The 268,383-nt window shown below is 40.7% G+C and overlaps 1 protein-coding gene across 1 annotated transcript; it reads right to left on the bottom strand.

The window, feature by feature from the left end:
* Positions 1-11,313: 11,313 nt before the first annotated feature.
* On the bottom strand, positions 11,314-241,449 carry cacna1g (calcium channel, voltage-dependent, T type, alpha 1G subunit). Its single transcript, XM_029527030.1, has 39 exons — positions 241,342-241,449; positions 240,680-240,941; positions 239,783-240,103; positions 173,732-173,843; positions 139,015-139,148; positions 123,442-123,539; positions 118,273-118,432; positions 116,699-116,999; positions 116,296-116,388; positions 115,768-116,194; positions 115,288-115,716; positions 114,035-114,435; positions 108,361-108,512; positions 107,290-107,475; positions 103,817-103,931; positions 103,459-103,614; positions 96,271-96,364; positions 95,104-95,282; positions 94,300-94,629; positions 93,115-93,276; positions 91,654-91,754; positions 83,432-83,555; positions 73,403-73,471; positions 68,227-68,411; positions 60,286-60,412; positions 59,673-59,804; positions 59,399-59,488; positions 58,970-59,183; positions 45,918-46,069; positions 45,470-45,579; positions 43,725-43,858; positions 27,198-27,268; positions 26,347-26,425; positions 26,018-26,139; positions 25,228-25,644; positions 16,363-16,570; positions 15,938-16,107; positions 12,238-12,309; positions 11,314-11,889 (listed from the first exon to the last, which is right to left on the bottom strand). Exons 3-39 carry the CDS (start codon positions 240,094-240,096, stop codon positions 11,314-11,316), a joined length of 6,996 nt encoding a protein of 2,331 aa, XP_029382890.1. The 5' UTR covers positions 240,097-240,103; positions 240,680-240,941; positions 241,342-241,449.
* Positions 241,450-268,383: the final 26,934 nt, after the last annotated feature.

Here is a 268,383-nt window from a genome sequence, read left to right on the forward strand (position 1 = left end):
TATTCAAAGGTTTGAAGACGCTACTCGAGATCCTTTCGGTTATTTATTGGTGGACCTCACACCCGCCTGTCCAGAAAGATTCAGACTCAGGTCGGGAATACTACCTCGCCGGTGGCCTGTGGTTTATTTGCCTAAAACAAAGTGAAATCATTTACATATTTGGAAAAAAAAAAAAAAACGGTATTTCGGCGCGTATAAAAAGGAACACTCCTCGCCTTGAGTCGAGCCACGCTGCTGAAACGTAAAGACATTCTCCAGCACTGGTCCACAGACTTTCTTCAGTGTCTCAGCAAGCTCTGTTTAAACGTGCTGAAAGGAAACGTGCCGTTGAACGCTTGTCAATATAAAAAACTCAAAAGCCGGAAGAAAACTATCAGGCTGCTGGCGGACAAAAAAACTAGTCTGAAGAGAAAACGAGGGGTTTTGATGAAACAGACCGGAGGTTTTCTTTTGCCTCTGCTCTCTGCTGTGGTGCCCATGTTCGGCCAGCTTCTCGGCAGTCTGATTCACAAAAACTAAATCATGAGTCAGAAAACGAGCCAGAAGATGTTTCTGCTGAACCCTTAACAGCTGAGCCAACTGACGCAGACGTCAGTCCCCACGGTCGTCCTGGGTACGGAAACTCCGGCTCAAACCATGAGACGTGAGGCAGAAAGTGATTTGGATGAAAAAATGAGGACTGTATTAAACGAGGCGATACTAACCCCTTACGAGAAAATTAAAAAATACAACGTCCTGTTGCAAAGATATCTCACCCTCGTCAAACAAGATGACAGAGAGGGGGCGGTGAAGAGACAACCTGCGCCCGATGCCGCTGCAGAAGAATAAGAGGCGGAACCGTTGCCACAGCAACAAAAACAACAACAACAACAACAGGACGACACGGTCTCTGAAGTACTGCAAAACCTGGCTCCTCGCGATCGTAAAAATGCTTCCTATATCATTAAGAAATTAAGCAAAAGCAACGGTGGGTGGACTCCAAACGGTGAATTTGTGTATAAGGGAAAGACTGTGAAGGTTCTCATATAGTGGACCTGTTTAAACATTTGTCGTTGTCTTATAATAAAAAAATCCACAGACCGGCGCCGAAGGGTTGGATGTTTTTTTTTTTAAATACTCTAACGGAGGTCAACATTCCCCTATCCTCCATGAATAACCCAATACAGCTCGCAAACAATACAGCATACTCAGAACGGGGGGTGAGGAAGAGGAAGAGAGCGGTGGTTTGGAAACCGCTCTGAAGAAAATCATCCTATCCCCAAGATGAATCACGCCCCCCAAAGAGAGAAGAGACGATGATGATGAAGAAACACCCCTGGTGGAGAAAAGATATAAAGACATGCAGAAACGGATTGAATTTTAATAAAGTTTATCATTGAAAAAATAAAAACGCTCGAGACCGTTTTCTTTTTTTGTGCGTCTTTTATTTCTTATCCAGCTTGTGACAATCTTTAAACATTTGTAAAGAGCAGACGGTGTGGTGACAGTCTTTACGACTCCTCGTACAGCTTTGATATTTTTTCACAAAACGAGTCACCGTATCATAATTTTTTAATGCCTCGTCTTCACCACCGTACAAAGATAAAACATTTTCAAAAGTTAAACCGCAGGCTCTGTGACATAAATAATAAACACAATGCTGGCCGCAGGCCGTAGACAAGGTGTGTTGCAGCTGTCTGCCGTGATATGACACGGTTTTGCACCGTTTTTCTAAAAATGTTAAAATGTCTTTAGAAATCAGGAGGGAATCCAAAAGAGTCAAAAAAAGTCCCCGTTCCATCTTCTTCCAGAGTAAGGGCCAACCAGTGTTCTCCGGGCTTGTGTCCCGGATGTGTGTTCACAATCATGTAGGCGGGGAGTGTGAAAGATGACGTCAGTAAAGGCAACTGATCCGAGGCCCAAACCCCGCAGAAAACATCTCCCAGTAAACGATGCATGAGACTTTCCAGCTGAAGATTATCCACCAACACTTGTCGCTTCGAGTTGATAACAGCACCCTGAATCTCATTTCCAGCCTTAAATTTCTGTTGGAAACAGGGGATAATGCGTCAGCGTCTTCGGCGGCGTTGAGGTTAAAGACAAACAGAGAGTAGCCCTGCTCAAATTCTACCCTGTTGATGCTTAGAGGTAAATTTCAAATGTCTCCCTGTGGCGGTAAACATGTTGTAAAACTCTCTGACGGACACGCCTCGGTTAAATTGAGGTTGAAAAGCTTTTCCCGGAATTTGTCTCCCGTCACGACACAGGGCCATGTATTCCATGTCGTTGTGGATAAAATTGAATGGAGGCAAGTCTCTTCTACCCGTGAAAGCCTCGTGGTGCACCATAGCCAAAACAACGTATTTGGGCATGGTCCCCAGAAATAGATTCTTTTGGTTACATATTCGAGAATTCTCGGGGATGGAATAAGTTCTCACGTTCACCTGGGCCAGGTTAGGGTTAGGGATAGAGAGCGATTCCCTTTGCTAAGGCCGCAGCGTGTCCTAAACGCACCGCGGGGGCCATGGTTGCTTTTTTCACAAACAGAGAGGCTCCCAGCACTTTTAAACGATAGGTGGCGTCACCAGCGCACATGAGGCTGAAGGCGTTGCTGGCTCTGGTGAGCTTGACTCTCAAATCCATTGCGTTCAAAAGAAGCCGCTCGCTGAAAAATATGTCAGCGTGGATAGGTCCCAGCAGGTAGATCTCTTTGGACTCTTTGGCCTTTGTTGGGCCCGTTGGTGACCACCACCGAGTCCATAGCACCGGCCGTGTCTTTGTAGAATAACCCGGTGCTGAACTGACTTTTTAAGGCGCCTTCCGAATAGTTTAGTAAGGTTTCTATCACAGCCCTGTACGGGTGAGTGGCGCTGGATTGCGATATCAATCTGTCTCCCAGAATAACGTTGCATTGACTAAAAATTGTATTCAAAGGGTAATTGATCAGGCTCACGCGGGCGTCGTCGGCCAAGTCCGTACCGTCCGCGTTGATGATTTTTACCCTCAGGTGCAGCAAGGTGTCGTTCAGATCCAGATATTTGTCACCGTCTCCCGGTATAAAAAACTCTATTGGGCCGCCGTCTGTAATTGCGGACAAAGGCAAAACCTTATACCGTATAGAGTTTTTCCATCGATAGACAGCTGGGTCATGGGCACTGAAAATCAATCCAGCTCCGCCATACTGCATTCGCTCAATTTGTGGTGTAATAAGGCCATCCTTTATATATTTATTTTCCTAAAGAAATATATCTCCGGAGCACGAGTTCCTCCCTTTAGGACGGTTTCTTCCGACTGATTTCTTCTTGAGGCCTCCTTTGCGTTTTTTTACCCTTGGCCTTCCCGAAACAACACGCTCCCCGGGAGGTCTCTTCCTAGGTCTTCTAGCCAAAACCATGATACCTCCAGCGCCCTGTTTAGATCCGGGGCTCTCTCGCCCACCGCCGCTGAATAATTTCCCCACGGTGCGGGTAAACACTTCGGAGGCTATGTTTTTAGCCGCCGTTTTGATGTGAGGTTTAATGAACGCAAAGCCCTTTCTCACCAAAGGCGCTACAAAATGAAATAACTTGCTAAATACAGAGCCTATACCTCTCCTGTACATCACAGGGGACCCGTAAAAGCCGGGCAGTGCTCCCCCTACTTGATTTTCGTAATAACTCACAAAACGGTGAGGGTCTGTTTTGAGACTCTGAATCATTTTTTTTTTTTTTATACACCAGAAAGAGTTTTGACGGGCCTGAAATGTAATTTCAACACAGTCTTGCCAAAGGTGAAATCGACGGGTAGGTTTTGATCCGATTTAATCTCTATGCAAATGTTTTCAATGTGGTTCTTGGCCACGGGCAGATAGTAAGCGGGGTTGAAAGATTGTGTGATCACGTCTCCGTACGTTCCCTGCACATCGACGATTCTCAAGAGAGGAGCGTAAGCGTCACCCACCACCTGGTGTTGTACCACGTCTGTGTAACAGTAGAGGTGGTACATCCCCGCTTTTATATCCGTGGGATAAGGAGCCGTCTTCGATTCAAACTTGATCCATTCTCCGGGCTTTACACCTAGGATGTAAGCCACGGGTGGAAAACAACGAAGATGACACTGACCCCCGCCGTGATAGGTTCTCCATCAAAGTCTTTGAGTTTATATACCGGCGGTAGATGCAGTATGCATTCAGACACTGTAAATAGCTCGTTGGTAAAGCTCTGTTCGTATTTTTTATCAAACTTTCCCCTCAGTCAGGATATTCTCACCGTGTCCCCCTGTTTCAAGTTCATCTTGAACCTGGCTTTGTATCTGGGAAGAAAAGAACCGTACAGGTTTTGAAAAACTTGAGAGGTATTTTCCTCGGTCACCTGCTGAGGGGTCATTTTTATACTTTTATGGTAGCTGTTGTTATAACTTTTCACCAAATCCTGTAAAACCTCCAAGTATCTGCGGGTGTTTTCAGCGGTAAAATACCTCCACATTCTAGTTTTCAGCGTACGGTTAAATCTTTCCACCACTTAAGCTTTCAGATCGCTGGCTGTGGCAAAATGTTTTACCTTGTGTTTCTTCATCAGCCTCTGGAAATTCTTTTTGAAAAATTCTTTACTAGAGTCCGTTTGTAACTTTTCTGGGGTCCGGCTCTCTTTAAAAACAGATTCAAAAGCCTTCGCAGTCTCCGAGGCACTTTTATTCTTTAAAACTCTCACGTAGGCCTTTTTGGAAAATACATCTATGACCGTCAAGAGATAACGATATCCGTCGTTGTGCTTGGCCAAAGCCTGCATATCGCAGAGATCGGCCTGAAATTGAACCATCGGTCGTGGCACAAACACTCTATTCCTAGGAAAATTTACTCTCACTGGCTTGTGCAGAGTATAAGCATCCTGCTCTGATAGAAATTCTTTAACTGTTTCCACATTTACTTTTTTACCCGTTTCATCTTGCAAGGCTCTGCGGAGTCTGTCCTCTCCTCCAAAGCTGCCCGGGTGAACCGGGTTATAATATGCTTTCTTCATAACGCTTTTCTCAGACATGTTCACACCCGCGCCTCTCCAGAGTTTATGAAAAAATCAGCGAGACTCTACTTTTTTAATACAACTTTTATTTTGTATAAAGCATCAGAAATACGTTGCAAATATATGATGGTTCAAAATATATGAAGGTTCAAAAATACATTGAAAATATATGATGGATCAACACACACACACACACACACATTATAATATTCAAACATCGAGGCTGTGCAGGGCCGTCCTCATCACCGAAGCGCCGATGGTGGCTCTAATAACACAATGCAGCTTCAGCAATTCACTCGAGACGTGTGTAGGCACACTGTTTTCTACACGTCAATTTATGACATCTACAATCAAAGCATATATCATAAATAGATGATCCACATTGTCATAATTCATCTCTCTGATCAGTTCATCAAATGCTTCGGTCAATGACCGTTCATCCGTGAATTTCGATGCAATCGTGATGAGTAAACCCCACAAGGGTCCTGCGTGACTTCGAACCTAGTCCAACCTCTTTCTCATTTCATTGACACGATTATCGTTTGTTGTGTTTTCAATCACCCCTTCTAAAATAAAGACTAACCGGCAGGTAGTCCAGTGATCCTCCAAATGCGCCGTCAGTTTTCCACAATAATCCCCCATTTCTTCAACTCTTCTCCGCCGTTCCAAAGGGTGAAGGTTTCTTCGATGCTTTTCAACTCCAGAGCGTTTCCTTTTTCAACCAGTTTATCGTACAGGTCGGCAATTTTCTCCTTCACGCGTCTTTTGAATTTCAGATCGTCGAGAAAGGCTTCTGCCAGACCTTGGATCCTCTCACCCGACACGTGGATGGAGCGATTTTTCAAGGCTGTGGCGATGGCGGGAACAAATTTAGCCATCCAAAGTCTCTCGTTCACCTGCTCAAAGTACTTCAGGTAGAAGTAGTCCGGCGCATCGTCCAGACACTCATGCTCCCTCTGACTGGGGTGGTTGGTGATACAGCCGTAGCAAATTTCCGAACGAAAAACGGAGATGACGTGGTTCAGCAGATGAGACACCACGGCTTTCACCGTGTTCAAAAGAACGACGGACAGCAGTCCGTCGGTCACATCCCCTCTCTCCACCGTCCTTTCCAGATGTCTTTTCCTGCGAGACCGCAAAGTCAGCGTCCCAGGAGGACGAGGACTGACGGACGGAGCGTTGTGGGTATGAAAGACATGATTTTATCTTCTTGTTCTCGTCGTTCCTTTTAAAGTATGGCTGAGAGGAGGCGGAGTGACTAGCACGCTGTGTTAGCCGTGTAAGCGTGTTGGAATTGGTCGGGAGGACAAGGAGGAGGAGGCTGAGGGGTTATTCGTAGACCAATGGCGTGGAAGGGGTGGAGTCTAATACACCAGAATTTTTCTCACCAGCAGAATGTCTCTGAAACTCTCACTGCTCGCAAACAGAGTCTTCATTTTCTCCATGTATTCCTCCATCAAACTCAACCAGTTCTTGAACGGAATGTGCAAACATCTCTGAAACACTCCGCAGTCCCTGTTGAAATACTCTAACACAAACTCATCCTCACACCCTTCACTCACCCAATGGGCGGCTCTGTAGTACCATCGACCCGACGGGGTGCTCTTGGTTTCCCACACAATGTGGGCTGCAATTCTTTTTTTCAGAACTCCTGATGAGCCCTCTTCTTTTTTCACACCATTCACTTTTAAATTTGTTACACCCACCAACGTCAGTGCAGACAAGTCTGTTGAGGTGTCGCTCTCGATCCCTCCGGGCTGTAAACCTCATCTTTTTCCAACTGGTAAAAACACATCTCTTGAGAGGTATAGTTGAACACGTACCCCCAGGCACCTTGAGCGCCTTGGAAAAGCAAGTACCTGACTACAATTGACCTCTCCTGATCCAGCAGTCTCGGCAGCTGACAGCATCCCTGGGGGCTCTACTAGTTTACATTCTTGCCATTTGGGCCGCATGGTGCCCCTGCCACATTTCAAAGACTCATGGACCAGGTACTTTCTGGTCTGTCTGATTTTGCATGAGCATATCTTGATGATATTGTGATCTCCAGTGCCACCAGGGAGGAGCACCTGGAGCATCTGAAGGCAGTTTTGGAGTGCTTGCGTTCCGCAGGCTTGACGATCAACCCAGCCAAATGTGTCATTGCTAAAATTGAAACTGAGTACCTGGGGTTCACCATTGGAGGTAGGTTAATTAGAACACAGTTTCAGAAGGTTCATGCACTTGAATCATGTCCTCTCCCACAGACTAGGAACCAGGTTAGATCTTTCCTGAGGATGGCTGGCTTCTATCACCGGTTCATCCCAAACCTCTCATCCAGAGCTGGTCCACTTTCAGACAGAACTGACTCAAGTTGCCCTAATAAGGTGAAGTGGGATATTAAGGATATCCAGAAATCCCTCAGTAAGGGCCCAGATTTTGACAAACATTTTATTTTACAAACTGTTGCATCTAGGAGGAGAGGGATCAACAGAGGATCTACATCCTGTGGCTTACATCAGATGGAAGATATTCCCCAGGGAGGTCCGCTCTTCCACCGTGAAAGCTTTGGCAATTAAGTGGGCCCTGGATTCTTTATATGTTATGTTCTGAGTCTGGAGTTTACTCTACAGTTGGCCCATAAAGCACTACAGTAGCTGGAGTGGTTGGGCAAAAGAATAAAGGAGGTATGCTACTACCACTCACAAGTCATATAATCAGTCACTGAACAAAAACTTGAGATAGTTGGTCACACCGTGTCACCATCCCACTCGTTGATATCTACATAAGGGGAGAGACGCACACGTCTGAGATGGGGTGTCTCTATTCCTTCTTCCCTGCTAAATTGTTCCACACAAAAAACCCACCTCTATTCTTGAAAAATTGGGTGACATACTGACCTTTGGCTTTGCTCTACTCCTTCTTTCCTCTCTCATTTTCTACCGCTTATTTGGTTGTAGGGGTGCTGGAGCCAATTTAGGCCAACGCTTCAGGCGAGCACCAGGTAAACCTTGGCAGGTCTCTAGTCCATCGCAAAGCCTTTTACTACCCCTTTCCTATTGATTTTCTCTCATGTTTGACTCCCCAATTTCTGAGGCATGTAACCACCACCTGTTGACATCTTCACCTTCCTCCTCACTGACTAATACCACTCTGTAACTAATCCGGTGAGACTGAACTATTATATGTAATAAGAGGGTAATAACGGTTGAGAAATATTTCCAAAACAAATCAAGTTACTTTTACTGGTACACTGTTGTGATATAGTGAGGCACGAACTCTCCTGTGATTTCATGCACATGTACCCACCCGGAACCTTATTGTTGGAACACACCGTGATGTTAGGTTGGAGAACAATAATACCAGTAAAAGTGTCATTGAATTATATTCACTGTATTTTGAGTCCCATTCATCACGCATAAGCCATCTTAATGGGACAACACTATTAACGGCAAAGAGAAAACCACACCAAATGTTAAAGGAAGAAAACTGGAGAAAGAAACTGTTCTGGACATGCGGTAAACGAACTGCACTGCCAACACAGAACACCTTTCCATTGCAGCTTGTGCTGCTTTGGTAAAAATGAGACAGGTGAAAGCAAAGCAAGAGCAGCACACTCATGAGAACACTTTCAATAATGTTGTGACAATATTTTATTCCCATTGTAGAAACAATTTGCCAAATTTTTTATTAAAATTTGTTAAATAAGGGGATTCAATGGTTACTTGCTTGTAAAATTTCTCGTTTTTTTTGTAGCACATTCTTTTCATAAACATTGAAAAATTTAATTGTGTACATTTAAATAACAACTTCTGTGCTGTTATTTTATATTTAGATATCAAAATGGATCAATACTACTATTTTCTCCAAATTCATTGCTGCAATGCATTATATTCTAGCAGCATTGAGAGACGCATCCAAAGTTTTGCGCACCAACCATTTTTGCAAGGCTTTGAACATTTACGAAGAAAAGAGACCACGTCACACACATTATTTTATGATTATTATTTTAAAGCCTTGAATGGTCTAGCTCCTCCCTTTATGATCTATTAACTAACTATGACCTTGATTGCTGTCTGATCACCATGTTGGATCCAGATTGATCAAACAGCTTGTAATGAAAGGTGACTAGGTCTATGGTTTAGGACAAACTAACTACCTTATTTTTCTTTTTAAAACTAGGTTTAGAGTTATACTGTTCTTTATCTAGATTTACATTTATTTTATTTCTTCACTTTTTACTGTGAAACACTTTATTTACAGTACAGTTCTGTGGTTTAAAAATCATAATAATTGTAAATAAAGAACACCTTCCAAAACAGTTACAAAGACAATAAAAAAGGGGGGACTTGCACATGCTCCCTTTTCCTTTTGCAGTCACATCGCCATCTCAAAGGTTTGAAAAGTATGCAACAAAGAACTCAAGGCAGGGCAAGCATTTCCACTGACTGAATTTGACAGTTTTTTGATCTCCCTTTAAAATAATCTGTTAGTCTCTGTTAGTCATCTGTTAGTCTCAAACTTTTCTCACTGCACACTGCCAGACTTTTTTCATTACATCTTGTGGTCTTCAGATTGAATCCATCCATCAAGTGGCATCAGTTATGGAGATGTGTCAGATATCACACTCTAGAATGACAAAATATGTCATTCTAGACCTCTTCTGATAGATGTGTAGTTGTCTTCTCTGGTTGTTTTGGCAGGCCTTATAAACAGGTCTTGCATTCCAAAGCCCCTTAATTTTATTCCCAATGAACTGTTTTCACCTCACATTGTGATATGTGATATGCGATGGGTTAGGGTTCCATCCATCTATCCTCTACCGGTTTTCCATTTCCAGGTCGTGGGGGTGCTGGAGCCAATCCCAGCCAACATTCCAGGCGAGAGACAGGGTACACGCTGGACAGGTCGCTAGTCCATCACAGGGCCAACACAAACATAGACAAACAACCACTCACACTCGCCAGTCACCAGACATGCATGTCTCTGGACTGTGGAAGGAAACCGGAGTACCCGGGGTAAATCCACCCAGACAACATGCAAACTCTGCACCCGCGACCTTCATATTGTGGGGCAACAGCGCTAACCACTACGCCACCGTGCTGTCCTGGCTTAGGGTCATATTACTTAAAATATAAAAGTTGAACCCTAGCACACATTGGACCATGTGAAGTCAATCTGTAAAATGAAGTTAGTTGAGTACAGTGGTGACGCTATTGTAAGCAACTGACATGGGGTCCTATTTCCAAGGTCAGCTCAATTTTCCAGATTTCCATTGTCATTAAAAGCTGGTAAACAAATTTTATATAGTGTCCAGTCCAAACGTAATTTGACACTAGAAGTGCATTTTCGAGAACCCTGCAAGTTCATATCATAAAACTGTTATGTGTTCCAGGATATTTTTATGCAACAATGAAGTCCTCACTCTCCATCATCGTGAATGAAAGCCAACTCTACTTGACCACAACTGGCTGGGTGTCTCAGTGACTGACATGGTGATAGAAGTGACAGAGAATATGAGACTGAATTCGATAAGATCAAGCAATCTGTGAAAAACGTCAAGTGCCTGCATTTCTCTCAAAAACTTAAATCATTACGGTGTAAAGCATATCCTTAAAATTCCAAGTTCAGTTTAATACACACACACACACACACACACACACACACACACACACATACACACACATATATATATATATATATATATATATATATATATATATATATATATATGTATATATATATATATATACGTATATAATTCCTACAAATACATGGTTGCAGAACTTTCAAAAACATTCACTTTTGTCAGTAAATTCAAGAAAGCTAGAAATTCCTACAGTGGGGGGAAAAAAAATAAAAAAAAAATAAAAAAAATCACAAAAGACATGAAAATAATAATCAAATGAAATTTGAAAAAACAACATCCTGTACAAACACTATGGCCAATAATTTAAGAAAATAGTGTCTTTCATACTTTCATATTGCTTTGTACCTCCACTGACTGGGCAAAGTCTACCCTATGCACCAGGTGGTTTGGATGCAACCACAGAGGATGTGAGATCCCAGGTACAGAAGTCTTTCCAGAGGTTATGGGGCCTAGCTGCAGCCAGAGGGACGCAGGCAGGTTTGTGTTGTCTTCTCTGGTTGTTTTGGCAGTAACAATACAAAGACAAGGGGTGGTCACACTACTACAGTACTGAGCTCCTCATGAGACCAAGGATGATCTTACCGTTTGTTGTAGTTTTACCACTAATTGTTAAAGCATTATAATTAGAACTATGATAATCAGAAACACATTTTGTGATTGCGTGTGGAAGGTTCGTCAAGCCATTTGTGTGTGCTTGAGTATCAGTGTTCAGTGCTCAGAACTTTTCTTCTCAAAGGAGAAGCTGGGAAGAGTCAATAGCTTCGTATTGGTGCTGAGGTTTGATGAGCCTCCAATCTGTTCTGAAATCTCTGCAACTCCCAGGTCAAAAGAGTCCTTAGAATCACTGGATGGTGCTCTCCTTCTCAGGCAGGTCTCCTGGATGGAAAGGGAAGAGGGTATACCAAAACCACCAAGCTCACCTAGGTAGAGACCAGACTGGGGCTCCAGGCCATCTAGGGGATCTACAGAGATACAAGGTGGGCTCATCTTCTCCTTGCGTCGAGGTGAGGGTAGCGAGGTCTGAGTGGGGATCTGGGTGTGAGTCTGCTGGCTGTCGGGCCGTGACACAGACCCAGAGGAGTTGAAAGTGATTCTGCACTTAGGGCTGGACTCCATTGATGAATATACTTCTAGAGAATGGTGTTGAGGGTCATCCAACCAGGAGGAGGACCGGGGGTGGGACAGGAAGGTATGACAGCCTTGCATGTCAGCACTGTGGAACCTTTTCAGGGGTTTCAAATATGGACTTTGACTCACCTGGCAGCCTGCAAAGGAGCTGTAAGCCTTATTACCACCACCACCACCGGTCTCTGCCATGATGTCATCACTGGCATCCAACCCAGTGCACGTAATGAGGGACACTTCCTGATCTACCGAGGCCTCCTCCTGGTGGCGTGACCCTACTGGTAAGGTTGGAGGAAGGAGGGAAGAGGAGGAGGATGCTGGGGAGTAAGAAGTGAAGTAGTGTTGTTCATGATGTTGGGCGGACATGCTGTCAGGGTGTGAGGGTTCGGGGACGGTGCCTGGGGTTGCAGGTACCAAACAGAGAGCATGTTGTTGAAGATGATAGGAGCAGGATGTGGGAGATGTAGGGGAGGGGCAGGAAGACGGAGTGAGCCCCAGTTTAGACACATTGACAAGTACTTCATTACTCTCCTCACCGTCTGAATACAGCGCCTCCTGAGAATCAGTAGACACTGCAACCTGGAAGATGGTGTACAGAGGGGATGGTGATATATTTTGGTAATAAGAGGCGCATGAGCAATAAGATGGAGGGAGGGGGAAATGGAGGGGAGTGAGAGCACAGGCTTGAAGAGATATTAGTTATTGTGAATTGATGACAGTAAGAAGCAGTAGTTTGTCTCAAAGTTCAGTCAGGTTAGCAACGTCCCAGAATCCTTAGCTGTGATTACAGAGAGTTTTACTTCCACCATTATATTGAATATATATTGACGTGAAACTCCATTGCATTTAACGCATACAAAAGTAGATTGAGTAAACATTTGTATTCTTTGCTTGTTTTTTTTTTGTTTTGTTTTGTTTTAACTTAAAATAGTATAAACCTTCCTTGTCTCAGAAATATTCATGTTGTTCCTTTGAATTTTATTTGAGCAGACTGACATTAGAGGGCTGTATTCACATTAATTCACTGAAGGTGGAAAGTTACTCTTTTTATTTCCAATTGCAATGTGCAACTTTCACAGATGCGATATGGGCACTAATAATCATTTTTTATACAAGTCTTTAGTGGGACAGCCACTTGTATGCTAACTGAGCTCTTGACACAAAACCTTTTAAATTGTCAGTATTAAAACCTTAGGATGAATTTGCAAAAAAATTCTGATCAGTGTTTTCCTGTTTTCATCCTTAGCTCTGTAACAAATCCTCTACTCTATGGCAGGCTCATAGGTAGAGGATAAAACTACTACTACGGAGTGGGAGTGCAGCATTTTCTTAAAATCATAAAATATCCTCAAGATCTCATGACTTGGTTCTCACAGATGATGAACTAGGGAAAGAGAATGAATGATACTTGAATGTCAAGTTTTTGAATTACGTTAGTTCAAGTAAACAAGGCTTCAAATCCATGGGACAGGCAAACAAGGTTTGCATTTGCATTTGTATAGTCGAGTGCTGCGCATTTTACACATGTTTAGTTGCATGTCTTTCCCTATATTACACTTAACAATGTGACCACAAAGAAACCTGGTGCCAAAGATCTCCCTGCCATACTGGGACAATCACAGCCACAGGAGTCAATGATCATGTACTTTTATTGCTACATTAACTATTTAGCGTAAAACACAAGAAACTAGTTTGATAAAAAAAATGGACCAGACTCATTAACTCCCTAAACAACAACTCTCACCCTCCCCTATGTGCCCCAAAGATAATATCTAACTAGGCCAGTAAGCAGTGATAGCTAACATGCTCTTGGGGTCATCAGGTGGAAACCTTTCACCAGTGTTTCATCTCGTTAGGCCCATGACACTTTCAGGAGGCTAGACAGTGATCACTGGTGTCCCAGAGTCACCCCCCTAATACCAGCAATCACCGCTCCTCACACAAAGACAACTATGTCAAACGGCACTACCATCAACTACTCTGACCTTTCACCAACTACACCAGTAAAAACGGGGTGGGGATACAAACCCTGGTTTGGGTAGGGGAGAGAAATAGAAGAGGTGGAGATGAAAGTAGGGATGGGATAGAGACCCTGGTTTGGGTAGGGGACTTGAAAGTATAGAGGGTGCAGGATATGGAGACAAGCTACCCTAGCAGATTCAGCAAACAAACTCACCTGAACAGTCGTATAAACAGAGAAAAAGTACAAGTCACATCAAACCAATACAGGCCAACTCACGTGGACCAACCGCATGGTCTCAAAGAGGCTCAAAGAGGCTCAAACAGGCTAAACCCTCCAATTAAATACACTTCCTCTTCTTGGATTTCTTCCTCCGCTTCTCCCAAGAGTCTGTTTATCTTAAGTGCTCCCCCCTGCTGGGCCTCCAACTACTATTACGTCTTCTAATCCAAATTCACTGACTGGCTTCTTTTTTTTTTCCAATTTCCCAGTCTGGGATAAATAAAGTATCTATCTATCTGGCTCTTACTGCCTCATCTGACATTTCTTTCACTATTTTCCTTACACTCTGTCCCCTTCCTCCTAACTCCCTTAACAAAGCAACAACAGATCTTGCAACAAACCCTCTACATCCTACCTCCACTGGACAAATCCTAACTAAAAGAAAATACACAAGTGCCTCAGTACCTTGATACCATGTATACAATAGCCAAATGCATATCAACTGTACTTCCCTGAGTTGTGGGTAAAATTGCCAGCCGAGTAATATCTTTGTCCAGCTAAATTACATTCAATCACTTAGCTAATTGATAATCCACAGATAGAGACTTATAGGAATACAGGGAAATTCACTCATCATCTCATCTAAGTTTTCTTAAGCTTTCTTAACTTAAGCTTTGGGTACTTTGTGGCTAATGATTAGTAGAAGACAAGCACACATGATTCAAAGGTGAGAAAAAAGGAGGGAATGTCAGGGCTCCGCCCTGTCATGCTCTCCTCCTCCTCCTCCTCCTTTTTTTCCCTCTAGCTGGGTTTCTTGCTCTGGGCTCTCCTGCACACCTGCAAACAATTCAGGACTCATCAACTCCACCACCTTCCTGGGGTATAAAAGACTGGCTGCTTCACCCACTCATTGCCAGTTTGTCTGTTCACCTTTGTTGGTAGACTTGTGGCTCCTTTCTGAACCAGATATTTAGTTGTTCAACTTGTCCTTCTGTGAAACTGACTCAGTTTTTATCTTTACTTCTGTTTTCAGTGCCCTGCCTTTTGCCTCAGCCCCTTCCAGCCCGGTTCCCTTCAGTGCGCCTATGAAGCCAGCCCTGAGTTCTTTCAGAAGTTTAGCAGTTTGTTTTCTCTAGTGTCCTTTTGCTTAGTTGTCTGGCTGCCCTTGATTTGTGTACTGAGCCTAGCTATTTTCCAAGCGACTCGGATAATCTTATGTTAATTTTTTGGCTCTGGAAATAAATCCAGTCGTCACTAGCCTGTTGAGCGGAGTATTTTTTTTTTTTTTTTGGATCCCCTTGAAAAGGAAAGCCTGTATCTGTGGAGTGGGGAAGTGAGGTGGGATCAGGTGGTGAGGAGGGGGGATTAGGTTGTTTCTTGAAAATGATCATGGAGTCCAGCTCTGAACATCGCCAGCAGTAGCTAAAATTTACACAAAAATGTGACAATGTTCCTCAGAAACAGGAATATCTGTGTTTAATTAGTGGTTCAGGGTCAGATTGCTTTTGAACCAAACTCAGCTGGGATCAGAGAATAACAGATGTGATATGGAGAATGAGACAGACAACGAGTTAGTAACAGAAAGGGGGAAAAAGATAAGAGTAGGAAAGTTAAATCGTTTCGAAGAAAGATTTAAACCAATAAATTTAGACCATTACTTGGAGGAAAAACAACATCTTTTTACTGTTGTTTGAGAAGAAAACCCTGCAGTTAATACCCCATGGATAGCCTTGAATAGTGGTCTATTGCGCTTGTCTGTATGCTACAGCTTTATTAAAAATGTTATCATTGTGAGTCACTGTGAATATGTAAGGTTCTTGCTCCTCAACTCCATTTGCACCTGTTTTGATGAGTACATTCAGCCCCTATTGTGTTTGGTAGACTAGACTTGCAACAACTCAGAACAATAATCACACATAGGTGAGAAACATTTGTATAGAACAGCAATTTCATCACATACAGTATGACATGAACAGGTGAATAGTGCAAAAATCAAAATCTGAAAAAAAAATATGATTCTTTCACCTGTCTGCGGAGTGTGCGGGTGAATGCATGTGTGCATCTGGTAGGAGGTAATCGCGGTAAACTCCCTAAGTCCGAATTGCTGTAGGGGCTGATAGGTCTGAAGAGGTTTGTGGGAATAGCCCTCTGCTGAAGAAACCCCTCTGGTTGTGAGTACACTGAAACACTGGAGCCTACACAAAAACAGACACAGCTCTGACAGGTAAAAAAAATATTAGGAAATAACTTATTTGCTTTTCATTTCTTATTTCTTTCAACAGTTTACATCATATTAAAAATCTCCCAGCTTACCTATCATAATGAAATGTCACATATTACATAGCAAATAAAGAAAAAAACACGATACTGTGGTGTCTTAAAAGTTATACTCCTGGAATTTTTTGTTCTTAGATTTTATTATAGTATTAATTAAAAATTAGATATCTTACCCATTCGTGCCCTATGTATGTCCTGCATGTGCTGGGGCCTCTTAGTCTGTGTTAGAAGTTGGGAACGAGTTGTAACTGTACAACCAAAAGGCTGCAGGGGAAAGAACATATAGCTGTCGTTGGGCAGGGAGTGCGTGCGTCCCACCATTGGCTTCCTGACGCTCAGCAGGTTGTCCTGCATTGACTGTGAAGGATCAAGTTGCTCTGGCTGTAGAGAAAAAGAAAAGGTTAGGGTTATTAAGGTCATTCTGGAGCTGGAAGGGTTGGGGTCTGCTTTTTACTCATCTGAACACTGACGTTCAATGACAGTTCTTAACCTACTCACAGTTGATATCTCTCTTGGAGAGAGTTAACAGAGGATCTTTACATTTGGAGTTCACTGGCAGAGCTTCCACAGATCACAGTGAATATTGAAATTTCCAAGGACAAATTTTGGACAAAGTATTTGAAGGGTAAATGCAGACATAAACACAAGTCACTCATGCAGGTCTATTTAAGCCTGTCCTGTGATTCAGGACAGATTCGCATTCCTCATAGAGCAACTGGAGCGCCAGTATACATCACAAATGTGACAATTCAAAAAGGAATGAAAAGTACCACACCACGTGAAAAAACTCAGATGAGCACTGATTGCAAAGGATTTTTTAGAAAACAGAGCAAAGGAACCAAAAAGGTTAGCGAAAGGAGCAAGAATGGCAATGGCAGAGATGAAAGGACAGCAAAACTGGCAGGTGAGGAAGTGCGCTACTCTACTGGACTTGACTGGACTGGATTGGAGGAAAATATATACCAGGTTGGAAAGGTAGAAAAAGACAGAGAAGATAAAAATTTCAAAACATAGGGTTATATTTCAACACCACCACTATCTCTTCAATGGCCTTTGTTTTGAATCATGGAACACCAGTAAATTCATGTCATGCGCTGCCAGCAGTTCTCTGATTTTGAGACTGATTAACCTTGGCTGGTTGGCTTAGATGTGCCGTATGAACTGAGTTTCATGAGGAAAACATGCAAGCATTTTGAAGTGATGGGATGATTATTTTAAACCACCAGGCTTACAGAGAGAACTAATGGGTGTGTATTTGCTATTCAACAGCTTGGGAGCTGAACAGGAAAGTTAAGCTTGCAAAAGGTACTTATGAAAGATGCTACAAAGAGATATAAGCATTCTCATACAGTTGCCTTTAATAATGTTTTAATGCCCTAACCACAGGTACAAAATATTTGTTTAACTCATTTAGCACATTAGTTTCTTTCTGCAAACCTAACCCAACCAAACATGTGTGAGTGCAGTATACCAAATGGCTTTGGAAGCTCCCTGGGAAAGGAAGCAAGAGGGAAGTGAAGGCGGCGCAGGGATTGTAAACAAAAGCAGGGATGCAGGGCCAGCGGGCTAGCTAGGCTATGGAAGAGGCCACACAAACCACCATTTCCCAGCCTCTCCCCACTAATGTAAGATCCCTCGCCAATGAAATGGATGAACTGAGGCTCCAGGAGGCTTTGGACAACTTCACCAGAGATTGCTGTGTTCTACTCCTCACCGAAACATGGCTACACTCATCCATCCTGGACTCAGCTATTAAGCTAGCATGCTACAAAACACAGGCCTCGACAGGACCAGTGACTCCGGTAAGAACAAAGGAGGAGGCTTGTGCATATGCATCAACAAAAACTGGTGTAACAACAACAATGTAGCAATGATGGCAAGTCATTGTTCACCCAACTTGGAATATTTGACTGTGAAATGCTGGCCATTCTACCTCCACCACCACATCCTTTTACAACTTATCCCCACATACACCCCCCTCTGAAAATCCACCCCCCCCACCACCATCAAGAACATTAAAACGTGGCCAGAGAGTGTTTCTGAGCAGCTGCAGGTGTGTTTCAACAGCACTGACTGGGCCATCTTTGAGGACAAAGACCTGGATGTATTTACGGACACTGTACTATGCTACATCAAGAACTGTGTAGACATGGTCACAGTGGGGAAACACATCTGGATCTACCCCAATCAGAAACCCTGAATGACCAGAGAGGTGAAGCAGCTGCTGAGGGAGAGAAATACTGCCTTCAAAGCTGGTGACAGCACTCTACAGCACAGCCTGCGCCAACCTGAAGAGAGGCATCAGGTAGGCCAAGGAGGACTACAGGAGGAAGATTGACACCTGGACGGCAACAACAGCAGGCAGGCATGGATGGCGGTTCAGCAGCTCACCAACTACAAACCCGGCATCAGAGCTGCTGAGGGTGACACGACGCTGGCAGAAGAACTAAACCTCTTCTTTGCCCATTTCAAGACCGAACACAGGAGCAGCCACGCCGCCACCACCGGCTGGGACCAGCTCCACCCTCACGGTGGGGGTGCATGAGGTCAGGCGCAGGCTCAGGGGTGTAAACCTATGCAAAGCAACGGGCCCTGATGGCATCTCCGGACAGGTGCTGAAAGACTGCGCGGACCAGCTCACAGGGATCTTCACCAAGATCTTAAACCTGCCCCTGACACAGTCCACAGTCCCATCCTGCCTGAAGACCTCCACTATAGTCCCCCTACCCAAGAAATCCCCCACAACCAGCCTCAATGACTACCGACCTTCACAGCTTTTACTGCCTCAGGAGAGCCAACACCATCCTGAAGAAGTCATCCCACCTGGGCCACTCCCTGTTTGAGCCACTGCCGTCAGACAAACGGTATAGGGCCATGAAATCTAGGACTAACATAATGAAAAAGTGTTTTTTTTCCAACTGACGTTAGAGCCATAAATGCATAACACTTAGCACCTAAATAGTGTGCAAGACTTTTATTTTCATATTACCATCTGATGCAACTACACTTTCTTCATTACTGTTTTTTTTTTTTTTTTTTTTTGCAACTGCACTACCTCTGGGTAATATCAACTTTCACACATCTTCCTGGCTACACCTTTTCTTTCTACTACTCATTAGTAAACCATGTTTACTAAATATGTCTCTTGTTCTTTAGTTTCTTGTTCTCTTATTCCCTAGACTTTGTAAGTCTGTATATTGTTTATATAGTTGTAAAAATTGTTCACATACTCGTATAGTTTTTATACCCTGCACTGAAGGCCAACACCTTACTTTTCATTGTATTTCTCACATCATCTCAAGATGATGCAGAAAAACTAGTCCATGCATTTGTAACTTCTAGGCTGGACTACTGTAACTCATTACTATCTGGATGTCCAAACAAATCTCTGAAAGGCCTTCAGTTGATTCACAACGCTGCTGCACGAACATTAACAGGAACTAGCAAAAGAGATCACATCTCTACTGTTTTAGCTGCTCTTCATTGGCTGCCGGTAAAATACAGAATAGAATTTAGAATCCCCCATCATATCTCAGAGAGCTCATAGTTCCTTAATGTCCAAATAGGCCACTCCACGCCCTAGATGGAGGTTTACTTGTGGTTCCTATAGTCTCCAAGAGTAAATCAGGAGGCAGATCAGTTATCAGGCTCCTCTTCTATGGAACCAACTTCCATTATCGGTCTCGAAGGCGGACTCTTTCAACCCTCTTTCTATCTTGCACCCCAAATCTTTCTACACCATAGGAGTAAATTATGTCTCCCATCTTCTCTAATCTATTGCTTGTGTTTCCTCCTAGTCTGCTCAAAATTATTAGTGCCTGACTGTCTCCCATTCTTTGCTACTATTTGCCATAGGCCATTTAACTCAAGATTTCTGCTCCATATTTCTCTCTGGCCTATTCACCTCAGCATCAGCTGCATCCCTCCTCCTCTACCTCTGTGGCTATGTTGCTGATATCCTTCGAACTGTGGTCCATGCCCCTATCCTTCACTGAGACATATCCAACTTGTAGTCTTATCCGTTGCAGTGTTACCATGTAGTCTGCCTGTGAGTCATCTTCCACCCCTGCTCTTGCTGACCCTTGGGCTATTTTCCTTATCTGACTTGTAGCTCGTGCTGGTTGTGACAAGGCTGCTGAACCTTGCCCTGCTACCATGGACTGCTAGTCCATCTTTGCCTCCTGTCAGCTGTCTATCCAAGATAGTCTTCCCTTGTTGTCAGGGATTAAAGTAAACTCAACTGTAATGAGGTAATGTTCGGTCAAAAGAAAGTTTTGAGGGAAGATTATTAACCTGTCAATTTCAATGCCATATGTTAGAACAAGGTCAAGGATATGATTGTAGCTGTGAGTGGGTTCATTCACATGCTGGGTCCATCCACTCTATAGCTATAGCTGCTATGATATAGGTCGAGGCTACTGGGGGAAGGATTGAGCATCTTTCTCTCTCTCCCCCCCTCCACATGCGTTGACAATAACCATGCTTCTTAAAAATTCCTGTTTCTCAGAGCTCTAAGCATTTGCACTGCATTTACTAACCATGTTTTACCAAAGTCTCTTACTCTCCCAGCCCCTCTCCTCTCTCTCCCTGTCCTCATCTCCCTGTCCTCCTCAGTCGCAGGTAATGACTCATCGCCATCCCTTGTTCCTGCAGCATCATGTTCCTGCCAACACTTGTTTTGAATATCCCCCTCTCCTGCTCTCATTCTCACCCTACACTACACCCCCCTGTTCTCTCTCTCTCTCTCACTCTCAACCCAACCGGTTAAAGCAGATGGCCACCCCCCCGAGCCTGGTTCTGCCTCTTTCTTGGTTCTTACGTTTTTTCTTGCTACTGTCACCAAGTGCTTGGTCATTGGGGGATCTGTTGGGTCTCTTTAAATAATTTTATAAGGAGTTTGGTCTAGACCTGCTCTATATGTAAAGTGCCTTCATGTAACTTTGTTATGATTTGGTGCTATACAAATAAATCTGATTTGACAGGGATCAAGCAATTTCGGTATCATCTCACTCCTCATTGTTGAAGGTAAAATCTCTCTTGGGAAATAGATTAACAACCTCAACAACCAGTAGCGCTGTACTACTGCCGCTGGAGAGAATCACTTTCGTGATCCATGTTTTGTTTGATAGGTGCTTATGTGGGAAATGTGAGGCTATGACCACAGCTGAGGAGAGCATGCGCTGCAGGGAGACAGACACCTACTGGACCTTAGTGGAGAATGTCACCCCCACACTCCAGGTGCAGTTCTTCACACAGCACCTGGGATTTGATGCTTGCTGTTTGAATCCAAACATGCTTCAGATAGCCTACATGCACTACAGCCAGGAGCATGGACAATCTCCAGGCCAGCAGACACGAGTATTGATTGGGATCTTCACTGTCCACTGCTTGTGGAAATTCATCTTTGTCCCCACAAAGCCATACACACATTTTTTATTTTTTTTTTGGTTGTTGTTGTTGAAAACTTCAGTATGTGGTTCACCTGCTGAAACTTTTGTCATGTTCAAGACTCTATGCTGTCCCGTGGCTTCCTGTTTTATTTTGACATCCTACTCTCCTCTCGTTCCAGGTAACTTGCCCTTCCTCCTGTGTTTCCCACTGGTCTGATTGTGTACCCTGCCCTGATAGTTTCCACCTGTTTCCCATTACTGTGCGTAGATATAGTTTGTGTTTCCCTTCTTCCTGTGCCAGTTTGCCTTGTCTTGTGAAGATTGTGAACCAGTGCTAGTCCATGGCCCTTTTCATGTCAAGTCAGGTTTTGGATTCTTTGATCAGGCTCTGAGGAGGATTTTCGATCCCCTCTCTTCCAACCGAGAGAAGGCCTGTGAATTGAGCAATATTAAATAAGGTACGGACTCCGTTTGTGATTATGCCATTCGCTTTCATACCCTAGCAACGGACAGTGGATGGAATGCCATGGCCCTTTATGATGTCTTTCTTGAGGGACTCTGACCAGATTCAGGACTTGTTAGTGCCCCTGGATTTGCCTTCTGACCTGGACTCATTAATTACTCTGGCCATAAGAACTGACAATCGTTTACAGCAGTGTCAACAAAGCTGAAAACAAACGGCCTCATCAGCTGGTTACCATCAGGGTTGTGTTGCAGCCACTAAACCCAGTTGGCGGGGTTCCTCATGCTCCCCATCACCGGTTCCACGGAAGAAGTGGTCACCCATGCAGCTGGGTCGAGCCAAACTGTCCACAGAGGAGCGTCGTCGGCGACTGCAGGATGGCAGGTGCTTCTATTGCAGACAGCATGGTCATCTCCTCGCAGCATATCCAGCAAAAGGGCAGGCTCACCAGTAGACGGGAGAATCAAGGTACAAGGTGAGCTACTTCTCCTCCACTGAATTCTCTCCTCAGGCGTTAATAGGTAAAACATCATGACACCACACTTTGTCTTGGGGTCCTCATTGACTTTGGGGCTGATGAGAGCCTCATGGAGGGGATTTTGCCACAAGACTCAATCTGAAAGCTGAACAACTATCCTGTTCTATAGAGGTGCTCTTGAGTTTATTATTTTGAGTGACTCACAAGACTGAACCACTAACAGTTGTCATTGGTGACCACCATGAACTCGTGTTTTCATTCTTACAGATCTACCGAGTATTCTCTTATTATGGGCCTCTCATGGTTAAAAGCGCATAACCTGCACCTTAACTGGAGTACTGGGAGGGTTTTTAAATGGGCTGAGAGTTGCAAAAACAAGTCTGTCACGTCATGTCATGATTTAACTGTGAAAACTGGTTTTAATGTTGGCTCTTGTTAATTTTCACGCAGACTTTGAAACTCCGGACCTGACCTCAGTTCTCTGATGTTACCATTATCTAGATGAGGTATTTAGTAAAAGCAAGGCTACCTCCCTCCCTCCTCACAGACCCTATGATTGTCCCTTTGACTTGATCCCAGGGGCCATTATTCCTAAGGGTAGATTGTATTCTATCTCTGATCCTGAGAAGAAGGCCATGACAGACTATATCGAATCATCATTACAGGCTGGCCTTATTCGCCCCTCTTCGTCTCCAGGTGGGGCAGGGTTCTTTTGGGTTACTCCGACCATGTATTGACTATGGGCTACTCAATGACATTACCGTTAAGAGTCGGTACCCTTTGCCACTCATGTCATCAGCTTTTGGGCAACTTCAACAGGCCAAAGTCTTTAAAAAACTAGACCTAAGAAATGCCTATCACCTGGTTCAACTCCGAAAGGGGGATGAATGGAAAACAGGCTTAAACATACCTATTGGTCATTATGAATACTTAGTAATACAGTTTGGGCTGACTAATGCTCCTGTTGTCTTTCAAGCTATGATCAATGATGTACTTCCTGAACCACTTTGTCTATGTTTACTTTGACATCTTGATCTTATCCTCAGACTTGGACTCTCATGTTCACCATGTACAGCAGATTCTCCAGCAACAGCTGGAGAACCAATTGTATGTTAAAGTTGAAAAAAGCAAGTTTCATGCATGTTTCAAGTTTCACTGTATCTTTCCTTGGCTTCATTATAGCCCCTGGAAAGATGCAAATGGTAATGCTAAAGTTAGCGCTGTGGCTCAGTGACCGACACCTAATAGCCATAAAAAGGCTCAGATTATCAGAAACTTAAGAATTGCTGTCTATGAAAATTAGCAAATCCTAAGTGCCATAGCTACACCCCTCCACGCGCTCATATCTCCACTGACATCATTCCAGTGGTCCTCTCAAGCTGAGGCGGCCTTCCAGTAGCTCAAAGCACGGTTCACTACCGCCGCCCTCCTCACGGTTCCTGATCCCAGCCGGCAGTTTGTGGTGGAGGTGGACGCCTCCAATAACGGGGTGGGAGCTGTACTCTCACAGCACTCTAAAAGGGACAACAAGCTTCACCTCTGTGCCTTCCTGTCTCGGAAACTCTTGCCGGCAGAGAGGAACTCTGATGTTGGAAACCGTGAGTTGTTGGCTGTCAAAACTGCTCTGAAAGAGTGGAGACATTGGTTAGAGGGTGCACATCTTGACTTTGTCGTGGGGCACCTGGTCTCAGAATGTAACACCACTGTCCTCACAGTGCTGGACAGATTTCTGTGGCTTTCATTGCCTTACTCAAGCTTCCATCTGCCAAAGAAACATTGGAAATTATGATGACTCGTGTTTCATATCCATGGATTTCCTAAGGATATTGTTTCAGAGTGGGGGCGCCAGTTCATATCCAGATTCTGGAAGGAGTTCTGCAAGATCATGGCTCCACGGTTCATGGGCCCTTATCCAGTGTTCAAAGTCATTGGTCCCTCCTCTGTTCGCTTGCGCTTGCCCCGGTCCCTGAGAGTCCACCCCACCTTCCATGTCAGCCTGGTGAAAGCAGTCAAGGAGAGTCCCATGGTTCCTGCAGCCATACCCCCTCTGCCCCCTGGGATGGTTGGTGGTGGACCGGCCTGCTCCGTCAAGGCTCTCCTGGATGTGTGCAACAGGGGGCGCGGCAGGCAATTCCTGGTAGACTGGGAGGGCTATGGTCCAGAGGAACGATCGTGCATTCCTACTAGCTTCATTGTGGACCCTGACCTTACATGATTTTGTGTTTACAATTTTGAAAGTTGTTCAAGGTTGTGAAAACAGAGGTAGTGTAAAAAAAATTTAATGGACTCATCATCCACACGATGATTTTATCAGTCAGTCATTAGATAACCAGAGACATTGGGTCATCTGTACAGCATCAAAGCCTTGCTCCCAGCATGGCATCTGTCTTGTATTGGAGAATGCTACATAGAACCATGCGTGACTGCAGGAACACATGGTGTGAGGTTTGAATAAGGCATTTATATTAAGATATTAAGTATTATATGATAACTGTCTCAAGGGAGTCACAAAATCACACACGCATAACAAAACAAACTGCTGAATAGCACCTCCCACTTAACTGTTTCCATTGATTCGTTTGGATTTTAGAAAAATCCTATATTGATGTCGCACAAAGAATGTAGCAGTTCAAAACAAACAAACTAGCAATGTATCAAACATAACATGCACACAAAACATGCAAGCAACATGAGAACAACGCTTTACCTCCAGCGGCAGGTCCAGGCACGAAGTGGGGTCTGATCTGATGTTTACAGACTCTCTGCATTTATCTGCAGTGGGTGAGTCCATAGAATTATTTCCCTCTTGTTTACTCTCCCTTCCTGAAGAGGATTTCCAGGATGAATCAACGGAACGCAATCTGTCCATGCCTTTGGTCAGGTGGTTTAGGTGGGGTGACCTCAAGGCCACGTCAGCCCCATCAATCTGCAGCTCAAAGTCTGTCTCCAGCTCTGCACTAGCTTTGGCTTCCTTGTTGCTCTCCTCCAAGTGTTTCATCAGGACGGCGATGACAACGTTGACCAAGACAAACTGTGCAGTCAATACAAAGGAGACAAAGTAGATAGGAGAGACGACAGTGTTGTAGCAGGTACCAGTGTCTTGGGCACAGTCTCTTAACGTGTCCTGAAAGAAACAGGAAAACATTACACTAGCAACAATTATCTGGAATTATAACTATTGTTAGGTGTCTACTTGCAATGTTTCAGTCACAGTAGCAGCCTGATTGGTCACAGGGGTCGTTTGTCAGTTCTGATATATTTCAGCAGTTATTGCAACAGTTGTAATCATGGCATTTGGTACAAACATCACTGATTTTTAATGATATGCAATGATGGGGTAAGCTGTCCTAATAAGTAACACAGCAATATATTGCCACTATACCTGCTCCTACTAAATACTAAATATTTAAATATATAGTTTCCAAAGAAAGAAGAAGAAAGAACCTGCAGTATGTGCATGTATGTATTTAGAATCCCAAGCTGAAGTTCTGTTTCACCTTCATTATGCCATTCCAGTTGTCTCCAGTGGATACTCTAAAGAGAAGTAGGAATGCCATCCCAAAATTTTTAAATGTAGCATAGCGCCCTAGACCTTCACATGGGTGGAGTTCATCGCAAACTGTGGAGAAAAGTAGGGATGAAATGAAGAGAAAAAGATAGCAGAGACTTTGATGACTTCTCTCATGTTATCAACTAAAAACAAACAAACAAAAAAAAAACCAATAACAAAAGTGAATTCTCAAAATTAGCATCAGATTGATTAAAGAGGTAACAACTTTTTCTTGTTTGCCTAACTACACCCAATGCACAGATGACATGTGCTTACTCAAATCACCAAACAGTTCCACTCCCAATGCTGCATAGATGAAGAAGAGAAGCATGAAGAGAAGACCCAGATTGCCCACCTGCAAGGAGACAACAGGAAGAGAGAAGGATTAGTCGAAAAAGAGAAATTCCAGGAAAAATAAACCAATAACAAGGACCACAAACCCATAATTCCAGAGCGAGAATTAAAGAAATGTTCAGGTGAAACAGCAAGGGATAAACATGCTATGGCAACTTGCTGAACCTTACCACCAAAGGACACACTGAAACCACAACTTGGAAAACTATTAACCATTTAGTCATCAAGCAAAGTAGATAATTATCAAAAGTGCTAAATCAACAAGAGACATTTTTTTTAACAAAGTCATTAACTTAATAAGTTAATAAGTTCATAAGGTAGCTAACTACAGCTGATCAGAACAAATAAAAAAGTTTAATAGAGGGTGGAAATTCAGAATTATCATCTGTGAACTGCCTCGAGTGAAAAATCCCAGGAATAAATTTTAAAAATCTCATAGAAAAATGATTGCAGCTGGACTAGACTTAACAGGAGAATATGGACTCACAGCTTTGAAATATATATTTTTTCTATTTACATTAATTTTAGCATTGAAGAAACTATTTGAAAGATGGTCGACTTTTGGGAAGGTTGACTTGGGAAATTTAAATAAAGTCCTCACTTTTCAATCTCTACTGGGGCTGAAAATACAAAATAAGGGTCGCCTCTAGTTGCAGAAAGGTAATAGACAAAGGTATCGCCCTGAAACAAAAGAATGTTATGAATGAAAGAGAAAATGCTTCTGGGACAGAATTTGTTGGAAGTGACAGGACATAAAAAAGTTGGATGTGTACCTGAGGCAAGGCTTGCATAACGGTATCCAGCAAAGCTCTCATCCCCACTGCCATTTTCAACAGCTTTAACACTGTGAACACACAGAAAATGACAAAATTATTGAATACATTTCAAGAAAGATTTTCGTTCTTCCATTTAAGAGCAGGGACTTGTGCCACTACTTCTTGTCTGCATTTCCCTAACACAGAGGGCGCTGAATCCTTGACCATTAGGGGTTGCATTTGAATGAACAGTTCTTTAAGAGTTGATTTATTATGTCCTTGATTTGAGGTTAATGGAGCATAATTTTTACTTCTGAACATTGTTAGGGAGAAAGAGAGGTTGCCGACAAGGGGGAGATACAGGTCTCAAGTGGAACGTGCACATATGGAAGTGCTGTCAGGAAATTCTGAAAAAGACTGTAGTTACTGTTTTATAGTTTTTTATGGTGTTACGTATTTGTGAGAAGCACAGAATGTGCTGAAGCATGGAAGGTTCTCTGATTCAGTTTGATCAACACAGGAGAGTGAGTATATTAATTTAGCTGATCTGGCAGTGAGGCTGGCCAGCCACGGTGCTTGGATGAGTTGTTGAGTTTAATGACAAAAGGACGGGTTGGATCCTATTTGTGTGTTAGAAACATGAAGCTGTCCAAGTACAGAACAGAGCAGGAGGTGCTCAAGCTGCGAGCTGAGGAAATAAGCGAATTGGTAAGTGCTGTGAAAAAGTAAAACCGGCTGCTAGGGCCCCTTGACTGTGAATTTTGTGTACATGTGATAACTGTTGGCTGAGGAACTAAAAGATTTGCAAGATTTGCAGCACGGCACACAGTGTGCCGTGCTGCAAATTGGTGGTGCTCATGGTGAAGTCTTTCCAAGTGGCATACCCCTTCCTAGAGCTCAAAGTGGGGAAACCCACAAAGTCTGTATTTACTTATTAATTAATATATATAATATATGTGGAGAAGAGTCACATCTCCTACATTAGTGAAGGCATTTCAGTGGCAGTGCGAAAAAGCCATGCCAAAGCCGCAACCTATAAGTTCAATATCCTTCAAAACATTTAGATCTCCAGCCTTAGATAAGCGACCTTAGTAAATGTTTGAAAGTAATATTAATATCTTGCTAAGAGTGAATTATAGACCTCACAGATTACCAAGTTACAAAAGTTCATAAAGGAAATACAGAGGTCACAGCCAGAGGGCTGGTTTGTCCAGCCAGTCTCTCTTACTCCTAGCAAATTATCCAGTAAAGGATAAATAATATGTCTAATAAATCTCATGAACAATTTGAAGGGCATGAAATAAAACGGCAAAATAAATGTTAAAATATGTTTTGCTTTCTTTTCTCCCCTGACTGAGACAACTAACCTGACCAGACTCAAGTGTGTGCCTGAAAAGAGCAGAAAGGGTGAAGTGTGAAAGAGCAAGTGCTGTTTAAGAATTGTTGAATCACATTTACAAAAAAAGCTTGATGGGCCCCATTGAGCTATAAACTGAACAAATCAAAAATATCTGTGTCCATGTGCTGTTGTTCTAACCCTAACCTGAACCAATGTGCAAAATTAAATGTGTTGGCATGTTGGTGTGCAAAATAATCAAACTGCAAGTGAAAGAAGGTGAGTGTGAAGACTGAAGTTAGGGCATGGCAACATGTTTCATTTGGGTTAAGGTCAAATTTCAGTGTTGTAGTTTCTTGATTGGGCATTATAGTTCCAAACTTTAATTTGGTGTAGGTTTTGGTTGATTTGTCGGAATTTGGTTTAAGGCAGCTTTATTGGATGGTGGTCCTGTGGCCCATTGCTGGGTGGCTCTCTGTTTTCCCTACTTATATTGTTCTGTTTAACCAGTGCTTAAATTCATTGTTGTTACATAGTGAGAATTGGAATTGAAGTGGAAGTGTAAGAGCACAAAGGAAAGTGTGAAGTGGAAATGGCATGCTTAAAATGGGAGGTTGAACACCCTTCTCTACAGTGAGAGAAGGGTGTGAGTGAAGGTAGAAGCTCCTCCCGGCTCCTCCAAGAACAAGTGCTCCCTTGTGCTTATCTAGAGTTCTGCACAGAGAAACTGAATTTTTTTAAATCAAACAACTGAAGAAATGTCTGATATTCAGTGCAACATGTTTTAAATAAATAAATTCATTAGTAAATAGTACCTAAAGCAAATTTCCACAATTTCAGGAAAGTGGGAGGAACCAACAAAAGTGATGTCCTAAAGACGGAATGTTTGATGTGGCAGCGTGTGAGAACATCGAAAGGCAGATTAACTATCACAAAGAGATATTTATTATTAAAGATAAATGAGAATTATGAACATGATTAAGGAAGAGGGATAAAACTACAGGAAAATAGTGAGAGAAGGTGTCACACTCTGTCCCAGAGTGAGGGCAGTTTGGTGGAGGTGGCAAGATGAAGATGCAGTCCATGAAGGTGCAAAACAAAAAAGTTTGTTGTCTCCTTTTGACAAAATAAGCAAAGGGAACAAAAAGACTGCAGCAAGCATAGGTACAAACACATTCAGCCTCCACAGCAGCCCTTCTCTCACTGCTCTAAACATGGAAACCTCCCAGAATTTAAAGGCTAAGCCCCTCCCACTGGACTGTACTATCTCCTGAGGGCATCAATTTATTAATCAATCTACTAGCATAAGTCGTTTCCCACAGCAGAAACATTTGCAAAGTGTATTTACATTTCAACCCTTTAAATAAGTAAATATAAATAAGAAATCACAACATTCACAATACACACAAAGACGGGAATGGATCTGCAACCACCTTTCACACCCCTCATGAGTTGGTTTAGTGCAGTGGGCCGGACTGAGCATGCGCCCAATTTACCGAGGTACGACAAAAGCCAGGCAGACACAATGCTTAGGTCTAATGATGGGTAGATGAGGCATCATAAAGCGTTTTGACACATTGCAAACCTGTATTGATCCTGTGTCGATACTGTGTCACTGAATACTGACACCTGCTGGACCTTAAAAATACCTACAGGCAACCTAGTTGACAGACTCAACTGACACTGATTTGATGACCTAGTGTATACAATATTATAATTTAAGTCATTGTATTTCATATTGTATTATTTCATATCTTCATTTAAATTAAAAAATATCTTTGATTATTTTTAATATCTTTGATATTTTTAGATACAGTCAATAAATAATGTGAACATGTATCATACCGTGAAAATCGTGAACGTGTTGTGAATGAGGATGCTTGTGGACTGGGATATTTTTAAAAATGTTTTATTAAAAAAAATTAGTTTTTCCAATGTTTTGAAATTGAGTCTGTTTCGCTTTTTTGATACAACTTCTCCAGCTGTAGAAAACACCTGCTCACACAGATGAGGCTGGAGTACAGAGAAATTATAAGGAAAGCTAGAAGAGGTTTGGATAGATTGTCTTTTGGTTTTCCCATTATCTCATAGGATCCTGGGACCTGGCGATATTGCCCTCTGCCAGGTATCTCTGCACCTCCTGGATGGCATCAGCTGTGGCACTTTTGTTCTGCCTGCCCACTTCGATGTGGAGATGTTGCCAAAGGTTATCTAAAAACAACAAATTGGCATTTTAGTACATGATTTCCAAACAACAAACAAATAATGCTGAATAACATGCCTGAAGTGGGTGCAGATAGCTGTTGTGAAGATGGCCATGGCTGGGGCTCATTTGTGCGTCCGATTACAACCGTACATTCTGACCGCAGTCTACTGATGGCCTCATTGCACTTGGAGAAACTGCAGAACCCGAGTGATTTAAATCTGGGGTCTAGAAGTGTTACTAAGGTCAACACACTTAATGACTCCAGATTGAAAGCAGTGTCTGGGACTCGACGTTTCAGGTGTTCATGAAGGTGTATGGCTGCCTGTGTGTGCAAGGTTGAAGCATTATGCTCTAGTGCAAGATACAGCATTTTCATCATCGGGATGACCTTTGACCCTGACACTCGCCTCGCTTCAGACAACTTCACTGTAGCTTGATGGAAAGGAGCAAGCACAAGAAGTGTTTCTCCTATGATGGTATACTCATCAGCTGTAATTGGAGCCAAATATGTTTTTAGAGAGGCCAGAGTTACCCACACTGGTTCCCTCTCATCGTGTAGCACCTCATTGATAAGTTTCAGGCTTGGTCATCCCATCTGTTGCTGCACTTAAGATCAAGCACTACAGCCAAGGAGAAGCTTGCTCAAGTATGTGACAATGTGCCTAGCTTTGTGTCTGATGCATGTAAGTGTGGGGCTCTGATCACATGATTTTCTAACTAATAAATTGAGACAATGTGCAATGCAAATTGGATCCACTAGACAGCTCCAAATTCGGCACTCAATCATGTTTGGTGCCGCGTTAGTCACAAGACACTTTACTTTATTGGTTATGGTCCAGTCCTCCATCATGCCCCTTTTGACTTGGGCCAAATTGTCAGCAGTGTGACTTTGTGGAAAGTATTGCACTCCCAACACAGATGTACACAACTGCAAACTCGCATTAATGTAGTGACAAGGTAAGAGCCTACATGTTCACAGATGTTCACAAGTCAGCTGTTATACTCAATGCCACAGCTTGCTGTACTCCCTTTTTCACTCGTTCCCGTTCCTCCTTGTACTTTTTGGCCACCATTTGTTTAATGGTCTGAAAATTACACCAAGTCAAACCAAAAGCCAATAAACATATTTAAATTAAAAATTAAATAAATTGGATATATTAACTACTACTTAAGATAATTTCCACAAAAACCTTTCTGGTTGGCAAAACAGATGAGGGCTGAAGGACCTGAACCAGTTCCCTGAACCCTTCACTCTCCACAATGCTGAGGGGCTGGCAGTCCTTTAGGATGAAATTCAGCAGAGCCTGATCCAGCATCTGCTTCCTAGAAGCTTGATGGTTAAAAATTAGGTAAAGAATAAATTAATAGGAATTAATTATCAATAAAGAAACTGTGAGTAAGTTGTAGAATGGCTGTATACCTGAGTTTATCCTAGGTGTATCTGGGACTTCATTCTTATGCCTGGCCCTATAATGTCTTAGCACTGAGGAGGTGGTCTTGTTTAAATAGGAAAGTTCTGTCAAACAAATGCAACATTTAACCTGCAGAAAATATGAGTAGTAAACTAAGAGTCACTTTGAAATTAACTTGAGTTCAGATAGATCAAGTGGAAACTCTTAGAGGAACAGGATGATACAACAAGGAAATTAAAACATATACCTTATTTTCCGATATGAGATTAAAATGGTCCCACACGGCGGAAACATTTCTTTTGGCTTGAGGCTGCTCCATAATTCTTGATGAATTTGACAATGAACCACAAAAGATCAGAGATTCTTTTGGCAGATGCATCCTGTTGACAGATACGCTTCCTTCGTTTTACACGTCAGTGTCAGTTCGAAACAGTTCCTGTATCGGTCACATGACTTTCTGAAAGCGATGCGCACACCAACACAGGATTTTGCTCGATGAGCTCGACACGTGCTGACGCATTGGTGTTGCCAGACCCATCACTACTCAGGTCCCTTGACACGTATAGGACATGGTGGCTGGTGTCAACTCCGAGCGAGAGAGACAAAATTGGAAAAAAAAAATGTTGTCATTACTCTGTGGGCAGACTTCCTCCAATGTCTGGGGGTAATAATAAATTAAGCAAGGTCCCAATGCAGGAAAGAGGGGCCAAAGTTTTAGTGGTAAATGGTAGCACCAGGTGAGATGCAAGTAAATCCAGGAAGGAAGCAACATACAGAACTAAAGATCTCTCATCACCTGTATCAACTCTAAACTCCCGGAACGACTCATTCAATACTACCCTAGAGAACTGAACTTACCCTGTGAGAGAATGAATCAAGATGAAGGACTTCAAAGCATGGCACAACTAGATAACAACCAGGTGCTAAAAGCCACACTAGTAGGAAAGTTGATGTGCATGATTATTGTGTACTTGCTAAAAAGCATTTCAAATTTGATGACACAAATTTTTGTTGAGGGCTTATACCAAAACCGAGTAATCAGTTAAGCAGAAGAGTGATCCATCACTTGAAAGCACAAATCAAGGCTCTCAACAGCAAAAAAAGAGCCCCTTCTGGTGAGAGAGGAGGCATCAAAGACCTTAAAAGCCTGTCTGCAACCTACAATGCTGTCTTTGACACCCTCCCCTAACCTTCCATGTGACACCTTGGAGTCACATGGAACACTCTCAGGTGATTCACACTTTGGCTCATGTGACGGTAACAACTCACATGATACCTAGCCAAAGGATGACCCCCAGGTTGGGTTTCTTCACCTACATCCTCATTTTTGGTGATTTCCCCCATCCACTCTGGGTTAAATACCTGGGTATTTAACTGACCCTCAGAACTTGTCATCATGATCCGCAAACCAGGAAAAGACCCTCACAATGTCACCAGCTACTGCTCCATAAGCCTCCTCAGCCACATTGGAAAACATTTTGAAAGAATACTCACTTCACATCTCAGCAATCACACTGAATCAGTGGGCCTCATCGTAATCCACCAAGCCGGTTTCAGAAAAGGAAGAACCAAGTGGCTTCTCAGATTTTTTGTTGCTTAAATTATTACCATAATGTAAAATAAATTACTAAATGTAAAAAAAAAAAACAACATATAAAATTTTCAAATGTTCATTATTATTATTTTATTATTATTACTATCATTATTGTACTGAATATGGAGCAGCATGCTCCAGAAAATAAATACTAATACATTTTGTTTGTTTTATTTTGAAAATATTATTTAGGGTGAGGAAATGTGTTAAAATGTACCAAAAAGGTCAATTATTGCCTCTTGATAAGAGCAAAAGCCCTCCCGATAGGACACACTGAGAGGTATTCAGTTTTACCAGCAGGAGGCAGTGTGACGCTCGGCTTCTCCTCTTGGGACTCTCTTGCGAGCAGACTCTTGTCTACTTCCTCATTCTACTGAGCGAAACTGCACCGAACAGAAGCAAATGTCAACTGTGTCATCCTTTCTCCTGTTTTTACAGGAACCTTATCTGTTTACAAGCCCTTAGTCTCGCCCTGTTACATAAATACAAATAAAAATTTGATAACATGAGATGCATCGATAGCATGGTTTATCAGAGGTTATGAGGTACTTTTAATCCTTAGAGCAGAGGTCCCCAAACCCCCAGGCTGCGGACCGGTACCGGTCCGTTGATCAATCAGTACCGGGCTGCACAAGAATTAATTAGTTATTTCTGTTTTATTTATTATCTAAGTATGGGACGATAATAAAGGGGGACTTACTACTTCATCTACAGACTGTAGGAGAAGAAGAAAATATTAAGTATAAATGCAAATTACAAAAGATAATTAATTGTGCGGGGTAGTTGACTCATCGGATTTCACGGGCAACAAGCTACAATGCCTACTACATGTTCTCCGCGCTCTTTTGTTATTTGCATTCATACTTAATATTTTCTTCTTCTCCTACCAACTGTAGATAGAGTAGTAAGTCCCCCTCTATTATAGTCCCGGTCTAAGTCGAGCGGTCTTTTATTTTGAAATGACCTTATTCTCCTCACTTACGCGCCAAAATTTAACCCATCGAGCAAAATGATTAAGAAACAGGCGTCTTTGGAAAGTTTCTTTGCGAAAGGTAAAAGGCACAATGAAGAGAGAGAAGAGCAGCATACGACTTCCAAGAAAAAAAGTTTTTAGCAGACAGTACCAGGAGTCCTACTTGAAGTATGGATTTATCGCGACAGGTGATTCCCACACACCAAGCCCGTTCTGCATAATATGTGGCGACCGGCTCTCAAATGAGGCAATGAAGCCTTCAAAACTGCTTCGCCACTTAGAGACCAAACACCCAGGAATTAAAGACAAGCCCCCGGAGTATTTTGAAAGAAAAAAACATGAACACGAAGGACAGAAGAAATTACTGAGGGCCTCCACATCAGTAAATGAAAATGCACTGACAGCATCATACTTAGTGGCGAATCGCATAAGGCTAAAAAGCCATTCACTGTTGGTGAAGAACTGATCATGCCCTCCACTAAAGACATTTGCCGTGAACTTCTAGGAGAGGATGCTGTTAAAAAGATATCTCAGGTGCCCCTGTTGGCTAACACAGTGACTCTGCGCATTGAGGAAATGGCGGAAGACATTGAGACACAGTTGTTGGAGAGGATTGATAAATCACCGTGGTACGCACTCCAGGCTGATGAATCTACAGATGTTGACAGCAAGGCGCTACTGATATATTTATCAGAAGGATGTGCATGAGGATTTGTTATGTGCACTATCATTGCAAACCAACACCACAGCCGCAGAACTGTTCAAATCGCTGGATGGTTACATAACAGGAAAACTGAAATGGTCCTGTTGTGTCGGCATATGTACCGACGGCGCTGCTGCCATGACCGGACGGCTATCTGGATTAACTGCTCGGATTAAGGAGGTTGCACCTGAGTGTGAATCCACGCATTGTATCATTCACAGGGGAATGCTTGCAAGCCGAAAAATGCCACTGGAATTAAACAGCGTAATGAATGATGTCGTTAAAGTTATTAACCACATCAAAGCACACGCGCTTAACTCGCGTCTGTTTGAGCAGCTTTGTGAGGAGATGGACGCGGAGCACAAACGCCTTCTCTTATACACAGAGATAAGATGGTTATCTCGTGGGAAAACACTGGCCAGAATGTTTGAACTACGAGAGCAGCTGCAAAGATTTCTCTCAGAAAAGAAGTCACCGCTGGCAGCACATTTCAGTGACGAGGAATGGGTCGCAAAACTGGCTTATTTGTGCAACATATTCAGCTTGCTCAATGAACTCAACCTGTCACTCCAGGGGAAAATGACAACTATCTTTAAGTTGGCAAATAAAGTAGCTGCATTTAAAGCCAAACTGGATTTGTGGGGACGGCGCGTGAACAGAGGCATATTGGACATGTTTCAAACATTAGCGGGGATTTTGTGTGAGACTGAGTCTGCGCCCTCACTCACCAAGCTGGTGCATGATCACCTGTCTTCGCTGTTAAAGGAGTTTGAGCGCTACACCCGACCTCAAAGGACCCACGAACGGCCAAGGAATGGATACGTGACCCATTTGTCAACAAACCAGCTGAATCCAGCATGTCCGTGCAAGAAGAAGACCAACTGCTGGAGATCGCAAATGACGGCGGCGTTAAAACAGTGTTCGAGACAACAACTCCGCCGGTGTTCTGGATTAAAGTCATGGCAGAATACCCAGAGATCGCTAACACAGCGCTGAAAACCCTGTTGCCATTTCCAACATCCTATCTGTGTGAAGCGGGGTTTTCTGCAGTGACAGCCACCAAAACAAGGCAAAGGAGTAGACTGGACATAAGCAACACACTTCGGGTGTCTTTGTCTGCCATTACCCCCAGATGGGACCATCTCGTTGCAAAGAAACAAGCTCAGGGCTCCCATTGATTTAGCGTTACGGACAGTTTTTGATGTTTTAATATGTTATATTGTTGGAGCAATGTGTTAATAAAGTTATTACTTCCTAATGTTATAATGGCATTGTAATGTTGGAGCAATGTGCTAATAAAGTTCGAAATGAGTACACCGTGGATTCACGTTTATTATTATTACAACCCCCCGGTCCGCAGTAAAATTGTCAAGCGTTGACCGGTCCGCAGTTAGAAAAAGGTTGGGGACCACTGTCTTAGAGGATTCAGGTCTGGAAAGGTCCTTAAAGAGTAGCAGTGTCACATCATATTCACATCAGAACTGGAGTAATACATCTCAGCTGTGTGATGGACTAGAGAACTGTACTTTAGATGAGGATTCTTGAAAACTTACACAGAGTATTGACAAATGGGTTACATAGTGATTATATATTTAGTTCCGCGATATTTTAAACATGCTTTAATGAGTGTCGTTGATTAATTTTCAGCTCAGCTTGGTGTGTGAGGTGACTTATGGCCTGTTTTATCTCAACCCCCCCTACACTTTTGGTATGAGAGGATAGGAGAGTGTTGCAGCAGGTGTGAGCTCCCCAGGGTAGTGTCTTGATGGAGCTCAAGATACCTTATTACATAGTTTGTTGAGAGGTGACAGCCAACTATCAATCCCAGGTGATAGTTGTTGTTGCCACAATCATCCAATGTCACTTTGTTGGGGTTTCATGCATATTGTTTTTTCCTGTGGGAGAGGGGGTTCATATGCAGGTTTCCTGAGCCAACTGTAAATTGCTTTGGCATCTTTACAGCTTCAAGGCTCAATACTAAGAACTTTGCTAGGCATCCCTTTGGTATCTGTTTTAGGTCCAAGTGATAGTTTTCTGAGGTGGTGTGGGCTCAGGAGTGCCAGAGCCCTCCCGTGCCCTTAGCATGACTTCTTTATCTCAACTCTGCCATGCAGGGCCCGCTATAGCAGCAACAGGTAGCTTCACTGGCCACTAAAAACCAAGCCCTCAAAACTTCCATCAAAATGAACTCAAGCACGTGGTATACCATACTGTTCTCAAGCATGGAAAATTTGTATTTATATTAGATATGAACTAATTATGGTTTGTCACTTGGAACGTGCGCAGAATTGGATCACATGAAAAATGGCAAAACATTTTAACACACCTACACAACTTACAAGCAGACATCGTCCTGCTTTGGGAAACCCATCTACCCAAAGTAGGAAATCATATATGAAGCTCATTATAGTTTCTGTACACATACACAGCTAATTATAACACCAAAAAAAGAGGCATAGACATTTCGTTTACCTGTAAGAACACCATTGTAGGTCCAGAAGGTAGGTTTAGGGTTAGGGTTAGCATCTCCACATTCAACACTAAGGTATGTATTGCCAATATATATGGTCCAAATGTTGATGACCCCTCCATCTTCCACAGCTTCTTCATAGGACTTTTGGCTCACTCAGACTCAGCACTTATAGTAGGTGGGGACTTAAACCTGGTAATCAATCCACAAGTGGACAGAATCAGTTGGGCAGCTAGTCAATGCACCTAACAATCGTCCGAGATAATAAAGCTGAGTGAGTGATTTTGCTCTTTGCGATGCTCACATCGCTCCACACTGAAGGAATGCCCCAACTACTTGCCAGTCCACCACTTTTATTCCTGTTTAGACCACTTTTTAATTAGTAATTCAATTACTAATTACCAAGATCCACCCAATTTCGATCAGCGACCATGCACGAGTCACTGACACCCACAAAAAAACTAAAACACCACCTTCTAAACAATAGAGACCAACAAGCCTGCGTGCTATTGCCGGCAGCAAAATCATGTGAGGCAAAATAATATTATATAATATATATAATCTTCTGTGCAGTGCCTGTGTCAGAACAAAAGATCAAACCTCTCCAAGTTTTTCACTGAGAGGGGAACTAGGCAGGGTTGTCCATTTTCCCCTTCCCTTTTTGCTATATTATAGAGCCACTCGTAGCCGCAGTTTGGCAGAACAAAAATACAGCAAATGTGAACCATAAGATAAGTCTTTACGATAATGTATTAGTTTTCCCACAAAATGCACAAAAGTCTCTCTATTAATGTGAGCAAATTGACTGCACTACTCATAAACTCTGATTTCCAGAGTACGTTAGCCGCCCCACTACAGCCACGAAACATTAGATACCTAGGTATCAACATCCCTGCCAAACTGTCTGACCTGACACGGCTAAATCACACCATCCTAATTAAAGAAATAGAGGATGACCTCACCTGGTAGAGGACACTACCCATATTACATATGGGAAGAGTAGCAACAGTGAAAATGATAATCTTGCCAAAAAAAATCTTTTTTCGGTGGTTCCAACAAAAAGCTAAACCACCACGCATTAGCTTAAAGAATTACCAAACTTTTAAATTTACTACTTGGCCAACAGATTATAATAAATACTAAAATGGATTAAGCCAAACTTGTTAGACCATGCGTGGCTCGATATTGAACAAACAATAGAAATCTTTGATCTGCTCTTTATCAGTCCTACTATCAAGCGTCACTGCTGCAGGTGTATTAGCATCAGCAACACCCTCACAGCTTGGTGGGAATTCCTCAAAGGAAATGGGTTCTACCAACAAGGCTCATGCTTTTCTGGAACAATCCTGACATTCTGCAAAATAAAAAATCTATAACTTTTCAGCAAGGGTAGACAAAAGGATAAAACATTTAAAGCTTATCCTCTAAGACAACAACAAATACAAGTACTGACTCTCCTGTCTTTGCAGCTCATGACACACCCTCCTGATTGGCAATCACTGTCATTCCCTGCACCTGTTTTTTTCCACCAATCTCCTCTCCTGAGGCTCATTCCCCATCAGTCTACCAGTACTTATACCAGTCAATAGTTATTTTTCTGAAACCGTCACAAACTGTAGTAACAACTCTCATGTCCTGTTTGCTACGGTAAACAGATGAACAAACCCTCCAGTTTCATTGCCTTTAGACCTAATATCTACATCTAAGTGTAATGAGTTTGCAATATTCTTCAATGACAAAGTTGAAGGAATTAAAAATGTAATAACCTCCACAACACAAATAACTAGCGAGACACCTAGAGCTGACACATTTCACATCTGTCACTGACAAAACAGTTGAAGTCAAACTGCAGTCTGTATCCCTAAATGTGTTGCCTTGATGAGTTACCCACTGGATTTCCAAAGTCTGTGCTGGACACTTTGTTACCACAACTTGCTCAACTAGTCAACATCTCACTTCAGACTGGAACATTTCCAAAGACCTTAAAAACTGCTGCCATTCAGCCTGTTCTCAAGTAGAGCAGTCTTGATGCCACAGTACTGAACAACTATCTGCCCACATCAAACCTACCATTCTTAGGCAAAGTTCTGGAAAAAGTTGTCTACGAACAAGTAACTGACTTTCTCCTGCCTAATAGTGTTTTTGATACTTTCCAATCATGCTTTAGGCCCCACTACAGCACTGAGACAGCTCTGATCAAGGTGACTAATGATATCTGCCTGCACACAGAGACAGGCAAAGTCTCAATTTTAGTTCTGCTGGACCTGAGTGCTGCCTTTGACCATGTGATCTTATTACAGAGGTTAGAAAACTGAGTAATATATAGTAATAAGTAATATATTATGTATCTGGTACTGCTCTAAACTGGTTTAAGTCCTATCTCGAGGACAGGGCGTACTTTGTTGAAATTAGTAACTGTGTCTCAGACCAAATGGCTATGACCTGTGGAGTTCCCCAGGGGTCAATCCTGAGACCCCTATTGTAAAATTGTACATGCTTCCACTAGGCCAGCTAATACGCAGCTATAATGTGTCCTACCACAACTATGCAAATGACAGTCAAATCTACATGTCACTGACAGCAGGTGAACATGGGTCAGTAGATACACTCTGCCACAACATCGAACAGATCAGTGTGTGGATGCAAAACAATTCTCACCAGCTTAACTCAGACAAAACTGAAGTCATTGTCTGTGGCCCACAGACAATGACTAAAAACTTCATCTAAAAACATTCCCAGAATCAATGGAATAGTGTCTAAACCAGACTTGGAGAGACTAATCCATGTGTTTGTCTCCAACAAGTTAGACTACACTAACAGCCTGCTCACTGGACTCTAAACGAGCTGTAAGACAGCTGCAGTGCATTCAGAATGCTGCTGCTTGAGTCCTGACTAGAACCAGGAAATACATCCATATTAGTCCAGTGCTCAGGTCTCTGCACTGGCTTCCTGTTGCTCAGAGAATAGACTTTAAAACAGCTCTGCTTGTGTACAGGTCTCTTCATGGTCTAGCACCAAAGTACATCTCTGAAATGCTAGAGCCATATGAAGCATCTTGGGCTCTGAGAACCTCAGAGAGTGGTCTCCTGATGGTACCCAGAGTCAGGACGAAACATGGTGAGGCTGCATTCCAATTATATGCTGTCAAAGTCTGGAATAGTCTTTCAGAAGATGTGAGACAGGCCTCAACTCTGACAACGTTTAAATCCAGGCTGAAAACAAACAGGTATGCATATGACAACTGGCACAAAGTATGGCACAACGGAATACTGGATTCCAATCTCAAACTCCCACAACCCACCCAGTCCACTATCTCAAGTTACCTTGATAATCAATCAATCAAAGTTTAAGTTTCATCAACCATGTCAACACTCTTCACCCCCAAAAGCAGGAGTCCCCCAAGGTGCAGTCCTAAGTCTCCTCTCTTCCTCCTCTAAATTTCTGGCATTTATTACACTCCAGCAACCATAGCCAAAGTCTCCCAATTTGCTGATGATCTCTGCCACTGGTCCAGCTCCAAAACTCCACAAATTGCAGCCAAAAAACTCAAAACATGTATAATAGAAATAGAAAACTGGCCAAACCCCTGGAGAATCATACTGAATCCTGCCAAGACACAATGCAGCCAATTCCTCTCAGCAAAGAAGCAACTTTCCTCGGAGTTGCCTTCCAAAACAACATGACCTGGACCAAGCACATCAATAACCTGGAACAAAATGCCAACAATAGACTCAACCACCTCAGAGCCCTCTGTGGCAAACATGGCTCCTCACCCTCAACAGTTATTAGTGTCTACTTGTCATACATCAGACCACTCTTCAAACCACTCTGTCCCAGCCTGGATCACCATGTCTGACAACCAACTCCAGCGACTACAAACCATTCAGAACAAAGTACTAAAACTGGCCAATAGACTCCTGTTTTTCTATAGTAATCACTACAAACACACAATAACAGGTATCCAGCCCATACGACAACAGCATCAAACCATAGTCTTGAAATACTTCAAGACCGCTACAACCAACCCCGCCCTGCAGAAGACAATTAAGGAAGCCCGGCTCACAACCAACAAACCCCTGTCATTCGTTACCCAGCTGTTGAACCCCGAATCATCCCATGACGGAGTAACTGAAAATACAATACGCATCACCAAAGACTTATATGGACACATAAACATAAATGCAAATCCGATTTAACACACATACAAATAAGCCTACACTAGATACAGTACAGGCCAAAAGTTTGGACACACCTACTCATTCAAATGAATTGGAAAGTGTGTCCAAACTTTTGGCCTGTACTGTACGCACAAGCACCTGTTTTCCCCCTCTGTCTCTCACTCTCTCCCTCCTTCCTGCCTTAGTCCATATACGTCCTCCTTCCTCTAGAGTCCTGCTCCTCCTGCCGCCCATCAAGCTCCACCTACAATGGAGAGAAAAGGGCGGAAGCCCCAAGCTGTCCTTTCAGGCTCAAGGTCCCTGATTCCCGATACCCTTAGAACTGAAGAAGCCTTTTGGATGAGAGGCAAAATGTCTTCAAACAAGATAAAGAAGTCCAGTCACTTCCTTCTAAACACAACACAGAGAAAGTCAGAAATCTATACAGATAAACTGGTCATTAAGCCTTGGAGAAAGGACAAAAGAAGAGTAAAAAGAATATGAAAATATATATTTATTTGCAGTACAAACAAAATAATGCAGAGAGACAGCCAGCCAAAAAGAGATCCCCAAAGAACAAGGATAAGGATGAGGACACCTGAGAAGAAGGTAAGTTTGGTATTTTGTGCAAGGAGACCTTTGGATATTCAAAATCCAAGAAAACTTCCTTGGGATCCGATTAATTGGAAGTTCTGGAACCACTGGAAGACCTACATACATCTGTCACTACTGTTACTCCGATCGAATAACACACACAAACAAAGACACTTAATTGAGTTAATCTCAGTGTGCATGTTTGTTCATTTATTAGAAATCAAATTTCTTCCTGGAATTGTATGTGGGCTATGAACTGCTTCTGAAAATCTGCTGAATAGCATACATATACAGTACAGGCCAAAAGTTTGGACACACTTTCCTATTAATTTGAATGAGAAAGTGTGTCTAAACTTTTGGCCTGTACTGCATTGTATTCATGGGTATTATCAGAGTATGTTCTTTAAGAAACCTCTTGTTAGGAGCCACTCCACTGACACTTTTATTTGATGCTTTGATGTTGGCACAACACAATAAACCTACATAGTTGCATATTTTGCTCTGTGGTCTCATTTTACTTAATGTTTAATTACTATTCAAATTTACTACAGGTTGTGTTACAACATCAACATAACGCAAGAGTTGGTGGGTTGAAATAATGGCACTCATTCCATTTGACATCAAATTATGAATTATGTGCTAAAGTTGCAGAAGCTGAAGACATTGCTATTTGTAATAGACAAATGAGGGTACAATTTTGAGGGTACTCAAAATTTGAGTTCTCTACCAAAAACATTCTGCAAGTAATAAGAGCTGAGAAACCATCCCCAATCTTGATAGCTGCTTTTAGTTATATGTTACTCTTATTCCCTTTTTTATACATTGTTGCTATATATTGTTGCTATCTGTTGTGTGATATATCTGTATATATTCTTTTCTATTCTATTTACTTGATATGAGATGTATGTTGATGCCACCAGGAAAAACAACCATCTACAGCAGCTGAAAAATCAGGATAAAATCAAGATGCATTTATTACACTCATATTCAGTCCCTTCATAGCTATGTTTGTCAACCAACTCAATTTTGCCTCTGTGATAGAATGTTAGAGAGAGGATGAAATACATAGATCAGCGGGCGGAGTAATGAGCACTCCATACCTCGTGCGATTCTCAGCACTCTCATAATGCGGATGATGGTGGGGTTGATGGGCAGAGAAGCGTTGACCTCAATCTCCTCCAGAGTGATTCCCATGATAGAAAGCAACACAATAGCCAAGTCCAGCTGATTCCACCTACACATACACATACATCAGGCCCCAACAATGACTTAAATTACTGTTTTTCTTTGAGACAAAAAACCTGAATTGGTTGCAGAAACTCATCTGAACATCTCCTTTAGCAGAAAGATGTGAACTTAAGTCACAGGACTTGGGTATAAATTTGAATGACAAATAAAATTGCTTCAAACTACACAAAATGACAAAATAGATTCAGCTCAGTTAGATTTTAGACATTAGAACTTAAAAACAAATTTTCTAGCCACAATTTGTTTTTATTTGTATATAAATATCTTTGTTTTTCCAAACTGAAGCCAATGACTATAAAACTTGACAATCGGACATTTAATTTCAAAACTTGTCTGTGTTCGCCAGAGAAAGAGAGCTTTGTGATATATACATTTAGTTGCAACATGGAAAGCAATGGATGATACAAATTAGCCTGAAAAGTTTCATACTGTAGAAAAACCAAGGATTACATGAATTTGTTTTACACCTGCTGTTCTCAATGATATTTACAAATTTATTAACAGGCAGTCAGAAGTCCCCTGCACTAACAAAACTACAAGGCAAATTTTTGTCATATACATTAAGGGTGACACGATGGAACAGCAGTTAGCATTGTCACCTAGCAGTAAGGTTCAGTCCCTGGACCTTGGGGCCTCTCTGCGTGGAGTTTACATGTTTTTCCTGTGCCTGTGTGGTTCCCCTCTGTGTAGTCCAGCTTTCCCACCACAGTCCAAAGAATTGCACTTTTATATGAATTGTCTGCAGATGTGAGAGTTCTTGAATGGTTGTATGTGTCTATATGTCAGCACTGTATTGGACCCCCTTACTCAATGCCAGTGATTTGCTCTTGCACTCACAAATCTGACAGATTAATTGGATAGCTGGATAGACATGTTTGACGACAAATAATCTGGATGCCAATTGGAGCATTGAGACGATTTCAGAGGCTATACAAATATACCGATATACCATAGGTCCAAATTTTATTATATAAATATATAAATTTTATTATATAATATGAAAAAACTAGAGATTTATATTGGTGGCGCACCTTCACAAATTAACACAAGAAATTAAGTTTATGTTGTGTTTATCTGTTTAGGTCTACAGGAGTGTAATGAGTGTAATATCAAACTGGATTACTGCCAAATGCAAGGACAGTGTTTTGACCTGGCTTATCTTGGTGTTTGTTAGCATGTCAATTCATTGACATGTAATCAAAGCTAGTATAAACTTATATAGTTACGCCTGTATTTGTGCATTAATTTGTGGTTGTCAGAGATTTCCAAGCTATGAAATCATCTAAGGCAGCAAGTTTTATGAGGGTTTAACGGGGCAAATTTTATACATGCAAGCTGCCCAGAGGAACACAATTAAAAAGTTCACCTAATCTTTCCAAATGCTGCCTCAGATTTTCCACATGACTCAGAGGTCTAAGAATGGTACCTTTAATCATCAATATATTACATTATTATGCCAAATAAAAAGCCAGCGCTGGCTGGTATGTGTTTACTTAGGATGTCTATTTTAGTGCTGACATAAATATATATAATATGAAATACAAATATAAAAAAAAGTCATAATGTCCTTTTGGGAGGAAGCTAATGAAATACTGACTTGTCCTTGAAGAAGCGTCGGAAACCAAAGGCCACCAGCTTCAAGACGGACTCCAAAACAAAGATGAGTGTGAAGACGTAGTTACAGATTTTCAAGGCCTCGTCCAACTCCTGAGGATGTTGGGGAAAGCATTAATACAACATCCAATTCACCAAATCAGGAAATCTATCTGTAGCTTTTCTGTAGCTGACTGGAACATCTGGGATGCCTTCACAAAGAGGAAAGAAATAACCTTACTGCAGTCAGTGAAGAAAGAGGGTGTTGCAGCACTGCTGCTGTGAATCATGTGCTCCAGTATTTCAATGGGTTAGGGTACTATTTGTACCTGGTTTTACTCTGAGAGCACAGCTACCTATTAATGTAGAAGCTAAAGCACAAGGGACTCCTTTCAAAATAATTTTGCAATAATTATTAAATCACAGGTAATATTTGAAGCCAAGAACCATACCTTGGGCTGCTGGTAGTGCTCCATGGACATAGTTATTACGTTGATCCCGATGACAATGGTGATGAACAGGTCGAGGTAGTGGCTGGTGCACATCGTGTGGATGAAGCGACGGGTAGGTGAGTAATCGCAGAAGTAAGGCTTAGTCTGAGTTTCTGTTGGAAGTGGTGATAGGGGTTGGGGTGGGGGAACGTAAGGGAGGAGGGTCAAGAGGTGGGGTATTGGGGATGGGAGTTGAAAAAATGAGATAACATAAACATAAATGTGATCTAACAACACTTGGCTTGACTGTCAATAAGACATTTGATAAATGTGTAGAGATTGCAAAAGGGGAAGGCAGATTAGATAATCGGTAGAGAGAAAGAAAGATTAAGCTCTCTTGTGATCTGTATCATGTAACTTTATCATGACTGATCAAAGCCTTGCTATAGTGTGTGTGTATGCTTTACATTTGAATATAAGACGAACGTGCTCACAACATCAGACATCTGATGCAAATGCAAAATAATAAATGTGAAATTATTATTTGTGTGTAGCTAATGAACACTACTGCAAGAAGTTTGAAGTATTTATTTATGTAAATTAACTAAGTCACAAAATAGCTGTTATGGCATCTATCTGGCATAGTCATGAATTTGTGCATGCACATGACATCATAAATGTAATTAAGGCATCCTTTGTCGGAACAGTTGCTACTGAAGAACAAATATGTTTCGTTGACTAAGTAGAAGCTACATACAGTAGACACTCAGCTTTTGTTATTATGTGAGAGATCTAAAACCCTTTATAAAAAATGACAAAAGAAAACAGATGCAAAAATATATAAAGAATTCCCTACGAATGCCTACCCTCACCTCATCTTTGTGTATAATACTCTAAGACACCTCAAACTCAAATGAGCTAGGGGTGTCTGCTGCCACCATCATCTTATTGGAGGGCCACATCAGTGTTTAACCTTCCTCTAATGTTGTCACACCATGTTGAGTTTATTTGTGTTTCGACTTGTGACCTATTTTAGTTTGAAAAGTAACTCTCCTCTTGTTCCAGGTCACTTGCCCTTCCTCATGTATTCCGGTGTAATTGTCACCACCTGTTCCCTTTCCCTGTGTATGTGAATATATAGTCTGCGTCTCCCCTCGTCCTGTGCCAGAGTGTCTTGTTTGTATGTGCACCCCAGCCCTTTGCCTCAAGACCTTGTACCCCGCCACAGCCACGTCTGTTCGAGCCCTTTGTTTGCTGATTGCTTCTCTTCTTCATGAGTGATCTTTTGTTCTTGCATTTTTGAGGCCTGTTTGTGTTTTTCCTCTGGTCGGAGCAATTTCTTGTTTGTTTCTTCCCCTCTCGATTGGAGTAGTCTTAAGTTCTTGTTTGTTTCCCTTTTTTTTCCTCCTGTTTGGAGTGATTTCAAGTTCTTGTTTTAGGCCTCCGTGGTTTTTGAGTGATTTTGAGTTTTGACAATAAAGTCGGCATCTGCTGTTCACCGATTTGAGTCCTGTTTTGAGTCCGGGCCTGACAGTACATTCTGGCCAGTATGGACTCAGCAGAGAGCGATCAGATCGCCACAGCACTGGCGGGAGGAGGAGTTCCAGACCACCATGGCCTCTCAACTGGGTCATCTCACCGCACCTGAAACCCCAGCAGCCACCTCCGCTGCTCACATCCACATGGGAGCTGGAGTCAAGTCAGCCTCTCCACAGTGTTATAGGGGAGAACTAGGACAATGTGTTGTCACGCCATCCGCTGCCGCACCTTGGCTGCAGCACCTTGGCTGCAGACAGTGGCTGAAACACCAGGGCTTTATATGATGTTTTTCTTTAGGGACGAGCTACACCCATTCAAGAGCTTCTAGCACCATTGAATCTGCCACTGGATCTAAACTCCCTTGTAACCCTCACCATCTAAACAGATGACCGAGTTCGCAAGATCCGTCATCAGGGGAGGAGCGTGTCGGCAGCAACAGCAGAGGAAGCCCAGCAGTCCTGAGAATCGGATGGGCGGCTTTCCCCGTTACACTTCACCTGACCATCATCCCTAACTTTCCTCGGGAGGAGACCCATGGAACTAGGCAGGGCTCAAGTGACACAGGAGGAGCGCTGGTGCCAACAGCTGGAGGGCCGGTGTTTTTACAGTGGGGGAGAAGGGTCACCTCATTGCCTCCTGTCCAGCCAAGAGATCCAAGAGGGGGGTCAAATCACTCCTTCCAGCTCTCCTCAACGTAGTCTCATGCAGGCTCAGGTAATGCACCACACCTCCACCATGGACCTAGAAGCTCTCCTAGACTAGAGGGGTGATGAGAGCCTCATGGATTTGGGACTCGCTACTAAACTTGGACTTAGAGCTGAACAGTTGGCTGCACCTATCAGGCTCAGTGCCCTTAATGGTAGTAAGCTCTTCACCATCACACACACACCACAGAGCCTCTAGAAATACAAATCAATAACCATAAGGAACAGTTAAGCTTTCATTAATACACATCCCCTGCTTATGCACAGATTCTTGGACATTCATGGCTGCATTATCACAATCTCCAGATTTATTAGAAAGGCATTATAAATTATACAATTCTCTGGTGAAAATTATGATCTTTGTGTTGTTAGGGTTGGAGGGTTGCAACAATGAGAAGATTTACTGTAAGCCAATCTCTGGATCATATCTTTGCTGACAATGAGGCAGAGGACACAGCACCATAGCGATACAGATGAGCAGGTTTCTGAGGAGGAAGATGTCACAACGGAAACGCGGTGCGAGTGCGTTGCAGGGTGAGGACCCAATCGTAGGAGCCAGAAACCAGGTAGGTGACGAAAAAAGACTTTAATCTGAGCTAAATCTACAACATAAAGTGAACAAGAAAACATGGACAAAACGACAGGGCATGGGCAAAACAACAAGGAGTGAGCGACAAGGATCCGACAAGGACTAGACTGAAAACAGGACTTAAATACAGTGCTAGACAAGACACAGGTGATCCACATTAGGGCAGGGAAGGCAATCAACATGGCACACAACCAGGAAGTAAAGTAACAGGGAACACGAAGGAATCAGGACTACAAAATAAAACAGGAAGTTACAAGGACAGGACAGAATTAACTCAAAACCTGACAGAAGACAATGTGGAGTTGCTCTCGCTGCTCCTGCTCCTACTGATATATTCAAATCCAAAAGTGGCAACATTATTTGGAACTCAGCACCTCCTAACATACATGGCAGGGCAGCTTCTGCAAAAGCTATCAAAATGAAACCTGGGATCCTGCATTTATCTGCATACAATGTATTTGTGTCGTGGCTCCACATTCACCAAAGGTGGAATTCAACCAAAAAAATCAAGCAGAGATTGTTTATTGAAGAGCTAGGACGTTTTTTTTGTCAAGGCACACATTGACCAAAGGGGACGCGTGCCCCGAGACCCAGCCATTGCAGCCTTGGTTAGACAGCTGGAGAGCCCACCAAGCACTCCGTCCATGCCCACAAAAACACGAAGAGCATCAGTGCCAGCCTCCTCCTCAACCAGTGTTGCCTCAACATCAACAACATCCAAAGCCACAACCCCAGTGAGAACACCTGATTCAAAGAGAAAGAGGTTGGGCAGAGCTAACATGTTGTGCCTCACCTGCAAAAAATAACTTCAGGTGCAAAGAACACACTGAAAGTGTCACGTTTTGCCATGCATGTATACAACACACACAGATACCCATGCATGTTCTTGCACAGAAAGACCTTTTATGGCACTAGAACTTGATTTCTCTTAGTTTTATTACTTGCTCTGTTTTGCATTTTGTATTTGTATTAAAGTCCAATAAAAACAGACTTGTTTTTTTACTTTTTCTTGAAGTAAATATATAAGGATCAAAATCAATCCATAACCCCATAGATGTTACTATCATAATATTATTTATTTATTTATTTTTTGAACATTTAAGAGATGTGTTCTAATACCAGTAATACTCAGTAATAGTCAGGTAGATATAATTTTTTATTTATTTATTTATTTATTTTATTTATATAATTCTTTAACAATTTTTTTATACTGAAAACGAGGGGTATGGTGTCAAAAGAAAGCCCCAAGGGGCCACAGCAAAATTATTAAAACCAATCTTTCCATGGGTAAGCAAACCTAACAAGGTAACCAAGAGGTAAGAAATGAACTGCATGATAATAATGGTTTTTGGTGTATTTTATGGCTGATATAAGACATGGGTCAAGACTGACCTGTTAACATACGATATAGGAAGGTTAAGTAAAACTTAATAGGAAAGATATTTCTGAAAGTAGTAGTAGTAGTTTTTTTATTTTAAACACAGTTTATTTTAAATACTGTATGTGCGCATCATTCACTTTTCGCTTAGATTTTGGAAGTGACATCCTTTCCATTTTCTTATTCTTCATCCCCTTCTTATTTTCTGTGTCATCTGCTCTGGAACTCCTCACTACACTTCAGTTTAAATTATTTTGCATTCACAAAACAAATTTGTGTTTCATCCATCCATCCATCTTCTTCTGCTTTTCAATTTCTGGGTCGTGTGGGGGGGGCTGGAGTCAATCCCAGCCGATGTTCCGAATGCAGGGTACACCCTGGACAGGACGCTAGTCCATCACACTAAATTCGTGTTTTGAAATATTTTTTACTAATTTAAATTTCATATGAAGTGAATTGTACAATTAATAATTGTAGGGATAATACAAAAAATTTAAAAATAACCTCAAGGAGCAATTTACCATTTTAATTTAAATGAATTTACTTTGACTGTGTGGGAGTGGCAGCACGGCGGCGTAGTGATTAGCGCTGTCGCCCCACAATAAGAAGCTTGTGGGTTTGGTTCCTGGCCTTGGTCCTGGGTCCTTTCTGTGCGGAGTTTGCATGTTCCCCCCGTGTCTGCGTGGGTTTTCTCCCACCATCCAAAGGCATGCATGTATAGGTTCTAAATTGACTGCAGGTGTGAATGCGAGTGTTTGTCTCTGTATGTCCTTGAGTGTTGGCCCTGCGATGGACTGGTGATCTAGGGTGTACCCTGCCCCTCGCCTGATGTGAGCTGGGATTGGCTCCAGCAGATGGAGTGTGTGGGAGTGTAAAGATGAGGTTCGCCTGGATATGTTGGGTATGGTGCTGGGTCCGGGTCTTTTAACGGTTATAAAGTGAGGATGTCTAGAACAGACTGAAGTGGAAAATGTGTTGTGCTGGCTCCTCTGATGAAAAGATGGTGTCATAATGAATCTCCATGGACACAGGTGTTGCTCCTTTTCAGCACTGCAATGACTGCTTTTTTTCCTGGATCTCAGATAAATATGTTTGAAGGCTTTTTGGGTGTAGTATTTCCATCTGATATTTAAGATAGATGATTGGGATATTGGGATATTAAGTGTGACTTGATATGCATGAGGGTAATGGATGAAATGGAGGCATGAAAATTTTAATCCTGTAGGGTGAAAAAGGAAAAGAACAGGGCATGAGCTGCAAAAGCAGCAATACAGCATTTTAAAGGTAAAACCGTGAATGGATATAAGTAAAATGTTACCAAAAAATTTGAACTTATGCTTATACTTCTGAAACAGCAGCTTGTTTGGCTGCAGTGGCTTCTTTTATGCCCTTGTCCTTCATGTTGAATGGTTCAGTGGTACACCTTGAGACTCAGTGTCTGCCAGGAAAAATGTGTCAAGTACCAGTGTCAAGAACTGGATATCTAATTCTGAAAACAAGTAAATACTGAGTATAACATAAGAATGTCAACATAAACAGATAATGTAAAACAAGAAAAAATTTCAGTTGAATTTTAAGATGCTCCACTTGTATAAATGTTTTGATAAAAAGAGAAACAAATAAAAAAATAAAAAAAAAAGTTAAGTGAGTCAAACCTACAAAAACAGAGGTTTTGCAGAGCTATTGGAAGACTCCAGAAGGAAAAAAGCAAAGAAAAAATTAAAACATATAATTCAAAATGACTGGGCATGATAACACATGATACAATCATATGCACTCTTTGGCACAAACACACACACCCAGACAAACAAACAGATTATTCTGGTTCACATGGTAGACTAACATACCTCTTTCTGAGTCATACTGGAGCAGGATAGGTTAATTGAAATGGAGGACTGAATGGTGAAGGTAAGCGTTTGGGTGGCATGAGTGGAGGAAAAGGTACCAGGAAGAATGGTGTAACAAGGTGTACAGTGATACAGTGTTCATGATCCTTATTCCATACAAAATCTGATGATTTTCTTTTGACCCTGATTTTTCCAAATGAGTAAGAGCAAAAAGGACACAACGCACTGCTCAGCAATTACACTGTCTTCTGAGTATTTTCAAAGGCAACTTCAGAAACAGAACACATATTTTTAGTTATTTGTGTCCTGACAGAGCAACTGAAATTTCTGACAAATACTGATTTCCAATAATATTGCTAGTTAACCTGAAAATTGTTGCAGAAAGGGTTAGGAACATAATCAACAACAAGGACGATAAAGTTTACAAGGAGAAATTACTATATTGACAATTTTAATTAATATCTTAAGAAAATTTACAACTGGACTTGGTTATATATCTGTGAAGAAGTTGCACATTTCACCCAAGCGGTTTCATCAGTTGGTACCCTTCTTACTGGACTACTTGTCTACACTTACTAGACTGCTGAGTCTTATCTTTAGACAGCAATGTACATATTTTGGACAGGGAAGACAGATGGTTTTAAAGTAGGGTGAAGGAATCCTTCTATGTAGAACTAAAGAACCATTCCTGAACAGAGGAGGAGGTCTGCAACACCACCTCTCTTCAACTCACATTGCCGTCCTTTTTTTCTCTACTCAGGAGACTCAAAAGCTTCGCCTCCAAATTGACTAACGACTCCAATGACTCTCATGGCAAGTGAATGGAGCACTAACAAAGTACGAAACCAGCACTTCCAAGACAGTTGTTTCAAAAGATCAGGTAATGAAGCAAATAAAATGTATTCTTTTAGCACCAAATCATAACATTGAGTTATGAATTGCATTAGGGCAGTTATATCAAGGCACTCATATATATTAGGTTTAGACCAAACTCTTTATTAGGGATGAGCGAGTACACCACTATCCATATCTGTAGCTGTCCTAATTTTTTCATATGACTGTATGTCACCTTCGGTCATTCAGTTGGATCATTTCTCTATGAAAATGAAGGAAAGCAGAAGGGATAATGAGAGAGACCCACAGATGTGAGTTTTTCATTGTACCATTTTTTCTTCGGTACAGCTAGCGTGTTAAAATAATCATCTGACATGTTGAAATAAGGTTTTAAGTGAACTACTGTGTATTTAAAATTGTGCTGCAAATGGATGTCCCATCCAGTGGGCGTGGCTTTTGGAGTAGGACACATTGCGCTCTTTTAACTGTAGGTTTTGTCATAAAGGAGGTCTTTAAGCCCAACCCTGAAAACTGAGCGAGAGTCCGCCTCTGAGCTTTGCAATATTGCATCAGTGAAAGACGACTGTCCAAGAAACCTTTATATGTACTGCATGTCTGTTCTTAAAAATACCACTCTGCCCAGTAACAAAAGCTTAAGCTGCAGCACCCAGTTTTATGAAGTGGCACGAGGAACACTATGTCTGCTTGTCTTCTCTATGCCACTGTCTTCTTATGATTTTGGTAAATAAGTTACTGCATTCATTATGAAAGTTTCCAACATGAAACATTCATATGGGGCAGCTTTTCTATTAGAACTTTTCAGTCACACTAAGTAATTGCTGTACTTCCATTCACAGGAGTCAAAGTGATTATTAATATTGCTACTTCTATTTGAAATAAATTAGTTACATTACTCGTATTAGTTTTGATTTTCTGTCTCTGCTATTGTCACCCATTTTACAAATAGTTTTTCATCCATGGTTCCAAACTGATGGATGAACTAATATATTTGCTGTTTCCAGAGGGTAAATGAGCTAAATTTTGCGGTTTACCAGATAATGTGAAATCAATAAATCATGTGCTTGAGTCTCAATCTGGTGTGACTGTTTGAGAGATTTGATTTGCCTACTTCTGCCGCGTAAATGAAATCCCAGAGGTCTTTCCAAATCACATCACTAAATGACCCTGTTGCCTTCCTCTTCCTCTTAAAATACAGTGGCAATATGAATCTTGAATTTGAGTCAGCTTACACCAAGATACGGCTATTACCACAAAATGTTGTATCACTGAGTGTGTGTTACTGATAAGTCAGGCAATTTGCATTTACCCAAGTTTATGTTTTTGGATGTCTCTGTATGCTTTCTGAAGTGGGATATCTGATGAGATGGTTCTCTTTTCCCAGTCTTGTTGTTGACTGCTACCCATGTACTGATAACAAAGATTAACACCATTACAGCAGAGGGTGATGAGAAGTTATGAACTGGAAGAAAGAAACTGTCACATTGTCTTCATGAGCTATTGCTGATTGTGTGCATCTTCCAATAAACCTAGCTTGCAACTCTGATCAAGCTGCACAAACATGTAGTCTCAACCCAACCGGTCGAGGCAGATGGCCGCCCCCCCTGAGCCTGGTTCTGCTCGAGGTTTCTGCCTCTTAAAGGAAGTTTTTCCTTGCCACTGTTGCCAAGTGCTTGCTCATCGGGGGATCTGTTGGGTCTCTTTAAATAAATTTATAAAGAGTTTGGTCTAGACCTGCTCTATATGTAAAGTGCCTTGATGTAGATTTATTATGATTTGGTGCTATACAAATAAATCTGATTTGATTTGCTTTAGTATAAGGTACAAATTGCAAGAAAGTAACCACACAGACATACATGAAACAAACATTCAAGTACAGTAAGTTCATGGAATTCATGGAATGCACCCCTGTTTAACACACAACTAGTTGTGTTTGTGCAAGCATACAAGCATATTCACACATTATCTACCTAAACTATCTTTTTAGGGGAGACACAGATTTGAAGCCTGAGCTGTGAAGCTTGCAGCCAGAAAAAACAGATAGCATGAAATACTTTGCTGAACAAGCTTTGTTGTTGTTATGTACTGTCAAAACCTTTGCATATTTTGGAGGTGGGGGTTTTGTATTTAGCTTTTAAGTCTGCATAGAACCAAAAAGATAATAACTGATAATATTGACTGAATTTCTTTGTTTCAGTGTATTTTAAAGGAAATCACTAGCCTATGATAGAGGATGTTATTCAAGGTTTATAGCAACAGAAAGAAACTGTTCATCCACAATGACAGCTCTTGTAGGAATACTGAAGTGGTTTACAGTATCAGTAATGAGATTAAATTATATAAGAAATAAGAAAGAAAAGAGGGGTAAAGAGATCTAGATCATGTTAGTCAAGCGTAAGGGAGAGAGAGAGCCATCAGTTATCAGAGCTTGAAGCTTATTATTACAGCTTTCGCCCTCATTCTTAATGGTAATTGTAAAAGTATGTTCAGAAAGTTAGAGATTAACCTTTTTGGTACATCTTTCTTTTCCCAGTGCATTTTTTTTCTTAAAAATAAAACTGGTTTGGACAATTTGGGTTTTTCAACTTATCTCATTCCAGCATCACGAAATTTCCCTGCCAAACCAACTAAGAGCTTTAGTTTTCCTGTGGTGGTGATGTATTGTAACCCTGTGGACAGTGGATCAATTGCAGGCAGTGTGGAGGAACTGTGACAAAACCGCAACTGAGAAAACAGGATGCCAAGAAGACTGAGTGCTAATGAGAGAGAGGCACGGGGCGGTTAATATGACGGGGCCCTGCCTCCCATGATTATTGAACTTAAGACGCGGTGGTAGTGCCATTTAAAGGGACACAAAAAATTATGGAATTGCTGTACCTTTCAGTGTGCCTTCAGAGAGGGCCCAACTCACCCCTGGAACCAATAAATCTAGAGGAATGAGACCATATTAGTTAGTCATGAAGTAATAATAGATGAGGGTCAGAAATGAGAGAGAGACAAAAGAGAAAGAAAAAGGGAAAGAGGGGTGGAGTAAGGCCAGAAGGAAGCAATGAAAGATCAAGCTGGTTTATGTTTCTATGTTTTTGCCTTTCCAGTGATTCTGAGTCCATTCCTTTGGATTACCACCTTCAGTTATAAAATTGATTGAAATTGAAAATCACAAAGCCTTTGGCTCTCAATTCAAGTTTCATAAATTTAAGCAGATATGATCAATCATCTTAGAAACTGTATTCTATCAAGTTACACTTCAATAGCACAGTTCAGAAAAAAAAAATGTTTCTTGTCCAGGAAGGAAAAAAGTAACGTGCAAATTACCATTGAAATATTGAGTTATTCCAGGGGGAAAAAAAGAAGTATATGTATATAGATTGTAGACACGAGGACGGGGTACACCCTGCAAAGGTTGCCAGTCCGTTGCAGGGCCAACATATAGAAACAGACAGAAACGAACAACCACTCACACTCACACCTGTGGGAATTTTAGAGTCACCAATTAATTTAAACATCTATGTCTGTTCTGATGGCTGCGTGACAGAGCAGGTGACGTCACCATATCCAGCCACTAGTGGCGCTCATGTGCTCACCATGTAGAGTGCCACTGTTTTTGTGAGAGAGAGGAAGAGACGAACTACTGTGAGACGTGTGTATGGCCGGTGTGTCAACCGATTTGGTTCCCCCAAGGTTCATGTTCCCCTTTACGCTGATTTACTGCTGAGTCATGCGTAGTTGCTATGCTACCGTACGTACCGAAACGCAGCTGGGTGTACGGAAAGCTAAATGGGACAAACCAATGTGTAGGCTACTGATATGTTATGTATTATATTAAAACAAAAAATTGAGAATGCATTTGTTAGACCATTCATTGTCAATCTCTGTGTAAATGGATGCCAACTAGCCCAGCTGTGCGAGAGTAGCCTTCGTTAACTAAACCTCAAGCGCGTATCCTGGCCACCCAAATTTATCAACGTTGAGCCCTTGGGAAACTGGGTTGGGAATTACGTTACACTCTAGGTTAGTTCCAAGTAAATGCATGATTTATAAGAAAGTCAAGAAAGTATTTTTTTCCTGAAAGCCTACACATGATCTGTTATCTCTTGCACGACATGCCCATAAAATAGGCTATAGGTCTACACAATTATCATTGTGAAGATCAACAAGTTAAACTGTTACATTGACACAATAACAATTCAGCAAAAAAGAATGGTATTTATTTACTCACAAAAATTATTAAAACAAATCAACAGGCGTGAAGTCAGAGCGAAGAAATTGCAAATTTGCAATTATCTCTTTTCCATTAAAAACATTGACTGGCGATACCGAACGAAGATGATCAAACCAACAGGGAAATCTCGTTTTCGCTGCAATCTCACGCAAATTGTCGATCATTTTGTACCACTTTCCGTAAAACCAGTTGTTCTGGGTTGGTCCTGTGGGCGTTGTCAGTTAACATGGCAAATCGATTGACACACCGGCAGCAGAAGTTCTGTTTGCTACTTTGTATTGGTTGATCTGCCGTTTGTGGTTCAGTGTGCGTCCCGAGAAACATAAGTCATGTACACTTGTCATTGTTATATTTTATCTGTTACATGTCTTTTGGTTGAGATTATATCTGGTGCTACGGTGACTATTTCTAGCAGTGTTAGCTGTTACCTCTGAAGTTTTGAATGGTCTTTTATGTTATTTATGCCACTGTTGCCAACAGTTTTTCTCTGTTGCGAGTTAAATATGTGAGATATATATTATATCATGGATATTTCTTCTATATATGATATATGCATATCATACATACATTTTTTGCTAGTGATAATTATGATTATATTATTATTATTATTTTGGCTTGTGTGCTAAGGCTAAACATATTGTGAGCTGTTTTACCGATGGCTGCTTTATTTTGGTTTATTTCAGGACCACACATCTTAATCACACAAACCGACCACATCTGTGTACCCTGTTTGAATTGGACTAAGTCACTAAAAAGGAAGGACTGTCTCCTGTCTCTTCATTTTTCACCTAAATCTTGGGGGAACTTCTAGATTTCTGGAGTGCGTTCTAACAGACGCGCACTTCGCGATAACAAATCTGAGAGGCTAGTGTGCTAACTTTGAGCCTCCTTCACAATATCTTTGGACGGCGGGATGAAACTGGATCACCAGGAGGAAACCCATGCAGGGAAGAATATTTAAACTCCACACAGAAAGACCCCAGGGCCAGAACCCCGCAACCTTCTTATTGTGGGCGAACTGTACTAGCCACTATGCCGCCGTTTTATTTCAGAGAAAATTTAGTTAATTATCAAGTCTTTGTTCATGTCCACTTGTACATATGTAAAAAAGAAAGTGCCTTTGGAATTGGTGATTCAAATATTCTAAGTACATGTCAAATATATAAATAATGCCAGCTGGCACTTGTTTTGTTTTGTTTTGGTTTTCTTTTTGTGTAGGGGAGGCAGTGTAAAGGTTCAAGACAAGCAACTTGTCATGTACGCTATCGAGTTGGAGGGAACCCAGGGGCAGGCAGGAAATTTAGTATTGTGTCAAATCTTTTCAGTGGGAAAACAAAGGGGGGACATGTAATCATTTTAGGTCATTAGGTTGACCCCTTCCACTGAAGCTGAACTAAACCACATGCAGAAGAGGGAAAGGGAGCCGAGTTATCTCATCTTTGATCAAGGCAATAAAATGCTCAACAAATCCCCCTTCCTCAAGCCCTGTTTAAATACAATCCACGTCTGTCAACATCACTGGGCACTATCCAAAAGGACATCCCAGGCATGATATTTATGGTTGACTAGGCAAAGTTAAGGAGGTGCTTAAGGAAGAGGGTCACATTCATCATCATTAGCTGTTCTAGCACTGCAAACTTACTAATTGTGGAAGCCATTCTTTGCCTGCAACCTGATCAGTTACCTGAAACTTAGCTAGCAACTAGCTTCCACAATTTGCAGCACAATATGCAGAGCAAATGTAGGTGACCGCTATGATAAGAAACTAAAGCAAAAAATAAGGGCAAGAGGAAGTTCTAATGTACAATAGTGACCAATGTTGGTACTAGTTCACTAGTTACATTGATCCAGATTATGCAAAATTAAACCAATAAGTAAAAGGGAAATAACAGCTCAGGCTCAACTCAAGCAGGACTCAGAAAGATGTGGAAAGACTACCGACCAGCCAGCTCCTTCTCCTTACTCCGTCTCTTTTTCTCCTTGCGTTTCAGTCTCTTCGCCTCTCTGCGCTTTGCCTCCTCTGCCTCCTGGTGGCGCCGGCATTTGTGGAAATTCTCCACCACAACACCCACAAACATGTTGAGCACGAAGAAGGCCACAATCAGCAAGAAAGAGATGAAGTAAAGCAGCATCCATGGATTGTAGTTCAATTCTGGCTGAAACATACACAGAAACAGAAAATGTGGAAGACACTTTCACTTTTTATAGAAACTTGAAAATGACTGCTAATGGAAAATAGAATGTGAATAATGTTGTATTTCATATATAGAATATTTTTGAGTGGATCAACCCAATGCTTATATAGCAGTGATCGGAACATGTACCTAGTTTTATTTTATCTCCTTGTACATGTGCTTAAGTATTCACTTACCTGTTTGTCAACTCCTACAGCATCTAGTCCGCTATACATGATGTCCACCCAGCCATCTTTTGATGCCAGAACAAACAGAGACATCAAGGCCTGAATCAGAGAAAAAGGATGAATGAGTGAATTATTTAATATTAAATGACAACAAAGGTTAACAACCTTACAATAACTTCTCAACCTGTATATCAGACAATTTATTTTGTTTTATCAATTTAATGATTTAAAAAAAAAAAAGTTAAAAGCCTTAAGATAAGTCTTAAAGTCTCTGATATCATACCTGTCCTAGGTTGTCAAAGTTGTATTTGTGTCTGACCCATTTATAGTTGGCTTGCAAACAGTCAGACTTGTTCGTAATGTTCTTTATATGATGTTCTACTCCTTGACAAAAGAAGAACTTCCCCTTGAAGAGCTGGGGAAAGAGCATGTAAATATAAGGTTTTTATTTTAAAATGAACTTCAAAATGAACTTCTGCACTTTCAATGTATGTCAGGTACTCATCGCACTGATAATAAAGTTGACTTTGGCCTCAAAGAATATTTAAAGAGTAAATAGGATAGTACAAGGGGGCAAACATACCAAATACATTCATTGTATCGTCACATATATTTGTCAGTCTGATTAATATTGTATAGATTTGTCTTTCAGCCATTAACCATGAAACATCCCTTGTGACTAGATAATCATATGGATTATGAGTAGTTTGAGCCCATCGAAACATGATTTCTGTACTAAGGTTACTGTACACATTCAAATCACTACAAATCTTGTAATAATTTTCAGGCGATGGATATGGACATGATGGCTAAATGTGGGACTGTAGGTCCAACATTGTAAGACAAGACTTTTTGTTTTGTCATTATTTTAATTTGGTGTACTGTCTTTCTCTCACCTGTACTCCCAGTATGCCGAAGATAATGAAGAAGGCACAGCAGATGACCACAATGTTGCCAATGGGCTTAAGTGATGACATTAAAGTCTCCACCACCAACTTCAGTCCTGGGGCTCTGCTGATCACACTGAAATACAGGATATACCCAAACAAACACAATTTTCCTTACATTCTGTGCTAAATTTATTTGTCCCTGTATCAGGAGTGACATATATGTGCCATGTATGTCAAATATATTATCATCACATAAGTAGGTCATCTCATAGTCTTGAACCCTAACCCCAATCCTATACACACACATATATATATATATATATATATATATATATAGAGTGAGAGAGAGATGATATGTTATTAATTTATTTCTTGAATCAGAAATCAGAAATCCCTTGAAGACAAGATATTAAATGTTCTCATAAACTGATAGGGCCTCCTTGTTTGGCTGGATTATGTTATACTATATATTATTTTACTAATGAGTTTATACAAAAGCCAAATGTAGCAGAAAACAAATAAAGATGAGTAAATTATGAAATAATACTTTAGCAGTGCAGCTGAATGTTGACTTACAATTTGGCAAGCAACAAGCCACTGCTGCCATTTGGACATGTTGTAACAGCTTATACATGATTTAAAAGTGTCAATAGTATACAATGTACAATGTACAGTATACATTCATAATGATGCGGGTGTGTCCGGACATTAGGTTTGCTCTTTGTAAAGATTTGTTTTTGAGACTTTATGTCTTTATTTTGATACACTAATAGGCATAGAGGCTGACAGGAAACAGGGAGAGAGAGGGGAATTACCAGCAGCATAGGTCCCTGGCTGGATTCAAACCAGGGATTCTTTGATTACATGGCATTGCTCTAAACCATTTGACCAGCAGTGCTCCATGTATTCATTTGATTACATGATTGATGAAGCTGAGCTGGATATAACTGGAGATATGCAATAAAGGCTTGTTGCATCCATTTTGTGATTGAATATGACATTTTCATTCTCTAAATCTGTATTCAACAAAATAAACTTGATCAACTGTTTTTATGAACAGTGAAAAGACAGATATTGACTGTGAAAAGAAAAAAGCAACTGGCTTCAGCATAAACATTTTGAGAAAAAAGAAAAAGAAGTGAAGTGCTTTTTGCGAGAAATGACCCCTAAAACACTGTTCTTCCATATGAAAACTTCAAGCAAACCAATTTCCATCATATTCTCCTGTTGAGCTCCACTCACTGATAAATATGTTAAAGTGACAAAGCTAATTAAAGAGGAGAGCAAAGCAGAACAGAAGAAATCAGCCTAACCCTACTCAGGAAAGACAACAAGAAGTACAGCAGTAAATTGTAGGCATGTTTCCAGAGTACAAACACTGTAACTCTAAGAGCTCAACATAGGGAATAGAGGGAGGAGAGGATCGTTGGTGAGGTGAAGTTTGGGACTTTTTAGCTAACTGCCAAAGTGTGCATGTATTTGTGCGTGTTAAGTCTGTCAAATACACATGTGGAACCCTCACACTTGGGCAATGTAATGCAACTCTCTAACCTTCCTCTAGTGTTAGGGTCAGCACTGACCCGTTTTAGGTTTCACGCATATAAATACTATATAAATTTATAAGTTTATTGGATCAAGACTTTTTCAGGAACTTCTATAAAAAAAAAAAAAAATACAATCAAAAAAATAAATTTTACAACATTTTAAAATGTTGTGGTGAAAATCATGACCTTTGTGATGTTAGGGTCAGTTCCAACCCAATTATGAGATTATAAAGCAATAATAAATGCCAAAACTGAAATCATAAACACACTATCAGAAAACAGCCCACTGCCAGTGAGACCACCAATGAGAAAGAGGTGTCAGCTCTGCCCAACTAATAAGTAACTAATAAGGAAAGAAAGGCTTGTTGTTGTAACACGTTTTTTGAACATTTAAGAGATGTGTTCTACCCCTCAGTAATACTCAGGTAACATAACAGCCTTTTATTTATTTATACAATTCTCTTGAGTTTCATGTGACAATTTCTTGTAGTGAAATGAGGGGTATGCTGTAAAAAGAGAGGCCCAGGGGGCCACAACAAAAATATTAAAACCAATCTTTTCAATAAGCCTAGCAAGGTAACCAAAGGTAAGAAACAAATTGTCAGCAGGGCAGTGCTACATCTGTGCACATAATTATGTTTCAGTATATCGCCATGTTTAGGACAAAAACTGTAAGGCTCAATATTTTATGTAGCTGTGTTTAAAACCATATAAAAATGTCACAAACGCACATAAAGACACACACAAACAAATATATATGTAACACAAGCGCTAATTAATTGTTTTTGGTACTGCAAGTAAAGCATTTTTTTTAGTGATGAGAGCATGGGGGATATCCCCCAGGAGCCTGTTTTAATGTAATGGCCACATTGTTTCAGGAAAAAAACATTTCCACAGATGCAGTTTTGCACACAACGCCCCTGGGTCCTTATTGTGCATTTGGATCTTTAAGCTATAAGATGATGTTTTGAGGAAAAATACCTTTCTACAAACCACAAGCTCCCACATCTTTCTTCCTCCACATATTTCTTCCTCCTTCCACCTTCTACCACTCTATTCTCTTGAGTGGTAGATGGTGAATCCCATTTCTCCTTGTGTGACAATTTTCCTTAAAATAGAGACATCAATACTTTACAAAATATTTTACATTTGTTCAGTTTTCTTCTGTAATTGTAACATTTGCTGACAAAAGAAAAACCCCTCCACATGGTTCAGCCTGATGATGTCAGCCATGACATCACTCTCATAAAACCCAGGAATGGCTGAGCAGCCCCCTCCCAAACACTCCTGCATGCTGGGTCTGAACAAAAGGAGCAACCAAAAGAGAAGTACAGACAAAGAAAAACAATTTAACAATTTATAATCTGCAAACAACAAAGATAACTCAACTAATGACTATGTGTATGTTTTAATTTACTCCTTTTCTTTGATATAAACTGTAACATAACCCAAACAAACCTAGGATTGTAAATGGTACAATGTTATGGCAGCAAAATGAAAATAATATGGCATACTGTGAACATATACGGACAAGTGGTGGGTATACAAAGCCTGCACCCTATTTGTCATACTCCCCCCTAATTAAGGCAGTCATTCCTCATAGGAATGACTGGAAGTCCTCTGCCACATTCTTGTGTCCTAGTCTGTACTGAATCCTGAAATTATATGGCTGTTGTGACAGATACCACCTTGTAATCCTCACATTGGAATCCTTCATTCGGTTCATCCACTGTAATGCATGGTGATCAGTCTCTGTTTTTAGACAGAGAGATTAAGGAGATGTATCTTTACCTTGACAATTTTCGACTGCCCTTCAGTCTTCTAAAGGAACCATCAACCAGGATGAGTATGGAGTTAAAATTGAGCCTCATTTCTGAGCCAAAGCAACCAATCATTCAACGCCCCAAGTTCTCTGATTGGTTGACTTTGTGGCACATTTGTAACACTGGGCACAAGTTGAGCGACGCAATGGGCAGAATGAGAGAGAGAGAGAGACAGTTTGAGCATACACGCTGCTGTGTGAGTGAAAGAAACTGAGATTTTTGGTTGCTCAACCTTAAGTTTTTATTCACTCAATTTTATTTTTTCCTCAAAATATTATTAGTGCGCTTGTACAATTTATTTTCCTGTACTCAAAATTTCCAATTACTCGCTCAGATGTGAGGGACAAATTTAACCCCATAGATGAGGGGGTATTCATGCTGTCACACAGCTGGGATTCTCTCCTCCAAAGACCATCGGGTGGCAGGGGCGTCACTGGCCTGGCAGATCTGTCAGATTACCAGGCCGGTCACACCTTTAGGGAAACACCAGCTGATAAAAACACATCATGACGCCAAGACTGGTTTACTGAGGACCTATTCTGAGTGCATGCTTGCTTATTACTACCATTGCATCCTGAACCTTTCTTTCCTCTAACAGCTGTGTTTAAGAGCTTGTGTTTCTTACCCATCCATCTATTAACTAGACTGCTTATCATTTATGGCTCACTCAGGGCTACTGTAGATGTGTTGTATATCTTATACAGGCAGCCAATCTATCAAAAGACTTGCATGTGGAGACAGATTCACAACTACAGACAGTTTAGCCACATGATGTGAGAACCAGTAAAGGTTTCTGAGATGTGTTGTGATTAAAAACCCAAACAGAGAATGTATACTTACAGCAAATTCTGTAAGTAAAAAAAATGCAAAAAAGAAACAAAGGAATCAGTTTGGCAGGGTGAAAATTAATATTTGATTTTTGGGCTCCTCTTGAGAACTGTGATAAGTATTTAAGAATAAGAGCATCCAACTGTAAACCAAATTAAGTATGTAGCGACACACACACACCAGTTTACGTTAAAAGGTTTAACACACATATAAATGTGTTGAATATTACATAAAGACACACCTTGTTTTCCCTGTCACTCTATAGTACAAACAAATATTTGGAGATAAGAGTAAAACAGTATGCAAATTGGTGATTTTCATGTTATTTCTGCTGAAATAAACATAACTGTACAACTGTGTACACACGAATGAAATGGACAATAATGGAAAATGAATAAACACATTCAAATATACAAACATCACACAAAAGTTTAATTTGTGCTCCACTTTCTTCAGCATGCTACTGTCAGAAGCTTCCCGTTATCTGTTTGCGTTCACATACAGAGATAAGCAGTATACCTATACTCACCTCCCACAAGGGTTTGCATGGTCACCATGTCTGTTTAACCTCATGTTAAAAAACGATTTTGCACACTGTTACAATATGCACATGATCTGTTTATCTGGTCAGCCACCTTGGAAGAATGCCATCGTGACTTGGTAAAGGTTCTACAAAGGTTGACTGAAGGTGGACACAAGGTCCAAAACAAAATTCAGTACTGTCAAACACAGGTGGAGTACCTCAGGAAAATCATCTCCCATGGCTCAGTTGCAATCTCACCATCACAATTAGAACATGTGAGCCAAGCTTCACGCCTTCAGACTGTTGGACAAATGATAAAACTTTTGGGAATGACAGGGTATAACTCTGAGCAGACAGAGGACTATGCAGAAAAAGTGGCTCCTCTTAGAGATATAATCAAACAGTCTGATAATGCCACAATGACAACTCCACTGAAATGGACAACTGACGCTATGATAGCATTTGAAACAGATACTAGCTACACCAGAGTACACTATACCTTTCTGTCTGTACATAGTGAACAGAAGTGATAAATATGTGGCTGCGGTGCTGATACAAGAAATGTGAGGGTCAGAAGAAACAACCTCTGGCCTATTACAGCACAGAATTGGACAATGTAGCACAAGGATGGCTTCTATGCTATCAGGGGCTAGCAGCCATCCATTACACGTCTGAAAAAGCATCAGTCACAAAAGCTGAACTGATCAATCAAGGACGATTTGTGGTAACTTGCGTTGTTTGCAGTACACTCCAATCCTAACATATCCAGATGTGACCATTAAGCAGTGTACACATCTAAACCCAGCAATGACCATCCCATTTGAGTTTGAAGGCGAACCCCATGAATGTGGGCAGAAACTATGAGATACACCAAGCTCAGGCCTGATTTAGAGTTATTTCCCATTTGAAATGCATCGATTTTGTAGATGGTTCACGCTATTGTGATTATGTGGAAAATCATGCAGGCTATGCAGTAGTAAGACAAAAGAAGGATGCTTGGGTGACAGAAAAAGCAAATAATTGTAAGCAGCTGTGTTCAGCTCAGCTAGCACAGTTAAAAGTGTTAAGCAAATATCTACACAGACTCTGCTTATGCTCATGGTGTTTGCTTTTTGTTTGGAGCAGTTTGGAAACAAAGAGGCTACAAGAGACCTGATGAGACCCCGGTGCAACATTGCAGCCAGATTAAATAATTACTTTCGGATATGATGCTGCCGACAAGACTAGCAATCATAAAATGTCAAGCTCACAGAAAAGGCAATGCAGATGTCATAAGAGGAAACAAATCTGCAGATGAGGCAGCCAAACTGAATGAGAAAGGACTGTGGAGGTCGCATGACGGCCTTCTGGTGGTGCCTGTGATGCTAGTAATCATTTTGATCGTCAAAGTGCACAGTGTAGACCACTGTGCTGGGGGGGTTGTTAAAGAAAATACATGCAAGCCATGGTAGACATAGTAGAGAAGGCACATTCAAACACCTAGCGATTGACTATGTTGAATGGAAAAAGATACATGTTAGTAGTCATTGACAGGTTCAGCAAATGGGTGGAAGCGACTCCATCAAAAGCTCTAGGAGCAGGAACTGTCATCACATTCCTAATCGGAGAAGTCATTCCACAATTTGTAACAGTAGCAAAGCATTTGTAGAAAAAGTTGCAAAAGGCATTTTGCAGCAGTTGAGGATTAAACAGAGATTAAGAGCCGTCTATCATCCACGAAGTCAATGAATGGTTGCAAGAATCAATGGTACCTTAAAAGCAAAGCTGAATAAGATATGTGCTTCTACTAAACTGAACTGGGTTGACGCTTTGCCAATAGCACTAATGACCTATCGCACCACAACTAAGAGGTCCTTATAAGGGGCCATCAGTTGAGCAATTGCAAGATGAAATAAAAGCATATATGAAACAACTGCTGTCCATAGATCTATATACCTGCAGGCAAAAGCCAGAGAGGTCAAACAGGACCAGGGTCTGGCCCGACCAGTGGTGCCAGATCAGGTGTATGTTAAAGTCTTCTGACGAAAGTAGCACAAGCCCAGATGTGAAGGACCTTACACAGTTGTAAAGGCAAAGCCAACAGCCGTCCAAGTGGAAAGAAACAAAACATGGCAAAAAAAAAAAGAAGTACCAAGAAACAAAAAACGCAGTACAACACTGACAGAGAACAATGAGAAAAATGAGGTTGCAGACTTGGTGCAAACTAGTGACAAGCACTCTCTTGTTGATGTCACTAGGCAATCTGAGACAGATGAAGCCAGTGCCAACCAGCCCCTGCCAGGTCCAAGAAGATCCAAGCGACTGCAGGGAACCTGAATGGTAAATGTACTGGCAAATGGACAAATGACTCACATGTGTCCAGCATTGCAAGGACTACTGGGGGATGCAAACTTATTCCCAATACCTGATTATTTGAACAATGCGGATGATTCTGAGGACAAATCAGAGCGAGGATGAGTTCTGAGTACAGTGAGAAAAGGGACACAGGTATTTAGGGAAATGTGTCAGAATGGAAAGGAGCCCGACAGCAGGGATATGGAAATTAAGACCAGTTGATGGACTCAGTGGACTGAATTGCACCACAATAAAAATAATTATGCACCTCTAAATCACCAATATCCTGTAACTAGCTGTATTTGATTGTTACTACTACTATTATATCCATGTGTACATACTTGCACCCACATAACCACAAATGGTTGCAGTCTTTCCCCACTGTGCTAGATCATCTTGTCAGCTATCTGTAAGTATTCCAGCGTCTATAGTCTCAGTGTGAATTCCCAGTGTTAACTGGCCAGTTTTGTTTCTTGCCCAGTCATTTTGTACTTCTGCCATGTAGTGTGGTTTTTCTGGTTTTTCATCTTTTGGACTGATTCAAACTACTTGAGAACTCTTCCTCCCTGTGTTCCTGACTCTGCATTTTGAGTCCAGCTCGTCTGTGCCTGAGACATATGTGAAAGGTAGACAGTCAAATCTACCTTGGTGTCTGTGTGACTGTATGTTGCATGAACATTCCTCACCTGTAGAAATAACTTTCTCCAGGTTTGTTTCCTTGTATAGAATTTTTGGTTGTTTTGTTTGTTTGTTTGTTTTTTAGTAACACACACACGGACACACAAGAATCCCTTTTGGGTTCAGCCTTGCTGCCAGAACATGACAGGGTTAAGGTTTAATTTAGTAATGTAATTATGATTTTTCCTTTTGGGAAAAAAGTGGGAGAGAAACTTACCGTAGAGGCCTGAGGGTTCTCAGCAGCCTCAAAACTCTGAGCATGCCCAGGATCTTGGTGCCCGAGTTGGATATGAGAGACACCAGGATGTCAATAACGGAAATCATTACTAACATCCCATCCAGAATGTTCCAGCTGCTCTTCAGATAGGCTTTGTCCCCAAAACACCAGCCCATAGCTACAATCTGAACAAAAACACAAACAAGGCACTTAAACATAACATGGTGTTGATGCTGTATATTATTAACATATACTAATTACACCTGTGGAGATTGCTGCATTTCAATTATTAGTATTTCAAAAGACATGCTTCCACTGGATACCAGCATGTTTGGTCACTCTGGAGTTTAATCTACAGTCTTTTACTCTCATTTTGCTATTTTTTGTTTTTCTAATAAACAACTGGATACTTGTGTGGAGAGAATTTACATAAGTCTGCCAAAAAAAGTGATGAGCTGATGAGCTTGATCAAAACCTGCAAAGCAGTCTTATGTGTATGCAAGCATCTCTGCAAACCATCATATTTTGGACATAAAGTCTTCTCCCCTCACATAGATGATAAGGAGTACTGTTTGCAAAAACAAACTCGCACAGAGAAAGTTTCTTCCCCCAGGATTTCACTCTGAACACTTTACAGTCAAAGCCCCCAAGTATCCGACAGTATAATGCACAATTCATGCAATTCAGGTCACAGGCACATAAGCACTTTTTGCACTATTCAGTCTGCACTGTTGAATCAATATTTAAAGTTTATGTTCTAATATTTTTTGCTCTCTCTCTCTGTTGTCGCTCTTATTTTATATTTCTACTTTTACCTTCTTGTGTATACGTTTCCTTTTTAAAATGCTTGTATTCTGTGAGCAAAGTGAACTGGAGTCAAAGTCCTTGTTTGTGTGCACAAATTTGGACATTAAAGATGATTCTGATTTTGATTACTGAAACCTGGCTGAATCCAAACATCTCAGACTTCTGTGTGGAACTACTTGGCTTTACTCTGATTTATTCAGACAGAGATGCACACAACTGGTTTTATTTGTGAACCTAAGATGGTGTAACCTGCTCAGGGTTCAATAAAAGAGAAGATATGCTGTCCAGACACTGAGCAGTATGTCTGAGTCCAGACAATGTTCCACAGGAATTCAGTCATATCATAACAATCCTTGTTTACCTCCCAACACCGGCAAATACTGATATTTTGCAAAATATCATAAATGAAGCTGTTGCCAGGATATAAGCATCCATATGTAATATCTGGACACAATCAATCATGTTACCATGTCCTCCCACCTGGCTGGATTTACAGAGTTGGTTAACTGTCCCATCAGAGAAATAAAACACTTGAGCTGCAAATGTCAGAGAAGCCTACAAAGCTACTGCTGTACCTTGTGTAATGAGGCAGCATGCAACTACATGCAGAAAATGGGCACCTGAGGCGAGTGAGCCTCTAAGGGTCTGTTTTGAATGTTCAGATTAGAATGTGCTGCCGGAAAGTGATGGGAACAGTATGGACATTGACAGCCAGCTTAATTTTTTAACTAAGTACAACTGAGTAAACCCTGCCATACCTAGAAGGAATGTAGCTATTTCTCAAATGATGAGCCCTGGATCACAGGTGACATGAAAGAACTCCTCAACCAGAAAAAGGAGGCCTTTCGTGATTGTGACAAGGAATGACTCAAACACGTACCACATGAGTCAAAGAGGAAATCAATGGCAAAAGTGGATAACAGAAAGAAAATAAATGAGGAATTTAATACAGCAACATCTTTGAGGATCTCTTGTCCTGTGAAGGCAGCTGGTCCCAATGGTGTGTGCCCAAGGTTGCTTAAGGGCTTTGCTACCAAACTATGTGAACCTCTCCAGAATATCTTCAACCACTAGAGATGGGGCAGATCCCTGCTCTTTGGGAACATCTTGCATCTTACCATTAGCAAAAAATTAAATGTGATGAAGCAGACTGGTGCACCACACTGGTGGGCATTTGAAGATTTATGAAGACTTATGTTTCATATTTTTCAGGAGTCAATACTTAATATACCACATGCCCTGCTTATTGACTTTGTGGAGTGGTTGTTTCCATGGAGCATAACTGTGAAAAACATAGAAAGGGCAAACCTTCTAATTATATAGGCAATTCTTCAAGTAATTTATATTCCAAAAAATTGTATCCTGGCTGATTTGGTTTTTAGACTCAGAACCAGCCACAGCAGAGACAGCTGAGTAGAAAGTCAATACTCTCACAATAATAACCTACAACCTGACAAGGGAGAGTTTTGGACTAGCGGAGAAGAAAGTCAACATCAAGTCTGCACACCAGCCAAGCAGAAGAGAAAGGGAACTCCATCGTTTGAGGGGAGAAATCAAGACGCTCACCAAGCAATTCAAAAGAGCCCTGGCTGATGAAAGGGAAGGCATCAAGGATCCGGATCCACTCAAGGAATTCCTCTGCAGACTCTGAAGAGCAGAGAGCACTTGAAAGAAGAGGAAGAATAGGGTGAACAAAAGATCCCAGTTCACCAAGATCCCTTCTAGAAGCAAAATCTGGAAGGCTGACCAGTCCTAGAGAAGATTTTCTTTTCTGCACTGGCCAAGAGGATGACCTTGTACATGACAGAGAGTGGACGTCAACATTGATATCCAGAAAGGTGGAATTCCAGGCTTTTCTGGATGCCTGGTACACACTGGAGTTCTTAATCAGATGATCCATGAGGTCAAAGCTAGCAAAGGCAACTTGACTGCTGTTTGGCTGGATTTGGCCAATGCATATGGAGCAGTGCCTAACACCCTGATCCATGCAGCATTAGACCACTACCACATCTTTCAGGACATTAAGGGAGTGATCACAAGCTACGATTCAAGACAGTCCATTTTACAACTCAGTGGCAAAGCCTGGAAAAGGGCATCGTAACTGGCTGCATAATCTCCCCCGTCCTCTTCGCCATAGGAATGAACCTCCTAATAACAGCCCAGAGTCCATAAATGGAGTCAGGCATCAAACAACCCCCAATATGAGGTTACATGGACAACCTTACCATGATGTCCACAATCCATGCAGAGGTAAGGCGGGTGGACCAAAATAAAGTTTAAGCCAAAGAAATCTAGGAGTATGGTGATCAGGAATGTGACATTGACCAGCAGGTTCAAGTTGCATGTGCAAGAGGAAGTGCTTCCATCAAAAAAGAACAATCCAATCAATGCTTTGGAAAGTGGATCAATGACTCTGAACTACTGACAGGAACAACATCACCAGCACAGAAAAGCAGATGAATGAAAGACTGGGGAGGATTGAAAAATCAGGGCTCCCAAGGACGTTTAAAGCATGGCTCAACACAGACTGTTGCAAGACCCATGTGGCTTCTGACTGTGTATGAAGTCGAATGAGTGGAGAGGAAGCCAGTACGAAGCCAGTCGAAGGAGTGGAGAGGAGAGGTACTAAATCATTTTAGTACCGCCTAAAATGGTTAGGAATCCCCCCCAAGCTTCACTGCAGGGCGGCTCCAACTTCCTCTCTCATACATGGTTGAGGAGTTCAAACTTGCAAAATGCAGAGATGCAATGACATACAGAGACTCCCAGGATCATCACGGTACTCATGACGCTCACTAACACCTTAGAGCAGAAGAGAAACAAGAAACGCCTACCACTTTAAAAAACAACGTTAATTCAGTTTGGAAGGGAGGGGAAAAGCGAACAACCATAGCAAAAACAGCAACCCCTGTGCTACAAAAGGCCCAATCATGGGAAACAGAGGTAAACCAGGGAGGAAGGCGGCAGTTCCCCCAGTTTGTCCAGACAACCCTGAGTTCAGATGTGGTACTGTGGTCTGAATAGGCAAAAAAGATCATCCTCATAGAATTAACAGTCCCATGGGAAGAGGGTGAACCAGGAAGCATGCCAAATACCAAGACCCTCTGCATGACTGCAGGGGAAAGGTTGGCAAGCATGGCTGTTCCCAGTCAGTGTCAGGGAAGGAGAGAAAGGCAGCACCTCACAGGATGGGGGAGGCAGCAGAAAGAACCTCATGCTGGTTGTGGACTAGCAGTGGACTAGAGTTAAGCTGGTAGCCAGGAGGAGGAGATGGGCAGTGACTTGGCCAGCACTGCCAACCCACCGCCGGGAGAGTGTTGTGGCTACGGGTTGAAACACCTAATAATTGGTGGGTACCACCTGGTGACATCAACTCTTCCTGGCCAAGGCTACATTCATTTAAGGTGAATGAAGGATGTTTTGTGAGCTAAGGATAAGGGCATGGACAATTTTCTGTGGCAGTCCACAGAGTTTACATTGGGCCTTCACTTCATGTAGCTGTAGTGGAGTAAAGTTCATTGGTTCCTAATCTGGCAGTTGTTCCCCACAAAAGGGTTATAAAATCCATCTGAATTAGACTTTTTTCTAATCTCTGCTGTTTTGTTAAATATCTAAGGCTGGGAGACTTCAGAAAATGAGCTGAAATTTGGACATAAAAATTGCAGGTGTCTTCTATGTTTATATATAGGTGATGTTTAGTGAATTTTCCACTGCTGGCGACATTAAAACATATCTTTTTATTTGCTAATAACCAATCATCACTTTTGTGCTTCAATTGAAGAGATTATCTGAAAATGAAATGATACTTACATTTAGTGACTATGTGTCTTTGTGCATAAACCTGAAGTTCCTGAGCCAAGCAACAGAGTCCATCCTCCCTTCTGCCTTTGCTTTCTCATGCACGTGCATGCATGACCCCCCATTTAAAGCTGGGAAATTTTTAATACTGGTGAGACTATGCTCTGCTTAGCATTTTGACACAGCCCTCAGAATGTGTAGGTCGATATTGTATGTTATATCAATATCTGCTCAAGTTGGAGAGTCATTCTTTTGATCTTCTTACACACACTTTTGACAGTATTTTTATCTCTGGATAGTTTTCAGTGTCAAGTCTCTTGATATCACTAAGCATTTTTACATTGACACAAACAAGAACTGACACATCTGTGCTCATTCTCAAAGACATATTAATGAAAGATATTTATAGTATATAGCGTCCTGTAACCTGGTTCATTAGTGACTAAAATGCTTTTGAAAAATCTGCACTGAGCCTTATGTGTCAAAAGAAATAATCCTACACAATCCTACGGCCTACAATCTCACAAAACTGAGGTCGAAACAATGCTATGTGTCAATGCAAATGTCTTACCTTTACACTCATCTCTGCTACAAAGATTGCTGTGAAGATGTAGTTCGACAATGTAAGGAAGATCCGTTCCTGCCAAGAAAACAGAACAAAGCTCATTCAAATAGTTTTAAAGATTTAAAAACTACTTCTTCTAAATGGATCTTGTGCAGAGTTAAACGATGAACATCAAGAGATATTTTTTTCATAGTTTTAACATCTAGTTAAAACTAATAGTTTATTAATTTTTATTCATTATTGTGTCAGGAAGCCTGATTTTCACTTCTAATATTTAGTTCTACTGTCATCCTATCCCCTTTCTTACCTCAGGTGGCATTAATAGCATGCAAGCTTGCTTAATTTTTACTGTCTTTTTTTTTTTTAGTTTAGTTTGCTTTTCAATGTTTGCATGTGCATTTCAATTTCTAAATACCTGATTTGCTTGCTTGTATCGATCTTGCTTGGCTTTCGACAAGTTATCAACCCACATGACAAAGTGAAGGAAATGCCTTCATTAAATTTAGAACCACTAACCCTAACCCTAACCCAAAAAATTAAAACTAATTTTGATAAATGGGGCAAACTTAGGCTTACATTATGGGGAAGGTCAATATGATCAAAAATGGTGGTTGCACTGCAATTTAATTATGTCGTTATGATGTTGCAAGTGTTGTGAGGTCCCGAAAGGGGGGTGGAGTGTACCATCTCCCACACCCCTCAAGTTTCAAAGAGACTGTTGCCTCCAACAGAGATTTCCCAGATCCCTGCTAAGTGCCATCCTGGGCCTTTATCTGAACCTGGCATCAAAAGACCCTGCTTTCTGAAACAATAAATTGAAATCTGTACCACAAATCAGCATAAACCTGCCTAACCCCGCAGAGAGGTTTCCCTTCTCTGACCCTCCACTCGGGTTGGCCTGATAACATTATCAGGCAACGGATGTAAATAGCTGCTCTGGAATGCATCCAGGCCAACAAAGACACAAGGATTGATATAATAAATAATTGGATATTCCGATCAATTAGGGAAACTGCAAACATACCAAACTCATTCCCCCTCAAGAAGAGGACTTCACAGCTGTTCGAACCATTTTTCTATGAGATAATCTGGCTGATAGAATTTACAGCGGACAATGAACTATTCCAATTATGTAACAGCAGCACCACCTGAATGATGAACCACCGCAACCGATGGCATATTACCTGAGCACCGTGATCTATGTGCTTTGTTGTTGCTTATAACTGTTCTGTAAAAAGAAAAAGAAGCTTCATACACAGTCCGTAGTCATGCAATTCTGATTTTCCACAGCCAGTCAAGACCCACATGAAATTTTCTTCATTCATTTGGTTGTTTGTTCCGTGATGTAGTGAAGAACTAATAAATATTTAATTGTTTTAGACACAATAAGATGTAATCATGTCCACCGAAGTAACCACAACAAGCAGAGAAAACTGTACCTATCAAAATGATACATTTCCCTTTGTTTTAGATAATTTTAAACTTGGGTAAATGAAAGGCATAGTTAAAATCCAAAAACCGCCTTCGTTATGCTGTGAAGCTAGAGGGAGAAATTTGATTGGACCAAATTTGCACAGACAGCCAGACCACGCCCGTGGGTTGGCCAGCAATAAATAGTCAATACAAAATTTTATCATTGGAAGATGTTCGAAAAAAAGTTGGAGAGAGTAGTTTTTTCTCTTCAGTAGTTCTGATAGGAGAGTTTCCCCAGGAGACCTGATGGAGCAACAACAACAAAAAGAAACGCAGAAGTCAGAACTTAAACTAAACTACAAGGGCTAAGCTCCTACTTGAAGCTTGGTAACCAGGGCCGCTTGTGCTGCACATGGCTCCAATCTGTTTTCATCAGGAAAGAGAAGAATAATTTGAACCTTTAATTAATATAGCCAAGCCAATCGCACAAAAGACAACATTGCCACTGAAGAGGAACAAGCCAAACCAATGGGAGGCCACGACAAAGGACCTCGAAGGGGCCGCTCTCGTTGGACATCTCCTCCGCCCTCCTCTGCCTTTTTCGTGGCAAGGTAAATCGCCAACCAAAAGTAAGGTTTTACTTATCTGCTCTCCCAGCTGGTTCCTCCTTCCTCAGAGAAATTGTCATGATTCAGGAGTCTGGACCCACAATGCAGACGAGACGAAGAGATAGCAGGTAGCAAAAAATTAGTAATTTATTTGCGTTAAGACAGAAGGGCTGGAGCCAGGAGGAGGGGGTTACTGGGTCTAGGAGTGTCCCGAGGCAGTGTGAGGTGGGCCTGACAAGGGTTGAGGTGTTTTCAGACTGAATGTAGGTCAGGTTTTTGTGGTCGGTCCAGACCACAAACAATTATTTGGATCCCTCCAGCCAATGTTGCCACTCTTCCAGGGCCATCTTAACAGCCAGAAACTCCCAATTCCCCACATCATAGTTCCTTTCTGCGGGGTCAACCATCTGGAGAAAAAGGCGCAGGGATGGAGCTTGCTGTCCAGCCCATGTCTTTGGAACAAGACTGCCCCAATGCCAGTCTCTGACACATCTACCTCGACGACGAACTGTAGTGTGAGATTGGGATGTATGAGAACTGGTGCCGAGGTGAACGATTGTTTCAGCTTGGAGATGGCTGAGTTTGCAACTGAGTTCAGAACTGTACAGAGGGGGATGTGAGACAGGTTGGAGGATCAGGCACCCTGATAATCTGACACGGTAATCCTGGATGAATTGTCGGTAGAAATTTGCAAACCCCAAAAACCTCTGAAGTTGCTTTCTGGTCTCTGGAATGGGCCACTCCGCCACCACTCTCACCTTCTCTGGGTCAGTCCTACATTGTCCCTCCTCAATAATGAATCCCAGAATGTCATCCAAGTAGACATACACAAAACGATTCAGAGAGGGTTAGGGTTAGGGTCAGAACATCGTTAATGAGGGTTTGGAACACCGCTGGGGCGTTGGTTAGACCAAAAGGCATCACTAGATACTCAAAGTGCCCTAATGGGGTGTTAAAAGCAGTTTTCCATTCGTCTCCCTCCTTGATCCTTACTAAATTATAGGCATTACGGAGATCCAGTTTTGTGAAAAGAGTGGCTCCTTGCAGGGGGGTGAAAGTTGTGTCGATCAGAGGTAGGGGGCATTGATTTTTAATAGTTATATTATTCAGGCCATGATAATCAATACAGGGTCTCAAACTAGCATCTTTCTTGGTCGTAAAGAAGAAACCCGCAGCCACCGGTGAAGAAGAGGGCTGAATAAGCCCAGCTGCAAGGGAGTCTCTAATGTATGCTTCCACAGCTTCCATAGCTTCCTGTTCAGGCTTGTAGAGGCGGAGAGTCATGGTAAACCTCTGGGACTTTGGAGAGGTCGGGCAGATCCAGAGGAGGATTGAGAGAGGGAGGACAGCCACTAGCTGGGGACCAAGCAGATTGTAGACAGGTTGCATGACAGAATGGACTCTACTCAATAACTCTTCCTTTAGCCCAATCGATGAGAGGGTTGTGTTTTACCAGCCAGGGATGACCTTGGATTACTGCAGTGGATGGAGTACAGATGATGTATAATTGAATAATCTCTCTGTGGTTACTGGACAGAATGAGTGTGATGGGTTCCATCCTGAGAGTGACGTGAGCCAGCAGGCGTCCATCCACCGCCAGAGCTGTCCGGGGTTTATCCAAAGGCTCCAACCTGATGCCCATTTGCACCGCGACCTGCTGATCCAAAAAATTCTCTTTGGCCCCAGAATCCACCAGGGCCACCAGAGGCAGAGACAAAGTGTGAAAACATAGAGTTGCCGAGAACTGACACCGGTGCTGAGACGGAGGCAGATCTGGGCTGTGGTGTCGCAACAAGGGACTGAGCCTTCTTTTCTCGGTGGTGGGAGCACAAATGGGTATCGATCCTGTTGGCCAAAGAAATTAGGGATTCGAAGTTGCTGGGATCCTCCCTTGAAATTAGTTCATCTTTGATACGACCACTTAGCCCCTTCTTGAAAGCGGTCTGTAAACATTCCTCGGTCAAATCAAATCAAATCAAATCAGATTTATTTGTATAGCGCCAAATCATAACAAAGTTACATCAAGGCACTTTACATATAGAGCAGGTCTAGACCAAACTCTTTATAAATTTATTTAAAGAGACCCAACAGATCCCCCGATGAGCAAGCACTTGGCAACAGTGGCAAGGAAAAACTTCCTTTAAAAGGCAGAAACCTCGAGCAGAACCAGGCTCAGGGGGGGCGGCCATCTGCCTCGACCGGTTGGGTTGAGAGTGGGAGAGAGAGAGAGAGAGAGAGAGAGAGAGAGAGAGAGAGAGAGACAGGCATTGGAGGGGGAGGGGTGTAGGCAGGAACATGTTGTTGCATGAAGTTCATGGAGTTGAGCTGTAATACAGAATTCATGCTATATGGGACCAGCAGGTGTTGGAGGTCCAATCCACCTCAGCCGTTAGTGTCCAGAATTCGATGGTGTGACAGAGTGTTGTCCCTGTTCTAGAGTCATCAGGTGCCGGGATGCGTCACATTGGTAATCGGCGTGGTCAAAAACTCCTCTAAATTCCTTCTCAAAGGCATCAAAACTAATGCTGTTGAATGTGCGGCAGGAAAACCGGGCTTCAGCCCAAGCCAAAGCTTGGCCTCTCAACAGACCACAGATGTCTTGGATCTTAGCGGTGTTGGAATGAAATGAACTACGTTCTAATTGATAAAACCGAGTGGCACTGGACCAAAAAACCCAGACAATGATTTGGCTGACCTGAGTATGGGTCTGGATTGGTGGCTCTGGAATCTTGGGGTACAGAAGTGACAAGGGCAGGTGGAAAAACAGCAGCAGGAGCAGGTGTGCCGGAATATACTGAGGACAGAGCGGACAGTAGTGCCACAACACGAGCAGTAAATTCAGAGACTTGATGGGACGGGGCTTGACTCTGCTCAAACAAGGCACGAATGCTCTACTCATGCTGACCAATAATTGCTCCCTGATGGCCTAGCACTCGCTGGACGGGGTTGGTGTCTGCAGGGTCCATTTCATGGCCAGATTGTTCTGTCATGATTCATGAGTCTGGACCCACAATGAGATGACGAGATGCAGAGATAGCAGGTCGCAAAAAATTTATAATTTATTTGCGTTAAGACAGAAGGGCTGGAGCTGGGAGGAGGGGGTTGCTGGGTCTGGGGGTGTCCCGAGGCAGTCCGAGGGAGTCTGCAGGAAGCGGAGTGAGACCAGATCAGGGAGAATGACGTGTAGGGTCCAGAGGAGTTGCAGCAAAGAAAAAAGGAACTGGGAACAGGAAAACACACAGTCAAACCTGGGTTACAAGATGGACAAGGGAATGTTGAAAAAATGCTAGAAGCCAATACACTATACCACTGAGGTAAGCTGACAATCTGGCGACAAGCTGTGGACTGGACCCGGGTTATAAGCAGTGTGGAGTGAAGGTGACTTGATTGCTGATGGCTGGTAGGAAGCTTGATAGTAGATGACTGGCAGGTGTGCAGGTAACAAAAGCACTAGGATCCTGACAGAAATCCCTGTATTTGACAAGCAACCTTACCTTCATTTGCCCAAGTTATAGTCACCAGCTGCTTGATTATCACTGTCATATCATGTCGTTTCATTTAGTTTATGCTTTGATCTGCACCTGTATATAATGAGCACATGTTTTGATATATCCTTTAGCAATTAATAAACCCATCCCAAAAAAATAAAGCCATGGTTACACCTCCTTCCTTCAGTAATTCTTTTAAGTCAGTCCACAGGAAAAAACATCCCTTCCAGATTGAGACTTGATAAGAGGCAATAATTTACACAATCCTAGACACAACACCAGTAACTATATCTTCTCAGATCTTAAAACAGAATGATACAATACCGAAAGAATTTTTATGGGACAGGAATAGACCCAGAAATAAACTCAGTAAAATATGCTAGCCAAGAGATAGAGGAGGCTTGGAGTTACCAGACCCAAGATTACATTATGTCTCCTTTGAAATTGCCAAACTAGCCAAACATTGGAACAAAGACAACCAGCTAGATTGGGTCACTATTGAAAATAACCTGTCATCTCCCTTCACTTATTGATAGATTATCCCAGTCCTCACATAATATACTGAACCCTATGATTTTTCACTCCAAAGAGAACCCGATGAGAAGCATTGGTAAGACATCCGTATATAGGAAGGGATGGCACCTTTATGGATCATGCCATATTGCTGATTTATATGAAAGTGTGTTCATGTCATTTCCTGATATAAAAAGAAAATACAATCTTATGGGAAGAAAACTTTTTTTGGAAATATCTTCAGAGACTGTATCACATCCAGTATTCAGTAAAAAGATGGAAACCCTATCACTGACCATTTCAAGCGACCACAGAAGCCTCTATATTTTATAGAGCAACCAACCAACTGTTCAGCGATTACTGTCAGAGCCTAAAACAATATGGGAAAGAGATCTGGGATGTCAGATATATGAAGAGAAATGGCTGAGAATTATATCCAACAATGGGAAATGCATCAGGGAAGCTGAGGGGAAATTAGCTTAATACAAAATAACACACAGGTACTATTGAACTCCACAGACACTCAAAAGAGCAGGTATAATAAACAAGCAAGCAAATGGCTGGGAAGTTACAAACCATTATCTCCCATGCTATGTCTATTAGAGGATAAAAGCCAAATGCACAATTTGTATATAATACAGAATTCTCTGTAATTATGGCAGGGACTGCAACACTTCCACTCAAAGTGTGGAAAACACCCAAACCTCCTGAACTGAAAGAGTGAATAAATATTACGATAAAAACAGCTTTATATGAACGCATGCTCAACAGGATGAAGAATAGAAACAAGACTAAAACATCAGCCTGAGACTTGTTCTGGGCTAACATTACAATATCTGACGAGCATACAGCATGAATCTGAGGGTATTATGCACTTTAATCTGTTGTATGGTTACTGTATGCTCTCCAGCTAAGTTAATACCAATATGTCCCATGTCTAACAGTATAATTTTCACTGTACTCTCATTTTAGTTTAATTTTGCTATGTTACATGTAATGAGCCCTATAGGAAATGTCTCACAATGTAAAACGCTGTACTGTCCAACACTGATGATAAAAGAAATAAAAACTTGAATTACCAAAAAAAAAAAAAAAAAAAAAAAAGTTATGTGATCACGTAACTGTGAAAACTCTAAGTTAATGAATGAATGTCGATGTAAACATACTGGTCTGTTGAAATTCTTTTTAATTTGAGGTTTCCTATGTTTTGCTGTGAGAACGTTTGTTCTCATAGGCATAGGTTACAATGGAGATCTTTTTATGTCTTTTGTTGTTAACCATACATTCTTTCGAAAATACAGTGTAGGAGCTAGAAATATGATTTGATTATTGATAAATTATTGTTGACTTTCTTGTTTGTGTGGATGCTTTGTGTTGATGTGTGCATTTATGGATTTTTGAGTCTTGCCCCCTCTGCAGGCTGAAGCACCTATTAAAGCCAAGGGTGGAGCTTGCTAGCAGGTGGCTTTACTGGGAGCACACAGTCTTCACCACAGTCACACACACACACACCTCATGCTCTTGAGACAAAGAGAATTGTTTGTTTGATATTAATTATCTTATAGTATATTTCTTTATTTTCTGCATAACCCCGGATTCTGGAATAAATCTTCGGTTCATCATTTTCAACTTCTGGACATTGGAATTATTTTTTACTGCAATTTTTGTACATCAGGACTTATCCCCCAGGCAGCCTCCACAGTGACTATAGGAAATTAATGAAATGAATGGAACTTTTGAAGTATAGGAAACTAGCCACTACATACAGTAAACTGCTGGATATTGAAGGTTGTAAGTGTTCTTGAAAAATGGGCCAAAGCACTTACAGAATACTTTCTGGTTAAAATAAGCAAAATATCCAGGTAGACAATAGCAATCTTTGGTGTCAAAGGTGAATTTACAACAGCCAGGGTTAGGGTTAGTGCATGCCTTGTGTGCAAAGCCTTTCCACTATCATGCTGTCTCAGTTTCTTAAGTCCTGTTGATATATTGTCAGTATGTTCTTATCTAAATAAGTATATTGGGTTTCATGTTAAGGTTAGACACCTTTCGATAAAGGTTATAAATGGTAATGGTAAATGTTGGGGGGTTTTCGCCGGAAGGCTGGCGAGCATCATATTTTTGTAACTGCACTTGTCACTTTTCCATTTGCTTTTCTTCCTCCATGTGTTGAAACTTTTCCCAGGTAGATAGGCTTCCCCCCTGCACTTTCGCTGTTGTAAATGTGAAGTTAAGTTACTTAAAATGACAATTAAAGTGACTGTATTAACACTGTTACATTTTAGAGCAGCAATTTTATTTTGTTTCATGCATAAATCTGTTAATTATCGGAGAAATGTGTCAAGTCATGTGTGTTGCAAGCTACTGTATAACATAAGATTAGCTTGTCATACTAGGCTAAGGTGTAGTGTTGCCTTTTACACAGAATGTTTAAGGTGGGAAATTTGTGCCGTCATTCCGCCAAACCGTTCTGGATAAAATGTATGAACACTGGGGGTGTTGTTCCACTATTAAGACAGCTCAGAGTCCCTGTCAGAAAAGTTGGTCACATTATAGAGAAACTGACTCTCCCATCTGGAATACCAGAGACTGTGGAGGTGCTGAAATTGGCCATCAAACAGACATTAAATATCACTGATGACTTCAGATTGAGATCCAGATTTTGTGGACTATTTTATTCTCAACTCCACTGCTGAAATTAAGGTAAAATTCAGTTGACTTAATTTGCATTAACCTAATTAAAGTACTGTAAAGCCTTGATAAGATGTTATCAAGTAGATTAAATTAATACAGATGTGTGACAATGTTTAGGGTTTTAAAATTTTAACTAGAAATTTTTCCTTTGATTTGTCATCCACCCCTACATTGACATGGATATAAAAAATGTATGGACAGAGATTTTTATATTTATAACACTGACCACAAATTCATGTTGCAGGGCACTGAGAATTTGGAGGAACTTGAACTTTTAATGGCAATAACTGTAATCAGGAAGGCCTGTGCTTCTAAAAGTGACAGCCGAAAGGTGATTGGTATTGTTATTGTAGCGTGGAAGTCATCATAGGACTTCAAGGTGTTGCCAGGGCTTTCTCTCCACACTGAATCTGGATTATTCCAGGCAGCTGAAGTATACCTTTAAGGTGTTTCAAAAACCTTTCCTGTAACTGGATCCTTCAAAGCTGTCAAAGAAAGCCCAATCCCTCAAGATCAAAATTCTGGCTTGAAACGAGACTGGTTGCAGCTTCTACAGAGTTGGAAAATAGTCATGGAAATTTCTATTGTTGAGTGTTCAAAGTTTTGTTCAAATGTTTCTTACTATGTACAAATTGCACTTTAATATGTTTTATGTTGTGGCACATATGCTGCAGATTTTTCTTTAAAAAGGTCAACATTCAAAGTTCATGCAGCTACTGTACTGTCACATCCATTTGTCCTTGTAAAGTTTGAACAATTAAAAGGCAATGTCATTGCATATTTGGTAGGATTTTTACTTTTATTTCTCCTGTACTGTACTATTTACATTTATTTACATTTATTTAAATTTAAATGAATGCATTGAGTACACTTAAATAAATGTAAAATAAATCAAAATAAATCAATTATATATCATTGATATATTAAATATTTATTTATTTTGCTATTTGTACATTCAAAGGTTTCTGTGTTTTATATCAACTCAATATTTATGTTTAGGTTTTAATTAATACATTTTTGTTTGCTATTTGAATCTAATCATATTAAATGGATAAATAGAAAGGATCTCATTTAATTTATATTTACTCAATACCAAGCAAATTAATTAATAGTATTGTGTGTAACCTTTTGGCTCATTTTATTGAGTAGATATGGTGTATCTTTTCTTACAGTGTGTTTCTTTGTATTTGCATTTTTTTTTTTTTTTTTTTACTTTTTGTCTGTGATGAACTTTTTAATGCAAATGAATCACTCCAAAGTCCTGCATCTTTATCGTGTGACTCTGCAGAGTACACTAAGGGATTGTATTAAAGACTTACAGCACTGCTGGGGTTGATGTGAGGCCTCTCCATGGCAATAGTGATGCAGTTGAGGAAGATAATGACCAGCACAACATGGTCAAACATCTTGTGTGTGATGGTCATATTACACAAGGTCCGAAACCTGGCAAAAAAGAAACAGAAACGTGAAACTTATTACATACAGTGAGCAAATGAAGCAAGCAAGTGTACCAATAGGTGTGTGTTTTGGTATGATAAAAAAACAATCCTCAGATCCCTGCTTTATGCATAACCACAGTTGTCATAGTCCTTGGCAAGCCCCACACAGACCATGTTCTTACACAACCCTTTGTTTCACTAAACCAGCAGATACCTAAGCACAAGACTGGATGACAGAATTCCTACAAAGCAAAAGTGAACAGCAGGCTATGGTGAACTTCAATGTGCATGCCACTGAACTCTGGCCACATTATGCTGTTGTTTCTTGATACGACTTTAAGTACAAGCAGGCATCTGCCATTTTTCAGCTGCCAGAAAGGGGTAACACAGATCCTGTGTCCTCAGTGTCACTTCCTATATGACCAAAACCTGTCAGTCATTTTTTTTTTTTTTTAACTCTGACAATAACAAACTACAGCAAGCTTATCCTTCTAAACTTTTTCATATAATACAGTACAACATACAATACAACATATAATACAGTTTGGCCAACAGTGAATAAAATAGTGGAGATTTTTTTAACTGGATGGTTGGAAGTCAGCAATGACGTAAGGGTCGAGGATGAAGCTGGCAGGAACCCATTATCTCTCCTTCCGGTCAACCAGATATTGGAGGCCCTTTCCACCGCGTCACACAGTGTAAGCCGGGTCCCCTTGATGAGGCGTGGAGGTGTTGGGGAAGGGTTAACAGGGGCCAGGGGATTCAGAACCCTGTCGATGTTGAGCTGCCTTGCCAGTTCATCGTCGATGAGAGAGACATCTGCCCCAGAGTCAATTAATGTAGCAGGAACCCATTACTCCTCTGTTCATGTAAACAACAGCTCCTCCTCATGTACTAACTGATGTCTATCTGATAAGTAGGATTTGAACCACCTTAGTGCAGTTCCTTTAATTCCAATTTCATGTTCCAGTCTCTGTAGTAAAATATTATGATCTATGGTGTCGAATGCAGCACTAAGATCTAGAAGGAGAAGTGTGAAGCTGTTTCTGTGCTATGATGGGCTCTAAATCCTGACTGAAACACTTCAAACAAACTGTTCCCATCTAGATGCTCGTGTAGTTGTTTTACTACAGCTTTCTCAATGATTTTAGAAATAAATGGAAGGTTCAATATGGGTCTATAGTTTGCCAAAACATCTGGATCAAGATTAGGCTTTTTAAGCTGGGATTTGATGACCGCAGTCTTAAGTGCCTGGGGTACATAACCCAGAAATAAAGTCAGATTAATCAAATCTAGAATGAACGGCTCAATTTAAAAAAAAGATCTCTTTAAAGAGGCTAGTTGGTACTGGGTCTAATAGACAGGTTTACGGTCTGGATGATGAAACTATAGAAGCTAGCTCTGAGAGATTCAGAGGTGAGAATGATTCTAGATGTAAAAGAGGCGTCGCAGCTGATTCAGGAGTTGCTGTATTCAGTAGGGGATTTTTATCTAACGTAGGCAAGAGCTGATAAATTCTTTCTCTGATCGTGAGAATTTTATCTGTAAAAAAGTTAATAAAATCATCACTGCTTAGACCTAAGGGGATCACTGTTTCAACTGAGCTATGGCTCTCTGTCAGCCTGGCTACAGTGCTGAAGAGAAACCTGGGGTTGTTCTTGTTTTCTTCTATGAGTGCTGAGTAATCGTTCAGTTATCAGGCTCCTCTTCTATGGAACCAACTTCCAGTATCGGTCCGGGGGGCGGACTCTTTAGTAATTTTCAAGACCAGGCTTAAAACTACTCTTTAGCTATGCTGCTATAGGCCTAGGCTGCCGGGGGAAGACCTGAGCTTCTCTCTCTCTCTCTCTCTCTCTGTCACCCTCTCTTTCTCTCTCCCTCCCTCCTTGCATGCGCTGATAAGAACCATCCTTCTTAAAAAACACCCAGTTCTAAGCAATTATACTGCATTTACTAACCATGTTTTGCCAAAGTCTCTGTCTCTCCCAGTTCCTCTCCTCTCTCTCCCTGTCCTCATCCTGCAGGTGGTGACTCATCACCATCCCATGTTCCTGCAACACCTGCTGGTCCCATATTTCATGAATTCTGCACTACAGCTCAACTCCATGAACTCCATGCAGCAACATGTTCCTGCCTACACCCCCCTCCTCCAATGCCTGTCTCACTCTCTCTCTCTCTCTCTCTCCCCCACTCTCAACCCAACCGGTCGAGGCCGATGGCCGCCGCCCCTGAGCCTGGTTCTGCTCGAGGTTTCTGCCTCTTAAAGGAAGTTTTTCCTTGCCACTGTTGCCAAGTGCTTGCTCATCGGGGGATCTGTTGGGTCTCTTTAAATAAATTTATAAAGAGTTTGGTCTAGACCTGCTCTATATGTAAAGTTCCTTGATGTAACTTTGTAATGATTTGGCGCTATACAAATAAATCTGATTTGATTTGATTTGAGTACAGGGGTCTGTTGTGTAGGGGTAAAACCAAGGCGGGGGAGCAGAACAGAGCAATAGATGCTGGCTTGAACTCAGTGGAGGGTAGGAGAAGGTAAAATATCCTCAGGAGCAGCTCACGAAGCAGTTCTGGGGTGACAGGTTCAAGAGACCCAGAGCCTGAAGACATGGCCAATCTGGAGATGAGTGATGGAGAGTCTTGCATGAAAAGGCGAATAACAATCTAGCAAAGGTGAATATATGCTGTGCTGATAGCAGTAAATGAAGGGCAGCTGTTTCACAGGGGAGTAGAGTTGGCATAATTAGGGAGTGTGGCTTAGCAGACAGAGTGAGTGCTCTCATTCTCTCACTACTCTACTCAATCCCCCCGCATCTCTTGCATCAGTCGAGGCAGATCACCACTGCACCCAGCCAGGTTTTTGGCAACATTGGCAAGGAAGTTTTTCCTTGCCAATGTTGCCAAATGCTTGCTCGTGGAGGGATTTTTTGGGTCTCATTAAATAATTATGTAAAGAGTTTCGTCTAGGGGGAGAGCATGCAAACTCTGGACAGAAAGGCCCCAGGACCTGGAACTGAACCTGCGGCTGTTATTGTGGGGCAAATGCACTAATGTAGGGGATTGTTTTCAAGGTTTCTTTTTTTACTATAAGGTTTAGTTTGTGTTTCTTTATTTGTGTATAGAATATATTTTTGTTGTACTTCATACTGATGAGATTACATGAAAATGTTCTTTTCCCTTTGACTGGAGGAGAGAGCCTGACAAACACACACACTGTTTGCCTCATGTTTCTAATAGCAAAGAAAAGGAACTAGATACTCAGCATTGCATCCAGTGTCTTTTTATGAAGACAACACAACACAGAGTGGGATGGAAGAAGTCCAGGCAGCACCGCAAGCACATCAATTACACATAAAGGCAAAGTCAATCACTCCTTCAGGGTATATGCAGGAATCCTGAGGTTAATTTCAATACCTTTCTAAGACCACACAAAGACCATCTCAACATATTTTAAGACCTCATCACCTCTTCAAACTGTAATCAGCATCACATATTTCACTTACTTCGTTGTAGTTTGCAATTAAAATTATAGAGTACAACCAACAACAGAACTCTGATCAGCTGCGATACAACATAACACAAAAGAAGAAATTAACAAATTAACAAATTAACCAAGGCAAGGTTACAACATTTGACAATCTGCCTCTCAACTATTCACAAGGAAAACCTGGTGACTAATATAAATACAGATCAATACTCACGACGTGCCTCAGTTTTTGCATACTGTGCACGTGCTGATCTGGCAGTCCAAGCTTGCTGCACATCTTTTTTTTTTTTTGTTGTTGTTGTTGTTTTTGTCTGGGTTTTGAGTGCATGTTGCACATAAAGTGATTAAATAATGGGGTGCTGCTGGCCTTTGACCAGACCACCCTAAATCACCAGAGTGGCTTTTTTCCCTTTGTTATTTTTTTTAATGGTTTTGGGAAATGTAATGAAGTATAACAGTGCGTTTTATTTTTGAAATGTAGTGAAACGAATGTGAAAGTCACCAGAAATAAAATACCTCAAGTAACATCCCCTCCTCAACAATAAAAATTTGAGTGTTGAATATAGACTATAATGAAGGAAGGAAATGCCAGTGCTTTGTCAAATAAGTGTTACTGTCATAATCCCCTCCTGGTTTTCCCCTCAACCACCCCACTCTACCTGCCTGCCTACCTCTCCTAATCAAGATCATCAGACTCCCCTGTTCCTCCCAGCTGGCTCTAATCACCCAGCCTTGCCTTCACCAGCTCCTCCACACTCACTTTCTAACAGATTCTTGTCATGTCATGCATTACTCTCCAGCACTCTTTTCCAGACTGACAGACCTGCCTTCTTCCTCTGACCATGTCTTCTCATCTCTGCCCTAGTAACCTGGCCTGCCTTTTGCCTTTGGACTTTGCATCTGCCTGCAGCCTGCCCAGGCCCCTCTCCGAAGTGTCCTGCCACATTCAGAACTTTGACTGTGCTCACCGATTGGGCATCCCAATTATTATCTGGACTTTTGAACATACTTAGCAAAGTTGTGAACTGTTTCGGTCTGGGTTCATGCTGTTGTTGGGTCTCACCTCACACCCATTACAAATACAAGATTGGTTGACAATGACATTTTGTTTTTGTTTTTGTTTTTTTTTGACAAATAAGCCTTTCAATGTGAGCGTTGAACGTGATCATGCAGTTTTACAAAAATCCCTCTATGAATATAATCTTTATACTTTATCTTTATAAGCCATTTGATAATCAAAGTTCATTCAATACTACACATGAAATGTAATATATTATATCCTCCTTTACAGTGTTTGAATTTGGAATTAAGTGTGACACCGCACAAAATTAAGTGGTTTCACTCACTCACTCATCTTTTACCACTTATCCATTTCCGGGTTGTGGGGGTTACTGGAACCAATCCCAGCCCACATTGTGTAAGGGTGGGCCAGTCCATTACAGGGCCAACATACATAAACAGACAGAGATGAACAAGCACTCACACTCAGACCAATGGACAAATTAAAGCCACCAATTAACCTAAATATTCATGTCTTTGGACAGTGGGAGAAAACCGGAGTACCTGGAGGAATCTCACGCAAGCACTGGGAGATCATGCAAACTTTGGACAGAAAGGCAACAGTAGTAAACAACTATGCCGCCATGATGCCACATTAAGTGGCTATTTAAATCGATTATTAGACTCAATTTAAACATTTTTGAGTGCACATATCTTTACAATTCCAGGAATGGAATTAACATAACATAAAACCAAAAAAACAACTAAGCTGAGTTTTACTATCTAATCCAATAGTGTTATTTTAACTTTCATTTGCAAGTTTCACTATTTTATGTCATTTTAACTCTCAAGAGCATGGCCCTATCACAGGGGTAATCAATTAAAATTCAAACAGGTCAAATAGTTTTGTTTTTTTGGTTTTTTTTGCCTCGAAAAGGGATGGACCACATAATGTCTAAATTGCATCCCATGACCTATCCCTGTCAAATCAAATCATAACCTTGTATTTCCTTTTCTTTTCTTGTTTCTTTTTTTTTCTCTGCATTTGTCCTCAGAGTTTAACACCACAGATTGTCATTATATGAGATGGATGTTTGATTGCAGTTGACCTTTGTGTGGCAGGGAGGGCAGTGCTACGCCTCAGTGAATATAGGGGGGAATTAAGGGACAGAGAAGCCATGGAAGAATGAACAGGGGTAGGAACTGGTTGAGTGAAGGAGAATGTGCTTTTCCTGTCACATCATTCAGAATTAAGAGAGTCCAGAGGTTTTCTGTGCAGATCTCTGGACAGATGGGAGTCCAGGTATGAGAAGATGTCCCCAAAGAGGAGCAGAGTCAAAGATAGGGAAAATAGTGATGGAATTAAAGAAACAGGAACAGCTCAGCCCATTTTATGTAGGATTCATCAATTCTTCATGATACAACCCAACACAAGCTGGCAAGTGACACCACGCATGCATGTGGGCATTCCCAAACTATGAGCTAATTCCATCACCAGGCCCCAGTGTTGGGTCAGGGCTTGGCTGCCCATTCCCATCCCCCTGTGTGCAGGAGTGCATGAGATACCAAGCCTAGAGAGCCACTGTAGCCATGTGGCACACTGCAGTGTCCGCTGTGCCAGGCGGGCAACGGAAAACAGCACCGAACACCGAACAGAAAGAAATGAACCTTTAAGACGAAAGAAGTGGATACAGGCAGTAAGATGAGAGGCGCCATCATCGGCTACACATCAGGCTTGAAGACCAGGCAGAGTCTTCTGGTTTGTGGTTGCATCATTTAACCAAATAGCAATAAAAATTTAGGCTACATACACGCTATTACATCATCATTTTAATAGCTTTTAAAATAGCTTTTCAAATGTGCCCCACTTTATGGGGTTAAAACATAGTTGGTGGATGTGCATTAGCCTAGGTTAGTTTCAGCTCCCAAAGTTAGCCTTGCCAATTCAGCAACCTTAACTTAGAGTTAAAATGATTTGCAGCTATATATGCCACTGATTATCAGTGATGGGTCTAACAAACAGAAACCTTTGGACTGTCTGGCTGCTGTTAAGAGCTGGTTATCAGCAAATTTCCTGCTACTTAACTCAGCCAAGACAGAGATGCTACTTGTTAGACCATCAAAGTAGAGCCACCTACAGGATACCTTTACTCTGTCTCAAGATGACTGTGTTATTCATGGTGGAGACAGAGTGAGGAATCTTGGTGTGGTCTTTGATAACACGCTTTCTTCTATTTTTCTTTCTTCTATCTCCACATTAAAGAGATTACAAGAGTTGCTTTCCAAAAAAAAGCACTCATGGTCTGCAAATGGTTCAAAATGCTGCAGCTCGTATCCTGACTGGAGTCGGTAGATTCGATTACATTACCTCAGTGCTGGCCTCCTTACCCAGGCTTCCAAATTATTATTCGATATCAACAGCCAGAAGTGGCAAAAGTACTCATAATCTGTACTTAAGTAGAAGTAGAGATACATGTGTAAAAAAATATGTAAAAGTAGAAGTACTGATTCAACTCCTTTGCTCAAGTAAAAGTACAGGCTCTGAAATGTACTTTTGAAGTAAAAGTAAAAAGTAAGGATTATTTTTTGCAATTAATGAAACACAATACATCTTTTGATAAAGACTTTTCCACCAAGCAGAGAGGGTAGAAGCAATCATGGGGATTTGAAGCAGTTATATCACTTGAGGGTCATAGTAATGAAGAGTAGGTCAGAGATACTGTTGTGACAATCTACCTGTTCAAATTCAAGCCAGGAGCTGTAATCTGCTTTTGGATTTATCCATTTAGTGATATATTGCAACTGAATTGCCAAGCAGTAATTCATGAAATTTGGTGCATCCAATCCTCCTTCCGATTTAATTTTTGAAAGGGTATTCTTGTCTTTTTGTCCTTTTAGTAGAATTTTATAATGTAAATTCTGGGACCACTGGGTTTGAATGGGATTATGTAGAAAAAATGATTGATTTGTAGTAAAAAATTTTATTTTAACCGTAGATATATGCCCCATAAGAGTGATAGGAAGATTGTTACAGTGGCCCAGATCATCACAGATTTTGTCCAGGAGTGCATCAACAATCAACAATCAACAAATCAAGTATTTGATATTGCCTGCAGGGAGGGAAAGTTGGACATTTTGGTCTGCAGGTTCCCATGCATTCTCCGTTATTGGTAATATTGTTGATCTGGACGAGTTAATCGAGTAGTCAGAGAGGGCTGAGAAATTGGAGATGCATGCATTTGTAGCTCCTTTTCATTTCAGCAATACTTATTTTTTGTGTTCACATTAAATACACATTTGGGTACCGTGCCTTGATTAAACAGCGGTCTGGAGGGTTAATACATGTTTTGGGGTATCACCGGTCTGGACAAAAACGTTGGTCAGGACCCAGCCCGTGGTCCACCATTTGGTGATATACATATACTTTGAATATTTAATTCTAAATTAAAATTAAAATAAAATACACAGCATAATTTAGCTTAACTACAACAAGAAAGAGAAACATCAAACTTCCAATACTGTTGTGTACCCATTCCATGAATAAGTAAAAATGTTCATATTGTATATAGAAAGCTGCAAAGGAAAGATGCAATGAGATAAGTGGAGGGGTAAATACTACCTGGACTCTGGAGGGAAGAGGTAGAGTGACCAGGTGTTTCTCTGTCGACACCATTCTGGCTGTTTCTTCTCCAGCCAGTGGAATAATCTGGCAAGTCGACCCTGCAGGGAGTAGCAAAACATTTATTTCACAATGTATTTAAAATAGAAAAACAAATGTTTTATTCATTCATTCCTTCATCTTCTACCGCTTTATTTATATTGGGCGAACCACAATGCTGCCTTGCTGCCGTTGCTTCTTTTTTTTTACAGTTTATTTTCATGGGACTTCTAAAGTTCCACAGTTATCTTTCCTCTGTAGAAACATAACATAAATTTCACAGCTTTAACTCCACATCTCTGAACATAACATTTATCCTTATATATACTTAAGCTTGCCAAAATGATTTACAGCTGTTTTGTGATGAATGGTTAATTATGGTGTTATTTTCTGTCTCATTCCTGAGCACACAGTTGGAATTTTGTCGCACAGGAAAATAAATGTTTAAAATACACTATATACATTTTGATTGCTTAGGTTAAGTTATTCTCTGCTCAAGAACATTTTGCATACAAAAATCTTCTTTGCTTGTTTCATGTATTTCCCAGTTCCTCATTGATTTTTATCCACAGTCACACAATGCTAGTTTCTCACTCAGTTTCTCCCTTGTGCCACAACACCAGCTAAAGATATGAACAACATATTTTTGATGAGTATCTAATAATTGATTTATGTCACTGAAATACTTGTGGTGCTGTCACATCTTTATAAATACATCTCCACATCAAGTCATTGGCTAATACTTTGAATTTGTTGTAATTAAGTGTAGAACGTTCAACATCACCATGGTGCACTGAAGCCTAATTTTAGTTGTTTCACTACAGTTAGATATTTTCTTCATTCAGTCTTTATGAAATCCCTATTGCCATTCTATACATTATTATTTTTTGCCAATTACAACAAAGTCAATTTGGTAGTTTGCTAATGCAAACCAAAAACAATAGCATTATTACATCCCATCACAATAGTTTAAGTTTGCAAACCTAACGGCAAACAAAGATAACACGAAAGTGGGTTTATAGCCACTGGTAGACACACAGTTGGTAGCCATATCCTGACTCTAGCTTTACTCAAATTTTTAACAGAATAATAGGTGGGTTTGTTTTTAGTCATACACTGATTGAGGACGTGTGGACATGTTTTAATTGTTATCCAGGATGGAAACATTTTGAAATAATATAAAAGCTTTATTTTACTTATTCACTTGTGCAAACCACTCCTTTGTGTGTCTTCACTCTCTTGCTTGCTCAACTGCCACTGTGTACTCTTTTTCTTGTTGAGCTGGCAAAGACTGGCCAACTTCAATAGCATGTTTACAGGCTGCAACCAATGTGTTCACCATAGGATAGTTGTAAAATAGGCTGGAAGGACATTTTCATTCAAAAAGATAGAGCTGCAGGTAACACATGAGCATTGACTGACCAGACTGAGCTCCTCCTCTGCATTTTCATCTTCAGTGTTGTCTTCTAATGAGGAGTCTGTTGGACCCAGGACTGAAAGAGAGCCCTTTCCATTGCAGTCACAATGCTCTGTGGGTTGTAAATGGCTGAGTGAGGGGCACCTGGAGCGGTGCAAGTTGGGTACCTACACAGGGAAAAAGGAAAAATAAAATAGACAAGTGAAATACAATCTTCTCAAGTCCGCATAATCCATTATCTATACCAGTTATCTGTCAGGTCATAGGGCAGCTGGAGCCAGTCCCAGTAACTGGGTGAGGGTGGGGTGAGAAAGGGTTGCTAGTCTCCTTACAGGGCCAACATACAGGCATAAACAGCAATTCACACTCCACTCCACTCATGGTCTATGTGAAATTCAGAGTCACTAATTAACCTAAAGGTGCATGTATTTGGACTGTGACAGAAAGCCACAGAATTGTATGCAAACTACACACAGAAAGTCCCAGATTCCAAGTTTGCAACTAGAACCTGCTTGCTTTAAGGAACTACCCTCCTATGATTATTTATACATTTGGTATACACTTTGCTGTTGCTCCGCAATAAGAAAGTCCCGGTTTCGGTTCCCAGCCTTGGGCCTTTCTGTATGGTGTTTGCATGTTTCCCCGTGTCTGTGTCAGTTTCCTCCCACCATCCAAAGACATGCATGTATAGGTTAACTGGTGACTCTAAATTGTCCATAGGTGAGCATAAGTAGTTGTTCGTCTCTGTTTGTCTTTGTGTGATGGCCCTGGGATGGACTGCGGACCTGTCCAGGGTGCACCCCGCCCTCACCCAGAACATTGGCTGGGATTGGCCCCAGCACCCCCTGCAACCTGGAAACAGAAAAGCAGCAGAAGATGAAAGACATTTTGTGCCATAAAGAGAGTTCCCTTTTTGCCATATATCCATAGACATGGTTCTATATGGTAGATGTACGTTACAACACTGCTGGAAGAGGGTTAGGGTTAGAAATAGAAAAATTAAATAAATATATAAAACAGATATAAAATACATACTTTAAGTTAATACTGTTATGGGCCTACAGTTTTTGGAGCTGTTGGTATTAATCCAAACTATTTAATTTCTGCTCTATGTCACGATTCATACTCTCAGCACTCTGAGGATTGGCAAGTTGTAGGCCATAAAATGATGGATGGTGCGAGAGGTCTACCTGTAGCAGAGCATCAGGTTCCAAATCAATGGAGCTCTGAGTCTCAACTGACTCCATCCTCTGATGTCCAGGACCTCTTTGTGACTGTGACATGGAGTCTGTCCTGGCCAGGGAGTTGTGATCATCCTCCATCAACCCACCTCCTCCACCCTCCCCTTCTTCTGAGCTGGAGCCACCCTCCCCAGAGAGGAGCGACTGTCGCTCCCCTGACTGCCACTTCTGGCGTTTGAGTGACGGGGCATGAACCAGGCTGTTCCAGCTGGATCGTTGGCTGGTCCAGCTGCTTCCAGAGCTCCATGGGACACAGGGAGTAGTGCTGTGGCCACTTGTCTGGGGCAGGATGGTAAAGGGAGGCTACAATAAAAATCATGAGACAAAAAAGGTGTTTTCAAAGTAATCTGGATGTCGGTCTTTAATGTGAATAACCAAGCTTAACTGTATTGATTCAGTTTTATGTTAGCTTAATTGAATTGAGAGTCCCACTGACACACAGGAGAAGACGTAGAGATCTGGACCTTTTTTTTTCAGGTCTTTATCCCAATAATCAGTTTGTCAAATATAGATGCAGCAGAATTATGGACTGGCATACCACATCAATCATCAGTCTGTATGTATGACCTCAAAACCTCTGCAGGAAACATACAGAAAGACACTGTGTGAATCGCATGAGCTGCGGTAACTTCAGACACTTAACCCCTTACACATGTATTAATATTTGCTTTGTTACACCCCAGATCAGGGGAATTACACTTGAGAACTGCCTTATGTTTTGGTGTATGTGAAAATACTAATAAAAACACTAACCAGGGATTTTTCATAACAGGCTGGGTCTATAGAAACATTGCTGCCACGCCGGGACTCATAGCCCAAGGTAGGGTCACCTCCAATAGGCAGCTTAGGTACAGGCATGGGGGTGGGAGCTGTGTGGGTAATTTGAGGTGGAGTCAGACTGGTCTTCAGATCCATGTGACCATTCGCAGGCACTACTAGTAAAGGGAAGAGGGATACGATCACGTGATTCAGGATTCAGGTGAGAGTATTTTAAATTTATACTCTATTCTAAATGTGGTTAAATGGAAAGAACAGAGCATCAAATGAGCGAAAGGAACGAAACGATTAAAGAGAAAAAAGAAAGATTTGTTTAAAAAAACAATTGCAAGAAAAAAGGGATGGAAAAAAAGAAGCTCATGGGGGCAAAAAGATTCAGAGGAAAATGAAAGCACGAAATAGAATGAAAAATTTGGGATCAGCAAGAGGAGGGGTGCCATGCCGATCCAGTAATGTGACACATCATCCTTAAAAATGTATGCGTCATGATGTTATTGGTCAATTTTTCAGCCAGACATTCACAGGATGTGTGGTGAATATTTTTATGTGTGACAGCAACACAAATAGATTATATTCAGAGGGGGATGCAAACGTGCTGAGAAAATGTATATTCATCTGTCCCAGCTGTGTAATCAGTTCTATACAGAACAACCAAAGATTATACTGTATGTCTGGGAGTTGTAGCCCAGTGTTTCCATTGGGTCTTTCACTCTGCAGTACGGTAATCGGAAGGGATGGGAACTGCTGTGTTAGTAATTATGGATTAAGCTGATGAGTTGATGCTCTGCAGAGCAATAGGCAGCCACATGCCCTCTGAGGGTGGTCACAGACCAGTGGGAAAGACTGAGACAAGGTGTGGGGAGGTTTGCAGAGGGTGACATTTCCATGGCTTAGACCTAATTTACTAAATTCATCATAACAATTTACATGCAATTTGAAATGTTGTATGCTTGAAACACAACATGTAATGTAATGTACAGGTACAGAACAAAATGAGGGAAAGAATATGTGAACTGTGCAATCACTGAAGACAAATTTTGGAGGGTGTTCAAAATCACAGAGGATTGACTCAATCCTCCTAGAGCATCAAACAAATAAACAGTGTGTTATATGTTATACAAATGGTGTTTGTGCATGCCTCACCTGCAGAAGCTGATGAATCTTTCTTGCAGCCATTAACATCATCCATACTTTGTGTGAAGCAATCAATTTCTGAACCTGATTTAGAAGCATCACCCTTGACACAAAAACAAAAGAGGAACACTCCTGTGAAAATCTTGTTGGGATTAGTTGACAGAAAGGTGTGCTGAATTGCCTGTGAAAGAATATCCCTGCTCAACTCCTAAAATATCACATCAGACATGGTTTAAATTTGACCTAGAATCAGTCAGTCCTGTAGCATCTAACCTTGTCTGCATGAAGCTAGGTAAGGTTCTAATTTCCTTTATTCCAGAGTTCAACTGTCAAAGGGTCTTTCTCTGTTTACTTTCCTTTTTGCTCTCTCACTGCTCGGTGTACTAATTGTTATTATCTATCTATCTATCTTTAATCACACAAAATCTGTTGTTGGTAGGTAGTTAAATGTCTTTTATTTTTTTTACAGATTATGTCAATTTAACAGGACACATTAAGGGACTAGTAAAATATGTTTGATTGATATCATAATGATTTCTGACTGTGCATATCCAGTGTGCTGATGGTGACTATGCTGGGGGAATTTTGTGAAGATTAAGTATATTGAAAAAAAGGTTAGACTATTTTTGTTTTAAAGGAGAAAGAAATGTTGAGATGATAGCTTTCTAGGGTGTGCCAAACTCAGTGTAAATCCCTGGTCCTGAAATGGTCAGTTTGAAAACTGATGATGTAATCTCAGTTACATCACTTCAGTAAGAATGCAAATGGGAGACAGAGGATGGCTCTTTATAGGTAGTGAGGTGGTGTATTGTGAGTGTGGTATGTGTGTCTGTTAGGATTGAAACCTACCACTGCTGCCCTGTGTATTTGGATTTAACATTAAGTAAATTATAATGACATCAAAATTATAAAATCTAACACTGCAGTGAGGGATTCAGATTAGATTGTTTTGACCATGTTCACTGTGTATTTCAGATCACAAATTTAGCTTATTTTAAATGTAAACTACTATACAACGGAGGCTGAGATTCATGTCAGTACTTTTGCAGTTGTTGGAAAATAAAATATTCGATATATTCTAACAGAAGTTAGAGAAAAAAAAAAGGAATGGGTGAGGAAAGCAGGTTGTGAGGGAAGGCAAAGATGGCACCGGGGTATGCAATGGAGATTGGGAAGGCAGAGCTCCAGCGCTGTACATACCCCTGAGTCTACAGGTAGCTGGATTTGGCTCAGCTGGCCATGCAAGTCTTCCCGTTTGGTCACTTCCTATAGTGGAAGGGTTAGGTTTTGGGATCAGTGCAGTCACAGGAGAGGGAAGCGTGGATAGGAAAAGAGGCACAAAGGTAAGAAGTGGTACCATAATAGTGGAGAAGAGCAGAAGGAAAAAGTTAAAGGAGGTTCAGCATGTTTTAGCATTTGAACCATACACACATGCTGTCCACATAAACTACTGTACAATAGAACATATCTATGTAGATCACAGTGTGCAGTATTGCAAATGTATTATGGTCACCTCAATTAATCAAAAACATGTCAGAGAAACAGTCATATTTTACTGACCATTCGATCCATTATAATATTGTTGTTCACAAGTGCAAATATATAAGTTTAATGGCAGCACAGAACAGATTTGCATTGTTTAGTATGGAAGCAATTGACATGTCAAGTGTCTCTAAGTGTGAATGGTGCATGCTGGCCTATTTGTTTATTTACACCTTGGAAAGTCTGATCAAAATACAGACATTCTTTCCATTTCCTTTTTATGAAGACAGTGGCAGTGCACTCTATGCAGCAGATATTGGATTGTGTCAGACTGTCATGCAAAGAAGTGAGTGTTAGAGATGGGCAATAGATGAGAACAGGAATAAATGTAGTTTGGAATAGATCACACAAAAGCAATTGTCTATTATGAGTTCCCGTCACCTGAGTCATAATTGTAAAAGATTGAATCTGAGTTGCTAGAAGCTTCACTTTCAAGGGGCAGACAGAGAAATATTGTTTTTAATGGTTTTTGTTCACCATTTGTGACATTTCCAGATAAATTGTAACAGACCAACTATCTCTGTACCCTTTTTTCAAGACATGGGAAGCTGGCAAGGTGTCTCTCTGGAAGTTTTGTTTTGTTTGCAGTATTCATTCATTCACTTATCCATTTTTGGGTCACAGGGGATGCTGGAGCCAATCCCAGCTTATGTTGCCCTTTTTTGCAGTGTGCACACACAAAACGTGTGATCGATCCCAGACCAAAATCTGATAGATCTTATAGATCTTTCCAGTTGTTTCCATTCAAACTCGAAAATTTAAAAAACAGTTCTAGTTACCAGTTACCAATTTTACTCCAGTATATTTTCCACCTGGTCCTTACTCAGAGGTTCTATCGGAGTTCTCTGACTTTCAGAGTTCCTTTCAGAATTAGTACTTAAGGAAAGATAAAATCATTATAGTGGGTGATTTCAGTCTTCATGTACATGTCAGTGACAGCCTTAGGTCTGCATTTAAGTCATTACTGGACTCAACTGGATTTTCTAATTGAATCAACCCACGCACTCTTTCAATCACGCCATTGAACTTTATTTCAATTCCCAAAAACCCTTTTCTCTCTGACCATTACATAATACATTTGAGTTTACAATAATTGGCTGCACAGCATCTAAGAATAAATTCAACAATAGCAGATGTTTGTCTGACATTGCTTTGGCCAAATTTAAGGAGAATATTCAGTTATCATTTGCTAAATTGCTTAAATTCGATAGAGGACTTCTCTGCTACACAGATTGACGACCTTGTGAATGGCACTATGGTCTCATTATGTTCAAATCTTGATTCTGTTGCGCCTCTGTTTTTAGAGGGGAGAGAGAAGGTAATGAAACAGAGGAGGCTTGCACCTTGGTATAATCCTCCAGTTCATGTCTTAAAGCAAACATCATGGCAGCTGGGAAGGAAATGGTCCCATAATATTGATGAATTCAACTTAGTCTGAAAAGAAATCTTGAAAAGATATAAAAAAAGATATTAGCATTGCCAGAAGCTCCTACAATTCAGCTCTGATAGATGAAAACAAAAATAATCCCAGGTTTCTCTTCAGTACTGTAGCCAGGTTGACCATGAATCATAGCACAGTGGCGCCATAGATTCATTTTAGCTCTTAGCAGCAATGGTTTTCTGGGCTTTTTCACTATAGTGACAAAATAGTAATAATCTGAGACAAAATTCTAAAGCTTTTACCTGCAATTGGCAGTTGTCTACTACCAAATGAAGCAGCTTCTCAATCAGCTGTAACACTTGCTTTGTATTTGAAATCTTTTTCAAACTTTAAATCTCTCCAAGCTAGTTTCTATAGTTTCATCATCGAAACCATCAACTTCTCTTTTAGACCCAGTACCTACCAGGCTATTTAAAGATGTTTTTCCATTAATTATCACGTACATTCTGGATCAATGTGAGTTTATCTCTCGGTTATGTACCACAGCCATTCAGGATTCCTTTTATCAAACGTCTCTTCAAAAAGCCTAATCTGGATCCAGATGTTTTGGCTAATTATAGACCCATATCTAGCCTACCTTCTATCTCCAAGGTTCTTCAATACTTTACTATTATTCCACACTTTACATTATTCTATACATTACATTACATGACATTATTCCATACTTGTCCTGTTAGATATTAGTGCTGCTGTTCACACCATTGATCATAATATTCTGTTACAAAGGCTGAAGCATGATATTGGGATCAAAGGAGCCGCACTATACTGGTTTAAATCATATTTATCAGAAAGATACCATGCTGTTCCTCATGAACTCATGGGGTTCTACAGGGTTCTGTCCTTATACTAAATATTATCCAGAAGATAAGCATCAATTTGAGCAACGCAGCAGTCATGGGTTTGGCTGGGCCTGGGGCCTTTCTGTGTGGCGTTTCCACAGGCAACCCGTGCCTATGTGGGTTTCCTCCAGGTACTCCTGTTTCCTCCCACTGTTAATTGGTGACTCTAAATTGTCTGTAGGACTGAGTGTGAGTGGTTGTTGGTCTCAGTATGTTTCTGTGTGTTGGCCCTGCGATGGACTGGAGACCTGTCCAGGGTGTACCCTGCCCTCACCCAGTGAGCTGGGATTGGTTCCAGCTCCCTGTTACCCAGAATCGGATGAAGCGGTTGAAGATGAATGAATGAATGAACAGTGTCAATTTTCACTGTTATGCAGATAATACTCAGTTAAATGAATGAAATAAATCAGCTAGTCAGACTTCAGGCATGTCTTACAGACATATAGACCTGGATGTCCTGCACGTTTTTACTTCTGAACTCAGACAAAATCTAAGTCATTATACTTGGCCATAAGCACCTTAGATAAGTATTATCTTATCACCTAACTGCTGTGGGTGACATAACTTTGGCCTCCAGTTCCACTATTAGGAATCTTGGACTCTTAGTTAAACTTAATCTTAGTTTTTATGGCCCACGCTCAATTATTTCCCACTGTTACTTCTTCTGGTTTAAACCATATTTCCCCTACTACTAATATTCACTAGTGTACATTTAGTGTTACCAGGATGCAATCACTGTACATTTTCTGTATGTTTGCATTTTCAATGGCATCTTCTCTCCTCTTGCTCTTTTTCGTTTTCCATCCCTTGACAGAGTCCCCCCGCTTCTCTCCTTCACGCTCACTATCACTGTCTCTCTCACTGCCTCCGCGCCCCCCCTTAACTGGTTGGATTGAGAGGAGGGTGCCCTCTCAAACCAACCAGTCAAAGCAGATGGCTGCCCTCCCTGAGCCTAGTAATGCCCAAGGTTTCTGTCTTTTAAGGAAAGTTTTTCTTTGCCCCTGTTGCTAAGTGCTTGCTCTTGGAATGATATGTTGAATCTCTTTAACAACTCCATAAAGGGTTTGGTCTAGACCTCTTATATGTGTAAATTGCTTTGATGTAACTTTGTTAGGATTTGGCACTATATAAATACAGCAAAACCAAAATATTCATATATTTAACAACTTTCACAAAAAATCCAAACTCTTAAAGAGCCAAAGTCCATAAAAAAATCAAACCTAACACGATTAGGACTTTTTTTCCATAGTTTGTGGAGTTAAGCCTTGGACAGGTCGCCAGTCCATCACAGGGCTGACACACAAAGACAGACAAACGACCACTCCTGCCCGCATTCAGACCTACGGACAATGTAGAGTCACCAGTTGATCTAGACATGCGTGTCTTTGGATGGTGGGAGGAAACCGGAGTACCCGGAGGAAACCCACGCAGACACGGGAAGAACATCAACTTATGTTGTTCTCCAATGGCAGGAAGGTCAGTGATCCTTCACCCAGCATATTTTCCTTGCAAGGAAACCAGATCGAATTGGTTACACATTTTGTATTTGGGCATTTTAATTGATGACCGTCTAACTTTTAAAACCCACATTTAGAGCCTTATCAAAAAGCTGAAAATCAAGCTGGGTTTCTTTTTCAGGAACAAATCATGTTTCTCCTTTGCTGCAAGGAAAAAATTAGTTGCTGCTACCTTCCTCCCTGTGCTTGACTACAGTGATCTGTTGTGTATTTGCATGCCCCTGTACATTGCCTACAATCCCTTGATACTGTGTACTACGGTGCCTTGAGGTTTGTTACAGGCTGCAAAGCTCTCACGCATCTGCTCCTTCTATGCCTGAGTTGAGTGGCCATCCTTAGCTGCACACAGGCTTACTCACTGGCATTTTTTCATTTATAAGGCCATTCTGGGTTTCCCCACATACCTGTGTAGCTATATTATCAGATCCCATAGCACCTACAGTCTTCGTTCCAATGACACATATCAGTTAACTGTTAACTGTTAACTAAAAGTCCGCACTGTACTTGGTAAACAGGCTTTTATGTATCGGGCTCCCTCATCCAGGAACCTTTTCCAGAGCAGTCTCAAACTGCAGGATCTTATTACAGTCACATCTTTTAAAAACTCTTGAGAGATAATATTTGTACTTGCTTTTCATGATGTTATGATCCTGTATTGTCCATGCCTATTTTAATATGTTGTCTGTTTTGTTTGTATTTTACTGTATATGTTGTTGTCTGTCCCTGTTTTGATACATTGTCTGTCTTAATATTTTAACTTGAACTTATCCTGCTGCTATCTTGGCCAGGCTTCACCTGAAAAAGAGGTCCTTGTATCTCAGCGAGACTGAGCTGGTTAAATAAATGTTATTATTATTAATATTATTATTATTATATTAACATGCAAACATGCAAACTCTGCACAGAAAAGACCCAGGCCAGGAACTGAACCAGCAAACTTCTTATTGTGGGGCAACAGCGCTAAGCACTACGCCGCCCTGCTGGCCAAAAGATAAATATAATATATTAAAAATCCTGAAATATTTTGCCTTTATCTATATTGACCCAAGTAATTTGGGTCAATTCACATGTGAATTGTCCATGTCAATCCATTCACTACAGTGATGCACTTGATATTTGTACAGTTGGCAAGTGCAATCGTAGGAGAAGCCCATTCAAATAATACATTTTTTATGAGACTGTCAACCGCTCTCTTGATGCCATGCCTCATCTTTTTTTCCCTCTACTTGCACAAAGAGCTAAAGAACATCCGTAATCTAAACACTTTTGTCAACTATTAAAAAGAAAGATTGGTTGAGATATGTGGAGAGCAAGGCACCAACTGTAACTTTGGCATGACTGCATTGGAAAGTGAGCGGAACAATAAGGAAGATGACTACCAAGATACTAGGAAAGTGGGAGGAAAGCACTCTTCAGATGAAGAGAAGAGGAAAATTTGAAAGCTGCAGCTATAGAGATCTTGTGTCATCGCATAAACTGCTGCAGAGAGTACAGGCAAAGTTGTAGATTTAAGGCATACAGTGTTCATGAATTTGCTAAGTGTGTGCATGCAGGTGGGAACATCCATCCAGGATATCTAGTCAATCAAATATTGAAATAATATGTAATATGTTAAGAGAGCTAAACACCATCAAACTGATCTTGAGAAACTGCATGTTTCACATTCTTATATATACAGTATATATGTAAATAAATATACATATATATATATATATATATATATACATATATATATATGTGTGTGTGTGTGTGTGTATATATGTATGTAAAAGCAGGCAAAACATCTTAATACTTTAATCTGTGTTTTCTGTATTTTTTGTATGCATCACATTTGTACATGTGACCAGCAATGCTATACCTCTGCCTGAAAACCCTCAACCAAGATTGCCACTAGCAAGTTGAAGAGGACGTAGTTTCCAAAGGTCATAAGTGCAATGAAGTAGAGGGCAGCCACAGGAGAGGTGGAAGCCATGCCATTATATAGCACCTTGTTCCAGTCCTCCTGTGTAAGGATCTAGGTGAGAGAAGAGAAGGTTGGGTATAAATTATAAAAAAGCCTAATTGTTTGTGACATTATAGTCTCTTCCCACTTAATAAAAGAAGATTTAAATAAACTGTTTATCCTTAGACACAGTGTTGAATTAAGGAAAGGCTAAATTGTGCACGGCACAGCAAAATGTGAAGAGTAATGATGGGAGATGGGGTTCAACGCTTACCTGAAAGACAGTCACTATGGCCCAGAGAAGAGAATCAAAGTTCTTCCTGTCTGGCAGAGTGTCTTCGTCCCTTTCAGACCCAAACTTACAACCAAATAGATGCATCCCAAGGATACTGACCCACAAGGGATAAATAAAAAAGAAAACAGTGAGCAAATTTTTAACCAACAAAGTATTCAAACTAACAACTGTGTATGAAATACTGTCAGATATCTTTGATAGCATTAAAGCTTTATTGTTTCATAAATACTGTGGCAAAAAATTTTTCTCTCAAACAAATGAGAAGTGGAGTATTTCTTTCAGCGTAGGTTCAGCACCATGGAGTTTGACATAGTGGATGTATGTATTTATTTATTTTTTTCATTTTAATAAGCTAACAGATGATGCTCACTCACACTAGGGAGAAAGATCTTTGTGAACATTATTCCCACCATTTTGGAAATTGGAATGATGCAATAATGCAACAAATACTATCAAATCAAATCAGATTTATTTGTATATTTGTATGTAAATCATAACAAAGTTAGATCAAGGCACTTTACATATAGAGCAGGGCAAGGGAAAAACGTCTTTTAAGAGGAAAAACCTTGGGTGGACCAGGCTAAGGGGGCGTGGCCATCTGCTTAGACCAGTTGGATTAAGACTTAAGTTTTGTCAGTAACTACCACCAGAAATAATAAGCTTTTATTATATTAGATATATTAGATATTTGCATGAAGAAAGGAAACTGGATAAGTCAGGTAAGCCAGCTCTACCCAAATTTTAAACTTTACTTATTAATACATTAAAACAACTTGATGTTTTTAATTTTTTTTATTTGTAAATAAATATCTCTAAGAAATGCTAATTTGTTAAATCAGAGCAGTCTTTAGTGTAGCAACCCAATGTATTATGATCTCAATGGTCTGGGAGGTCACAACCTTGTTAAGGTTTTGGAAAAATTAAACTAATTTTTAAACTTTGGTCCTAACCCTGCTTCCAGTCTTCAGGCTAAACTAGTGCAAACCACTTGTACTTAAATTCTAAGTGTAATGATGCCTTAAACTCGATTTTAGACTAAATACCTTTGTTGCTTCCTTCTAGAGTACCACCATGAACTTGGCAAAGAGATAGTTCTTGCACTTTAAGATGCAAAAAGAATTGCATCGCTGCAACAGAAATATTAAAATAGGAATTTGGATTTTGAAATAAAATAAATTCAATTAAATAATGTACAAAGGTAAAAATAAAAGTAGAGAGAGGGGGAAATAGCTCACTCTTGTCAAAGTTATTTAATTCATCTGCATGGCTCTGTTTTGGAAACATTCCTCAGTAATATCAGTTTAAGTAATGATTAAAATCGTATCAATATAATAATTATATACATGATAAAAAGAAAGACAAAAATTTTGTATGACGTTCAGTCCATCTGAAACACAGAATAAAACACAGACTAAAGATGGAATCTTTTTCACCTTTAAATCTGTCAGAGCTAGTATCTATAGGGTCATCATTTAAATCATCAACTTGTCTTTTAGACTTAATGCCTTCTAGGCTATTTAAAGATGTTTTTCCACTGATTAACATATATATTCCTGATCTGATCAAGGTGAATTTATCTCCTCGTTGTGTACCACAGCCTTTCAAGATAGCCCATATCTAACCTCCCTTTCATTTCCAAAATTCTTGAAAAGGCAAGCAAATTATATGCACATCTGCATAGGAATGGCTTATTTGACAAGTCAGAGGACTGCAGCACACTGCTGTCCTGCAGCCTGCCCTGACAGAGTGCCCCCTGCAACCACCCTGGCCTGCCCCTCAAGGTGTGGTGCATTAAAATCTTATATTAAAGGTACCTAAATGTGCCTGTGAGAAATTATATAGTGCAAAGTGTGTGGTGGCTGAAGAGTGATGTAGGTGCAATTTAGGAGGTAGGCAAGGTGGTCCAAGGGAACCACAGGCAGGGTGTGGGCTCCAACCCCGGATGCACAGAGACATGCCGGAGACACAGGACATGGAAAGGACACCAGAAAGGACGAATGGCCACCTCCAGCCCCCCGCTGATCCAGGGTCACTTATTCATGGATAGGGGATGCCAGTGTTTCAGTGGTGCTCACCATTACCCGCATGGAACACTGGGGATTGCGATTGTTCTCTGGGTTTGGTGCCTCTTGTTTTCCCACACACAGAGTGGCATTCCTGGGGAGCGTGGGCACCTGACCTGACTCTGGGCTCTGGTGATGGTCTCACTCATATTTAGGGAATGCCCACATGCATGTGTGGTTTCACTTACCAGCTTGAACTGGGTCACATTATGAAGAACAGATGAATCCTGACAAAATAGGGCTGAGTTGTTCTTTCATTCCATCACTACGTACCCCATCTTTGATTCGGCTCCTCTATTGGGATACCTTCTCCTATCTGGACTCCCATCTCTCCCAAGATCTACACAGAAACCCTCTAGGGTCTAATAACCTTGAGCAAGGTGACAGGAAAAGCAAAAAACCCTTCACTGGACTAGTTCCTACCAGCACCAACTGCTTCCGTTCCGTTCCTTCCTTCTGTATATTGTCTGGCCTGCTTTCAGTGTGGTGTAGCACTGCCCTCCCTGCCATATAGATATAATTTTACTCAATAAAGGTCAACAAACTAGCTTCCCAGGACTAGTGATGGTCACACACATGCAAAAAAAATCTTTTTATGCAAGACTGTAAGTGCATCAATCTTAAAAAAAAAAAAAAAAACTGACCCACCTTGTGGTGTTAAATGAGGACAAGTGCAGACAAAAAAAGAAAAAACACTGATATGCAGATGACACTTGTCAATGAAGCTGACTGAAACTAATTAGCTAATCAGACTTAAGGCATGTCTTAAGGCATGTCTTATGTCTTATGACATAAAGACCTGTCTGAACTCTGTCTGAACTTGTCTGAAGTCATTGGACTTGGCCCGAAGCACCTTAGAGAAGCATTATCTGATCATGTTACCACTCTGGACAGTATTAGTTTGGCCTCCAGTTTCACTGTTAGGAATCTTGGTGTCATTTTTGATCAGGACTTTGTCTGTAGGTCAGCCTTCTTTCACCTACGCAATAAATGCATTAATATTAACAGTAACTAGAAAAAGACATCGCATTTCTCTTGTGCTAGCTTGTCTTCATTGGCACCCAGTAAAATTCAGCATACAATTTAAAATTGTTCTCCTTACATAGAAATCTCTTAATGATCAAGATCCATCATATCTCAGAGAGCTCATAGTTCCTTATTTTACCAGCAGGCCTTGTGTTTCCTACAGTGTACAAGAGTAAATTGGGGGCAAATCCTTCAGCTATCAGGTTCTTCCTCTATGGAACCAACTCGCAGTCCATCAGGATTTGAATTCCTTGTGTTAAACTTTTTTTTTTTTTTTTTCATCGTGTTTGATGCTGTTGCATCCTCAACAGAACAATATAAATATAGGCATGATATAGTTTAATATAATGTCTGTCTGCATACCTGAAAATGAAGATAAAAAGCATGAGCAGCATACAGAAGGTGGCCACATTGTCCATTGTCTTCATCAGCACCACCAGCTGCCTCTGCAAGGCTGGCATGAAACGAACCAGCTTCAGCACACGCATCAGTCGGAACGTCCTCAGTACCGACAGACCACCACCCTGTTGACCCACTATCTCCCACACACTGAGAAGACACACATAGCAAGTGGTCACAATACCACTTATATGCCGGTGATACTAATGCATCACTATAGCAGATGAAATTAAAGTCAAAATTAATTGAACAAGCTAAGTACAGCATTACCAATCAGCACAACTCTGGGTGTTTAATTTGGTATTCACGGTTCAGTAGGTGCTAACCACCTGAGTGCTAAGTGTGAAAGCTAGTCCACTGATGGGCAAAAACATTCATAGTTCAGAATAGTACAGCTTCAGAAACTTGGTGTAGCAGTCCATGTAGGATGACGGTTCACCAATACCAGCTGCAGTTCAACACTGTACAGTATACCAATGGGAGAAGCACAGACAGATATATTAGCATAAAAATGGATTCGCCATATGACTTAAGAAGACAGACATCCTAAAGAGGCATCAAAGATATTCAGTACGCTATTAGGATATTAATTAATAACAAACTTTCGTCAAGAATTTCACAATAAAAGAGTGAATATAAGTTGCAAAAAATGTTTCTAATTGTGGATTTAGATTCTGAAGCCAATCCCAGCTAGCAGTGGGTAAGGGCAAAGTATGCACTAACATTATGCAATTTAGGTGCGAATACAGGCTCACACTCACACTCATGCCGACTGGCAATTTAGTGTCACCAGTTAATGGATGTGCATGTCTGTGGGAGGAAGCAATTGTGCTGCTCCACTTTCTCAGTAAAACAATTTTTGAAAATTGAGAGGCCATTTTTGCAGTGGTATGTCATTCAGAATTATTTCAGCATTGCACTATTGGCTAAGTAAAACCATATTCAGGTTTTATACTGCCAGTGGCATATTAAAATAGAAAGTAGGAAAATCAGGGACAATAATCTGTTTTTAGAATGTCCTACTCTACAACTCACCTGATGACCACGATGATGCCATCGAAGATATTATAGGGGTTCTTGATGTAGCCAAAAGGCCCATAAACTAAAATCTTCAACAACATCTCTAGAGAAAAGAGGCTGGTGAACACAATGTTACTGATCTCCAACGCATTGGTCAACTCTTCAGGCTGGTGACACAGAAAGAGAAAAAACAAGTAGAATGTTACTATATTACTTTAGCCTGTATACAAGACAGGGAGGACATGCAACCTGTACTAATGATAAAAACTGAAAATCACCAGACTGAAGAAACAGCATCTTACTGACTAAACTATAAACGTCAGTAAGAGGTGATCAAATGTGTCCGGGAATTAACTCAGTAAAAATCTGTCAAAAGTGTCTATTTACACACAACAAAAATTTTTCTCATAAACACAGTATACACACATGACCTTTATCTTGCACCAGGACACACACCACTTACAATGCTGCAGCTGAATGTGTTACGGGACGTCTGCTCAAGGCTTATTATAGAATTAGGCTGCCACTCACCTCTATGTCAAACAAACTGGTGTGTGTTTGTGTGCGACAGGCTTTTAGGTGCCAAAAAAACAAAGTGAGTGAATCATTGTATTTCCAAATACTACATCATATGTAAATCAAACTTCAAACTGTAAAGTTCATGAAAATAATGTTGGGGACTGTAAGCCACACCAGACAGGCTTCATCAGGCGACATACACTGACATAACACTGTGGATGGAAGTGTTAAGGACTTGATTTGTGTTTGCATGTTATCTACTATAAATGTGTACGTAAATGTGTGCATACTTGTTTTACAGTATAAGTATCCCACTGTGTGTGTGTGTAACATAATGTAAACAGTGTTAGTGCATTGAATTTAGGGATTAGCCCTGAATTAAGGGGTCAGACGGTTTGTGTGGGTGTCTGTTACATTTACAAGGTTGCTCCTCTTGGATGTAGATGTACCGATTGAAATTTCAACATGTGTAAATAATAATAATTTAGATAAGTATACATATCTAAGTGAACATAAATTTGTAAATAATTAACTATATTAAGGTCAATATATTTTTCCATCCTTCCTTCTCCTTGTTAAAAAGAGTAACTATACTCAACAGTGCAGATCCTGCCAGTAAACCCCAGTTCCTGAGAAACAAGCTTTCCTCTGGGTGATACCACCTCTTTGTCTTTGTCTGTGTTCACAGCAAGATAAATCTGATTGTTTGATCCTACAACTTTATTTGAACAATGACAATGACAGTGTCACCAAAGTCTTTGTATGTGCACACACGTTGTGCAATTAAAAAGTGTTAAAAGGGCAAACCAATGCAGGGTGAATATGATGTTTGTGCGTTCTATCAGATTAAATGCCCTCAACCACAGTTATGTAGAAACACACATGCATTCAAGTGTAACCAAAGTTATTTTAACAAGCATTTGGACTCACACATCCAAAGGCCACAAACATAATCTCATGAAACCTATTCTAATTCCACACTCATTAACATGGATGCAAATGTGCTCTATATACAAAGCTCTGTGCCTATTTCCACTTTAAAACATGCATGTCGACACTAAAGCACTGCAGGCTAAGTTCCACTTCATAAAAATTGTTATTTTTGTTCTGCCATACCAACTGTATATTATGTAAACACCTGGCCTTGACAATTTCAGGTCATTATTTTTCCTCATCTGTTTCTGCTCTGCAATTGTTCCAGCTTCTATATTAAACATTCCTTAATCATCATGCAAGAATACTGCAGGGAATGAGAATATATTTACTTTTTTTTTCACATGTAGAAAGGCACACAGGAGTTCGGAGGAAGAAAAATAAAAGGCTAGCATCATGAAAGATTTATAGCCATTATCTTATCAAATGGAATAAATTTCTTCATTGACCAGTGACCAGCAAAGTATGTACACAGCCTGAAGGATATGTCTAGTCTGCACGTATTCCTCACTGCTGCCTCCTTCAGTGGCGGCATCTTGGATAAAGAGGCTTATCAGGTGTCAAATTAAGCTTGCTTTGTGAAGAATATTGTAATCCGGGCAACATTAATGTAATATCACCTAATGATGCAATACCATGTCCAGTATGCCTGTGAGTGTGCATTTCATTTAATCAAGTCACAAAGAAGGACATTTCAACATATTATGTACTAGAGTGATGCACTACATAATGCGGTTGCTTGGTCCTGGTTTAATAACAATGAGGATGATTTGTCTCAGTTGAATGAATGATTTGAAAGTCTGCATCAAAATTCCAAAGTAATTTACATTTATGTGGCAAAACACTAAAGTAAATACAGTAAAGCAGCAGTAAATATATGTGTAAATAATGTGCATGTGCACACTAAGGGCAAAGACTCCTTTGTGTGCAGGAGTGGCATTGCCATGGACCATTGACAATGGTTAATGGTACATTCAGTAACCAAGTAAATTCAGGCCCCCTAGGGTTACATGCATGTCAATGAAGTTCATGGAAAACCATTCATTATAGTTGGGCATGATGAGTCAAGTAAGACAAAGCAGCATACATGAGGAAAGAAGGATACCCTCTGCAACAAGACTGTGGAGTCTTGTGTCTCTAAGCATTGGGGCACCCATATTTTAAGGGGATTGGGCTGATGTCCTTACCATGGCACACCTTGAAACCAAGAAAACTCTGTGCTGAGTTGCCCATATTGAAGGATACAGATAGCAGTATATAGTGGTTCATCATGTCAAAGAGTGCAGATTCTTATTCTGCCTCTCTGAATTCATGGAGGAAAAGCTATTCCTCTACAAACCAGGATTAGGAGCAGTGTTTCCATCTCGTTGTACAAATTAGAAAAACACTCCTCTCATGGTGTCTTGGCAGGCACCAGTGTGCAAATGCTAGCACTAAATTCCTCCAGCAGAGCTGAATAAATATTTGCCCTAGTTGAAGCTATAAGCACAGTGAAATTGTTTCTCTGTCATAAACAGGAAAATTATATTGAGTGCATGTGAACAATACAGCAAGGGAATTAATCTAGAGATCTTCAATAAACTCTATGACTGCAGTACATTTAAGGAAACAAGCCATAACTTACATAAACTAATATTCATGTATGTTTAATAGGAATTGAGTGTAATTGTCCATGTCAAATATTCACCAGATACGCAGATCTTTGAGTCTCAGAACAAGTTAATAAATTAATAAAAAGACCACGGTCTATTTCACATAGTTGGCAAGCACGCAACTATTCCATCAGCTCCACCATAAATGGTAGTGCTCTTTAACTGTATGGAAAGCTACAGCAGACACATCTCATCTGTTATCTTCATACAACACTCTATTTAATCATCTTTTAATTCCTCCATCTCTGCATCACATACACATTTATATTTGCAGTGCTTACCTTGCCTGTTACCGTTGGGGCGAGAGAATGTATGAATTATTTTATGTAAAATTTGTGTTTGTGTCTACATATTTATGAGTGTGTTGGGAAACTAGATATGAAAGTTTAGGGTTAGGGTTAGGTTCAGGGACAATTACAGTTGCGGCTGTATATACACCAATAGCTGGCACAGCAACAACATATTTGTGATGATATTTATATGGGGCTTCTGTGATAAAATGTCAATATTTACTTTTCATGAGATTTAAAGCTCTGCCATTCTCTTGGGCCATGAACAGCTGTGGAAAATCTTGGGTTTCATTTCAGTGACCATGTTAAGTGAAGCCATTATGGCTGTATTATGCGATTGCGTGTCTTGTGTAGGGTTACTTTCAGTTTAACTTTCAGTTTTACAGTTTTACTGAAAGTTAAACTGAAACAGTTCAATAATTTTTCAAAATCTGGGCTGGACAATTTGTGAAAAAATGTAAACAATTTAACCAGCTGAAGATATCCAATATTTCAGTTACTAGCAAACCCCATAAAGAACATTAGAGTCACCAGTAGCAGTGACACAACACACAGGGTTATATGTCTCACAACCAATGTGAGACATATGGTTCTCTGGAGTACAGACAGCTGGTGTCACATATTCATAGCGGCCACTGTGAACCTTTTCTACTTAACAATATCAAAAAACACTTTTACGAGAAATTGACCACCATAAATCAGGGACAAAGTTTTTCTCTCTTTCTCTTCCATGGCAAAAACACTTGCTACATTCAAAATAATTGAGTATGTTGTCTCTTTGTTGTTATGTAAGCTAGTCCAGATTTATTTAAACCATATTTACTCTTTGTGATAAAAGGATAATTTGATAAGTAAAAAAATTTATGCACAGTGACTGTCACTCCGTATTTGGAGCTGAATGCTGCAAAATACCAGATGCACTCTGAGTGCATTGCTCATTTACAGAACAGGAGGTGAGCTAAAATAAACAGATCAGTCTGATTGATACACTGTTATACACAACAGAGCTGAAACTTCTTAAAAGGACAATTTTCACTAAAACACAGGCTTTGACTCGAAATGATCAAATACATTGTTGTTGTTTTTTTTATTTCCATCTATCAGCAAATGTATTAAAGATTATGGCATCAAAATTGGCATCAGCGAATGAGACAGGGTTAGGGTTTGGGTTACACAACAAATCTCTCCTTTTTTCTTTTACGTTTACCTTTGTGCTTTTATGAATTTTGATTTATTATGTTTATGTTATGATATTTATGGCTTCATTAGACTGTACTTTGCATGCAGAGGCCCCACTTTCAAACACCAGCCACAACCAGTGCTTGTGTCAGTCCCAAGCCTGAATAAATGGGGAGGATTGTGACAGGAAAGGCATACGGTGTAAAAACTGTAGTCAAATCAACCATGCTGTGCCAACCCTGAACAAGGTAAAGTCGAAATCCTGACAATTTCTTGGATCATATGATAATCTGTCATAAATTGTGGGGCTTTCCTCGCCCATTACATCAGATGTCTCCTTTTATTCTATCATGCTCTCTCTTACTGGCTGTAATTACGCTTGTATATACAAAAATGGACCAGAGAAAGCCATTAACAATTACAGTTGGCCCCAAGGGAGCAGTATAGTTTAGATTATCACAGACAATGAAACAGATGTCCATATAAGACCATAGTAGCAGTTTGTAGCAATTTGTCTTTGACTACTATATCAGGCTGCCACTCATGTGTTGCCATCCTCTGTCATCTCTGCCATGCACAGTCCACGTTGCTGCTATAACACTGTAATTTTTTTCAATGTGGGGCTGACAGAACCAAGTGTGAACTTTGTGTAGTCATTTACACTTGCTATTATCTCAGTGGCAGATGGTGGTATAGTAGTTAGTGCTGTTGCCCCACAACAAGAAGGTTGTGGGTTTGGTTCATGCCCTGGGGCCTTTCTGTGCAGAGTTTGCATGTTCTCCCTGTAGGTCTCCTCTGGGTACTCTGGTTTCTTCCCACCGCCCAAAGACATGCATGTTTAAGTTAATTGGTGACTCTAAATTTTCTGTGAATGTGAGTGGTTATTCCTCCCTGTCTGTCTCTGTATGTTGGCCCTGCAATTGGACTGACAATGGGTGCAGGGTGTACCCCACCCTCGCCCATGTGAGCTGTGATTGGCTCCAGCAATCCCCGTGACCCAAAAATGGATAAGTGATAGAAGATGAATAAATGAATGAAATATATCAGTGGCATCATTCAACTTTAACACACTCATAAATTTCCTAATGAAACATACAGAGTTACGTGTACACTAACCTGCTCATGGTACTCGATCCCCATGCTCAGAGTATTAATCAGAATGGCGATCATAATCCCCCGGCCAAAGTACTTGCTGTCTACAATCTTCCTGAATGTGTTGCACACAAGCCTCCAGAAGTGAACAACCTTTGCTGCTGTTTTACCCAACCTATGGTGCTTCTTTGTGGGCTGCCGACTCTCTCTCCTCTCCCTCTGGTGGAAGTCCTGTGTGCAGTCATATAGACCTTCACTGTCAGAGTCTCCAGGTGTCTCATTGCACTCTGTGGCTCCCTCAGATTCATTGGTTAGGGCCTTTGTGCAATAGGGGCAACTATCATGGTCCATTGTAAAAGCAGCTGTCTCCATGGCACAGCTTATGGTGCTGAGGTCATGAACTGACAAGTGGCAGGAGAGTTGGGCTGCAGCAGAAAGAAAAGTGTCAGATGCAAAGTCTAAAACAAACAGAAGGGACCTAAAGTGAATTCTGTACAATTGAAATAAGTTGCAATAAATAAGTGTTTCAGACTAATTGTCAGTGTCCAATGAAATCACTTCTACCACCTCAGTAACATTGAAAAGATTCACCCCTTACTCTTCCAGATGGAGAAAAACCTTTGTCTCATCCAGGATGGACTGTTGAATGCACTTCTCATCAGGATCCCTGGCACGAGCCTCCAAAAGCTCCAGAACATTCAAACAGTGCTGCCAGGGATCCTGATGAGGGTGCAGAGATATGAACACATTATACCAACTCTTCGTAAAGTCCACTGGCTTCCCATCCATCTTAAATTCAAATTTGTCCTTCTCCCTCAACATTGCAGAACTTAGCTCCATACAAAGCGGGGTCACGCCTTCCAGTCTTCCACTTCTGTGGTATGCCTTGCCAAATAATGTTATGGCACCCCAGACTATTGGGTCTTTCAAAAGCAATTTGAAGACTTCTCTTCATGAAAAGGCTTACTGCTAACAGAATGGACTGCCTGACATGGTAACCCACACAACATATAGTTAATTGTTATTGCTTTGAAGTTTGTCGGAGTCTGAAGTTTGTCAATTGAGTGCTTTTATCATTGTTGGATGTTTTGTTCTTTGCTCATTATATGTATAGCACTTTTTTTTTCTTTTAAAGTGGATTATAAATAGAAAATATTGTTATTACAATAACCATTATTATTATTATTAACCAAACAGCTTGGATTAGTATGAGTGATCCTGATTTTTAATTGTGAATTGGTGGCTTGATCAATGTCAGATTGTGATTAGTTATCTACCTGTGTGAGAATGTGCGTCCATCATGCTTGATGGCCATTTCTCGAGGGGCAATGCAGGGATATTATAGTTGAAATTGATGTTAGTCAGAGTGCTGGCTGTAACACTCCCTCGTCTGGACTCTGTTAGGACTTGTGCTTGCAGGGTGGGATAGTTTTTAGGACCTGGAGCAGCAAAGGGCACTGAGTTCCTCTTCATGTTCCTGGAAGTTGCACCTCTGATCAGTCTAAGGGAGCTTGGCGATGGCCCCATGGATGTGGAAGAAGGGGTATTACAAAGAGTTTCTGTGTTAAATTCACTGTGAATTGATGATGAATTAGCAGTTCCTGTCATACGATTGAATAAAGTGGCAAGGTTTGAATCAGAGGTGGCTGCTGTAATAGAAGAGGATAGTGCCAACATAAGATGCCCTGTGCCAGTTGTTTCAAGACCTCCTGCATTGTTGTTATGACTTCCAGACTCCACATAATTTCCGTCCATACACTGGATGCTACTTCTTGCCCTCACACTTCCATTTCCAAGGTGGGAGTGGTGGTGGTGGTGATGATGGTGCACCATGTGATGAACTGACAGTGATCCCTGCCTAGTGAACTTCTGCCTCCTTCTTTGGCTCTGGCTAGGTTGGGGCTGCATGGCAGGGGGTAAGGTGGCACTGTTGAGGCTGACATGACGGCGTAAGAGGCTACACATATGGACCACTTGCTTGGCCCCCTTGCGGATGATATGAACTAAGTACTTGAGGAGCTCATCATAGCAGGAGCCTGGCTCAGAAACTGAGGCAAGAGTGCTGGCGTTGGACATGAAGCGCACTCGCTGCTCCTTCATCAGCTGGCTCTCCCTCTGCTTGGTCTCTGAGAATTGAGTGGCAATGACCACGAGGCACAGATTGATCATGAAGAATGAACCAATCTGAGGACAATGAGGGGCAGATGACAATGTTATTTGTACACTTACAATGAATTGCTCATAAACCCTCTCCACAGCAAGTGGCAACATATGGCAGTACTTACTATGATAAGTAGGATGAAATAGATGAAGTTGTAGAAGGAATGAGCATCCATCACAAAATACATAATGTCCACCCAACCCTCCAGAGTGATCACCTACAGAAAAAAGGGGAAGGAGAAGGAAAAAAATGAGGGACAGCAACCAAGAGGGTTCAGATCAAAATATTTGACACCAACAATTTTAGTTCTATTGATTATGTGCCTTGTCGTTTGTGCTACTAAAAAGCCTAAAGTGTTATTCATATTGTTCAGTTAGCAACTTGATTAGGTATTATCTTGAGTAGCTATGTCTCACTGAGGCTTGCTTGGTATTGTTTGTGTAAATAAAACAAATAGTCCATGAAACTCCATGTTACCTCATTACCTAACTGCTTGGTAAGTAACACTCGCTGAATAAGTGTCTTACTTGAAAGATGGCAATCCAGGCAAAACAGATGTTGTCAAAATTGATGGCTCCCTTGAAAGGATTAAACGGACCAGCAGAACACTTAGTGTAGTACTGGTTCCAGTTGACACAAGTAGTGTTATCAGTGCTGTTGTAAGAGTCCATGTCCAAGTCGCACTGCAGAATTCCCTCATACAACTTGGGCACAGAACTGCAGTCCCTCATGCCATTGTCTCGGCGCTGAGAGCAGATGAAGGGGCTCTCATCGTCATTCTCAGTGTGGTAGTACTCATGCAACTTCTCATACTTCACAGACAGAGGGCTTAAAGAAGGAAGAAAAGATAATGTTGAAATGATTACTGTAGTTATGTAGGGTAAGGTTAGGGGACAAGAGGCTCATTGTTTTTTTCTGAGCAGCTCTGGCACAGGTGGCATATTCACTTTATAAAATGTTTTTTCCTTTTTTGTAGGGGGAGGAAGAGGAGAGAAGAAGAAGAGAAAAAGGGAGAGAGAGGGAAAAAAGAGGGGGTGGGGGAAAGAGCAGGGGAGAGGTTAAAGTTATGGTTGGGGTCACAGGGTTGGATAAGAGAAGGGAGGGGAGAAAAAAAGGGGGGGGGGGGGGTTAAGGTTAGGATTTGGGGGAGGAAAAGGAGGAGGGAAAGGGTTAAGATTAGGGTGGGGCAGGGGGGGAGGGGGTTGTGTTTGGGTTAATGTTAGGATAGTGGAAAAAGTCTGTATATTATACATGGTTTTGACTTTTGTGCTGTTATTTAGTGTAGTATAGTATTTTTCTTTAGATCAACTATAAATCCAGACATACAGTACAACATAGAACAATTCCAACACACTTTCTATCATGTGAGACAAATAAATTCATATTACAGGACATTGACACAATAATGTCCCGTTTGATCTGCGGGTTAGGGTTAGGGTTAAGATAAAGACCACATAGCCTGGCCTAACTGGGCAATGTCACCCACACAGCATCATCTGTCTAAAGTTTGCCAACATTGAACAAAACTGCCATGTAAAGCGGCTGCTCATAATCTCAGTAAACTGAAGAATGCTACAGTGCCTATCACTGTTTGCGAGCAGATTCTGTTGTCACCTGGTTAGTTTGTGGTTTAGAGTATGTGCCATGTAATCACAGCATGCCTGGTTTTAATTTAGCCAGAGACCTACCCTGCGGGTAATTTTCCTCTTTCTCTCCTTGTTTCCTAACTGCCGATCTGCCAGTTACTGACTAAACTAAAAGCCTCCTAAAAAAGAATTTTTGATAGGTTAACATTGACTACAAATGATTTTAATTGATTCACCTTCAAACAAATATGACTAATGAGAAGTCCTTTGTTTATTGTATGAGTGTCTATGCTGACTTTTTTGTGTCATTTGCTTGCAGGATGTGCGTAGTAGCTTTAAATATTTTGCAGGTTTTTGATACAATCTACAAAAATACTTCAAATTCAAAATCAATCAAATAAGAAAAAAACTAATAATTATAAAATAACATAAGCATAACAATAGTAATAATAGAAAAAGCTTTTAACTCAGTGGCAGAACACAAACAATATGGCAACATTTTGAGTGTAACTTACAATGAGAAGTTGTCTTCAACAAAGCAGCGGTTTCTTAGAAGACCGGCCCACAGCTGGACACCCACAATCCCAAATATAAAGAAGACAAAAAAGCAGAGCAGCAGCACGTTACCAAGCATAGGCAGGGTGTCCAGCAGGAGAGTCACCAGGATACGCATACCTGAGTGAAGAGACAAGGGCAAGCTCAAATAGTTGGCCCACACACAACAGTGCACCAAGAAACACCTAAGTGTTTGTGAAGATTACATGGTAATTTGCAGCTGCCTTACTTTTAGCAGAATACTTTATGAACATAATTACCCTGAACTGATCAAGAATGGGTATTGTTATACATTCAGCTGCTCATACACGCTAACAGAGCTGCAACAGAAGTTCCATCCCTCTCATTATTTCCATGGACAGCATGAGCTATACAGGCACACATACATTCTTCCTTAATCAAACAAAATCCAAACATACCTGCACAAAGTAAGCAACAGTTTGCAAGAAGTGTAATGTGCTGAGCTGTTAGGATGCTCCTTTGCTTGAATTAGTCACAGCCAAGAAAATAACAATTTTGATCTGAACGAGATACAACTGCAAACTGACTGATTGAATGATTTTTTATACTAAAAATGCCTATGCTGGTTTTCACACTTCTGACAAGTACACCCATGCAAAGTGCAAAACCATTCATAGACCACACGTTTGCTGATTTTGACTATACTCTGAAAAAAAAAATTAAAAAAGGTTGCTCAATCCAATTACCACTTCTTAAAAAATGGGAAAAAAATAAATAATCAATCTTGTTTCAGCCGCAGCGTCTGGCTCAACCCAATTGTTTATCACCATTTAATTGACGCTGTAACTTCCCATACTTTTCCACGAGAGACAGGGGAGCTGGGCCATTAACACATGCTAATTGTGTAGCATCAGGTGAGGTTTTCCAGCATTTGCTGGCATTTTCCTTTTCCACCGTTCCACCGAAGCACCGGGGACGGTCAGTTTCGCGCACATCCCACAGCTAAAGAGGAGTGCTTGTGGTACAGTGAGGCGTTCCAACAGCTCCTGGGCCTCATTGTTTCACATGGTGCCCAAGGTGGATGAGTCATGGTGCCCGTGTGGTGGATTTTGCCACTTGAAAAACTCCTAGACCATCCCAAACATCCAGGACTTTTCCATGTGCCTGGCAAGCACCACCCGCTGTGGTGTGTGCTGTGCTCTCTGATGGTATTGGATGGACCACTTGCCTTGGGTTATGCTTGGATTGCATTGCTCCTAAGGAGGACCATGATGCTTTACCAACTGAGCTGGTGCTTGTTCAGCCACTTCACATTCCTGTGAAATTTTTGCCTGAGTTCAGCTTCACAAACTCTTTTTCTGGCATGATGCTCATCGCTCGCCCCTCCAACCACCATACGATAGCCTTTTTCGGGTTCTCAAGACAAGTCCTAAATCTTAATCCTATAGCTTTTAAGACGGATATGGGTAAGCATAGAGAGCCTGTCACGTTGAATAGTGGTCCAATTTCCCATCACCCTCCTTCCAAGACTTCAGCTGTGTCTTCACAGGCTGGCAGTTCTGTTTCTCAGCCTGCATTGGACAGTGTTCCACCTGCTATTTTGGCTGAGGGATGACCAAGCTATTATGGTAGGCAGCCTAAGGCCCCAGTGAGAGACTGAGTTCTTGGTCTTTTTTTGGGGGGGGGGGATGTAGGGGACACTAAGGGGCCTGCTTCAGGATTGTGGGTTGGGTTTCAGGTGAGCTGTTTTCCTGAATCAGCTTGGAGTGGAAGTTGAGGAATAAAGTTTAAACTTGTCTTCAGCTCCTCTGTGTTTCCTCATTGTGCCACACTATCTCCATTTCCTGGACTTTACTTTTGCACATGGCTCATAGTTCCTCATTGTTCCAGTCAGTCACTTTGCTCTCTAGTTTTAAGTTTACTTGTGGTTCCAAGAGTCTCCAAGAGTAAATCAGGAGATCTGATCAGATCTTTCAGTTATCAGGCTCCTCCTCCATGGAACCAACTCCCAGTTTCAGTCCAGGGGATAGATTCTCTCTCTACTTTCAAGATCAGGCTTAAAACTTTCCTTGTTGACAAATTTTATGAATACAACTTAAAGTTAGATTCCTCTTTTGTAATGCTTCTACAGGCCTTGATTGCTGGGGGATGCACTGCACACCTCTCTTTCTCCTCTCTCTCTCCCCCATGCATGTGTATCATACATACCATACCATTACTGTCACTAATTTTGGAATTAATACTGACAAGGTGTTGGATGCTGCAAAGCTCTCCACATATTTAGATAAATCAATATTCTTATGCTCTTAAATATGATTTAGACCATGTTAGTGTGTTTCTTTAATCCCAATTTCATGGTCCAGTCTGAAGTGAAATATCATGGCCAATGGTGTCAATTGCACAACTGGGATCTAACAGGACAGTATGGAGGTGTTTCTGCTACTTGAAGCCATCAGAATATAATAGGCAACTTTTATCAATGCTATTACTGCACTATGGTTTACTCTGTAACTCTTCCAACAAGCCATTGGTAGGCAGATATTCCCATATTTGGATAATTGGCAACAGCTTTTTCGAGGATTTTAGAACTGAAAGAGAGGTTAACCAAAACCTCTGGGGTTTTTGTTCATAATCTTTAAAGCCTGTTGTATACAACCTGAAGATAAAGTCATATGGACGACAGTTGGTGCTGAATAAGAATCGACACTTCACTTGGGGGGAGTGAGATTCAGGCATTGTGTGAAATGTATGTCACAACTGGTAAGTGGAAGCATAGTATTTAAATGCCGTTCAAAAGGTTTTACAAAATTCCACGTTTGACCACAATGTACCCACTGAGCAAGCCAACAATAATACGATATCTTTCACACGTTTTGGTTCAAAGTTGAAAAGATGTCTCCCGCAAGTGCAGAATTAAAGTTTTGCTGATGTCTTCTTTTGATATTTTCGGGACATCTGGTTGTGACGTCGACAGAATGTCTGTACAAGGTCGATACATATATATATATATATATATATATATATATATATAATATGATATGAATAATTATTAATTAAGAATAAGTCGTCTGAGGTTGTGATTTTCCTTGCTCTCAGCAGCCATGGCTAACCAGAGGGAGAGAAACAGTTATGCACAGTCCACACAGAAGCACAGTGCACAGAAGTTTCAAAGTCCATACAAGCATATTAGGTAGAAGAAATTATTCTAATCAGTTCCATAATTCAGAGAGGATTTTTACAAAAAAAAAATGTGCAAAGATCAGTTTTTATAGCTTTACAAAATGATTTTGTGAATTGAAAAAGAATCATAAAGCTTCTTGTGTAATTTGCTCAATATAGGGTGGTTGTTTAGGAGTACACACAAACTGTCCCTGTCTCATCCAACAACTGGACAGTTTCAATAGGGAGCCTGAGGCAATGCACGGACCAACGCATGTTTTCTGCGAGTTACCGTCCTCAAGACAATTCCTCCCTGTCCATTGTCATTTGCAAACACATACATACACATACACACTAAGAAAAACCCTTCACACCTTCCCTTTGTTTAGTTAATGAGCCTAAGTTGTTGTGACTCTCATTAGCATACAAAAAACTTTATTAATAGAGTTTTTTAGTGTTTCTATTCCTTTTTAATTGAGAGTAATTTAGTACTTTTATTTGTGCTATTACATTTATTTTGATCTAATGAAAACACATTTACTCTTCCTCTAAAATGACACGTGACTCACATGAGAATCATGCATGAATTCAACCAGGACCCAATGTAGATCCAGAATGTATGTGTTAATTAATTGAAAAACATCTTAAAACAGCCTCGTTCGTATGTATGAGAATAGTTGATTTGGTTAATGAAACTATAGAAACTATCTCAAAGAGATTTGCGTGCTGAAATAGAGTCCAGATTAAGATTTAGCTTCATTTAAAAACTGCTGTATTTGATAGCAGATTACTGCTAATTGTGATTAAGAGCTGATGATATTTTTTTCTGATTGCTGAAAGCTCATAAAATCATTGCTGCTGAAAGTCACAGGAATCAATGGTTCAATTGATCCGAGGCTCTCTGTCAGAGGGATATAAATACTAATAGCTCATTTGTGGGCAGCACAGTGGTGTAGTGGTTAGCGCTGTCAACCCACAGTAATGATGTCGCAGGTTTGGTTCCCAGCCTGTTGATGAAGATGCTCAGCTGGCCAGAAAGTGTGACTGTTGACCACTCTTTTACCTTTGCAAATGGAGTCCCAGAAGTTGGCTCCCTCAAGCCTTAAGAGACACTGTGCCAATCTGTAAATTGATCTGTGCTGTTATCCTCTGTTTTTGCCAAAGAAGGTATTGCAGGACTGTACCTACTGTAACCTGCTGCCTTTGGATTCTGTCAATCCTCATTACACAATTAATTCCAGTACGTAATTTACAGTCTGGCATTTGGTTTTTGATTTAATTAAATCCATGTGGGGGCAGTATGGTGACATAGTGGTTAGCGCTGTTGCCCCACAATAAGAAGGTTGTGGGTTTGGTTCCTGGGCCTGGGGCCTTTCTGTGCAGAGTTTACATGTCCTCCTACTGTCCAAAGACATGCATGTCTAGGTTAACTGGTGACTCTAAATTGTGTGCAGGTCTGAATGCGAGCATGAGTGGTTGTTTGTCTATTTGTCTTTGTGTGTTAGCCCTGTGATGGACTGGTGTCTGGACAGGGTGTATCCCATCTCTCGCCTGGAACATTGGCTGGGATTAGCTCCAGCATCCCATGGCCCAGAAACTGAAAAGTGGTAGAAGATGGATGGATCAATTTGCCCCAGCCTGGGGTCTTTCTGTGTAGAGTTTGCATGTTCACCCTATGGTTTTCCTCCAAGTACTCCGGTTTCCTCCCAAAGACATGCATGTTTGGGTTAATTGGTGCCTCGAAATTGTATGTAGGTCTGAGCGTGAGTGTGAGTGGTTGTTTGTCTGTCTCTGTGTGTTGGTCTGCCCAGGGTGTACCTCGCCCTCATCCAGTGTGAGCTGCAATTGTAGCACCCCCGTGACCCAGAAACGTTGAAGATGAATGAATGAATAAATCTGTGAGTCCAGAGGGAGTGATACTTGTTGGGATATTAGAGGACAGTGTGCTCTCAGATCTAACGTATATGGATAGAGAACTGGAGTATAAGGACAAAAAGGTCTGTACTCACTTGGCACTCGGTTGATGGCTCTAAGTGGTCTCAGCACGCGAACTGTCCGAACCGCTGAAAAACTAACGTTCTGCAGATTGAGGGAGTACTCCAGCATCCTGCAGCATGTGGAGAGAGATGGAAAATACGTGTTAACATACACCAAATAGTTTTACTGCTTTCACAGATGATACTGCAAGACATGCTTTATCATCTGGAATTTGTCAGAGAAAATTTTATGGTAATAAGTCAGTTATATATTGCATGCTCCTCCACTATCATTGGACAAGAGGTAATTAATCTTATAATATTAATATTAAAAATCATATTTTGGCTATTGTCTTTAGAGACCACAGTGGTGTGTGTGTTCTGGGAGACAAGTTTTCATTCAAGAGCTAATTGGACTGCAACTACAACATCAGGAAGTTAAAGACACATGTTGCATGTGGTGGTATGTGGACAACACCATGCATTCACATACATCTGACATACTTTACATCATATTTACATACACCCTTGTACTATCAACCATCAAACAAGCAAAAGACGTGTCATGAATCACTTGTCAGGATGTGGCATTCACAATACGTAAAAGAACAGCATGCAGTGCAAGGCACTTAACAGCCTCTCTAGCCCCTCTTTATTGGCTCTTTTAGGCTGTGATGGGAGGTTAGAGGGGCAGTGCTTAACCGTAACAGATCATACGGGCCAAATTTGACCTGTTTTGACATTTGACAGCAGGAAAAATACCCTAAAAATCATTCTTTTAGCCTGAAATTTGATTACGTCTTCTAAAGTGACCCAAATTACTCAAAAGTGAATTATTTTTAAATGTTATGCTTTTGCACAATTGCTTCAAATTTCTGCACACTGAGTCCGATCAGGGTTAAATTTGACCTTTTCAGGTTTTCAGATGGATTTTAACTCCACCAGTGTGTGTCAAATTAAGGAGAATAGTGCTTTCAGGGAATCTTGAAACTGTGAAACTCTACAGGCCATGTCTGTGTGTGGTTTCTATGGGGCAGAGGTTCCAGAGTTCAAGTTCCCTGACCCTGTCTGTGTCCCTCCACATGTAGATGTAGAGGCAGACACCTGCTAGTCTTTGAAGGCACATGGCGGGGATCATGAAAAAGTGTAATTGTAAAACAGCTTATCAGTGATCATAGACAAGGGCAAGGACAAGGGGCACACAAGGAATAGAAGTCATCTAGAGGTCAGAGGGTGCCTTGACACAGACACAAGATCTGCATCTGTCAGCAAAAGCACCTTCAATTTAACAAATTAATCAACAAAGGAGAAAAATTGTGGGTTGTCAGGATGTTGTTGTGGGGTTCATAACATTATAAAGGTACCCAAGGTGCCATTTCAGTGAGTGAGAGTACAGCAGCACATGTTAAGGGAAAAGCAAAAGAAAAAATACAAATATAAATAAATATACATTGACATTAGAAATACTTGTTGTGGAATATTGCACAGTACTGCAATAATGTGGGGGAAAACTCTGATCACAGCCCTTCGAATGAAGAAGACTCTGACGGAGAGGCACAGACAGCAAGGGAGATTTATCCAAAAACAATTCTATCTATTGGTCTTTAATGCCACACCAAACTGCATTGCTGCCTCTCATGTACAATCCTGGTCCTTTCGTCACAATGGACGAAAGACTGGTTCCATTCAGAGGTAAAAATTGTCTTTTATTGTTATACTAATTAATCACTTCTTTACATCTGATTCCCCTCATTTGTCATTTCTTATGCACTTCCATAGATAAAAGGGAAATAAATAATTGGTTTCCTCTATTTATGTTTTCCTAGGTCGCTGTCCTTTCCATCAGCCCACACCAAGCAAGCCTGGAAAGTATGGAATTAAGTTTTAAGTTAATTACCTCTTGCCCAGAATGTTGGCTGGGATTAGCTCCAGCATCCCGTGACACGTTAATGGAAAAGCAGTAGAAGATGGAAGGATAAATCTATGTGGGGCATGTTCTCCTCCTGCCTGCAGGGGTTTACTCCGGGTATTTGGCCCTGCTGGCTCTGTGATGGACTGGCAACATTTCCAGTGTGTACCCTGCCCTCGCCCAGTGTGAGCTGGGATTGCATCCCCATGACCCGAAAGCAGTTGAAGATAAATGAGTAAAAATTAGCCTTCAGGAATCACAGAAAAATAATTGACATGGATAACCAGTCAATCATTTTTTAGTTCCAAATAGTTCAAGCAGGATTTTAAAGAAAATATCATACACCACAATTAGCTTCTATAAAGAGAGTATGTGAAAATTTTTTTATGTTGAAAGGGATTTTTACTTTTTTTTACTTCAATGTGTTCTCATATTAGGGACTAAAGTTAGTTTATCTCAGCCTCTATTATACCAGTGTTAAACATTATTTCACAACCTTTTTGAAGTGCATTGATACATTACTAAATACAGTATTCCTGTATGTTTTGTTTTTTTTCAAATCCCACCAAAAAAAAACCCCTATTCTTCCATTTATTAATCATTGCATTAATCATGTCAACTCTAAGAAGTTACTTATTCACTTAAGAAAATAGCACCTCTTTTCCTGTTTGCAATTTTAAAGAATTGTCACTTTTCTCTCAGTAAAAAAAAATTAAAGTGAATTTTAGCTTTTGGACTGTTCTTCAGAAAAAATTAAAATGGAATGAAAATGTAAAAGTTTTGAAAGGAATCTATCAAGGATTCAGAAAATTTCACCAATTTTATGCAATTTTATAACATTTTATTGAATCAACTGTTATTAATTGAGAAAATTGGCCTGCTGAACGTATGAAATAATTATTTCTGGCTTTCATGTACTAAAACTTCATTATGTCACTACAACTAAGAAGTACAATAGTATACCTAGTAAGTAGGTTAAATGAAGAATAGGCTCATATTTAGTAAGAACAGCGAAATGCTATTGTTACAGGCTTGATGCTTGATGCTGTTATTATCGTCTTTGAGCTTGTCTTTTTGTCTATTTCTTTCCTCCATAGTGTAGGGAAAATGGTTTTACATGTGACTAAAACAAAGTCCCATAGATTTGCATAAAAAAACATAACTCATGAATTTCTGCAGTCTGGATTAGTTTAGATATATGTAACATGATCATGATTTTTACATTTGGTAATTGTCACATTTTGTTGCCTTCACATTGAGTCAAGCTAGCCACTTTCATTCTCTAAGCTAAGCCATTTGTTGTCTGTTGTTGTATAAATGTGAGTTACTGCTTTGCAAGATCGGAATACAGTAACATACATTTTTTAGTACATTTTTCAAAATGTTGAACTATTGTTATAACTGCTCCAAGCAATTATGTCGATGTTAACACAACAAATACAATGATTACTCCTAGTTAGGGCAACATAGCAAACCCTTGCAGAATGAAAATGGCTGAATACAATGTCAGAAGAATAATGTTCAATTTAATTATAACACTAAAGATGAAAATTCAGCATGATGTAACATTGTTGGTAAGGGAAATTTACAGGAACATTATTAGGATATTGGTGAGAACATTCATATTTGGATACCACTGGCATTCTATATATCCCAGAGTGATGTAATACAAATATTAGGGTAATTTTCCGTGAAGCAGGGTCACATAAGCAATCTTAAAAGCAGATGATAATTGATGACTGTTGAAAAATACTTCATGTAAAAACAATCGCTGCCCCTAATGAGAGCCAAATTAATTTTGTTCTGCTTACTGAAAAGTAACCTAAATGTTATGTATGGAAGGACTCAAGCAAAAGTGTCTTTACTAAGGTCTCAGGCTGAGCAGAAGTGACCCTTGGTCCCATTCGGTAACAGCAGAGCAGCAGAGCAATGGTGATCTGCTTGTTCCTTCTGGCTGAGAACCACAGGAGTTGGCCACAAGGATGTCGCCAGACCCGATGACATCTCAAATGGAGAGAGCCCTGTAGAGGTGACAGGTAAAGCATGTGCATACTCGACCCAGGGGAGGACCTGACTCCAGGAGGATGAATTTTGGCTGACTAGGCAGCAGAGGGCAGTCTCAAGGTGCTGGTTGGCTTGATCATTGACCAGCACTCTGCAGATGGAAGCCTGATGACAGATCCACTGATGTGCTTATGAGGATACAGAAGGTCTACCAAAAATGGGAGGTGAATTGAGGTCCCCTATCAGAGACCACAGAGGTAGGTAACCCATGTTGCCTGAAAACATGTTGCACAAGAAGATGAGCAGTTTCTCTGGCTGAAGGTAGCTTCAGAAGCAGAGTAGTAGAGGGCTTCCAAAACTCTTTGCCCAATGAAAAGCTGGGCAGTAGCAATGAAATACTGGCTGGGCAGGATCGTGTCAGGTTTGGAGGATTCCCCCTAATTGAGGAAAAACCGCAGGACAGGGCATCCGGCTTAGCGTTCCTTGAACCTGGACAATAAGAGAGGGTGAAATTGAAGCGTGAAACGAATAGTGCCCACGTGACTTGCCTGGAGTTGAGATGCTTGGCCATCTTGATGTATTCAAGATTTTTATGATCTGTCCCCCTCCAGCCAGTGCCTCCGTTCCTCCAACGCCATCTTCACTGTCAGCAACTCACGATTGCCGATATCGTAATTTCTCTCTGGGGGGGGGCAGACGATGAGAAAAAAAGGCACAGGGATGCAACTTACTATCCTTAGGAGAGCATTGTGACAGGATGGCCCTGACACCAACATCGGAAGCATCCGGATCAACCACAAACTAGAGGTGAGGATCAGGTGTAATAAGGATTGGGGCAGATTTGAAGGATCTCTTAAAGTGACAAAAGGCTTCCTCAGCAGCAGCAGACCAGAAAAAGGGGATCTTGGGAGAAGGTAAGAGTGGTTAGGAGATCAGCAATGGAACTGTAATTGCGTATGAATCTCCTATAAAAATTAGAAAACCCACCAAGTGGGTTGGTGGAGCCTCTCCACCACGGCCTTGACCTTGGTGGGGTCCATCTCCAGCTTGCCTGCAGACACAACAAACCCCATGAAGGACACTATGTCCGAATGGAATTCGCACTTTTCGGCCTTCACATAAAGTTGGTTCTCCAGCAGGTGTCACAGAACCTGTCTCACATGCTGCACATGCTCCTGCCATGACTTAAAAAAAAAATCTGAATATCATCTAGATACACTCATATCACTCATAGCACGTCATTGATGAGGGCCTGAAAGACAGCAGAGACATTTGTCAACCCAAATTGCATTACTAGATATTTACAGCACCACTGGACCAAAGGCAGTGCAACAAACAGAGGGCACTACACCCTGAAATGGTTATAGTGGCCCAGTCAACCTGGGGATTGTGTTTAACAAGCCAGGGGTATCCCAAAACAATAGAAACTTGAGGGGTGTCAATCAGAAGAGATCTTTTTGCAGTGGTGACCAGAAATCAATAGTGTGACCGGTTTACTACTATACCTAGCTCCAGCAAGAAGTGGGCCGTTGAGGGCATTGGCTTACTTCACCTGGGGCAGCTCCTTTGTGTTGATGCCCAGCTGCCAGACCAAAGTGGTGTCAATCATGCTGTCATCAGCACCACAACCTCCAGTTGGTGACCTCTCCACTGTAGATTCCCCATTAAGAGGGCATGTTTAGCAGAAGATTCAGAGAATGGTAGATGACTCACAGTAACTCCCATCCTACTGGCGAGTGCTGTCTTTTAGTGGGCAAGCAGCAACATGGTGTCTCGGGTGACTGCAGGAAAGGCAGGAGCACCATTGTTTCTCTGGGGATAAATGGGTCCGATCCACCTCAATGGGCTCAGGGCATGAGGGACTAGGAGACGGCTCAGTAACTGCTCGTTGCCTGGGGACCGGTAACTGAGGACACCTGGAAAGTCTCACCTTCTGTCTCTCAGCCAACCAGGTGTCAACAAGGGCATCTAATGTGACGGGTAGCTCACACGTAACCAGTTCATCCTTAATGTCCTCGAAAAGTCCATTTAGGAAGGCATCATATTGAGCATCCTCATTCCAGGAGCACTTGACAGCCACGGTGCGGAAGTCAATAGTGTAATCAGAGACTGACCTACCACACAGACAGGCGAGTTAGCCTACCACTCAGAAGTGCCCCACTCCCTAGCCCTTGGATCGATTGATCAGATAGGAAGGTGGAAAGTTGCAGCTCAAACAAGACATCACTGTGCAAAATATGAGCGGCAAAGGCTGGGTTCACCACTGTAGCGACTGGGAGGAGGCAGATCTGGCTCACGACTTGGTGGCGGCACCAGAGGAACAGGCGGCGGGATAGGTGGTGGCAAAATTGTCTGACTGGAAGGTGCCATGGCCTGTAGCTGGATTTGATTCACACTGTTGGCCAGAACTTGTAACTACTGTCACTGAGGCCATTTCTGTCTGATGGGTGTGGAGTGCGGTGCCTTGCTTTTCGACAAGAGAGTGGAAGTGGAGTGTTGGAATTCTGCTTAGTCTGTTCTACTGTTATGTACACAAGGACTCAAGTGCTGAATCACAGCTTAAAGCCAAAGTCTCTTTACTAAGGCCTCAGGCCGAGCATGGATCCAACAGAAGTGAAAGAAAAAATGCAAAACACATAATCATCTGGCAGAAGGCACAGAGACGTCAGGCAGGAGCAAAAATGCAAAAATAGGATTAGTTCACAGGTTCACAGGGAGCGATTTAAAAAATATATGAAAATGTGAACTCCTCTCCTTCCTGCTAGAGGAAAATACATGGGGAGAAATAACAGAGACGAGGGTTGAGCAAGTCATTTACAAGGGCACAGTTCAAATTTGTTTAAGTTACTGTTTAAGTTAACACAATTTTCAAGAGAGGGCAAGAATCTCGACCACTTTGGAGAAAATGACGCACATTCCTCAAACTATGTGCATGTGATGGCGATTTACAAATAATTTTTCCGATAATCATCAGCTCACCGACGCACTCGAACTGAAGATTCCTCCACTCTAGTTCACTCAGAGTTCAACGTCTTGTGACCCGTTTAAACTTTGAACCACGTTTCTGTGACAAAGTATGACAAAGCAGTGTGGCTCCAAAGATGGGCGGGTTTGCTCCATTTCCAACGGGTTCACACATAGCTGATTCTTTTTTTTATAAAAAAACTCCTTAAAATGAGTGAGTAAGCACAGTGCGAGGACAGAGTGAGATTGTGTCGAAAAAAACCTTGGATTACATTATGTTTAATTGGGACAGAAACAAGTGTGGCTGTCAATCTGGGTTCCCCTGTTTAACTTTTGTGAAGAGCTCACCTCTCAAAATCACATTTTATGAATCCCAACACCTACATCTACATTTTGCCAAAAAATAATTTGTCTCCTTTTTACGGTTTGGCCGTGAGCTCAAGTTTAAAATGAAAATGATGGCTATTTTTTCATGCTTCTCTTGCGCAAGTTAACGATCAGCTCCACTCTAACTTTGATGAAAAAGTGAATTTGACTGCTCCTTTGAGCGCTCGTAGTTTGATGATATGAGAGCAGCTGATCAACTGTTACTACTGACATTTGTGTTAGACTACAGAACACACAGAAACTGATATACAGATGCATACACATACATAAAGACACAACACACACATATAGACAGATGGGCACACAAAAACACAGCCAGACATATACAAAGAGACACAAATATACAGACAAACAGCCCTATACATAAGCACATACATACATACAAAAACACATTTACAGACATGCGCAGACACGCAAAGATATACAAACACATGCACAAAAATAAATACAGAAACACAAACAAAGAAACATTGACAAATCGATGTACTCATCCCTGACTCCTCTGACATGAGAGCAGCTGATGAACTGTTGCTACTGCTATTTCTGTTAAACTGCAGAACACTTTTTCACTTTTTCGTCAAAGCCAGAGTGGAGCTGCTCATTCACTTAAGTGAGAGAAGCATGAAAAAATAACTGTTTGACTTTCCTTACCGAGGAGCTGGCAAAACTGATCGTTACACATCTGTCCTAAATATATGGGCTAGGAGGGCCCTACTGAACATACTAGTACGTTCAGCAGACTCATTTGTTCACTCTCATCCTGTGCATATTCTCATTCATCCAGGTCAAAGTCATATCTGTCAAACAATTGAATTGAACGAAATCGGTTGCCCAAACCAAAATGCGATCGGGATGATTTTTGAACACAGGAGGGTACGACGGGAGGGTGGCAGGCCCCCGTGGCACTTACAAATTTCCCTGGAATTTTCTAGTTATTTATTATTCTTCCGCAAAATTGTTGGCACGTAACTCGTCCCACAGCTTTGAGAAAACCCCAGCAATATATACATTAATATGTGTGGCTTGATCAACAAATTCCTTTTAGCGTAGAATTTTTTTTTTTTCCCAAAAGAACAGCAAGAATTTCCGATTGGAAATGAATGGGAATAAAAAAAAAAAAAAAAAAAACTCAAAACTCACCTAGCTCTCTCATACCTGCACATAGAAACGTACAAAAACATACAAAACACAGAGCCTGCCAGGAACCCCTGTGGGTTGTTCCCAATTGAACGTAATGTAATGTATTCAAAAGAATGTCACTGTCTCGTCGCACTGAGCTTTATCGCTCATTTTAAGGATTATCAGATTCAAATGAAGAATTTGTCAGCTTCTTTGTCTCACAGTGTTTTCGTTTTTTGGACAGTTTTGGAGTTACAGTTTTCTCACAATTTGCAGTAGTGTGGGACCCTGTCAGAAGCCACATTTTGGGGGGATTTTGACTGCTGAACCAAGCAGATTCTCAAATTAATGTGGCAACCGCAGGTTCTGAGCGCAGCTCTATTGGAAACAAATGGATCAAACTCATCCCTCTTTGGAGCCACACTATTTTCTCATACTTTGTCACAAAAATGTGGTTCCAAGGTTAAACGGGTCACAAGACTTTGAACACTGTTGGTGGAAACAGGCTTTTTGATAGCTGCTATGGTTATTACACAATCGCAGTTCATGTTTTCTGAAAATGTCAGCCTTTCTCAGATTGTAGAGTGTATGTGTATGTGTATGTGTGTGTGTGTGCTTTGTGGGTCTGCTCCTCCCCCTTCCCTCCTGTGGTTGGATTGTACCTGCGGATCTCCTTGATTAGCTGCACCTGCTTTTTAATGACACAGGTACAAGGGTGTAGGAATGAATTGCATTAGCCTACAATACCCATGATCCTCAGCGACTGCTGCCATAGTGAAGGCAGCAGCTGAAGCCTTAACATGAGCTGTTCAATCTGTATTATCATCACACATCTGTCCCAACTATATGGGCTAGAAGGGGCATTCTAAACATACTAGTAGGTCTAGCAGACTGTAATCACTCTTTTATTTCATTCTGCGCTACAGTAACAATATACTAAGTAATTTCTCCAAACCAGAATATCAGTGACTTTTGAACACTGGAAAATAAATAATGATCTCATCCCAGCAAAAACCCCCCATGGCAGTCAAAATTTCCCTGGAATTTTCTAGTTTTACTTTAATATATACAATAATTGTATTTCAAAATGTAATCATGCTCTGTCTTCCTAAATAAAATATCATGGTGAGCTTGCTAACCCACTTGAAGAGTGAGGATATTGTAGCTCATAATGAGATGAACCGAGGTGGACCCCAGAACAAGAAAATACAGTATTCCAGCTCTAGCACTGTACAGTAAAATTTTAAATCAAACTTTCAAATTATGTTTTCCTTCCAACTTCTGGGGCATTTGATTGCCTTGCTTGTGATACCCACAATGGGGTATTCTGTAGACTGTTCCTTTTTTGTCATTATTCTTTTATTATAGAAATTTGACATATCTATTTATACATTCTGATAATTACAAATGTCAAGCAATGCTTTCGTAAAATATAGCTCAAACAAGATGTTGTGGATTTAGAAACACTGTTATAGAAGCAATTAATGACCAATACAGTATTTGAAAAAAACAACAACGCTGTTTTAACTGTGGAAGATAACATATATATATATAAAACAAACAGAAAAAGGACAACAATAACAGAAATCAAACTCTAGAACTGGAACTAGAGTCCTGGGGTCCACTACCCAATACTTAGATCACTTCACATTAGAAATGTGAAGAGTAAAAAAAGGGGGGGCAAGAAATTCCATACACAAATGATGGACTTTCAGGTGTAATATACACTGACCATCTTTTCCAAAAAACTGCAAAAACTTTTCCTGTTTCTAGCAGCATAACAGCGCTAACCACTATGCAGCCGTGCTGCCCTTAGGTGTCAGTTACAACAATTAAAATTAAAAGAAATAAACACTTGAAATATATCAATTTGGTAGCACGGCATTGCCCCACAACAAGTATGTTGCGGATTTGTTCTCCCTGTGCTTGTGTAAGTTTCATCCAGCTTCCTTCCACCGTCCAAAGACATGCATTTTAAAGTTAACTGGTAACTCTAAATTGTCCATAGGTCAGGGTGTGAGTGGTTGTTCATATCTAACTGTCTGTATGTGCTGGCCCTGCGATGGATTGATGACCTGTCCAGGGTGTGCTCTTGCCCAATGGGATCTGGGATTGTGCTTGGACCCTAACTCAGAAATGGATAAGCAGTAGAAGAATGAATGAATGAAAGAACTTAAAGCTAATTAAAACAGAAAATTCAGTAACTTGGAAAATTTAAGTTTTCCATGCCACACAATGCTGTGTGGCATGGAGGCGATCAATCTGGTGTCTTGCATTATCCTATTCAGAATACCTCTAAGATTCTCTATGGGGTTTAGGCAGTAAGAACTTAAAAACCCAAATGTAAGACAAACAGCGATTCACAGTTGTTAATGACCTTTATTGGTCACCACAGCAGATAAATAAACAGATGGAGGATGAGTAGGAGCAGAAGGCCTTGGGGAATGTCCAAGAATTTATGGAGTAGTACAGGGGAGCAGAAAAGAGCAATACTGTAGATACTGCCTTCAACTCAGTGGAGGGTAGAAGCAGGAAAAGTGTCTTCAGGAACAGCTCAACAAGCAGTTCTGGGAAGACAGGTTCCACAGACTGGGAGGCAGAAGATATGGTTGGCAACAGGGAGTCATGACAGAGATGAGTGCTGGAGAGTCTTGGTGAAGAACAATTTTGCAAAGGAGTGAGCATGTGAATATATGTTGTGCTGAGAGCAGTAGGTGAAGAGCACCTGTGTTCACAGGTGGGTGTGGCATGGCAGGCAAAGTGAGTGGAAAAGTACTGAATGGGAGCTGAGTGACAGAACTGTGATGCAGGCAGGTTTGCTGTACAATTAAGCACAAGAATATCACGATCCTTAAGACAGGTGTTAGTCGTGTGGGAAGGTGCCAAGCCCTGCAGGAAAATTAAATCAATATCTCCATAAAGCTGGTCAGCAGAGGGAAGCATGAAGTGCTCTATAACTTCCAGGTAGACAGTTGAGTTTAACCTGGACAGATAAAACAGTGGATTAACACCAGCAGATGATATGGCTCCCCAAACCACCACTGACAGCAGAAGCTTTACACTGGACCCCAAGCTACTTGGATTTTGTGCCTCTCCTCTCTTCTACCAGACTTAGAAATGTTGACTTTCTAAAATGCTAAATTTACTTTAATCTGAAAAAAGGACTTTGGACAACTGAGCAACAATCCATTCCTTTTTCAAACCTTTGCAGGTATACATCCATTTTCATCCGCTTAGCGGGATCAGGTCAGTGGTCTTTGCAGGTGTTGTAAGTGAAATAGATGATTAGAGTGCAACACAATGAGTCTCCAATATGGAGGCCCATTATGTGATGGTTGCCAGTCAATTGCACGGCCAAAATACAGACAGACACAAACAACCAGTCACACGCATACTTATGTGTTAATCTAAATATGCATGTCTTTGGATTGTGGAGGAAACCAGGGTATTTACAGGAAACCCACACAAGCACTGGGAGAACTAGCTCGAAGTTATGACAATCAAAATTAAAAGAAATAAACCTTTCAAATATATCATTCAGCATGTAATGAATCTATATGACACACACATTTCACTTTTTGAATTGAATTACTGAAAGAAATCAAGTGTTTGATGATATTCTAGTTTAGTGAAATGCACATGTATAAGGTTTTTTGTGTGCAATCAACATTTATGGTGCATATCTAGACCATGGGGTTTGATTGGATTTTATTTGTATAGCCCACCAATTTAGTCTGGACAGTTGTATCCCAACACCATCAGATTTATCCTACTCATTTTGGGTTTCATTTACTGTTGGTGCGAGTCCAGAACAAGCTCCCTTTGATAAATCTTCATTATTTAACCAATACTTTTAAACATTTAGTTGACCCAACACTGTATGATAAATCTCATGCCCATTAGTCTTACTTCAACATCATGTTTTGTGCAAATACACCCGCTCAAATGTTAGCATGCTAGCACACTAAATAACAATTTTGAAAAAAAAATCTTGATGGATAAACACAGTACCCTGCATTAGTTCAGTAAAGGTTTTTGAAATATGTAAATTCTCTGGTTTACATAGTATTATGTGTATTAACAGTATGTGTGTAGTAGGAACTGAGTGATAGTGATATATTGGCAGCAGTTTTGAGTTTATTCATATCTTTTCTGAAAAAATACTTCCATGACATATTTCACTGAGGCAGAAGTAGATTTTTAGACTCAATATAGGTTATTTTCAGATAGTCAACTTGAAAATCCCAATTTCAATACTGTTTTTCTAGTTTCCAATAGCAACAAAATGTTATCTAAACAATATGATAAAAATTACCATATTTATCTGTGGTGTCTATTCTGAGAAAAGGCAGAGGTTTTCTGCAAGGCTTTTGTACAAAAATCCCATCTTCAAAATACAACTGATTCAAATCAAGCAATCGACCTGCACTGTTGACACCATGACAGTCAAACCTAAGGACATCAAGAGGCTCTTGGAAGGACTCCAACCAGACAAAGCCTCTGGGCCACATCAGATCCCTGCCAGAGTCCTTAAGGAATGTAGTGCTAAGCTTGCAAGTCCTCCATGCTCTCTTTCCATTAAGAGTTTTGATCTAGACCATGTGTAAAGTGCCTTGATATAACTTTGTTTTGATTTTACATTTTATACATAAATTATATACTTTATATACTTTATATGCTTTACTTTTATACCCAAATAACAGCTTTTTTGAGTTTTGAATTGTAAATATCAAGTTTGCTTAACCTTAAACCAGCGGGAGCGTTTGCATATCTATTTTTAAATGCCAGTAGAATTGCAACCAAATAAGATAGAGCAGTATTTTTTTTTTTTTTTCATATGAAATCAGAGGAGTGACACTTTAATACCAGGCATTCAATGTGTCCCGGAGCGCAATTTCCTTGCACTCATGGGTTTTCAAAAATCCACTAAAAAGCGCAAACAACAATATTGTTCTAATATCTGCCATCTCGCTGTAAACAGGAACTATCACATGATTTTCCCATGTATCACAATACCTGTGATACGGGAGTATCAGGAGTCAGGGAGTTATAGTTTTTCTGCGATGAGCACTTAGCCTGCAGTTACTCTCTCTATGTCATCTACTCTCTTGCTTTTTCACAAAAGCACTTAGACACACAGAGCCCACACACTGCAGACAGTCACCATACACTCATGAAATACTCCATACACATTCCCATACACATATTTATGGGGTGTGGACGCATTATTATTATTATTTTATTTTTTATTTTTTGTAGTTTATTGCACTTTTCATGGATGAACATGGTCTTGTACAAAGATATGTATCCTCATAAGTACCTGGCAGACTTAGACACTGGATTGCACTGCTGTAAATTCTTTATTTTTGAGAACATGCCATCTTTTTGCATATTGTGCAAAATTTTCAATTTATTTTAGATTTTGGTACAGTATAAGAATGAGTGTATCTCAGAAACTAAGCAATGAACACACTCAAAATAACTTTTCTGTGGTTTGAAAGGACTTTTTACAAGAATGTACAATGTTATTGGCAATTACATGCCCACTGAGTGATTGATGTCTCAGGTGGTCGTATGTGTATGCCTGTGTTTGTGCATATGTGTGTCTAAGGAAATTGGGTATGTCATTCACATATGTTGTTTACATTTGAATATATTGCACTTTATGTTTAAACGATTATAGCACTTTTCTTTATGCTGTAAAGTATATTGAGTCTGCCTCGTGCATAAAATGTGCTTTATAAATAAATTTTGATTTAACTTGATTTCACCGTCTGTCTTCACTGATTCTGTGATTGCTGTTAGCAGCTTGCGGTTGTTGTCTGTCAATTTGAGTCAAAAATAATCTTCCTGAGAAACACAGTGCTTCAATATCTGCAGTGCAGATAATTGCATTTTTGACAGATGCTAAACAGTCATCTATGTACAAAACTGTTGTGCTGTTTACAGCTTTAAGCAAATATTTGCTCCTGTTTTCCAGAATGCAAGAATTAAACAACTTTGTCTCAATGTTACTCAGCACGGTCGTCGTGAATTTGGTGAAGTCCTGCTCAAAAGTCCTTTTGGCCCACATAGAAAGTGCAAAAACTCAGTATACGCAGATACATGGATTCAGTCAGTGTTTTTAGTATTGTATTGTACATTGCACAGTAAGTACCTTGTAGCTGTCCAGCATTTAATGAAATTACTGTGAAACCTGAATAATGTCAAATTTGACTCTAAGTAAAGAAATTGATTTCTCTGTAAAACAGGTCTTTTAAAGCCACTAACAACTAGCAAATTCAAATAACTGACATTATCATTTGTGACCGGCTGGGCAAGACTAAATACTCCTTTGTCCCACAAACCTTGAAGAACATCATCTCCTACTATTACCCACTTATAACAACTCCAAACATTGGTATATCGTATCAATATTTTTTATATTCATATTCTGGTCATTTCCCATAGCAATTAACATATCACCTCTGACCCTATATAATTATTTTGAAGAGGACAGTTCCTTTATTTTCCACTGTTGTCTTGTTGATACACATGCATGTACAGACACAGATGCGCATACACATGCAGACAGACAGACATCCACAGAAGGAAAAGTGCCCCATTCCTGCTAATGGACATCAGAAGATCTGGCAGAAGGATAGCATTAAAAAGCAGCGGGGGAAACAGTGTGATGAAAATGCTAGAGCAAAACTTACAGGCTATCTTTGGAAAAGTGTTTAGTTAAACTACTCTGAGAACTTATTTGTATGTGTGTAATCCCTAGATTACAGTTCCAATTGTGTAGGTGCAAATCATATTCTAATTAAATAATCTTTGATCCAATTCTTTCATACTGAGCCAGATTCAAAATAATTAGGAGTTAATGATGGTATTTCCTTCAAATAGATAATTTAAAGGATTTTAATAGACATTTAGGGTCAATATATTCAATAACAAACCCAGTAGTATTTACAGTGAAGTGCCATGGCCTGATGTTACATAAAAGGTAGTTCTAGCAACAAAACTTTTCAACTCCAATGTCAAAGTAGATTCTGGGGGCAACAGACAACAAAAATCCTGCAGGTTGTTAAAATATATAGTACTAACAACAATTACGTTCCAAGATGGAAACATTTATAACATTGTAGTTGTTGTAGTTGCGTCTTGTGCAAACCTACAATATGTAGACTTTTCCATCTATGTATTTGTGTATGTATTAGGTGTGTACTTGTATAACTCACCCAGCCAATACTATGAAAAAGTCCAAGCGATTCCATGTGTCTCCAAGGTAACACTTCTTGCCAAAAATCCCCAAAGCCACCATCTTGATTACCATTTCAATGGCAAAGAATGCAAAAATGAAATCATCAAAATCCTGCCAGAAAAACAAAAAAAAGACATTATTGTTATCAAACATAGAGAACAGTCTGCTGTTGGCAATATGTCAGTAAAGAATGCAAGCTATTTTGTGACAGTTTTTAAACTCTCCCTCCCTCGTTAATACATAGTCTGATCTTATAACAATATTTGAGCATTTTGCTCAAAATTAAAAATATCAAACTAATGGTATCACCACAAGAACAATCAGGGGATCAATTTAAGATATATCTTACAGTAATCATGAGAGTCCATACTGATACAATTAGTACATTACATGGAAGGGAAGAGACTAACTTCTACCATGAGATGAGAGGGAAGTAACCAAAACCCTTCTTGTCAACTTAGAGGCTTTAAGGTCAAGACTTCAAACAAGTCCTTGCATATCTTACTTGTGGTTTCTTCTGTACATCCTGCAATTTATTGGAAACATTTCTGACCATGGACCTGGACCATGTCCACAGCTTCAAATACCTTGGACTCCACATTTGAAGAGACTTGAAATGGACACTAAAAACCTCTAACATCATAAAGAAGGGCCATCAATGCCTCCATTTCCCCAGGAGGATGAGGCAGGCTGGCCTCAATAGCTCAGTGCCGGCAGCTTTCCTTCTATTAAGGACATCTCTATTAGACGGTACAAACTACACTACACTAAACTTTGAAATTGTAATCAGTGTTGTGAAGTCTGGAAATGGGGGGGTGGAGATTCCAATCTCCCACACCCCTCAGACTTTAAAGAGACTCTTACCTCCACAGAGATTTCCCAGATCTCTGCTAAGTGCCTCGAAAGACCCTGCTTTCTCAAAACAATAAATTGCAGTTCATACCACAAATCAGCATAAACCTGCCTAACCCTGCAGAGAGGTACCCCTTCTCTAACCCTCCACTTGGGTTGGCCTGATAACATTATCAGGCAACAAATGTAAATTGCCAATCTAGAATGCATCCAGGCCAACAAGGAGACAAGGATTGATATCATAAAAAATTGGATATTCCGATCAAATAAGAGACTGCAAAACATCCCCATTTTTCTACGAGATAGAATTTACACCGGACAATGAACTATTCCAATTATGTAACAACAGCACCACCTGAATGACGAACCACCAGAATCAATGGCATATTGCCTGAGCAGCGTAATCTATGTGCTTGGTTGTTGCCTATAACTATTAAAGAAAACTGTGAAAAGAAAAAGAAAGAGAAACTTAATGCACAGTCCATAGTCATACATTTCTGATTTTCCACAACCAGTCAAGATATGCATGAAAATGTTCTTCTCTTAATTAATTTGGTTGTGTGCTCTGTGATATCGTGATTAACTAATAACCATTTAATTGTGTTTTACAGTGAATAAGTGTGGGTCGCCCCCCCAAATAAAAGTAGTTAAAATGAAATTTTATGGAGTCTTGAATTGGCGGTGTTCTGGGGAAGTTCTGAAGAAGAGAGTTTCCAATAACAACAATAACAACAGCAACAACAACGAAAAAAAAAACAAAAAAAAAACTCAGGAGTGAGAACTTAGCCACTAAATTACAAGGGCTAATTTCCAACTTGAAGCCAAGACGGCCTGCGACTGGAACAAGCTTGGCTGCACAGCACTCAGCCGCCAGCGTCTCGAGTTGCCTTGGTAACCAGGTCTGCTTGTGCTGCACGCGGCGCCAGTCTGTTTTCATCAGAGAAGAGAAGAATAATTTGGACATTAACTTAATAACCAAGCAAATCACACGAAAGACAACACTGCCGTTGACGAGGGACAAGCCAGACCGACAGCCAGTTCAGCTGAGGACCAGTCTAGTTTAGGAGGCCACGACGAAGGGCCTCGACACGGCCGCTCTCACCGGACATCTCCTCTGCCCTTTTCAGGGCCAGCTGCCATCCAAAGTAAGGTTGCGTTTATCTGCTCCCCTATCTGGCTGTTCTGAGTGGTGTGAGTCATGGCTATTAGATAATGTTAACCCAAATCTTAGTTTTAATAGCTCTCCTTCGTCAGATAAATCCGCCGTATTTGACAAACAACCTTCCGTTCATTCGCCCAAGTTCCCAAATTAGTCATCAACTGCTGAATCATCATTATCACATTATATTACGCCATTTACATATCCAAGAACATGAACATGATCTCGAAGTAGCATTTGTTTTGATTTTGTTTTGGTTGAGCGGCAAAGCTTTTAAATGTAATAGTTATAGATTAATAGACTAATAGATATTTTGCTCATGAATGAGAGAAACAGAAGAAACAGAAGAAACAGTACTCAAGCACAGCATACCCAAAAAGACAGATAGACATGTGAATCTCATTCAGGAAAGACAGAAAAGACATCCATCAGCCATAGCATTATGACTTCTGACTGGTGAACTGAATAAGATTCATTATCTGGTAACCAGGGAACTGAATGTGAGTGACTTGAAATAGTTGTATCAATTATTAAGTCAGAGCATCTCCTCTACCGCAGCTCTGTGGGATGTTCCCTGTCTGCAGGGGTGAGAGCCCATTAAAATGGGCCGTCAATGTGTATATATATATATAGAGTTTTATGAGTGCCCCTGCGCGTTTCCCCAGTCAGCGTCTGCATCTCCTGGCAACTCCGTAAATAGCTACTACGCCTCTGACCAAAATATCTGAAAACTTTCGGGATTTGTGAAAAGTGGCAGAAAATTAAGAGCTGTGATGAGTGACTGGAAAGGGTCAAAAAAGCAAAAAAGATAGTCCATACAGCAGAGTGAAACACGGAGGCTGCCATCCATGGTGCCATATTGGAAAACGATGCACACTTATAAAACAAGTATGCAAAAATTCAGGCATATATGCACCTTTGATTAAATGACAGTGGGAAAATAATACATATAATGATCGTAATTAATTTGCTGTAATGATGAAAAAAAACAAGAACAGCCATAGGTACTTCTTTAACACTGTAGCCGGGCTGAGAGAGAGTCATTGTTCAATTGAACCAGTGATCCCTTAGCTCTCAGCAGTGATTATTTTATGGGCCTTGTACAGATAAAATTATAAGAATCAGAGAAAGAATTCATTAGCTTTTACCTACATTAAACAATAATCTTCTACTGAATACAGAAACTCCTGAATCAACTGCAACACCTATTGTACATTGGAGTCATTCTCATCTAGACTCTTTAAAATGAATTTTCTACATAATTGAGCCATTCATTCTAGTTCTAATTAATTTGATCTTATCGTTGGGTTGCATACCAACGCATCAAACCCCAACTTAAAAAACTGACTCGTGATCCAGATGTTTTGGCCAGTTATAGACCCATATTGAACCTTCCCTTCATTTGTAAAATCATCAAAAAAAGCAGTTGCAAACCAATTACACGACCATCTGCATAGGAACGGCCTGCTTGAAGAGTTTCAGTCAGGATTTAGAGTTCGTCACAGCACAGAAACAGCGCTGGTTAAATTTTCCAATGATATTCTAATGGATTCAGACAGTGGATCAGCCTCCATACTTCTCCTTTTACATCTTAGTGCTGCATTTGACACCATTGACCATAATATTTTATTACAGAGACTGGAACATGAAATTGGGTTTAAAGGAACTGTACTAAGATTGTTCAAATCACATTCATCTGATAGACATCCATTTGTTCTGTTAAGTCTACTGATAGCGGGACCATGATGTAGATTCAGGACACTGAATATGATGAGAATCAGTTTTATTGCATAGGAACCAGTAATGGATGCAGATGGCCGGTGACGAAGTCCAATGCTACATGGGACCAGGGACAACCAGGGGTAGGAAGAGGTCTGAACAATCCAGCCGGTGTGTCTGTGGACTTCCCCCTGGCACAGATAGCGCAGGCGCAGACAAAGGCTCTCATATCCTGGTCCATGGCAGGCCACCAAAAAAAAAAAACACTTGGCCAAGGTCAGAGTCTGATTTATCCCTGGATGGCAGGCGAACTTGAAAGTGTGAACCCACTGGAGAACTTGAGATCTGACAGAATCTGGGACAAACAAACAACCTAGGGGGCCACCACCAGGGTTGGGATGTTGGGACTGGCCTGCTTGACCGTGGACTCGATTTCCCAGGTAAGAGAAGCTATGACTTGGGAGGGTGGCAAAATGGTTTCTGGAGTCTGGACTGTCTCCTTGGCACAAAACTGATGGGAGAGAGCATCAGGTTTGATGTTCCTAGATCCGCGTTGGAATGAGAGGGTGAAGTTGAAACGGCTGAAAAACAGAGACCAACGAGCCTGACAGGGGTTAAGACGCTTAGCAGACTGAATATAGGCAAAACGTTTGTAATCAGTCCATACCACAAAAGGTTTTATGGAGCCCTCCATCAAGTGTCTCCATTCCTCCAAGGCCGTCTTAACCGCCAGTAGTTCCTGATTACCCATGTCATAGTTGCGTTCTGCTGGGGACAGATGACGAGAGTAGAAGGCACATGGCTGCAGCTGGGACTCGGGACCCTTTCTCTGCAAAAGGACCTCTCCAACACTGACCTCCGAGGCATCCACTTCCACAGCAAATTGTTGTGCAGGATCAGGTTGGATCAGAACAAGGGCAGAAGTGAACATGGACTTTGGTTTGGCAAAGGCTGAGTTAGCTTCTGGAGTCCAGGAAAACTGGCGAGACGGAGAGGTAAGACAGGTGAAGGGGGCCACAACTTGACTGAAATTTCTTATGAACCTCAGGTAAAAGTTGGCAAAACCAAGGAACCTTTGTAACTGTTTGCAGGTGGTAGGTACGGGCCAATCTGCTCCTGCCTTAACCTTCTCTGGGTTTGTCTTGACCTGCTCAGCCTCTATGACAAAACCAAGAAAGCTGACTTTGGGTGTGTGAAACTCACATTTTTCCACTTTCACGAAGAGTGTGTTTTCCAAGAGCCTCTGTAGAACTTGGCGAACATGATCCTGGTGTTCTGTGGGGTTTTTGGAAAAGATCTGGATGTCATCAATATACACTAAAACAAAGTGATTTAGGAAGTCTTTCAACACATTAGTAAGTGCTTGGAAAACAGCTGGAGCATTGATCAACCCAAAAGGCATCACCAAGTATTAAAAATGTCCCAGGGTAGTGTTGAACGCAGTCTTCCACTCATCTCCCTGACATATACACACCAAATGGTATGCATTGCATAGATTCAGTTTGGTAAAGATGGTAGCACTTTGAAGAGGGGTGAAAGCAGAATCAATGAGTGGAAGTGGGTATTTGTTCTTAACAGTGATGTCATTTAACCCACGGAAATCTGAGCATTGCCGTAAGGTGGTATCCTTTTTCTCCACAAAAAAATAAATAAATAAATAAATAAAACAGCTCCCAATGGTGAGGATGATGATCTAATAATACCTGCTGCAAGTGAGTCTCGAATATAGTTCTCCATGGCTTCACACTCTAGTCTTGACAATTTGTACAGACGGCTGGATGGAAACGTGCAGTTGAGGGTGAGGTCTATGGCACAGTCATATGATCTGTGTGGTGGGAGTGAGAGAGCCTTACTTTTACTGAAAAGTTTTACTGAAAACTTCATGTCGTGGTAGATTACTGGAACACCCAAAAGATCAGGAGGATCAGGAGGGGCTGGTGGCAGGCTGGACGAATCATTAGTAGGAGAGGGAGCAGAATGCAGACGAGTCTTATGACAGGCTAGGCTCCAGCTAATAATTTTCCCTTGCAACCAGTCAATATGTGGATTGTGTTTCGCCAGCCAAGGATGGCCCAGAATGAGTGGGGTGTTGGGAGCTGTGATGAGATGGAATTGAATAGCCTCTTTATGGTTACCAGACAGGATGAGAGTGACAGGCATGGTGTGGTGTGTTACTTTGAAGAGAAGACTTCCATCCACTGCTAAAGCGTTCTGGGGAGCCTCCAGAGCCTCTGTAGTGAAGCCAGCCTGCTCAGCAACTTGAATGTCCAACAAAATTTTCCTCGGCCCCGGAGTCGACGAGTGCCAGCAGAGGGATTGACAGGAGTTGACAGCACAAAGTAGCTGGGACTTGAAAACGGGGAATTTTCCTGGATGCGGTCTGAGTATGGCCCACCAGAATCCCCAGGCTTACTGGTGAGCCCTCCCTTTTGGCCGTGTGAGACAGGAGAGATGAAATGGCCCAGCTTGCCACAGTAAAGGCATGTACCAGTGCTGATGTGACTGTTGTGTTCTTCGCGGGACAGTCTGGCTCAGCCAAACTCCATTAGTTCGTCGGGTGGAAGTGGAGAGGGGTGCACTGGGGCTAGATGGGTACACACAGGAGGTGGGACTGAAAAGTCTTGCCGGGTTCTGGTGGACACAGATGAGGCAACTCGCTCCTGGTGGCGAAACTGCTCTGCCCCGTAGTAAGCCCAGAATGTATCAGATTTCAAATCAGATTTATTTGTATAGCGCCAAATCATAACAAAGTTACATCAAGACACTTTACATATAGAGCAGGTCTAGACCAAACTCTTTATACAATGATTTAAAGAGACCCAACAGATCCTCCGATGAGAAAGCACTTGGCGACAGTGGCAAGGAAAAACTTCCTTTAAGAGGCAGAAACCTCAGGCAGAACCAGGCTCAGGGGGGTGGCCATCTGCCTCGACCGGTTGGGTTGAATCTTGGAGAGATTGGTCGAGAAGGAAACAGGTCTTAGCCTGAAAACATTTTGACATTGGACATTGGCGCCGCCCCAGCTCCAGACAGACAGACAGAGACAGAGAAAAATGGAGAAAGCCTTGAACCGTGACAGTTCATGTTAATAGCTCCTCCTCACGCACTACAGCCAATGATGGAGTCTCACAAGGTTTGATACTTGGACCAATTCTCTTCAACGTGCATCTGCTTCCTTTAGGCACCTTTAGAGATACGCTATCTAATCATCTAATCAGTCTGGACAGCATTAGTTTTGCTTTCAGCTCCACTGTAAGAAACCTTGGAGTAACTTTTGACCAGGACACGTCCTTTGTCCCTCACATATAACAAGTCATTAGGGCAGCTTTCTTCCACCTGAGAAACATTAAGAAAATCAGAAACATCCTCTCTCAGGATGATGCATAAAAACTAGTTCATGCTGTGGCGGGGGGTGTGGTTTGGTGTGAGCTGCAGGAGAGAGAGAGAGCTGTGGAGTAGGGCTCAGGAGACTAGTGCCAGGTGAGTCAAGCAGCACAGGTGCAACTGCTCAACTAATTGTGCTCTCCCTCTGTGTAGTAGTGTGCCGGCCCTGGAGTTAAAATGAGGCGAACCTCTACCTGCGGAGGAGTGGTGGACAGAACGGCAGAGCGACAAAAAAGCTGCAAGTGCCGGGTGGCTAGGGACACGGAGTCGCAACGCCAGTCACTGTATTTATGTTATTGTATTGTGGTGTAAGCAGAAGTAGAATAAACTGAATGTCAGCATATCTAACGAGTCTGTGTGTCTGTGCAGGAGAATCCCCGGGGTAGTGAGACGGCTACACATGGATTCGTCACTTCTAGGCTGGACTACTGTAACTCATTATCTGGATGTCCAAACAAATCTCTGAAAGGCCTTCAGTTGATTCAGAATGCTGCTGCACGAATATTAGCAGGAAATAGGAAAAGAGATCACATCTCTCATCTGTTAGCTGCTCTTCATTGGCTGCCAGTAAATACAGAGTAGAACTTAAAATCCTTCTGTTACCATATAGAGCTCTTAATGGCCAAAATCCATCATATCTCAGAGAGCTCATAGTTTCTTATTGTCCCATTAAGCCACTCCGTTCTCTAGATGGAGCTTTACTTGTGGTTCCTAGAGTCTCCAAGAGTAAATCTGGCGGCAAATCTATCAGTTATCAGGCTCCTCTTCTATGGAACCAACTTCCCGTATCGGTCCGGGGGGCGGGCTCTTTAGCAATTTTCAGGACCAAGCTTAAAACTTTTTTGTATGACAGAGCTTATTGTTAAAAATGTATAGTCCATCTACTCTTTATCTATGATGCTATAGGCCTAGATCTACTGGGGGAAGGACTGAGCATCTCTCGCTCTCTCTCTTTGTCGCTCCCCCGCATGCTTCTTAAAAATCCCTGTTTCTCCCAGTTCTAAGCATGTGTACTGCAATAACTAACCATGTTTTCCCAAAGTCTCTGTCTCTCTCAGCTCCTCTCCTCTCTCTCCCTGTCCTCATTCTGCAGGTGGTGACTCATTGCCATCCCATGTTATTGCAACACCTGCTGCTCCCTTATCCTCATGAATTCCATACTACAGCATCATCTCCATGAACTTCATGCAGCATCATGTTCCTGCCTACACCTGTTTGAATATCCCCCTATCCTGCACTCATTCTCACCATGCACTACGCGCCTCACTGTGCCTCTCTCACTCTCTCTCCCACTCTCAACCCAAACGGTTTTTGCCTCTTAAAGAAAGTTTTTCCTTGTCACTGTTGCCAAATTCTTGCTCATTGGGAGATCTGTTGGGTCTCTTTATCAGAGTTAACACAAGAAACTTGTGCTCCAATAAATGGAGCAGACTCAGTGACTAACCCCCCAACAACAAACTTGCGCACTGCCCTACGTGCCCTAAAGATAATTATATCTAACTAGGCCAGTGAGCAGTGATAACTAATATGTCTTTAGGGTCATCAGATGGGAACCTCCTTTTACGGGTGTTTCATCTAGCTAGTCCCACGACATCTCCAGGAAGCTAGGCAGTGATTACTGGTGTCCCAGCATCACCCCCTAATGCCAGCCATCACCGCTCCTCACACCAAGACAACTATATCAAACAAACAGCTATATCAAACAGCTACTCTCAACTACTCTGACCTCTCACCAACTGTACCAGTGAAAGCGGGGTGGGAATATTGACCCTGGTTTGGGCAGGGGACAATGAAAGAGGGTGGAAGAGGTGGTGGACAAGCTACACTAGCAGATTCAGTAAACAAACTCACCTGAACAGTCTTATAATCAGAGACAAAGACATAATACAAGCCATTTCAAGCCAAAACAGGCCAACTCACCTGGACTAACCACATGGTCTTAAAGAGGCTGAAACAGACCACACCCTACACTTAAATACACTTCCTCTTCCTGGACTTCTTCCTCTGCTTCTCCCAAGAGTGTCTGAAGAGCTCCCCCTGCTGGGACCCAGCTACTTCTAATTACTTCTTCTAATCCAACTCCACTGACTGGATCTTACTACCTCATCTAACATTTCCTTCACTATTTTCTTCACACTCTGTCCCCTTCCTCCTCATGACCTCAACAAAGTGCTCTTGCTACAAACCCTCTACATCCTACTTTACTGGACAAATCCTAACCTTCCATCCTCGCTGCTCAGCATCCTTACCTAGATCTGTATACCTGCTCCACAACTAGCTTCCTCTTCTCTTTGGTACCTGCTCTACTCCACATCGGTTTGCCTGGGCCAAGCCCCATGCCTCCTCGTTCCTATTTGCACATTACCCACAATCTCTGTCTGCCTAACAGTTGCTTTCGCTTCCTGCACTGCCATTTTTGGATTCCTATTTCTCCCCTTGGTTGGGTTTGTAACCACTTTACTAACTACCACATCTTCACTCCCAGATAGCAGGAGCTCTTACCTAACCATTTTACATTTAATACATACAGGGAACCTCTTTCTCCTTTGGAATAAGAATATCTTCAAACTGTGCTTTTCTACCTGTTGCTGGATTTCATCCAACTTACTCAATTGACTTCTTAAAAAGTACTGATCGATGCGGTCACACTTCCTTTCCTACACATCTTCCCTGATGCACCCTAAGGCCTCTAACCACAAGGACAAGCCTGGAGCTTCCCGCTACCATTTTTATTCTCTCCAGCCACGTTCACTTTGCCTGCAAACTACTCTGCCCGTTTCTTGTCCTAGAGAAAAGGTCAGTGCCCCTATCCTTCACTGAGTCACATTCCAACTCATAGTCTTGTCCATTCCCGTGTCTGTTACCATGTAGTCTGCCTGTGAGTAAGCTTCCACCCCTGCTCTCGATGACCCTTGGGGTATCTTCTTTATCTGACTTGTAGCTTATGCTAGTTGTGAAAAAGCTGCTAAGCCTTGCCACTGCTACCATGGATTGCCAGCCCATTCAGCACCTTTGTGGTCTTTGCCTCCTGTCAGCTGTCTATCAATAAATAATTTTACAAATAGTTTAGCCTAGACCTGCTCGATATGTAAAGTGCCTTCATGTAACTTTTTTATGATCTGGCAGTATATCAACAAATCTGATTTGATTTGATTTGATTTTGATGATGAGGATCATTGTATCTTCTTCACTTCAACAATATAATGAGCCAGGAAAACCAGAGTGCCTCAGTCAGCTGACTCATGGTTCAGACATGATATATTTACCCAGTTATACCTTTTGAAAGCTGTTTTGAAAAAATTTCTCAAAATTTCATGACAGGGAAGTTAGCAGCACTGCAGAATGTGAAGCTCCTTTCATAAAAGTTTTTGCCCGTTTTTATTTTGCACCGAGGTGCTCTTGGCTGCTTGTGGGCATATGATCAGTCACTCAGGGACATTCTAGTCTTATGGCTGACATACTGTTGAAGTTAAGCTGTTAAGTTATTAGGGCCCAAGCACTTGCAGTGCAAGATCCCTATTGGATCCCATTATTATAATTCTTTCCGCTGCTTCAACTGTGTTTTGGGGGGCTTGAACATACCCCAAAACTCATGAAATATGCACAGCATGACTACATGAAATTTCAATATTTCATTCATTGCAGAATCACATATCAAAAAATGGCTCCACAGAACCACCTTTTGTTGAGACCCTCTTTCAGGATTCATGCACACGAAAAAAATAAATAAATTGATACACATATGTATCATGACAAACTGCACAAAAAGGTTTCTTGGTACCATAACCTCACTCCAACATGAAGCCAGACATTTTTGATTAGAATTTAGAAGAAGGTTAGCCTTCTCGATAAGCTAGATCGCTGACGAAAGTCACTTATACACGCAAGCTTATTCCCCCTTTTGGAGTTTCACCCTCCGAGAGACGAGAGCTGACCCGGACCCATGAGAGTCAGCTGCTTGCAACCCACTCCCACCTCTCAGCTATTACCTGCAGAAAGAAGAAGGAGTTTCTTCACAGGCATTGACCATCCTATGTTTTATCGCTGCCCTGCCAAAAAAAACTGTGCCATCAGCACCATGCACTGGAGGACCTGGTGACTTGCACACACCGGTTCAGTCAGGAGAGCGACACATGTAAGAGGTTGTCTGGGCAGCGACGTTAGATTTGTGTTTTATGAGCTTAGTGCTAAGTTATTGTTATTGTTGTGTTTTAACGGACTGCCGGGTCCGCCCTCTGCTTTAATAATAAAAAGAATAATTTTAAGTTGCTGCCTGTTTAGTTTGTGGACAAGAAGCTCATAATTTTTACCAAGCAGCTCTGGCACAAGTGGCGTGTTAACTTTGAAAAAAAATAAAAAATAAAAAATTCTTTTTTTTGGGGGGGGGGTTAATAGGGTTAGGAAAAAGAGAAAAAGAAAAGGAGGGGAAAACAAATGATTAGGGGGAAGGGGAGGTTAAGTTGGGGTTGGGTTAGGGTTGGGGGTTATAGGGGTTAGGGTTAGGGGTTATAGTTAACCACGCTAAAGTGTTTTGTGTTATCCCATTCGGTATTATTACTTTTGTGCTTGTGCCACTGTGAGTGAAAAGTAAGTTGTATTGTCAGTCTACAACCACACAGCGGGCTACAGGCTACCGTTCGTACGCTCTCTCTGTGTAGTCAAGGCAACTGCTGGTCTCCTCATGGTCGCGGGACAGACAGCTGGTCTCCATTCTTCTCGATTTCCTCTTTCTCTTACTAACACACACCACATTCATGGCTAACACCGCACATCAGATCGCCAGATAACGCCGGCTTAGCACTGCCTTATCCCCCATTATCTACTATCAGCTTTGTGCGTGTGCCAAAAATGCCTCCAACCACCGGTTTGCGCTGTCTGTCATGGGATCCAGGCCGGCTATTTTGAGACACACACATACTGTATAATATCTGACTTGCACCACTGCTGTTTTATGTGTTTTGCTTAGCGTTAGTTGGTAGCATAACATTTGTTAAATGAAACAATTGTTAGCTTTGTTAATTATTGTGGAAGTTAATAAATGCTATTTGTAGCTTTAAAGATAAGTCCTGTCATTATTGTGCATATTGTATTGTGACAGGTGGCTGATTGAGAGAGTCAGAGCTCGGATTTCACACCTTCTCCGTTCACCTAGTCGTGCTGATAGTTCAGATATTGGCTCCACTAATTGAACAACTGTTTATGGGGCAACGTTTACAGTTTGGTTATTGGTCTCGGACTCTGGGTGGTGCCCCAATTTATTAATTTAATGATTTTTGATTTTATAATTCATAATTATCTCTGATAATTAGAAATTATAGCTGATAACCAAACACAACCTTTTCAAACCCAACAGCTCTGCTCTGTGGGTCCTCTGCCCATCTGCCTCAGTTCGTGAGAGAAATTAGTTGATATTCACTCAGTATCATGTCAAAACAATGAAGGCATGAAAGGGTTAGGGATATGAAGATATGAAATGAGATCTTAAATCTTACTTTATATTACGGCACACATTCACCATTAACTAGGTGCTTACCAGTGTGTACGAGTAGCATACTAGCCCTTTATTGCGAATTACTAACACCTTATTCTACATAGCCTTATTCTACCTCTACTACACCATGAATTAAGATTTTTCCTGTTATCTCCTAATTATTACGGACTGTGCATTAATGCATTGTTGTGTCTGAATAATAATGTGACTAACCAGTGGGTTATTGGGGCCTTGTAAACGGCCAGTAGCACATGACACGACCTGGCTCAACGGCCCTATCAAAAGAAAGATGAAGCACACTGGTTTACAAATCAAAAAATGCAATTTATTTAAATAATTCTCAACCAAACCAAAATGTGCAACAGAAGAATAAAGGTGGGATGTGGCAATCAGTAGTCAGTAGTGTAATGGGGGAATCCTATGAATGTAGATTGTGCTTCACGTGTGTTGTATGGTGCAAAACACAAGAAAAAAGGATAAGTCAAACAAAACCAAAAGGTGCTGCTGTCCTCAAGTAGTCAGAGAGACTGATGTCGAAACAGGGCTCAAATCAACACCCCACAGTACAATGGCCAGGTGCACCGAGTTGTCCAAATTAGAGCCCCATGCACCAATAGGATCTGAAAGAAAAGCAGAGAGAAACACACAACCCCAGGAGCGCCCAACACAGACCCTGATATACACACAGGAACAGAAATTCTTCCTTGATCACTCTGAATTAGTATAATATATTCTTGTGGAATGCAGTGCAAAACTACAAGTATTAATATTACTATAATAATTATAAATTATTTAATAATATATTAATATTAATTGATCTTTTCGGAGAAGGCCTTGTTTCCCATCACACACCTGATAAACTTGTTGGCTCCCTTGTTCACTATTCTGAAGTAGGGTCTTGTTCATATTTAATTCACAAGCAGTATGGCCCTGATTAATCGTCTTTTGTTCCCTAAAGTTGCAGACTCTTCACATGTAGTTAAGTTAGACATTATAGCGTACAACTAGCAGTTAGAAGACAGCCAGTTAGTACAAGTACATTTATTGTAAACTGGAAACCCTCACACCATACATTCATCTCAACAAAAATAAACATATCAGCAGACAAAATTTTAAAAAGGAGAAAAATAAAAGTTCTGCTTTTCTGCAGCGAAGGCTAAATGTAGTCAAATGTAAACCGAGGCCTGTCAACCAACAAAACAACTGGCAGGATTAGCTTGATATTACCTAAACATTTTTAAACCAAGCCTTTTCTTTAACTGTTTTTCAACAACTAATTTTAAAACCAGTAAAACTGATTAACTGGTAAAAGCGTATCCAACACCTCTTAATACCTAAATAATATTAGCTAGGGGAGGAGTTTTCCCTTGGATTTCATATCCCCGATTATGGTTCATTTTTCTCAGGTGATGTTGTGTATGCATATCCTGACAAAGGCCAGGAGGGTGTCCATTGCAGGGTCGAATTTCAAGGATGCAAATTTTTCTGCGTCCACATATGTCAATTCTGCAATTGGCGCTGTCATGTTGATGGTGCCTCTATCCACACCACTGAAAACTGAAGTCATTGTTCAGACCTGGGAAAATAGATAAAACGACTTTTAAAGAGCCTTAAATCCATAGCTACAATGAAATGTGCTACAATGTACATCTCATAAAGATGCTACAGTCTGCTTGAAGCTAAATATGTTTAATATTAATAACAATACATAAAATACAGTTATGCATACATAAAAACAATAAACATTGCAATAATTAATTAGTCTCCAAAGTGTGTAAAGTGTGTGTGTGTGTGTGAAGACAGCAGAAGCAGTAACAGAAAGACAGGTGGAAGTAATTTTTACCTCCATGTTTCATTATGAAGTCAGCCTGACACATTTTCCAGAATGCATGGGAATGGCTTACATGGCTCAGACGACAAACGTAAAAGTGTCACACCATGCAGATTGGAATTTTGAAGCGTACTTCTTCTTTTTGTTTGCCATCTCGCTTATTTTGTGTAGCCCAGGAGTTGACATGAGCTTGGATGTGATTAGTGACGTATGGCACTCAAGGCACCTAGTGGGGGCATTTGGGGTCGGTTGCCAGGTTGTCAGGTACCAACACAACAATTTGACTCTTATCACTTTGAAATCAGGGGAAAGTGGGATAAATTACAAATCTGGAGCAGGGCCGAATGAGAAAGGGATAAAAAAATGGGAGACTCTTGCATAAATATCAGGAGTGTTGGCAGATCTGCCAGAGTGAGCCTGAGTTGCAAGTGAGAGTGTGAGTGACCTAGTGCTATGACGCTTGGGATGCCTTGGGAGTCTCGAAGTGAAAATTGTATTCTCCACCACGGATTTGGACATGCAAATAATTGTAAATTTTCTTCCTCAAGGTCCTCATTGTTCTTATTTATTTGTATATAACCAGTACAATACCAGAAAACGTGAGGCTATTACCTGATCCGAGGCTACTACAGCTGGGTGCCTGACTTTCATTATCTTCAGACCCTACAGTAGAAGCACAACATATTAATTTCAGGTTCAGAATGTTTATATTACAGTAAGATAGCTTGTCAAGTAGGTTCTACACAGAACAAACTGACCATTACCTACCTTACTTATGCAGCTCATTGCTAGTCCTCTTTTTTGAGTCAGTCATCAACTCTTCTTCGGGGAGAGTTGTCTTCCTCTTTGCCTTGGGTTACCATATTTTTCACACTAAAAGGCGCACTTAAAATCCTTACATTTTCTCAAAAATCGGCAGTGCACCTTATGTATGAATTCTTGTTGTGCTTACTGACCTCAAACTAATTTTATGTGATACACTGCACTCAAAAATCTGTCAAAATATTTTAGTGCGACTTTGGTAAGTGACGAAGCCGCTCTGCTTGATGGATTGTCGGAGCATTCCAAGCTTACACAGGGACATTGTATTAACGTTGGTTCTTGGTTGGATATGGGTTGCAATGTTAGATAACGTTAGATAACTAATTATGCAGTGCTGGCAAGCAACCATCATCCAACATTTAGACTGTGTTACCTTAATATAATTAGAAAATCAAGCCAACGTTAGGTTCTGTAATGTAAACCCAATTTTCAAATCTATATGATAAACCAATTATAATCAGTTCAATTTACCTGACTGTTTTGTTTCGTTTTATATATGTTTCATCATGCGCCTTATAACCTGGCGCGCCTTATGGTCCACAAAATACATAAAAATGCTGTATTTTTCGCACTATAAAGGCGTATAAAGACATTGGTCCTTGGTTGGATATGGGTTGCAACCAGACAACGTTGATAACTAATTATGTAGTGCTGGCAACCAACCACCATGCAACATTTCGTCAGTGTTACCTTACTATAATTAGACGTCAAGCCAACGTTAGGTTTTTAACGTAAACCCAATTTTCAAATCCATAATCTAATTATAATCAAATGTTTTACATAGTTCCAATGTCACACTAACTTCAGGTGTTTGCTATCACTGGCAACGATAAACCAATCAGTTAAAAGTATTACCTTCGCCACTTTTTATAATACCGGTACATACTGTGCTTCGCTTTATATATGTTTTATCATGTGCCTTATAACCCAGTGCGCCTTATGTATGAAAATAGACCCGTTCATTGATATCGCACCTTATAATGCAGTGCGCCTTATGGTCTGCAAAATGAGGTTTGACAGTTTGACAAACTTTTTGACAGTTTGACAAACTTAGGCTACCTTACAAAGTTTACATTAGACTGATTAACCCAAATACTCATAATTAAGATAAGACATGTATTTCTGTGGCTCAGGGTAATTTCAATGTCCTGTTTGATGTAAATGTTTAAAATCTCCATTAATTCATTTGTGACAGATTCAGTGGTTTTACAGTATGCCACACAAAGAGGCTTTGCTGACATTAATAATACAACATACTGTATAAGACATTTTAATGTCACTAGAGTGCTGATAATACTGTGAAGCAGTGAGGTGCTCATGTCTGGGTAGCTACCAGTATTGACTTACTGCAATACAAACAGCTAACGTCAGTGTTTCTCATTGTGTGGCACAGCACATAGTCCCCCTCACCCCCACACCAATGCTAAAAAAAAAACCAAATGTGGTTGCTTTTTTTTAACAGCTTTTCAACATTTCTAATCTTTATCAGTCAACGGTCTCTGGCCCTCTCTTTCTCCCTCCCTCTCTCTCTTTCGCTCACACACGCAGACGCACATGTCCCCCTGCACACTAATAAACTATAGACGCGCTAAATGGGGGATTGTACAGTGTTCAAATTACTCTGCTATCACTGGGTCCGTGACTGTGACCGTGATTGCAACCCCTCCCCCCCCTTCTGCGAGGGTCCCACCACAGCCTCCTAAAATATGTGGGAAACACCTTTAAAAAAAACTTTATCGGCTAGCTCAGCAAATAAAATAAATTCGCAGGGATTGGTATGGGCATTCGTTTAGCTAGCTAACATCCAGCGGAACCCTAGTTGGCATTTGTAGAGAAGGTTGAACATAACACACGAAAAGTTAACAGATAACTTACCATTTACGAAACACAAGATCCAAACCTGATCCAAACTCTTCTTGAAACGCGAAAAACTGTGGCAGGGAAGTGATGTGTCTGCTCAGTAGTTTGCGATGATTGGAAGTGCTGAGAGGAAGTAAGTGGCTGATAAACACTGACTGGAGTCTCCTAGAGTCTCCAAGAGTAAATCTGGAGGCAGATTGTTCAGTTATCAGGCTCCTCTTCTATGGAACCAACATCCATCATCGGCCCGGGGGGTGGACTCTTTTCAAGACCAGGCTTAAAACTTTCCTGTATGACAGAGCTTATAGTAAAAAAGTTAAAGTTCTCTACTCTTTAGCTATGCTGCTATAGGCCTAGGCTGCTGGGGGAAGGACTGAGCTTCTCTCTCTCTCTCTCTGTCTTTCCCTGTCTCTCCCTGTCACCCTCTCTCCCCCTCTCCCTCTTTCTCTCTCCCTCCTCCCCCCTTGCATGCGTTGATAAGAACCATCCTTCTTAAAAAACACAGTTTCACCCAGTTCTTAGCATTTATACTGCATTTACTAATCATGTTCTGCCAAAGTCTCTGTCTCTCCCAGTTCCTCTCCTCTCTCTCCCTGTCCTCATCCTGCAGGTGGTGACTCATTGCCATCCCATGTTCCTGCAACACCTGCTGGTCCCATATTTCATGAATTCTGTATTACAGCTCAACTCCATGAACTTCATGCAGCAACATGTTCCTGCCTACATCCCCCCCAATGCCTGTCTCACTCTCTCTCTCTCCCACTCTCAACCCAACCGGTCGAGGCCGATGGCCGCCCCCCCTGAGCCTGGTTCTGCTCAAGGTTTCTGCCTCTTAAAGGAAGTTTTTCCTTGCCACTGTTGCCAAGTGCTTGCTCATCGGGGGATCTGTTGGGTCTCTTTAAATAAATTTATGGTCTAGACCTGCTCTATATGTAAAGTGCCTTGATGTAACTTTGTTATGATTTGGCGCTATACAAATAAATCTGATTTGATTTGATTTGATTTGATTTGATTTGGTGGATAGTCAATCACTCAAGTGTCGTTTTTTTTTATCCTAGTCGCTTTTTTTTTTTCTTTTTTCTTTTTTTTACCAAGAAAGAGAAAATATGTTGGTATTGTAGTACAAGATGTTAAGACAAATTTATTTTCGACAGAGTGCCAAGGAAGCTGACAAATTTATCAGATGGTTGATGAAACAAGAAGAAAATCGATCAATGAATATGATTATATTATTAATTTATTAATTTATTGTTATTAAGGTTATATTCAGAGTGATAAAGGAAGAAATTACTGTACTTGTGTCACTGGCCCTTTACAAGGCTGAAATACTATGGTTATTCACTTCATTCATTATTCAGACATAACAATGCATTAATTTACAGTCAATAAGTGATAATTTACAGGAAAAATTTTAATTCATGGTGTAATAGAGGTAGAATAAGGCCATGTAAAATAAGGTGTTGATACGTGCTTAATAATTACTAATAAATGGCTAGTATGCTACTTATATACATATTAGTAAGCACCTAGTTCATGGCGAATATTTGTACCTTCATATAAAGTGTTACCAGTCTTTCTAATTACTTTTTCCTGCTTAGCGAGGGGTTGCAATGAGTTTTTGAGGCTTTGACATAAAATGGTTATTCCTAGTGGCTGTGGTATAACACCTATTTCAATAGGCATCCAGCATCCATCCTCCAATCTGCCCCCAAATTTGTACACGTTAGGTCACGACTTATTTCATATTTCGTCTGCACAGGAATGCATGTCAAAAAATTAGTCAACAGCGCCACCCTGAAAATCTAGAATTTGCCCATGTCGAGGTGGTGGAGGACTATAGGTACCTGGGAGTCACCATCAACAACAGAGTGGAAAGGAAATTCAACATGGTCACTGTATTCAAGAAGGGAATGAGCAGACTGTACTTCCTAAGGAAGCTCATATCCTTCAACGTGTGCAGCAAGATGTTGGAGATGTCTGTTGTGGCCAATACTTGTTCTTTGCTGCAGTTTGTTGGGACAGCAGAATCTGAGCTAGTGACAAAGAGAGTCTCAACAAACTGATTAAGAAAGCTGGCTCTACAATTGGATTCAACCAGGACACTTTTGAGGCTTATTTAATTGTTAACTTATTTCCAATACTGTTTGTTTTTGCTGTTTTTGCTGACGTACATTCCACTTTATTCTTAAATTTCTTTACTCTGCTTAATTTTTTTGACTGGTATTTCACATTACTTGCTCAAGGAAATTACATATATATTTTTAGTCCATATGCATTTTGATATATTTTCTGTTGACTGGCACATATGTATATTTTGCTCTTGTAATTTATTTTATTTATTTTTTTTATTTTACATTGTGCAGTTCATCTGTTATGTCTGATATCTGACTGCAGTAACAGAAGTATCCCAGTTTGGGATCAACAAAGAGTGTCTATTTATCAAATTTTGCACACGATATGTCTATGTGTCTACTCAGTCGCAAATAGAGCGCCACCTCCTTGACACAGGAGCTTAGCCTCGTCACACAAAAATCATTAGATTTAGATTATATCTACAGGGTCTGTTCTCTAAATCCTGGTCTATCACATGACCTGACATCAGATTGGTGGAAGCTGTCTGGCACCACAGAGTGGACACTCATAAGAGCAATTCCTTATAAGTCCAACATATATTGTCCAATCTGTCTAAAATTTTGCACACCTTTTCAGACTCCCAGTCTGAAAAAGTTCATGTGTCAATACTGAGTTGCACACAAAAAGCACTACCCACTGGATACAGGAGGTCAGCCTCATTACTTGAAAACCCAGGGTTTTCTTACTCCTGCCACAATGCCCAGAGGACAGCCAAAAGGCTGTTATCTTAAATTTTACAACTCAGCGGCCTACAATTAGCCACCTTTCTTTTGTAAATGCAGCCATTACATCGGAATGTGGTGGACCACCATTAGCACTGGAATGCTCAGGTATGCTTGAATACAGCCTGGAAGCTTCAAACATTTACTGAGAGTTTCTGGTGTTGGGCTGTAGGACTTTAGGGCAATTGTAGCTGTAAATATCTGTGATATGATACTATTTCTCATGTAGTCCATATTCAAGTGTCCTTGTGCAAAACTGCCAATGAGTTTTTAGTTTAAGTTTTTATTTGATAGTATTTTTCTTTTTGAATATGGTTTTATTTTATTTATTTTGAAGTGTTTTATTGCCATACTCATTTTATATTCTTCTTGATAGAACTATGTTTATATGTATATGAATGTGTGTATGTTGTTAATATATACATACTTTTTTTTTTATAACCATGCAGCACTTTGTGCGACCTATCTGTATTACTGTGTATTACATGACAAAAATCCAGTGTTATTACAAAGTTAGACCCTCTGAAAGTCTGAATGCAAGAGTGTTGTGCAACGCATCTCAAGCATGCAAAGTTGACATGGGTGCTTTGAGTAGCCTAAATAAAGTAAAATTTTTTGGCATTTATTGCTTACAAACACAGAAATCCTGGTGAAAAGAACAAAATAAGAAAATAAATAAAGAAAAAGTATATATAAAGACTGATGGAAAATGTAAAAGAAGGCCTACTGGGTGTGTGTGGTGGAATGGTGGGCATGGTTGTGAACAATGACTATACTAGCGACCCAAGGTGGATAAATTGCTTGCTCACGGCACGTAATAGTTTACTGACTCAGCCAACTGAGGAACAAAGATGTCGACAGTCTACAGCCCTGAGCAGGTTTTTGACATGATCCTGAACCAAGTCAATGCCTGTGACTCCAATGGAGAAGAAATAACCCTTCAGCTGAGTTCAGACTCTGAAATTTTCTTTGGTAAGATTTCCTAAACATCCTATTTTCATGTGATGATTATGGCAGTTGTGTTTTAGGAAAAGATGAAAACAATCCAGAATCAATACAGAGGAGGCATACTTGAGATTTTTTGGAATTACAATTCAAATTATATCTTATGCATAGATTTCTAACCTCAGTTGAGGTTTTCATTGCTCACATCATTTGGATATTTCATTGCTCACATCTCAAAAATACGATCACCCTCCAGATGAGGAGACTTCATCACCACCTGAAAAAGAAAGGTTGACTGGAGGCCGACACTTGGCCAACAGAGAACACAAAAGACGGCACAGCGTGGCGTGAAGAATGGGTGGGAAGGTCTCTCCATCACAGCCCAATTGAATGCTATGCCACAGATGGAGAGCCAACTGCTTTGGTCAGAAGAATGGGGTCAAGTCGCTTACAGAGTTTCCTCTGTTTCCTCACTCTTGACATGCTTCGAACCATTCAGGAGTGGACGGTTCAGCATGGACGCCAGAGAATGACAATTTGTTCATGACCCTGAACTAATGGCGTTCATTGCCATCGTCTTCCTGTGGAGGGTGATCAAACTTCCATCGCTGCATGTCGCATGTTTGGCAAAACTGGGACACCCACTGATTATCATCATTACGGCCCAAAACAGCAACAGCTACACTTCGATGACAAGGACACGCGCAGTGAACAATTTGAGACTGACAGGTTTGCTGCAGTCTCTGGTGTTTGGGGGTCTTTTGTTGCCAACTGCATCAAATCTTATAACCCAGGCAGGTACATCACCACTGATGAGCAACTTTTTCAAACTAAGACTTGCTGCTGTTTCCTGCAGTACATTGCAACCCGAAAAGTTTCGCATCAAGTTCTGGGTGGCATATGACTTGAAATCCAAGTAATTGTGCAATATCATTCCATATCTTGGCAAAGACCCCAGTCATCCCACGGGGGAGAGACTATCAGAAAATGTGGTGATAAAGCTAATGGAACCAATTATGGACAAAGGAAGAACCGAATCCTCCTTGGCACAGTCAACAAGATTCACCGGGAGCTTCCAGAATCAGCCAAAAAGATGTTGGACTGCGATGAATTCAGCACTCAGGTGTTTTCGACCTCTGGTGCTACACTGACGGTTTATGCACCCAAATAGAGGAAGACCATCTGCATCCTTAGCAGTATGCACAGCGTGGTGGAGACTGGGGATATCCGGAAAAAAAAGCCAAACACAGTCACCGACTACAACAGCAGGAAGTGCAGCGTGGATGTGATGGACCAGATGGTGCAAGAGTACACTGTGCGCTCAGGAACACGGCGATGGCCAGTTGCTGTGTTTTATAACATGATTGACATCGCAGCACCGAATGCACATGTGCTTTGTCAGGCATGCACTGGGGTCAAGGAGAGATGGGTGGACTTGCTTGTGGAGCTTGCAAGTGAGCTTGCTCGGTCGCATATGGGAGGCAAGAAGGCAAATAAGGAAAACCTTCTTCAGCAACAACCTCCCACACCTGGCTAAGGGAAAAGGGCAATGTGCCAGGTGAACTGCCGGTGCAAGAACAATGACGCCACTGTGCACTGTGTTGATTGCCACACATATACATGTGGAAAATGTTGTGGCAGTGCCAAGTATGCTCAGACAATGTAGAGGGTTGAAGCGCTGAAACTTTGAGATTTTTGTAGCCTAAATGCATTGGGTTTGTATATTTCATTGCAGTAATTTCTACATCAAAACGTCTTGTTTGAATCTTATGTATCAGCAATAACAGAGAAATGAAGAACAAACTGTGTGGACCTCTTACTACTACTTTTGATGAGATTTATTTTGGATCCACTATTAGTTACAACAAGATATGCAGTAACTATTCTTCTATCCTGTGCAGTAACTATCCTTATATTATTTTTACATTTTCAACTTAAACATATACTTACAGACATTACACTTGCATAACACTCATACTACACTTCATTCATACAGCAGCTTTTATTCTCTCTTGATTGTTGAAAAATAAACCAATACATAAATAAAGATGAAGAAAGAAAAGCGAAGACACAAAAAAACAAACAAACAAACGAGGGGAAAATAATTTTCCATTGTGATCACACAAGTGGAAATATCATCACTAATTGTAGCCTGTTGAACACATAATGAAGTGATAAAATATTTTACTGTAGTTCTAAACCTCAACCTCTCTCTCGTTACATTACGACACACTGATTTATTCAGGTAAAAGCAAAGCAAGATCAGTTCCCTTTCTGTTATTGAGTAGTTGCCTCATTTACAGAACAATTGTGACAAGCTGGGCTGTGGTAGTTCTAGTGTTTTAAACATCATCCAATTTGTATGATATTTACAGGGCATGTTCTCCATATTGTACACTTCCACATGACTCAACACCGGAGTGATTTATAACCCAGCTACCCCACCCAATTGTTGTGGCTATTGTTAGTGCCTGTATAAGTACTTTGCAGTTTCTCAATGCATTTTTGAAGGTTCTGCTGCACATTGACTCAAACAAACTTGAGACAAAATTATTTGGGGCATTAATTAATAACCGTATTATCATGATAATTATGTGTTAACCTTCCCAACCTTACAACAAAGAACATTTGAAATTGGGAAGAAAACATTTATGTTTGCATGTTCTCCCCATGTCTGCATGGGTTTCCTTCGGATACTCCGTTTTCCTCTCGCTGTCCAAAGACATGCATGTATAGGTTAACTGGAGACTCTAAATCAGACCTGGGCATTTCGCAGCCCTTTGGTTGACTGTGACCGACCCCCTGTAAGGTTAATAGGAAATTACAAAATAAATGTATTTTCTTATTTTACCTCATGCATAGACTGAATGTGCATTGCTTTTATTTTGAAGTTGCATTTTTATTTACGGCACGTACAGGTTTCTGAATTGATGTTGTCGCAAGCAGGTCACATGTAGATTTTAGCCTCCAAAATGTCTATAAAAAAAGAAAGGTAGATGCAGAATGCAGGGCTTTCAACAAAACATGGATTGCCAGGTTTTTATTTCCTGAAGTCAGAGGTAAAGCGGTGTGTTTGGTTTGCAGAGACCAGATTGCCGTGTTTCAGGATTACAATTTAAGCAGCATTACAAGACAAAACATGAAGAGAATTATTAAAAACTTGACTGATGCTGAAATGGCATGGATATCGGAAGCTTTGGTAGCTAAGCTACAAAAGCAACAAGTTTTTGCAATGCAGCAACCAAGACCAGCTTTGTGATATCCCACAAAATCGCTCAAAACAGTAAGCCATTTGCGGAGGGGGAGTTTGTCAAAGAATGCTTGGTGGACTCTTCAACAGTAATATGTCCTGAAAAAAAAAGAAGCATGTGAACAAGTCCCGCTGTCCAGGTGAAAAGTGACGAGAATGATCAAGGATTGAATTCTGGAGCTTCAGATGCAACGTGAAGTGGCAAACAATGTGAAAGTTTCCAAACATGAGACATGCTCAGAGGATGTTTATTCTCTTTGGCTCTACCTACATATGTGAACAAACATTCTCAGTGATGAAGTTTAACAAATCCCAGTATAGATCTTCTCTCATTGATGATCATCTGTCAGCCGTGCTCCGCATCTCCACCTCAGACATTCAACCTGACTTGGATGCGCTTGTTAAAAGCCAACAGACTAGATTTCTCGCACTGAAGAAGAAAAAAATAACTGACTAACTGAAAATAACACCAAATAAAGCAATTTAACTACAACTGTAGGCAATATTTTTATAATATAATGTCTTTAGAAAGCTAAGAACCTCTTTCCAGCAAGATATGAAACTAAAAATGTATTTTGGGGTGAATGTGACTGAAAATAATCTCTAATATAATGAATCACAAATGGTAAAAAATTTTCAAATTTTTTTAACCATTGTTTTGGGAAAATTTAATGATTAAATGTAATTATTTCCTCAGAAACCTCTCTTTTTTTATTGCTCATAACTGATACTCCTACCAGTTTTGCCAACATATCAAAAAACACACTTTACTGCTTTTAGGATTTTCACTGTTTTTTTGTTGTCTTGTACACTTCCTGTTTTATTTTGAAAATCTTGTGTTCCATGTTGTTGTAGATTACTTCCCCTCTTTGTTCTTTTTCCCTCCATGAGTTGACTCCTAATTTGTTTCACCTGTGTTAGTTCCTGTGTATTTAAACCCCGCCTCATTCCCCATGTCTCTGCCAGATTGTCTTTGTTACCTCCTGTGTGCTAAGCTCTCTCGGGTTCCCAGTTGTTTGCTCCCAGTGTATGACCAGACTGTTTTTTGATGTTTGATTCTCCTGCCTACTCCTTGCCTGTTTTGTCTGCCTGATCCTGCCAGCCTTTTTGTGTATGACCCCTGCCTCCATTTGGATTAAAAGCTCTTGCCCTACTGGACTCGCTACCTTTGCCTCGCTTCCCCTTTTTGCACCTGGGTTCACTCTCATCAGCTCTGAGGATAGGGTTAGCCTGGATTTTTGAGCTCAAGCATAAGTAAATGTAGTTTTGGAGCACAGTTAAATTACTGTGGTTCAAGTTATATTTTGAAAGAAATGTATGAGTTTAATAATTCAGTCTGATGCTAGTAGTCACACCAAAATCCTTTTCTTTCCTTATTGTTTTGTCTGGTAGGTTTACCTGGGGCCTGTATCACAAAGCCCAGACATTTTCCATCTCAATCAGTGCATGTTCACATAAAGGGGTGGGGTCCCTTTGTCTGACCAATCGGCATGGAGAAGACACAAAAAGCAGCGTATTTCACGATGGAGGAGCAAAGTGTGATATACTGAAAATATCAGGAAATATCAGGAGTACAAATCTATTACTCAAGCAGAGTAACAGCTACAAATGCAGCATAGAAATGTGACATGAAAAAGTCAGGCGGATCAGGGGGTGCGACTCAGGATTACACTCCTGCAGAGGAGCTTGTCCTTTAAAATAATGAAGTACCCTCGTGACGGAGGCTTGGAAGAAGGGGCCATATCAGACCCTGGTGGAGGTGGCAGCTCACGAAGCAATACACTTGTGCATAGTATGTTTCAATTAGTCAGTGTTAAAACACTGGTCTGCACAAACACATCTTTCAATTTACTGTAAAAGTAAGATGTATTTTTTGCACAGTGGAGAGAAGACCCTAACAGTGAACTGGCTACCCCCACTCACAGAAAATGGTGTCCTCCGGAAAAGGAACGTAAATTCAACTTATCATATACATCACATACAATCAATTGCTGATGATCATCCATGGGGGAGAAGAAACAGTCACAAGATTTAAATAACTTTATTTCATGATGATAGTCAGTGTGACATTGGCATTAATTTAAAGTGAACCATACAACTTATTATGCTAAAGTCACTGAATTATGTATTTAATATTTGTCAGGTTGGTGCTTACACTGTGAGAGCGCTTAAAAAAAATTGGAGCTTGATATAGAGTATAAAAAATTGAAGATCAAAAAAATTTAACCTGAGTTGGGAAAACTTAAGCAAAAGCAAAGTTAATTCAGCCTTTCAGCTGAAATTTATATATTTTTTACAGGAACTGGACAAAAGAAATTAAAATGGTGAAATAAAAATAGAAGAAAAAACTAATTCTGTGTGCTTGATTAAAAAAAGTTCAGTGATTGCCTCTCTTCCTGCCCTCACTGAGGAATAATCAAGGGTGATGGGGTCTACCACATCAGGGGTTTACAGGAGATGTCCTCTCCTTCTGGATAGTCACTATTTTGCACAGTACAATGTATGCAGAAATTATATTGTATGCCCAGTCTGGGGCCACCCTCAGCTGACAGAGACAGGTGAAATGGGCCCTGTGGACCCCAAAGGTCATCTCAATTCTGACACTGGTTTTTGGAGAGGATCACATTGAACCAGTCTTGAGGCCCTGCACCAGGGTCAGAATATGGGGTCATCAAACACCAGTGGCATGCTTACACCCTCTCGCCCAGCAGCCCTCCACTGAACTGCCCTTTAAGTTAAAAAGAAATAGCCTTGATGAGTATCATGTAACACAGTTTCAGAATATTCAGTGCTAATGTTCAGTGTATAGCTGCTCAAATTTTATGCATAGTGGCTAGCCCTTAGCATTGTCTCAGCGTTGTCAACAGCATACATCAATGTACCTATGAATGGATTATCTAAACAATTAATTAACGAACAAATAAATAATCTGCATTTCATTTTCTTGTTGTTCTTGTCCTGCAAATCATTCCATATGGGATTATAAAAGGAAAAAAACTTCACTAACTTACCTGAGGCAAAGAACTGCAGCACAACACATCCAGTCTGGAGCTCTGTCAGAGCCTGACTGTGAGCTGTTGTTCCTGGCATACGGCTACCCAACATGCGGATCAGTATCTCATACCAAACCTAATCCGGAAAAGTTAACTCTGTCACTGAAGTTCCTCTCTCTCTTCAGAGCTCTTCTTCCAGCTCTAGTAAACTCGCTTTGTGATACTGAAAACCCAGGGTTAACCCAGAAGTTACTTCACTAAGCTAAGCTTTGTGATACAGGCCCCTGAGGTTCCTAGAGTCTCCAATATTAAATCAAGACGCAGATCTTACAGCTATCAGGCTCCTCTGAAACGTAATCCAGTGTAAACCCTCGATAAGTATGTGACCTGAGGCTCTTTTTTAATTGGTTTGAATAGTATTCTGTTATGTCATTCTAGTATTCTAACCCTAACCCTACGCGTATGCATCAAAGAAACATTAGCAGCAAATCAGCGATTGTTGTTGTGTGTTTTTTTTTTTTTTTATCTAATGTGATTTGATAATTCATTCCCACATTTTGTATATTGTCAAATATCTGAAAAGAAGGAACATTATCTTTGCGAATAATATAAATTCCAGATGGAAATGTTCATGTTTTTTTCCCTCTAATGTGTAAAACAAGATGAACCTAAACCAGGAAAAAAACAAAACAGTGGTTTTATGTAGTTTTTTTTACTGCAGCATAACTGAACTGCTTCACTGAAAGTTATGAACAATGAACCATTGTTGGATGCTCACATTTTTCAAAATGGACCAAAGGACCAAAATATTATTTTCTACTTTCTGTTTTTCCCCATTGCACCAAACGTGTACCAAACCGTCACTTCTGTGTACCATTTCACCCCTATATATGCCAATTGTCCCCCAAAATTTTTTGCACCAGCCACCACAGCGCCACGCATTATTTCAACTTGTCATTGATGTGCTTGTAAATAGCAGCCAACTTCTGTGGCAATGACCTTTTGTTTCTTACCAGGGTAAGAGACATGGTGCAGGGTGTCAATGACCATCTTCTAGCCACTGCCAAGTCAGCAGTCTCCATGATTGTGTATCCTACTGAATCCCATAATGGACTCTTTAACAATATTAAAATTTTCAGATATGCCTAATTTTGCATTTTGATTAGCTGTAAGTTATAATCAAAATTAAATGAAATTATCACTTGAAATATATGTGTTTAGTTGATCTATATCATATATGAGTTTCACTTTTTGAATTCAATAACTGTAATTAATCAACCTTTTGAAGATGATCTAATTTACTGAAATGCACCTGTATATACAAAGATAGACTGGACATGGAACTTTGGACATGGAACTTGCACATCTGTCTTCACATACAGCAGTTGCATTCAGTTTCTGAATCTGTTCTCCGCACAGGTATTAAAAGTGGGTTGCGACGAACAGGTGGAGGGAAAAAAGCCACGGGTACTCTCACTCACTAGAGATAAAATCAAACAACTTAGCCTAATAATTGTATTCATTTTGTAGGTTATACCTGGTTAGTTTCAGCATTAGAATGGGGGAGGTGATATGTGACCTGGAATGATAGTGTGAAAAGTATTATTGATGTCAGCATTTTAACAGCAGAACATTAAAAAAACTTTCTCAGAGCAAAAGCAATGTGGGACAGTGAGCATTGATTTGATGTTTAGGATGAATGGTCATGGACAGATATGCAATGCAGGGATGTGTGAATTCTTATTATGTTCACTTGGAACTTTATGGTCCCATTGAGCTGAATTTTAGGTTTCAGAGTTACTGTGTACAACTGGCATTTAGATTTTTCTTCTCTGGTGCTATTGCTGGTGTTACTTTATTTATTTAAATAAATTTAATTTGCTATTTAATAAAATTTTTGGTAAAATAAAAAAAGCCCTGGAGCACCATTCTGTTGGGGTGAGAAAGGTCGGTGGGGCTTGACAATGCCCCCCACCCCTCCTTAAAGTGGGGAAAGGAGTTCTTAAGGTGCTGGAACATAGACTGGACATAACAGATATGCTCATCTTGGATCTTATGATCAAGATAAATAGAAACATAGATGTCGATCATGTTACGGAGTCCATCATTGGCCATAGTATGGAAAACAGCAGGGGCATTGGACAGTCCCAAGGCCACCAAGTATTCATAGTGCCCAGATCGTGTGTTGAAGGCCATCTTCTATTCATCCCCCTCTCTAATGAAGACCAGATGGTATTCTTTGCAAAGATTTGGCTTGGTAAAGATAGTGACCCACAGGAACAGTTCAAAGGCTGTAGAGATGAAAGGAAAGGGATACTCAATCTTTACTGTAATGATGGTCAGGCCCCTGTAGTCTTTGTCATGATTTGTCTTCCATGCATACCTGCCTCCAGCAGTTTTCCACTCACCACTCCCCTGCTCACCCCATCTGCCAGCCACACCCACCTCGTCATTCACCTGTTCACTCAGCTGCAGCTCATCAGCAATCAAGGCAGGTTAAAAGCTCCACTCTCCTCCACACTCACTGCCAAATTGTTCTTTGTGCTATGCAAGACAGCGGTTTTCCCCTGCCTGATCTCCCGGTTCCGACCCTGCCTGCTCCTGACCAACCCTCCTCTCTGCCCTGGTAAAGACCTCAGCCCTTCTGTTTTGGACAATGAACCTGCCTTGCTCCTTCCTGGTTTTTGTCTGCCTGCTCAAGGGGCTGTTCTGAGTCCTCCCTCCACAGTGCTACAGCATTAGTGTTTTTCCTGTGACAACTTACCTACTGGTTCTCCAGTCCTCTGCCTGGTTCCGACCTGCCCTCTGCCTGGTACTGCTGCCTCATCCACACCTTCATTCTGGGCCCTCGGATTTCCCCCCTCGAGCCCCTTAAAGGACTGCCTTTTCCCCTTGGAACTGAACTGTGCTTATTTACCTGTTTCTGCTGACAATAAAGGTCATTACAAATCTCCCTGGTCTTGTTGGTGCTGCTTTTGGGTCCAAACCTCACCCATTACAGTACAATCTAGCCAGTCATGGACCCAGCGTGCCCTCCATCTCCACAGAGCTGCTTGGAGAGAATAGAGGACGCTCTCCAGCGGCATGAAAGCATGATGGCGGCCGCCCTCACCAAGATCCAGCAGTTGACAGCCACCCTTGCTCAGGCAGTTGCAACGTCGAGACCTCCAGAACCCCCAACACCACCCCCGCCCCCTTCTGGTGCCATCATCGAACCTTGGGTCGGCACTCCTGAGCGTTACGCTGGGGATCCTGATGGCTGCAACCCGTTTATCACAAACTGCTCTATTTTGTTTGCTCTCTAGCCCCTCACATTTTCCACTGAGGCAGCCAGAGTGGCCTTCACCATCAACCACCTCACAGGCTGCGCCCGTCTCTGGGGGACTGCGGAGTGGGAGAAACAGAGTCCAGCTTGTGCCTCCTTCCAGGCATTCTCAGAGGAGGTACGCAAGGTGTTCGGGGTTGGACACTGCTTGTGACTTGCTGAGCCTTCTCAATTGACTTCCGCACTCGAGTCTGCCAGAGCAGCTGAAATGAGTTGGCCCTCCGTGACTCCTTCCTCCACAGTCTGGCCGACTACATTGAAGATGAGTTAGTGTCCTACGACCTCCCATCAACTCTCAACGGGATGATCGAGCTGGCCATCCGAGTGGACCTCTGTATCTAGGCCCGACGCCGTGAGAGGAGACAGGGAACAGCCAGTGGGACTCCTCCCACATGACTCAGAGAGGCTGCCTCAGAACCTGGTGCTGCCTTTTTTACCAGGCGTGGGAACCATCCTGTCTCAGCGGGCTGCTTCAGATCAAAAGCTCCATCCCTGTTCCTTCTTCTCTCGATGACTGTCTCCTGCTGAGAGGAACTATGACATTGGCAATCGGGAGCTGTCAGCCGTCAAATTGGCTCTAGAGGAGTGGCGTCATTGGCTGGAGGGGACCAGACTGCTGTTCCTGGTTTGGACTGATAAGAATCTAGAATACATTCAGACTGCCAAGAGACTGAACTCTCACCAAGCCTGCTGTTCCCTCTTCTTCACACGATTCAACTTCTCCCTCTCCTATCGCCCCGGTTCCCACAATGTCAAGCCTGATGCCTTGTTGTGACAGTTCAAGGAGGAGGGGGAGTCAAGGAAAGAAGCCGACTCCATCCTACCTTCTCCCTGTTTGATTGCTTCCCTGACCTGGGAGGTGGAGGAGAGGGTGAGAGCTGCGGTGGAGAATCAACCAGGTCCCAGTGCCTGTCCCCCAAACCATCTCTTTGTTCCTCCGGCTCTGAGGCCTGACGTGCTCCAGTGGGCTCACACCTCCAAATTCACCTGTCATCCTGGAATCCGGAGGACTAGTGATGTACTGAAGCAGCACTTCTGGTGGGCCACGCTGGAGGAGGACACTCAGGAGTACATCAATGCCTGTCCTGTCTGTAGCCAACACAAACCTTCTCATCAGTCCCCTGCTGGATTTCTGCACCCGCTTCCTGTACCTCGGCGTCCATGGTCCCACATCTCCCTGGACTTCATCACAGGTCTTCCCCCGTCTGGTGGGAACACAGTCATTCTCACAGTGGTCGACCAGTTCAGCAAGATGGCACATTTCATTCCTCTCCCCAACCTCCCGACCGCCAAGGAGACTGCTCAGCTGGTCCTGCTCCATATCTTCCGCCTCCACGACCTTCCCACTGATGTAGTCTCTGACAGGGGCCCACAGTTCACCTCCATCTTCTGGCGGGAGTTCTGTGCTCAACTTGGGGCCTCCGTTAGTCTGTCCTCTGGTTTCCACCCCCAGTCCAATGGCTAGACTGAACGGATAAATCAAGAATTGGAGACAGCACTGCGTTGTATGGTGTTCCAGAACCCCTCCTCTTGGTCCCAGCAGCTCTTGTGGGTCGAGTACGCCCACAACTCCCTCACCAGCTCAGCCACCAGTCTCGCCCCCTTTCAATGCTGCTACGGGTATCAACCTCCACTTTTCCCGGCATTGGAGGGAGTGATCACCTGCCCCTCTGTCCAGGCCTTCATCCGGCGTTGTCACCGCATCTGGACCCGAGCTCGAGTAGCCCTTCTCCAAGCCTCTGACCACTACACCTCGTGTGCTAACCAGTGTCACACTCAAGCCCCGACTTAGCAAGTTGGCCAAAGGGTCTGGTTCTCCACCTGGGACCTCCTTCTCCAGGTGGAATCCAGGAAGTTGTCTCCCAGATTCATCTGTCCTTTTCCCATTCTGAAGGTCATCAACCCGGTGGCAGTGAAGCTGCAGCTCCCCCGGTCCATGCGCATCCACCCCACCTTCCATGTCTCTCGGATCAAGCCTGTTTTGGAGAGCCCACTGGTGCCCCCCACTCCCCCTCCTCCTCCTCCTCACCTCATCGATGGGGGTCCTGCCTACATGGTCCGTCGCCTGCTGTGCTCCCGCCGCTGTGGTCGTGGGCTCCAATACCTGGTTGACTGGGAAGGCTATGGTCCGGAGGAGAGGTTGTGGGTCCCTGCTGGTCACATGCCTGTCGACTTGGAAGTGGAGGGGTCTCTTCCTCCGAGGTTGAGTTAGTCTCCCTGCCAGGATGTGGACCCAGTTCTCTGGAGTGACAGACTGATAATACTGTTCAGCCACAGGGCATTCTCGCTAATGTGGAGACAGCGTCTCAAAAGAGTTGGAGCGACTGGAACCAGGAGACACACAGATAGAGCTCACAGTCAGGGGCATAAAGCTGTTCAGGTTACCAGAGTGGAGATGAGGAGAATTGGTCAGTGACAGGAAGAGTCAATACCAGGATATCAGTCCGGAAAAGAGAGCTGGAGAGTAGTGAATGGCATGACGACAATCTGGCAGTACCTGTGAGGATCTGAGGATCAAAGCTTTTCCTTTTATGAAGACCTTTCTGACTTTATTAATCAGGAAAGCTTGAAGAGTGATAGGAAACCTCTTGATTATGGAACCTGCACTCTACCTGCTATTAGCATTTAGCAGTCACATTTGATGGCATAAATTTCATCATATTATCTCACGTGATGGCAGCATGGTGGCATAGTGCTTGGTGCTGTTGCCCATCGCAACAAGAAGGTCACGGGTTTAGTTCCTGGTGATTGAATGATGACCTGTCAGAGTGTATCCTGGCCTCGTTCAATGTGAGCTGGGATTGGACCCAGCACCTCCCATGATCCAGAAATGGATAAGCGGTAAGTATTGTAATTATTGAAGATGACATTCCTTATAACATTGTTGAAAAGATGCTTTTGATCTGTGAATCTCAGAAAGCATTGGCTCTTGTGTCATTTGGTAAAAGTTACTCAATGTTATAACCAATACAGTCCAGGAGTCTTAGCAGTCGCAGCTAAACTGTTTAATTTTATAATCAGTGGACAAGTAAATACAAGGACTTAGTTTTGATTTAATCTATTTTGAACCTATTTGGCAATTATATTATCTCTTCCCTGCACTTGATAAACAGATCAATTCTGCTCGACTCCACGCTATTCCCTAAGCAAATACAAAATACTAAATTTTCTTTTTAATTCACTATCACAGCAGGAGCAGATATTTCTGAAAATCTTTGTCACTGTTATCAAGCCTTTACAGACTGTTGACAACACACTAAAAAAAACCTGTAATTTGGAGATGAGGAGTATAACACAGCTTGTATAAAAAATATAAGGCTGATGAGGTTTTTGGCGACTTTAAATTTTGAATGGTTTAAATTAGGCTTGGAGACTGCAAATGTTGTCATATAAACAATTTGTTAGTTCCATGAAGCTTGAAAGCCCATGCTTATTTAGCATGCAAATAAAAAATAAAGAATGATCAAATTGGAATTTAGGCAGGATTAATGACATGACATTTCAGATAATAAGTATGCTTTCTTTGAGGAATTGCTGGAGAGGCTTCTTAAAAATATCTGAATAATTCAACAATATAAAGCACTATTGTCTAGTATTTACTTCACGTTGTCCTTAAGACACAGCTAAAGTAATTATATGTAATTTTTCAAATCCCTAAATATTCAGAATTTTAAAAAAAGTGCAATGTTGAGCACTAGTTATGTCGACATTAGATTACATTATTAACCCATCGACATCTGGTTCTCCCGTTTACTGCATGTAGTAGAACGTCAGTCTTAACGTGAATGTGAACTTCAAACTCTGTAGATTATCATCAAATCTCTGGGTCTCCCCACCATGTTTTCCAGGGTCAAATTTGGAGGGCCAGTTGCACCCATTTATTTTTATCATTTTACACCTAGGTTTAAAATGTTCTTATCAGCTTTGCCTTTTTGAACTCTTAGTAGGTCTTTGTCATGGGTCTTTTGTTTGACCCCGAAATTAGCATCTTTTTAAAATCTTTCTGTTGAGATTAATCAAATTGATGTTTGTAAAATAATCTTCCTTCTCTTTGTTTGTTTACAAAATCACGAAGTGAGGCTAATTAATATTTGAAACATTTATGGCCATATCATTTTCATCTATCAGGACACATGGCCAATTTTTTTTTCACATAGACAACAGATTAACTTAATCAACCACAAAAATTATGCAAAATGTGATCTTACCTGCAGTATCCTGCACCTCTCAGAGTCACAGTTGCTGTCCTCACAGGGATGAAACATGCCCAGAGTCACACAGTTCAACAAGATCACGAGCATGGACGCTCGCTCAAACCATGTGGACACCAGTTAAGAAATATAGCATGGGCATAAAACAATGGTTTACAAGCATATATGACAAAAATTGTAAACATAAATTAACAACGAATAGAAAAAAAATCTCATTTATCTAGGCTTGTTTTCATCAAGTTTATAGAATGACAAATAGCATTTCACAATTCATCAAAACCAGATTCCATGGTTTTGTGCCATGTGGCACGCATAAATCAGTAAGATAAAACAGAGATCACACACATACAACACACATATGACAATTGTGTGGGCTCCCACAGTACCCTAAGAACAAACAGAACAGTAACAGTAAGAACATAATTTTCCTTTTCTTTTTTTTGGATGTAAAAGCATAGAGCAAAAAGTCACAGCTCAGCTCCATACCGGCACATTTGTCTTTATATTTAGTTTTTAAGGTGACGCACAGGAATCTTTGTGGTTGTGAAGTTTTGACAACCAGGAGTCAAAAAAGTAATCCTGCTTCATGCCCTGCCATCTCCACTGTGCCCTGAATGAAAACAGTGAATGCACAAACATACCTTTAAAATATATATATATATTTAATACTTGGTTGCTGTTAATGCTCATCAACCACTGAAAACCTTACTTCAAGGCCATACTGCCTTCTATACAGAGTCAAATTCTTGTGCTGCAGAATCATCCAATGTCAAATTTTTTCCAAAAGACACTTGGAAAGAATATGATATTTTGTGTTAGTTCCAATACAGTATTGAATAATAGATGTAGGCAGTCTTCATCTTTGACCAGAAGGATCCTCAGTAACAAGGCAACAGAGGATTATATCACTCACTGGAGGACACATAAAAAGTTATACGAATCCAAAGGGATGCAATTAAAAAGATCAGTCAGTATGAAGAGTGGGATCATTAAACAGGGAAACAAAACAACCGTCAGTTGCATAGTTTGTTGACAGTGGTAGCACTTGTTGTCTGGGGATAAAAACAGTTGTTGACACAGTGATGTTATCTGCAACTGCTCACAGTTACTGGCTGAGGAGGCTGGGATAATTAAAAATAATGAGCTGCATGGGGGCATAGTAGTTAGCACTGTTACCCCACAACAAGAAAGTTTCAGGTTCGGTTCCCGGCCTGGGGCATTTCTGTGCGATTTTTGCATGTACTCCCCGTGCTTGTGTTTATGTCCTCTGGGTACTCCTGTTTCCTGTTAATTAGGAATTCTTGGTAACACATTGACTTGAAAGATGATAATTTGTTACCTTTGTTTTCTCTGCTACCAAGAAAATAAAATTATTTTGGTGTAACAACCTCAGGTATTGTAAACAGACGCTGTAGGTGACTAATGTGAGCTAATTGGTTAATATTTTTGAGAGATCTCAGGTTGTGTTACAGTTTGCCTGTGCATAAGCATATATTTTTATTTTATTACTGCAACTCAATGTTCCATGCGCTCAAGTTAAGATTGTATGACATAAAACTATTAAATGTTCTTCTGAGAAATCATGGAATATCACATAGACACCTGCCCTTTTTCCATGTCTGTAAAATGCAGACATGTTTTACTGGTGCACTTAAGACCATGTCAACTAATAAAGTCCATAAGATGTATTGTTTTTTGGTACCCATTCAACTGAATCTACTATGAACAGTAGGAAATCAAGTTGTTGCAAAGGAGAGAGCTTGGACAGAGCATGAAGATATATCAAGACACCAAATATGATTAATCTGGCAAATAAAAAAAATCTTCCTTTGCTTCCTTTACTCCATCTCTCCAGCTGCTGTTCAGCTATAATGACACAATAAAGAGTGTTTACAGTATTCAGTGTAACACACACCATCACCTTCATGGTGTCAGAATATAAACAAGTGGTGATCCTTGAAAGATGGATTTAATTAAAGGAAAAATACACAATGATATGCTTTGTCAAAGCTCTGAAAGCAAGAAGTCTGTCACACCACACTTAACACACACACACACACACACACACACACACACACACATACAACAATCCTTGCATTGGATAGACAGTATTATTAAACTAATCAACACCTTATAAAGTACTGTATGTTTTGCTCCCATTGGATCTTTTCAGTCTTCCGTCTCCCACACAAAGGCACAAATGTAATGTTTTTTTTTTCTTATCTAATGGAGGGGGAAAAAGGGTCCCCTTCTTCCCTGCATCCTACATCTGATCGTCTCTGATCCTACCCTCTAACGATCTTACATTCGGACACAAACAACAAAAAAGAAACTCTGTGAGGGTTAGTACACCTGTGCTGGGAGGCAGCATCATGGTTAGTGCCGTTGCCTCACAACAAGGTCATAGGTTTGATTCCCAGGCCTGGGGCCCTTCTGTGCAGAGTTTGCTTGTTCTTCCTGTGCTTGCATGGCTTTCTAACCCTAACCCTAACCCCAACCCCACCATCCGAAAACATGCATGTTTAGGTTAATTTGTGACTCTAAATTTCCCATAGGTCTGAGTGTGAGTGTGAGTGAGTGGTTTTTCATCTTTGTCTGTCTCTGAATGTTGGCCCTAACCCTGTTGGCCCCAGGGTGTACCCCGCCCCTCGTCTGGAACGTTGGCAATCCCCACGACCCGGAAACAGAAAAGCGGCAGGAGATGGATGGATGGATGATTCTTTGAGATTGTTGCAAGATCATATATAAGAGTATAAGCTGAAATGAAAGGCAGGTTCAGTCTAATGCTTAAGGGCCACTTAGATGGGCCACAAGATGACCACTTATTCTGTGGTTAATAAATCTCAGACACATCACATAGTTTGAAATTAATTACTCAATATTCTGCGAAACTGCGGCACCTCAACTACATACACCATGGCAACAGAGATATGACTCCACAGTACTTGCAAATGAAAGCCCTCGTTGCTTAGCAACTCACAGTCCGCAGTGCCAAGATACAAGGGAGTTTCCTGACTGATGAGAGAGATGTGTGTTGTGTGTATTTGGAAGAGCAGAGATTCCTTCAAATGCTGCATACATTTCTTGTGCAAAAGTCACACAACACAGAGGGTAGGAGTTCATTAGCTGACTGCGTTTGTAGCTGAAATTATACCAGGTGACTGGAAAATTAATTGTTTTGTTTTGAATATTGATGAAACAACTGCATCTTGAAGCCAATCTTTTGTTCTGCTGCTCTCACATAAAAATTGATACCCTCGTATGATCCGTATTGCATCAGAATAATGTTGTGATTACTCAAAGCATCCATATTCATGAGTAGGGAGCATGAAATAAAGTTGCTGCCACTTTGAATAACCAGCATCTTGGAGTGGGGATGAATTTATCAATAATGTAAGCATGTGAAAGTTCAATGGTGTTTGCTGTTGTCTTTTCCATCCCTGGCAAATCATTAGGTCAGTTACCCCCAACTCCCCCATAGAAACTGAGATACACACACACACACACACAAAGACATGACGGAGTAGTCACTGTATTAAATTACTTTTTACTTTGATATGGGTCTGTGTTTGTTTACTCTATCTCACCTGTTTCCTATTCCCTTATGTATTACTTTTTCACATCTGTGGTATCACCCCTTTCATTCTGATCCATACTCTGTCTCCCATTTTTCTGTCTTGCCCTCTTTTCCACCATTCCACCAAGATGTTGCTATTTCTCTACCTCCTAACTCCCTGGCTTCTGAGTCAGGCTTCTGATAAGCAATGTACGTGAGTGGTGCAAATATGAATAGCAAGATTAACCATGCCACAGTTGGAGATGCTCCTCTGCAGAAAAGCAGCCTTTTGCACCTGAGTATGTCACTCAAGCAATATATTTACATCCTTAACTTTTCAAGGTGTACAGATTAAGATTCTAGTCACTGTAGTAATTGTTTTGGTTTTTTATATGTGTGTGAAAAAACAAACCTTTTGTTACTTGGTGGATTTTTTCAACCTCCATGCTACCACCAGCCCAATGTTCAACAAGCAACAGAATTCAAAGGCTAAGAAAGGCTACACAAACTGGTAATTACTTTTGACATGTCTAAGTAGGCATTTTAGAGTTAGTTTTTTTTTTGTTTTTGTTTTTATCAAGTAAAACTAACCATCATAGGCAAATTGTTTTATTCATTGATGTATGCAGTATCAGGAAGCAGAAATGCATTAAAGTTGACAGTTGCGGGCCATGAAATGCACCACTCATTTTCAAAAACCTAATTAAATGACATTCTGCATGATATGCTTAAGATGCTTGTTTTTGTGTACCTTGATGACATCCTGGTCTTCCCTTCTGACTTAGATTCGCATGTGACCCATCTCAAAAATGTTTTAAAGAAGCTATTAAAATGCCAACTACATATGAAGGTATTGAAATGTGAATTTAAAGTCAGTGTTATTGGTGGGGTTTGTGTGAGTGTTACAGACAGATCCAGAAAAGCTCTACACAGTGAAAGTCCCATCTTCAGAAGTGATGTGCAAAGGTTCTTCTGTATCAGTGATAAGCAACCTTCAGCATTAAAAGAGCCATTTTGGCATGGTTCCCACCAAATAAAACCCACCTGGACCCGGGAAACCTATTTGACTGCTCTAATGAACATAACAATGGATATATATAGTTTAATTACACTTATGCTGTGTATGTAAGAACTGAAGTTTGTTGCTTTGGTAAAATAGAGGAAGCATGTTCTATTCGCCTCAGAAACTTTTAATTTTTTAGATGGATCCATGGTTAGCTTACCGTGGTTCGAGAGCTCAAAGAAGTCACAAGCCTGTCGACAAGAAGTGTCGCATGCAAGGTGTGACACATTGATTAACAAAATTGACAAAAAATATTGCAAACTATTGCATTGAAGAACTAAATAGGATAGAATGTAGTTAAATTAAATTGCCATTATTTATTTACATAATTTACTCATGGTCCAGAGAAATGCTTTTTTTTGGTTAATTGGTAATTAATAAATTGCCCGAAGGTATGAATGTGAGTTTGAGTTATTGTTCAGCTCTGTCATGTGTTGCCCCCATGATAGGCTGGCGACTTGTTCAGGGTATACCTGGACAGGTTGTGGGTTTGGTTCCAGCATCCCCATGACATTGGGTGGATAAGAGACAAACACATGCACAGAGACTATTAGAAGAACACAGCTTGCAAGATGAGTCCACTTTTCCTTTACACAATGGAAAATTTTTACAAACCAGAGAAGGCCGCTAGTATTTATTGCCCTGTTCTTTATGTTGTGTAGAGTAAAGGAATGTCAGCACAAGGCTGTTATAAAAATATATATATATATTTGCATAAAGAATCAGTGGTTATTCTTTGAACTGACAAGTGATTGGCTGTTTTCATTCTTATTTTAAATTAAATATTAGTAAGTGTTGATTTTCAAGATTTGAACTTATTTTTATGCCAAATAAAGAGACCTAGATTGGTTATATGCTCTTACTGTGGTCACTTTAATTTAGTTAGATATTTATCTTAAACTAAATTCAAGTGAGAGCTTGGGTTATTTGACATGGACCTATTTGAGACATATATATATATATATATATATATATATAGTGAAGTGGCACCGGGTAAGTTTGAGACCCCAAGGGATTGCCCCTAACCAGGACTGGACACTCTAAACACATAAAAACCACTGAACTGTGAGTCCAATTAAATACAGCAAAGGTTATGATTGTATTGTGTGTGATTGTATGTGTGAATAACACAAAATGTAATAATAATAATAATAATAATAATAATAATACTAATAAAGAACAAAGATAAGGATCAGAATAATAAGACTAAAAGCTGAAGTGTTATAAAGCCAGGAATGATTAATGCATTAAAATAAGCTGATACTGTGATTGTGAAATATTAACTGTAAGTTGAGTTCAACATAGGTGAAATGGAAGTGTTGTTGATAGAAACATGGCTTGACAAAAGCAAAAGTGTAACCAGATGGCCTCCGAAAAAGGGAACTTTTGATGGAGCCAGTCTGAGCTAATGGAAAAATACCTAAGTCACCAGATCAAGATAGATTATACAGTATGATAATCAAAATGAGGTAATGTTATAAATCATTGGTGTTTTGTACTGCAGGGTGTGGAAAAAGTGATGTCTTGTATAAAAAGATTTTGAGTTGAGGGAAGTTCAAGGGAGTTCGCTTTAGCCACATCCGAGAGAACACTGGCAAGCGAGGGTGCACCGGAGATCAAATCCCCAGAGAAAGAGGAACTCGGCAAGGGACCGCAGCTGAGGACAGCGAGGGACTGAGCTTTGGCAGTTCTCTTTCCAACGCCCAACACCCAGAGGTACCGAAGGATAGCTGACTTAAGGGAATGTTACTTCTGATGAAGAAGAAATGACAGACCAACACTCAGATGGTGAAGAAACCGAAGAAGCCATCTCAAATCCAGAATTGGCATACAGTGAGCCTCCGCTCTCCCTGTCAGAGAAAAAGGGGAAGTAAGATCTGATCTGCCACACCCAGTGAACCGGGCCTCAAGCGCCTCATCGCTGGAGCCGGATTTCCCCTTCCTCGGCAGAATGGGTTGAAACAAGCTGGCACTGGCCATGCAAGCCACTCTCATCCCACCCAGCAAAATAGAATTAGAACAGATTTAAGGTAGTGTTGAAATTTTATGATTTTGATTATAAATTGGTTTGGTATGAATTAAGAATTTATTTTATTAACTGCCCTGCTGTATTAACCCTGCTAATACTAAACCTGCAATAAAACCACTGTGTCTTGCAATAAAGACTGCTAATCTCATCACTGTTATTTTAGCTTCTCCATCATGAATGTAAAATGATAAGTTTTGGCTGCATGATACATCTAGAGGTTCTGAAAGGTTATCTTAACTGTATGTTTCCACTTTAATTAATTTATAAACATTAGAGCTCGTATATCCAAGCGATTCACCAAGAGCCAAGATCATTGAGAGGTGCGGGCCAGCGGTGAGTCGCAGTCAACACTGTCTACTAATGTATTGTGCACTGGCAGCTGGAGGGCGCAGGGTAGACGCTCGGATGTAGGCAGTAAGAAGCTAGGCGAGTTTCCTCGTAACCAGCTAAAATAAATCTGTAGAGATTCTACTCAGGATAGAGCCTGTTGGACCCTTGAAACAGAGAGCTGGACCAGTGGAGTCCTCTAACAGGGGGCTTACACTGGGGATCTGACAATATATAGCAGCAAAACTAGTGAGAGAAGTGGTGACAAAATCTCACAGAGGCACTGCTGTGGATAGGACTTCACTAAATCATCACTGCCTATATAGCTGACTATGCACAAGTATGTCACAAAGCTCAAAGTCAATTAACCCAAACTATCATTTAAGGCAAATCATTAAAATAATCCATGCAGGGTAATTTAGCAGCTTTTGGAAGCCATTCGAATGAGGACACCACTAATCACCAGAGTAAGAAAGAAGTGGCTGAAAAGAAAGATGTATAGAGAGACCAAGATGAGGAAAATCCAAACAATAAAAAACTTGAAAAAGTAAAAATTGAGCATCAAAATACAGCTCTAGCTGATAAAAGGGAAATGAATAGGTGGAGACAAAATAGAACAAAAGTTTGCCAGTGATTTTTTTTTTTACATAAAATATTGTTTTCAATGTACTGTTTTCATTAAAAATAATATAAAAACAAAAATGTACTGAATTGGAGTGCTTAAGGGGCAGCAGGTGGAATGGTGATTAGTGCAGTACTCACAGCCACCTGGTGACCTGTCCAAGGTGTACATACCCAGCCCTAACCTGAGATGTGCTGGCATTGGCTCAAGCACCCCCTTTGATAGGTGATACAATGAGATGGCATGAGGTACTTCAGTTTATTTCTGGGTGAAAGTACTTTGCTTAACCTAAGGAATACCTGTCTACTGATTCCAACATAATGGCAATATGATCTTTAGGTCTTTACTAATTTGCCTATGCGTGGGTTTAAAATGCACCTGTGGCGCCAAAAACCATTACTCAGTATGTGCCTCAGACATGAATCATGAAACATATCTGTAAAATATCAAAATGTCCCAATTTTCAGTCTTCACCACCAAAACATTCAAACTGTCTCTGCAATTAATATACTAACTGCAGTATTATATTTGTTTCAGTTTCAGTGTTTATTGTGTTCTGTCTTTTTATTATCTAACAAAAAAATGCAGAGCCAGCAGAGCCTAATGCCTGTTGCTGGTCTATGAATCACGGGCATGGGTGCTGACAGCTCTTTATAATGCTAATGATTACATATCAGAGGAGGCAATCTTTCAGGAAGACTCCTGCTTTTGGACTCGTCCATTCATAGTGGGAAAGATGCACCCGGTGTGGATAGATGGATGGATAGATAGAAAAATATAACTTTATTGATCCCCAAGGGGAAATTCACCTATTCAGGAACTCATCCAAATAAAAATAAAAATAAAAAATCTAAAAAACAAAAAACAAAACATTATCCAGTCAGCAGAGGTTGCAATCTCCAGATATTAATACAAGTACCTCAGAATGTTCAGTCTGTATCCTGGCAACAGTTTCATGGAGAACTTCACATGGAACTTCAGCAGTTGCCTTGGGTGGAATGTACACATATTGTTATGATATGACAGAATTTTCTTGGTATATACCATATACCGCTACTTTTTTCCCACGCTTGGAACTCCACAGCTTATCTATAGATTTTTCTTCGCTAACAGCCACCAGGGGACGCAGGAGGTGCAAAAACGAGACAGATGCAAGAGGTCAAAGCGATGAAGAAGACGGTAGTTTTTGGCGCACTCGAAGGAAAACACAGCACAACAGCCATAAATATGAAATATTTTTCACACCCTCATCATGGAAAGCACACAAAGAAAAGCATATTATGCGGCTTTTAAATTGAAAGCAATCAATCTGTCTATGCAGGAGGGAAATCGAGCTGCTGCATGTAAGCTTTGCGCTAATGAATCAATGGTGAGATGTTGGAGACGGCAGTATGAAGGCTGCCAAATAACTTATGAAAATAAACATTTACAAAATCTCTGTGTAAATATCTTATTTCACAACACATATATCTGCAGATTATAGTCCAGTGTGGCTAAAATATATATATTCTTTTCTTTTACAATTTTGTGGGTGCGGCTTATATTCCGGTGCACTCTATAGTCCGGAAAATACGGTAATATGGTCTCATACCAACTGCCAATAATTCAGTATCTGGACAGCATATCTTCTCCTTGACAGTAATAAAGCCAGGCCCCCTTAAATGTTTCGCTCTTTGCTATATTGAATGGGAATTGAATGACACAAGAAGTTTTTCACACCTGGAGTTGGGTATCTCCTGCCATTCCTCCTTGCAGATTCTCTCAAGTTCTGTCAGGTTGAATGGTGAATGTTGATGAGCAGCCATTTTCAGTTCTCTCCAGTGATGCTCAATTAGGTTTAAGTCAGGTCTTTGGCTGGGCTATTCAAGAACCATCACAAAGTTGTTCCGAAGCCACTTCTTTGTTATTTAGCTATGTGCTTAGGATCATTGTCTTGTTGAAAGGTCAGCCCACTCTTGAAAAGGTTTTCGTGCAGGATATCTCTGCACTTGGCTGCAGTAATCTTTCCTTCAATTGCAACAAGTCGTCCTGTCCCTGCAGCTGAAAGACACCCCCACAGCATGATGCTGCCACCACCATGCTTCACAGTTCAGATTGTATTGGGCAGGTGATGAGCAGTGGCTGGTTTTCTCCACACATAGAATTATCAATCTTGGTCTTATCAGACCAGAGAATCTTATTTCTCATAGTCTGGGAGTCCTTCATGTGTTTTTTTGCAAACTCTATGCGGGCTTTCATGTGTCTTGTGCTGAGAAGAGACTTTCATTGGGCCACCCTGCCATAAAGCCAGGGCTGCAGTGATGGTTGATTTTCTAGAACCTTCTCCCATCTCCCCACAGCATCTCTGGAGCTCAGCCACAGTGATCTTTGGGTTCTTCTTTACCTCTCTCACCAAGGCTCTTCTCCTCAGTTTGGCCAGAAGGCCAGCTCTAGAGTTCTGGTCATCCTAAAAGACTTCCATTTAAGGATTATGGAGGAGACTGTGCTCTTAGGAGCTTTAAGTGCAACAGAAATTATTTTGTAACATTGGCCAGATCTGTGCCTTGCACCAATTCTGTCTCTGAGCTCCTTGGTCAGCTCCTTCAACCTCATGGTTCTCGTTTGCTCTGAAATTCACTGTGAGCTGTAAGGGCTTATATAGACAGGTATGTGCACATAACAAAGATGGACTCCAATGAAGGTGCAGAACCCTCTCAAGGATGACCAGAATAAATGGACAGCACCTGAGTTAAATATACAAGTGTCACAGAAAAGGGTCTGAATACTTATGGCCATGTGATATTTCAGATGTCTATATTCTACTTTCAAATGTCAACATTTCCACCAAATTTGAGGGCTGTGTGTAAAAATCAACTTAAATGATTGGCTGCAATGGCTGCAATGTAACAGAGAGCAAAAAATTTAAGACGGTCTGAATACTTTCCACACCCACTGTATATTGCTTTCAGTAGCACAGTCAAGTAGAGATTGAATTAAAGCTTGGATGATCATTTTAAACCTACATTTAGGATAATGCGAGTAGCAAGGGGTAAGTGGATATGGGAATTTCTGAGTTGATTGATACTCAAAATAGATGCTTGAAGATAGTTTTGAGGTTGTTTATTCATGAATGCACTTTCATTTGATACTGATGAAAAAGTCTAAATTTGATGACTTGGAAGCAAGTTAACTCACAAGGAGCATGTTATAGTGTAGTACACTTTTAATTAGATTTATAGAACTTGGAAAAATTTATTGTATTTCAGATCCCAACAGTATCATCATGACACTTTTGAGTTTATTATGAGCTTTAGAAAGGGGTGATTGTACTCTTACCACTATCATATGTAAAAAAGCGAATACAGCATTTTGCTTTTCCCTGTAAACTGCAGCATACTTTGGGGCTCCTCTCTTTCCTTTCAACATTTTTGTAATCTCAGCCTCTCTCTCATGAATAAAACCGCATGCTCTGCATTTCATCCTAAAAGAAGGAAAAATGTTCATAACATGTACAGAGTCAAAGGTGCATATGAGAGGCAATTGCAGAACCACATACTATTAGACTACTAGCATTACCAAGCACAAGCGCACACACACACACACACACACACTGCCCAGCTGCATCTGGTTTGCATTACCTCACTGATGCTGAGGAAGTGCATTGGCGCCCGCTCTTATTGGTCCTTGGCGGCCAGCACTGCTTTTAATTGTTTGTCTTAGTTCCAGACCCTCACAAGCTGTTGCTCATATATAAACTCACCCCTTGCTAAGTTTGCAAAGGAGAATTTATAAAAAAAAAAAAAAAAAAACTAACAATAGCCAAAGTTTCAAAATTGAGCTAATTGGGAGCCATTTTCTCCTCCTTGTCTTGCTAAAATATACTATGTTCAAACTGCAACACAGCTCTCAATTCTGATTTCATTCTTGATTTGATTTCTTTATATTCACATTATCTTTTTAAACTTGGACTCCAAAGTGATCTGGTCATGGCGTTTAGGTGACCCACATGTGCAGAAGTACAACAAGATGTCACACGCAGCACTCTTTGTACAGAAGTAAACAAGAAGTAGTAGTAGTAATTGTATTTGTATCTGATTTAGATGTGAATTGTGCTGTTCACACTGTCATTACACAATCAAGTCTCTCTCATATAGGGGGGAACAAATTTGATTCAGGCCAATTGGACCTGCTGTGTGAACAAAACCGTCAACAGTGTATCACGAGGTTGGCTGAACAATTATTAGTCCACCATGTGTGTATATTTGTGACCGAGAACAAGCTTGTTAGTGAAATAAGAGATAAGAAGTTTAACCACATCAAATTTTTACTTAATGTTGGATATACCTGCACACACACACACACACACACACACGCACACACATTCATTTTGGCAACGGATATATTTAGTTACTTTGTAACTAAAACAGTAATAAAAAAGAATCTGCAACCACATGTAACCTGAAGACGGCTTTTTTGTTTGGGGACTGAAGCACAACAATCCATCAAAAACATGCATATGTGCCCTATTCTTTGCACAGTTAAGAAAAAAATCACTAAGGAATAGCAGTAATTCTCAGTGTATCAACTGCAGCATTCACATACGAATCCTTTCATAACTGAGTTCTGGTTTGCAGCCAAGTCAGGATCAGTTACCTCTCTACATGCTTTTAGAAAGAAATACAGTCTATCTGTTCTGCACTCAGTGTTCTTGTATATGCACTGTAGCTGCATAAACCAGAGAATAATCAGAGAATATGAAAAACTGTGTGAGAAAGTTGTTTTGCATGATTTTATATTATAAAGCACTGTAATGCTTAAGAACAAAGATAATTCCAGCTATGGCTTCCCTCGACACACAGGTTACAATATGTAAACCCTGCTGTAACATGGATTAGTAAACAGTCTTTATGCTAACCCTGGGCTGTAGCATAATGGATAGACGCAGTGATTCTCTTTAAGTAAAAACTCACCAGTGTATGACCTCAACACTCAACAATTCCTTTAAATTAATAAATGTACCAGAGTCAGATTTAATATCAGAATCATCCTTATTTGTACACAGAAACCAGGAATTTGACTCTGGTTCACTTTATTCTGAGCCACTCGATCTCACTCCCAGTGACGAGAACCCGCTTACAGTAAAAGTTACCCACAATGACAGGTGAAATGTCGACATCTCAAGGAGCTAACATTATTACATTAAATTTACTGATGATGTGCTCAGCGGTAAAATTCATTTTATATATAATATACAATTTATATAAATAAATAAATAAACAGAAGTCAAACACTGTTGAATGTGACGCTAAGGAACACTGACCATTCGTCAGCCTATTGACGCTATGGGAGTGACAACGTGTTGTGCTGAGCATTCAAGTGTTTTTAAATAGTAAATATATGCACAAAAATATAAAAGTAAATATATAAAATAAGTTGGACAAGCAAGAGAGAGATAAGAATAAATATGAAAATAAAAAAATATATATATATATAAAATATATATACAAATATAAACTTAAATATGAATTCCACAGTGCAGATTGAATAGTGCCTATGTGTATATGACCTGAATTAAGTTTAAAATAAGTGTTGATCACAGTGTCAGCCTGCGCTGTAGAGTCTGCCTGAAGGGAGAGGTTTAAAAGGTTTATGTCCAGGATGTGAATGCTCTGCAGACCTGATCGTCTGTTACAGTCTGGCCCTGTCCTGTTTCATGGCTGAGCCAAACCAGACAGTGATAGTTTTGCAGGACAAACTAATTGATGGCAGTGTAGAAAATGACCAGCAGCTCCTGTGGCAGGTTGAATATCTCTTGGGCGCACTTCAGGGCAGTGTCAAGATCAAGAAATCCCACAAAGTAGAACCTAGGAGCAGGTTGAGGTCCAGGTTGTCCTGACTGCACCAGTGGACCAGGCGCTCGACCTCTGTACGCAGACTCATCACCATCCTGAATCAGACCAATGACAGTGGTGTTGTTGGCGAACTTCTGGAATTTTCATAGACTGATCCAATGAGATGCACTCTTTTATGTAGAGGGAGAAGAGCAGCGGGGAGCAAACACACCCCTGGGGGAGGCAGGTGCTGATGGTCCATTTATTAGATGTGATGCTTCTCAGCCTTACCTGCTTTTGATTGTCAGCCAGGAAGCTGGTGATCTACTGACAGGTGGAGGGCACAGTGAGCTGGGTTAGCTTCTGGTCGAGGATGTCCGAAATAACAATATTAAATGCCTAGCTGAAGTCCACAAACAGAATCTTGATGTACATCCCTGAGCAGTCGAGGTGGTGCAGGATGTAATGCAGTCCTATGTATGGTCAAGGGGTCAGAGAGGAAGGGGGTGGGGGCTGCAGGTAGTCCTTTTTGTGTAGGTGAGGGTGAGCAGATGGGAGGTGTGGATGGTTGTCTTTCAAATCTGCATTAGAAGCTGTTGAGGTCATCATCCAAATGGGGATTCGTCACAGGGTGGGGTGATGGACTCCTCTAGTTGGCGCTGCAGGTCTCTCTAAACTGATGCAGATTAATTGGTTGAGAAGCTGTTTTTCACTGTAGCTCCTTTTAGCTACCCTAATCTCCTTTGTCAGCTTGTTTCTGGCCTGCTTTTATAGGGCCCTGGCCCCACTGCTCCAGGCCTCCTCCTTGGTCTGGCACAGTTTCCTCAGATGTGGAGTGGACCAAGTGTTTTTGTAATTGTGTGTGCAAAATGTCTTGGTCTCCATACACATGTCCTCAAAACCACTGATGTAAGATGTCAGAGATCATTTAGGGTTGTGGTTGCAACCAATCTGTGCCTTCTTCACAGCCTTTATCACAGGTTTAGAAGTTCTTAATTTCTGTCTGTATGAGGTGAAGCAGACATTCATCAGAGTCCAAGAGGTGCATGGGGGATTGTGTGATATACATTTAAGAACCATACTAAAAACTATAATTGGAGTTGGAAATCACATATCAACACCAGTACGAGCAACCAGTTTGAGCAACTAAAGGAAAAAATTGAAAGCAGGACAAAGGGAACTATAAAAGGACAGAGAAAGAAAACACCTCCAAGCACAAGGTATTAAGGAAAAATGGAGAGGAAGAGAGCATTTTGAAGTGTTAGGCTCCAGGGTTTGCTGCTGGTGGTGCTTCTAATGAAGGTCATGGTTTCTGTGTGTGTTCACCGAGTAGGCTGAAAAGTCTGTGCAGTGCTTGACTCTCCATAAATGTTCAACAGCCAGAGGGTTTTGGAAGAAGGCCATACTACACCACAACACACTGCTCCCCAAACTTGCCTTATGCATGCTCCAAATGCCCACACACATACAGATCAACACAGAACAAAAAACAATACTGAGATCATCTGAAAAGCCACAAATATTGGTTATCACAGTTCGAAACACATTGACTCCCTCTCACACATGCACACACAGACATGTGTCTCCACAAATTGGCAAAATCCAATTCCTCTCATCATCTCATCAGAACCATCACAACAATGCATAAAAGATAGACGATCCTAATGTGTAAGAAACAAAACAGAATGCATTAAAAAGTAATACGTGAGATATTAATTTAAGAGTTTGAGCTAATACAAACCAAACCATCACCAAAGACATGCAGACATTCTGTGTTTGCCTTTGAACAGGAAGCAGAAATGATTCAGACTACTGCTAACTAGAGCATCATTCACTCTGTTTACTCTGCTCTGTCTACGCTGCGCGTGTGCAACAGCTACATTGCTTTCCCTTTTTTTCATGAAAAACGCTTAGTAGACAGGCTGTTAATTGATTGTAAGTTGGCCTGCTGAGATGAGGCACAAACCAACATGGTAACTTGTTGGTGCTGCAGGGCTGTGGGAAACACCTCACACATGCAATAAGGGTACCTCCTTTCTGAGTGACAACACAAAATGTGAATCTGATGTCAATTGCAAATAAACATCAACAATCAACAATTATACATAATATAATTCCAGAATTTGAAAACTTGTAATTATCCCATTTTCTACCAAAAAACATAGTGCTCTTTGGTCTACTGGTGGACCTGTAACCATTGTAGTGGATTTAGGGTTGAAGTTGGTTATGCTATCATTGTCGGTGAAATGGTTTTTAAGTCTATGTGTGACTTTGGACACAGAATTCTGCATGTAGCCACTAGGACAGTATCTTTTTAATGGATGGTATGGGTAAGAGGGTAAGAAAAGTCAATCAGTCCCTGTGGTGTTGATTTCATGACACCAAAAATATCTCAAGGGCCTGTGTATTCTGAGATAATCAATTCATATAAACTCAAATCAATCTATATAGCACCAAATCATAACAGAGTTACATCAAGGAATTTTACATATAGAGCAGAACTAGACCAAATTCTTGATACAGGTATGAAAGACAGAATGGGAGCAATCAGTCACCATTCACCACAAAACAGTGTCCACCTCACCTCTCTTACCTTTACAGAATTCCCCATAATCTCTTAAAACACTCATTCAGCTCCTGTAAATTTGTGATCCTGATGCTTTATTGTCAACAACTTTTGACTCAATTTCCACTATCCTTGATGAGTGTATCTTTTAATTGAAGCCCTAAAATAATCTTAACATCATCAGGACTGACAAATTCATCTGTACATTATATAGCGTAAAGTAAAATGTTAACCACTTTCCATCACTACCAGAAGTCAATCATAAGGTTCAAACCACTTCTCGGAATTGGAGTGCTGTTCAGAATCAGCAGTCATTTGAACAAACAAAATTGCAGAAATGTAAAATTTGTTCAAAATTCGAAATTTCTTCTTTGTTCATGCAGTTCTGCTCTGGTCATTGAAGTAGCTTTCACAGGGTATTTACACATTGTTTTGATGGTTGAGAGAAGTTGGGAGTGAGGCAGCGAGGCATTGATTCATCCACTGAGAGGAAATGCAGAGTGACTCGACTGGGTGTTGCAATAAGGGTGTTATGTCATTTTCTATCACTGGAGTTGCTGATGTTATGTCACCTATTTCTGTGTTTTTCAGGTTTATCACTCCTTTCTGGGAGTCATCACCTTATCATGGAGGTAAGGAAGCGGGAGGAAGGAAGGTGCTCAGGACCAACGTTAGGAACCAGGCCTGGACGGAGGGCCCGTCAGCAAGCACTTGGTGGCCAGTTCTGCCACGGGGGCCTGGTTGGGCTAAGCCCAAAAGAGCAACTTTGACACTCATCCACCCTGGGAATGGAATCATTCTCACCTCTGAATCTCCCAGAGCTAGCTTCTATAGCATCACCATCCAGACCGTCAACATGTCTTTTAGACCCAGTACCAACTAGCCTCTTTAAAGGGGCTTTTTACTTAATTGAGCTGTTCATCTGATTAATTTGACCCTATCGTTGAGTTATGACTCTTAAGACTACAGTCAGCAAACCCAGACTTAAAAAGCCGAACCTTGATCCAAATATTTTGGCCAACTATAGACACATATGGAACCTTCCATTCATTTCTAAAATCATTGAGAAAGCTGGATTCAGTCATGTCCTTTGTCCCTCACATAAAACAAGTCAGTCGGGCGCCTTTCTTCCACTTGAGAAACATTAGGAAAATCAGAAACCTCTCAAGAGGATGCAGAAAAACTAGTCCATGCATTTGTAACCATGGTTCTCAGACTCCCAGTTCTAAGCATATGTACTGCATTTACTAACCATGCTTTCCCAAAGTCTCTGTCTCTCCCAGTTCCTCTCCTCTCTCTCCCTATCTTCATCTTGCTAGTGATGACTCATCACCATCCCATGTTCCTGCAACGCCTGCTGCTCCCTTATCCTCATGAATTCCATACAGCATAATCTTCATGAACTTCATACATCATGTTCCAATTTGTGCTACTGTTGTTGCTGGTGCAGTTTGTAATCCTGAACGTGCACCTGCGTCATGTCTCTAGCAGGGAGATACTATTGTGCATCCAAAGTGTATGGTGGTCACCATATTTGACTGCTATGACTGACAGAGTATTGAGAGAATGCCCCACTTGTGCAGAACACATCAGAAAAACTTTTTCGACTCCCATAGCGCACATTCCAGAACTAGAAGGATCGTTCCAGCACTTGATGATAGACTACATAGACATGACAGCACCCCTGAGGGTCAGGCAAAATGAGAAATGTCCGAGTGGTTGTCTGTCAGCAGGTGGATGGAAGCAGTCACAACGCGGAGGCCAGATGCAGAGTCAGTGGCAAAGTTTATGTGCAGAGAAGTGTTTCCGAAGTTTGGAATTCCAGATACAATGAGCTCAGATAATGGGCTCCATTTTGCTGAAAAAGCTTTCAAGCGAACGTTGAAAAAGTGAGGTATAAAACAGAAGTTTGTTTGTGTGTATCACCCACAGTCCCAGGGGCAGTGGAAAAAGCCAATGGTGTTCTAAAAGCCAGATTAAGTAAAAGAATGGCAGAAACAACATTAAACTGGTAAGCTTTGCTGCTGGCACTAATGACTATGAGAACCAGTGCTAACTGAAACACACATCTAACACTGCATGAATTGCTTACAGGACGCCCAATGCCTATGTCATATCTGAGGGGCCCCAGTGAGGTCTCACCCCTGGAGCAGTTGGAAAATGATATCAAGGATTACTTGGCACAATTAACTAAAATCCACAATGTTTCAACAGGTGCAGGGAGGGAGCTGATGAAGAGCAAGCAAAGGACATCCCAGAGAGCCTGGGGCCTCTTGAGAAATTGATGTTGTGGGGTTTGTCAGTCCATCAACAATGTTAAATTGCATGCGTTATTCTTGTTCGTGTTAATAATGTCAGAGATAAAGGACTGTCTTGCATGTTTCAGTTCTTGCTCTATTTATAAATCTTGTAGTAAATCTGGAGTTTTGTTTCATGCCACCTGTGCTCCACTTGTTTACAAATAGTCCAAAATTTGTTATCATAGGGCTTTCAACATGAAAATTAGTCACCCACTATGAGAACTAAAACTTGATGCACACTGTAGACATAAAACTGATGAAATCATCCAAAAAATGTGCAATGTACTTGGGAGGCCAGTAAATGGTTATTATTAGCCTACTGTTTCAGAGGAAGATCTCAGCTGTAGTGCAACATATTTGAAGGAGTCAAATTTCCCATATGACAAACATTTGCAGTGGTGCACATTAAATAACATTACCGGGGCATTGAATACCCGCCCAGGGACGCCATCTGGGCCAGGTGCCTTCCTCATGTTGACTCTACGCAGGGTAGGTCTGACCTGATATGGCTGCAGCTCTGGCAGGTCTTTCCAGCTGTGACAGTTGAAGCAAGCAAAGAACTGGTTCAATGTGTCTGGGAGGCTGCTGTATGATGATATTGTGGCTGTGGTGTTATTGTAGCCAGTCAGGATCTTAATCCCCTGCCACATGGCTCTGGAGTTGTTGTTGAAATGGGCTTTGATGCACTGCTGGTAACTACGCTTGGCCTATTTAATGCCCTTCCACAGATTTTTCAATGCCTCTTTGTAGCTTTGTGGGTCCCCAGCTCTGAAGGCAGTATCCTGTGCCCTGAGCAGGGTCTTCATTCGTAGGACATTCTCCTTTCCAGCTCCGCGATCCTCCGAGTCAAGTGAAGGCAGGTGTGAGCCAGTTGAGGTAAGTGGAGGCATGACTGGAGGCTGTGCATCATAGTGGAGACACGTCTGCCTCCTCAGACCAGTTGTTGGTCTTGTCATGCAGTAGCACTTAAGACCACAAGGCAAATGGCTAAAATTGTTCACCCAGGTCAAAATAACCAAAAAACGTGAAAGATAAGAGGACTTAAAACTGGGTTGAAAGTGGATTTTTAAGAATCTAAGTACCGGAAAATCCAAGGATGCGATGCATATGTACAAAAGCAAACACAAGTATTTATCCATCCATCCATCCATCCATCCATCTTCAACCGCTTATGCAAAGTAGGGTTGCAGGAGTAATGTTATGGCTCATCATGTCATTTAGGCTCACTCCCAATTTTCACTAACCCGAGCCCTCACCCATCCACCCACAAGGGGTAGGGCTTTGTAATCTTCCCTAGGAACTGGAACACCACTTGCTACATCACTCCATAGTTTACGTTCGGGCACGCAAGTGACTGCGAAGTCCCAGCAGCAACATGGAGGCTACGGTTCATGTAAATTTAAATCTGCATTATTTTATTTTTGTATGTAACCCCCCCCCACCCTGTTTGTACTTTGTCTGTCAATGTAAATACAAAAAACTAAACAAAACAACAAAAACAACCAGTTGCAGTCGTTTTTTTAGCATTCATCATGCTTCGGTTGATAAATAGACCAAGAGGTACACGGAGAAGAATACACCATCAACGTCTGTTGTCTCTTTTTTGTGAATTTTTCTATGTTTTTTCTTCTCCAACTTCTCCACATCCTCTTGCTCTCTGGGGGTCGCCATTGTAGTTTGATTCAGTATGCAAATGATGATGTGAAGCATTCTGTGAAATTTTCACTGGCCCTTCTTTGGGAATATTGCATCAGAAAACCCTCAATCTGAAGGGCTATATTCCTAGCCCCTACCCCTTGTTATGCCCACTACCCCTACATGAAAAAAGGAATTGAAATACCACTACCCTCATGGGAATGGGAACAATATTTAGGGGTAGGGCTTGTACAATTTGTTCACAGGAAAATGTTTTCAATGTCTCTACTCCTGCACTTCAAATCCCTTCAAATTTATTTAATTTAGATGCTTGTTAGCAACCAGACTTTTTATGTGAATTAATATTGTGATTTTTTTTCTTTTCTCTTCTGAGAACAACAATGGATCAAACTGTGAAATATTTGTGTCATCCCACCGTGACGTCATCCATCAGTTTTTGAGCTGCTGTTGCCCCCCGTTTTTTAAATGACAGGAAACAGTATTTGCAGAAGGGATGGTTGGAAGTGACCAGTGTACTCAGGCAGGTAGCTGTGTGTGGTAAAGTAGCTTACGCATATCTTGAATTGAATTTAATGCATTGAGAAAGACTGGAAACAATGACAACAACACCAATTATGTTAATTAGAAAGAAGCCATCTTTAAGGCTCTTAAAGTTTTGAATTCACTTTGATGTTAATGGAAACTCCGGCAATGTAACTCAGTGGTAGAGCATGCATGCCTTGCTTGCAGAGACTCCGGATTCAAACCCAAGCCACACCTCAGACCAGTAGTGGGTTTGTGCCACTACCCAAGTTTAAAATGTGCGTGTTTGTGTGTAGCATATAGTTTGAGTAATGTTGCAGAATTGCTTAATACTGTTCCAATATTTTAATTAGGAAACAACCAAAATGACATTGTACAGACACATACACACACACACACACACACACACCCATATTTGGCATCTTCCAAGCTGGGATGAATGGGAAAGATAGCGGAAGGAAGAGCATTTGGCGAAAAAATTGCTGCCAAATTAATCGAGCAAGTCACAGAGCTCACTTGGTTTGGCGACCCCAAATAGAGAAAAAGTTGAAAGAGATAAGAAAAGTTTCACTTGTCATATGACAACAGGTGAACAGAATAAAGTTTAAAGACACTAAGCATTTTGACACTCAGAACATTTATGGATACGCTTGTACTTATGACCTAAAACTTAATCTGATTTAATTACATTATTTCAATAAACTCTTAATAAAGGACAATGTACATACAAATTCTATTGGACCTACAGGAAGAAGGTGAAAATAATTACTTATACTTTAAATAGATTTTGTGTGCTGGAAAGATGGGAAAGAGGATCAGAACTTCAGAAAAGACCAGATTCACTGTAAAGCAGCTTTGGGAAATAATATTCATTTAAAGGTTTCATATTTGAGTAGAGCATGAAACCCTTTATGGTTACTAAGCAGTAATAGTACCAGACAGTGACATGCCACATGTTTCCAGCCCATTCAATTGCCTCATCATTACCAAAAGTGAATTATAAGATGATGTGATATTAGGCAGGGAAATGTACTTTACTGCATATTGTTGAATGTCATGAATTTACCTTAGTCCAATGAAATTAAAATAAATTGCAGAGAAAAAAGTAGAGCTCAAAAAGCTGCACTGATCATTATTTCAATTAATTTGAATTTGCTAAATTGTTGTTTTTCCTCTCCAATTAGTATTTATTACTAAAGGATTTATATAAAGATGTTTAGAAATGTGAAAGTGTGTATAAATTTGGGTTAGCTGTAAGCAATATCAAAGAACAAGAGGGATGAGGAGGGTGACTTACTTAGTGTGCGTATGTAAGCGTGTGTACGTGAGATGAGTCATCCCCAAACTTAAACACCCCGTGTAATCACAACATCAACACAGCACAGGCTATTCAGTGGTGGCACAAACATTCCCACACTGATCTGTGCCTGTGGAATGGGGCATGAACAAATTACATGTACGTGTGTGTGTGTGTGTGTGTGTGTGTGTGTGTGTGTGTGTGTGTGTGGTGTGTATACTTGTGTATGTGCAGAGCAGATAGTTTTTGTAATGTTAGCTCTGTTATGTTTACACCTGGGTTTGCTGGAGGGATTCAAGTGCCGCTTAATACTGTTCCATTATTTTAACATCAGGAGATAACCAAAATAACGTGGTAGACTTGAATTGTTGATCCTCTCTACTCAGATTGAATTTTTGTGTTATGTTTTATGTCTAAATATTGGCAATGTCGCATTAGAGCACTTTGTGTCTGTTTTATAACTTATTTTTTCTTGTGTAATGGGCATAGAATGAATTTCTGAAAGGATAGATAAACTGAAGTTGATCCCAGCTGAGTTTCCAGGCAAGGGTGGGGTACACTTTGGAAAGGTTGCCAACTATTACAGGGTAAACACATAGTAGCTAACAACCATTCACCAACAGGCAATTTAGAGTCACCAATCAACCTAGACATACATGTCTTTGGACTGTTGGAGGTAACCAGAGTACCTGGAGGAAACCCATGCAAGCATGGGGAGAGCATGCATGCTCCACACAGAAAGGCCCAAGGCCCTGGAATCAAGCCCACAAAATTCTTGCTTGGAGGCAACAGCTCTAACAACTATGCCACCATAGTGTCTGAGATAATTTAATGTGTGCAAGTATAATTGTGCATTCATGTCAGTGTTTCCTCTACATTCATTTAGCAATGGCGGCCAAATCATAGCCACCACGCTATCTTTGTTTTTTTTTACTGTCGCAAATGCACCACCACCACATCTCTCCACCTTCACAGCACGCGCTGTGTGATGATGAGTGCAACAGCGGGGGGAGGGAGGAAATGGGGTGGTTGGGGGATCCTGTTGGAGTTAATTACTCACGAGAGTGCGGCCTTGAAAGTGACATCACGTCAGGCACCAAGTCAGAGTCAGAGAAGGGTTGTTGTGAGGAATAAGGCAGCAAATTACCTGAGAAAAGGTATACTTATTAGCCAACTCAGTGAGGCTAACTTTGATAGCATGAAGCTAATAACTTCATGTCATTATGTATTAACTGTTGACTGCATATTCAGATGAACTTGTTCAAATATTTCTCTAAGAAGAGAAAGACAACTGAAAACGATGACAGTTGTCATGTATCATTAGGACTTTTTTTTTTTAGTTTTTACATTCAGCCTTTATCTGACATTGTATCTGGCTGAGATGTATAGGTTGTAGTGGTTGTAAGGGAAAAAGCCATTTTCAACTGGCCATCTAATACATACATTGTGAAAGTTAAATCTGCAGCCAAGTGCTGTTTGTTTACTCCACCACACTTTCACTTTCCTTCGTGCGGTAAGCGTGTTGCGTCATTTCCGGTCACTGGCGGTTGTGCTCTCTATTGTGCTTGTGTTGTTTCCACTGTTCTTCTGCTATTATTTCCTAATTCACTCGAGTAATCAGGCAGAAAATTATTTTCACACCAACACTAGGTTTTAGAAGTCAATATCTCCCCTTTCTCCAAAGTTTATAACCGTTTCTGTTCCTCCGCTAATCAAACTACCCGATTAGCAATGTCCTCTAGCTCTCTGTCTCCACTCTCTGTTCCTCCTTCTCCTCCTCCTCTCCTCTCCTGTTCTCTGTGCCTCATGTGTAGTTATTCTTCTGCCTCCTTTTATGATAGCACCTCTTGTCATAGATGTAGGATGATGGTAGAAATGGAGGCGAAGATTAATGAGTTAGAATCCCGGCTCCGCACTTTAGCTAGCCCAACTTATGCTAGTGTAGTTAGCCCCCCCTCTGTAGCCGGTGCGGACCAACCTAGACGAGCTCATACGGCAGCTAAGATAGTTTCCTCCCCCCCAGTGGCTCCCGAGCAGCCGGGATCTAGTCAGGGCGGCTGGGTGACTGTCCGAGACAAGAGGCATAGTCGTAGGCAGCAGCCCCCGGTTCACCATCGACCAGTTCACGTTTCCAACAGGTTCTCCCCTCTCAGCGACACACCCGCTGAAAAGCCGACTCTAGTGATTGGTGATTCTATTCTGAGGAACGTGAAGTTAGTGACACCGGCGGCCATAGTGAAGTGTATCCCGGGGGCCAGAGCAGGCGACATCCAGTCTTATCTGAAACTGCTGGCTAAGGGTAAACGTAAATATGCTAATATTGTTATTCACGTCGGCAGTAACGACACCCGACTTCGCCAGTCGGAAGTCACAAAAATGAATGTGGAATCGGTGTGTACTTTTGCTAAAACGATGTCGGACACTGTAGTTTTCTCCGGCCCCCTCCCCAATCGGACCAGTGATGACATGTACAGCCGCATGTCGTCATTTAACCGCTGGCTGTCGAGGTGGTGTCCCGAAAACAACGTGGGCTGCATAGATAACTGGAGGTCTTTCTGGGGGAGACCTGGTCTAATTAGGAGAGATGGTGTCCATCCCACCGTGGACGGGGCCGCTCTCATTTCTAGAAATATGGCCGATTTTATTAGAAATCCAAAACCCTGACAATCCCGGGTCGAGACCAGGAGGCAGAGCCGCAGTTTAACACGCTCCTCTGCGCCTCAGTCAGAGCGGTCATCTGCCGAGAATAGAATAGAGTCTCTGTCTATGTTTAGGTCTATAGAAACCGTGTCTGTCCCCCGACCACCTAAATTTAGAAAAGTTAATAAACTCAAATTAAACAAAAGAGGAGCTAAAAACAAAAACCTAACTGTAATTAAAACAGCCACAAACTTAGTCTCAAATAACACTGCGATCAAATGTGGACTGTTGAACATTCGATCATTATCATCAAAATCTCTACTAGTAAATGATCTCATAGCTGATCACCATATTGATTTATTTTGTATAACTGAAACGTGGCTGCAGCAGGAGTATGTTAGCATTAATGAAGCTACACCCCCAACTCATGTTAACTTTCATATCCCTCGTACCACAGGTCGAGGAGGTGGGGTGGCTGCAATATTTCAGTCAAGCCTATTAATCAACCCCAGACCAAAATCTGGCTGCAGGTCTTTTGAAAGCCTCACTCTTAGTCTCTCCCACTCGGACTGGAAAGGTGAAAAACCAGTTCTGTTAGTTACAGTATACCGTCCACCTGGTCCGTACTCAGAATTCCTATCAGAGTTTTCTGAGTTTATATCAGAGTTAGTACTTAGTACAGATAAAATCATTATTCTGGGAGATTTCAATATACATGTTGATGTAGAAAGCGACAGCCTTAGTTCTGGGTTTCTTTCCCTACTAGACTCAATTGGCTTTTCCCAGCACGTGAATGAACCCACTCACTTTTACAATCATATCCTTGATCTTGTTCTAACTTATGGCATTGAAATTGACAAGCTAACAATTCTTCCCCAAAATTCTCTCCTGTCTGACCATTACCTTATTACATTTGAGTTTACTTTAATGGGCTCCACAGCATTGAGGAATAAATTCAGCTATAGAAGATGTTTATCTGAAGCTGCTGTGGCTAAATTTAAAGAGAACATTTGGTCATCATTCCCAACAATGCCATATCTAAATCTAAATTTAAATGAGGATTTCTCCCATACGCAGGTTGATGACCTTGTGACTAGCACTATGGCCACACTGCGTTCGAATCTTGATAATGCTGCCCCTCTCAAAAAGAAAGTATTCAATCTGAGGAGGATGGCTCCCTGGTACAATTACCAAATCCGTACCTTGAAGCAGACATCAAGGAAATTAGAAAGAAACTGGCGTTCCAGTAAGTCAGAAGAGTCTCACAGAGCCTGGAAAGACAGCCTAAAAACGTATAAAAAAGCTCTCCGCAGTGCTAGAAGTTCATATTACTCAGCACTCATAGAAGAAAACAAGAACAACCCCAGGTTTCTCTTCAGCACTGTAGCCAGGCTGACAGAGAGCCATAGCTCAGTTGAACCAGTGATCCCCTTAGCTCTAAGCAGTAATGATTTTATTAGTTTTTTTTTCAGACAAAATTCTCACGATCAGAGAAAGAATTTATCAGCTCTTGCCTACGTTAGATAAAAATCCCCTTCTGAAGACGGCAACTGCTGAATCAGCTGCGGCGCCTCTTTTACATCTGGAATCATTCTCACCTCTAAATCTCTCAGAGCTAGCTTCTATAGTTTCATCATCCAGACCGTCAACCTGTCTATTAGACCCAGTACCAACTAGCCTCTTTAAAGAGATCTTTTATGTAATTGAGCCGTTTATTCTAGATTTGGTTAATCTGACTTTATTTCTGGGTTATGTACCTCAGGCACTTAAGACTGCGGTCATCAAACCCCAGCTTAAAAAGCCTAATCTTGATCCAGATGTTTTGGCAAACTATAGACCCATATCGAACCTTCCATTTATTTCTAAAATCATTGAGAAAGCTGTAGCAAAACAACTACACGAGCATCTGGATGGGAACAGTTTGTTTGAAGAGTTTCAGTCAGGATTTAGAGCCCATCATAGCACAGAAACAGCGCTGGTTAAAGTCTCCAATGACATTCTAATGGCCTCAGACAATGGATCAGCCTCCATACTTCTCCTTCTAGATCTTAGTGCTGCATTCGACACCATAGATCATAATATTTTACTACAGAGACTGGAACATGAAATTGGAATTAAAGGAACTGCACTAAAGTGGTTCAAATCCTACTTATCAGATAGACATCAGTTTGTTCATGTAAACAACAGCTCCTCCTCATGTACTGTAGTCAGTCATGGAGTCCCGCAGGGTTCGGTACTTGGACCAATCCTCTTTACGCTTTATCTGCTTCCTCTAGGCAACATTATCAGGAAACACAGCATCAATTTCCACTGCTACGCAGACGATACTCAGCTGTACCTATCAATGAAGCCAAATGAAGTCAGTCAGATAGTCAGACTGCAGGCATGTCTTGAAGACATAAAAGTCTGGATGACTGGAAATTTTTTACTTCTCAACTCTGACAAAACAGAAGTTATTGTACTCGGTCCTAAGCACCTCAGAAAAATACTATCTAATCATCTCATCAGTTTGGACGGCATTACTTTGGCCTCCAGCTCCACTGTAAGAAACCTTGGAGTAATTTTTGACCAGGACATGTCCTTTGTCCCTCACATAAAACAAGTTAGTCGGGCAGCTTTCTTCCACCTGAGAAACATTAGGAAAATCAGAAACATCCTCTCTCAGGATGATGCAGAAAAACTAGTCCATGCATTTGTAACTTCTAGGCTGGACTACTGTAACTCATTACTATCTGCATGTCCAAACAAATCTCTAAAAGGCCTTCAGTTAATTCAGAACGCTGCTGCACGAATATTAACAGGAACTAGGAAAAGAGATCACATCTCTCCCGTGTTAGCTGCTCTTCATTGGCTGCCAGTAAAATATAGAGTAGAATTCAAAATCCTTCTTTTAACGTATAAAGCTCTTAATGGCCAAGCTCCATCGTATCTCAGAGAGCTCATAGTTCCTTACTGTCCTAGCAGGCCACTCCGCTCTCTAGATGGAGGTTTACTTGTGGTTCCTAGAGTCTCCAAGAGTAAATCTGGAGGCAGATCGTTCAGTTATCAGGCTCCTCTTCTATGGAACCAACTCCCAGCATCGGTCCGGGGGGCGGACTCTTTAGTAACTTTCAAGACCAGGCTTAAAACTTTCCTGTATGACAGAGCGTACAGTTAAAAAGTCCTCTACTCTTTAGGTATGCTGCTATAGGCCTAGGCTGCTGGGGGAAGGACTGAGCTTCTCTCTCTCTCTCTCTCTCTCTCTCTCTCTCTCTCTCTCTCTCTCTCTCGCTCTCGCTCTCTGTCTCTCCCTGTCACCCTCTCTCCCTCTTTCTCTCTAACTCCCTCCTTGCATGCGCTGATAAAAACCATCCTTCTTAAAAAAAAAAACAGTTTCACCCAGTTCTAAGCATTTATACTGCATTTACTAACCATGTTCTGCCAAAGTCTCTGTCTCTCCCAGTTCCTCTCCTCTCTCTCCCTGTCCTCATCCTGCAGGTGGTGACTCATCTCCATCCCATGTTCCTGCAACACCTGCTGGTCCCATATAGCATGAATTCTGTATTACAGTTCAACTCCATGAACTTCATGCAACAACATGTTCCTGCCTACACCCCCCCCCCCCCTCCAATGCCTGCCTGCCTGTCTCTCTCTCTCTCTCTCTCTCTCTCCCTCTCTCTCTCAACCCAACCGGTCGAGGCAGATGGCCGCCCCCCCTGAGCCTGGTTCTGCTCGAGGTTTCTGCCTCTTAAAGGAAGTTTTTCCTTGCCACTGTTGCCAAGTGCTTGCTCATCGGGGGATCTGTTGGGTCTCTTTAAATAAATTTATAAAGAGTTTGGTCTAGACCTGCTCTATATGTAAAGTGCCTTGATGTAACTTTGTTATGATTTGGCGCTATACAAATAAATCTGATTTGATTTGATTTGATTTGACCACACCCCTGCAGAGAGCCTACCGCCTGTGCTGAAAAAAATCCCATAGGAAACACTGCATGTACAAAAATTATTTTACTTATGTAAATATATATGCATGTATACCAATTAACACATAGGCAGATATGAAACTGTGCGTGTGTTTGTTATCTGGGCTGCTACGGAGCCTCTCAGTTCTGGACAGTGTGTGTCTGTCTGGAAGTAAAGTGCTGAAATTGAGGCTGTTGTGATCACAAGATCACAAGATATGAGGCACAACAGAACACACCATAACCATTTGTGACTGCTTAATAATTTTCAACAAGTTTACTTTACACTGTTCATCATCCGTACTCTCCTTTCAACTCTATGCCCAGCGTGGTACCGCAGTTAGCTTTTGTCGTGTTACAACTCACCAAAGAAGCCAGGAATTCTGTGCTCACAAAGAGAGAGCTATGATTAGCCAGACAAATTCAGTTCAATACAAATTAAATACAGGGCGCCACCAGGAACCAGGGAAAAGGGGCCAATCAGGTCTCTATAGTCTCAGAAGGGGCCTTCGCTAAACTAACAAGGAGCCCAGTAACAAAAAGGGGGAAGGTGTGATTTCGAGCAGTGACCCCAGCAATTAATGGAAGATCATCAGCAATAAAGACACAAGTCAACCACTTCAAATATCATCAGTTATTTACCAAAGCATCAATATGAAATCAGTCTTCTTGAAGAACAGACAAGTAACTACTATAGATTGTGTGTATGTGGATGTGGCCATAAATAAAGCCAACCTCTGAAATGTTATCCCTCCAGTCATCTTGGCAGGGCTGACCTGAGCAAGCATTCACCTTTCAAACATTTATTTGATTGTAGTTCTTTGCCACGAACAAGTCTGTTTTTTGTTTGTTTGTTTGTTTGCATGGGGAGGGCTGTTCCCATCCGGCTACAACTCATTGGTCTCTTCTCAAAGGTCTAAGAGTATTGAACTAGAAATAGTGACCTGTGACTTCAGAGGCAAATGCTAGAGGTTGTGGAATGACTTTTTGACGTCAAAAGATCAAGATAAACTGTGTTTACCCAGCTGACAGTCTAAAAACAGCTGGAAAAATGGCAAGAAGAAATTGTGAGGAGATCAATGTGGAAAAGATTTCAGAAATGTAAATTTCCTGACAAAGGGACTTGAGCTACAAAGCCAGACAGACAATGGAACAGGTGGGAGGATCAGAAGATGACAGTGTCTGTCTGCAGTTGATCCATGCAGGGACATGAATGCAACTCAGCTGAAGACTTTGACTTTGATCACTAGAACCGGGACAGATGCTGCAATGTGGGCTCTGAAAATATAAAAAAGGTTCAAGCGGCAATGAAGAGACAGCGAGGCAGAGTGTCTCACTACAATAAAATGCAGCTACATTTACATTTATATTTCACTTAAATGAAAGACATATTAAACTCTCAAGATTTATGGAAGTTAAAGTAATTACTTAAATTAGATTTTTGGAAATTATGTTTTAATTTTAGCTAAAGGGATAGAGTTCAAAGTATATTGCTTTAAGTGGAAAATACTAAATACTAACTAAAGACATTATCGGTCTTGACTCACTATATACTCCCTACAAAATAGCTATAAAATATCATTTATTCATTCTTAGATCTTCAACCGCTTATCCATTTTTGGGTCGAGGTTTGGTCTAGCCAACCCCACTGGGCGAGGGCAGGGTGCACCCTAGACACATTGCTAGTTCATTGCAGGGCCAACGCACAGAGACAAACAACCACTTACACTCACACTCAGAACTGCAGACAATTTAGTCACCAGCTAACCCAAACATGCAAGTCTTTGGATGGTGGGAGGAAGCCGGAGTACCCAAAGGAAACCCACACAGGCACTGGGAGAACATGCAAACTGGTGCACAGAAATAGAACTGAACCTGCAACCTTCTTATTGTGGGGCAACAATGCAAATTTTTTCTCCCTTTGTTTCACCCCATCTGTCTTGTCTCTATTCTCCACCTGTGGGGCATGCCCCACAGTTTGCTAGGCAGTGAATACACAGTTACTTTTGAACCTACAGGGAGATGAGTGCGAAGAAATGAGTTCTACTCCTAAGGAAAGCTCCTCATGTTCTGGAAAGGTGTGGAAGAGGATCAAACCTTTAGATATTGTTGTTGTAGTTTAACTGTAAAGCAGCTGTGGAAAATTATATCGATATAAAGGTTTCATATTTTTATAGACCACTAAATACTAAAATAAAAAAGAAATCATTTATGTTTACCATGGTGGCATAAGATAAGATCCCACATATGGGAAATTCGTCATAACAGCAGCAACCACAGGTATAGAAAAAAATACAAGAATAGAAACAACAAATATAAGTACGAGAAAAATATAAAGTGGCAGTGATAATGATAAAGTGATGAGAAGAAAAACTTTGCAAGAAAATATAATCTAAATCCAGAGTGCAGATTTAATTGCAGCTACAGAGTGGTGTTATATAGTCTGATAGTTGCTTTAATGAATGACCTGCATAGTGCATAGTGGTCATAGTGGCATAGTTGACTCACAACAAGAATGTTGCAGGTTGAGTTTCCAGGTTTTTCTGTCTGGAGTTTGCATGTTTTGTCCCACCATGCAAAGACATGTATGTTTAGGTCAATTGGTGACCCTAAATTGTCTGAATTTGAGTAGCTGTTCGTCTTTGTCTGTCTCTGTATGTTTGCCTTGCAATGGGCTGCTGACCTGTCCAGGGTGTACCCCGCCCTTGTTCAATCTGAGCTGGGATTGGCTCTAGCCCAGAAATGGATAAAAGATCAGTGGATGTATGAATTTATGATTACAAGCAGTCATAAGTAACAATGAATAAAGATTCCTTTGGAAACCTAACAGTGGATGATCACTCCCTTCATACTCCGAATCACTGTATTTCTTCATGGAGAAGCTCATCTCTGTAGGTCTGCCTAGTTTTACTTCATTCAGACCTGCGTGATCCCATGGGCAGACTGGAAGGTAGAATAAGCTTTATGAAGTGAGCCTTCAATCTCGCAGCTCCTCCTTTTAAACTTCCCCTCCATTGAAACAAACACAGCCCATCCCTACTGTACGAGTCAAGCAAGAAGCGTGCCAAGGCACAGGATGCAACAACAGCCAAGACTGCAACACTGACTCTCAATATCACACTCCATGTGTTTCATAACATTTCTGAAAATTACAGTAAAGATGGAATATTACTGTTGCTATACCGCACAGGGCCACACAACACAAGTTTTCATGTACATAAAGATAATAGGAAGCACAGCAACAGAAGCAAGCCACAGGAACAGTTAACTGAAGCAATAAAATACCAAAATGCCAAAAGTAGACTTTTGCCTTCAACAGTGAAAGATTTTGCTATCTTTTTGGTTGGGCTAGTCTACAGCTAACAAAACTGAAAACTTCGCCATGGTAGGTGTCAAAATATCCTTAAATTTAAACCCCACAAGGATTAAATTCATTAATATTTTGGCTGACCAGCAACAGCATCATATCAGGACTATCATCTTACAGCAGCAACAGATTTCAACAACAAAATATTAACTTTTCCCAAAAGTTTAAAAAAAAAAAAATTTCATGTCCCCCATTCATTTTATTGAAATCCAGCTATGACAAAAGTGTGATTTTGTCATTCATCCTTTTGTATTATTTGAATGCTGTTTGGACAATGTGTTCACAGTCTCTTCACTTCCACACTTAACTTCCATGACTCTTGGCGCTAATAAACATAAAGCAATATTTTCAACTATAACTGAAATGTATAAAACTAAAAGTTAATTTAATAAGAATAATTAAACACTATGTAAATATGGTCTGCACAAATGTAAAGTAAACTGATCAAGTAAACTTTATCTGACTGGATCACATAAGAGGACAGTTGGCGTGCGTCAGCATGTTGTCACCATGGTAACTGCAGTGATCTATGGGTTCGACCATTGTCGAATGTCCCACTGATGCATCCACCGATAGCCCTGTAGTCGACCAGTTCCAGCCATGTCCCGCTCCAGCAAAGCAGTCCTCCTCTAAAACAATAGATTATATTATGACTTTATTCTCATTAATAACAACTTTCTTCTCGAAGTAAAAAAAAAATGTGGCCCTAATACTCTTGTACAATTGTGACCTGATTATTATTATTATTTATGTCATGTTTGAATTTACAAGTGAGTCAGAGTCTGAATGGCATTCATGATTTGTTAGCGATCCTTCATTTATTTGTCCTTGTGTTGAGGTAGACACATGTTGATTGAATTGAGTAGTTTATGTGTGCTGGGCTGGTTGTGGCATGTCTTTTAAATGGTTCAAGTGCCAACACCACAGGTATACAGTGATGCAGACACATTTAAAAGTTACTGCCAATAAAGTTGTCAGATCTACGCTGTGTTGCTTTATGATTTTAACAGGAGATATTTGAAATGCATTACTATTGTATATATACTTATACATAGGGTATATGTGAAAGTTCACATTACCTTTAAGTAAATAAACACATAAAACTTATGTATATGTTTGCATTAACTTTACTTAACTTATCCATACCGACTCAACATGGAAAAAAAAAATTAATTAAATGGGACCTTCACATTGAACTTGCCTAATAAAATTACATGGAAAAACTTAATGTAATTGAAATACTGAAAGTCAAAATTTTTGGTACAATCATTTTTTTGAGTGCAATCTTAAATAGCGATGTCACCCCCTATATATCGAGATCGGTACATGGAAAATTTGTCAGATTATGCAAAATTATCCAAAAATGTACAAAGTTAACAGGTTGGGGCAATTCTTATACTCTACTTGCTTGGGTAACATGCACATTTTATATTATATACTTTTATATTATACACTTTATATAGATATTCTCTACCCAAAAAGCCAAGGCAGATGCCCCCCACCCCCCCCGAGCCTAGTTCTGCCCGAGCTTTCTGCTTCTTGAAGGAAGGTTTATTGGTCTCTTTAAATAATACAAAGAGTTTGGTCTAGAACTCCTTCATATGTAAAGGGGCCTTGATGTAACTTTGTTATGATTTGCTGTTATATAAATAAATCTGATTTGATTTGATTTGATTTATTATATTCAGTCAAACTACACCACACCTACACCATATGCATGACATGTGTCTAAAGTTTCAAAACAGTGTAGGACATATTTAATGGGATTTGATTGAATATTACTACAGAAAGTCATAATCCCTCTGATTTATGTGATTTAAAAAGCTGTTTCTAACGGGTCATGAGGCTAACGCCAATTCCACAACAGGAGTCTCCCGACAACAGAGCAGAGCAATCTTACCCAAGTGTGTCAGTCCATGAAGCTAAATTGAGTCTGATTAGATTCTTTGTGATTTGTTCTGCCTTCCAGCCATGGAAACATCAAAGTGTCTTATTATCTTTGCACCATAGCCAGAAACTCATTATGACTCTTATTTTGGACTATCAACCCTCTTTTTTCCAACTTTTAAATATCATGTTTGGATCTTAGATTGGCTTGAAATTTGTGTGTCAAAGCACACAAAGCAAAACACAAACAAGGACACAGTCTCACTGATGCCAGGAATGCTCTAGGCTTGGAGAAATGTCATGATATCAGTGTATGATTTGAACAGATCGTTTGTGTGCATCTATGCAAAGTGGGCCTTAGAGAAGGGAAGGAAAGAACAATTAGAAGGTGAAGAAGAAGAGGCTTAGCATCCTCGTTTGAAGTAAGTATATTTTATGAGCACCTGAGGAATGCTGACATGAATCAGCTCTTATTGTTACACTCCAGCAGAAGCTATTGCACCACACACCAAGGTTGTAAAGACAAGGCCCACATACAACACAGACTCCTATTAAGACAGCAAACACACCATAAAATATACTTCTTCATGCATATAGAGGCAAAAAACAGAACTGACTCCATATTCACTCATATCTAGTCACACACAATTTTTTGGTGTGACAGCTGGGTTGTGTTGAGTTTCCGGAAATGATGGTGTTTTCTCACACAAAATCCATGAGACACATAAATGGACACATAGATATTACAGAGCTTTAGCCTGTAATGTCTCAAAGTTATGAAGCATCAACATAAGCGCTTTTGCTATTGGCCATCATTATGTTTTAAAAAATATTGAACACAGCCTCTGACCAGCTACTTAAGGGCAGTATGAGTAATAAAGTGGCACGGTCAAAAGTGACAGGACAGTCTGACCAGGATTAGCAATAAGCATGCTAACTCCAATTGAAGTACAAAAATAGAACTTTAAGCTCAGGACACAATTTGATGCTGAATAGAATACACTTTTTGTGCAGAGTCATTATTTTCAGACAGCTCGCTGAAAAACAAAACAATGACTATGTGGCAACAGTCCTCTCAAGGTCAGTGAGAAGATACGTTTTCTTGTAATTTAACTTAATCAGCCCAACCCAAACCAGACAAGTAGCTGGGTTGCTGTTGTATAAGAATATAATAGGGCTGGGTGATATGGAACGAAATCTATACTATCACTATATTTCATATCAGTCAATATCGATAGTCAATATATCACGATATAAATCAAATAACTATTTATGTCAAGTTTAAAGGTTCCTTTTCACTCCTATGTGAGATGGGATTGTTGAAGGAAATTTTGGGAAAGAACTGTGAGCAATACTATGCTGAATACTGAAGAACACATGCATTACATAATATAGTAGGCTGAATAATAAAGAATACATGAAATGCATATAAAATTGTAATAGACACTGAAGAGCACAAAAATTACAATTTCAATTACTAAAAGAGCACAAACTACTATTTTGACCACAAAAAGCAAATATAAATGGGTTCCACTGTGATAGACTCTGAAACAGAGAAATCATACACACTCACAGTAGAGAAGAAGCAGTGAGGCTACAAGTGTGTCAGAGGAGGATTTATGGGGGAGATAAGAGAGTCACATGAACATAGATGTGTGAAGAGCCAACATACAGGCACGATGATAAGGCCAAACTATGAAGACCCGGGGAGGAGAAGAAGGGGGGTGGTGGAAACAGATCTAAAGCCTGGTTTGCCAGCCCTCAAGCAATGGTATGTAAGGCCTTGACAAAATGCTGAGATGGCATCAAAGTCAGAAAAGAGGAATTCCCATTGCTAGAGATACAAATAAGGACAGGAAGCTTGGAGACGAGGGAGAAGCGTAGGCAGTAGGTTGAAGCATGATCAGAGAAAGAATTTATCAGCTCTTGCCTACGTTAGATAAGAATCCCCTTCTGAAGACGGCAACTGCTGAATCAGCTGCGGCGCCTTTTTTACATCTGGAATCATTCTCACCTCTGAATCTCTCAGAGCTAGCTTCTATAGTTTCATCATCCAGACCGTCAACCTGTCTATTAGACCCAGTACCAACTGGCCTCTTTAAAGAGATCTTTTATTTAATTGAGCTGTTCATTCTTTGGAGGTCATTCCAAAGCCAAGGAGCCCCAATGGCACAACTAGATTTCAATGCTGGCTTTGGAGCAGCCAGAAGGGCCCCACCAATGGATCTAAGGCAGCGGGGTCACTCATATTTATTTATTTATTTGTTTATGTATTATCCTTTATTTAACCAGGTCGGTCCTGCTGAGATACAAGGACCTCTATTTCAGGGGAAGCCTGGCCAAGATAGCAGCAGGATAAGTTAAAGTTACAAGACAGAAAATGTATCAAAACAGGGACGATAACAACATGTACAGTAAAATACAAACAAAACAGTCAACATAGTAAAATAGGCATGGACAATACAGGATCATAACATCATGAAAAACAAGTACAAATATGATAAGAGTCAGCTTCCAGATCTCTCAAGAGTTTTTTAAAAAATGTGACCGCAATAAGGTCCTACTGTTTGAGACTGCTCTGGAGAAGGTTCCTGAATGAGGGAGCCTGATACATAAAAGCCTGTTTACATAAAAGTACTGTTTACCAAGTACAGTGCGGACTTTGGAAACAGTTAACTGATATGTGTAGTCGGAACAAAGACTGTAGTTGCTATGGGACCTGATAATATAGCCACACAGGTATGTGGGGAGTAAAACCCAGAGTGGCCTTATAAATGAAAAAATGCCAGTGAGTGAGCCTAAGGACGGCCACTCAACTCAGGCATATAAGGAGCAGTGATGTGTGAGAGCTTTGCAGCCTGTAACAAACCTCAAGGCACCATGGTACACAGTATCAAGGGATTGTAGGCAATGTACAGGGGCGTGCATATACAACAGATCACCGTAGTCAAGCACAGGGAGGAAGGTAACAGCAACAAATTTTTTCTTTGTAGCAAAGGAGAAACATGATTTCTTCCTGAAACCCAGCTTGATTTTCAGCTTTTTGATAAGGCTCTAAATGTGGGTTTTAAAAGATGGTCATAAATTAAAATGCCCAAATACTCACAATGTCCAATTCGATCTGGTTTCCCTGCAAGGAAAATATGCTGGGTGAATTATCACTGACCTTCCTTCCTTTGGAGAACAACATAAGTTTTAGGCACATTTAAAACAAGTTTCAGGTTGATCAGTTGGGATTCCAAAAGATTTCAAGCAGTCTGCAAATATCCAAAGGCCTGCTTTAGAGTTGATGCACAGCAATATAAATCCGTATCATCGGCATAAAAATTAAATATGGCATTGGGAACATACATAGATACTAAATAAAATTGGACCCAAGACCGAGCACTGAGGAACACCAGAAGAGGCATTTAAAATACTGGAAGAACAGCCATCATAGTAGACACATTGATGCCTGCCGGCCAGATAATTTGCAGACCAACCAACAGCTTGTTTGGACAACCCAATGTCTGACAGACATTTTTCCAAAGATGCGATGGTCCACTGTGTCAAAAGCCTTGGAAAGGTCAACAAAGAGAGCTGTAAAAAAGTTTTTATAATCCAGTGACTCTAATATGTAATTTATGACTTGAAGGAAGCTATAATGGTGCTGTGTTGTTTCCTGAATCCAGAATGATATGGAGAGAGAATTTTATTTGTATTTAAGTCTTCTAACTGTTCATTCACGTCTTTCAAGGACCTTAGACAAAATGCACAACTTGGAAATAGGTTTATATTTTTTAAGAGAGGTGGGATCTCCCCTTTTTAAGGTCACAACAGCCTAACAGACTGTGTAGCAAGGAAGGTAGCAATGTGGAATGTGCAATGTGGTGTCACGTTCACTCTCACTGATTCTCTACTGCTTATTTACAGTATAAGTGTCATGGAATGTTTTGGAGCCAATCCTAGCCAATGTTCTGGGTGAGGGCAGGGTACACCCTGGACAGGTCACGAGTGTATTGCAGGGCCAGACTATAGAAATAGACAAAAACGAATAACCATTCACACTCAAACTCCTCCCTCCGAGTCCCCAATAAACCTACACATGCATGTCTTTAGACTGTGGGAGGAAACCAGATAATCCAGGGGAAACCCACACCGGCATCGGCAGCACATGCAAACTCAGTAAAATCTTAAGATCAATTCTTAAATCAACAGGGAGCTAGTGGAGAGAAGCAAAGATTGAGATCATGTGATATCATCTATCAAGTCTAGTAGGAAGCCTGGCTTCAACTTTTAACTATTTAGTGTGAACCAACAATAAATACAAAAAGAACAAAAATAAAAACAATAACAATAACAAAATAACAATAAATAAAAATGTGTAAAGCAAAAAGAAAAACAGGTATCAGCTAGTCTTTAGAGAAGAGTGGCATTGAGAAAGGCCAAGTGTCTCAGCTTTGAGCGGCTGCTTCTGTTCCTTCTCTCTGTAATTATTTGCTGTTTTTCAGAAGATTCACTCAGAGGGGATGGATGTGGACACAATACACAGTCTCCATGTTATTGCATGTGCAAGGCGTGGGTGGACTGAAGCCTTAGTCACTCATTCTGCCTTTGCTTGATCAATGAAACTGAAATGTATCAAAATTTTGCTTCTTTTCCTACCACCCATTTTCAATTCCCACTGGTTTCGACCGTCTATGTGTGGGTGTGCTCATGACCGTTCTCTCTCTGTGCTGTGAGTAGCTGCTGCCCAGTGCTCATGTAGCTGACCAATCACATGCGGCTTGAACAGAAAAAAAAAGAATCCAGTCTGAGCCAGGCAGGATCCGATTCCTGTCATTCATTTCAAAGAGCCATATCTTTCGCAACCGACACATTACTAGTCACAATATTTACACCAACCTAGATGAGAGAAACTAAAGAATTTTTTAGTACATGAGCTCAATATACAATATATTATGTCTGTGTGTCAAATATGCATTAATAAACCCAAGCGTGTAAGGCTTCATATTCATTTCCTGTCTATCAAACTGATTAAATTGTATTTTATTGCCTACTTCATCCCCTGTTTTTGATGTTGTATTATTTGACACCTGTTTCTAGGCTGTAAAATGAATTGTGCTGCTGCTAGTCCACAAATCTCCCAAAGGGTGAAAAACAAGTGTCATCTTAATTTTATGTCTTATGACTCAGGACTGTTGATTTCGTTTTAGCTTCTTTGTTCCAAGCCTTGTTTCCATCATCTACCTCCAGATGGGGTTTCCCACTTTTCCTGAACAAATTAATTCTCTTAATTTGTACTCTCTCCTTCTCCCTCAGTGCCTCCCTCCCCGTTTCCCTATGTGACATCATGATGTGGCCACAAAAGTGTATAGCCTCACACACTTTGCTGAATGAAAACTATTCTGTATATACATTGTTGAATTTCACTGCATGCAGAGAGAAAGCTGGTAATATGGTAATACAGCTAGACAGAAAAGACAAAACAGGAAGAGCAGACAGCAGTGAAGAGGTGGAGACAAGGAGCAGAATGAAACTGATTTGATAACGATGACCACATTAAGGAAAGAACAAAATTATACCTGTCCTTTCTACACTCAACCACACCCAATTGTAGGCTGCTTCAGAGAGAAACATGGTTTTTTAACAAAGATCTTTGCAAAGCACCTCAGCTCTCAGAGACAAATCAATGGCTATAACCTCTGAGTAGAAAAACAGCCATTCAGACGCAAAAGACAAAAGAAAAAACAGTCAGAGGAATGGAAACATAGAACATTGGAAGAAGCTACCGAGATACATTAAAAAAAAACTCACATCACTATAGCAACCCTGGCTAAGAGTGGCAAAAGAGAAAGATATAAAAAAGTAGTGTGAAAGAGGAGAGGGGGAGGAAGGAAAAGAAAAAGAGTGCTCACAAAAAAGGGTTTGAAAGAAGATGAAATATTGAGAAACTGACAAATGGAGAAAAAGTCAAGCTTGTCAGCAAATGTCAAGAGGCTGGAATTTGAAGTTGACGCTGAGAGCTCTGGAAACAACACCAATTTGGAGCTTAGTTTTAACATGTTTTGAGTCCAAGGCTACTGCATACTCTGTGAAACTGGAATTCCCAGTATGAATAAAATCTAAAGGTTCAGTGAAAAAAAATCATGTTTGTTTTTCTTCTTTAGTAGGAATGCATTGAAAGACTTATACATGGCTGTATAATCTCTGGCTGTCAGGGTTTGAGTTTCTATGTTGGGTTTAGGTTTCTGTTATCTGATGGTTTGAAAGAGGAGTAAAAGAAACCTATGTAACCTATGTAAAAGTAGAAAAGCCATCCCTTAACAGGGGAGGGGGTCTGCGACGCCACCTATCTCCCATTTACAATGTCACCCTTTCATCTGCACCCAGAAGAATTAACAACTTAACCTCAGATGACTCTCAACAATCATTGTTCACCGGAGGTACATCTGACCCTAATGACTGCCGTTCATATGTGATACCAATAGAGGCACATGACCCCTAACAACTGTTGTTCACGTGAGACCACAACCATGATCAAGTGAAATCAGTACTTTTACAGGTACTTTGGTGAACACACCCACAGTTAAATACCTGGGTCTTTCTCCACTGTCTTGGTCAGACTAGTGTGGACTAGTAGATCAACAAGCATGAACTGTTGAAGCTCCCTTGGATAAGAGGCAAAACATCTTCATAGACAAATATAAGTCCAGTTTCCCACAAATCAATTTTGAGAGAGAGAACACTGACCTGGATGAATGAGAATATTCATAGACATATCCAACAGAACATATTCAAGATAAATAAAAAATATAGATGAATAACACTAAGTATAAAAATGTTTCCCTTTTTTAATGTTTTTTTTTTTTTTTAAAGCATTATTGCTTTTAATGGCATATGCACTTAAAATTTCTGGTACATCCCTAAATTGGACAGGTCAGCCCAAGGCACTAATTATTTAGTAATAGCAGTAATAAGTACATAATTGAGCAGCAGCTTGCTTCAGCCTTGTTGAAGTTGGAATATTTAGTGCATGTGCCAGGTACAGCTATTGACAATTCTTTAAAAGAACTTCACTACTTGATAAGTTCTGCATCAGTTCCACTATCTGGAGGTTTGATAAGTGATATTCTTAAGCACCACAACCTTCAAGTTGAAGACTCTGTAGTCAATGTAATCACCACAGCAGTTTGCTCATGTAATCCAATTCATAGAGCAACTGAAAAAGGTGGCCCGCTAAGCACTTTGTATCAGCATAAACAATTTATCAGGAAAAATTTAGTGTTGTGGAACCAAACACTTATACTTGATCCTAAAAAGAAACCCACCATCAGTATGTCCCACTCTTAAAATCCTTGCAGCAAATATTAAATTGGAATGTCATTCTTGATAAGATCAGTAAAAATTATAGAGTAGGACAGCAGGACATTGAACTTGACCCTTCTTTTGAGTTCAAATCCTCACAAGATAGTTTACATTTTAAAATGAACAACTTTTTGAATGCTGGGGAATTACGAATATCTCTACATTTGTATGTGGATGATTTCGAGATCTGCAATCCTTTGGGCACTTCTAGGAAGAAACACAGGTTTTGTGGGGTTTAATGGGTACTAGGCAACTTGCCACCTGGCTCTCACTCATCTTTATCTTCTTTTTGTTGTTGTTTTTTGAGCTGGGTTACTGCTTGGCATCAATGATATCAAAGAAGTTGTTTGATGAGCTAAATACACTTATATTGGCTTTTCCCTATAAATGGTCAGACAAAGAAAACGCATGTTGTACCACAGAGTTTCTTGGGTCGAAAAAGCTATTGGAGGCAATGACCATGAAAATTGGAGTTTGCTGAGATTTCTCCCATTATTAATTGGTTGTTTGGTGCCAGAAAATGAGCCAGCATGGCTTATGTTGATGGATTTAAAAGACATGCAGGCAAAAGTACCAAGTATCAAGTTCCTTGGTTTCAGTCTTCTACCCAAACACGATATGGGTTAGGGTTAGATCGTGAGCACTGCCCTCAGATGATAAGCTTGTTTTGACCCTCTAGTCACACTCAATGCGTGTTGAGGCCAAACTTAGTTTCTTTAAGCAGATTGTAAAACACACAAGTTGTTTTAAGAACATACCTTTGATTTTGGCTTCAAAAAATCCACTGATGATTGCTTTTCACGTAAACTCACCATCCTATGGTAAATCTAGCCTCGATTTACCATTTGTCCCCACAGTTCCAGTTGATGTATTGAATGTAGTGGCTCATGCTATTTGGTCAAAATACCCCATCTTAAGTGCATCTTGCTAAGAACGCATCAAGTAGTGGTATAGCCTACAGCAAAGGCATGATAGTTGCCCATGGTGCAAAAGGTGGATTACCAGATTTTGCACACACCTGAAATTATTCAGAAATGGTATTCAACAATCAATCAGTATTAATTTGAACTTTCAATTTACTAATTTCTAAGTCATATACTTTTTAGAAACTCCTCCTACAGTTTTATTCCAAATGACCCCGGATTCATTCAGTATCATCTTTAAAGCAGAATCTAAATCTTTACCATCCATTATACCTGCTGGGCATGGCACTGAAGTAAGTTTTCAAAGTTTCACCATAAAACAGGGAGTCCTCGTAATTTTAGCATATATTGTACAATCAGCCCAAAATTCACCACACTTGATCAGACTCCCACCCTGAAGACATCTATTTCTATAAACTGAGTCAGACTCAGAGCACCACCTACTGGATACAGGAAGTCAAGCTTGCATTATAAGCACGTTCGATTTGCATGATATTTTCAAGGCTGATTTTCCAACTTATATTTTCTAGTATTACCTATAACTGGCAAGTGTTCTGTGGCACCAGATTATTTTTATATATTTATTTTTTTCATTGAGCTCACTATGTCAATCTTATTGTGGAGCTTCGGGTCAATAAGAGTCATTTTACTACAGTAAAAATAACTATTGCTTCCATGGCTAAGAGATAAAATGAAGAGACAATAAGGGCTATTCTGCTTCAAAATGAAATGGAGAAAACTTTTGCCTTTGCTGATAAGACCAAACACTTCCCAATGTCTTTACTCACCTTTCCTTCATTGTCTTCTAGCCTCCAGCATTTCTTTGCCTTGTAATCTTTAACCTATTGCCGTTTCTCTTTCCCTCAACTTTCTCATCTTTCTCACTTTGCTGGTAGTCATACTGTGTCCTTTTCCCCTTATTTCTCCTCTCCATCTCCTTGGGGTAAAGATGTACTGAATAATTCATAACAGGGGCTGATTTATAGTGGCCAGACGTCTCAGTCTCACTCATCAGTCTGGAAGCTGTTTCTGAACTAGTATACAACATCAGCACGGTATGTTGCAAATGCCCGAGTGCAGTTGTGTCTCAGCAGTAATGACTATTCGTAACTTATCATAGTCAAACAACCCACCATGGTCTTTCTCAGGTGAAATAAATGTTTTTCTATTTTCATGTAAAAATTAACACCTGATTTTATGATACATGTATGAATTGGGATATATCTTGGAAAGAAATGTAACCATCAAAGCTGTGCACCATATCAGCACAAGAGTTGGGAGCAGCCCAAAAATGGAGTCACAAACTGCCATTTGATAGATTTTTACCAGAGGAATCCCCCATATTCAAAAACTTATCTTGCTGAATACTAACTGCTTGCACTTTGCATGAGACACTAGTGATGTGAGGCAAGTATATGTTTACAAAGCCCATTTTTATGCATGTCCTGTGCGGATGTGGATGAAGGTGAGTGAAATCTCTATTATCTAAATCCTTGCTAGTTAATCAACACACAGAGATACACTCACACCCAGACCTAACAATTTAGAGTCACCAAATAACCCAAACATGCATTTCTTTGGACAGTGGGAGGAAACCCACGCAGGCACGAGGAAAACATGCAAACTCCACACAGAAAGGCCCCAGGCCATGAACAAAACCAACGGCCTTCTTATTGTGGGGCAACAGTGCTAACCGCTATGCCACCATGCTGCCCCTCAACAGGGTAACTGAAATACACAAATGCAATGTGATTAAAATGATAACCACTGAGTACATACAACAAATGTGATTAAGATAGCTCATCAATTGTCTTTGTAATATATATATATATTTTTAAATTGTAAAGAGACTCTCTGCATAACTGTATCCATGGCCAGTGTTTCACATGTGGCCTGCGGGCCCTAAGAGTGGCATGTGATAGACTGGACCGGTTTCTCCACGATCAACACATACAGTACACAGACTGCAGTTATTAAACCTCTCCCTAAAAAAAAACATAACATTGATCATGATGCTCTTGCTAATTATACACCTATATCTAGCCTCTCTTTCATTTCAAAAATTTTTGAAAAAGCAGTTGCAAGCCAAGAAAGTGAACATCTGCACAAGAATGGTTTGTTTGAAGAGTTTCAGAGTACGTCATAGCACTGAAACAGCGTTGGTAAAAGTTACCAATGACATTCTAATGGTTTCAGACAATGGATTGCCCTCAGTTCTTGTCCTATATTATACTATACTATACTATGTTAATAGTGCTGCATTCGACTCCATTAACCATAATATTTTAGTACAAAGACTTTGGATCAAAGCAACTGCAGTATTATCCAGAAGTACAGCTTCAATTTTCACTGTTATGCAGATGATACTCAGTTATCAGCAAAAGCCAAGCCAAATTAAACTAATCAGCTAGTCAGAATTGAGGCATGTCTTACAGACATTAAGACAAGACCTGGATGACCTGTAACTTTTTACTTCTGAACTCAGATACCCTAACTGAAGTTATGGCACCTTAAAGAAGCATTAACTAATTGTCTAACCACTCTAGATAGCATTTGGCAAGCATTTGGCCTTGGTTCCACGGTTACGAATCCTGGACTCAGTTTTGATCAGGACATGTCCTTTGTCCCTCATATAAAACAAATCTCGAGGACAGCCTTCTTTCACCTACACAATATTGCTAAGATCACATACATCCTGTCATGGGAGAATGCAGAAAAACTAGTGCATGCATTTGTAGACGGGACTATTGTAATTCACTGCTATCAGGATGTACAAACAATTCTCTGAAAAGCCTTTAGTTGATTCAGAACACTGCTGCACAAATACTAACTGTAAAAGACAATTTTGTGATTTGTGTGTGATTATCCAAAAAGTACAACGAAAAAAAAAAAAAAGAAAAAAAAAAAACAAAAGGGAAAAATCAAAGGGGCAAATTTGTTTTTGGATTGATTTATTTTTTTTCTATAAACATTAACTGGCCCAGACGTTACGTGTGCCCCGAGAGTTTAAGTGTTTCTTGTCGAGTCAGAGCTGTAGTTAATACAGCCATCAAGGCAGTTGCAGCTGGGTGCAGCATCGCTTGGGCCGGCATTGTGGTAATCGCAGGAGCATGAGTTTCACTCATAAGCTGGTTTGTTGACAATCACCGGAGCACGCAATTCATTCATGGATTTAGTTACATTCCTTGGAGAGTGCAGCGAGGTATGTGCAACATATTTTAATATTGTAAAAACTGTATCTTGATGTTTATTTTGTATGTGTTTCATTGTGCCGTAAGGATCATGAGGATAGAAAATAAATAAAGACCTTACGCATCAGTCGATCTCACGTATTGTCATTCCAAGGGCTGTTAAACTAACAGGAACTAGAAAAAGAGATCAAGTTTCTCCTGTGCTTCATTGGCTCCCAGTAAAATTCAGAATAGAATTGAAAATCCTTCTCCTAACATAGAAAACTCTCAATGACCATGCTCCAACATATCTCTTAGTTCCTTATTTTCCCAATAGGTCATTTTGCTCTTTGGTTGTAGGTTTATTTGAGTCTCCATGAGTAAATCAGGAGGTGCATCTTTCAGCTATGAGGTTCCTCTTCGATGGAACCAACTATTAATATCGGCCCAGGGGTCAGACTCTCTGACAGTTTTCAAGATCAGGCTTAAAATCTTCCTTTGTGACAAAGCCTACAGATAAATAATAGATTACAGATAATTTAAGGTTTAATTCGTTTTTTAGTTATGCTGCTAAGGGAGTAGACTGCTGGGGGATGCACTGAGCACCTCTCTCTCTCTCTCCTATGCATGTACATGACAACATTACATGTCAGTAACTATTTGTGTTTTGTCCCTCCATTTGTCTTGCTTCCTTTCCCAGTCCTACAGGTACTGAATCTGTTCCATGTTCCTGCTCAATGCCTGCTGATATAATAGTTACCAATAATTATCATTACATGTTACTAATACTTTCCGATTGTTTCTTCTTCTGCTAAAAACACAATTTCCCTATTGCTAATATTTACTATTGCACATTTAGTGTTACCAGGTTTTTATTTACATTTGTATTTTTTGCTTCCATTTTCTAAGGCATCTTCACTCCTGTCTCTCTCCGCTATTTAATAAATTTTATTTGATTTGATTTAAGGTGTATATATGTGCGTATACTGGCTCAGGCCAGAGGTCACCATCCAGAGGTGAAAGTGTCATGTTTGGATAGCCTCGATCAAGTGTGTGTCCAGAAATAATACTTTCTGTTATAACAAACTTCTTTACCCTCAAGGGTTGATATGTGACATGTCCAATTAGAACTTGTTTAACAGTGTTGGGTCCTTAATAATGCTGATGGTTGGTGTTATCATTAAGCAACTTGCATCTTTTTTGTGCTTTGCTCTTTTTTATTTTGTTTTCCTCTCCCAAACTCTGTGGAAAGGAGTTAAAAAAATAAGAAGATTATGTTTCCTGCATAATATTCTTCAGAACTCTTAATTTAAGTTAATAGACTGTGCATTGGGACTTGAAACAAAACATGAAAAAGGTACATATAAAGAAGCAATGTGTTGCTCAACACCACAACTTGCCTATAAGTACAACTCTTAGCATAAAACACCTCCTCAGCCTTCTCCTACATGTGCATCGGGACTAGAAAAACATGTTCACTCACATGTCTGACTTAAAACATCTGGCATATCTGACACATCTGACCTCATTGTCAAATTCACAGTGTGACTTCAATGGTTAGTACAGCAGTGGAAACTTAATTATGAAGCAATTTTCTGTGAATTTGAATTTTAGTCTGACTTACAAGACTAACGTGCACTAACAATCAATGCAAATCATTTCACGTATACTTTACTTATACTTATAATTCACGTATAATTTTTTATATACGTTTGATTTGAAAACTGGATATATATATATATATATATATATATATATATATATATATATATATATATATATATACTGGATATACGTGCACATATGCATATGGATATGTCAAAGAACTCATGAGGGAAATCATCTCTCAGGTTTCCAATCACACGAACCTGGTAAGAGATCAGCGTAATGGAGAAAATCAACTGAAAACCATTAACAGAAGAGCAGCTTTGGTTGTATTATGTGCAAAAGAATAAAGCAATAATAAGGACTACTTTACAGCAATATTTAAATTTTTACTAACAGATCTTTTGCATCAAGATAAGTATGTAAAGCAATTAATTCCAAACAAAAAAAGACAGATGAATTTGTTACTGTTGTTTTATTTTAAGTCTTTCCCAACTGAATTTCTAGTAAATTTACTGTCATATAGTTAATGTCTTCCAAACCATGCAATGAGACCTTATATGCGTTACTTAATGTTAAAGATCGAACACAATCATAAGACAATAAGCGCATACAAGTGGACTACATTTAGATACATGAAGAGAGAGAAGCTCAAAAACTGAAAAGGATAACAGCAAAGGACCAGTGTTCCACAATTTTATTCATGAATTTAATTTAAGTTGTTCATAGAGAGGCAATTGACAGGTTTCCTCGACACAGAGGGGAGTTAAGACCCAGCGAAGGAAAGCCAGGGAGTAGAAACAGACTTTCTCTCTCTATCTCCCTTTCCCTCTCTTACTGTCTCTCTGTTGACCTCAAAAGAAAAAGGGGCAAGGAGACACGGGGGAGTCTGGAATAGCTTTTGTAGCCACAACTTGTAGGAAGTCCTGAATAAAGAATGTAATTAAGGACACCGGCTACTGTGGTTCTTCATATACTTCTTGTGTATATATGTGTGTAAAGATGTGTTCATGGATATGAGAAAATAGACTGCATACACTCAGCTAGATGTGCTAACCAAGACAGTATTGACAAATATGCAATGGAAATAAATAAGCATACAAACAAACAACTATACACCGCAAAAAATGGCAATTATGTAGTGCATGAACACAGAAATACAGTCAAGCATATATTATTTTACAAATGAACATACATTACTTATTTGTTTTACATCACTAACTGAAACATCCATATAAGCACACACACACCTCTTCAGGGAGCAGATAGGGATTTCTCTTTATCTGCAAACTGTGTGTAGTTTTACCCAGGAATGATTTCAAAGTGTGCACATACAGGCAAAAAGTTTGGACACACTTCCCTATATATATATATATATAGTGCAGCTGTTTTTTAGCCATTAGCCACTTCATAAGTGTTAACTATCATCAGGTGGTAATGGCTCAATCTGGCATTCTTTGCCTGTGTAATAGATTACACCTGTTTCACATTATAATCACCCTTTAAGTTTTGTAAACTGCAGTCTCATAGGACCTGATCCTATTCATTCCTCAGCTGAGCTCAGCACAAGTATTGCTCTATTGCTCTTACAACAATGCCATAGCTCAGCACTTTCACATCATGATCTGATTCCTGAACAGCCACTACCTCAGTCGCCCCTTAGACAAAGCTAAGGAAAGTCACATGCACACACACACACAAACACTTCCCCACATTGGTTATACACACTGTAATATAGTAAATGTACATGCACATATTTTTATGTCAACATAAAGTGTGTCTATGTAAGTGGGCCTCAAGGGCCATGATTTAAAAACCTACATACATGTAAGTAATGACTTTCACACACAGCTGAAGCTTTGAACATACAATTGAAAAACTCTTTTAAATGTGGCAATGTATAGCTTCCCAACAAGATGTACTGTTTGACCGTTATCAGACGCCATCTCACTGTTGTTGTTAAACATGGATAAATATAACCTTTATAGTTTTTTATATATATATATATATATTTATAGTATATTATAGGATTTGATTTATTCTGATGCTTCAGGCTCTGATAAAGAAGAAAAGGGAAGAGAAGAAAAATGGATGGTAATTAAAATTTTGATAAAATGACATACATAGTGGTGTGTGAGGTTTTCAGTATCTGTTTGGTTTTAGATTAATTTATATGAATGTAATTTTAAATCATGTCCCTGATTGCCCCTTATGTGTATGCAAAGCAAGTGAGACACCTTTTAGTTATGTGGAGAAGGATTATTGATCACTCAGCCCTAACCCTTAATAGCTGTTTTAAAAGCTTTCCTTTCTCACATAACACACACAGTTTATATAAAAAATGCTATCATGAAGGCTGGTCTGAAAAATTGAGAAACCAGAGGGGAGGGTGTGGATCTGTGGCTCCTAAGATAAGTTAACGACCAGCATATTAACCTTTCAACCACACACACAATTTAAAGGTTGCCAAGTGAATATGTGTTTTGTTATAAGATCAACAAATATCACAATTCTATCAGTGGAATAACATGCAAGAACCATTCCACCTGAAAACTCAATTACATATCTACTAAAGGAATGACAATGTGTTAGATTGTTTTTATTATTATTTTATTATTATTTTACTTGTTTATTTAATTAATTTATTTTTTGTTTGTTTATTTATTTATTTACATATCATACAACCCTTATGCCATGGAAAATTACTGATCAGGAAAAAGGTCTAATTTACGATAAGTTGCAATGCTTCCTCAGGGTCACAGATTATTGTTTGATGCACTGATGCACATTATCGCCTTGAAAAGCGGCACCACCTTGTTTCAGCAGCTCATTTGAGGCAAAATCAAGGGCCTTACAATATTCCGCTTAGTCACAAATAAAGGGTTTTTGAATTTGAATTAAAAATTCTTAATTACTTACAGCACAGGAGGGAGACAACATCAGGCGGTAATGACTGAAACGCAAGCATACATGCTTGTACACATCAGACATGGCTGTTGAAATTCAATTTCAACTCAGTCTTATTAACTGGGACTGCTTACTGCATATGATGCTATTGTATGATTATGGTATGCAATATATTGAATTGACATTAATAGGAGAGCTTTATTAAGGCTCTGTTTGTTGAGGCAAGGTAGATGAAAAAAGCTATGGACGAGGCCAAACATGCACACAGATGCGGACACACACAGGATCTCATGTACAAAGGGCTGAAAGGCTGATGACATATCATGACTCTTCAATAAGCTTTCCACCCCCAGAGGTATTTTTAACCCTCATTTGTTATCTATAATAAGACGTCTCTCTTTTTTTCTGGCTCCTTCTCCAGACTCCTAATTCTGCAGGAAAATCCTGATTTGTGTGCTGATGATGACTTGACAGGGAGTCTTCAAGAGACAAAGGCAGAGGGCAAGGATAGATGTGAAGCAGGAGATAAAAGACAAAGTACGGAAGACGATGAGGGATGAATTTCTGACTTTTCCTGAAGCAAGGAATTTAACAGTTAACTGATTTGATGCTCTCTAATGTTTGTCCCTTGAGAACTGTGTGGTGTTGGTACTGAGATAAGGCCAGCAGTCATGTCTGGTCTGTGTCAATGACACCTGAATCCCTAGCTAATATAATACAACCTAAAAAGGGAACTGAGCCTGCTATGCTGGACACCAACTTATCAATCGGTCTGTGGGCTGCAGAGGGGGAGATGTAGTTATCAGAAAACAACAAGCGAAAGGTGGAGTAGAAATGTATAAAAAAGGAAAGATAAAGAGGTGACTGTGAAACTTTTTTCACAACACGAGCTTGTTGTGAAAAAAGAAAAACAAGGCAGTGCATAAATTAAAAGACGAGTGAATATGCATGGAAAAAGGGAATTATAAACTATTAGAGTACCTAACTAGGTGATGGAATAGAGAGAATCAGGAGAAGACAGGTAAGGGAGAAGTAAAGGTTTAAGGACTGAGATGAGACTAATGTGTTAATATGTATTACATAGGACAGATGCAGTGATAAGACAATAAAGATAAATTGATTCCGGTAGGCAATGAGATTTGGCTGGATATGAGCACTGTAAGCCCACCCCCACTGTCTTCTTTCAGTGTATCCCAACCCCCCTTCAGTTGCCATTCTATGAAGCCAAGTCTTCCACAATTCTCTAATTAGAAAAAGCTGGTAGGAAAATCCTGGACTTGGTCCTACATAAATTTACTGTCATCTCATGGAACAGCCCAAGGAGAGAAGGGCAGAGGAGGTAGAAAATTGGACATCTAAAGAGGGAAAAAATAAGACAAGTTTATTTCCTATGCATACACTATTTATTTGTATTTACTATGGAGTGTATCTGATAGATACAAATAGTAACGTGTGTTGTTTCAAGAGCTGAAGTTGAGTTCTACAGTGAAAATGTTAGCAAAGAGTGTTCATTAAGACTAGGTGCTAGCATTAATGGTGACTTTCTTTTCTAAATTAAAATGTATTTATGGTTTTTATTTGCATTATTGTAATCATATTTAGGGCTGCAGCTATCAAATATTTTAGTAAGCGTATTCTACTGAAAATTAAATTTATTACTCAAGTACTCGGATAAAATACATGAACAATTGGTTTCCATTTTTAGATAATATACAATCATCTTTATCTTCGCTTTTGTCTTTGTCACGTCTTTCATCCATCTTCCTGCTGCTGAAACCAAACACGTCTGCCCCCCCCTTCTCTTCCTTTGCATGCGTGACATCAGCATGTTGTGCCACATAGAGACAGAGCTCATCATGTCATGCTCCAACAGCCACACCCACGGAGGGGAAAACAATCAAAAAGTCTCCATTGATTTTAAATAGTGTGAAAGTGTCTCTTGTCACTTTCCATGTGCTAGCACAAACACAAACAAATGCCCAAAAGGTGTGGAAGGGTGCACTACTGACAGGGTAAAGAACCCTGATCTAAGTTTTTATAAGCTGCCAAACAAACAAACAAAAAAAAAACCAAACTGCTCAGAGCTAAAGAATTCAATGGTTCAACTGAGCTATGGCCCTCTCACAGCCTTTCTTCAGTACTAGTGAGAAACCAGGGATTGTTCATGTTTTCTTGAATCAATGTCAAATGGTAGGAACTTCTGGCTTAGCAAAGAGCTTTGTTTGTGTTTTTAAGTTTTCTTTCCCAGGCTCGGTAGAATTCATCCACACTACTGGACCACCATTTCCTTTCCAATTTCTGTGATGTCTGTCTTAAGCCTTGAATTTGAGAGCTTTACTATGATGCCAGCCTCCACTGTTTCATTACTTTTACTTGCTTACTTTTCAGGGGTTCAACAGGATCAAGATTTGAACATGTTAAGGCCATAGCGTGTAGGGGAGTCCTCTACTGTTGTAGCACATGATAACTTTATATTCTCTTTAAATTTGGCCACAACATTTTTGGATAAAGATCTGCTGTATAACTGAATTTATTCCCAGATGCTTTGCAGTCATTTATTGTAAACTGTAAAATGCTAATGAGTAATAGTCAGAGAGAAGAGGAAATATTATGAATTGGTAAATTTCAATGCCATATGTGAAGACAAGATCTATGGTATGATCGAAATTGTCAGTCTGTCGTGCGAAAAGCTAATTGATTCCAATAATTACTTTAAAGGGGAACTGAGGCTGTCACTGGCAACATTTACATTTTTAATTTTAATAATTTTATTTAGCAATTCTTTAAACAAGGAAGGTACCATTAAGATCACAGATCTCTTCTTCCAGGGAGTCTCGGCCAAGAAGTGTAGAGGGCCAAAAGGGACAGAATGAAATATATCAATAAATCTTTAAATAATTACTTAAATGTGTCATTAATTAATTAAAACAGGAAATAAATAATTTCATCTTTCATTAGGTCATTAAAATACCAGTTAATTTAATGTAAAAAATATATATATATATAATTATTTCACAATGTATTTAATAATTTCATGGCCCTGTTGCAGTAAATTCATGTAAATTTCAATTATTTTATTTTCGTATATAACCCCCTTATCTGGTTCGTACTTTCTCTGTCAATGTAAATCTTGTTAGTAAAAAAAAACTAAACAATAAAAAAAAAAAAAAAAACATGGAGTCTACGGTAATCAGTTTTTCAGCATTCATCATGCTTCAGTTGATAAATAAACCAAGAGGTACACGGAGAAGAATACACTATCGACGCCTGTTGTCGCTTGAGAATTTTTTGTGGTTGTGGTTGTCCTCTCACTCTCTGGGGATTGCCATTGTTTTTTGATTCAGTACACAGATGATGACGTGAAGAATTCTGGGAAATTTTCACTGGCCCCTCCTCGGGAAGTCAGCATCAGAAAACCCACGATCTGAAGGACTAGATTCATAGCCCCTACCCCTCGTTATGCCCACCATCCCTACGAATTGGGGTGGAAAAAAGGAATTGGGACACGACTACCCTCATGGGAACACGCAACATTTAGCGGTAGGGTTAAAAAGAAGGGGTAGGGGTGTATTGACTGCAGTTCTGGAGCACTGACGTCTTTCTGGCAAACAAGCTTGTTTGGAGTGTCAATGAAGACTATCAGGAGGTGCATGTAATAAAGCAGTCTAAGGTATTTATTAGGCCCAGTCCCAATGCTAAATGGCATAATGATGATTTAAGCAAAAATAGCATTTCTCCAGAACAGTGGGACCGATCGTCATGAAATTCGAAACACATCATTTTGAGCCAAATCCCAACCTAAGTTGCGAAGCAGATGATGGTACATCAAAAAACATGGCTGCTACAAGCCAATCAGTTTGCTTCCCTTACTAATTAATATGCAAATTAGCCAATATCATTCACTGTTGCATCAATCGTCCTGGCAAGGCCTCTCCACAAGCACTTGAACGCGCATTTTTTAAATAATTTTTAATATGTGAAAAAAAAACTTAAAAATTATCTTCTAATGAACCGTAACATCAATTGATGAAAAAAATCTAGTTGTAGGGCCTCTGGGGTATGCTCTATCTAAATTGCGAAGGAATTGTCAGTATGTCATATAATGTCAGAGCTATGTGTCAATAAAATTGCAATGGTGATATAATGAGTTTTTTGACATTTAATACTGATCTGCTTTTGAACCACTGGCCTGATCAACAAAAAACTTGGTATGGAAAACCCTTACACTGACCTCTGTGTAATTTATGAAGGAAATGTTACTCAAAGAAACATGGCTACAACATTTAATGACATTAACTGACATTATGACATTATTGATATTAATGTTAACTGTAATCCCATAAATCCCCCAGTAACCCAAACTTTTTAATGAACGTTTTCTATACACTATAAAATAAAATAAACATCCGTAAACAATTCATCTATGTGGGATTGGACCCCGTAATTGCTGCTTGCAGCTATATTTTTAGCTTGTTGTTGCATTTTAGTGATGGATGTTGAGCTGTTGGACTGGAGGTGGCAGGAGCAGCCGAACTCTTGTTGAATATTAGTAAGTATGTAGTGAGATAAGTAGTCTGTAAAGCCACTTTGCATATTGGTTTAACTCCTTTCATCCAAAATTTCACCAAAACTGAGCCAGATTAAAAATTTTAGTTTTTTACTTAAACTGTGCCTTGTTTTTGGAAGGAAATTCAATCCCTTTCAAGAAGCTTTGCTTGCATTTTGTGGGTCTCTTCCAGATGATATCCAATAGATCAAAGATGAAAATAACAGACGGGCTAACGGGCAAACGGGCTTCAAGACAGCTGCTGTGTAGCACAAATAAAATAATACTTTATAAACCTTTGATTGTGTGAGATGAGCCTATCAGCAATTAATTGCAGCACTACAATTAGTCTACTGACACATTTTTGGGAAAAAAAGTCCTTTTTTTTTTTACTGAAAAAGAAAAGTAATGAATGTTGAGTTTTTTCCCCAGAAAAAAATACAAAACATCAAATGTGCCATAAAGAAAATGTAGGCTACAACGGTTAAAGAGTTGAGTATAGGTTAAAAATATGGCACTTCAGCAGTCAGCAAAAGAGTAAAAACAAGTAGAAGTCTGTGCAATAAGCACAAAAAATATCAAACATGTTCACCTCCAAGATCTTCTGAGACCAGCCATTCAGACAGCTGCTGCAACAATCAGTTTGCATAACCAAAGAATTTCTGCACTAACTGTCAGAAATCATCTCAGGGAAACTCATCTGCATGCTCATCGTCCTCATCAGGGTCTCAACCTGACTGTAGTTTGTCATCATAACCAAGTGGGCAAATGCTCACATTCGATTGTGTCTGGCAAGTTGGAGAGGTGTTCTCTTCACGGATGAATCCCAGTTTTCACTGTTTAGGGCAGATGGCAGACAGCATGTGTGGCATTGTGCGGGTGAGCAACTTGCTGATGCCAACTTTGTGAATTGAGTCGTATGGGCAGGCATATGTTATGGACAATGAACACAGGTGCATTTTATTGATGGTATTTTGAATGCACAGAGATACCTTGACGAGATCCTGATCCCATTGTTGTGCCATTCATCCACGACCATCACCTCATCATGTTACAGCATGATAATGCACGGCCCCATGTTGCAAGGATCTGTACACAATTCCCAGAAGCTGAAAACATACCAGTTCTTGCATTGCGAGCGAACTCACCAGAAATGTCACCCACTGAGCATGTTTGGGATGCTCTGGATCGGCGTATACGACATTGTGTTCCAGTTCCTGCTAATATCCAGCAACTTCGCACAGCCATTGAAGAGGAGTGGACCAGCATTCTACAGGCCACTATCAACAACCTGATCAACTCTATGTGAAGGAGATGTGTTGCACTACGTGAGGCAAATGGTGGTCACACCAGATACTGACTGGTTTTCTGACCCCCCCAGTAAAGCAAAACTGCAAATTTCAGAGTGGCCTTTTATTGTGGTCAGCCTAAAGCACACCTGTGCAATATTCATGCTGTCTAATCAGCAACTTGATATGCCAAACCTGTGAGGTGGGATGGATTATCTCAGCAAAGGAGAAGTGCTCACTAACACAGATTTAGGCAGATTTGTGAACAATATTTGGGAGAAATGTACATTATGTGTAGATAGAAAATGTTTTAGATCTTTGAGTTCAGCTCATGAAAAATGGGGGCAAAAACAAAAGTGTTGCGTTTATATTTTTGTTCGGTGTATTTCTAATGGTCAGTGCTGTTATTCATCAATAATCAGAACTTTCTGTGTGGAGGTGGCTGTTTCACTGAATTTCGGACACATATTGTACAGTGTATCGGGAGTTTTTCTTCACCAGTAAAGTGTTGCGAATGGGCGTTTGAATTGGGTTCAACTAATTAGGGTAAAAGAGCCTTCACTTACCCATAGAGCCTGTGATTGTGTGTTAAGAATCTACAGATATGTCATGCATGTCGAGGTTAACTATTTTCTGTAGGTCTGAATGCGAACGTGAGTGGTTGTTCATCTCTGTTTGTCTTTATGTGTTGGCCCTGTGATGGACTGGCGACCTGTCCAGGGTGTATCCCGCCTCTCACCCGGAACGTTAGCTGGGACTGGCTCCAGTACCCCGAAACGGAAAAAACGGAAAAGCAGTAGAAGATGGATGGACAAAGACTCTTTGGTTCGATAATTAAGCCTTACATACACACTAACATACCAGCTGCAGTCAGAGCTGGATGTCTTTGACTGTTGCTGTGTTATCATTATGCATGAAATCATTTCCCACTTAGTTTCCATCTTATGCAGAAGGAGGCTCTTTTTCTCTTGCCATCCAGTTATTCCAAAAAAAAAAAAAAACAAAAAAAAAACTGTGAGTTCAGTTAAAGGGTCCACAAGATACATATTTGTTGGACCCATTTACATCATGGCATTCATTCATTCATTCATCTACTACGACTTATCCATCTCCAGGTCACCGGGGGTGCTGGAGCCAATCCCAGCTCAGACCCTGGACAGGTCACTAGTCCATACCAGGGTCAACATACAGAAACAGAAAAAGACAAATAACGACTCAGAATCACACTCATACCCATGAGCAATTTAGAGCCAGCAGTCAACCTAAACACGCATGTTTTTGAACTGTGGGATGAACAACAGCAGGGCAACAGCGCTAACCACTATGAAGCTGTGCTGCCCCCAGAAGATCAACATGCTGTCATTTAGATTTCCTTCAATCTGCCCGCACCAGTTTGCCTACAGAGCTAACAGATCTACAGAGCACACCTTAGTCACTGCTCTGCATGCTGTCCTTACCCACTTGGAGCAGCAGGGGAGCTACACATGGACGTTCTTCCATGTGTAGCTCTGTTAAAAGCTCTGCTTTTAACACCATCCTACCTCACAGATTGGTAAATAAACTACTGGACATAGGACTTACATACTACATTTGCCTTTGGATGATTGATTTCCTATCCCAACACACCCAAAATGTTAGATTGGGCTCCCACTTTGTAATGCTCCCCTACATCCACCTTCATTGACAGGTGACAGAGTTAGGGAAGTCAAGGTTATGGTCTTTTTCATGTCAATATCACCAGGTAACAATTTTTTTTGGTCATCGTTAATTTCACTGTCTTCAGTTAAGTAAGTGTGTTTAGCCCAGGAATTTTTCCATTTATGAACATTATGGTTGTCATTAAATCATTTTCTTTTACTTGTGCCGCCATAAATTCTTTAAGGGGGAATGACAGGGAAAATGGGGCGGTGTTTTTTGCAGTTAAAATCGGCGTTTGGGAAGATCTGCTGCAGCTCATCTTTGCTGCAGTTTTTTATTCTACTTCAGATGAAGTGTTTTTTCTGGAGGATTCTGCTATTTCACTTTCATGTGAAGGACTGATTGGCAGAACCAACAGGACTTGTGGTGAGCTTTGGCAAAGTGTTTTTATTTTGCATCACCTCACCATGCTCCATCGCCCCTTTCCTGATTGTGGATTATTTGTGTTTTTTTGTTTCGGAGTGGACAATTGTGTTTTGTTCTTCTTCTGTTGTAAATTTAACTGTAACTGTCGGATGACTTTGGGTTTGGGGAAGGTCACTGTGTTTTGGGGTTGATTATTTGTGGAGGATTAATATCTGTATCTACATCCCGTCAATTAAGTGTAGCCTATGTCTGGTTGGATGCATGTTGGGTTGAGATATATTTCAGTTAAAATTAGACTACAGTTGTTGAGTTCAACTATATGACTTTTTTTTTATATTTTACAATATATCAGGAGTTTCAGTTTGACACCGAGACAGCGCCTCCCGTGACCTGTAAAAAAATAGCGTTGTGACAAGAGCTTCAGCTGAGTTTGGGGTGGATTGTTACAACTTCTCTACGGCCATCAGCCTCAGCACAGGCTAACCACAGGGCTTTGCGCTGAGCCCCCTGCTCTACACCCTCTACATTCCTAAAAGGGTGTTAAAAAATTACACAAAACATTTGTTGTTATATATGCAACACATTTTGTGTGGATTTCAAAATCAAATCAAATCAAATTAATTTGTATAGTGCCAAATCATAACAAAGTTACATCAAGGCACTTTACATGAAGAGATGTCTAGACCAAACTCTTAATAAAATTATTTAAAGAGACCAACAGATCTCCCGATGAGCAAGCACTTGGCAACAGTGGCAATTTCAACACAAGATGTGTAAAAAAATGCACAAAAGCTAAACACATGTAATGTGTTGGATCGGGGCTGCTACACCTGGTGCGGTAACACTTTGGTAAGTAGCCATTACTGGTTTATTTCAATATGTCTCATCAAACTGTTTATCATTAAATTGAATTCGACATATAATGATAATATAAGTATACAATCTACAAGCTAAATCATATCTCAAAGAAAATCCATGAAAAACCTCCAGTTTTGTTCAGCAGGGCTATCTGACCATAAGATGTGAAGAAGTTAGTTTCTACCATGCCAAAGGTAAAGCAAGTAAAATTCTTGTTATCTTTAAATAGAAAGAGATTTCTAAAAAGAATTCTCAATGTCAACAGTGCCAGAGATCTAATCTCTCAAAATCCATGCTTTGACAGCGGAGAGCTGTATTTGAACCCAAGGTAGAAAATTGTATGGCAGGGATGTTCACTGCACTGTGTTTTTCCCTGTGGATGCAACTACACAATTGCTGAATGTTGAAGGTACAATGATAACAGTTGGCAGTTAGCCATCTAATCTGTTTTATTTTTCTAATTGTCATGTATTCTGTCTTAAAGTTATGTTCTGTTCTGCAGGAACAATTTTAATAACTGTATATTAACAAGTACATTTTATTGTCTTCTTTTCCATAAGCTGAAATCATAAAGTGGTCCTTACACACTGATCCTTTAAAAACATTTTTGTGTCAAAATAACAACTTTTTGTGCTTATTCCTCTAACACATCTATTGTGACAAATAGTTTGACATATTGGTTTTGTCAAATTTGTCAGGTTTTGAGTTAATTCTGTCCTGTCCTTGTAACTTCCTGTTTTATTTTGTAGTCCTGGTTCCTTCGTGTTCCCCGTTACTTTACTTCCTGGTTGTGTCCCACATTGATTGCCTTCCCTGCCCTAATGTGGATCACCTGTGTCTTGTCTAGCACTGCATATTTAAGTCCTGTTTTCAGTCTAGTCCTTGTCGGATCCTTGTTCCTTGTCCATGCTCTGCCTTGTTGGTTTGCCCATGCCTTGTCGTTTTGTCTGAGCTCTGTCCATGTCCATGTCCCTGCAACGCACTTCACCACATTTTTCGTCGTGATAGAAGGACAGAACACTAGACAGACTAAACTCAAAACCTGACAAAATTTGACACGTGTTGTCCCTGAGCTAATGCAGCATGTGTTAAATTTTAACACTTCTCAAAGCATACATGCATGACTGCACCCCGGCAGAACACAGCAACACCATAATTAAATTCACTGATGACACCGCAGTGGTAGGACTCATCTCTAGTGGGGAAGGAACAGGGATGAATAGAGATGTATATCTCCACCACTAAGGTCGATTCAATATGCATCTCGATACATTGCCACCGATACAATATAATTGCAATACATTGACACTAGACCTGCTCTATATGTAAAGTGCCTTGATGTAACTTTGTTATGATTTGGCGCTATACAAATAAATCTGATTTGATTTGATTTGATTTGAAAAACCCAAAATATTGCAACAAATTTTTTTGTCTTTTTTGGTGCATTAAATATCTTGTCATTGTTAATGTGGCTCTTGTTTCTCTCTCCTCTCCCTCCTTTGTTGTGTACAACTTCTGCGTGTTTGGTACATTTACGCTGCCTCGGAAAATATGTTAGAATAGGAATCGATACTGCAAAACAAAATAACCGATTTAACCTTGGTATTTGCTGGTGCAAAAAGGCTAGAGGAGATGCACCGTAAATTCACTAGCAAATTAAATCTGATGCACTTTTAATCTACCAGTGCAGTCACATCGCATATATTTGTATCGGACCACCGATGTGAATCTGTGAATCGCCTCATCCCTGCATTTTCCAGCTGCACAGGAGCACAGAGTAAAGATCTCCAGATTATAGTAAAGGCTGCTCAGAGGACGGTTGCCTTCTCCACTCAATTGAGGAACTGCACAGTTCCTGCTGCCTCAGGAAAATTAAAAGGATAACCCATTCAAAACAAAGATTTAATGCCATGATGTCCTCGAGGTCCCTGCTATAGTAGTATTAGAACTGACAGTTGTTCTGAGAACAAGTAAGGAATCAGTATGAATCTTGTGTTAGCCAGTAAAAGAAGGAATCAAATATTAACTGTACCGTGTAAAACTCAGAATGCCACAGAGGCTTCTGTTACCTCTACCAAGCTAAATTTACTTAATATCTAATAACTACTAGTTAATGACCATTTCCCATAATTTAAATTTTCTTTTTCTGACAGAAATATGGTTAACAAAAGCCACAAATAGTACTGTTCTTAACGAAGCAGCACCCCCAAATGTTTGTTATATAAACAAGAGTAGAAATGGCAGGAAAGGAGGAGGAAAAGCAGCCTTATTGAAAGATAAAATCCACTTTAAAGAGGTTTCACTTGGTAATTTTATTCTTTTGAAGATCTTAGTTCTATTTTAAAGGGTGTTCCCAAAATTCTATTTTCAATAATTTACAGACCTTCAACATACTTAGCTAGGGATTTTAACATCCACATAAGATTAATGGCAAGGCCAAAGACCTTTCTTTTGTATTAGACACTTATGGTCTGGTCCAACATGTTCAATATCCTACACATATTCGTGGTCACACTTTGGACCTGGTTATTTCTAAAGGTGTTGACATTTCCTCTTTTGTGGTTACTGATCTGGCCTGAACATTTCTGTGTTTTGTTTTGTTTTGTTTTGTTTTGTTTTTTTATTTACTGATCACTCAATGTTAAAAAAAAAAATTATCTGATAAGAAAAGATACATTAAGGAGAGAACAAGTGCTCAGTTTGCTGGGGCTATACAGTAGCTACATCACCAACAATGAGTGCAGAGTCAGTTACTCTTGAACCATTTCAAACTGAAAAACCACTATGGTAGTATGGAAAGAGAATGCAGGAAAGCTCAAGTGGAGGAAAACTTAACTTAAAATTACTAGGAGCTAAACAAACAGACCCTGCATAACTCTAGCAATGACCAATGCAAGTCCAGACAGCTACATATATCTGACATGATTAATAAGAAAGTCAACAATTCTTGTACTCTTTTTTTCTATGGTTGATAAACTTACAAACCCTCCAAAACAGATGAGCACCGAACTGCATTTCTCCACAAGAAATGCAATGAATTTGCCAACTTTTTTAGTGAAAAAAAATCAAAGCCTTGAGACTAAACATGAGTGCCACACAACCTGGAAATAACTCAACTGTGATTGCACAATTTGATATGATTGATTAAAAAAATCCTAAAAGAAACCGTTCAGCATTTGAAACCAACAACATGTACTCTGGACATAATTCTATCTCACTTTTTAAAACCTATTTTTAGCTTAGTAGACATTTACCTCCTACGAATAGTTAACAGCTCACTGTTATCAGGCATTTTTCTCAAGTCATTTAAGATAGCTGCCATGAAGTCACTCTTAAAAATGAGGACTCTAGAAGCCTCTATAATGAACAACTATAGACCTGTTTCAAACCTCTCTTTCATGTCCAAGATTATTGAGAAAGTTGTGCTTAATAAGCTCAACAACTTTCCAAACAAAAGCAGTAATCTTGACAAACTTCATTCAAGCTTCCGACCTCACCACAGCACTGAAACAAGCACTGATCAAAGTGTTAAATGATACTAATATAATACTGACTCTGGTCTTCTTTTACCAGACCTCAGTGTTGCACTGGACACTGTAGATCACCAAATCCTGCTGTGATCTAAAATTGGGTTGGACACTCTGGAGTGGCCCTTTATTGGTTCAGATCTTATTTAAAAATCATATCTATTTAAAAAGCCAGAGTTATTTTATTACGATTGGCATCTATAAATGTCAACAAGTGGCTATGACTGGTGGAATCCCCCAGTGGTCAGCTCATGGAGCCCTTATTTTCAATCTGTATAAGCTCCCTCTGGGTCAAAATGTACAGAACTTTGACAGATGGCTGCAGTTCACTAGACTCACTGTGTCACTGTCTAGAGTTAATAGGTAACTGAATGAGCCAGAATTTGATTCAATTAAATAAGGATTAAACTGATTATTCTGCTTGGCAACAAAGAGGGGCAGCAATAGAAAATAGCTTGAGTCTCATCTTAAAAAAAAAAACCACAGACCAAGTTTGTAACCCTATTGTGTTAATTGACTCAGATCTGAATTTCAAAAGCCCATCGAAGCTGTCATCATGATAGATTTTCCCAACTCAAAAACATCAACAGTTAAAAGTTCTGTCACACAAACAGACACAAACAGATGCTTATCCATGGATTCATCTCCAGTAGACTCAATTACTGTAATGGGCTTCTGATCAGACTCTCCAAAAGGAGCATTAAACAGCAGCGCTGCTGCTTGAGAGATCAGAGCACATTAGACCAGTCTTAAAATTTTTATACTGGCTCCCAGTCAGTTACACAATAGATTTTAAAGCCCTGCTACTTGTTTACAAATCACAGAACAGCTTGGGACCAGAATACATCTTTGATATGTTTAGAGAATATAAAACTAGCAGGATTCTTAGATCCACGGAGTCAGGTCAGCGAGTCCAGAACAGAGTCCTGAATAAACATGGAGAAACAGCATTCAGCTTTTATTCTGCAAATAAGTGGAACAATCTGCCAGTGGAAGTTTTAAATCCAGGTTAAAAGCTTCTCTTTTCTCGTGCGCTTATGCATGATACCTGCACTGTACTTCTCTTATCAAATACAATGCATATTCTTTTTAATTTTATTTTTTTTTTATTTTAATTTTAATTTTTTCAATATAATTTAAATTTAATGATTTATGATTTTAGAACTTTGATTTTATGCATGTCATTGTTTTTACATTTATCTGTATGTTCTCTGTATATAATTAAAGCACATTGAATTGCCTTTGTGTATGAAATGTGCTTTATAAATAAACTTGCCTGGCCTTGCTTTGCCTTGCCTTTCAGGACCAATCCCAACCCTGGACACACACTGCTCAAACGTCTGCCTTCAGGTAGGTGCTTTAGATCCACAAAGACATAAACAAACAGACTCAAAAACGTTTTCTATTCATCTGCCATCATCTGTTTAAATGCCGCTACTCTAGATATCTGAGCTAGTCCATATATGTTTACCTACATTGTTTAGGTTTCTCTTAATCACTTCAATCATTCTTCATCCATCCATCATATCCCAGGTTTATGGGACGTGCATGTGTTTTTGTGTTTTTCTTAGTTTAGATTAGATTTTTGTTGTCTTTTTCCTATCTATATTTTTCTTTGATTTTCTACTTTCTATACTTTGTATCTGATAACTTTTACACTGGAAATCTGCACTCTCAATTGTGTTGTGCAATGTGTAATTGACACAATAACAATAAAGATTTTGATTCTAACCACTATGCCACCCTTGCATTATACTTACAATACAAATCCATGCTTTTTTGAAGAGAGGAATACATTACTTTCACAAATAACACTTTATTTACTCTCAATTTAATCATGAGAGCAATTTTGATCAATAAACATAAATACACACACATACCAGCTTCACAGATGCTTAACGCTTGAGGCAAATGTCTTACATACAAAATACATGCAAGTCAGATCTCATACTCAAACACAAATTACACACTTGTGGCTGACACGCTTACACATACAAACACACACACTAAAAGTCTAGTTCAATAAATAAATACTTAAAGATAATCTCTTTGTGAGATAATGTCAGCTTCCCAGTGAATAAACGAGAACGTACCAATTCAGTTTCGGTAGAGAGCACAGAAAATGCACTTATACGTGTTTATTATGCATCTTCTGACATCTATGAAAGAATTTCTAATACATTTCAAAGTGAAGATCAAGCTGTAAAACATTGGAACTGAAACGCACCATGCACCATATGAAAGCTCCTTTGATCAAACACTTAAAAAGAGTAAAACAGAAGGACAAAAGAAATTACTAGCACCAAAATCCCTCCACTCCCTTAACTGCAAGTGGTTTTGTCAGACTTCCAGTTCAACGTAAAGAGAAACACCTAGCCTTGACAGGTTTCCTCCCTTACTGGTCTGACCAGTGTAATCATCTGCTTAAATAAGTGTGAGCAAAGGACATCCATGGGAGATGCCCCAGGTTCCCTTCCTCGTTGTTGGCAAACAGCATCCAGTTCCTCACAAGAGAAGAGACACCTATGGGAGTCCTGGGGGAGTGTGTCTGGTTGTGTCCCTCTCTCACACACAAAGAAATTAATAGCAAAGTCAACAGAGGGAATTTCACCCAGGCAATATGCTGGGCAAATCATTACTCAGAGCAAACAACCCCAGGGGTATTCAATTAAACCCTAAATACCTCAGCAAGTATTCCAGCAAGTATTCCTAATTACTTCAGACTGTTGGAAATGGCTGCAGGCCAGCTGAGGCCAAGGATTTGCCTGTTTAGAATAGTCTCTGTCCCCAAAACCCTTCTTCTCCTGGGTTGTTGGTCTAGAACATCAGACAGGGGAATCAGTCTCTGTTCATCAGTCATTGCAAAACTGACTGTTAGTAGTGTGCTGTGAATGTATTTCAAAGAGGAGAAATTGACATGACAGCAGGATTAATTCTCAAAAGAAAGAACAGCGAACAACATGGCGTAAAAAGGTAGCAACTGAGGAGGGCGTTAAATTACGAGGAAGAGTTAAAAATATAGCGAAAGACACGTCTGCTCTCTTGGATACAAAGCTTCAGTGTACAAACTGATTCACAGTGGCATTCAAACACACGCATGGCACAGAGACAGATCAATCCCAGTACCAGTACTTTCCATAACAGAGGCTGACCTTTTCCTAAATTGTTACAGATACACATTAGAGGGCAAATGAGAAGACAGAGATTATCTAATTACAATCCACACAGTGCTGGGGAAGCATGCACTCTTACATACAGAACATTCAAATACATTCACATTTTAACCTGGAGCATTTTCGATGCTCAAATCGATATCTGTTTGATAGGTTGGTTGTCACAAGCTGAATCTGATAAGAGATGTTCATTGTTCAAATAATTTTTAACAACATTCAACACCAGTCCTCATGGCAGGAGAACAGATGAGGGAGTGGCAGAGATACTCGGCTCATTTCAAGACTCATCTCAGTTATAATTGACCTTGAGCAAGGGACAGGTCAGAAGGGATGGATGGTGGGTGGAAGGAGGCATGATGGGGCCAGAGCAGACAGGGAAGGAAGGAATATGGGTAATCTGAATGACATTATCAAACACACACAAACCACTTAAAAGGAAAAAGAACCAAAACAGCCCAAATGTAAAGACAGTAAGAGTTATTAAAGAATCCTTAGTGCATCTGCTCTCCTGAGACTTGATTAAGTGGAGTTCTGTATACTTATTAATCAATATTATACACAATGATTCACTTCAGTGGCAGGAATAATTCAAAAAGACCCTGTATTTGAATAGATTTAATTCCTTCCTTGCTATCAGCAAAGGTAACCTCTCCTTGGTATCAGTAGACTAATAAAAAAAAAGCTTAACCCTCACTGTAGTTTCAGTCATATGAGGTGAATATATTTGACCTGGAAGCACTGAAACTGAGGAACATGAACCTTGGGATCAACACACAGGCACAAACACATTTGATCACATGGTGGGAGGGTGCAGCTGCAGTGGGACCGCCACACAAACACAAAAATTGCAGATTAAAAAACACTCACCCAGACTGAAGCAGGTCATAATCTGTAGGTCTAAGTACACCATGTGCTTCCAGTATAACTCTAGGGCTTGTGGTCATTCAATAACCTTCTAGGTGAACTGGAAAAGCTGAACAACCAAGCAGGTGTTTCTTACCTGGCGGGTGAGAGTCGGGCACTGGTGAAGTCTCCTATTTCATAAATAAAAGGATATGGATTACAGACCATCTTGAGACACCAGCTCCGAGGCCGAGTGGTTTGTTTCAGGTAGAAGAAGACCACCGGAGCCAGGGTGGGGTATGGTAAGCTCTCCCCACCGCTCCCGCTCGCTGTTTCCTCCCTCCCTGCAGAGATCCTGTCAGGTAGCGGTGACGCAGGTTCCACCACCACCTCGCTGCTCTCACCACTGCCCGGACCGACCCCAGACAGGTCGTTGAGCAGGATGAAAGTCCTCGGCAGAGAGGAGCGACTCTCCGAGCCCCTGGCGTCTGCGACCACGGAGAGATTTCCCGCAACGTCGGCCATCATTTACCGCCTGCATTCAATAGGGTGCCACAATCATATAATTCGACAGATAAAATATTGCTGACAAAAATTAAAACGTTGCCTAAAACACCCAACGCTGAGCATAGTATGCGATCAAAATAATAATTAAGATTTATCGAATATGAGCATTAAAAAAACTACTCTGGATATAGGTTAATTTTAAAACATTCTACTGCAACACATATGCTTACAATTACATTTAAAGATAGAATGGAGCCGTGATTGTCATGGAGGGGTTATTTTAGGAAAAACATGCGCACATCTCGTCGAAAAATCATTTCAGACTGAAATTCATACAAACATTTGTTTTAAAGACCAAAGATGACCAAGTATGTATTCACTGACATCAGATGAAAATAGAATTGATATACACCAAAAAGGATCCCCCAAATTTGAAGACGGGCTTGCATTCTTTTCAATCAAAAAGACACGATCTATCTCCTGAGCAACCATAGCCTACGACTGCTAGAAATTATTTTTAAACTTAAATCGTCCATCAACAATACAAACATGTTTGAGTAATTCGTGAGAAATCAAAGAGCGTTTTAAATGTTCGATTTATTACCTACAGTGGACTCGGTAGACGTGCCCAAAGCGCGCTCAGTCATCGCATGATCAGTTCTTATAGTGGCTTTGATCCAAACTTGCCTGCTGAAAAAATCCGCTTGAAAGGAGGAGAGACGATAAAAGGGAGAAGAGGATAGGAGACACAAGAGGGGGTCTTTTGGTTTGGTGCCTTTATCTTTTCAGGTGGCTGCGTTGCCGCGCCGGTCCGTCTCAACAGACGCAAAGCGCCCAAGTCCAGGTCTCCGACGTTCGCAGAACCTCTGGGGGAGGGGGACAGTTAGCAAAACTTCATAATCATTCCCCTTTGAAAAGAAAGGAACCGTTTATCCTTGTGTAGAGCCTGGTCTTTTGCCAAATATTAACGCTGCCCACCAATTTCTTTATACCCCCCTGTTCCACAGAACCGATTGAGTCCGAAATTAGACAAAAAAGAGAACTTCATTATCGATTGGTTTCATCACATTTTCCGCCGCTGGTTTCTCAACTTCAAATTGAATAACTCGGTGCTTTTCGTTATATCCGCAGGCGGGTTTACGTGAGATAGGCTACACAACCCGCATAGGCATTTCAGCGATCCACAAAGATGCTGTACATCCTTCATTTGAGCACAAACAATTGTCAGATGGGCAGGCATGGATATTTTATAACATCGAAAACTACCTCACTCTTCGTCGTTGCACACATGAGCTCCCGATCTCTATCTTATCTCCTCCAATTTGGACTCTGTTGGTCGACTGTAGTTCTTACATATCGATCTTTGGATGAGAGATTCTAACTTCTCAATGTTGGCTCAAGTAACTCCTGCTTTGCGCCAATCACAGCGCAATCGCGATTTAGAGTTCCCTCCTTACTGGTTGAGCTGCACGTCAATCTATGTTCCACACCAGAGGGGCGGGGTGAAACAGATGGAATCTTATTGTTAACTGTGAGTCAATAGGAAACAAGGACCGATAGCACACAGACATTGATTGATTGGTCCAAATTTGAATTATGGAGATTTTTTTGGGGTGGAGAAGTTGTTGTAGGGGCTTGCCACATAATACTGTTACTGTTAACATCAAATGATGTGCTTGTGCTTTCAAGGAGAAAAAAATGATCACCCAGGCTAAACAACAGACCTAAAAGCTGGTCATTTGCACCTACAATCAAATCTAATTTTAGTTTTATTAAGTATTGTTAAACTGTGAAATTATACACAACTTTAAAAAAAATAATTTGGCTGTCTCTCAAAAAAGAAAAATTAAAATCTTCAAATAAATCTTGGACCACAATAACACATTTTTAGACTTGAAAAGAAGATTTTTGGCTTAAAAGAAAAAGGTTAATTCCAGAGTCCAGGGTTTACCCCGTCCTCGCACAGCATGAGCTGGGATTGGCTGCAGCACCCCCGACCCGGAAACGGATAAGCGTTTGAAGATGAATGAGCCTTGGATGAGTACTGACGTGTGTGCTAGCGGCCACTAGGGGGAGATATTTCCCCCAAGTCGTCATGCACACTTTCTATGTAACTACAGCTGGTTCAGAGAGTGACACCTCCTGAGTCAGAGTTTGCTTTCCTGTCTAGATTTTCAGTGATAGGATGGCCCAGAATTTTATTGCTTTACCCGTGGTTTGGGTTTTTACACCCTTGATTAATTACCAACATTACTCAGAAAGGAAGAATGTATCCTTTTTTTAATAACCCATTGCAGTTGTGTGTGTGGGTAGCACATAACAGAAAATTAGGAGACAGATAAAAGTGGGTTTTAGGTGGCGCAGAAATACAATAATGATAGGCAATACACAAATACATTTTTAATTCAGAAACTTGAATAGAGCAATGGTATTTCAAACTTGTTCTCATGGTTACAGGACTGCTGACCAGTGGCACTGTCTATACAGCGACACAGCTCATTCTTCACTGCTCACCTTTAGTTGATTGGATTAACAGATTCTACTGAAAGGAGGTGTTGAGAATTTAAAGGATTTAGCTGAAGTCAAAAACCACTGAGACAGAGGGGTTGATATCGTTATAAGGATGTTTAATTCTAATATCCTTGCAATGGTTCTTAAACATAGGAGACCACATGCTTAGCAGATCCAAAATCAGGCCTTTAAATTGTAAATAGTCATACATAGTGTGAAATAATAATCGTTTGAAATAGTAATTCGTCTCACTTTGTGATTAAAGAATACAACAAAGAGATTAATTCATTATATTCATCATCATAAGATATGGGTTAGGGTTAACCCTAACCCTAACCCTTCTGAGTACTGCTAGCCTGCTTCTCAGATCCTCTTGCAACACATTATTTCCCTCCCTCTCTTCCTCTAAAGCTCTTTCCTACTGCTTTCTTAATTGTCTTCCGTCTTAAACTAATTTCTCCATTTGTCTTTGCCATCTAGACTTACCTACCTGTACTCTTTCAACCCTCTTTCTATCTTGCACCCCATTCATGCATGTTTTGGTTAATTGGTGACTCTAAAGTGTCCGTAGGTCTGAGCGTGTGAGTGGTTGTTTGTCTCAGTGTGTTGGCCCTTCAGTGGACTGGCAACCTGTTCAGGGTGTACTCTGCCCTCGCCCAGTGTTATGTGTTGTATGTTTTTAATACATAGTTCCGTGAGGACTCACCGGACAAAAATTTGAGAAATAAAGGTAAATCTCACACATAAGTCAAAAATCTCTGTCATTTCAATCCAAGGGACTGCTACAAATCCTAACATTAAGATACTACTTAAATTGAGGGTAATAAAAAATACACAACAAACAAACAAAAATTTACATACAATTCTGCCAAAGGTTTTTCACAAACATTAATTATCCCCTGTGAATGAATGCTAATTTTAGTGATCCCTTTTAATCTTATTTCGATTTTTCTTTTTCAATGAAGTTTCCATGTTAATCTACAAAGGATATAATACCAGGCATGAAATATTTCAATATTTAGGATAAATACTGTTAGGCTGCCATTGTAAATAATAAATATTCAGATCAGTCCATCTAAAAGCCCAGGCTAAGTATATTCATTCATGTGGTATTTTTACTGCCAGGCCTAGTGTATAATGCTGTGCTAATGATAATGGCTACAGAAGACCCATCTACATCAAGGAGTTTTACAAGATTGTAGGTTACATCAATTTTAACGTGTAACCATTAGTTTCAAATTTTTCTCTGTCAGAGTTGGATAATCATTATTTTTTCTTACAGCTTTCCCTAAAGTCATGGGTGAGGTGGATTGCACCCATTTCAAAATCAAACGCCCCTCAGGGGAACACAAGGTAGATTACATCAGCAGGAAATAATTCCACAGCATCAATGTTCAGGTAAGAGTGATTTGTGGTTACGGTGACCTACATAAATTAATTCTGTGCATTAAATTACCTTAATAGGTTCCATCTCATCCATTCAGATGATCCGTGATACTGACAGCCTTGTCAGCACTTAGAGGCAAAATGGCCTGGCTCAGTCCATGACCCCAGAGTCTTTCGGGTTAGTCCAGTTTACGAGAGACCCTCACAAGGTAAGCCATACATTTTATTTTTAAGTAGCTTATACACTATGAGTGTTTAACTCTGCTGTGTAGTTTTATAAATTATATCTCGTATTATCAGGTGAATTCTCTGGTGTGCTGCTGGGAGACAAAGGCTATGCCTGTGAAATATTTCAGTGTCTGCACAACCTCAGGGTTTCCCCAGATGGGGCTTGTGATGTCATTGTTGCATGCATAGTGCTGCATAACATTCAGACCTATGAAAGGAGAGGGTCCCCCCAAGTGGCTATCGATGTTGACTGGGAAAATGCTCCTATTTTGCTAGACAATAATGACAGACTGGTCAGGGAGAATCATATTGCAAATCTTTTCACTTTTTGGATTTAGCACTGAAATACTCACTTCTTTTTCTAGTTTCTGGATTTCAAGGTCCAGTTTTCTGAGTGTCCAGCGTTTGATTTCCAGATAAAGGTCCATTTCTTGCAGCTTTCTTTTCTTCATTTTAATTTTTACCTCTGCAAGCTCTGTCTGTCTCTCAAGATGATTGATGTAGATACTTCTGACCGTTTGTGAATTCAGTAAAATAAATGTCCATTAGCACAGCAGGATTTGTGCATGTAGATTCACTTTATCCAATACTTAATGTTATCAGGCTGCTTATGAGGCTATGCAGCGTCTGGCTGCTGTTACACATGTTATTTTCTATTAGCACCCTAACCCTAACCCTAACCCTGACTTCATATCCATTATAGACTAAATAAGCAAGATATTTCTACAAAATTGACACAATAACTCAAGCCTGGAGTTCAGTGACATCCTACTCCTCATCTGCACATGTGCCCTCCCCCTGCCATATACATACATGCATCAAGAGAACTTGAATTAAGATTTGACAAGACATGCCAGGCCTGTGATTTCAATAAAATATAGTAACCGGACCAACTTCTGCTGGCTCCAAAAGTGTGACTGTGTTCCCAGACACTGCAAGGAAAACCAAAGTCAGACAGTTTAACATATTTAGTTGATTGTGTTCCATGTACAGTGCTGCATTATGTACCTTGTATGAAGCAGCAAGTGTGTGTTGCTGGGACAGTCTGACTGTCCCTCTTTGGATCCCCTCCATCTCTGGCCTCCCTTTATTCACGTGGAGTGCCAGCTGCTCTGCTGGGGTCAAATCCTGGCTTGCGAGTTTTATGTGCTTTTTTTTCTTTTTTTTTACTGCTACAATCATCCAGACAATATGTCAGACACCTAATCCATTCATCTCATTTGTTCGTTGTTATTTACACTGAAGTCACCAGCCTGCAAAATGTTCTTATATTTAATTTTAACTTGCTGCCAGGTCCTTTTCTGGCCAGACAAGTTTGTTCTTTATGAAAGATAGATAAATAAAATAGACAAAAAAAAACATGGGAAAAACACATTAAATAGATAACATTGACACACATTGTGGATAATTTTTTGCACTTAATTATTCTCTGCATTTCCCGAGTAACAAGTACTTTAACTTGCCACAATTAAAGCAAAGTGTACAACTGTTGATTAGAGGACTTGAAAAATAACTCCTTTAAAAGATAACTCCCTTAATACAATTCCGGTGGAGCAGTGCCAGGCTTCCTCCCTTTTCTTAATTGTGGCACTGGTGTTGCCTTTTCTCTTAATGGTGTCGTTGACATAATCATAGAACTCCATCAGGAGCTGTTGTTGTGTGAAGGGCAAGTCTTGTCCATTTTCCCATCAGTGACTCTCTGATCGGTCTATGAAAGAATTCAGTGAACGTGCACTTATCCAAGCTATCTACACTGCGCTGTCATGTTTTTCCATGGGACAGACAGCAGCAATTGCAATATTGCATGGTAAATATAAATAAAATCACATACCCACCAGTACTTGTTTGACTGCTATTGCATTATTTCATATTCGTAAATGTCAGTTTTACAGTTTGAGTGGGAGACAACTGAAAGCTCTGTATAAGTATTTCTTAGATAACATTTTTAAGTTTTGGAGGGAAAGCATGATGTTCGGGTTGGCATGGGCAATATTTAATTTTAAAATGCAAGATGATTCAAATGCTCTTTTTTACATAATTGGATTAATGGATTTCCTTGATTTTGCTTGTAATTCCTATTGATTTACCCATGGTCTGGTAGTGAGCTGTCCATTCAGCATTTAGTGTCCATCCCACTTCTTATGATGAGGCAGGAGTTGACCACACAACCATTATAATTTTAACACTAAGCTATACATAAAGTATCCGCATAGCATCATCATCATCTTCTTCTTCATCCGCTTCTCTGGGGCAGGTCGCAGAGGCCTCCTCCCAGCTGGTCCTCCCTTGGGAGGTGTTCCAGTGGCATCCTTATCAGATGCCCGAACCACCAACTGGCTCCTTTCCACGCGAAGGAGCAGCTCTACTGTGAGTCCCTCCTGGATGGCCGAACTTCTCATCCTATCTCTAAGGGAGAATCCAGCCACCCTCTCGACCTCTTGTACCCGCAATCTCGTTCTTTCAGTCATGACCATAGGTGAGGGTAGGAACAAAGACTGACCAGTAGATTGAGAGCTATGCCTTCTGGCTCAGCTCCCTCTTCAACACAACAGTGCGGTAGGGCGAATGCAACACCGTCCCTGCTGCTCCAATTCTCAGGCCAATCTCATGCTCCATCTTACCCTCACTCGTGAACAAGACCCTGAGATACTTGAACTCCTTCACTTGGGGTAAGGACTCATTTCCCACCCGGAGTATGCATCAAAACAACAAGTGGTCAGGGATTCTCTGATGATTGGCATACAAAATTTAGATAATCTCCAAATTTCTATCTAATTAGTAGAAGTAGTCACTAGTAGTTGAACATATACATTTTATTGGTTTCTGACTGTGGTGGATGATTTGAATTATGTTACAGTGATGTTCTACTTTAATTTCTTTTCTATAAGAGTGTAGTGCACCCTTACATTGGATATGACAGTAGGTGCAAATGTAAAGGTAAAATACATATAACAGCAAGATTGTCTTGTTATTGTTACAAAGAGGGGCAAGGAAAGGGACATGACAGACAGAGAAAACGATTACCAGGGGCAGGTGATGCAGGGATGTGTGTGCTGAGGGCCAGTCAGTCAGGGGCCAGCAATGAAGACATCATAGGGCGACTGTTGAAAACTTAATCAGGCAACTTAAAAGAGAAAAACGTATGAGAAGGAGAGCAGAGGGGGCTCTTGCCCAACAAAAAAGAATAAATGTGGAAAGAAAGAGGAACCAATTAGTTAATCAGAAATTAAAAACAAATTTTTACCCCAGACCAAAATCAAGCCCTTGGAGAGAAAAACAAGAGGGATACGTTGGGGAATGCAGACAATCAAAAAGGCAATAAAAATAAGATTTACCGCTGGCACCACTGGCTACAAATTCCTCCAGGAAATGCAAATTCCCCTCCCTAATCTGTAGTTTTGGGGGAAGTCTTTCAGATGCTGAGGCTGATGAGTGAAATGGAGAGAGAGTGTACGCTCTTGTTGGATGAAATGGCCAATTCTCCAGCCTTGGAGCTCCATATGGGCATGGGGAGGCTATTTGGAAGCATCATGCTGCTTGGCCACAAAGGACAATCAACACATGCACTAGTGTTTATGCTGACTGGTGTCACAGCAAGGTGGAAGCAATTTGTGGCTTACCCCTATAGCGCCAATTCCACCGATGGCGCAATTTACCAGCCTATCACAATCAGCATTGTTGAAGCAACCGCGTCTGTAGGGCTTCATGTGCTGAATGTCACCACAGACATGGGGAGCCCCACCAGAGAAATGTGGAAGTCTTTTGGAGTGGCCTATGACAGGCCATAGATCCAGCATCCTGTTGTGCCAAATCAGCACCTCCATTTCATGAGGTGAAATGGAGTGAGGTCTCTGTTGTCCCCTTAAAGGATCTGGTGGTCTTCCAAGAGGGAATGGCACTTAAGCTGACACCTTTCTGTCCAAAGGTGTCCTGGAGCCTAGCCATTTTAAGAAGATGAAGGTGAGTTCAGCAATGTATGTATTCAGCAAATATATAAGTGCTGCCCTGAAATACATGGTGAAGGAGGAGCACAGGCCAGAGTCATATCTCACAACATCACAGTTTTTGGATGGTGGACCACTGATTCCATCTGATGTTGTCCTGCAATGTTGTTACGGCCCTCAGTCATTAAAAGATGGAGGAGTATGAAAAGGCCATCAGCTTCCTACATGACTCCATCCATCTTTTCTGGGGCCTGAAGATTGCTCCCCAGGGTAGCTGAAAACCAGTTCAGACAAGACATGGCAACAACCACAATCCTGGAGGTCCCACAGGATTAGTTGAGACAAGGGCGCAAGTTTGTTCTCACAAGCCAGTTCACCCAGGGCTGCCTAGAAAATACCTTTTCTTTTATTCGTCAGAGGAACACTGCCCCAACACCAATGGAGCTCCACTATACACTACGTGCAGTCACTGTAGGGCAGTTCCTTTCGACAATGCATACTGGCAGTTACCTGGGTGATGCATCAGACCACTTGGTAGACTTCCTGGACACCCAGAACAGCAACTACAGTGCTTCTGATGTGAGAGTGGAGCAGCTGGTAGACCCATCACCACCTGACTTCACAAAGACAGAATCCTGTGTCCTCTACCACCTGGCAGGATACATTGTGAGGGTCATCGGCTTCTCACCCTGTGAGGAATGCCAGGGTGCACTGGTTTAAAAAGCTAGCAATTCTGAAAGTGAGAGAGCTGTTTTGCTTGAGTTGAAGAAATTTAAAAGGAGCGCATTATACCGGCCATCCGATGACGTGTTCACTCTCCTGTAGAACGTGGAGCAGCTGTTCCATTTGCAGACAAGTGATTTCTTCATGGAATCCTCCAATGTAGTGGCACAGCTGGAAAGAGAGGCCATGAGTCTAGACAGCAACCTTCCCTTATGCCATGACCTGAAAAAAAAAAAAAGAAATCCTGTCAACGTATGTCAGGCTGAGATTAAGGATTCAAAATGCATCAGAGCTGAGAGGAAGGTAAATAACCATAATAATGGGTACCTTTGTAGCAAGAGTCAGATGAAGAAGGCAAAATCAGCTCAGCAGACTTCCTCACCTAAGGTCATCACATCTAGGCCACCACCAAACATCTTACTGGAGGAGGAGGCCTTGGATGCATGTGACTTTTCCATTCCTGGCACACCATCTGCAGCCCCCAGTCTCCTTCAGAGGCCATAGCCAGCAGTTGCTACTACCAGCCATTGCCAGCAGGCACCAGCAGCATCAAGCATGACAGCTGAAAATGATTTCAGATAGTCATGTGTTGTGCATCCTTAAAAATATGTTTATATTCTCAAAACTACTGTATGGAGATCCACATCCACTTCATTTATTTTAACACTCTTGATGAAGTGTTTGTTCTGAAGCATTTACACTAAAATGTTGTGTCTATTATTAGTTTAAACCTGATCTAACATATTGTGATTCTGATTGTGTTGTATACTTTGCACCGTCAACTGTTTTATATTTTACCAGGGTCATTCACAGCTGGCAAATTTCTAATTTGTTTTATAGATTCCATTTTACTCCACCCTAACGGATGCATAGATGAATCTGTGCACACTACATGGATTATGATGAATATGTAGCAATTAATGCAACTAGCAATATAAATATATCTAACATGTTTTGATGTAAAGAAAGCAGGTTGACATACACTTACTCAGTAGGGAAGTAAACCCAAGATAGGAGGTTCAACAACCTTTGAGGCTGTGTCCGAAACCTCTCCCTAATCCCTAATTTGTGCACTGTATGGGGAACTCATCGTTTTCTGGTGGTGTCCGAAATCTTTTGCGACAAAATGTAGTGCACTGAAAGTATCCCACAATGCATTGTGGAAAGTAATGTCTCACTCACCCAAGCAAGATATCCCATGATGCATTACGCTCGCCACCAACATTTAATATTAATCATTCACTGGCTATTAAAAAAATGTAAATGATGGCGAGGCAAGTATATTCCATAGTTTATTTCATAGCACATTTGAAAAACAAGGCAATTAAACATACTGTTTACATTAATGTAAAGAGCATTAACATCGTGCAAAACAGTATAATCAGACATTAACATTTGATTACAATTAAAAACTGTTACCTAAGTGCCAAGAGAATAGTGAATAAAAATATAATAAAGACCAAATTTGAGAATAAAAATTATGATGCAAGGCAAATTATCAAGCTTTTAACAAAATACAGTGATAAACATAAAAGTTTTTTTCTGTCTTTAGCCGTAAGTTGGGTATGTTTTAATTGCACAACACCAATGACACAATTAACGGCGCCAAAAGTAGTGTCCGAAAGCGATTGTTCATTTTGTGAATGAGTGCACTATAAAATCCACTACAGTGATCTCCCGATTGGGAGTAGGGAGTAAGATGGTTTCAGATGAAGTATACAGTATGTTTCCAGAACAGCTGATCTCAGTTGGTTCAATCAACTCTGAGTATGTTCACCTTGAGTTGCGTGCGTGCACAACCACTAGTTCCAGCTATTTCACCCCAATAGAGTTGGAGGTCTTAATGCAGGCCTATGGAGAGTATGAGTATGTGTTTTGCTGTAAATGTAACACCGCTGCAGTAGCGAAGGAGAGAGAAACGGCATGGGAAAAAATTATTACCCGATTCAACGCGTAAGTTTGAATGTACTATTCCATTGATTTTACATTTTACCGTAAGAGATTGCAGCTTACAGTTATAAATAGGAATAAAATCTGATTTTCATTTAGGTGCAATCCATCAGGGGAGAAGTATACTTGGAAGAACATATTTCAACAAAACATATTTCAAAAAGGTAAGTCATATTTTGCTGGACTATGACTGCACCTCACTTTGATTTTATTTTTTAAAGGGCATATTGCAGGTTGAAGACCAATTTTAATCAATGTTTAGAAAATTGATATAGGAACAGTTTTTTTCCTTCCTCCTTCCTGTAAAGACATTAATTAGGCTTCCAGAGTCTTTTTTTTTTTTTTTTCAGAAAATTTGAGTTCCGCATCTGAAAAACCTAAAGTGGAAGTGACATAGGCAGAGGGAGAGCAGTGAACCTGGGAAATAGGAAAACAATGGATCCAAATCTCAGTTTTGAAACAGAAGAAACGTTAAATGTGTACCATTACACATTTGACAGACCACAGCCCGATAACTACAAGCTTGTTATGCACCCCAGAAACTAGGGGGAGAGTAAATAGTCAGAGGAGAGAGATAAAGCTGTGGTGTCAGGACAATCATTGGTGAGCAGGGCAGGTGGTGTTACCTTACACATGTCAGCTAAGGAGATGTAATATTGTGTTTACGTCATAATATTGCATACAGATTACCATCATATGTCATGAAATAGCAAAATTATTAATGGTCATCTATTACAGGCAAGAGTATTGATACTTACAAATAATGAAAATTAATGATCTTGAGTGTCTCATACTCGTAATATCCATTTTAATATCCATCAACACTATGAGGTATAGCGCTGTACTACTCAGGATTAATCTTAGCCTGGTTGTTAGCCTGGTCTGGAGCAGGTTAGCTGCAGATAATAAATCACCATAGTAACTTGACCAGGAAAAATGTAACCTACTTTCATGCAACCGACTCAAGGCTAAATTCAGCCGGGATACCCATCATATCCCGGCTTAATCTCTTATCCTACTTTTGTGCAATACCCCCTGGCTTAACATAGTCGCACCTTTTCATCCTGGCTCGGCGTACGTGCAACCAAGTAAGCTAGGATGCACAGAACCGACCAGACTAGATCAAGCCACACTTGCTCAGTTATCCTGGATTTCTTTATCCTACTTTTGTGCAATACCCCCCTGGACTCTCAACTGCAGCTCATCCCGAAACATACTGTTTCCCGCTCTTTGATTGATTGTTTAGTGGGGTTGCTTAGCTTTCCACTTTTTTTAATTTCGTTTTATTTGCATTGCACCTTGCGAGCTGTCTCTGTCTACCCTCTTTTGGATTTGTCTAACACAGTTTGTTGGCTGCTTTTTGTTTATATTTTTTGTATTTTTATTCTGCGTACTTTTCTGAATAATTTGAGTTTGCATGCACTTCCTTGTTTCCGTGTTTTGCATTTGGGTCCTACAACTGCCACCTATTACACATGCACAATGATGTCACACCACTTGTCAGTGAGTTTGAACTCAGGAGGCAATGGGGAATGGGGGGAGGAGCCCAGAGATGAAAGCCTGTCTGCCATGATTTGTGACTGAGTGAAGGAGTTTAACAAAGTCCCATTTTAAAGTTTCAGATGACCTATCTGGGAAGTTATTGCATCCCACATGGAGGATAATTATTTGTGGATGAGTACTCTGCCAGAATGTCAGGATTTTTTTCATTATGTAAGCTACCTTTGCGCCAGGAAAGCAGAGGAATGCTGCCTCTTTTCCTTTTTACATTCATCACAAGGCAGTCTCCAAGTGCAGTGAGTGTTGCTGGAGGAGGAGTGGATGGAGGGGTAAGTTGCACAGGTGTTCATGGGATGGACAAAGACGGTATAGCTGGAGAGTGCCATAGTGCCGGTGTGTAATTTGGAAACAATGTGTGATTAACCATGGTGCAAGTGGAGAGCTGGGGCTTGATCGATGAAGCAGAGGGATGCACGGTTGAGAAATGGAGCCACACAACGCTTGGGGAGAAGAAGAGTGATCTTTGGATTCAGTAGACAGTAGTGGGAAATCATGAAGGCCGAAGATGTCATATCTGTTTTTTTAGTGAAATGTTAAAACAAAGAGGTGCACCAAAGGAGCATCTCCCTCTTCTTTCGCGTGCAGCAACGTGAACTAAGGCTGTTGATGGGACAGAGTGGAACTGGTTGTTTAACCCTTTGCTGTTTTCAGTGACTGTCAGAGGCAGAGTAGACATGGGTGACATCAGGCACAGCAGGTGCAGCAGCCTCTTAAACCAGAGATGGAGCAGTGATATCAAGTCCTGCAGGAGGGGCTGTCCCAGGAGCCCCAGTAACCGGGGATGGAACAGGGACATCAGGCGATGCAAGAGAGGCAGTCACAGCAACCTCAGTAGCCGGAGATGGAGCAGCGGTAGTAGACTCTACATATGCACAGGGACCAATGGCCTTGGTCATCAAAGGGAACTGGTTGTGCCGATGTTTGTGTAATCTGTTTTGCAACCTGTATAACAGATCTCAAGGTCTAGAGTCACCACACCTATTAGTGATGCCCTGGTTCGAGAGTGAAGATAATGTTATTAAAATGTACAAAGTGACACTGAAAAACTTACTAACTTTACTTTGAATACATCTTTGACTGTAAATATCATTGACTTCAAAGAATACAAAGAATGATCCAACACATACACACTTGTCTTGTTTTGTTTTGTTTGTAATCATTCAAAAATAAAAATCTGGCCTAAACAAAAAAAACAAAAAAATAGCTGCAGCTTTAATTCCTGTTCCTCATGTACTGTAGTCAGTCATGGGGTCCCGCAGGGTTCAGTACTTGGACCAATCCTCTTTACGCTTTATCTGCTTCCTCTAGGCAACATTATCAGGAAACACAGCATCAACTTCCACTGCTACGCAGACGATACTCAGCTGTACCTATCAATGAAGCCATGAAGTCACTCAGATAGTCAGACTGCAGGCATGTCTTGAAGACATAAAAGTCTGGATGACTGGAAATTTTTTACTTCTCAACTCTGACAAAACAGAAGTTATTGTACTCGGTCCTAAGCACCTCAGAAAAATACTATCTAATCATCTCATCAGTCTGGACGGCATTACTTTGGCTTCCAGCTCCACTGTAAGAAACCTTGGAGTAATTTTTGACCAGGACATGTCCTTTGTCCCTCACATAAAACAAGTTAGTCGGGCAGCTTTCTTCCACCTGAGAAATATTTGGAAAATCCGAAACATCCTTTCTCAGGATGATGCAGAAAAACTAGTCCATGAATTTGTAACTTCTAGGCTGGACTATTGTAACTCATTACTATCTGGATGTCCAAACAAATCTCTAAAAGGCCTTCAGTTCATTCAGAATGCTGCTGCACGAATATTAACAGGAATTAGGAAAAGAGATCATATCTCTCCTGTGTTAGCTGCTCTTCATTGGCTGCCAGTAAAATATAGAGAATTCAAAATCCTTCTTTTACCATATAAAGCTCTTAATGGCCAAGCTCCATCGTATCTCAGAGAGCTCATAGTTCCTTACTGTCCCAGCAGGCCACTCCGCTCTCTAGATGGAGGTTTACTTGTGGTTCCTAGAGTCTCCAGGAGTATATCTGGAGGCAAATGGTTTAGTTATCAGGCTCCTCTTCTATGGAACCAACTTCCAGCATCGGTCCGGGGGGCGGACTCTTTAGTAATTTTCAAGACCAGGCTTAAAACTTTCCTTTATGTAAGTTAAAAAGTTAAAGTCCTCTACTCTTGCTATGCTGCTATAGGCCTAGGCTGCTGGGGGAAGGACTGAGCTTCTCTCTCTCTCTCTCTCTCTCTCTCTCTCTCTCGCTTCTCTCTCTCACTCTCAACCCAACCGGTCGAGGCAGCCTGGTTCTGCTCGAGGTTTCTGCCTCTTAAAGGAAGTTTTTCCTTGCCACTGTTGCCAAGTGCTTGCTCATCGGGGGATCTGTTGGGTCTCTTTAAATAAATTTATAAAGAGTTTGGTCTAGACCTGCTCTATATGTAAAGTGCCTTGATGTAACTTTGTTATGATTTGGCTCTATACAAATAAATCTGATTTGATTTGATTTGATTTGAAGTCTTGAATCCCACCCTCAGTCCGCCAATCACACTGTCCTCTCTCCTACAGCAAGCTGGTAGTGGACAACACTGCTCTTCCTCCTGGTCACCCATGCATAGTCCAAGGCTAATTTAACAAATAAATGTCTCAGACATCCCTCAAACACTTTCCGCAGGAAGTGTTATTTTTCTTCTTTTCTTTTAGAGAAAGAAAAGAGACATTGTACATTGTTCCTCTCTCTGCAGCAGGTTCAGAAAGGAAAGCTAACTGCATTGCGCAATTGCCACCTTGACTCAATCTGGGTTACTTGTCTCTGATAATAGAATGAACAGGAAACTCCAACTTTATATGAACCTAACTTATTAATATAAAGGATACCCATCAAACTCTTAAGTTAGTCAGGATAATTACATCAAATGTCATGTTAAAATAACATGTTTATTACATAATCTCTGTGGAAGAGTTATACATAAAACCATAAAATTTCAGGTGGGTTACATTTCGATGGCCAAAGATGATAGTGTGCATGAGTTTTCAGCCACTTGGATCTTTTATAAAGATTGGAAATATGTTTCTCCAGGTCCACAATCAAGAAAGCCAGATGAAAATGAGAGTGGAGCCAGACCAGAGGCTCCACCAGAGGCTCTCACCCAGAGTGAGAGCTGTGTGCGCGGCAGTAAGCAGGACTTGTTCCAAGTGAGGTTTGGCCTCCGCCAGGGCTGCGCCATGTCACCCATCCTGTTTGTGATTTTCATGAACAGGATTTCTAGGCGTAGTCAACGGGGAGAGGGGTTTCAGGTCAGTGGGCTCAGGATCACATCGCTGCTTTTTGTGGATGATGTGGTGCTGTTGGCACCATCGGTCTGTGACTTTCAGCTCTCCCTGGACAGGTTCAAATTTGAGTGTGAAGTGGCTGAGCTGAGGATCAGCACCTCTAAATCGGAGGCCATAGTTCTTAGCAGGAAACTGGTGGATTGTCTACTCTGGGTTGGAGTCTTTGTCTCCAGAGAAAGAGTTCAAGTACCTCAGGCTCTTGTTCACAAGTCGGGGGACCTTGGAGTGTGAGATTGGCTGGAGAATCGGAGCAGCGGGAGCAGTACTGCAGTTGCTGTATCACACCTCTGTGACGAAAAGAGAGCTAAGCCAGAAAGCGAAGCTCTCGATCTTCAGGTCAATCGTCATTCCTACCCTCACCTATGGTCATGATACAGTTCTCATGACCGAAAGAACAAGATCGCAGGTACAAGCAACTGAAATTAGTTTCCTCATAAGGGTGGCTGGCTTCTCCCTTAGATATAGGGTGAGGAGCTCTGTCATCTGAGAGGAGCTCAGAGTAAAGCCGCTGCTCCGTTGCATTGAGAGGAGCCAGTTGAGGTGGTTCGGGCATCTGGTCAGCATGCCTCCTGGGCACCTCCCTTGGGAGGTGTCCAGCTGGGAGGAGGCCCCCGGGGCAGACCGAGGACCAGGTGGAGAGATTATATCTCCACTCTGGCCTGGGAGTGCCTCAGGATCCCCCAGTCAGAGCTCATCACTGTGGCCAGGGAAAGGGAAGTCTGGGGCTCTTTGCTGAAGTTGCTACCCCAACCCAACCCTGGATAAGCAGATGAAGATGGATGGATGTGTAATCAGTAAACACAACAGAGGAAATGTCAACACCTTTACAAATAACCATGTCCAGAATATGACCTTAAATGTTTGTAGGCTGTTGAACATGTTGGACAAAACCATACGTGTCTAATACAGAAGAAAGTATTTTGGCCTTCCCATCAATCATTATGTATGTCATACAGTACAGACCAAAAGTTTGGACACACTTTCCTAATCATTTGAATGAGAAGGTGTGTCTGAACTTTTGGCCTGTACTGTATGTACACTAGACCTATTTTGGGGGTGCTTTGGCACCTGTACAGACAATCAACTTACCAAACCATCTACCCCAAATTGTTCTCTAGCCATCGCCAAGAAAACATTCCCAGCTAACTGAAAGAATAAACTCTTAACATTTCCCACGGCTTGAACGTCCACATCATGGGAGAAAATATCTGCTGCCTAAAAACAAAAAAAGAAAGGCCAGCATTTATTGACTCCCTTAACCTCAATCTGCATCTTGAACTTGCCTCCTAGCATATGACATCTCTGCACATGGATGTACCTTCTCTGTACTGTGATATTTCTGTCTCTACTAATGTTATAATTACTGTTTTTGTCAATGTTGTTATAACCTACAGATCCCAGGACCACAGGACCTTGAGCACACATAAGGGGTGTTCCTTTCCTCCTCATCCCTGGGTTGTTCTCTGGCTCTGAGGGGTCTACCTGGCCTCCTTGTCTCTCTCCTTGTCACTTGTGGGTGTGCTCTGAAGCCCAGCCTGGCATGCCCTGTTTCTTCGGGGCCTGTCAGACGGACCCTGGGCCTGGGGGTGGTGCCGGTCAGCCCCTCCTCAGCTTCTCTGCTCCTTTACTGCCCCTGATGATGATTGATGATGATGATGATTTTAATGCAAATTGGAGGGCAGACAGGGCTGGGTTCAGGGGGCACACTGTCGGGGCAGGCTGCAAGACAGCAATTCTAAATTGCCCCCACCCTCAGTAGCTACTGAGCAAAAGAAAAATAATGGTTGGGAAACAATTTGCAGTGAATTCAATGCAAATGAAAATGTAAGGCAAACCAAGGCAAGTTAATTTATAAAGCACAATCCGTACCCAGGGTAATTCAAAATGCTTTACAGATACAGGAAAAAATTACAAGAAGGCAGATAGACTCATTACATAAATCATTAAAAAAAAAGTAATACTTGAATGAATTAAAAGCTAAAAAAGCACAGATAAAATAATTTCAGTTGTCATATGCACACCTAAATAGAACTGTTTTCAGCCTGGATTTAAACGTTGTCAGAGTTGAGGCCTGTCTCACATCTTCTGAAAAGACTGATGTAGTCATATGTCCTGGTTCTAGTCAAGGCTCGAACAGCAGCATTCTGGATGTACTGCAGCTGTCTTACAGCTTGTTTAGAGAGTCCAGTGAGCGGGCTGTTACAGTAGTCTAACCTGCTGGAGACAAACGCATGGATGAGTCTCTCCAAATCCGGATTGAGACACTATTCCTTTGATTCTGGCAATGCTTTTTAGATGACAAAGAGCTGCTCATGTTATTGATTTAATGTGGCTGTTGACTCGTTTTCTTTGTTTCTGTGGGCCACAGACAATGAATTCAGTTTTGTCTGAGTTATAACCCTAACCCTATATATATATATATATATATATATATATATATATATATATATATATATTAACTTCACAAAAATTAGTAGAGATCTGGGAAATATCTGATGGAGGCAACAATCTCTTTGAAACCTGAGGGGTGTTGGATATGGGAATCTCCACCCCCCCTTTCCAGACCTCACAAAACTCAATGTTGAATTAATGTATTTTGCTATGTGGGTGATGTAAATCCAGTTCTTGCAGTTCATGTACTCCTCAACATCAGGAGTTGATGGACACTTGATGGGAAGTGCCCATATTTATAGAATTGCACTTTACTGGTTCCACAGAAGAGGAGTTTGATAGCTCAAAGATGTGCCAAATGATTTACACCTAGGGACTTGAGGAACAACAAGTAAACCTCCATCTACAGAGTGAAGTGAGCTACTGAAACAATAAGGAACTATGATCTGGTTGATATGGTGGAAATTGGTCACTGAGAGCTTTGTATGTTAGGAGAAATCATGCAGCCTTCATGTTTATTTTCCACAGGAGTTCTCCTCTTTTATCCTGGTCAGTGTTTACATTCTGCCTCAGGCCTGTGTAACAGAGGTGTTACAACAGCTGGCTGACCAGGTAACAGACGTGAATAAAAAACACCCAGACTGCCTGTTCATCATACTGGGGAATTTTAACAGAGCAAACCTCAGTCAAGAACTCCCTAAGTAGAGGCGGTACATTAAGTGTCCAACCAGGGACACAATCACTTTTGACCACTGCTACACTGCTCTGAAACACTCATACCACTCTGTTCCCCGTGCTGCTCTCCGGGGCTCTCCGATCACTGCATGGTCCATAAAATCACCCAGCTCACCATGCCAGCCTCCACCTGTCAGTGGATTTACAACTTCCTCATCGACAGGAGACAGCAGGTGAGGCTGGGTAGTATGGAGTCAGAGCAGTCTCATAATGAATGAACTATCGCGGGGCTTTTCATGAATGCACATGCTTTGTTTCGTAGTTGTATTTCGGACTTCACAAGTGTAAATTTGAGGCACACTTGTAATATAAATTCACGGAACATACAAATTGCTAAATGTGTATTTACGAAATCTGCACGTTGAATTTTGAGACTGATCTGACATCACAGGTCAACCAGCATCACCATTGGCTGATAAAGCTGTCAATCAAATATATGTGTATGATTGACAGATTTATCAGCCAATCAGGTGTGTTTGTTCCACCTCTCTCCTCTTCGGCCTCCCTCATAAATCCCTCCATGAACTTCAACCAGTCCAGAATTCAGCTGCCCACATCATAACCCAAACCCCCTTCATCCACCACATCACTTCTGTCTTTTAACAGCTCCACTGGCTCCCAGTACAGTTCTGTATCCAATTCAAACTCCTCCTGTTTACATTCAAGGCCATCCACAACTTCACCCCCCCATAACTGTCTGATCTCCACCATGTTCCCACTCCCTCCCGCGCCCTAAGATAAGGGCGCGGGAGGGAGCGCGGGAGGGGCCTCCATACACCTGTCTGTCCCCTCCGCCCATCTCGCCACTCACTCACTCACCCATTTCAAATCACAACTCAAATCGCATCTGTTCAAAATTGCTTATCTCACTAAATGTTCATTTATCTGCGTCTTTCTGTTGTTTTTGTTCTTTATTTTTTAATTTTAAATGTGTCCTGTTTTTAAATGCGACATGGCTGGCCTACAGTGCCAAGAAAGGTGCCTTGTTTTTGTATGATTGCAATTTTGCAATGATTTCCACATACACAAGGGTTAGGGTTAAGAGCAAGACCCCTATGTGTTGTTCTATTCCTAACTCTTGGCATTTTCTGTCAGGAAAATATAGAATTCATGTGTTTTAATAAGCTGTGACTTCCAACATTTACGCCATTTCTTCTAAACCATAAAATGCCCACATGTGAAACTTGGATGTGTTAGAAAACTCAGTGGCCTATGATGTCATTACAAATATGACACATGAAATGATAGACACAATCTTTAAATTGAAAAGTTCACTGCTCGGATGAATTTACTTACCAGTCTCAAAAACAGTTTCCTGGCAACTTTGTGGAAATGTGACATATACACAAGATTTTTGTCTGGTCCGGAGAGTGTTGATTGCTGAAAGTAGTGACGTAATTTGGTTTCATTCAGCCGGCTCACCGTGAGTAAACCACTGTGTTACATTTGCCCCGTGTTTCTTTTGTACCAGCTCTCCCCTACCAACATGTCTTGTGTGAAACAAATATCCCGCTTTTAGGGATCAGGGTTACTATATTTTAACTAACACAGCAGGCAGTGTTGCCAGATAAGTCTGACCGTTTCAAGCCCAATTAAAATTTAAAACCTGCCCAATTCAATAAAATCAGCCCAAATCTTAACATGGCCAAAAACTAGGTCAAACCATTGATTCAGTTTGTCTCACTGAAACCGGGCTGCAGTAGGATATGGATCTTAGTATAAATACACCCTACACTCAAGTTAACTTTCATATTCCTCATACCATAGATCGAGGAGGAGGTGTTTTACTCCAGTATATTGATCAATAATTCTTAATAGATCTGAAATCCTTTTTCTCTGTTTTTCAAACTGAAACTGAAAAATTTTAAAAACAGTTCTGGTAGTTACAGTATATCAAGCACCTGGGGTCCATTTCACAAAGCAGGTTCAACAAACTTTGAGTCTGAGTTGATCTACTCTGAATTTTGAAACTCATAGTTTTCAGTAGTTTCACCCAGAGTTTAGCTCATGCACCACAACTCCAAAAAGATTGCATCAATGGAGCCCCGATTCGATGAGAAACAAATGCAACACTGCTGCAGCTGCAAAAGAGAGGGAGATGGCATGGAAGAACATTGCTGCTCAGGTCGATGCGAAAGTTTAAAAGTTGTCCTTTGTAATCACAATAATATTACAGCGGAAAACTGCTTGAATGGTAGCCTTTCAATTTATTTCATTTAGGTACAATACTGTGAGAGGTGCACTTGGCAGCAGTTTAAGATTAAATATAAAAACATTGTTCAAACAGGTAAGATCTCGACATAATATCATGGTGTACCTCATTTTGACCATGTTTCTATCTGCCTGGTGGAGCCCCCTCACACCACAACAGACCTTGTAAGTAGACAATACAGCAAAGATTTTGTTTAAGTATACTGAAACATATCACTCAGCTAGGATGAAGAGCTTCAAGGAAACTGTGACTTCTGCCTTTACAGAGAGGTGCCCAGAAAGGCCTACAGAGGTAACATTTTGATATGTTACTGATAGTTCTCTTCCTATTCACATTTTTAACTATGTGGTGGAATATAAAGTGACATTTTGCCTACACTGAAGTATTAACACATTCTCATCCTTTTTAACATGGCATGGCATGATACAATGAGATGGATGTTCAGTAAACATCAGAGGTTCATTCTGTGGAATTCACGTGCAACTGTATCATTTAATGTCCTCCTTATGTATTCCCAGTCCCAAAGAAATTTATAAAAGTCACCTGCTGAAAAAAAAACTGACAAAGAAATGCAAAACTTGGACGGCCAGATTCAGAGGGCAGATCTAGAAAATGAAATACTAGCGGTGGGTGCAGGTCACAGTTGAATTATGTCAATTATGTTAACTATTGGAACATAAGCTAAACTAGCTCTTGTATTTGTAGGAAATAAAGACCAAATGCAATGAGCATTATGTCTTTATTTGACTGCTGTGGTGGTGGTGGTGGTGATGATGGTGACTTTATCCCTGAAATGTGGCCTTATTCGAGTGCTCTGCATCTCCAACATTATACAAAAAAACCCAATTGCAAAGAAACACTGCATAACCACAATTTTTGCTGGGATGTGAGAGCATGATTGCTAATGTTGCAAATGTAAGGACAGGTTAGGTTGTGTATGTAGACAATGGACTGTGCCATAAAACAGTACCGCTCAAAAAGATAATTGTCTGGAAATGCTAGAACATCTATGATGGTCTGATAACCATCTCTCAACGAATATTTAATTCTCTGCGCAGTAATGCTGCATCTTCATCCATGGGATCACTATCAGGACATGCCATGTTAGTGAAAAACGTTGCTTCATAGACTTCTAATATAGAGCTACAGATTGATTTATTTTTAATTATGTTTTTAAATAATAGACGGCAGAATCATGCTACACCAAAACTCGCCTGCTGACTGACTGAATGAGGAAATCAAATCAAATCAAATCAAATCAAATCAGATTTATTTGTATAGCGCCAAATCATAACAAAGTTACATCAAGGCACTTTACATATAGAGCAGGTCTAGACCAAACTCTTTATAAATTTATTTAAAGAGACCCAACAGATCCCCCGATGAGCAAGCACTTGGCAACAGTGGCAAGGAAAAACTTCCTTTAAGAGGCAGAAACCTCGAGCAGAACCAGGCTCAGGGGGGGCGGCCATCTGCCTCGACCGGTTGGGTTGAGAGAGAGAGAGAGAGAGCGAGAGAGAGAGAGAGAGAGAGAGAGAGAGAGAGACAGGCAGGCAGGCATTGGGGGGGGGGGGGTGTAGGCAGGAACATGTTGTTGCATGAAGTTCATGGAGTTGAGCTGTAATACAGAATTCATGCTATATGGGACCAGCAGGTGTTGCAGGAACATGGGATGGAGATGAGTCACCACCTGCAGGATGAGGACAGGGAGAGAGAGGAGAGGAACTGGGAGAGACAGAGACTTTGGCAGAACATGGTTAGTAAATGCAGTATAAATGCTTAGAACTGGGTGAAACTGTTTTGTTTTTTTTGTTTTTTTGTTTTTTTAAGAAGGATGGTTTTTATCAGCGCATGCAAGGAGGGAGTTAGAGAGAAAGAGGGAGAGAGGGTGACAGGGAGAGACAGAGAGCGAGAGAGAGAGAGAGAGAGAGAAGCTCAGTCCTTCCCCCAGCAGCCTAGGCCTATAGCAGCATACCTAAGAGTAGAGGACTTTTTAACTGTACGCTCTGTCATACAGGAAAGTTTTAAGCCTGGTCTTGAAAGTTACTAAAGAGTCCGCCCCCCGGACCGATGCTGGGAGTTGGTTCCATAGAAGAGGAGCCTGATAACTGAACGATCTGCCTCCAGATTTACTCTTGGAGACTCTAGGAACCACAAGTAAACCTCCATCTAGAGAGCGGAGTGGCCTGCTAGGACAGTAAGGAACTATGAGCTCTCTGAGATACGATGGAGCTTGGCCATTAAGAGCTTTATACGTTAAAAGAAGGATTTTGAATTCTACTCTATATTTTACTGACAGCCAATGAAGAGCAGCTAACACGGGAGAGATGTGATCTCTTTTCCTAGTTCCTGTTAATATTCGTGCAGCAGCGTTCTGAATTAACTGAAGGCCTTTTAGAGATTTGTTTGGACATGCAGATAGTAATGAGTTACAGTAGTCCAGCCTAGAAGTTACAAATGCATGGACTAGTTTTTCTGCATCATCCTGAGAGAGGATGTTTCTGATTTTCCTAATGTTTCTCAGGTGGAAGAAAGCTGCCCGACTAACTTGTTTTATGTGAGGGACAAAGGACATGTCCTGGTCAAAAATTACTCCAAGGTTTCTTACAGTGGAGCTGGAGGCCAAAGTAATGCCGTCCAAACTGATGAGATGATTAGATAGTATTTTTCTGAGGTGCCGAGTACAATAACTTCTGTTTTGTCAGAGTTGAGAAGTAAAAAATTTCCAGTCATCCAGACTTTTATGTCTTCAAGACATGCCTGCAGTCTGACTATCTGACTGACTTCATTTGGCTTCATTGATAGGTACAGCTGAGTATCGTCTGCGTAGCAGTGGAAATTGATGCTGTGTTTCCTGATAATGTTGCCTAGAGGAAGCAGATAAAGCGTAAAGAGGATTGGTCCAAGTACCGAACCCTGCGGGACTCCATGACTGACTACAGTACATGAGGAGGAGCTGTTGTTTACATGAACAAACTGATGTCTATCTGATAAGTAGGATTTGAACCACTTTAGTGCAGTTCCTTTAATTCCAATTTCATGTTCCAGTCTCTGTAGTAAAATATTATGATCTATGGTGTCGAATGCAGCACTAAGATCTAGAAGGAGAAGTATGGAGGCTGATCCATTGTCTGAGGCCATTAGAATGTCATTGGAGACTTTAACCAGCGCTGTTTCTGTGCTATGATGGGCTCTAAATCCTGACTGAAACTCTTCAAACAAACTGTTCCCATCCAGATGCTCGTGTAGTTGTTTTGCTACAGCTTTCTCAATGATTTTAGAAATAAATGGAAGGTTCGATATAGGTCTATAGTTTGCCAAAACATCTGGATCAAGATTAGGCTTTTTAAGCTGGGGTTTGATGACCGCAGTCTTAAGTGCCTGAGGTACATAACCCAGAAATAAAGTCAGATTAACCAAATCTAGAATAAACGGCTCAATTACATAAAAGATCTCTTTAAAGAGGCTAGTTGGTACTGGGTCTAATAGACAGGTTGACGGTCTGGATGATGAAACTATAGAAGCTAGCTCTGAGAGATTTAGAGGTGAGAATGATTCCAGATGTAAAAGAGGCGCCGCAGCTGATTCAGCAGTTGCCGTCTTCAGAAGGGGATTTTTATCTAACGTAGGCAAGAGCTGATAAATTCTTTCTCTGATCGTGAGAATTTTGTCTGAAAAAAAACTAATAAAATCATTACTGCTTAGAGCTAAGGGGATCACTGGTTCAACTGAGCTATGGCTCTCTGTCAGCCTGGCTACAGTGCTGAAGAGAAACCTGGGGTTGTTCTTGTTTTCTTCTATGAGTGCTGAGTAATATGAACTTCTAGCACTGCGGAGAGCTTTTTTATACGTTTTTAGGCTGTCTTTCCAGGCTCTGTGAGACTCTTCTGACTTACTGGAACGCCAGTTTCTTTCTAATTTCCTTGATGTCTGCTTCAAGGTACGGATTTGGTAACTATACCAGGGAGCCATCCTCCTCAGATTGAATACTTTCTTTTTGAGAGGGGCAGCATTATCAAGATTCGAACGCAGTGTGGCCATAGTGCTAGTCACAAGGTCATCAACCTGCGTATGGGAGAAATCCTCATTTAAATTTAGATTTAGATATGGCATTGTTTGGAATGATGACCAAATGTTCTCTTTTAATTTAGCCACAGCAGCTTCAGATAAACATCTATAGCTGAATTTGTTCCTCAATGCTGTGGAGCCCATTGAAGTAAACTCAAATGTAATAAGGTAATGGTCAGACAGGAGAGAATTTTGGGGAAGAATTGTTAGCTTGTCAATTTCAATGCCATAAGTTAGAACAAGATCAAGGATATGATTGTAAAAGTAATCAAAAAGAAATCAAATACCATGTGTGGCTGAAAGAGGGCAGAGTCAGAGAGAAACTCAAAGTTTACTGAAAAACCTGGTCCCAACCGGATTATGTTCACATATTCACATATATCAGAGTTAGTCGTTACTACAGATAAAATAACTTTAGTGGGGTGATGTAGACATTGCCAGTGCTTAGTTCTGCATTCAAGTCAAAGACTCTTAAAAGCTGGCTTTTCCAAGTCAGCTTTTAAGAGTGCTGTTTGGAACCTCAATCAAAAACCTAAGCAAGCCAATTATGTAAACATAGAAATGGCTTTTTGAAGCATTTCAGTCAGGTTAAAGGTTAAAGCACTGGTTAAAGTTAACAATGATATTTTAATGGCATCAGGTTGGCCTCCACTCTTGTCCTATTTAATCATAATGCTGCATTTGACACCATTGACTATTTCATTACAAAGACTTTATCTAATCTATATTATCTAATCATCTATATTATCTAAAACAACTCTGGAAAGTATTATTTTGGCTTCCAATTCTATTTTCAGGAATCTTGGAGTCATTTTTGACCAGGACATGTCCTTTGTTCCTTACTTAAAAAAGGTTTTCTGGACAGCCTTATTTCACTAACGCAATATTGTGAAAATCAGAAACATCCTGTCTCAAGAGAATGCAGAAAAACTAGTGTATGCATTCCATTGATTCAGAATGCTGCAAAAAGTTGTACTAAAAGGATTATGGAACAAGGTGATTTCCTGATTTGTTGCTGATAACCTTGTTTTAGTCTTGCATGCAACGGTACATTGATTTCTCTATTATCAAAATGATTTCTGCAATCAAAAGCTACAAATAACCACATATATATAAAGATGCAAGGTAATGTGTATTTTCCTTTTGTTTCAATCAATATTTTATTGTCTATCAGTGTATCACACAAGTGTAAACATTATACATATTTCATGATTTCTCCTCTTTTCCACTCCCCCTATAGTTACAATGGTGTCATCATAAACAATTAACAGTTGTAATAACCAAATTCTCCCCCACCCCTTTACCTAAGTTTGGTAGCACTAGCTTTCAAACCCTGTGCTTTATCACGCTGCAAAGTTGCAAGTTTCAAACATGGTCTTTTCCCTTTCCATATGAATTTCGAGACTAACAAATGAAGTTTCTCCCAGTATCCTATGGGGGGCAATGAGAATGATTGATGAATCTAAATTCACATGGGGAAGTACATCCATTTTAACTATTGATATAAGGGCTTGAAAAGAGAGTAGAGGTTTTGACCAACATTCAAAAACTGTCTTGATCCAATTATATATACCTTTAAAATTTCTTATAGCAATTGAAGGTGTAGAGGGAAAAATATCAACACCAAGATATTTGAAAGTCTTAATGCCTGGTATGTGTGAAGGTAGGAGAACTTTGGATAAATCTAAGTTTAAGTGCATTAATGACGATTTCGTCCAGTTAATTTTATATCCCAATATTGAGCTAAATGAATCAAAAGTAGACAGCAGGTCTGGTATTGAGGAGCCAGAGTTGCCTATATGAAGAAGGATATCGTCAGCATATAACGAAATTCAATGGTCTGTATTACAAAACGTGATAGGATGGACCAGGGTATGTTGTCTGACTTTTTGAGCTAGCGGTTCAAGGGAGAGTTCGAAAAGGAGTGGTGATGCATATTGGAAATATGCCCGTGCAGACCATTGCTGAGGAATTTGTATATAAAGCTTTGATCATATCAATAAATTGTTTACGCAAATTAAATTTATCCAAGGTAGTCCAAGGATATGCCCATTCCAGCCCGTCAAAGGCTTTTCAGCATCCAGTGATAGAACCAAGCAAGGAGAATCAATATTGCTCGCTGAATGGATAATGTGCAATAGGCGACGCATGTTGTCTGGTGCTTGGCGAGTCTTAATAGAGCCAGTCTGATCATTATGAATTCATTTTGTGAGATTTACTTCCAGTCAGGTTGCGAGCACTTTGGAATATAATTTTACATTATTTGCATCCCACAGAAATCTGGGGTAATCTATAGAACCTACATTTAGATTAATAAAGATATATAATTTCACTGGAAGAAAATTCAAGAACTCTATTCTTCAGAAGAGAAGTATTGAACCGTGGCGCTCTGGAAGGCGTACCCTGAAGTGTGAAATATGCTGCAACAATGCTATTATCAGATAGAGAGCAGGGTTTGATTAAACCATCATGTATCTCTGAGAAAGATGCAGGTGAAGCCAATATATAATATATTCTGGAGTAATTTCGATGTCTTGCTGAATAAAAAGTATACTGTTCAGATGTGGGAGTGACAACATGGTACAGGTCTGTTAAACCAAGCGTTGCACAGATTTATCCAATGTCATGTTCGCAAAGCAATTAATGTCTGCACCAAGTATTAGAGAAATATTTTGTAACTGCAGTAGGGTTGCAGTTAAATTTGGAAAAAAATCTGATTCATAGTGAGATGGAACAAAAATAAAAGCGAAATTGCACCCAGCTATAATAGTCTTGATATAGGAAACCCTGCCATCATCGCTACCAAATTTCTCCAACACAGTAATACTACTACTTATTATTAACTAACCTGCATTCAGCTTACTGTGTGTAAGACACCATAGACTGATCCACTGAATCATGACTTTGTCCAGCATCACATTGTCCCACAGTGCAGTTAATCTCAGAGGTGGAGCCACTACAACAGATGGCCAGAGACTGTTGACATTTAGGCAGTACAACTCTTTCCATTTTAGACAACATCAAATCTTGGAGGTTACATGTATAGACAAATGCCATCAAATGTCAAGCAAATGTCAAGGCCCAGGCATAAGTGGCAGGGGAATGACTACTTGGATCTGTGCAATTAGTTTGTGTTAAAACACAATTTTTAATAAATTAATCATTCTGGAAAGTGACTCAAGCCTACTAACCCTAAATTACTAAAGAAGGTCAAAGTCCAGTGTTTATAAGTTAAAGTGTGTTCAGGATTAACATAGA

This window comes from Echeneis naucrates, chromosome 19 (assembly GCF_900963305.1).
Source record: "Echeneis naucrates chromosome 19, fEcheNa1.1, whole genome shotgun sequence".
Classification (NCBI taxonomy): domain Eukaryota; kingdom Metazoa; phylum Chordata; class Actinopteri; order Carangiformes; family Echeneidae; genus Echeneis; species Echeneis naucrates.

Coding starts and splice junctions, on each gene's coding strand:
- cacna1g (XM_029527030.1), bottom strand. CDS start 240,096: ATGATGGCCGACGTTGCGGGAAATCTCTCCGTGGTCGCAGACGCCAGG. Junction 103,932..107,289: donor CTTTTTATCTTCATTTTCAG/GTATGCAGACAG, acceptor CTTGTGGGTCAG/TATCCTTGGGATGCATCTAT. Junction 16,571..25,227: donor GCCTGGACCTGCCGCTGGAG/GTAAAGCGTTGT, acceptor TTTTCTCTACAG/CCAGAGCAACTTGATCCTTC.